The sequence below is a fragment of the Vipera berus genome (assembly GCF_964194415.1).
Source record: "Vipera berus genome assembly, chromosome: 9".
Lineage (NCBI taxonomy): Eukaryota > Metazoa > Chordata > Lepidosauria > Squamata > Viperidae > Vipera > Vipera berus.
The window spans coordinates 21,720,548-21,982,781 of NC_138212.1; the positions used below are offsets into that span (position 1 = coordinate 21,720,548).

The 262,234-nt window shown below is 44.6% G+C and overlaps 8 protein-coding genes across 22 annotated transcripts; 2 read left to right on the forward strand and 6 right to left on the reverse strand.

The window, feature by feature from the left end:
• Positions 1-17,978: 17,978 nt before the first annotated feature.
• LOC308672171 (serine/threonine-protein kinase PAK 2-like) lies at positions 17,979-18,875 on the forward strand (the record flags this gene model as incomplete). The annotated part of the gene is made up of 1 exon (XM_081334862.1): positions 17,979-18,875. One exon carries the CDS (start codon positions 17,979-17,981, stop codon positions 18,873-18,875), a length of 897 nt encoding a protein of 298 aa, XP_081190988.1.
• A 123-nt stretch (positions 18,876-18,998) lies between these two features.
• LOC308672172 (cadherin-2-like) lies at positions 18,999-48,519 on the reverse strand (the record flags this gene model as incomplete). Its single annotated transcript, XM_081334863.1, is given in 13 exon segments — positions 18,999-19,009; positions 24,743-24,938; positions 27,926-28,065; positions 30,301-30,525; positions 30,866-31,099; positions 33,245-33,387; positions 33,959-34,194; positions 38,530-38,715; positions 40,021-40,158; positions 42,428-42,600; positions 46,149-46,293; positions 48,329-48,484; positions 48,487-48,519. Coding segments are annotated over 13 exon segments (2,016 nt in total).
• A 17,694-nt stretch (positions 48,520-66,213) lies between these two features.
• On the reverse strand, positions 66,214-86,901 carry LOC308672173 (cell surface glycoprotein MUC18-like; the record flags this gene model as incomplete). The annotated part of the gene is made up of 16 exons (XM_081334864.1): positions 66,214-66,283; positions 67,441-67,563; positions 68,700-68,823; positions 69,682-69,714; positions 70,832-70,964; positions 73,069-73,193; positions 73,290-73,431; positions 73,655-73,770; positions 74,918-75,056; positions 76,175-76,302; positions 77,932-78,111; positions 78,723-78,810; positions 79,969-80,039; positions 80,167-80,386; positions 81,664-81,794; positions 86,835-86,901. The coding sequence occupies 16 exons, from the start codon at positions 86,899-86,901 to the stop codon at positions 66,214-66,216; spliced, it is 1,890 nt and encodes a 629-aa protein (XP_081190990.1).
• A 7,183-nt stretch (positions 86,902-94,084) lies between these two features.
• LOC308672174 (mothers against decapentaplegic homolog 9-like) lies at positions 94,085-105,425 on the forward strand (the record flags this gene model as incomplete). The annotated part of the gene is made up of 5 exons (XM_081334865.1): positions 94,085-94,496; positions 96,342-96,602; positions 99,511-99,729; positions 102,570-102,826; positions 105,267-105,425. The coding sequence occupies 5 exons, from the start codon at positions 94,085-94,087 to the stop codon at positions 105,408-105,410; spliced, it is 1,293 nt and encodes a 430-aa protein (XP_081190991.1). The 3' UTR covers positions 105,411-105,425.
• AIRIM (AFG2 interacting ribosome maturation factor) lies at positions 104,313-174,804 on the reverse strand. Of its 13 annotated transcripts, none has more exons than XM_081334803.1 (9): positions 174,184-174,804; positions 173,952-174,083; positions 173,200-173,871; positions 171,987-172,135; positions 168,602-168,750; positions 162,627-162,854; positions 162,060-162,421; positions 115,160-115,218; positions 104,313-105,426 (listed from the first exon to the last, which is right to left on the reverse strand). In XM_081334803.1, exons 1-3 carry the CDS (start codon positions 174,456-174,458, stop codon positions 173,553-173,555), a joined length of 726 nt encoding a protein of 241 aa, XP_081190929.1. In that variant the 5' UTR covers positions 174,459-174,804; the 3' UTR covers positions 104,313-105,426; positions 115,160-115,218; positions 162,060-162,421; positions 162,627-162,854; positions 168,602-168,750; positions 171,987-172,135; positions 173,200-173,552. The 13 variants fall into 13 exon arrangements, with proteins under 13 accessions (XP_081190929.1, XP_081190926.1, XP_081190922.1 ...); XM_081334799.1 differs by lacking the exons at positions 104,313-105,426; positions 115,160-115,218 and adding an exon at positions 157,048-157,383 and having other exon boundaries at positions 173,288-173,382; positions 173,750-173,871; positions 174,184-174,798; XM_081334798.1 differs by lacking the exons at positions 104,313-105,426; positions 115,160-115,218 and adding an exon at positions 157,048-157,383 and having other exon boundaries at positions 173,200-173,382; positions 173,750-173,871; positions 174,184-174,796.
• Positions 174,805-178,548: 3,744 nt separating this feature from the next.
• On the reverse strand, positions 178,549-181,884 carry YRDC (yrdC N6-threonylcarbamoyltransferase domain containing; the record flags this gene model as incomplete). 2 transcript variants are annotated; one of them, XM_081334220.1, is made up of 6 exons in its annotated part: positions 178,549-179,227; positions 179,499-179,641; positions 179,966-180,046; positions 181,144-181,263; positions 181,385-181,499; positions 181,571-181,883. In XM_081334220.1, 6 exons carry the CDS (start codon positions 181,846-181,848, stop codon positions 179,158-179,160), a joined length of 807 nt encoding a protein of 268 aa, XP_081190346.1. In that variant the 3' UTR covers positions 178,549-179,157. The 2 variants fall into 2 exon arrangements, with proteins under 2 accessions (XP_081190346.1, XP_081190347.1); XM_081334221.1 differs by lacking the exon at positions 179,966-180,046 and having other exon boundaries at positions 178,555-179,227; positions 181,571-181,884.
• Positions 181,885-184,292: 2,408 nt separating this feature from the next.
• Positions 184,293-210,522, reverse strand: MTF1 (metal regulatory transcription factor 1). Of its 2 annotated transcripts, XM_081335050.1 has the most exons (11): positions 210,334-210,522; positions 209,579-210,057; positions 204,942-205,180; positions 204,458-204,589; positions 202,426-202,499; positions 202,012-202,145; positions 190,674-190,751; positions 190,321-190,423; positions 189,315-189,844; positions 189,092-189,155; positions 184,293-188,532 (listed from the first exon to the last, which is right to left on the reverse strand). In XM_081335050.1, exons 2-11 carry the CDS (start codon positions 210,005-210,007, stop codon positions 188,117-188,119), a joined length of 2,199 nt encoding a protein of 732 aa, XP_081191176.1. In that variant the 5' UTR covers positions 210,008-210,057; positions 210,334-210,522; the 3' UTR covers positions 184,293-188,116. The 2 variants fall into 2 exon arrangements, with proteins under 2 accessions (XP_081191176.1, XP_081191177.1); XM_081335051.1 differs by lacking the exon at positions 190,674-190,751.
• A 9,376-nt stretch (positions 210,523-219,898) lies between these two features.
• INPP5B (inositol polyphosphate-5-phosphatase B) lies at positions 219,899-259,892 on the reverse strand (the record flags this gene model as incomplete). Its single annotated transcript, XM_081335322.1, has 22 exons — positions 219,899-220,480; positions 222,150-222,261; positions 222,345-222,472; positions 222,858-222,942; positions 223,514-223,627; positions 223,727-223,962; positions 224,473-224,635; positions 225,652-225,762; positions 232,502-232,637; positions 235,189-235,298; positions 239,378-239,489; positions 239,733-239,920; positions 244,740-244,850; positions 248,129-248,243; positions 248,835-248,936; positions 249,664-249,795; positions 250,815-250,947; positions 254,705-254,818; positions 258,144-258,173; positions 258,962-259,059; positions 259,613-259,695; positions 259,836-259,892. 22 exons carry the CDS (start codon positions 259,890-259,892, stop codon positions 220,356-220,358), a joined length of 2,595 nt encoding a protein of 864 aa, XP_081191448.1. The 3' UTR covers positions 219,899-220,355.
• Positions 259,893-262,234: the final 2,342 nt, after the last annotated feature.

The following is a 262,234-nucleotide window of genomic DNA, read 5'->3' on the forward strand; positions in this document are numbered from 1 at the left end:
TAGTTGAGGCCACTTGGGGATTAAATGAGGACCCAGATTGTTGGGGGCAATAAGCTGACTTTGTAATAATGCCGCTTGTGGGTGTTTGTGTGAAAGCCCTAATAAGCAGGAATATACATAGAATGAAGGCTACTGCTAAGCTTGTAAGCCGCCCTGGGTCTTCGGAGAAGGGCGGGATATAAATGGAATTAAAATAAAAAAAAATATGTACCATCAGAGTACGTACCTGAATCAGAGTGCAAATGGGTATGGAACCTTAGGACTGCTGAAAGGACTGTGTTGTAAACATATCTATGTTAAAATTGAACAGCCATCTCTCAACAAAAGGGGAGGGATATGATACCACCTGTCTCCTGTCTACAACACAATCCTCACAAGGTTGTTGTGTAGAACACTGCCTTGAGCTCCTGAAGAAAAGGTGAGCTATAAATTAATAAACCATATATACCGTATATGGTTTATTAATATCCGGAACTCCGTTCTAAGCGTTCTATGACAAAAAAAAGCCCTATATACACTTTCCTTTCTTTAAACTGGGGTTAGGTTCTCCCAATGCTTTGCATAAGAAACTGTGCATAAATTACATGGTTTAATTCATTGGATCGAACAGAAGCTAATCCTGTGCAAGGGAATGCAGTGGGCAGATTTTGGAGGAGGCCAAGAAACTCGTAGGGCTGGATAGCAGCACTTTGAATTGTGCCCAGAGAGTAACTGGCAACCGATGCAGCTCAGGGGCTGACCTGGGCCTAGGAAGGCATTTCCTTCACTGCTCCTGCTGCTGCATCCTGGGCCAGTTGCAATTTCTTTTTTTATATAATATTTTATTAGTTTTCTAATTTTACAATTAAACATTTAAAAAGCAACGTGGTGACTGGGTAATCCATAATTCCATAATATAGATAAATCTTTGGTACAAATCTCAAGTTACATCATCAGATATTTCCTCTCTTTTTCCCTTAATATCTACTATTTCATATTGAACTAATATAGTTCTTATTATTAACTAAGTACGTAAAAACATTTTTGTTACATTTATCAATATTTTTAACTTATAAATATCTTAATTGTGTTTGCATTCAATCCTTCTATACAATCCATGTCCTGTTACTGCTTTTTTCCCCAGGCTTTAATTTCCCCTCACTATTCAAGTTAACATTTGGTATGTTGTAATTTCCAAACTTTAGGTGACCAGAGTTTCCCTTATCTCAACTTCTATGTTTTCCCCTTTTTATAACAAAATCTAATATTTTAAATACACATCTATGTCCTATTTAAGGGACGCGGTGGCTCAGTGGGTTAAGACGCTGAGCTTGTCGATCAGAAGGTTGGCAGTTTGGCGGGTCGAATCCCGAGTGCCGCGTAACAGAGTGAGCGCCTGTGACTCGTCCCAGCTTCTGCCAACCTAGCAGTTCGAAAGCACGTAAAAATGCAAGTAGAAAAATAGGGACCACTCCAGTGGGAAGGTAACAGCGTTCTGTGCGCCTTTGGCGTCTAGTTATGCCGGCCACATGACCACGGAGACGTCCTCGGACAAGCGCTGGCTCTTCGGCTTTGAAACGGAGATGAGCACCGGCCCCTAGAGTTGGAAACAACTAGCACGCATGTGTGGGGGAACCTTTACCTTTTTATGTCCTATTTGCATATAATCTTATTCTATTTTCTAAAAAAATCTATTTTTCACTATATTAAACCAAAAATCTATTAATCTTATTACACATCTTACCTTTTCATTATTGAAAATCAATAATGGTTTATCTTCAAAGTTCAAACAAGCCAGATATATCACCTTGCAGTTCTTTCTTTACAGCTGGGCTTCTCACAGGTTAGGTATCTGTTAAAGTCGAAAGAGTTTTTTCTAAGTTCTGGACTTCAAGCCAAGTCTCTTTTAGTCAATAACAAATTGTAGTACCATACTTCACCACAAGGTGTCACTGATGCCATTTAAAACTTTTTAACTCCCGAACTTTAATAATAGTTTGTCAAGGTTTATCTCTTTTCTTTTTAGATAGAAACCAACATCTCCAATAAGAATAGGAAAACTTTTAGTCCCCAAATTTCAAAGGTATAAGCATCCAATTAAATTAAAGTTATTCTTATAATTGCTCTTGTTTCCCCTGGGTAGTCAGTCGCCACTGTTCTTAGAGGGTGGGGTAAAAATTCCCTTCCCTCTCTCCTAACAGGAGAAATACTTTGGGCAGCTTTTGCAGGAAAAAATATTTAAAGTCTTAAAGAGAAGATCAGATCTTTTCAGGGTCCCCCAGCGGGATAAAACCGGACGCTGAAGACGGAGCTCGCCTCCATGCGTCCACAAGCACCGCAATGGCAAACCAGAAGTCCTCAGTTGCAATTTCTTGATGATCTTGGAGGAGAGCCCCAAATAGGGGATTCCTTCATTTTGACCTGGATTAAGCTCCCCTAAAATCTCATCTAAAGCACATTTACATCAATGTGCATTTTTGTTTTAAAGGATTTTATTGGATTTTATAAGGTTAGGGATAAAATAGGATTGGGTTACAGATTAAAGTTTAGGGTGGGGTTAGGATCAGAATGGGGATTAGGACAGGGTTGAGATCAACACTGGGGTTATCTGCCAATAACATTTTCATTTTTTAGCAAACAGGCTATTGTCCGGGTACATCAGGTAACAACAGTTGATATAGTAATAGATAACTGTAGAGAATGTAATAAATGATAATCAAAAACAGTATCAGTTAGTCAATACGTCATTCTTACTAATATATATTCAAAATAACATATCACATTCATTTCTCACTAGTTTGTTTTCCTAACCATTGGTAAAAATTATCCCATGTTCTACAGTAAACTGAATCTTTTTTCTCTTTAATCTCTAATGTCAATCTATCCATTTCTGCACATTCTAAGATTTTCTTAATTAGAACCTCTTCAGTTGGTAAGTTTTCATTTTTTCAGTATTGGGCAAATGCTATTCTCGCTGCTGTCAGTACACATAATATTAAATATTCATTCTCCTTCTCATAATTAGGTCCTAATATTCCTAACAAAAATAATTCTGGTTTAAATTCTGTCTTTTAGTCATCTTTTCCAACCATGTATGTATCTTAACCCAAAACCTTTTTGCTTTAGGGCATGTCCACCAGCTATGATAGTAAGTACCTGGCCTTTGTTTACATTTCCAGCAATTATTCAAAGTATTTTTAAACATTTTTGCTAGTCTTACTGGTGTCATATGCCATCTATAAAACATTTTATACAAATTTTCTTTATATGAGACTGCTTTAGTCAATTTAATATTTCTATCCCATAGTTTTTGCCAGTCTTCCAAATCTATCGAATATCCAAAGATTTTGCCCGTGTTATTGTTGTTTCTTTTACTTGTTCTTCTTCCATCTTTAAATTTAGCAGAAATCAATAAGAGTATCTTAAGTTTTCATCTGTTTTTAACAATGTTTGATCAAATTCTCTCCTTTATAGAATCCCGTTGTCTTTAGATATTTTTCATAACTTGTTTGAATTTGCAAATATGGCCACCATGCTAAATCAATACCTTGTCATTGTAAATCTTGCCTATCTTTCAATTTCCCTTTGTTATCCAAAATATCTTTATAAGTCACGACTTTGTCATAGTTAATTAAATTTGGGTAAGCAAAAGCTTCCATTGTTGAAAGCCATTCTGGTAGCTTAATATAAATTTTCTCCTTTATTCTTTCCTATTCTAAAAGAAGTACATTCCTTATAAAATGGTTTTGAAAGTATCTGTGTGTTTTATTCTTCCCATACCATAGGAAGGCATGCCAACCAATTTGTTGGTCATGCTCCTCGAGGTACAATAGTCTTTTATTTCTCAGTGTTATCCATTCTTTAAGCCATGGTAAAATAGCTGCTTGATAATATAGTCTCCAATCCGGGAGTCCAAATCCACCACTGTCTTTAGCTTCTTGTAGCATTTTCACTTTAATTCGTGTTTTTTCCCCTTGCCTCAGTACTATTGTGTTTAGCTCAAAAAAGACCTTTCCCAATTTTGCAGGAATTGTTTGAAATAAGAAGAGTATTTTCGGTAGCATATTCATTTTCACTGTAGCTATTCTTCCTAACAATGACAGTTGAAGATTTTTCCACTTTTCCAAGTCCAATTTTATTTGTTTTAGCAGTCTTTCATAATTGTCTTCTTTTAATGTTACACATCCTGCTGTTAAGTAGATTCCTAGGTACTTGACTTTTTTAGCTATTTGCAAATTTGTCTTTTTGGTAAGTTGACTTTTCTGTTTGTCTGTTAAATTCTTTGTTAATACTTTAGCCTTTTCTCTTTATTTTCAAGCCTGCCACTTCTGCTAAGTTTTCTATGTTCTCCAACAATTTGGTAGCTGTTTCAAGTGGCTCCTCCAAGATAAAAACCAAGTCATCCGCAAAGGCTTGTAATTTATATTTTCGATCTTTTATCTTCAATCCTTTAATTTCTATATCTTGTCTAATATTTCTAGTCAATACTTCCAATAACAATGGGGATAATGGACATCCCTGTCTTGTATCCTTTTCAATATCAAAGTTTTCTGTATAATCTCCATTTAAAATTATTCTAGCCGTTTGTTTATGGTAGATTGTTTGAATTGCATTTATAAAGTTTTTTTCCAAAGTCCATTTCCACCAATTGCTGGAACATAAATTGCCAGTTTAGATTTATCAAAAGCTTTTTGTGCATCAAGAAATATTAATGCCATCTGTTTCCCTGGGTGGCTTTCATAGTACTCTAAAACATCCAAAATCATTCTTAAGTTATTTTTTACCTGTCTTTTAGGTAGAAAGCCATTTTGATTTGTATGTATAAATTCAGTCAAAAATTTCTTAATTCTTTCTGCCATTATTGAAGCAAAATTTTTATAATCCACATTTAATAGCAATATTGGTCTATAGTTTTTTATTTGTGTAAGATCAGTATCTTCTTTAGGTATTAAGATAATATTAGCTTCTGTCCACGACTTTGGTATTTTACTCTCCAAAAGTATTTCATTACACAGTTCTTTCAAAGTTGGGCTTAATACATCTTGTAATGCTATATAAAATTCTGCAGGAACCTTTTCGGCTTCCGGTGGCGACGCGACGCCGAAGACAGCCGTTTTCGGGCTGCCCGCTCCGCAGCTGTGTTTTTCCATCATAAACAGCGCCGATCAGCTGTTTAGATGGATTTGAAGCCCCCTCCTCGGGAGAAGAGGACGGGGTGAGGCCCCAGGTAGGGGTTGAGCTCTCCGGGGCCGCCTGAGCTGAGAGTTTGGGCGGCTGAAGGATTGAGCCCCCCCGAAGCCTGGGTTGCTCCGAGCTGCGCAGCGCCCCTGCTCCGGGATTTATGGAGCAGAGCCAGGCGTTAGCAACCACCCCTGCCAAAAGGAAATACTTTTGATTATCAAGATGCAGGCAGAGCGGTACAGGAGGTCAAGGTGATGTGGACTCTTATCTTTACTCTCTAGCTCAATGGATTTTATAGCTTTAAAGTGAAAGTGCGCAATAAGTGAAAGTGGGGGAAGATGGCGGCTAAAACTTCTAAAGCTCTTCGGAGTGCGGGGTCTTCCCTGGTGCAACAGACCTCATTGCAAGCTTTGCTTCCTCCTGCACCTCCTCCGGCATTGACGCTTAAGGATTTACAAGACGCTCTTGGAAAGCATTCACAATTGATGTCTGACATGATGGATGAAAAGCTGAAAAAGTTGGAGGAGAAACTGGAGAAGAAGATGGAAGAGAAGTTTAGAGCAATGAGGGTGGACATGTTGTCTATGATTGAATCTGTAGCTGAATGTGTGCAACAGCTGGATGAAAAAGTGAAGGATCTCAGTCAAAAGAACTCTATATTAGAAGCAAAGGTATTAGAAAATGAAAATATAAGGGATAAAATGGACGGAGAATTGAGCCTTGCTCAGTATCATCAGATGCAGTATGCTATTAGAATCAGGGGTTTAAAGGAGAACTGTAAAGAAGATTTAAAGCAGCTGATTTTTGAGGCTCTGGAAGGGGTATTGGGCCAGCCAGCATCTGAAATTGAGGGAAATATGGACAAAATTTTTCGTGTAAATTCATGGATTGCAAGACAAAGGAAGTTACCCAGAGATGTGGTGGTCTATTTTACAAAGAGAGTAATTAGAGATGAAGTTATTCAAGCTGCTTATGATACTAAACTGGTAGTGGCTGAGCAAGAAGTCTTGGTTTTAAAAGAGATTCCTCCGAAGATTTTAAGGAGAAGGAAAGATTTTGCATTTTTAGTATAGGAACTTAAGAAATGTGATATTAAGTTTAGATGGGAGATTCCAGTTGGACTGGTGGTGACGCATGAAGGTAAAAGACATCGTCTGGTTACTGTGGCCCAGGCACGTGATTTTTATAGCAATGTGTTAAAAGCAACCCCCCTATCATTTTTGGAAGCTGTTAAGGGATACGGCGAGGGAAAGCTTCAAGATGTTGCAGACAGACAGATAGAGGACAATGGTGTTGGAGGGGATCAAGATACAGTTTCAGTGGATGTTGCAGGAGGCCAGAGGAAGACGCGTGCCGCCCTAAGAAGAGCGAGACGAGAGCAAGAGCAAGACCAGCAGATAGTTATGGAATCTCCAAAGTGTATTTACAGTGAAGATGTGGGAGGGGCGCGGTCCAAAGAAGTTTTGGGGGTCATGACAGACGTGCTCCAAAAGTTTTGGGGCGTTAAGATTGCTGATTAAATTTTTAAATTAGTATCTTAATGGATTAAATTTATCATAGAGGAGAAAGAAAGTTTTTTTTTTAATATTTAACACAATTTAAGATGGATGTTATTTGCTTGTTAGAAAAGTATATTAGGGTTATGGACTAAAAGTATGTGTTGAACTAAGAATGGGTATGCAAGCTCCTAATTAACAACAAGTTGTCTTACAGACTGCTTAAACCTTTTTTTTTACTCTTTTTATTTGAACTCAAGGATGACTTGGAACTGCGAGACATTTGGTGCGATACATGCAAGAATTATTTTTGATTATGCTTTAGTTTGGTTGGAGATTATTAAGGCTAATAGATAGGCGCTTTTGGCGCGTAACTGAGAATTTGTTTTTTTTTTTCTTTGAAATTAATATGAATAAGGACTGGGATTAAGAAAATCTATTCTGAGTAAAGCTCTTTTCTGTTTTTCTCTTTTTCTTTTTTACTTTATTTGTAATATTAATATTGTTTGTATTCATTTTACATGAGCTAGAGGGAGATAGAACTAATAGTTTATTGCTGATAACATAGGGGTGCTTATGTTTGTTTTTTGATTTTATACCCTGTATTTAGCTCTGGGAAGTCGGGGGGGAGGAGGGAATGGGGGGAAGGGATAGGGAGGGTTGGGTGGGGGTGGGGGAGGGGGGGATTAAAGTCAAAATGTATTGTAAAACTTTTTAAATAAAAAAAAATTCTGCAGGAAGTACATCTGGGCCCGCATCCTTATCTTTTTTTTGCAATTTTATCTACAACTACACAAGAAAATACTGGACTTAAATCACTAAAATCTTTGTATAATGGGAGACTAATGCAATAGCAGATGCGACTTTGGATTACAAAAGCCATAAGCAAGGGAAAAATGGAGGAAATATACTACCTAAAGTGTTCTCAAAAATCATAGAAGAATTGTGTATCCAAGACATTTGGAGAGAGAGAAACCCAGAAAAACTACAATATACATTTTATTCAAATAGACATAAATCATGCTCTAGAACTGATATGATAGGGACATCGTTCGACTTGAAAATGATAATACAAGATGTGGAGATAGAAACTATTGTTTGGGCAGACCACAACCCAATAAAAATGACCTGGAAAGGAACTAAGAAAAAGCTAAGATGATCTCTGAATAAATCTATATTGAAAGAAAAAGAATTCTTGCAACTAGTGATAAAGGAAACGGAATTCTTCTTTAAAATAAACACGACAGAAGAAACATCTCTTCGAAATGTATGGGACACAGCCAAAGCATACTTCAGAGGGTTGGCTATAACTTATGCTTCTAAGAAGAATAAAGAAAAGAAGTGACTACAGTTAAAGCTGAGAGAAGAACTTAAAAAATTGGAACTAGAGCTACAAACAGACCCACAGAAGAAAGTCCTTAAGAAACAAATGGACATAATAAAGCATAAACTAAATTTGGTCAAGATGGAAATAATGGCCCAACAGATTAAACGGACTAAACAGAACTTTTCTGAAAACGCTAATAAGCCGGGGAGATGGTTAGCATATACGGTAGATTGAAAAAAGAAAAAGAAAAAAAGAATGATAAATAAGCTACAAGATTTAAAAGGAGAATTACACTTCCAAAATGATGCAATGAAAAAAATTATCAAAGACTACTATGAGACACTTTACAAGGCAGAGGAAGTTCCTAAAGAAAAAATACAGTTGTATTTAAAAAAAGCAGATTTGCCAAAAATCCCGGAGAATATCCGAAATATATTAAATGGAAAAATATCAGTGATGGAGATAATGGAAGCTATAAAAAGGCACCAGTGTGCATTTTTAAAAATGCATTTACAAGTAAGTTTTTAAGAATTGCACATAGCCAGAGACTTTATGGAGAAGTGTTATGGAGAACAGGTCAATTTCAGTAGCTCAAAGCATTGAGAAATTGTCAAAACCCATTCCTATTTTATTTTATTTCATTTCTATTTCATCCCACCTTTCCTGGGTTTTGCCATGCTTCCTTTCACTCCAATGTAATCCTTTATTTTGTTTATTGGGTTTGTATCCTGTTTCCTGCATTATCTCTCTCTCTGAACTTTATCTTTTAAACTGTCAGATAAAGAACAAAGGAGGAAATAAGGAATGTAACCTCAGTGCCTGGGTTATGTCTATGCTCCCAGAGAAAGGTGTGAAGAAGCCGCTGACCCTCGCTGTGTGAGCTGGAGACTGCTCGATGTTATCTCCCCGGTTCCCACAACGGACTTAACACCTGGGGATTGGCTATCCCACATTGGGCGGTCGATCTATGGGGTGAGGTCCTGCTTGGGGACACTATAACCTACTGCGTTGCACGGGAAAATCTCAGATCCTGTCTATTATGCCTGCTATCACCTACTCTTAATAAAAGTTCCTGCTCAGAAGAAATTGTTTCCAAGAGTTCTGCTTTCTTAAGATGTGGGCTTGAAGTGGGTCCTGAAGAAATGGTGGCCTAGAATTTTAAACCTTTCTCCATAAGGGTGATGTTCATTGGCCATGGGTTCTTGTTCTGATCTCATGTTCCATGCACATGGAAAACATGTCCTCTGTTGTGCTTGGGTCTAATGTGCTTGGATTCCAAGGCAGATCAAAAGGTGGGACACCTGATGGAGCTGCAAATTTTATTAGCATTCTTTATTATCTTCTGCAGAGTGGATTTATCCAGCATAAAGGCCTGTCCTAGAACTGAGGATCCTTCGCCCACTTCAGCGCACATAACATGCCCAAGTTATTCCTAGTGTGGAGGGTTTTGTCTTTTTTTCACCCGTAATAACAAGAGTAGCTATTGAATCTTTGAACTATGGTGCTGGAGAAGACTCCCTTGGACTGCAAGGCGATCAAACCGGTCAGTCCTAGAGGAGATCAACCCGGACTGCTCTTTAGAAGGCCAGATCCTGAAGTTGAAACTCAAATACTTTGGCCACCTAATGAGAAGGAAGGACTCACTGGAGAAGAGCCTAATGCTGGGAAAGGTTGAGAGCAAGAGAAGAAGGGAACAACAGAATGAGGTGGCTGGATGGAGTCACTGAAGCAGTAGGCGTGAGCTTAGATGGACTCCAGAAGATGGTAGAGGACAGGAAGGCCTGGAGGAACGTTGTCCATAGGGTCGTGATGGGTCGGACACGACTTCGCAGCTAACAACAACAACAAGCTATTGAATGTACAAGTAGTCTTGACTTACAACAGGCTGCTTACAACGGATCTACCTGGGGCTACCTGAACCCCAAAGTCACAAATTGTGATGATCAAGCCCTCCCCCAGTCACCTGAGCACACTTCGGGTGCTCAACACCTGAGCCCCGCCTTAGCCGTGGAAGTCGACTGGGTGACTTTTGGGCCAGTCTCTCCCTGCCAGCCCAACTGACCTTACGGGATTGTCATGGAGATTCATGTGTTGAACATGTTTGCCACCTTGACTTATTTGTAAAAGTAAAGGTGGGATATAAACAAATGGCTGTCTGCGGCACCTGTCACATGGCCACATTTTATGCCAGCTAAAAGCTCTTTATGGTTTTTGTCAAAACCCCACCCAAAGCAAACCACGGACTGTCTGTCTGTGAAAGTAACTGGAGAGACAAGATGCACAAACAGAATAGCACAACCCAACGATAAGTAGGTGGGGGTAGAAAAAGAGGTTTTTCAGGAAAACGTTGAAGTGGCTTTGAGGAAAACAGCTTCCAGACCTTTGCCACAAACAGCATTTGGTATTGCAAATCTGCAGAAGAGCATTTCCCCCCCCCCCATTCAGCGAATCTTTGCACAGAAGTCTCAATCAGCTGAGTGGGGAATTTACAAAAAACTAGGAAACGGGTACAAAGGAGCCTTCAATGGTTACATTACATCAAAATGTGTGTTGATAGGGTGGGCATATCCACCTTCGATAGAAGAGAATATTTGTAGCTCAGGGTTGAACTGTGGGGTCCCTGATGTTTTGTAACCTTGCTGGTTTTCCTGCTGACGTTTCATTACCAAATTGGGTAACCTTATCAGTGCTAGGCTATCTAGTGACTAAATAGAACGTCGACACTTCACTTGTTTTCCCCAGCACGCGCCGATAGCCACTAGAGGGCGCGATTGCTCCATTTTTCTCGGGCCTCGCTGCAGAAATCCATCGCTGCAGCGCTTCTTCCTGTTGCCGGGGGCGAATATTCTCCGTGATCTTCTTTCCCCCAAAGGCAGGGGTAGGCAACCTCGGCTCTTTTATGACTCATGGACTTCAACTCCCAGAATTCCTGAGTCAGCTCTGCTGACTCAGGAATTCTGGGAGTTGAAGTCCATGAGTCATAAAAGAGCCGAGGTTGCCTACCCCTGCCCAAAGGGGACGCTCCGGGAAGCGACTACGAGAAGCTCTATACCAGGGGCGGGGAAGCTCGGCTCTTTTATGACTTGCGGTCAGCGTGGCTGGCTCAGGAATTCTGGGAGTTGAAGTCCACAAGTCCTAAAAGAGCCAAGGTTCCCCACCCCTGCTCTATACTTTCCCAGCCAGGGATCTCACTAGCGGAGGAACGCGTCCACGCGTGGAAAAGTACCTGCATGGGATTTGGAACGGCCGGGCGAGGGCTGCTAATCCGTCTCCTCAAGCCCCCTTGCCGAGCTCGATAGCCGCGGGATTGTGGCCCTTTTCACAAAGAAGCAGTGGTTGCTAGCAGGACTGTTAGCGGGGGCACGGGGGGGGGGGTGGGAGCTGTGGTACAGCTTAATTTAGGCGCCGACCCGGCCAATGCAAGCCGAGCGTTGCTTCCGTCCTGCGGCCAATCGATCACACGCACATTCGTACCTCTCCTCGTTTCGGAGCAGGTCGGCTCGGAGGAGTGCGCGGCCGAAACAGCTGGTGGTTTTAGCACAGTTGGAATCAGTTGTTTGGAAACGCACAGGTCCCACTAACACAGGTGGCTGTTGCGGCGGGACAGCCAGTCTGCCGCATTCTCAACATGCGAGTAGAGAGTAATAACTTTTTTTTTAATCCCATTTATATCCCGCCCTTCTCCGAAGACTCAGGGCGGCTTACAATCTAAGAAGCACAAACCAATGTGCTTAGCAATAGCCTTCATTCTATGTATATGCCTGCTTATTAGGGCTTTCCCCCCCCCCCAGCGGCATTACTACAAAGTCAGCTTATTGCCCCCAACAATCTGGGTCCTCATTTTACCTACCTCGGAAGGATTGGAAGGCTGAGTCAACCTTGAGCCTGGTGGGACTCGAACCTGCACTAATTGCAGGCAGCTGGTGTTACTTAAGGAGGCATTAGCCCACTGCTCCACCACTTTAAACGTACATTAATCAGCATAACCTCGTTGCATGCAGCTCTCAAAGGGTAACCACCTCCAATACACACTGCATAAACATGACCAGGGGTAGGCAACCTTGGCTCTTTTACGACTCGTGGACTTCAACTCCCAGAATTCCTGAGCCAGCCATGCTGGCTCAGGAATTCTGGGAGTTGGAGTCCACGAGTCGTAAAGGAGCCAAGGTTGCCTACCCCTGAACATGACCGAAATAATAACGACAATAACCTATGGCGAGATAAACAACTGAAGTGAAACGCAATGCGGCTGTTTCACGCTTGGGTGCGACCCTTTTCCTTGGCCAACCGCCATTCCAGCTTGCGTAATTTGGAAGGAACCCCTTCGATTCAGTGGGATCTGCCCTTCCTTGGAGAAACCTGGAGGGGCAATGTAGTATGAAAGGAGACTCACACGAATCTTGAGCAGCTGTGTTCTTTATCGGTTAACTTTCACTCGTATATCTATGTCTTAAACAATAGCTTTAGTAGTTAAAAATTGACAGTTTACATGCCATCCCGAAATTGGTTGTTTTTCCTTATCTATTGCTTATCCCTTTCAATTAACACAAGGATTAATATATGATCCAGTTTCCTGCATTCCATAAGTTTATCTTTCTAATTTAAGATCTTGTTTTTCCGCATGTTATCTCAAGCGCACTCTTGTACACTTCTTCTGTAGTCCCTGTCTAAGGTTTGCCATCCAAGACAGGGACATGCAGAACGTATTTTTATTTTATTTATTTATTTTAATTCCATTTATATCCCGCCCTTCTCCGAAGACTCAGGGCGGCTTACAAGCTTAGCAGTAGCCTTCATTCTATGTATATGCCTGCTTATTAGTATACTTCAAGATGGACTCAGAAAACATGCTACAGGGCAACTGAGGTGGAGTTTCCTCAGAATTGCAAAATTGAGGGCCAATGCGGTTCCTACCCTCCCCAATCGCCCCCCCCCCCGACGAAAGAACGGGGCCTGCGTTTTGCTAGAGGTTTTGCAATCTGAAAGGGCGGGGTGGGTGGCTGGGTGAGTGAGGAATAAGGCCGAATTTGGCCAGACTGGCCCAGAGAAGGCCGGACCTTCTGCCCACGCAGCCTTATCTAGCATTTTGCTCCGTTTAGTTGTAGTTGGTGTAGTTGGTTCACATAGTGTGGTGGGATGGAGGGTTTGTTGTCACTGTGTGTTGGGGGGAGAGAGCACGGGGGGGGGGGAGGCTCAGATAATCTCAATGTACACATGTTGTACTTTGACAATAAAGGTTTATTATTATTATTACGTCTGCCGGCCCACCGTGGACCCGCACATCAGAGCCCCAGGCCTCGGTGTGCCCCTTCCGCTGCACCAGAGACCCTGGGAAAAGGTTCCCTTCCCTTGGCAAGGTCGCCCTTGCCCCGGGAGAGGGCAGAGGGGAGCCGTCCGGCTAGCCCAGGGGTAGGCAACCTCGGCACTTTTATGACTCGTGGACTTCAACTCCCAGAATTCCTGAGCCAGCCATGCTGAGGGGAAAGATAGGTTTCCAAGCTGAGCCAGGCTGGCTCAGGAATTCTGGGAGTTGAAGTCCACGAGTCATAAAAGAGCCGAGGTTGCCTACCCCTGGGCTAGCCCGTGCCTCCTGCCCCGCGCGAGCGTGGCCGGGGATTGGGGGGGGGGACTCTGCCCGTCCCACCGGCTGCTCCAGCGTTTCTGCTCCGGGGAGGGACTCTTAACTTTAGGCGCATCTCTCCTCTCCTCGCTCGCTCAGATCTCCGCCTGCGCGGGAAGCGGAACGGCCGCCGCGTTGCCAGTCTACGCGGGCAGAGTTCCGAGCGGCGGGAAGCGAAGGCGAAATCCTTCGGAGGGGAAGAGAGGACTCCTGCGAGGGCGGGCAGCCCGGGCGGGTGCGGATGAAAAGCTGCCCACCGGGCTTTGGAAGGCTGGCTGGCTGGGGGCGCTCCGTGGCAGGCGGCGGCGGCATAGTTGAAGCTTCCCGTAAAATCAGGGGTCTTCAAACTCGGCCCTTTTATGACTCAACTCCCAGAATTCCTCAGCTAGCATGTCTGGCTGAGGAATTCTGGGAGTTGAAGTCCATGAGTCATAAAAGGGCCGAGTTTGAAGACCGCTGCGTAAAATGAACCGGGCTCGGGCGGCTGTTCCTCGTCCTGCTGTGCTCTTGCGACGGAGCGGACGGAGGCCGGATGCCTCTTGAGTTGCTCTTGGCTGGGCTAGCCCGAACTCTGGCGAGGGTATCTAAAGGCTGGGACCTCTCTTGACTCCATCCCCAGGCTCCCTTTCTTCTTTGGATAATAATAATAATAATAATAATAATAATAATAATAATAATAATAATAATAATGATGATGATGATGATGATGATGATGATGATGATGATGATGATGATGATGATGATGATGGAAGAAGAAGAAGAATTTGTCTTTGGTTAATAGAAAAAGGAACGAAGAACACCGCAGAAGAGGTCAATTAAGATAAAATCTCTTTTCCACCAAGAATTTATTTATTTATTAGTTGAATTTATATACCGCCCTATTCCCCGAAGGACTCAGGGCGATTCACAGGGCAATTAAAACAGTACAAAAAAGAATAACATGGAATTAAGTTAGTACAGGCCCACAATTCCTAATAACAATAAAATTAAAATTTTAAAATTAATTTAATATAATTTAATTAAATACTTTAAATACTTGGTCTCCTCCACCAAGAATAAAGGGGGCTGTATCTGATGGGAAGACCCTTTTGCACAGGCAGAATCGGATGGAAACTGCTTGGGAAGATGGAAGTCAGTAATTGATACATGTTTAATCTCTGAGGAAAATAGGGTGGTTGCTCCATTTGGTTAAAGGTGAGATAAGTTTATAGCAGACCCAATTATGAACACAATTGGTCAAGCCATAATCGTACACTGTCTGAATGACTTTTCTTTCATGCAAAAGTCTACCAACTTTAAACCATAGTTTTATCCTGAATTTTCACCTCCACAAATGGGTAATGCAGATGCCTTAAGATGAAGAATTATCTCTGGTTGGGGAAAAAGTGAAGTCTTCTCCTACCTGGAAGACGAGCAAAAGGATTGGCTCCTAAGCCAAAGCCATAACTATGTAAATATCACTAATAAGAATACAAAATTATAATTAAAAGAGGGGAGGGAGCAGGATGCACAAGGAGAAGTGGGGTTACTTTTAGTCCATCAACCACCTCCACCTATAAACACCTATACAGGTGCTTTTTCTAACAGAGAAGGCAATTTTGAACGTTGGTGTGTTTTGAAGGAACATTGCTGTCACTGAAGGGAAGAGAAAGGAAAAATGAGTGTCCTTCAGCTCAAGAACTGATGGTGAAAGAGGTTTGGACTTCAGCAAACCAACAGCAGAGCATCTGAAAAGGAGGAAAAAAACCCAGCAGCCTCAACAGCCCAGGAGAGGAATGGAGAGCCTACACTACAGCCAACCCAGCCCCTTCCTCGTCCCAGAGACTGCAAGGGACAGGGGGTGTCCCCACAGAGCCTCGCTCCCACCTGCCCTCCCCCAAGTAGTCAGCCTGGCCTTGGTGCCTTCTGCCTCTGTGGCAGGGAAGTCTGGGAGCTGTAGTCCCAGGATACCTATGGGCACCAGGTTGGGGAGCCACACCTTCCTTCCCACTGCCTTGGCACTTGCCCTGAGCAGAATTCTCACGGAGGGCAGCCATTCTGCTCTGGCACATCCCACCCGCAAAGAGTCACGCCAGCCAGCTCCTCCGACCTGCTGCCAGTGTCCACAATAGCTGGTGCCTTTGGGAAGGTTTTGTGTGATCTCAGCCCAGCTCCCGGACTGTCCAGTGCGAAGGGCTCCAGGAACACCAGAATGGACAGCTGGGGAGTGGGGATTGAAAGGAGCCCCTCTTGTTTAGGCTAAGAAAGAAGACGTGTAGATGCCTCTTTGCCATCCTCAGATGCTCTGTAACTCTTAACCAAGTAGACATTTTCCACTTTGCTCTGACAAACACAGAGGATGGAAATTTTTGAAAGGGGAGTATAATTTATTTCCAAATTTAAACAGTTTCTTGCCAGGGTTTTTTAAATATGTGGTACATGAGCGTGGACAGTTATTCATTGCTTCATTTCCATATCATTTCTGAGGGCAGGTTTGAATAGCTTTCTCAAAGATAATTCACCCCCCCTTTTCTTCCTCAATTATTGTGAAAAAATCTCTTCTTTTCTTTTCTTCCTCCTCCTCCATAAATACATAGTCCATATGCTATTGGTAAAAGGGTGAACAAAGAAATTAAAAGCATGAGATTAGAAAAAGAAAAACATAGCTAATATTAATCGATATCAACATCGTTCACTACAGCTGTCCTACTCTTGCAAAGCATCTTCCACCGTGTCCACATCCTGCTTTGTAATTGCCTTTTTTCTTCATTATCACATTATTTCCACCCAAACACAATTTTTGTGGTCTGCCTCTTTCTCTCCATCAACACTTTCTTTGTGATTTTTTTGTTATTTCATTCATTCTCTGTCTATGATCAAATCACTGCAATGAACTTCTTTCATACAGATCATTTACTTTTGTACCAATTCCTTTCTTAATTCATGTTCTTTAGTCTTTACCCTTCTCACATTCCAATTTCCAATCTCTCCCATGCTATGATTGTCACTGGTGGACCTAACCAATCTTAACTCCTGCCGTGATCATAATTTTAGTAAAACCAGGTTTTTACTGGGTGTTTTTAGTAACGTGGAAAACGTACGGAATAGGTTTACTGCCTTTAGTCAGATCAAATGTGGCATGCCCTGCTAATGGTAATGATGATACTGGTTTGTTTTGGTACTTTTTGTTTACTAAATGCCATAAATGCAAATAAAGCTCATTAGTTTATTATAAACCATGCTTGTGCAAACGCTGGTCTCTAATCTAAAATCTACCTCACGAGCTATGACTCGAGGCTCCAAGTAACAATGCAATAAATTTAAGTGCAAGTTTCCACTGTTTAAAAAACTGATGCCGAGTCTTACGAGGGAACCTAATCCCAACCAGATACTCCTTAAATTAAAAGCCGCGTGCAGGAAGCTGCTTGGGGAAACGCATCTTGCAAAGCTTGTTAAGGGGGAAGATACTGGTCTAGAAACTTTGAAACGCCAATCTCGTGCTCAGGGAGGGCAGGTCAGATAATCGGTGCAACCACCTCGGCTGCAAAAGCGAAAACATTTTTTTTTGGAAGACTAGTAAACGGCAAAAAAAAAAAATCTCTCCCTTTTCGCCGATGCGACCGCGCGCCGCTATCCGCCTCGCCTGCCTTGCCGCCCGGGGGGGCCGCCTAGGCGCTAATACGCCCGGTCCGGGAGCCGGGAGTCTGGCCCCGCCCGCTGAGCCTTGGAGCGCGGAGGCTGGAGCTGTGGCCTACCTGGCACGTCGGAACGGCTGGTGGGTGCAGTCTGGCCATTAACCATGTCTGCCAAGGGAAGGCTGCAAGACGAGCCGCCGGTTCCCCAAGTTGGCACGAGCAGCGCTCTGCCCAGATCAGGAGGCGAAGGTCCTCCTGCCTTGGATCCTCCGCCTTCTGCGCCCGAAGAGAGAGAGTCCAGACGCAAAACCATCTCTATTTTCTCTGGCACTGGAAAACAGGGTAGGAAAAAGGGGAAAGAGAGGCCCGAACTGTCTCTTCCGTCAGATTTCCAACTTTCTACTCCTGTCGCTGGGGAATTCGGGGCAAAGTCAAAGCAGGTGTCTAGGCTGTTGTGGGCCTTAAACCTCATCAAGTTAGAACAGGAAAATCATCCCAGGGCTGCGTTAGGTGGTTTGAAATTCCGTGACTCCAACAACACGGCAAAAGAGAAAAAAACGACTTTTTCTGCTAGAGCTACGGATGGATTTTTCCCAGGAACGTTAGGACCTAATGCAAAAAGGCCAGATCCTGCAATAAAAAAGGAAATGGCTCCACCCACAAAATGGGTTTATACGCAATCGCTAATAGATCCCATCCCAACACTATTTGGCGATTCAAGTGGCTGTGCTAAATCGGCTAATAATGAGAGAAAGAAAACGATGTCGGAGAAAGAGGTAGCAGAAAAATTGCAAACTATTGTGAGTGTCGGAGATCCCAAGAAAAAATATACCAGATATGGGAAAATAGGACAGGGGGCTTCTGCTACGGTTTTCATTGCAAAAGATGTTGAAACAGGACAGGAGGTTGCTATAAAACAAATAAATCTACGGAAACAATCCAGAAAGGAGCTGGTTATTAATGAGATCTTGGTAATGAAAGAGCTGAAGAACCCAAACATAGTCAACTTTCTGGACAGTTACCTGGTTGGAGATGAACTGTTAGTTGTAATGGAGTATCTGGCCGGTGGATCCCTTGCCGATGTAGTTACAGAGATTTGTATGGATGAGGCGCAGATTGCTGCTGTCTGCAGAGAGTGTTTGCAAGCCCTGGAATTCCTACATGCCAACCATGTGATTCACAGAGACATTAAAAGTGACAATGTGCTTTTGGGAATGGAGGGTTCCGTTAAGCTGTCTGACTTTGGTTTTTGTGCTCTGATTACTCCAGAGCAAAGCAAACGTAACACAATGGTTGGAACACCGTGTTGGATGGCTCCTGAAGTTTTGACACAGAAAGCTTATGGCCCTAAAGTGGATATCTGGTCTCTAGGTATTGTGGCCATTGAAATGGTTGATGGCGAACCTCCCTATATCAATGGAAACCCTTGGAGGGTATTATGTTTAATAGCAGCTAATGGCACCCCGGCCCTGCAAAGCCCAGAGAAACAGTCTCCAGTATTCCGTGACTTTTTACACAGCTGTCTGGAAATGGATGTAGAGAAAAGAGGGTCAGCCAAAGAACTGTTACAGCATCCTTTCTTGAAACTTGCAAAACCTTTGTCAAGTTTGACACCATTGATTCTAGCAGCCAAAGAAGTGATGAAGAGTAATCGCTAGCATTGCTGTTGTGGTCTTTTATCATTCCTGCTTTTGTTTGTTTGTTGGCTTTGTTCCTTCCTAATATACAAGTTGGTGATCTTTTTAGGGATGTTGAAAGTCTGCAGTAGGGCAGGGGGATAATCACCTCAGCTCTAAGGTACAAGAGAAGAAAAATGGTGATAATAGTGAACTTTTCTGCAAGTCTTGAAGTTGCAAACTGAATCACTGGCCTTTTCAACACTTGTACAAATAAATATATTTTGCTGTGCCTATGAGTTGTTTGCCTTTGGGTGCACATTCCCATCTATGTTCTGGTTTGAGCACTTGCAACTGGTTCAAACTTTTAGAGGGAGGTAGTATTTTAATCTGCTGACCTTTTTCACCTTAGGTTTTATTTTTTTTTAGACTGATTGAAACTATGGGAACTTTTGAGTTATTTAAAACAGATAAAAATATGCAAGTTCTTAAGGACTCTTTAAATGCATCTTTTATCCTTAAGAAGTACTTGGCGAGAATGGAAAAGACCAAGAATAGAGAAATGATGTAGCTGTGGAACAGCAAATTAGAAACCAGAACAGGAATCACAATGAAAAGAAAGAATTTATTTTTTAAGAAAAGCATCAGGGAGATCATTGGGAAGAGAAAAATCATTTTAAATTTGGATCTTTAAATTTCTGCTGTTTTGCTTGTTAGCAGATTACTTTGGGGATGAGGCTATGGGAATATGTGGTGTCATGGTATGGTACTGTAACTACTATGGTTTGGAATAATTACAATTGTTTGGAGGGGGGGGAGAAGCTGTGTAAGCTACCACAGAGACTCTTCACAAGTTGTGTCCTGAAAACAGCTAAAGGGATCATAATGTCTATTGTGTGGCTGATATGTTGAACCTCCCACAAGCCTTCAGTTATAATAGGACATTAAATCCAAACCCATTAGATGAGCTGGTTATTGCTGCTATCACCAATCTTGCAACTATGGCTCGGCTAGTAAATTACCAATTCAGTGAGTCTATTTACAGATAACTATGGAGACATTGTAGGGTTTCATGTATTTGGAATGTTAATTATAACTTCTACCTCTAGCTATAATAATCAAGGGAGATACAGCATTTTTTGTTGAGTTTACTATAAAGATCCAGCTTGGAAACATTCTGAGCATTTATGTTCTAGGCAAAGAAGACGACTTTCAGCCATTATTGAAGGAACTTTTTTTTTCAGCTAGTTGCTCACAGTGCTTGATCATATGGACTTTCATATGTACTATAAGAATTGTTGGAATTTGAATTCCATAATCTTGTGTGTAAAATTTTTTTATGGTTTTAAAGCATGGTGGATTAAGTATATATTTTATATAGTAAATATATGTAATCTTAGTAGAACTGTTTGATGTTATTCTCTTTGCTGTTTTGCATATAGAAAAACACGCACACAGTTTAGGGAAAAAAATTATTCCCCTTCCATTTTTATAAAATGTTGATAAGAGGATTTTCATGGCAACCGTACAAATTTCACCTGTACTTTGTTGCTGAGGTTACAGTGTTATTACTGTTATGCAATTAAAAGCAAAAAATGAGTAACTTGTGTGAATATGTATTCAATACAGTCAGCTATGTTTGCACTAAGAACGAATGCAGGCAATTTAGCCCACCAGAATGGGGGATTTACCAACTTGGAAACACTACTTTTATAGAGTCTCCTGTTCGTGTTACATTTTTTATATATTGCAATTATTAGTCCTAGTAATATTACAGAACTAAGAGAAAATGGAAAATAATTTTGATGAGCTCAAGTACATAATTCTGGGTGAGCATTTTTATATTTAGACTAAACTATGTGAATGAATGAAAACAGTTCACCTAAATTGCACAAGTATTAAGGAAATTGTACAATTCTGGTTTTTTTAAAGTTAGTGTCAACTGTCTAGTTGACGAATCCAGAAAAAGGAACTCTTGGGATATTATTTTACCAAGATTATAAAACTTTACCAAATAAAACACATTGGCACAGAAGGGAAACGAGCTCTGGCTTTTCCATGCAAAAGCAAGCGTAGTTCCCCCTTTTTCTTCCAGGCCATCCACAGTCCAAAATGTCCACCAATCTCTTCTGTTCATTTTGTTATGGGAAACAGCCAGACACGCCAGGAGATCTGCTCGGTGCATCTTTGAGTTGACAGCAATGTCTCAAGGAAGCCAATGGATGCTTGAAAGCCATTCTCCCACCTTTGCATTCCACCCACCCCCCTCCCTGTTACTGTCAAGCTGCGAGTGAAGGAAAAATGTAGGTGAAAGTGAGAATCAGTCTTGACAGGCAACATCTCTTCTTAATTTAAATTTAATTCTCATCATATAGCAGCCTGTACAATTTCCTTTTCTGTTAGTCTTTAATGGGTTTATACCACTGTATGTTAAAATGAATGACCTTCTGAAAAGGGAAAAAATGTTCATTGTCTTATCAATTTTACGAACCCATAAAATTCTATTTCATAGAACGCATAGTTCTATTTCATCCTTAAGAGTAGGTGGTAATATTGCAGTCTTGCTACAGTCATTCACACAATGTTCAGCAGATTTATTGGCACAAATGCCTACAATTGCAGGACTACTTTTTTGGAATCCAAGGGATGGTGTAGATTTCCCATTTTAAGAATTTATGGAAAACAGAAAAAAATGTGTCAGGTTTAGGACAAAACACGAATGACTGGAAACTTTTGCATTGATGTTATTCTGATAGAATTAGCTACTGTCATCTTAAAATAATTTCAGTTGTCTCTGTAACTGATTCAATAGTCATACTATACTTACCATTATAAAGTTTTTCCTAACAGTCCAGTGTTAAAACATCTGCTTTTCCTCCTCCCTAATAAGAGTCATTTTGTTTAGGTTTGAATGATTGGGGTGGACAGCATCATGTTTAGGAGCAATAGTGCTTCTTTTAAACCCGATTTGGGGATACTCTGTCCTAGAGCAGGTCTCTGTGAAGTATTGTAAATATAACATCTCTGAAGTCTTGGAAACTATGTCTTTTTCTCCTCAAATATTAAAAATGTTTACTGTCATATTAAATTCAGTCAACTTGATGCAGCAAACCATATGAGAACCACATACAAGCTTAGGAGAAAAGCAGGGATTTATAATAAAATAAGTTCAGATCCAATTCTGAACTGAGCTTTGGAAAGAACTTGAATTTCCACCAAATCCTTTTAAGAATGTTAGGTTTGCCCTGAAGAGTGAACACTGGAAAAAATAGGTACACAAATCAGGGTAGGTGAAGAGCCCTTTGGCCATTCCAAAGACAGAAGATTTTCCTCTCTTTAATGGGCAGCATATAGTAAGTTCTTAGGACCAGCCAGTGTATTCTAACTCAGACATGTCAAACACAATGCCCGGGGGCCAGATCCAGCCCACGAAGTGGTTTCATGTGGCCCGCGAAGCCATCCTGGAAACAGTGAGGAAACGGCCCCCACTGCCTTGGCCCTGGCCCAGAGACCCTCCTCCTGCCAGAGACCCTCAGATCTGTCCCACTCCTGCCCAGGCCCCCATAGGCACCCTTGATGCCAACGATGTAGAGCTGGCCATGCCCACCCAGTAGGCCATACACACTCTAGCCACGCCCACCCAGTAGGCCATGCCCACCCAGGCCACGCCCACCCAGCCCCCTGAGGGCAACCGCAATGCTGATGCAGCCCTCAATGAAATTGAGTTTGACACCCCTGTTCTAACTGAATTTCCCTGGAGCAGTTTCAGCTTTGTTTTGCAACACTGGGCAGGTATCTGCAGAAGTTGTTGCATGCCACATTTAAAGTTTGCTGCATAGTTCCTGGGTCCAGCGATGGGGCAAAGTTGAATGCTTCTCTTCTCTCCTTTGCAAAATAAAGAATACTAATATAAAGTAGACCATTTTTGTTATTACTGCCTGGAAAGATTAAAAGACACTTTGCAATTTGCCATTAGCTCCCACGGGACTTTTTCCAGATGAATAGAGCAATGAAACTAACATGCAAGTCCAGTTCTGTGGTTCCAGGCAAAGGATTAAGCTGGCAATTGCCCCCTCTCTTTCACAAGCTTCCATAATGCAAACACATTTGCTGCCAGAAGCTGATCAAGAAGAGCCAGGGAGTTACCCATCCTGCCTACTTCCTTCCTTTTCACACTATGTGAATCCAACCTGTTGAATTTTTGTCCTGATTTTGCATAGTTTAACTCCTATTACAGTGTTGCATATATTTGGGCTGGTCAAGTGAGCATGGGAAGGATTTCACATACTCATTTTGATGCACTAATAATATTAATCCACTGAAGTAGTAATACAATCTCAGTCATCTTGTTCTGGTCCAAGAATTTCACCTCTAGTGGCACAATACGAATGCCCCTGGCCGCCACCCCCCCCCCCCCCCGTTCCAAAAACCAACAAAATAGAACTGGAGTCCTATTCCATTATCCCTAGCTGGAGTATTCCAGCAACTGGCCTGCTTTGAACACTCTAATTTTTTCAAAGTAAATGCTTTGGACCCCCGGGACACTCAGTTAAGAGCATCGGGGGAGTGCCGAGAGGCAGGGGCTGGGACAGGTGGCAGCTCAATCCCAAGATCCAACCACGAGCTTTTTAACTAAAGCAACGTGAGAGACAATATCAAATCCGCGCTTGGAGCTGTCCATGGTTCTCCTGCGTCTTTTTCTCATGAATTCAATCTGTTTTTATGGTGCAGACTTATCTGCTCTGCAGTGTCTTGATCTGGCACTATTAACTTCTCCTGCTCAGTTGAAATCACTATTAAATGGATGCCTCCAGCTGCTAAAGGTTGCTGCTGATGACAGACTTTGATTTAGGTATCATTTCAGCAATTAAGAGGTATGTAGTGAAATGGTTGTGGTAAATGGTTAAAAAAAGCAAGCTATACAGATTGCCATTCACACAGCAACTTAGAATTTGTTAGATTTTAGAGACAGAAATACAAATGAAGTATTAACTATTTCAAATAGTAGTTTCTATTAGTGGTTCTTGCCATTACTGTTACAATTTCAATGTGTACACCATTCAAGTAGAAAAAAACCCAATCCATTCACAAGATCCAAAATTACTCTTTTATTCAGAACATTGGGGGTCAGGGCTGTTGGTACAAAATTATCTAATGCATTTGTGTTTTTTGCCCACCCTAAACAAATAAAACAGAAAAGAAAAATCAGCATCACTTGTTTGCAACCTGTCCGTAACACTTTACCCATAACAAAAGATATAAATAAGCAAAAACATGCATCCATAATCCAAAATATGTATGCATATGTCTGGAAGTTTCAGCACTTCCGAAAGACTATGCTAATAAAACAGTTACACATACCATTTTTACAGTGAAGTGGGAAAAAAGTACAGGGAAACGCTTTAAAAATGTGTATATGGATTAAGACCAAAATGTGTCACACATCCTATCATAAGAAAACAAAATCAGTTCCTTGTACAAACTGGTGATATAAAAACGCCCTTTATTTTCAACCAGCTGCATAAGATTTAGAATTTTAGTGAAAAATCCTAGCATCTAAAACTATAAGTATTCTACTTTTTTATGGCCTTCCTTCTCCCACGATAACAAAATTTTCTCAAGGGCTTCTTTCCAATTTTGTTTTAGTAAACGCAATGCAATGTAACAAAAGCATTTTGATGCATATTGGTCACTGCACTTTCTCCCCACCCCAAGGTGGCTTTTCTTCACTTTTTCTTTAATCAGCACCATTTAAAATCTTATCCATAACATTAATTCCACTCTGGAAACGGTACGAAAATGTAAAATTCAGGTGTAACTGCTAGTAGATTACAAAGCTTCTCTATGCTTGTGCAAAGGTTCGAACTTGTCCAAATGCAACGCTGGGTACCAGGACATTCAGTCCTCACCTCCCACGTACATAACGGCCAGGTTCTTGAAAGGTGGACCCCAGTCATATAAATAACCAAAGTCTTGGTCACCACCACTACTTGAAGAGTTGAGGGTGCTCAAAGATCCGGCAGTGGAACTACTTCCCTCATAGTTATAGATCAGAAGGGTATCATATGGAGGAACGGTGGGGTCGTTGTCTACAGCTTTAAGTGCCTGTAAACAGTTAGGAGGGGAAAACTATGAGAAAGAAAATAAAGACGACTACCCCAATCATTTCTCACAGGCATTATGTTGATCCAGACTTGTGTGATTATGAGAAAATGTCTGGATCATCAGCATGTTCAAGAATAGTAGGAAGAGCTATAATCGCTTGCTTATCCTTCCTGCCTCTTGCTCTAGATAATTTGTAATCATTAAAGAGATTGAAAAACTATGTTTAGCAATGAGAATAAATACATGCTATGTCATGTGTTAAAACATTCACTCTACTTCAACAGTTTTAGCTGCTGAACACATGAAAACATTCATGGTGAGTTAATGGTAACTTTATTGTGTGTCTCTTGAATCTTTCAAATTGGAAACTAAACAAGAATAAACAAGGAAGAACTAGGTTTACAAATTAGATGCAGATCAGAAGGTGGCCTCATCTGTCCATACATCAAAATACCCATCAATTCCTTTCAAATATTTTTAAAAAGTTAAATTACAATTTTTCGAGCAGAACTGAGAAGCTTTTTTCAAACAAAGATTTTCACTCCTAAGATATTGACTATAAAAATTCAGCAAAAATCCCAGGAATATTCTAACTTTATATTGCAATGAAAGCCCTAAGTGCAATCTGTCATTTAAATTCTGTGCTTTATGAGGCTTGCTTGCTTGTGCACTGAGATCTACAATAACAGTGTAAAGCCTCTGGAAACAAACTGCAATTTTTTAAAAAACAGCAAAAAGTGCTATTGTATTTCAACACTCTTAGTTCAACATCCACTGCTGGCCTTGGATGATGTACAATTTCTTGTCCTATTTAGTTTATAGGATTAAACAATAATAAAAAGTTTCAGCATTCCAGAAAATGCATTACATGTGTGAACTGTCTGTTGGAAAAAGAGTCCTAAAAGCAGTTTTACAATGGCATAGCTAAAGGCTCAAAATTGGCATTACAAGGTTAAAATTTGTGCATTTCATGTTTCAAAAAGATTAATCTGCTTTGAAAATTTAAACACCAGAACACTGAAAAAAGAATTAATATTTAATATTTCAAAGATCTTGCCTAAAAAGATAAGTCAATTTTGAGGAGCTATAATCTTTTAACTTATAAAATAATAAGTTTCCAAAATAACTGATTTGACCTGCCAATAGCTATTGCTGCAAAAATTGCTGTTCCTCAGATTGTTACAAAAAAAATTGCTAAGATGACATAACTTCCTGATACAATTTCCCATTTATTGATTGAGAAACAAGAGATCACAGATCCCAAAACCTAGCAAATAAAAAATCAGCAGGTATTGAACCATATACTAAAAGGCATGGCATTCATAAAAACCTATGATATGAAAATGATGGCATTCATGATGAAATAATCATGAGAATGACTCAAATAAGGCCTTATAGTGCAGGAATGTAATTAAATCTATAAGCTGCAGCATTTGTCTGACATGAAATATTTGCCACTTGTCCCATTTACTCCTCCTGCACCACAGATGCTTATTCGCTATCTTGTTGCCCATAAACAATATAGCAAGATGTATTTTAGCGAAACCCATACTGGATTGGTTGTCACTTGGGGCACTGGATGCCATACCAAAAAAACTTTGATTGACAATTAGAAAATCTGTGCATTGACAAAATTTCCATATGTCAGTTGCACAAACCCACACAGCTTAGATATACTATATACTATGCTGATATACATCCTCTGTTCTTGGGAACAAATCAATACCAGCTAAGAACTGGCAGCTGTAACCTCACATTGTTGTGAACAGATAATATATATTTTCTTTCAGAAAAGGACTAAGAGAAAGTAGCTGGCCCAAGGTCACCCAGCTAACTTTGTGCCTAGGCAAAACTAGAACTTGTGATATCCACGTTTCTAGACTAATGCCTTAACCACTACACCAAACTGGCTGTCAGTATTGTGTAGTGTAGTGTAGCACAGCATAGTATAGCATAGTGTAGCACAGCACAGCATACAGCATACAGCATAATATAGTGTATAGTAATTATATGGTATAGTACACCATACTATGGTAGTATACTGTATTGTAGTGTGTAGTATAGTGTATAGTATATAGTGCTTAGCATGTAGTATAGTAGTGTATGGTGTAGTGTAATACACAGTATAATTTATAATATAGCATAGTATAATATAGGGATGCGGTGGCTCAGTGGGTTAGGACGCTGAGCTTGTCGATCAGAAGGTCAGCAGTTTGGCGGGTCGAATCCCGAGTGCCGCATAACAGAGTGAGTGCCTGTTACGCGTCCCAGCTTCTGCCAACCTAGCAGTTCGAAAGCACGTAAAAATGCAAGTAGAAAAATAGGGACCACTCCGGTGGGAAGGTAACAGCGTTCCGTGCGCCTTTGGCGTCTAGTCATGCCGGCCACATGACCACGGAGACGTCCTCGGACAAACGCTGGCTCTTTGGCTTTGAAACGGAGATGAGCACCGGCCCCTAGAGTCGGAAACGACTAGCACGCATGTGCGGGGGAACCTTTACCTTTACCTTTTATAGTATAATATACAGTACAATATATAGTATTGTATATAGAACAGACGTGTCAAACTCATGAAATCATGTGATGTCACTCAACGTATCGGGACAGTTTTGCCATTGCCGGCAATGGGGTGGGTGTGGCTTCCACATGATGCATTCAGCCCACGGGCTGGCAGTTTGACACCCCCTGATAGAGTATAAAGTATGTAACAGAGTATATAGTATAGCGTAGTATAGAATAAAGCATGGACTATATAGTGCATATTATGTAGCATAGTATAGTATACAATTTAGTGTAGTATATAGTAAAGTACATATTCTATGGTCTATATTAACTTTATAGTATAGCAATATTGGTTAATATTGGTATAGTATTAGTACAGTAGAGTATATATGTAGCATAGAATGCATAGTATATCGTATAGTATATATAGTATCAGTATTAGTGTAGTACAAGTACAAATATTTTATTATGAAAGCATTTCTTACTTGATCATCTTCTCCACCACCTTCTTCATTGCATTTGACAATAGTGCCAGTCACAACTCCTTTTGAAGCATTGGGTAACTTCTTGGCCTGGCGTTCTTTATCATGGCGCTTCATCCAAACCACAAACAATGGAAGTAGAACTAGATGAAGTGCGGGAAAAAGGGAGAGCTTTATTGCTTTCTTCTTATATTGTAATTTTTAAAAATACAAGAAATGAACACATTCAGTACTTCTCTGTTCTGGAATTTATCCGCTGCCTCTTAACAATCTGAAGGAAAAGAAAGCAGTAAATTCCTTGCTGGTACATTCCATTACGCTATATACATAGGATGTACAGGAGCTGGAGAATTCAGAACATGAACCATCAGAAAGATAACATAAAAGACAAAATTGTAAGAAACTGCCCGGGGAGGGGGATAATCCACTGATTAGAATTCCTTCAGAAGAAAAGCCACAGCATGCAAGGAATCAATTCAGGAGCAAGAGCAGATATACAGGGCAACCATCTACTTGCCATCTCTGCTTACCGGCTAGCCTGGAAATAGTCTAAGGCAGGGGTGTCAAACTCAATTTCATTGAGGGCCGCATCAGCATTGCGGTTACCCTCAGGGGGCCGGGTGGGCATGGCCAGGGTGGGCGTGGCCTACTGGGTGGGCGTGGCCAGAGTGCGTATGGCCTACTGGGTGGGCGTGGCCAGCTCTACATGGTTCGCATCAAGGGTGCCTATGGGGGCCTGGGCAGGAGTGGGACAGATCTGAGGGTCTCTGGCAGAAGGAGGGTCTCTGGGCCAAGGCAGTGGGGGCCGTTCCCTCACTTTTCCCAGGATGGCTTCGCGGGCCACATGAAACCACTTCGCGGGCTGGATCTGGCCCCCGGGCCTTGTGTTTGACATGTCTGGTCTAAGGAATGAGAATCTAAGAGCTCTGACTACTAGTACAGGTAGTCCTCAACTTACAGCAGTTTATTTAGTGACCATTTGAAGTTACAACGGCACTGGAAAAAGATAACTGTTTTTCACACTTACAACTGTTGCAGCATCCCCATGATCACATGATCAATATGCAGACGCTCGGCAACGTTTTTATATTTATGAGGGTTGCAGTGCCCCGAGGTCATGTGATTGCCTTTTGCAACCTATTGACAAGAAAAGTCAGTGGGGAAGCCAGATTCATTTAACAGCCGCGTTACTAACTTAACAACTGCAATGATTCACTTAACAGCTGTGGTGAGAAAGGTGGTAAAATGGGGCAAAATTCATTAAATATCTCACTTAGCAACAGAAATTTTGGGGTCAATTGTGGTTGTAAGTTGAGGACTACCTGTACTCATTAGAAGAAAGGTTAGGATTATAGCACGAGAATTGTAGCCAACTTGTACTTTCAAATGGGACGGTTCTATTTAGGCCTTCCAGGTCAGGCAGCCAAGCTCTTTGGCTTTTGCAGCCTCAAAGGAGCAAGCTTGCCTCTCTGGGGAAAGCAGAGATTTTGGATAACTACTATTCTCAGAGCTGTGAACTATACTAAATTATAATTAGATAAATTAGTGCACTTGCAAATGGCTATAGTACACACAAGCATAGAGGCAACAGAGTAACTTCTGAAGCTCTCATGCAAACCTTGAACAGGCAGGCCAATTCTAGTGCTTCTCGGGAAATGTTCTGTCATGAATGCTTAATACAACTCACCTCAAACATAAATTTGATATATATATAATCTCCCCTTCACAAAGGTGTTCAAAAGCCATCTACTATGCTTGCTCTAAAATCTCAAAGACCTGAACTAACTATTCAAAAGAACGGAAAGCCGGAGGGAAAAAAAAGTGGACAGGAAAAAGAAAAAAGGAGGAATTTTTCAGAATGTGTCCTTACGAAAGAAGTCATATGCTTTAGCACAGGGGTAGGCAACCTTGGCTCTTTTATGACTGGTGGACTTCAACTCCCAGAATTCCTGAGCCAGCATGGCTCAGCATGGAAACCTCTCCCTTTCCCCTCAGCATGGCTGGCTCAGGAATTCTGGGAGTTGAAGTCCACCAGTCATAAAGCGGCCTAGGCCTAGGCCAGGGGTAGGCAACCTTGGCTCTTTTATGACTGGTGGACTTCAACTCCCAGAATTCCTGAGCCAGCATGGCTCAGCTTGGAAACCTCTCCCTTTCCCCTCAGCATGGCTGGCTCAGGAATTCTGGGAGTTGAAGTCCACCAGTCATAAAAGAACCAAGGTTGCCTACCCCTGCTTTAGCAAGAACACTGCCCATTACATATTCTTAAACTGATTTAATTGTTGGTGGCCCATCTACCTATAAAGACTCTGCTCTGTGGTAACATTATCAGCACATGTAAGGGCATATGCCATCACTGCTAAAATAGTTGGAGGACATACCAAGTAGTACGAGGATGCAAAGGAGAATTGCTATGATGGCACCCGAGCCCAGTCTTGTTCCACCTGCATCTATACAGTCTCCATTTACATCACAGGGGCAAACCTCCACCTTCAGAATGGAAGTGCTAGACCTAGGAGGATTTCCAGAATCTGTTATTATTATTGGAACATCATACATTCCAGCCTCAAGGAACCTGATCTGTAAAACCAGTTGGGCACGGTCACCTGAGGAAAGAAAAGAAAGTATAGACTGTATCACCTGAAGTAACCAGAAAGTGCCTGCTTTAGAATCCCTTCCTAAAATGGGTAGGTTAGTTACTGGTGAGTTTTCATCCATTTTCTCCTAAAGCATATGAAAAGCTGGTTACAGCTCTTAGAATCAGATCTTCTGATGCCATGAACACATTTCTGAGGTGGAAAAAAACAAACTCAAGTCCTAGTACTGCATTTAATTCAACTGAATGTTCTATTATCACAATCACTTTAAAATATTAGAAATAAAATTAATAGGGACTACTATTAGGTACAAAACACATAATATGTTATAAAAAGGAATGCATATTACCACTAATGGGAATAATGTTCCAATTTTTCTTAATCCTGGGAGGGGAATTTGGCAATTCGAACACAAATGGTCTGGTATTTGGATCAATATCATCATCTATTGCTGTGATATTTGTTGCACTATGCTGTAGTGTTTCACATGTTGTGGCTTCTTGAGACTCCAATTGGGGAGCATTATCATTGATGTCTAACAGGTAGATCTGAAGAGTACCAGTTCCACTCATTTGTGGCATTCCTTTAAGGACAGAAACATGATACAAGAAAATAAATTAAGCATACTTCCTATTAAAAATGGATTGTGATACTTACTAAACATATAAGAACATACTAATGGAGAAAAGTACAAATTAAATAATATCTTTTTCTGATTACTTTCTCTTTTACCACTTTGGGTGTTGAGGGAGATACGAAGTTCTGTCTCTTGCTCTTCTGACAACAGCCACTAAGTAGGACAAACAGTCAGAAGATGCATCCATGAACACCAACTAACAGTCAGAAGATGAAAAGTCTTTAATTTCACAACATAAAGACAGATTTAACTGTAACTTCAATTGGGAAAATGTGACCATCCTAGACCAAGCCAAGTCCAAAAACTCCAGGGAATTTCTAGTGACAAGTCAGCCATCAACAGACACATAGACATTAACAACATCTATAGACTATGCAAAAGATGCTATCACTTGGCCCAAAAAGGAACAAAAATCAGCCATTAGCACTCAGATCAGCATAGATTAAGTCCAACATTAGACCAACAATCAAATAAACAATACCCCAATCAAGAAACTGCCCAAGAAGCCAATAGCAAACAGCCCAACCAAAGAATCTCTAGTCTAGGACCATCCCTACTAACCTTGACAGGCAAGCCATTAGAATATAAACTGACAAAAAACTGCACTCGTTATTAGCACTGATGATGTTATCTAGTTTGGGTCATGAAATGTCTGCAAAAAAACAAGAAAGCTCAGAGAGTACCAAGGACCCCTCATATCAATCCATAAAGCTCCCTTCGTAACTACCATGACCTGGATGATTAAGAATCTTCATAAACAGCTATTAAATTGTAAACTGAGGTTTTGTTTCATCTGAAACTAGCAAGATTTATGTGGGTAAAGAACAAAATGGAGAAACTGGAAATTTTTTGAAGAAATGTCTAAAATGTGTGACTGATATGAAAGCACAGGGCTATCACTGCATTGGGCTCTAAGGCCCAGAGTAGCTTTTTGGAATGGGCATACAGCATTTTATGTCCATCCAAAGGACGAAGCTTTGATTTCAGAGGCATAGCAGACATCTTACTTGTTTCACCTCCCTCAGAGAGAGCTCCGCCCAGCTCTTTTTAAGGATCCCATCATCCCTGGATAGCATACAGCATTTAAGAATCCTTCGTTCTTAGTGTTTCATCTTAGTGTCAAGAATTTTTTCTCTTTCAGACCTAAACTTTTCTCAAATACAAAAAAAAAGCCTCATGGCAATTTGATAGTTGTTCCAATATCCCTAAAGTCTCTTGAGGTAAAACTAAACTGAATAAGGTTTCCTGAACTGCAGCTCCTTGTTGTTAAGCATAAAGTTATGATGGATATTAACAAAAGAAATGATACACTCCTAGATAAGCAATATAAAAACTGGAGATATAGACAATGGCAAAGGTGGTCAGAAACAAACTCAAATTTCTATAGGAAGATGTTACACAGGGAAATGATGCTTTGGGAGTGGGGCAGGAGAGAATTAGGCTGTTTACACCATTTGTAAACAAGTTACAAAACTTTCTAAGTGCTTCTGTTTGAAGTTCATATTCTGAGAACTGAAATGGAAAGAAGAGGAACTGAATCCTGGAGCAGCAATTCCTTCCTTGGCAAATACAGGGGAGGTTTCTCACAGGGGTGTCAAACTCAATTTCACCGAGGGCCGCATCAGCATTGCGGTTGCCCTCAGGGGGCCGGGTGGGCGTGGCCAGGGTGGGCGTGGCCTACTGGGTGGGCGTGGGTAGTGCGCGTATGGCCTACTGGGTGGGCATGGCCAGCTCTACAACGTTCGTTCACATCAAGGGTGCCTATGGGGGCCAGGGCAGGAGTGGGACAGATCTGAGGGTCTCTGGCTGAAGGAGGGTCTCTGGGCCAGGGCCAAGGCAGTGGGGGCCCTTCCCTCACTGTTTCCAGGATGGTTTCGCGGGCCACATGAGACCACTTTGCGGGCCGGATCCGGCCCCCGGGCCTTGTGTTTGACATGTCTGCTCTATAACAATACCTACAACCCAGAGAATTTCTCTTACACTTTATTATAACACCAGTCATTTAGATCAGTGTTTCATATCCCTGCTTTGCTAATGATATCTGTGGCACTCAAAGGTTCAGTTGACAGGCCTTTAAAATTAAACACATACCATTGTCAACGGCAAGGAAAGTAGCATTATACATATTATTTTTCACATGTGTTGATTCTCTGTCCAGAATACTAGTTGTTGTTATCTGACCATTAATTGGATCAATCTTCAACCAATTGGCGGGATCTGAGAGTTTTGAATATCTGCAAAAATTTAATATGAAATGCAATATTAACGTCAGATGCATTTGGTCAAATAAATCATCAGCAGGAAGATGCACACAAATTGTACATGACACTAGCTGGATAAGCTATTTAAATCATAAATAGATTTGTATTATTGATTATATTTATATATTTGCTATATATTAACACATAACACACATAACTACAGTCTACATAACACTTCCCAATATCCCTAGACATATACAATGACTTAAATCTCTACAGTATGTTTGAAAGCATTGCCAAGTAAATCTTATATAACCATTTGAAATACAAATTAAATCACCGTTGAAAAGTAAGCCCCAATGATTAAAAAGTGCATAACTTGCTATAGTCTTATTAAATTACTTGCAGAGTAGAAAGTGCTTCATCATCCTTAATTCAATCCTAAGCAAGTAGCATTTAAGAAGTAGTGCTTAATCATTTATCATTTTTTATATTTTAACATTTTATTGTATATCTCCCAGAGACCCTCTCTGAGGGAGATGGGTGGTTCAAAAATGTGAAACATAAACAAACAAGCCAGATGGAGAAGGCAGGTATGTGTTACCTTAGAGTAACCTGTTGCATGTAAAGATCTGGATCCTGTGCTGTGAATGATGTTAAAGCAGCCCCAGGCAGAGTCCCTTCCACCTCCCTTATAAGCTTTGTGGTTGGGACAAAAGTTGGGCTTTCATTCACATCAATAACCGTAATGGACACAGTGGCTGTTCCCTTGGCCAAGGGCACTTGGTTTTCTGCAGCTATGGTCAGTACAAACTTTCTGTTGCTCTCAAAATCAATAGGCTGGCAAAAGCAAAGTGAGATGTACGTTATTTTAGTCATAGGTTACATTTAAAAAAAATAAAGACTATCTATCAACATATCAGAGATGCTGAAATAGAAATATTTCTTGTAATATCATAAGAAACACTTATTAAAGATTCTTGAAGATTCTAGAGATCTGCAATTGAAAGGACCAAGCTAGATGTAACAGCCTTATGCTTACCATTGAATAATAACAGCCTCCTCATTTTCCAGTTGCTTCTTATCCTTTAGAACAGCAACCCCCAACCTTTGGGGCACCAGAGACCGGTTCCATGGAAAACAATTTTTTCACAGATCGAGGGAGGAATGGTTTCACATGCTACCTAGTTCCTGTGCATGCACAGATAAAGCTTCATTTGCTTGTACGGCCCGGTTCCTAACAGGCCACGTATAGGCCACGGACCAGGGGTTGGGGACTCCTGCTTTGGAGTTATTATGACTGGCTCTTCCAAAACCTCTTGCATCAAACAGATCTCTGGTAGCATCTGTTGTGTACTGGGTTCGTTGCGCAAGAATGAAGACAAGGCGAGTGAGTTCAGCAAAGATCATGGTTTATTGCCTGCAGGATCTGAACTAGAGCAGTGTTTTTCAACCACTGTTCCGCGGCACACTAGTGTGCCGCGAGATGTTGCCTGGTGTGCCGTGGGAAAAATTGAAAAGTAATTATAAAATACTTTCTTTGTGTTTATTTGATTCCTATTCAAGAGAATTACTTTATATATAGTCAATATAGGCACAGAGTTAAATTTTTTAACATTTTCTAATGGTGGAGTGCCTCGTGATTTTTTTCATGAAACAAGTGTGCCTTTGCCCAAAAAAGGTTGAAAAACACTGAACTAGAGAACAGGGCTGCAGATGCAGCAATTTATACCCTGGCCCCTAGGTGGCGGCCAATAGGTTTGAAGCAACCTATTGCCGCCCTAGGGGCAACCAATAGCAGCGCTGGAGATGGGTTGTCTGAGGAGCTGGGAGCCGTTAGCTAGCTTCCCTGCTCAGACAGCCTGCCAGCAATTACCATGTGGTATTCCCTTTACAAAGCAAGACCAATACATTACAGCATCCATTTTTAATGTAAAGAAATTCCATGCATAGTGCAGACCCAAGTTTAATCAGACTATTTCATTTTTATTTTGAAGAGTAGTTTTTGATCTACAGCACAAAAACCTAACTGTGCCTCCATTGCCGCCGATCAAAGAATGCCGATTGGTGACACCCAGGGGGAGAGCGTTCTCTGTGGGTGTGCCAGACCTCTGGAACCGCTTACCGGTTGAGCTCCGGATGGCCCCCGACCTTCGCTCCTTCCGACCTTCGCTCCTTCCGGCGCGATCTCAAAACTTTCTTTTTCGAACAAGCTGGCCTGGTCTGACGGGATGGGGTTGGGTTTTTATAAATAGTTTTAATTTTAATATGTATTAATTTTATGGGCATAATGTTTAATGGCTTTTTAATTTTTGTATTCTATTTTTATTGTGTATTGCCCTGTTCACCGCCCTGAGTCCTCCGGGAGAAGGGCGGTATACAAATTAAATTATTAAATTAAATTATTAAATATTCCATTGGGTCTCATTTAATACAATTGGGCTATAAATATTTCAGTTGTTTTTTAAGCCTCTGTGTAGGCTGTTTGAAAACTGACTTTACAAGTAATAACATTATAAATGCATTATAAACGAAGACAACACCCTAATGATTATTTGTCTAGTCAGTTTAAAATAAGGATACTTTGTATATTTCATTCTGAAAAATCAGTATGGCTCAGTAAATCAGTAGACATTCTATGCAGCTGTAAAACATATACATAAGAAGAGGTAAACTGCCATGGTTGGTCAAGGAAATTCAGCTGGTGGGATCCAGAACAGCCTTTTCTACCATGGCCCCCGCCATCTGAAACATCCTGACCTCTCCCCCCAGGTGAGATCTGAGTCGCTTCAAATAGATTACATTCGTGATCCTCTCATTTTGTCTTCTTCATAGAGATTTAGTTTAATTTTAGCTTTTTTGTTTTGTTTTCCATTTCAGATCATTTTAGTTTGTAATCTTGTTGGGTCATTTATGCATGAATATAAAGTACATCACCATGTACTTCTTATGGAAAACTGTGATTCTTTTTAAAAAGACAATAAAATAATCTAGAAATAAGGAAAGTGACTCTTATACTCTCTCAGAAAATATAAGGAACCTACTACAGTACTGAAAATTTGGTTTCTCTTTGAGTGCTTGGGGCTATTTCATGCAGGGAAGTGAAGCATATGTACTGAAAGCCGTTGAAATACCTATAATATCTGTTATTTTTAATTTACCAAACTAGAAAGTTGGATTGAACAACAGTTACATGTCACGAAGAACAACAACATAAAGGATTGTAAAAGTTCATTTCATTTGCTATCATTTACAGATAAAGATAAATTATATCAACAGGACAAATATAGTTGTAGCCTTGTGTATGCATGCTGTTTTCAGCTTCAGGGTGGGATCTATAAAACTGCAAACTAAATTAATGAATGTAAAAACTTCCAGCTAAGGTACTGAATATTTGTAATGTGGCAATAATCATAAATGTATTATTTGTTTAAATGTAGGTATGGCACACCAGATTTAAATTGATAAAACTGATTTTAAAAAGATAATGAGGCATCATGAGACCACTTTGAACCCCATGTCTTAAGCTCTATTTTCATTTCAATTGCAATCTTGATAGGGGGAAAAGCCAGGAAGAAAGAGAATACGGGTATTTTATATTGAGGAGATAATAGATCCAATTCTCCATGTCATCACTACTTTTCTCTTAAACTATGTTTCTATATGCAGGTTTATATTCATTAGGGGGCAAAAAAATTGATCTGCTGCTTGCTCATATAGTTTGATCTTCAGTAGCATTATTGGCTACACATAATGCATTTAACTTTAGCAACTGCAAAATATAGTCAAGTTGGAATCGTAAAGCAATAAATAGATTAAAAACCTACATCAAACCTACCTACTGTTCTGGGTATGGATATTCTGCCCATTTTAACTTCTTATAAATTAAATGTCACGATCTAATCGAAGGTTTTTAAAACGATGTTATTTGGAACTCTAGCCTACCATGAGAGACTAACATCTGTAGCTGGTGAATGAGGACATCCAACAACATGGGGTGATTTATGTCACATTATCTGCTTCCACCAGCCAATCAAGTGATGCAGCAGATGTGTTTCTCAAGGTTTGAATCGGGAAGAACAGGCGTCAACTCAATCCTAGCAAGACCAAGTGGCTCTGGTTCTTGGGACTCTCTATCTCTTAATCCAGATTAGGCTGCACTACTTCAAACAGAACCAATGCACAATTTGAGGGTTCCTCTGTTCAAGAAATAGGTTGCATCCTTTCCTGGAGCAAGGATTCTGCATACAATCATGCCCACCTTACTCAATTCCCAAATGGGTTCCTGCAATGTGCTTTACATGCAGCTGCTTCTGAAGAGCATCTGGAAGCTGTAGGGGGTTCAAAGGGACGGAGAGGGTGGGGATGGCAGTAGCTGGTTCCACCAGCGGCTGCTGGCGAAGGGCCGTGGCAGGCCAGCGGTGTGGGGGGGGCACTCCAGCAGTCACACGGAAGATCTGGGCCAACTCGCCCAGCACCAGGCTCAGCGCCCTTTCTTCTGCCCACCAAGGCCACACCATTACCGTACCTGCTCCGCCATCACGCTCTTGCCGCCACATTGCTTCTCCACCCCATGCACAGGCCCCACCCCACCCCCGCACGCTCGCGGCCTACTGGTGCTGATACTGGCAAAAATTAAGCCCTCCCCAAAAGTAAAATCTTCTACTTATTTCAGAGCCCCAAAGAAAGTAAGACAGGGTCTTACTTTCAGGGAAACATGTGTACTAAAATAGCTTTCTGAATTACACTGCCGAAGTAAACAAAATTGCAAATATTTAAATGTTCCATAGTACAAACATGTTAAATATGTTTTTAGTTTGAAAATGTCACTTAATCTATTTGGGAAAGAACAAAGAAGATCCAAGAACAAATTATTTAAACTACTTAGTATTTCCATTTTTAAAATCACTTCTACAGAACCTTCTACACTGATTTTGATATACTGTGGAGTAAGTTCCTTTAAACAATTTTACAAGATTCTTTTAAAAAAAACAAACCATCTAGACTAGCACCACAAATATACACAGGGAAGCTTTCAAAAGATAAATGGGGCCAATTAAAAAAATACCTATATTTTTAGAAATCTATTTTGCCTTTCTGATTTAACAACAGGAGCTAGTTGAATAGTCAACGCCGTTTCTGTTCATGCTTAACTTGACAAACTCTATCACATACCTTCACAACAGTCACCAACCCTTCATTGCTCTTTGGATCAGTAAGAATAGTAAACTGGCTGGTGGGATTGCCATTCGTGATTCTGTAGACTGCATTCCCAGCAGGAGTAAGAGGCTGATCTTTGTCTCTCACAGTTAAATTAGCTACTATAACATCCACTCTGTTTTCAGGAACTTCACCATAGAACTGAAAATATAAAGCACACATACTTATGTACAAGATGTCAGCTTAGTAGCCCTGAAGAATCATCATCCAGTTGTTTCTCTGTGGAAACAATGAAAATCATTTATGTTCCTAAATTATTATCGTTTTCATTCAGGATTGCTTTTCTCCAGAGCAAAAAATAAAGAAATGATAGCCAAATATGAGTGCTTACCTGGCACATATTTAGTTATTATTTTTTTTACTTCTGTGTCTTAAGTTACAATGTATGATATTCAAAAAAATTATAGCATAATAGTGGTTAATATTGTCTTATTAAAATCACAGGAAAATGGTGTGCAGGTTCTGAGGTTTTGCTTGATAAAAAAAATACAGGAAACCAGAAGTTGCCTTTAAGCTTTCTGTTTTTATTCAGCTGAACAAAGACGGGCTCCTCTAAAAGAGAGAAGCCCTGAATGACAAAAAAAAAAATCCTTGTATTTATTCTTTCTGATTACATAAGCAATCCACCCAGCAAAGCTGACACACATAAGATAAAGATTTCACCCAGTAAGTCTGGCACACTCTAGATAAGAAGGGAGAAAGCAGAAGTAGCTAAAAATGTTCCCTTTGGGGTATTTCCTAAAGACATCATACATTCCCGGGTGGGTTAGGACCGTGGTGGTGAACCTATGGCATGCGTGCCACAGGTGGCATGCAGAGCCCTCTCTGTGGGCACATGCACCGTCACCCCAGTCCTAGGCCTTCAGCTGGGTTTTATAAAACCTTTTTGCTTTAGGCCTCTGCCTCCGTGTGCAAAAAAAAAGGTTCAATCAATTTCAACTTCTGGTGGGGAAAAAAAAGATCTCGCAAAATTGGAACTGATTGATTGAACTTTTTAGTCCCACCCAGTCTGCTGTTACCACCCCAGTCATGCCCACCAATGGGCCACACCCATGCAATTAGCCACACCCATGCAATGGGCCATGCCCACCCGGCACCTGACAATACGTAAGTGGGTTTGGAGTTGCAGTTTGGCCATCACTGGGTTAGGATATTGGGTATTTTCCTTGCTGTCCTTTTATGACACTGCATCCATGACTCTGCAAGTGCCCAAAGACAGCAGGGCCATCTGCACACATTCACAATTGATACTTCCTAGACCTATGCTGTCTCCTAATTCCAGGTCAACAAATCCACTGACTGGCTCACACAGCTTGGCTTTGTCCACGTAGAGAGAGTTCTCATATGTCCAAAAACATATTCAATGCATTTAGTCTACTAAGCAAGCAAGCAAGGACTATTCACATTCTACCACCACCACCACCCCTTTTTTTCCTGCATACTTACAATCTTGGTAGTGAACTCTGGGGCATTGTCATTAATATCTGTCACTGTGATGACAGCAGTTGCTGTATTTGAAAGACCATTTTCTCTATTTCCTTCCATGTCGGTAGCTTGAATTATTAATGTATACTTTTGTATTTTCTGGAGGGGGAAAAAACCATACGGCACAAAACGACACCAAGAGTCACATTACTCATTCCTATTAATGTCACATAAACTAAGTTCTGGATTTGCAATAATCCAGACATGTCAAACACAAGGCCCGGGGGCCGGATCCGGCCCACAAAGTGGTTTCATGTGGCCCGCGAAGCCATCCTGGAAACAGTGAGGGAACGGCCCCCACTGCCTTGGCCCTGGCCCAGAGACCCTCCTTCTGCCAGAGACCCTCAGATCTGTCCCACTCCTGCCCAGGCCCCCATAGGCACCCTTGATGCGAACGATGTAGAGCTGGCCACGCCCATCCAGTAGGCTGTACGCACTCTAGCCATGCCCACCCAGTAGGCCACGCCCACCCGGCCTCATGAGGGTAACCGCAATGCTGATGCGGCCCTCAATGAAATTGAGTTTGACACCCCTGCAATAATCGAATACATGTTGAACAATACTAAATTCCAGGATATATTTTTTGTTTTGTTTTATTTAATAGCTTCTAAGGCAGGGGTGTCAAACGGCCGGCCCGCAGGCCAGATGCATCACCAGGAAACCATGCCCACCCCATTGCCGGCAATGGGGAAAAAGCTCCGAGTTTGACATGTCTGTTCTAAGGGGACAGAACTACATCCAAGACTAGCCTTTTTTAACAGCAAGCAAGAATCCATTGAGGAGCACTTTTTGAAAATATAGAGTATCATTGTAAAACACAAATGCTACGCAGTAGTCAAAACTAAAGGCTTTGTTAACATTTTTTTTTAAAAAAGGTACATGAGATCTAAGCACAGGAGAGCACATTCTTGGCAAATGACTCAAAATATCAAGGATTTGTGGAGGATGAGGGTGGCCACAACTTTTCCACATCACTATTCCAACCAGAAACAGGCAAGGATAACGGAAACTACTCCGTCAAAGAGAAACCCAAACCATGTGACTCTTTTTTTGTCAACAGCACAGCAAACTTCTCTTTGGCTTTGGGTACTTTGGGAGGTGAGAAAGCCTCTTCTGAAAGCAGAGTTAGAATTACCGGTAAGCTAAAGGCAGGAAGAGGGACTGCTTCTTCCTAAGAAAAGGCATGGTCTTCCTTTGAAAATAACTAATGAATGTTTTGTTGTTGTTAGTTGCGAAGTCGTGTCCGACCCATCGCGACCCTATGGACAATGTTCCTCCAGGCCTTCCTGTCCTCTACCATCTTCAATGAATGTTATGATGTGCTTATTTGAAACTTCTTGGTAATGTAACTGACACTGTATAGTGCAGGGGTAGGCAACCTCGGCTCTTTTATGACTCATGGACTTCAACTCCCAGAATTCCTGTCAGCTATGCTGACTGAGGAATTCTGGGAGTTGAAGTCCATGAGTCATAAAAGAGCCGAGGTTGCCTACCCCTGGTATAGTGTCAGAAAAGAAATATTATTTTCCCCAATTTTTAATTTAAGAATGAAGATGGCCCTGAACCTGTTGTCCTTTCAGACCAGGCTCCGTGCCCAGCTATTGGGTTGTAAACAAGTGAAGGAAGGGCTCGGTTTCCTAGTTATGTTGACATCAGCAGACTATAATATTTCTGGCTGTTATTTGTATTTAATTTCTTTTTTGTATTGTGTTTTAACTGTTTTAATTGCTTCGATAAGTATTCGCTGCCTAGAGTCACTGGATTGAGACAGGCAGCTACGGTATATAAATTGAATGAATGAATGAATGACAGTAATGAGACACACATTTTTCTTTCCTGATGATTATTTTTCATATCTCAGAGAGAAAGGGATGATCGTATTTATGATCCCTTATGATTTATGGATGGAAGTATTTTTTATCAATTTAGTGATAGTCCTGCTCCCTTTAGGGGGTGGGTGGGTTTTTTTTTGATTAAGCTGTACAATGGTGGTTTCTTCAATAAAAATACATAATACAATATTTTCCTCACATACACACAAAAGGGAGACCTGTATTTTAGGCACTTTACTACGTAAAGTTAGTGCATGATTCTGAGAAATTCTGGAAGATCATAGGGTCGAAAAGGGACTGAAGCCCACTATGTTACCTGATTATTTTTAATGCCCTTTTTTTGGAATATCTAAAATAAGAGCAGGAGCCAGAAAGAAACTAAATGAACATTTAAAATATCTATATTGAGAGAGAGAGAGAGGCAGGCAGACAGAAGAATCTGAGTAGTTTCTTTTTAACCTCCTACTAAAGATTCAGAATCAGCCACTCATCTAAGGCAAACAAATTTAAAATATGTGATGCCAGTCCAATCTCACCTCTCTGTCAAGTCCAGCAGCAATTGTGATAATGTCACCTGTTTCGCTGTTGATTGTAAACATATTTGGAGAAGGTATGGTTGGGGCTTGAAATATGATACTGTATCTCAGTATTCCGTTCCAAACATTGGGGTCATCAGCATCAATAGCAGTGACAGTCATCACAAAGGTCCCTAGAGAGATCCAACAATCCTCTGAGTTAAATACAGTTCTCACCTGGATGTTACTAAGGCACTTTACTTCCTATGACAAAACATATTACATTCCTTCAAATCATGCATTTTTCCCAAGGCCTGTAAATAATAAGAAACGGCAGAGACAAAAATCCACGTGTTTAGAAAAATATCAAAATTCACCAACTGCTAAAAGCAAATGTAAAATTTTGCATTTAAACAGCTGCTTTCTTGACCTAGCTAAAATGTATAGCATGCTTTAGAAAATGAACCCTGATATTGCAGCAAGACAATACCTGTTGATGCAATGGACAGGCTCCTACAAATGCTCAAAATTTGGCATTTCTAGTGGAAATTTAAACTGCAGACACTTGAAATAATGATAGTTGTTAGCATGTGATAAGATATAATCTGTTTTATATAGAACATGAAAGAGCATAACAACTAAAGAGAGCATAATCCATATACTATACGTTGAGGAGAAATCTGGCCATGGTCCAGACTGAGAATTAAAGGATAGGAGAGTTAACATTTATACGGTGTATCTATGGAGATTCTCAATCATCTAGGTCAGAGGTCCCCAACCCTTTGGGCACCAGGGACCGGTTCCGGGGAGAAAGGTTTTTCTGCAGATCAGAGTGCGCGAGGTTTTGTGTGCTGCTGCATCCCACAGATGCAACTTTGCTTGTTTGTGCGAACCAGTTGCTGGCATGCCACAGCCCGGTGCTGCTCCACGGACTGGGGGTTGGGACCCCTGATCTAGGTCATGGTTGTCCCAAAGGTGCTTTTCCAAAAGGCAACTGGACTTCCTTTCGTTTCTCATCCAAGAAGATTTTATACAGCATAAAGTTTCAAATGAAATCTGGCATACTGAAGGAGAAAGAAAACTACCAAACTCACACAAATATCTCCCAGCACATTTAAATAAACAACTAAACAATCGATTCTTTAGTTTAATACATCTGAATACATTGCATTCATTTTTTCTGTCACAAATAATTTCCTCCCAGTTAAGTGCTAATCAGAAATGAACTTATCCAAGTCTAAACAGACTTGTATAATTGTACACTTCTTTCTGGATCTATTTGTTTACTATAAACCACACTTTTAAATTTCCTTGTTAATATAATTTCACCATCCACCCAGACATTTAAAGAAACATTTTGTTTCTATTATGAAGCATTATATACTTCTTTAATTCAGTTATTTCCTTTGAGAATAACAATTTAGGATCCGAAACCCAAATTTAGGCACTCAAACTGTTGAATATGCTAATATTCTGCTGGATGACATACAACAGTTTACAAAAAAAAATGAACTTTAAATGGATGTCCAGATTTAGATGTATACTGTCAGTTCCTCTATGCTACAGCAACATATTTATATATTTGTTAGATTTCTATTTCCCTAACTCATTTTAGAAATCTATTCTAAAAGCTCAAGTTGCATAAATATTATTCTCTCTTTCCAGGTTTTAGTCACAATAATGGTAATATGGATTGGGCTGACACAGAATAATTGGCCCAAAACCCCCCTGTGTACTTCCATGGTGGAAGATGGTTTCCACAATCCTAATGTTACACCTTACTCTCTATGGCCATGGCTATACATTTTCACATTGTATGAAGATGTGCAACATAAAAATGGCTATGAGTGTAAGAGGGAGGGAAGGAAAATGCAGCCAGACTTTCAAGATTCTGAAACAATAGCCTGTATCAATAAATCCTAGTTCCAATCAAACTTGTAGAATCATTTGCCTTATCTCATAGTTCTCATCCTAACTCTAACTCTAACCCTTTGCATAAAATGGCAAGACAATTCTCATGTCTATGCTTTCTTCCTGCATCACCTCCAATTGTGGAAGATCTTGTAACCTAATTGATTAGCTAGTTATGCTATTGCAAACAGATATGGAATCTGTTCCACTAATGCAGACATGTCAAACACAAGGCCCGGGGGCCGGATCCGGCCCGCAAAGTGGTTTCATGCAGCCCGCGAAGCCACCCTGGAAACAGTGAGGGAACGGCCCCCACTGCCTTGGCCCTGGCCCAGAGACCCTCCTTTTGCCAGAGACCCTCAGATCTGTCCCACTCCTGCCCAGGCCCCCATAGGCACCCTTGATGCGAACCATGTAGAGCTGGCCACGCCCACCCAGTAGGCTGTATGCACTCTAGCCACGCCCACCCAGTAGGCCACACCCACCCGGCCCCCTGAGGGCAACTGCAATGCTGATGCGGCCCTCAATGAAATTGAGTTTGACACCCCTGCACTAATGGATACGTTTCTCTTTAAATATATACTAGCTAGAGTGAAGAGTTTCTGGAATGTTGCTTGATAGTTAAGAGTCAGAGCTAGGATTAGAAGTAGTTGTAATTATCTCACTAGATGATTTTATGCCAACTATTCTTCCCCCAGTAACTACCCATCATATTAGCAATATGAAATAATGAGTAATATGGGGTAATGAGACCTTTTAAATATTAAGTTAAGATAATAAAGCTTCAAATGTTCCAATGTTACTGCTGTATTATTAAATTCTTTTTAACATCACATGGTGTTCACTTCTAAATCTGCTTCTTTCTAGCATAATTCACTAGTATATTAAAATTGTAGTATGACCACAATTTTTTGAGTTGCATCAATTTTGTCTAATGCTAGTAATAACAACAACAGTAATGTCATCAAAGAACAGCTGCCTATCCCAGGTCCTTGTGAAGAACTTGAATAGATGTATAAAAATCCCAAATCCAAGCTAAACACTTGGCAGACAGTATGACCAAACATAACAACAAAAAATCTAGAAAAGCATTTGGACACAATAGGAATGGACAGGTCATTAATTACAAAATATTGCATTACTTGGAATAGTCTATGTATTACAATATGTCCTTAACTAGCCTAAATCTTTGGGAAGGACCTGATAGTTCAAAGTACCTAATCTAGCCAGAACTATCTGGCAGAAGGTGGCTAAATAGATAACATCAACATCTTTAAAACTAAGCATGGAACAGAAACAAAGAAATATCAAAAATTTGCAAAATTATAAAATGCACACATTGCATATCTAGGCAATGCTAATTCTGTAGGATAATGGCATTACCAAACAGATACAATAAAAAGGATAGATAAAATAGATCATTTAACTTGTGTCAAATTCATGCAAGAGCAATAATTATCTCAGAAATATTTTTGTTCACTTCTTATTGTCAGTATCAGGAAACAGAATTTTCAGATCTTCAAATCAAAATCCAGACCTGATTTCTCCTGTGGACAAATTTCTTCTCGGTTAAGCTATTTCTGAATCAATATTCAGAAATATTAAGGAGGAGTCTCTGTGTCACACTACAAACTCTGCCCCATCCCAGTGCAGGTGCCATTGAGTAGCTGAAACTTGTGATCAATAGATTTCCTTTATGGGAAGGAATGCTAGAGTTTAACTTTTATATACTTTTTCAGACAGTGAAATTTGAATTAAATGTTTAAAAGGTTCTACAGTATTAAAATACATATCTTCATATTGAACATAAAATAGGTAACTAACATTTTACCTGGTTTTGATCCTTCTGGGACTGTTCCATTCCAAATCTGATGTAGGAATTCAGGTCTGTTGTCATTGATATCAATAACATTAATAACCAAACCAATGGGAACTTCCACCTGACGTCCATTAACGTCTACAGCACGTGCTGTTAACTGCAAAAGATATTTTTAAAAAATCAAAAAACTTGCAAAACATGTAAACAGAAATGGTAATCACTATTGCTGGCAGCACAGTTTAAGCAGAATTCCATTAACCTGGTTTATTTTATCCACTTTTGTCGTCCTCTCTTGGTCTTTTCAGACATTTGAAAACACATTTTAAAAACTAATATGTTGAATTACCAAATCCTCATAATAGTTAAATTAGCAAAACAAGGTAAGACATTGCTGAGCAGTAAACAAGTGTAGGTAGGTAGGTAGGTAGGTAGGTAGGAAGGAAGGAAGGAAGGAAGGAAGGAAGGAAGGAAGGAAGGAAGGAAGGAAGGGGAGAGAGGGTGCTAGATTTATTAAATTAGCTAAAGATTGTTGTTGTTAGCTGCGAAGTCGTGTCTGACCCATCGCGACCCTATGGACAACGTTCCTCCAGGCCTTCCTGTCCTCTACCATCTTCTGGAGTCCATTTAAGCTCACGCCTGCTGCTTCAGTGACTCCATCCAGCCACCTCATTCTCTGTCGTCCCCTTCTTCTATTGCCCTCAATCTTTCCCAGCATTAGGCTCTTCTCCAGTGAGTCCTTCCTCCTCATTAGGTGGCCAAAGTATTTGAGTTTTAGCTTCAGGATCTGGCCTTCTAAAGAGCAGTCAGGGTTGATCTCCTCTAGGACTGACCGGTTTAATCGCCTTGCAGTCCAAGGGACTCGCAGGAGTCTTCTCCAGCACCATAGTTCAAAGGCCTCAATTCTTTGGCGCTCAGCCTTTTTTATGGTTCAGCTTTCACAGCCATACATTGCAACTGGGAAGACCATAGCCTTGACTATACGCACTTTTGTTGGCAGGGTGATGTCTCTGCTTTTTAGTGTGCTGTCTAGATTTGCCATGGCTTTCCTCCCAAGAAGCAAGCGTCTTTTAATTTCTTGCTACAGTCTAAAGATAGAATGCAGGAAATCTTTCTTCCCATTTTTATACTACTAGAATGAAGACAATTAAATGAGACTAATTATTAAGGTAACCCAAGAAAATAACTACTTTTTCCTCTCCAACTGTTGTGATTCAGGGTCAGCCTGTGGGTTCGGCAGTTGGGTCGGACGATTCAGAGGAGGAGGAGGGGGTGTTGGAGAGCTTGCTGAGGATAGTATTGAGGCTCCACACAGCCCTCAGCCAGGCCCCTCCCATCTGGTTACGATGCAGACCCAGCTGTGTGAGCCTGACAGCGTGGATGAAGATGACCCACAGCTGGCCCTGTTCAAGGACGCCCGACACAGGAGGCAGTCAAGCAGGAGTAAACAGAGGAAGGCAATGGGGCACCTCGGAAGGAGGCAGAGAGAAGCCACACCCTGAACTGTTTAAAAGGGGAATGTGTGGGAGGGCTGGTTTGCTGAAGGCAACCGTTTGAATAGTTCCTGTTTCATGGTTCGTGTCTTGTTTTGCTCTGTTTGCTTTTGTGTCCATAAATTTGGCAGGCTTAGTTCCATCCTCTTGCCTTCTTGTAAAGGGGTTGTCCCTGCCTTATCTGCAGGGCCGGTAGTAGGCTGGTACAGAACACCAACCAAAAATATCAGTGGAGTCTGTTGCCACAAAGAGTTGGCATGCTGGACTCCTGCAGATGCAGTTTTTAATGTTTATCAAACATGAAATGTTTGGCTAGTAAAACATTTTTCAATGCATCCTCTCATCTACTTTCTCTACTGCAATTAATTTCATCCCCAAAGGTGTTTAAATTGAACTTTACCACACAATTAAAAAAGTATCTCATGACAGATTTATTTTTTATTTTTGAAATGACTGTTCCCATTTAATACTCAAAGTTTTCACATTAAAAAAAAACTTCTTCTAAATTATGGGATTGAATTTATAACAGAAAGTGAAAGGAAATATATGTTTCTTATTTTGCTACTTTTGCCTAATCCATTAAATTAAGTTTGAGTTGTTAAACTACACAATACCAGTTACATATTTTTAAATCAAAAACCAAGAAAGCAATTCTAGATAAGATATTTAATTTTAAACTTTATTCTGCTGTCAAGAACTTACATGAAAAGATGCTATTTGCTCTCGATCTAATGCTTTTGTCACTGACAGTTGACCGGAAGTGGGATTGATGATAAAGAGGCCAGCTGGAGGTTGATCAGCACCTGGACCAGTAATAAGGTATTGCAGGGAAAGGCTGTCATCACGATCAGATCTGATCTACGTACCAAGAAGTTGGTGAGTTTGTTAAACATAAAAACATCTAGAAGTGCTTAAAATATAAATCAATGTGCGCTGGTATGCATATCCCCAAACACCCATAGAAATCACTTCTTATTTCAAGGTTGGTCCTTGAAATATAACAGGTCACTTCAGGTCACTTCAGAGATTCAACGTTACAACATACCTCCCACAAAAGCTATGTACAGATCTGTTTGAACTTCACGCACACCCCTACAATCATTTGCACTTATGACAAACCGAGGGACACTGCAGTGCCCCATTGCATCTCTCCTGTATCCTGCTCTGGCAGGACCCTGCAGCACATCATCATCATCATCATCATCATCAGAAGAAGAAGAAGAAGAAGAAGAAGAAGTAGTAGTTGGAAGGGACCTTGGAGGTCATCTAGTCCAACCCCATGCTAAGGCAGGAAACCCTATACCATTTCGGACAAATGGCTGTCCAGTCTCTTCTTAAAAACTTCCAGTGTTGGAGCATTCACCACTTCTGGAGGCAGATCGTTCCACCGGTTAATTGTTCTCACTGTCAGGAAATTTCTCCTTAGTTCTAGGTTGCTTCTCTCCTTGACTAGTTTCCATCCGTTGCTTCTTGTTCTGCCTTTGGGTGCTTTGGAGAATAGCTTGGCTCCCTCTTCTTTGGGGCAGCCCCTGCTCCCCATACTTTCTGGAAACAGCAACCATTTCCAGTGCTTGCAGAAGTGGCAGCTGCTTTCAGAGCTTTCTGCCTGAACAGCTGGCTGTGTGAAGACTGCAAATAAAGAAAGCTGCATGCAAGGGCAGCAGCTTCAGGACCAGCTTCTCCAAACTTTGTCCTTGCTTAACCCCTTCCTTTCCCCAGAAATCCCCATATGTCTTCAATAAAGAAAAAAAAACACCTGGGAGGGAATAACTTGTGGAACTTTCTCCCTCTACCCAATTATGTACTGAAACTAAACTCCCCGCCTCTGCCTCCATTCTCAATCCCTTTTAACTATTGAATTTGCTAAATTAACTGCATGCCTGGAAAGAGGATGACAAAATCTTGATGAGTGATTGCCAGGCTGAAGACAGAAGAAAGGAAGCAAGCAAGCAAGCAAAAAAACAACAACAACCCTCTTTTGCAAAAGTGGCTATGGCACAAATGTGCACCAAACAGCTGCAGCTGAAGCTGGGTCCTAAAGGGAACAGACAGGCAGCAAGCTTTCTAAAGTTCACCAAATCATACTTTGGGATAATGTACGGACCTGGCTTAGTTAAAACTCCCAAGAAAGCAGAACTCTTGAAACTTGCATCGTTTCAACAGGAACTTTTATTGAAAGCTATTGACAGCAAGATAGTAAGGCAGGGTCTGAAGATTTCCCACGCAAAACATTATATTAAAAGAACCCTTTCAAACCCCACCGCAACTGTCCATCTGGCTGGTTCAAATTGAGCCAATCCATAGATGTCAAATTGTTGTGAGAAAGAACCGATAAGGTGATGTTCTCAAGGCTATCAGGTTTTTCCATGGCTTCTTCCCTCCACTTGGAAATAAGTCAGATGGCCAGAGGCACATTCTATACTTCAAAGAGAGTAGAACAAAGCAAAGAAAGTACACTGCAAAATACCCATTGGCTCCCCTCCCCCCTTAATATGGCAGAATCTGTAAAGTATAGGATCTCAAGGCAAAATGCATAAGGGTTCTGACATGCCGCCCCCCTTAAAGAAATGAGAGATCCACCTGGAGAAAGGCAAAATAATAACAAGGGGAGAAAATGAAATGCAGTTGTTAGTTGGGTTTATTGAGGCAGCAGGCATGAAACTGTTTTAGGGGCTTCCATGTGCTTTTTATGTACCCACTCATTCCAGGAGGCCGGGAGGTCCTTCCATGCTACCAGGTACTGGGTAGACTCATGGTGTTTTCTGGAGTCTAAAATTTCTTTAATTTGAAAGTGTTGATCCCCTTCTGCCATAATAGGTTGTGGTGGGGGAAACATGGCTGGCCTTATGGGGCGAGCTCATTTCCTGTTTTAGTAGACTACAGTGAAATACCGGATGAACCTGTCTTAATGTTTTGGGGAGTTCAAGTTCTACTGTGACTGGGTTAATGATGCGTTTGATAGGGAATGGTTCCACAAACTTTGGTCCCAACTTTTTTGAAGGTTGTAGAGACTGCAGGAACCTGGTAGAGAGATAACCCTGTGCACCCACTTCTTATCTGCCTGCACTTTATAATCTTCTCTAGTTTCTTCTAGGGCTTTTCTGACCACTGGCCAGGTATTTTGCAACTGTGTAATCCATTCCTTCAGGGAAGGGATGGTGGGATTGTTGACCAGCAATTCAGTCATCGGGTTGGAGCTCTGTCTTGTACCCACCTGGAATGTGTGTAGACAGTATACACTGCAGTGTTATAGGCCACTTAAGCGAAAGGTAGCAGGTCAGTCCAATTGTCTTGTTTGTAGTTTATGAAGTATATTAGATACTGTTCTAGTACTGAATTCATTTATTCTGTTCCCCCATTTGTTTACAGATGGTGACTAGATGACAGGCCCTGATCTGTACCCAGTAGATCCAAAAAGGCTCTCCAGAACTTTGAAGTGAACTGGACCCCCCTATCTGATATTATGCATTATGGGACTCCATGTAGCCGATAGCTGTGCTGCACAAACATCTTAGCCAAGGCTTTAGCAGTTGGGATTTTTTGGGCAAGGCATAAAATAAGACTTGTTTGGAGAATAAATCCGTCACTATACAAATGACAGTGTTCCCAGCGCTCTCCAGTAGTTCCATGATAAAATCTATAGAAATCTCTCTCCAGGGTGCTGAAGGCCTCACCACCACCTATAAAAGGCCAGACATTTTTCTTTGCCTCCATTTCGCTGCTGCACAAGTGGGGCAACTGGCTACGCAACTTGCAATGTCCTTCTTTAGGGATGGCCACCAGAATTGTCTCTTTACTAGGTGGAGAGTTTTCATGATCCCAAAGTTTGCTGCTAGTTTTGAGTCGTGGCAGAGTTGCATGAACTTTAATCTTTGGGTTGTAGGGATGTACAATTTTTCCCCCACCCACAGCAGTCCATTTTGCATTGAGCAGAGATTTTGTGGCCAAGGAACCACTCACCCTATTCCAGAGCTTGTCTGAATTTGGTGCCTGCTATGCTGTCCAGGGGGGGCAGGTTCTTTGCTTGCACCCTTGTGGTGACTGGGGCAGCTAGTTTTTTCATAGACAGCAATGGTTTGACTACTTCGTGCTGTTGTATTGCGGCATTCATGACAGGGCACCTGCAGGAAGTTTTTCCCCCAGGCAAGTACCTGAGGGTAAAGTTGAACTGATGGAAGTGCTGGGCCCATCAAGCTTGTTTAGGGTACAACTTCCTAGGGGTCTTTAATGCTTTGAGGTTTTTGTGATCAGTCCATACTTGGAAAGGGATCTTGTTCACTTCTAGGAAGTGTCTCCAAGATAGGAGGGCCCAGTGCACAGCATAAGCTTCCTTCTCCCATACCGCCCACCTTTGCTCGGACTCTGTGAGTTTCTTTGAGGTGTAGGTGCAGGCCTTCCTGGTTTTCCTGGAGTAGTATCACTCCCACTGCCACATTACTAGCATCAGCCTGGATGACAAACCGTTTTCCTGGATATGGGTGATTAAGCACTGACTCTGCAGAGAAAAGCCTCTTTAACTTCTCAAATGCCGCCTGGCATTCCATACTCCATTTCAGTGGCTGGGTGGGTTTCAGCTTGTCCTCCCCCTTTGTATTTAGTAAGTTAGTAATGGGGAGTGCGATTTGAGTGAAGGAGGAGATGAATCGCCGAAGTTAGAAGTTAGTGAAGCGCAGGAAACTTTGCAGCTGCCTCCGGGTGCACAGCGGTGCCACTCCAGTACAGCTCACACTTTTTCTGGGTCCATTTCCACTCCTTTGTGGGAGATCTGTTAGCCCAAATAATCAATCTTTTCTTTATAGAACTCGCATTTTGAAAGTCTGGCATACAGTTTGGCTGCGCGGAGCTTATTTAGAACTGCTCTGATTAGTGTAACATGCTCAGCTTTTATTTCGGTGTAGATTAAGATATCATCCAAATACATCAAAAACCCCTTGTATAGGTGCTCATGGAGGAACTTATTAATCAGCTGCATAAAGGTGGCTGGTGCCCCTTGTAGGCCAAACAGGAGCACTTTGAACTTGAAAGATCCCAGGGGACATTTAAACATGGTCTTCCCCCCTCCCCTCCTTAATATGGCAGGACTCAGAAATGAAAGCATAGGAAAGCAAGGCAAAATGTACATGGGTTCTGACAGATACAAAGGACTTTGCCCTTTATTTTGAAATAAGGCCCAGAAGAAATGTTGGTTGTATGCAAATTCCATTAAACTGAAATTGTTAATCTGAGGGTTTACTGTATACTGTAGAACAGTTTTTCTTTTACATTCTATCACAATTTGGTATCTTTTTGACAAATTTTAAAATATGAATAACTTTAGCTATCCGTAACAGACTATAGTTTCCACCCTTTCAGTTGGAAGAGGTGATGGGAAAAAAGTAATTTTGAACATTAACACTACTTAATATATAAAATTATGAGCTCTCTATTAAGATATTTTACCTTTATTGTATCCTTTGGGTCAAGACCTAGTTTTATGATCATTTGCCACTGTTCTTTGGTTTCTTTGTCAAGGGCATACAGGAAAAATATAGTGGGTTCTGATGAAAGCTGAAAGCTTTTAGCTGCATATACCATGCCATCATCACCAATTCTGAAATATGCTGGTGTGCTGCTTTCAAAATAAATTTTTCGCCTTGCTTCACAACTTGTAAACCTTACTGCAAATACATAAAACACAATAGCAACAATGAAAAAGGAGGTTTTTTTTTTAAAAAAAAAGAGCTCCTGATATTCTGGATCATTTGTTTTAGGTAAGACAACTCTAATGTTGGTTAATTTTTAAAAACTGTTTGCAAGGACAAAAAAAAAGACATATGTCGCTGAATAAACGGGTACTTGAAAACAAAGCACCACCTAATTAAGATTTCCCAATGATTACTTTAATGCAAGTCCTGGTACATTGAGGTTAGAGTTTAGGAGTTCCCCATATTTTTGTTTGATAACCAAACAAATCATTATGTCATAATTGTTTCAACACTACTTTCCAAATTTTCCTTAAGTATTGCTGAAACAATTGCCTCCTAGCTTTTCTGATGTTTAATATGGAAGGCTGAGCTTTGGTGCCTTTTGAATCATTAACATACAAACCCCAGATTTCAACAGGAACAAAGATGGAATATGGGAAGGGGGACTCAAGGTGCCTAACGTGAAATTGTATTATGATGTGGTGGTCATGACATGGGTTAGCGATTGGCTTAATTTAACTAATAAAAGAATACTCCACCTTGAGGGTTGGGATTTGGTATATGGATGGCATGCATATTTGCTTTATGATAAAAAGGTAGACAGGGCTTTTAAATCTCATATTCTTAGAAGTGCTTTGCTGCGTGTCTGGAAAAAGTATTATTATAAGTTAAATTATAAAATACCGATTTGGGGAATTCCCGGACACGCGATAGAAGGTGTATCTATGGGAGTGAGTTTGGATATGTTTTCCTATAAGGAATTACTTAGATTGGAAGGGAATAATTGGCAACTTAAATCATTAGATGAGTTAAAACAAGAAAACATAGGTTACTCTTGGTTCCAATACACCCAACTGAAAGCTAGGTGGAAGTTGGATCAGAAGGTTGGCATCACAATTACAGATGAAAACTTAGTAAAACAAATTAGAGATTTAAATTGTGCACATATAAAGAGGATATATAACGTTTTGATTGAATTGGACTCGGAAACGGAATTAAAGATTGTATGATAAAGTGGGCACAAAATATCCAGGAACCAATTCCGTTGGATACTTGGGAGGTAATCTGGGTTAGAAATGTTAAATTTACTCAGGCTCAAAATTTAAGAGAAAATTTTTATAAAATGTTTTATAGATGGCATTTGGATCCCAAAAGGTTGTCTAACATGTATCCTAACCTACAGTCTAAATGCTGGAGATGTGGTAGTTTAGATGCTACTTATTTTCATATGTGGTGGACTTGTAGAAATATAAAAGCTTTTTGGATTAAAATTTGGTGGAACATTCAAAAGATTTTTAAGAGAAAGGTAAAGTTTTCTCCACAATTGTTTTTATTGGGTATTGTTGTAGATTGTGATACTAAAGAAATCAATTTGATGTTGAATTTGATAACAGCAGCACAGTTACTGGTGGGACAATATTGGAAGAAGGATAGTTTGCCTACTATAGAAGAATGGGTACTTAAAGTATCGAATCTTGCAGAAATGTCTAAGATTTCTGCTTATTTGAAGGATCACTTGCAAGAAAGATACGGTATATTTCAGTTTGGAGGAGATGGATAGATTATATTCAGAATAAATATGGGACTAAAAAGTTCCGTTTAGTTTATGAGTAGATTTTAGATTTGTATTAACTTTAGTATTAGTATTGATTATATTTTTGTTAAGTTATTATTATTGTTTTTAATAATTTGAATGTATCAATGTTAAAGGGGAGTTAAAGCACATTATGAATTTGGTTAATTTTATAATGGATAATTTTAGTTAGAATATGATTATTATATTTATGACCCTGTATTCAGCTCTGGGAAGTGGGGGGCATGGGGGGGGGTTTGGGGATGTTTTGTAAAAAATTTTTTTGTAAAACTCTTTAATAAAAAAAAGATGGAATATGGGAAAGAAATACTTGTAAATATGTATGAATCAAATATTTTGGGGTACTAATAGATTAAACAGAAGTATCCTGAATTTTAAAATCTTGACATCGTGAGAACTTATTATGGAAACGTAAAATAGTAATTTTTTTGTACATTCCATATCATTACTAACAGTTTTATTATTGATCACATGAAGTAGAAGATAGCTTAAAGAGTATAGAAAATTATTCTCTATACAGGTAGTCCTTGATTTACCACTGTAACTGAGGGCAGATTTACAGTCATTAAGTCACTACAGTCATAAATAAAAGCACCCATGTGATTGAAAGTGATTTTCAGACTTTTTCACCACAATCATCAAGAAATCATGGCAGTCATTAAGTGAACCCAATCAGCTGAATGGATTATTTTTTTGCTGGGAAAGGGCAAAGAACATCAGGAATTGCAGTCACGTGATCACAAAATTCCATGACCAGTTGTAAAGCTGACCTACTTTACATGTGGTCATGTGACCATGGGGGGGGCAGCATGACCATTTAATTATGCCCAGGGGCACCATAAAACACCTGTCCCATGGCTGTTGTAACTTCAAACAGTCGTAAAACAGCTGGTAGTTAAGCAAGGATTAATTGTAACTTGGTCCGTATGGGCTTTTTCACGAAGTTTGATTATTAACTGTGCAGTTCTTGAATTGGGATTTCCTCAAGTTGCTTTCATAGGCTAGGTCAGAATATGCATCTGTCTGTGTAATCCCTAACCTTATAAATCTCAAAACCTTTTGTAATTAGAGCCTTGGTGGAGCAGTAGGCTAATGCCTCCTTAAGGAACACCAGCTGCCTGCAATTAGTGCAGGTTCGCATCCCACCAGGCTCAAGGTTGACTCAGCCTTCCATCCTTCCCAGGTAGGTAAAATGAGGACCCAGATTGTTGGGGGCAATAAGCTGACTTTGTAATAGTGCTGCTTGGGGTGTGTGTGAAAGCCCTAATAAGCAGGCATATACATAGAATGAAGGCTACTGCTAAGCTTGTAAGCCGCCCTGACTTTTAATAGGTCAATATTGGAAGAAGGAGGAACTGCCGACTATAGAAGAATGGACTTTAAAGGTTTCTGACCTGGCAGAAATGGCAAAGATCTCGGCTTATTTGAAAGATCACTCGCAAGAACGTTATATTATGGAGTGGAAAAAATGGATTGAATATATCCAGAACAAATATGGGACTAAAAAGTTTCATTTAGCATTTGAATAGGTCTTCCTTTCTATTTTCTTTTTTTCTATATGAAATATTAGTATTGCTTGTAGTTATCTTATATGAGCTAGAGAGTGATAGATTTAAGAATTTATTATTGGTAGCAAATGGATGCTTATGATTGTTTTTTTTGTTTTTATACCCTGTACTTAGCTCTGGGAAGTCGGGGGGGGGGGGGGAGGGGGGAAAGGGGGGGGAGGGGTAGGGAGGGATAGGTAGGGGAGGGGGAGGGGGGATTGTTAAAGACAAAATGTATTTTAAAACTTTTCAATAAAAAAAAGGTTGACTCAGCCTTCCATCCTTCCCAGGTAGGTAAAATGAGGACCCAGATTGTTGGGGGCAATAAGCTGACTTTGTAATAATGCCGCTTGGGGGGGTAAAGCCCTAATAAGCAGGCATATACATAGAATGAAGGCTACTGCTAAGCTTGTAAGCCGCCCTGAGTCTTCGGAGAAGGGCGGGATATAAATGGAATTAAAATAAATAAATAAAATAATTGTGGGCCACAAAATAAACCCTTGGAAAATGAAGGGACTGTCCAATTGAACCAACCTTCCCCGATTTATACCTGCACGTTTAAAATGTGAGATACAATTTTTCAGATTATTATGGTAGTATTTGTATATATGCCTTCCAATCCCTCCAGCAGGGAAGATTAAAAATGGTAATCATATGACCCTGGGACAATGCAACTCTCATAAATACATGCTAGTTGCCAAATGCCTGAATTTTGCTTACACGGGGATGCTGCAACAGTCATTAAGTGTGAAAAATGGTCATAAGTACAGTATTTTTTTCCAGTGCCACAGTAACTTCAGTCACTAAATGGATGATGGTAAGTTGAGGGCTACCTGTACTAAAACAGCTAAACTCCTTCATCATCATTTCAACAAACTGATGATACCCTCTGCACAGGATTTGGAATCCAAGTGTTGCATATCTATTTACTAAAAATTAAAAAAATATTCATTTAAATGGAAAATGGGAAAGAAAGGAACTCTATTGCAAGGAAAAGGAAATTCAATTCATTCACAGCTGCATTGTTGAATGGAATTTACTGAATTTACTGAAGTTAGAAAAATGAGAATGCTTAGGGCTCAACAACCTCAACTTGATGGTATGAGAATGCTCTTAAAGTGAAGCACACAAATTGCATAGAATATGTTATTAGTAATATTAATATATTTGGGGTTGATTTTCCTGCCTTTTCTATTTAAGGTTAGCCAGGAACAATGTCACATATTTTAATGGAAAATCTAAGCAGCTTAATTTTTATCCTAAACAAAACATATGAAATATAATTGTCTGTTTTAAATGAAACATGGAAACATACAGTATGTTTTTAATGATCTAAAATTGATTTAGGAATCAATTATTGTCATAAAATATTAAAAATATAGCTGCAAGAATATTCTGCTAAGCAGACTATTTTAAACAAAGAAATTTTTATTTCAAGGATCAATTTGATTTGCAGCCTCATCTAAATATCTTTTCAATTTATTTAAATCTTGATCTATGGTGCCATATTTATATTGGAAATAATGGAATAAATCAGCTTTTAAGATAAATCTCGAACTCAGTGAAACCAATTTTCTTGATCAACACTGTAATTTTTAAATTAGCTACAAGGTAATTTCAGTGTCTTTCAGTTCTAAAACATAAAATATGCTTTCATACTCCAAGACCCCTTACTGATATTAACACTGCAGTGAAACATATACATGTATCTATAAATAAATATGGATATTATCTAACACAAATGAACACTTTTTAATAAAAGCAGAAATAATTACATTAGCCATAAGAATACCAACACTGATATTGCAGCAATTCCTTTACTATATTAAAGCGCTCTAAACTATCATATAAACTTTTAATTTCTCCAGAACTATTCATCAGGCAGTGCAGAAAGTAAAATAGAGAAATATGACTGAGCTTGAATACAGCTTCCCAAATGACAGAAATAAATAAGACACCAATCTGAATTTTGAGGATTATTGACCGAGCGGAGAAAGTTACGATCATCTGCCTTTCTACAGATTTAGATTTGTATGCTGTCTGAATCTCAAACTCATCCCCAACAGCCTGTGCCGATCTTCAACAGTGGAGGGACACAGCAGGGCAGAAAACATCCTGCAAGGCTCCACTCACATTTGCACTACTCCGGTGACCCTGAGGACACAGACAACCGCTCTCTGAAAGAATGCAAATGACCAGCTGTCTGCAAGCAATATAAATCCTTCCACTCCCCACCATCTAGTCAGAGCTGAAGAAGCTTCTTGGATGAGAAGCGAAACATCTTTAAAAGAAACACGAGAAAGTCCAGTTGCCTCCTGAAAAAAGCACTTTTGGGACAACCATACCTGGATGACTGAGAATCTCCATAAACCTTTGATTCTATGTACAAGACAGAATAAGAAAATACATATGGTGTTCAATAATTGCTGCCTGCAATTAGTGCAGGTTCGAGTCCCACCAGGCTCAAGGTTGACTCAGCCTTCCATCCTTCTGAGGTAGGTAAAATGAGGACCCAGATTGTTGGGGGCAATAAGCTGACTTTGTAATAATGCCGCTGCCACCCCCAAGCCCTAATAAGCAGGCATATACATAGAATGAAGGCTATTGCTAAGCACATTGGTTTGTGCTTTAGATTGTAAGCCGCCCTGAGTCTTTGGAGAAGGGCGGGATATAAATGGGATTAAAATAATAATAATAATAATACCATTCAGAATAGGCTGTCCTTCCTTTACTCCCTGGGATAGGATTGCACTGTAAATATCTTCAGGAAATCCAGTCTTGCATAATGTGCCTTCCTCACAAGCTGCCTTCATAGGTGCCTGAAACACCAGACGAAAAGTACACAATGCTTGCAAATCCGTTTAATGGCGTGAGCCCTAATTTTGCTACTATATGTACAAGCAGCTTCTTTGTTTCCAAAAGGCTGCAATTAAGAGTTCCCGGGCCAAAGAAATCTTCTGATACCTGGAAGGTAGAAATCCCATTTGTCTAGAAAGATCTAAATAATATACAACCTTAATTTATTAATTCACTTTGAACCAAAACAGTCATGTGCTCTGAAATAAAACTATGGGAGAGAACAATCTTATTCAAATAGAACTAAATCTTACGGAAAATGAAATTTGTCCCATACACCTTATGACCCATTTGTGTTGATTTAACAGCAATTACAAAAGATTTTTAATCCTTTTATTTGCAACTTTCCCCCCTCCCCAGGAACAAAAGAGCCAGTCCTCAAGATTCCTTAGCCTGAGACCCAAAAGAAAAGAGAGATTTTCATTCAATCACTAATTTAGGATTGGTTTAGGACTAGCTGCCAATCCTAAAACGGTTTCGGGCCCTACCGCGCCAGGACTTTTTAAGTTTGCTTCCTTAAAGCATCCCCCCCATTTCATTCATTACGTCCGATGCATCTCAAACCACTTTTGCTTCAGGTTTGGTTTAAATTTCCAGAAAAATCAAATTTTCTGGCGCTGGACAGGCCGTTCAGGCTTCAATTTGTCCTCACTAAACCCCAAACAGAAAGTGCTGACACGTTAAAAGGGGTGACACCGGGAGGGGAGAGAGAGAGAGATTATTAGTGAACCAGTTTACGGGCAAAACGCCTTCGCTGACCAAGAGAAGAAGCGAAGCGAGCCAGAGCTGGGGGAAGCCTGCCGGGGCTGCCATCATCCGAAGGCGCTTGCAACGAGCCCCCTGCGGAGAGAGAGAGGGGGGGAAAAATCCCGGTTGCACGCGACGGCGTCGTCGTCAGGATTCGCTTTTGCGTCGCCTGTTCCTCTATTCTGGTGTCGAGGAGCGCGGAATCGGAGCGGGCAGCCAACGAGGCGCTGATGGCTCTAGCGAGCCTTTGGTCTCGTCCGCGGCCCTTCCCGACACCCACACCCCCGCCTCAGCTGCCCCTCTTTGGCCAGCCTTCCTGCTCCTTTGCCCTCCTGAGTTTAAAACTCTTTTTTTGGAGTTTTCCTTGAAGGGTGGGAAACGCTGCCTTGACGGTATTCACCTAAATTGTGACCCTAGGATTTTTCAGACGGGCAGGTTTTGCTCCCTTGCATTCCTAACCTGCCAGGTAAACTAGTTGGGGTTCCCTCTTTTTAACCACAGCGAAACACACACACAAACACACCCAGTTTAAAGCAGGGGTAAAAAGACACCGAACTTCCCACTGGCTGGCTTCCTTTCCTTGTCGCCCAGTTCTTCACTTACAGGTGAAACTCGAAAAATTAGAATATCGTGCAAAAGTTCATTTATTTCAGTAATGCAGCATAAAAGGGGAAACTAATATATGAGATAGACTCATTACATGCAAAGCAAGGTAGTTCAAGCCGTGATTTGTCATAATTGTGATGATTATGGTGTACAGCTCATGAAAACCCCAAATCCACAATCTCAGAAAATTAGAATATTGTGAAAAGGTACAATATTCTAGGCTCAAAGTGTCCCACTCTAATCAGCTAATTAAGCCATAACACCTGCAAAGGCTTCCTGAGCCTTTAAATGGTCTCTCAGTCTGGTTCAGTAGGAATCACAATCATGGGGAAGACTGCTGACCTGACAGTTGTGCAGATAACCATCATTGACACCCTCCATAAGGAGGGAAAGCCTCAAAAGGTAATTGCAAACGAAGTTGGCTGTTCCCAAAGTGCTGTATCAAAGCACATTAATAGAAAGTTATGTGGAAGGGGAAAGTGTGGAAGAAAAAGGTTCACAAGCAGCAGGGATGACCACAGCCTGGAGAGGATTGTCAGGAAAAGGCCATTCAAAAGTGTTGGGGACTTTCACAAGGAATGGACTGAGGCTGGAGTCAGTGCATCAAGAGCCGCCACACACAGACGGATCCTGGACATGGGCTTCAAATGTCGTATTCCTCTTGTCAAGCCGCTCCTGAACAACAAACATCAGAAGCTTCTTACCTGGGCTAAAGAAAAACAGACCTGGTCTGTTGCTCAGTGGTCCAAAGTCCTCTTTTCTGATGAGAGCAACTTTTGCATCTCATTTGGAAACCAAGGACCCAGAGTCTGGAGGAAGAATGGAGAGGCACACACTACAAGATGCTTGAAGTCCAGTGTGAAGTTTCCACAGTCTGTGTTGATTTGGGGAGCCATGTCATCTGCTGGTGTTGGTCCACTGTGCTTCATTAAGTCCAGGGTCAACGCAGCCGTCTACCAGGAGATTTTGGAGCACTTCATGCTTCCTTCTGCAGACGAGCTTTATGGGGATGCTGACTTCATTTTCCAGCAGGACTTGGCACCTGCCCACACTGCCAAAAGCACCAAAACCTGGTTCAATGACCGTGGGATTACTGTGCTTGATTGGCCAGCAAATTCGCCTGACCTGAACCCCAGAGAGAATCTATGGGGCATTGCCAAGAGAAAGATGAGAGACATGAGACCGAACAATGCAGAAGAGCTGAAGGCCGCTATTGAAGCATCCTGGTCTTTCACAACACCTCAGCAGTGCCACAGGTTGATAGCTTCCATGCCACGCCGCATTGAGGCAGTAATTCTTTAAAAGGGGTCCAAACCAAGTACTGAGTACATATGCATGCTTATACTTTTCAGAGGTCCGATATTGTTCTATGTACATTCCTTGTTTTATTGATTGCATGTAATATTCTAATTTACTGAGATTGTGGATTTGGGATTTTCATGAGCTGTACGCCATAATCATCACAATTATGACAAATCACGGCTTGAACTATCTTGCTTTGCATGTAATGAGTCTATCTCATATATTAGTTTCCCCCTTTAAGTTGCATTACTGAAATAAATGAACTTTTGCACAATATTCTAATTTTTTGAGTTTCACCTGTAAGGGTAGCCTTCCTTTCACTGGGCAGTTACTGAGGGGCCGGGGGGGGGGGCTCCCAGGCCTGCAGGCCAGCCTCCCGACTCACCCAACCGGGGTCCCCCCTCTCTAGTCCTCGGCCCCAGCCAAAGTTGGGGCGAGCGGCCACCGGGGGGGGGAGAGCCCGAGACAGGCGACCCGCGAGCCCCCGTGGCTCGAAGGAGGCGTCGGCTGGACGAAAAGAGTCAGGAGGGGCCGAGCCTCCCCGATCCCTCCTGGAGGCGGACGAAAGGGACAAGAAGCGCAGTGCTGCCCAGCCGCTTGGCGGGCGACCCAGAGCAGTCCCTTAGGCCAGCGTTTCCCAACCTTAGGAACTTGAAGATGCGTGGACTTCAACTCCCAGAATTCCCCAGCCAGCTATGCTATGCTGGCTGGGGAATTCTGGGAGTTGAAGTCCACGCATCTTCAAGTTCCTAAGGTTGGGAAACGCTGCCTTAGGCAAGAAGCCGGCAACCCTCCAGGTCGCCGGCCCCGGGTAGCCTGGAGGGCCGCCTGCGTCCGTCGGGCGTTCCGGCTCCGCCGCCGGAAAAGTCCCGATGGTTCCGTTGCCGAATGACTGCTCCGGTGCCTGTCGAGGAGGAAGGAGTTTCGCCGGCGCGCCCAGCGGCGGCCATCTCACTCCACAACCCGACGAAGTAAGAGGCAGGCTGCCGTAGCCCCTTTGGGCGACTTCCCTCAGGCGCCCGATCCGTAGGCCCCAGGCTCGACTTGGAGGTCATCCAGGCGGTGGGTTTGCCGCAGCAAGCGAACCGCTGCTGGGCATCGCCTCCCCGGGAGGCAACGGGCTGACGAGCCCGCCCGCCCACCCAGCCCCGTGCCCGGAGAGCCGCGCCGGAAAGACGGGCTCCAACCAACTGGCCTATCTGCCGCGGGACCCTCTCTATGCAGTATTTATTTTGTTTAAAGGCAGTTGTTTTTCACTTCTACCTTGAATCATACTCCACAAATCGTTCACTAATTAGCTTATATTTTACTATATCAAAGGGCCTAATAAGTGAATCTAATCTAGATCTTCTGCTCAACATTATGCTTTCATAGGAACTGAATTCTTGACTGCTTTTGCAACAAACTAATGTGAGTTAATTTCCCTGGAAGGATATACGAATCATGTAGATTTAAACAATCTCTTAAAATCCCAAACGCAACAGATTTTGTAATCCTATCAGTCATCCAACTTTACAAATACTTCACAAGTTGGCAGATAATGTAGGTGCAGCAGTTAAACCAATTCTCAACTCTTGTTCTGGCTGCAATGAGAAAGTAATTGGGGAGCATTGGGGAATACCTTTTTTGAAATCATACTATAATTCAGTAGACACCTATCATATTCAAAGCAATATGTTAAAAAAATATTCACAAGACATTAACAAAATTTGGCAATAAATGAGCACTTTCAGTGTTGTAGTTTTTTTAATTTAGGAGACATCTTTCAATAGTATAATTGTTTCATTAATAGAATGATTTATGTTCATATATAGTCTCAATCATAGCCTGCTCTGCAGAAATAGAGATAGGTTTTATTAGACAGTTTACATAAACAAGCAGGTCTCTCTTTAGCACCATGCCAAAAATTTTACCTCTGCCCTTATTTGGTCCAGACTGATGTGCACTGAAGACTGAGTGATCTAAGATTGCAAATTAAAACTCCTGCCCCTACTAACTGAAGCCATTCTCCTTAATACAAATAAAAATATCAAAGAAATTCAGCTTGTTTCATCCTCAAGCATTTAGATAAGGGAAAAAGCAATAGAGATGTGCAGGATAAAAATAGTGGGGGGGGGGAATCCAGAAGGTCACCCACAAATGAGAATGTGTGTGCCACAATATGGTACCCTGCTAATTCACTGGCATTATTTATTCCTTAATGATAAATGACATCCATGCACAAGTTTAACTCTTTAAAAATATTATTTAAAGAAACTTGAGAATCAAAAATGAAAGCAGGATGGTGGAAAACGCCAAAAAGGCTCTTTTCTTCCCAACAGAGCAAGGGAAAAGATTTCAAAAAATCCTGCTGGTGTTTCCACTGGTTAACTATGGTTACATCTTACAAACTTGTTAATTTGGATGCATGCAGTGGGGAAAAAAGAATAGTCACAAAATGCAAACTTAATCCTATTAAACCCTTTGCAACTTTTCTCCAAGATAAAGCCCTTTAAAGTACTGTAGTTTCAGACAGGTGTTTACATTGATTCCAAATAACTTCATACCTCTTTGCAGATTTAAGCTCCACTACAGGGAGTAGCTTTACCTGAGCCAAGGGGCTAATGGCAGCTTAACACTTTCAAAATGAGGACAGTAGAAAGAAAACAAACAGCCCTTTGGAGAATACAATGTGTTGGTGAGAGTTAAAGGCATTTTGCAGAGATCCGCCTGGGAGTCTTTGGGAATACTTAATTTAACAAAGCCCGCCCAAAAGAAAGAATCTTGATGGCTTCAACAATGGCAACAGCAGCAGCAGCAGCTGGCAGCTTCAAGGCCAGGAATCCCTCATTTACCCAGCCCTCAAGAAGCAGCAGCCATTCTTTTGAATTATCGCCGTTAACACATTTGTGATAATTTCTGCCCAAGGGTCAATATTATTTTCCTGATTTATGCTCTTCGAAGCACCAAAAGAAATAAAGAGTCAAAGTTTATCCCACCCACCCGTTTGTTACATCATCAATGAAAACGTGTGTTGCAACTTCTGACAGTCTTCAAATCATTTGCTTTGTCGATCTCCATCTTCCACAGCGTTCCTGAATAAGAAGGGACAGAGGGAGTTTAAGCAAAGAAGTGCAGAATGTTGGAGAGGAAAATCATGGGTTTGCCTGGCCATTTCCCTGCCCCAGGGAAACAAAGCAGCAGCAGTCAGAAACCAGGTCGCTGCTGCTGCTGCTACTGAATGCTACACCTCGTCCAAATGCCAACTAGTGCCGCTTTTCCAGAACGGAAGGGAAACAGCACATTTTGGGGTTGACTACAATATGTAACTCAGCCTCACTGATACGGCACGAGTAAGGCAAGATACAACTCTCAGTTCAGGTCATTAAATGATGCCTAAGGTGCAAAGTCATTTCATTTCAAAGCTTCAGGAAGTGAGAATTCACGTGAGGACAGTTTCAATATAATATGGTGATTATTCAGAAGCCTTTAAGCCTACCAGTAAACAGGTGTTGATGAAATCAGTTACTGAGATATTCAGTGAATCAACCAAATCACAAACTCTTCTCATCTAGGAATCCAACATGAAGGAAAGGCTTGGCCATTATGCTTTGAAGTGAGGAATGCGACCCAATACAGGCAGAGGATGTCCTTGCCTCATACAACATTTTGGAAACTCATCATCAGCAACAATCCCATTTATCAAGAAAACTGAAAACAATGGCTAGAGAAACTTTTTTTTTTGCAACAGGCTATTTTTCATCATGTGCTAGGCAGAGCAGGATAGAAGCCACTGATAAAGCTAATTTATAATATATATTTTTATACCTGCCTGCCTGCCTGGTTGTTCCTTCCCCCATAACACAAAGCAGAGTTTCCTTTCTGCTACAGGCCAACATTTTCACAAGGATCCCTTGCAGCAGAAACAGGAGGTGGGAATGAGAGGGAGAAGGCAGGCCGGCCTGTCACAGCCCTGGACAGATCACCTTCCAGCTCTCAGGATGGGCTCCCATGCGAGACTTGCATTCTACCCAAATTAGGCCAAAAACTCCTTCCCCAACTCATCCCTCCACCGTGGGGGCAAATGGGAGATGAGCCTCTGGCTCTAGGAAGAAAAGACATTCTCCACAAACTCTAGTTTCCTTCCTGCCCCCTCTCAGTCTGCTGCCTTTGCAGGAGAGTGGCAATTATGCTAATTCTCTGAATGTATTGCAGGTTCTTAACATTTGCACCCATCCCTTCCACTCCTTCCCTGTGACAGGGGAGGCCTTCTCAGACTACAGCCCCGTCAGGAACAAGGTGGAAGCCACAGCCCCGGATGATGGCAGTTGCAGTGAGCGGCCTGTGGGAGAGCATGGGGGGGGCGCTCATCTCAGGTGGTCACCTGGTGCTTATGCAGGACACTGTTGAAGACACAGCACAGCACAGAGCTGCGGCTCTGATCTCCGCCTGGCTGGGGAGGCCCAGAAGGCTCTGCAGGAGTCCACCCCGCTCAGGGGGCTCCTTTGCCACTCCCTGCCACAGGTATGAGGCCACCAGCTCCAGGGTCAGCCAGAGTAGGGGGTCCAGTGACTGAGCTGGTGTCAAGACGGCGGGGTCGCCCTTGCTGTCTGATCCCAATTCGCAGCCATCCAGTTCCTGATTGGTCTCCAGGCCAATCAGGATTACAGATTTGGAGGGGACCTTGGAGGTCTTCTAGTCCAATAACCTGCTCAGGCAGGAAACTCTATATCATTTCAGACAAATGGTCATCCAATCTCTCCAGTGATGGAACACCCACAACTTCTGGAGGCAAGCCATTGTTCTAACTACCAGGAAATTTCTTATTTCTAGGTTGGTTTTCTCCATGGTTAGTTTCCATCCATTGCTTCTTGTCCTGCCTTCAGGTGCTTTGGAGAATAGGCTGACCCCTCTCTTCTTTGGGGCAGCCACTTAGATATTGGAAGGCTGCTATCTTGTCACCTTAGTCCTCCTTTTCACTAAATTAGACATGCCCAATTCTTTCAACTGTTCTTTGTATGTTTTACCCTCCAGCTGCCTAATCATCTTTGTTGCTCTTCTCTGCACTCTTTCAAGAATCTCAACAGCTTTTTTTATATCATGGTGACCAAAACTGGATGCAATATTCCAAGTGTGGTCTTATCAAGGCATTATAAAGTGGTATTATATCCACAGCATTTTGCTAGTCCGCTAATTTAGTCACGTTATCAGAATGCAATAAGATTCGTCTGGCATGAACTGCAATACCCAAATTTCAGTACAGCTAAAGCCAGTTGCCAAGGGGGATTGGGTGTTTGCATTTCTGATAATCAGGGCAAGTCAAGGCTGGAGAGCCCCTGACTCTGTAATAAAGGGTCCAGTCCACTAAGAGGGGAAATGCACCCCAAATGAACGGAACCAATCCAGAGAGATGGCGGATGAAAGGTGATGCCCGGAGTACACTGCAGGAAAGTAACCCACCCCCCACCACACACACTTTCAGCTGCATTGTCTCCCTACCAGGACACTTTGCAGTCTCTTCTCAGAGTTTGCTGGTACTCTGCAGAAGGCTCCTCTTCTTTAGGAAGTTTGTCTGATTTTACTTCAAGTACAATCTTGTCTTTGTGATCTTCAGGCCTCGTCCTGAGGGGGAAGAGGAGAAGGGAGGAAGGCAAGAGCGTTGAGACAGATCCAAATGGGTCTCTGGGGAAGGGGTCGGGGATGTACTACAGATCAGAGTGGGAGGGGCGCCCTTTTCTTTGATCCCCATTTCTTGCTCAAAAGATTGAGCACCGTAAGGCAGAACTGCTCAACTCTAGTGAAAGTACCTTCAACGGACACTTTTGCTGAACTGGACACTCAGATTAGGTACAGATAATCCTTGACTTACAACTATTTGTTTCGTAACCAAAGTTACAACAGCACTGAAAAAAATGATTGATGACTGCTTTTCACACTTATAACCAATGTAGCATCCCCATGGTCAGGTGATCAAAATTTTGGCAACTGGCCTGTGTTTAGGATGGTTAAAGGGACCCGGGATCATATGATCACCTTTTGTGACCTTGTAACAAGGAAACGCAATGGGGAAGCCAGATTCGCTTAACAACCATGTTACTAACTTAACAACTGCAGTGATTCACTTAACAACAAAGGTTGCAAAATAGGGCAAAGCTAACTTAACAACTGTCTTCCTTAGCAATGGAAATTTTGGGCTTATTTGTGGTCCTAAGTCAAAGGCTATCTGTAATGGCCTTGGCATCCAGTAGGAGGGAAAGCCGCAGGATAGACAAGTGTCATGCGAAAGATATCTCAGTCCATAGAAGGAGGAACGGTGGTAAGCATTTTAGTAGGAAACCTTCCTAGTTTCGGGGAAAGTAGAAGTATAGGAGGGGGTTTCAAATTCACAAGAGTTGCTCTAACCTTACAATAAAGGTAGTACTCTTGGTTGGTGCTTCTTGTCTGGATTATCTCAAAGGGCTAACATCAACCTTGTAAGTCTGAAAGGATTCCCCCCTCCTTGCCTTTTCCCATCTGGAAAACTCTTCCCACACTTTCCATTGAGATCCTTTTTGCCTAAGGATTGTCTAGGCTGGACTCTCCCCCTCCTGTCTCCCAAGACCCCTTTAGAGATAAGGGGAGAGTGAAGATTCCCGATTGTTGCTCTGGGGGGAATGGGTCTGCCAACAAAAGCCAGCTGCTAGGTGTGTGAGGTTGGGAAGTGTGTGGCCTCAGATGGACCTGCAAAGGGGAAGTGACTGGAGTTGCTCCAAACTTACATTTCTTTCTTGCCGCAGGCCAGTTTGCCTTTCTTGTGCAGAAAGTAAAAGACAGCTCCCAGGGTGGCGATGGCCAGGAGGCAGACAGTGATAATCACCCCTTTGCTCTCCCAAGTTAGGGTCTCTGCGAGGAAAGCAGGCAGAAAGGAAACCAAAAGAGCACTCTTGGCAGGGCTCGGCATGATGCACAAGCAAGGGCTGGGTTTGGAAAAGGAGCCTTGCTGGGGTCTTCAGAGCCAGCTCCAGGGTGGGGGAACTTGGCAGAGGGGGAACAGGGCTGGCTGTACAACCAAAAGGCCATCTCTAAGTAGGAACACACACACCTCACAAATAGGCACCCTCCACTTCTGGTGGGGTTGCAATGGTGCATGTGTAGAATTCTCCTCAGCTTCCAAGCTGGTTGCTTAGTGATAATTTGCACTTACAATGGACCTCTCTGGGGATACTTATGAGGGTTCCTAAGTTCCAACGGGTGTCCCTTCCATGGTCACGTGACCACCCCGTCAAGTACTCTGCAACAGCCTGCATTTGTAGCAGATTCCAATGTCCCGTGATCATGTGACATTTGCTTCTGGTTTTCATTTTAACTGGCATTTACTCCCGTTTTCAGGAAAACCAGCCCCATAGCAAGCCATCAGTTCACTTAAACATTCACTTAACAACTGCCATAGCCACTTTATGACTGTGGCGTTTTCTTAATGACTGCCACAAAAAAGATCACAAAATTGGATCAGTCACATTTTATGACTATCATAAAATGACTACCACTGAACAGGCTACATTATGATTGCAAGTCGAGGGCTGCCTGCAGTGTTTTTCAGCCTCAGCAACTGTTGCTCCCAGACCTCCCCAGCCAGCATGAAAAACGCTGCTCGGCAGCCTCTTTGGCGAGTTGCAAAAGGGGCATCTGCAGGGAAGGCAGCCACAATGATGTTCCTGCCTACAATGCTTGTTTGATGGTGGCTAAAACAGCAGTACTTACCCGCCTTGTCAGGATGGAGTTTTGTTTCCGGCCCTTGAAAGGAAAAAGAGACATGTTGGGTACCAGGCAAGTAATGCCTGCTTGGCAAGTAATGCCTTGACCTTGTTACATTCTGGAAAAAGCATCCAAGAGGCAAGATGGGGTTGGGGGGATTCCATGCAAGGTTTTCAAAACTGAATTGGCCGTGATCAAGGCCTCCTTGGGTCCCCGTTTGAAAACCATGTGAACCTAGTTTACTTTTATCTTTGACTGGCCTATTGTTCTGGTTTGGCATACTGTATCAAGCTGGTATATTTTTTTTTCCTGACAATGCAACATCAGGTATAAACTTAAGAGAAATGAGTTGTAGGTAGTCCTCGATCTACAACTATTTGTTTAGCGACCGTTCAAAGTTACAACACACTGAAAAGTGACTTATGACTGCTTTTCACATACAATCATTGTAGCATCCCCATGGTCACATGATCAAAATTCAAATGCTTGGCAACTGGCAAGGTTGCAAAAATGACCTTAGGACACTGTAACTGTCATAAACACAGTTACAGTGTCCTAAGGTCATTTTTGCAACCTTCTGACAAGCAAAGTCAATGGGGAAGACAGATTGATTTAACAATTGTGTTATTAATTACAGTGATTCCCTTAACAACTGCAGCAAGAAAAGTCTTAAAATGGGGTAAAACTCACAAGTGTCTTGCTTAGCAATGGAAATTTTGGGGTCAATTGTGGTTGTTAAGTCAGCAACTACCTGTAATTCAGTAAACTGAACAAACCATCCTGTCACCCAGGCTACTGAAAGGAGTTCCACAAGCAATATAAATTACGAATACATCATTGGAGTCACTAACTTTTCCCATAACTTATTCAGGAAGGAGTAGTTGCAACTTTTTGGAGGAAAGGAAACATCCAAAAGGTGAAATAGAAAACATCAGTAATAAATGTCAGGCTGAAGAGCCTTTTCTGGGTTTTGCCCTCACCAAGGCTTTGAAACTGTGCAACACGGGCCAATTTTTCTAAACAGAATTTTATTTTGGAAAGCTGGAGATGGTTCTAGCAGTTTGCAAATGCTCTAAAACCCAAGTTCGTTCCAAGCTGGATCAGCAAAGAGTATGAATGGTTTTCTTGACCAGCAAGAGACAGGAGGGCCACTTACGAAGAGGGAAGCGCTGCTCCTCTGACCCCAGCTCATTTTCAGCAATGCAACGCAAGCCCGACTCCAGGACTTCCTTGGTGACCAAAATGGAGAGAGTACTGTTGTACCGGTATTTCCGTCTGGATGTGCGAATCTTTAGAAAAGATGGGACAGTTCATATTTGGTTCAGGGAGATTCAATAATGTGTTGGGTTGTTATGATTTTTAAATGGGAGAAATGCAGGAAAATATGACCAGCAATCCCAGGAGAGTTCGCAGATGGTCCTGGACTTAGCGACCACTCAAACGTACGACATACTCTCTTGAAAGGGACTTATGCCCGGTTCAAAGTTCTAATGTAGCCCCCCACCATTTAACTATGTGACTGCATTTGGACACACTGCATCTATTTATTTATTTATATTTATAATGAGACTTGTATGCCGCCCTATCTCCCGAAGGACTCAGGGCGGCTAACAACAATAAAATACAAATGAATACAAATATTAAAAAAGAATTAAATTGTATCAAAGTCCCACCAAAACCAATAAAAACATTTAAAATCATACTTAAAAACCCCATTATCATCAGTCCAGGTCGGCCTGTTGGAAAAGATATGTCTTAAGATCACGGCGAAAGGACCGAAGGTCTGGGGCCATCCGGAGCTCCCGGGGGGAGTTGATTCCACCAAGCAGGTGCCCCCACAGAGAAGGCCCTCCCCCTGGGGGTCGCCAGCTGACATTGTCTGGCCGACGGCACCCTGAGGAGGCCCTCTCTGTGTGAGCGCACAAGGCAATGGGAAGTCGTTCCTGGCAGTAGACAGTCCTGCAGGTATCCCAGGCCTAAGCCATAAAGGGCTTTATAGGTAAGAACCAGCACCTTAAATCTCACCCGGAGAGCAACTGGTAACCAATGCAGCTCACGCAGGAGGGGTGTAATATGGGAGTATCAGGATGCTCCCATCACAACCCGCGTGGCCGCATTCTGCACCAGCTGAAGTCTTTGGGTGGTCTTCAAGGGCAGCCCCATGTAGAGAGCATTGCAGTAGTTGAAGGCCCTCTCTGTGTGAGCGCACAGGGCGATGGGAAAACGTTCCTGGCCATTTGCACTGCCTCGCAGTCACAGGATCACAATTTACAAACTTTTTGCCAGAAATCAGGGCTTCCTTTTTATTTCTGGCAAAACCCAGCCCACAGCAAACAATGGCTTTGCTTAACAACAGCAGCATTGGCTTTATGACTGTGGTATTCACTTAGCAATTGCCACAAAAGAAGTTATAAAAATGAATCTAGTCCACTGGTGAGGCACTTTTTGACTGTTACGACTTATGATCATAATTCCCAGGCTTAATTAGTATTGTAAGTTGAGGACTATCCATACAGGAGAAGCCTCTACACATTAGCTCTGTTTATTCCATTGGCCTTTTCAACTATTGGCTTTGAAGGATAAGAGAAGCATTGATGGTTTTGAACTTTATGGTTGGAGAAGATTCCTGAGAATATCAGGGACAGCCAAGAAAAATAGTCACAGAATCATCGAACAAATTAATCCAGAATTCTCACTCAAGGCAACAATAATAGGGGGTGTTATTTGTCAAGAGCCCAGGCTAGTTTACCCCCAGATATCATGGGCGCTCCATCACTGGATATTTTTAAGAAGAGACTGGACATTCACCTGTCTGAGATGATATAGGTTCTCCTGCTTGAGCAGGGGGCTGGACTAGAAGACCTCCAAGGTCCCTTCCAGCTCTGCTCTGCTCTGCTCTGCTCTGCTCTGCTCTATTCTATTCTATTCTATTCTATTCTATTCTATCAGCTTTGCTTTCATTGGCTTCTCTTCAAACCCCTAATTTGGTCCAGTTTGGATCTGTTTAGGAAGATTTACCCTGTTAATGGACTAGATAGTCCCAAGCCTTGTTTATATCTTTTCTTTCAACAGCATTTTCCCCAGTCTGGGCAGCTTTAAGATATGTAGACTTCAACTCACAGAATACCCCAGCCCAGCATTGCTTTACCCTACTCTAGTGACTGGAAAAGGAGAAATAAACAAATTTTATAAAGAGGAATAAAGACTAGCCTGCGGCTAGCATAATCTTAGCCAGCTCTTGGTGGGCAAGAGTGGACAGAAGTTTAGTTCTAACCTTTAACTGGAAAGTAAATGAGGAATGGGGGAGAGGGAGAGAGAGAGAAAGAGAGAGAGGGAAGGGGAAGACTGAAATAGGAATCTAGTCATTTTGGGAGGCCAGAGTGGCCCAATTACCGTGCCCTTTGTTGTACTCCACGAGATGTTCAGCTGAGGCACCGAGTGGAAGCTGCAGGACAGATCCACCACCTCCCCTTCCTGCACGTTCATGTTCTGCTTCCAAGGTAGCTTCCGGGGCTTCGCTGCAGGGGAAGAAAGATGCTGGGCACTCCCTTGTGAGCCCAGATGGGCTGGAGGGAGACGCAGGCAAAGACTACTGGCTGCCACACTGCGCTTACCTCGAACGGCAACAAAAATCTTCCGGGTGCGCACCCAATCTGGGAAGTCAGGCATCATCACCCTGCAATTGTATTTGCCTGTTTCCTTATAGGAGATCGACATCAACTTCAGGATGGCACCGTCTGCAATGAGCTTCCCTTTCTAGAATGAAAAAAAAAACCCCGCCCCTCCCGATAACCTTGCTTGCTCTTCCCATCTTTTCCAAGCCACCACGTCCTCCTGACTTCCACAAGATGCAAAGAAAACTCTTCCCATCTTGCATTCCTGCCTTGCTCGCCAACTTTACCGCCGTGTAACTGTCAAGGTAGTCAATTTGTGTGACAAGATTGCCCACACTACTGGACACTACAGCCCACAAAAGTACCTTCTGCCACTGGAATTTCAAAGGTCCGGATCCTTTGGTGGAGCAGGTCAGGACCAGGTTTTCTCCTTCACTTGGTTCCTGGTGTCCAGTCGGGAAGATTGTGGGCACATCAAGGTCTGGAGGAGAAAAACAAGCTTGGCCCTATCTCTAACCCTAATATTTTAGAAAGAACATTAAATCATAGGGCTGAAAGGGACCCTGGAGATCTTCTAGTCTAACCCTCTTCCCAAGGCAGGAAAGTTTATTCTACTCTGGACAAATGGTTATCCAATCTCTTCTTGAAAACCTCCAGCGACGGAGCACCAATAACTCTGGGAGGCAAACTGTTCCACTAATTAATCCTTCTGACTATCAAGAAATTCCTCCTTATTTCCAAGTTGGATTTCCCTCTGACAAACTCCTACCCATTGCTTCTTGTCCTGCCCTCATATGCTTTGGAAAATAAGTTCATTCCCTTTTCTCTCTGACAGCCCCTCATGTATTGGAAGAAAGCTATCATATCACCCCTAGTCCTTCTCTTCGTTAGACTAGACTAGACCCGGGCATTTTACAGGCCACAGGCCTCATCCAGCCCTTTGACTATCCCTGTCCAGCCCATTGCAGTGATGACAGGAGGGAGGGAGCAGCAGCAGCAACCCTCAATTACAGTCCCAGTTTCTCATATGTCCCCTTGGGAGAATTAATTGCCCACCCCTGGACTAGACACACCCAGTTCCCTCAATCATTCATTGTATGGTTTAGCCTCCAGACCCCTTATCATTTTTATTACTCTTCTCTGCACTCTTTCTAGGGTCTCATAGCAATCAGAATTCCATGCATATTCCAAGTGTGGCCTTACTATTGCAGCATATCGCTTCTTGTGATGCTGACATTATCCCTCTGATGATGTAATCTAAGACTACATTGACTTTTTTGGCTGCTGCAACACACTGCTGGCTCATACATTCAAGTTCGTTAGTATCAAGAGACAGAATTTCACAGTGTTCTTATGAGAACCTACAACAAACCAGAAACCTTCCTGGAATCTCAGCAGTGTCTGTCTTTTGACTTGACCCACCTTGAAGGGTTGACAAACACCAAAGGTTTATTAATAATGCAGTAGCAGCCACAACTGAGAAAAAGCTATTTCCTTTTGATGAGAAACGCTTTGCCACCAAATTATATCCACCAAGGGGATATAATTTGGAACTGTAACTGGAAGTTCCCAACAAGAAGCAAAGTTTGTCGATTTCCTTTGAAATCAGAGAACAGGAAGCTACTCACATTTTACCAACAGATTCACGGAGCCGATTAATTCCTCAAGGGTCTGAAAATCTAGGGCTATGCACCAGTAGAGACCACTGTCATTTCTCCTGACACTGGAAAATGACAGCTTTCCATCTGGAGGCGAGTAAATACTGTCCTGTTCAGGGCAAAATTGAGAAAGGGGAGTGATACAGCTAGATCTCCATGAGAAGGTTTCATAGATCCAGTTTCTCACAGGAATCAGGAAGCCATTCAACAGGGTAGGTCTGACCTATATATGCAATTCAGTCAAGTCGGGAAGGTTGCATTCACACAATCATACATGGTTGTCTTAAACCATAGCTAGCAATCCTGTAGGGTTCACGGACTTGGGCAGAAAAGCTGTCTTCTCAGGAGTCAAGTGTCTGCACAAACCTACCCCTTACAGCCTCTTTCAAAGGGCTCTTAGCAGATTGGAGAAAGGATGTAATCGGTTTCTAGGCCTCATGATTTTGGAAGGAAGCCTGAAAGCCACACACACAGGTCCTGGGGATGCCATTACATAACATGAGGAATTGTTCAAAATAGAACTGAAGGGACTATCGGCTCCTCCCCAGATTACAGCTTCTACCATTTTGTTCTGTCAACTCTGATCATTTAAATCAATGAGCACTTACAGGTAGTTCTTGACCTACAACCACAATTGGGACCACAACTTCCCTCGCTAAGTGATTTGACTGTTAGATGAGTCAAGCCTGATTTTACAACCTTTTGCTGTTGCCATTAAGTGAATCTTGCTCCACTGACTTCACTTGTCAGAAGCTCCCTAGGAAGATGGTGATCACGTGAGCCTCAGGTCGCCACCACTGTCCTAAATGCAGGCCGATTGCCAACCCTCCAAATTTTTGGTCACATGCTAATAGGGATGCTGCAAGGGTCACAAATGCAACGACTGGTCATAAGTCACTTTTTCGGTGCCTTCATAATTTTGAATAATTAAACAAATGGTCGTAAGTCAAGGACTGCCAGTTCTTTCCAACAGGTTACACTGCGATAGACAATTTTTGAACTCCTAGGAGCCATTTCAAGATTTGGGGGTTAGTGTCCGAGTGACGTTGTGAGCTTTTCTCCTTTTAAAAAACACAAATTAAGACTCTGCTGGGGATGCAAGCCCATGTCATTGGGTATGTTATTTCCCATCTGATGACGGCAGGAAGCGGCTACTCAGGCGCAGTTATGGAAGCTGTCAGTAACTCCACTTCCAAATCAGAATGAGGCCTGGGAAAAGAGGCTCACCTCCGACTTGAATATGGTGTATTTGGGTGGTGGGTTCCCGTCACCTTTGCAGACTAAGGTCACATTGTCACCTTCCTTCAATTCTGGGTTTGGGTGGTCCAACACAAAACTGAGGCTCTGCGTGGCATCTGAGAGAGAAGCAAAGCAAAACCATTCACCTTCTGGAATAAGCTGTCACGAATTATGGGGTTTGAAGTCTATCATGGCTTCAGAACATCAGTAAGGCTGGGAAAGCAGGGTTAAAATAGTTAAAATATCCAGATTTCCCTGACCAGTTCTCAATCTGGATCCCATTCTGTTCCAATACTTTATTTAATGTGCTGCCATCAAATGCCTTGTGGGAAAAAGTTGTTTCTTCTTCTTCTTGTGCCATATCCGTTATCGGACGTTGGTGATCATGTTGGCGATCCTATTTTTATCAGCAGCTGCACGAAAAAGTGCTGCTGAGTTTTATCCAAACCAGTCCCTTAGATTTTGAAGCCACGATGTTCTTCTTCTGCCTGGACCTCATTTGCCTTCAATCTTTCTTTGGAGGATTAAATGGAGTATGCCGTATTTTTCTGGGTGTTGCATCACACGTCTGAAATATTCTAACTTTCATTTTTTATTTGATTTGGTGATTTCCCTTGGCTTTCCCAGCCGGCTTATCACCTCCTCATTTCTGACCTTGTCAACCCAGCTTACACTAACAGCTGCCTGTAAATCCACATTTAAAATGCTAAAAAAAGTTTAGGTTATTTTAAAAATAATCTTTGTTGTTTTTACAATGCAATAGAAAGGGCCTTGGGAAAACCACCAAGCTGAAAATGGGATAGAAATGAAGAAATATCCAAGTATTTGTTTTCATTGTCTATACATACACACACACACACACATATATAAATATGCATTTGGATGTGTGTGTATAAAATCAAACAACCAATTAGTAAATTAATAATCTATATAGTACAGCAAGTGGCACCACTTAGCTGGCTTTGTCTGGCCTTTTAAGCTAAGCTGGGTCAGGCCTGGTTCATGCTTGGATGGGAAAATTCTAGGGATATCTAGAAAAAACATCCAAAAAAAATCCAATGGTGAATCACATCCATTACCAAGGAAACTGTATAGATGAGCCATCTGGTTCATCACAGAAATTTCATCTTACTCTTGAGTCCAGGGATCCAAGCATTATACATAAAACACAGGTTATGGCTGTCCTTTGCTAACCATATCCCCATGTTGTACATATTCTATTTGTAACTCACTTTAAGCATTTTTCCCCAAGAAAATCCATCTAGAGGTAGTCTGTGACTTATGATTGCTTGTTTAACGGCAGTCTGAAGTTATGACAGCTTCACTAAGAGTACTTTACAGCCTCAAAAGAACTTATGACCATGGCAAAACACCACATATCCCCAATCACATGATCCCAATCTGAGTACTTAGCTCACATTTATGACTAGTTGCAGTGTTATGTGGTCATGTGACCATGATTTGTGATTTGTCTTTTTTGCCAGTTTCCAACGAAAAATGCCATTAGGAAAGCTGGTTTTGTACTTACGACCGTTTCACTTGACTTAGGGACAGGACTTGGTTTACAACTTAGGACAACGGTAAAAGTGGTGGTAAAATTGGATCTGGTCACATGGTGACTCAAGTTATGACCGCAAAAGGTTATAACGATCATAAGTCGAGGACTATCTCTAATCATTTCCCAGGGTAATCAAGTGCTGTCTCCTAGGGATACGAGCCAACCCAAGCGCTGAGCCCAGCCTTACAATAAAGGCTGATTCTGAAGCTCTCCGACATGGCAGTCTTGTTCGTTCCCATCAGCATATAACTGACTTGGCAGTGAAACTGGGCTTTGCGATCCTCTTGCGTAACTCGTGACGAAAGCACACTGCGGACAGTGATCAGCCCACTGGGTTCCGTGGCGACGGTGGTGTGAATCCCTATTTCTGGTGGAGAAGGAAAGGAAAGAAGGACAGAATGTGTACAAAATGTTGAGAAAACGACTGTCATGACCCAACAGTTTGTTTGGTCACACTGAATTAATCCTTTTTGAGATAGGGGATCAAGGATTAAATCATACATGTGTAGCTAATGCTAACCGTTTTAGCCAATGCTGCCCTATTCAGAAGTGTTGCCCACTCCTAAACCACCAGCCTGCAAGGGAGAGTCTGAAGGGTCAAACCCCACTTTTCCCTACTCCAAAGCAGGAGGGTTTCCATCTCATTTTCTCCTTGACTTACCAAGTGTGGCATTTTTCTTTCCTGTTGTCTCTTCATTTGCTTCTCTGCCAAGATGCAACCCCCCCCCCCCCGCATGCCGTCATCCACACACATTGCCCAAATGAACTAAACATTTATTGCTGGGGACATCAGTCTCCCCTGCCCCCAGAAGCAGCTGGCATCATTCCCACTCCCAGGACAGGAAAGAGGAGAAGAAAGTCTAATTGCTCTGGGTAGCAAAATGCCAACCTACAGAAAAGGACCCCTCCTTTTACCAATGACACTGGGAGCCTTCGGCTGGCTCCACATCTGGGATGACCATCAACAGGAGGACCTACCTTCATCTTTAGGGAGCAGGAGGTCCCCGTTCTTGTACCAGGTGATGCTCGGAGCTGGGAAGCCGTTGCGGGCGGTACAGGTGGCCATCTGAAAAACAGAAACATTGACAAGACCCTACAGCTCTTTCAGGGTTCAAATACCAGGTTGGGGGCAGAAATGCATTTTACAATGCCAATGGCAAAACCCCTGGATGAATTCCCCCTGGGCGAGAGTCACCTAATCGGCTTGATTCTAGACAGTTTCTGCAGCCTCAATCAAGCCCTTATTATGTGCAAATTAGCTGTGTTTCTAGGATTTCTAGAGATAAAATTCATGCCTTTTTCTATTTGCCCACCAATAGGTATTTTCAATGCAGTGAGATTTTCTGTTAATGGCAACAGCAATGGGCCAATTTGATAGCTAAGAGAAATAGCACTTCTGAAAAGCAAGTACCTAGCTCTCATGGTGATATCTAACGGGGAAAATGAACCTTGGACTGGCAAATTGCTTTGTCCCACCCTTTTCTTTACCATCTCCCACGTCTAGACTAGCATTAGAAACTGTAGGTACTCTTTTAAGTCACAACAGGGACACAAATACTTTTATATCGGTCTATTAGTCTTACACAATGTAGCCACCCATATGCTGAACATACGACCTAAATTTACCCCAATGTGTGAATTAAAATTAAAAAGTGAGAGTAGCCAGAATTGCATGATTGAAACCCCTTATTGACTTTTTGCGGGAAATAGGAAAAAATGTCCCTTTTTTTTCAAGTTGGTCGTAACTGAACCATCGCTAAGCGACCAATCATGTAACTTGAGGACTACTTATATCATGAATCAAAAAAGAAAATGGTATATTTATACTGATTTATACTACCCATCAAGAGTGAGCCGCAAGAAAGACAGAGTGTCAGAAAATACCAACCCTGAAAGGCCTCACAGTTTTGCCCAAAGCCCCCACTGTTTTGGAAATGTTCCTCTATTTACAAGAACAGAGTAACCTTCTGGGTAGGGTTGGAATCTGTCAGCAGTCAAGAGGGCAATGCAGTGACCACGTTTAAAAAGCATGAGAGACCATTGTGCAATTGCCCCCTGGCTTCCTTGGAGTTCTCCCTGCTCCTGGCCACACTGGCATGTTTTCAAGAGAAGCTGGGGGCCCTCAGAGCAGAGAAAGCTGTGAGCAACCCGAGACCCAAAGCTCAGGGGAAGCACCGTGCAGACCTTCTCAATGCAGCACCCGGCAGCACAGAGTGATCCCTACCTCTTGGAATGGGAGGTTGAAGGGTTGCGATCCACCTTTTGCCAGTTGAACTTCAGGAGCTTCTGGGGCTTCTGGAAGAGGAAAGGGCCAAGGCCGAGGTCAGGCTGTGCGGCAGAAGAAAGACGCCTTCCATCGCTTGGACCTGGCCTGCAAACTCCCTTAACTGAGAGGTGGGCTAGATGAGGCTCTACTACTCACTCGAGACTTGCAGCTTGGTCTGACTGTCAGTCATGTTAAGCCAGTCGAGCCCCACCTGGCAGATGTAAGTGTTTGCATCTTGCGGAGTGACCTTCTGGATGACGAGAGAGAAATTCTTGGTGATGCTCAGACGGTCCCTGTCCTGGTTGCTTGCCCAGGCTTCCTTGTTTTGGAACACAGAGACGATTTTCTTCCATGGGACTTCCCCTCTCTGGAATGTCTAGAAAAGGGGGAGGGGCAGGGTAGGGAAAAGACTTGTAAAGGATCCACAGAAGATGGGCAAAAAAGTCACCAGGGCAATTACCATGGTGCCACTGAAGCTCGGACTGGTTTTTATGAGCGCCAAGTGTGGTGGCTGCTGTCTGGATCACGCTCTGTAGATATCCGTGGAGGTGGAGCATTTGAGGCTGCAGCTTCCAAGCTCTGAATGAATGACTGAGAAGGTGTAGGACCAACCATACTATTCATGGTTGGCGGTACATAGACACTCCATGATAGCTCTGGTGCATTTTTCCAAGTAAAGCCAGCCAGATGACACTGATGGAAAATTCACACAGGATTTTCACACATACCTACAGGTAGTTCTTGACTTCGTTGAGCAACCATTCAATTCACTTAACAACCATGATTCACTTCTCAACTGGAGTGATTCACTTAACAACTATGGCAAAAAGGTCAGAAAGTTGGGCGTGACTCACTTAACACCCACCTTGCTTAGCAACACAAGTGTGGTGGTAAGTTGAGGACTATCTATAGTTGCAATTGGTTTGAACAAATCTTTAATCTTAAAACTGAATTACAATCCAAAGAAAACAGCACATTCCAACTAATCAAATTGACATTACTGAAAATTTCTTAAAAGAAGGACCCAGCCTTTTCCTCCAGACTAATTTTAAAATAAATTACCATATGGTGGCAGTTTTGAACTTCCTGATCCGAGGAAGAAACATGTTTAATTCTGTTTTAAGTAAGTCAATCTATTTTTAAAACCTATCAATTCTTGCAATTTTTTTTAATTACAAAAATTTAGAGCAGGTAAAAAGTCATCTCTTCTCATTTCACTGCTTTGCCACTCCCATAATAATTTGTAGCAGTAGTAGTATTTATTAAACTTGCATGCTGCCTGATTCCGAATAGCTCTGGGCAACTCACATCAATAAAAAAATTCCAATGAAATCAATACATGATAAAAGATAATACATGGCAAATGTTGAAATTATATAGAACTCTGATTTCTGGAACCATCAGTTGTGAGGCTGTCACTATATCACACTTCAGAAAAATTTGTAAAATGTGAAATTTCATAAGAGACCAAAGGAAAATTGGGCTTCATGATAACAAAAAGATAAACCTACAAGAACAGAACATGGAGATGACACAGCATAACTGCCCCAAAACTCTGTGTAACTCAGAATATCCATAATTTTCATACTTGGCAAAACTCTACAAAAACCAAAATTTCATCCCCACACCGAAGCAGCTTATTTTTTGACTTACAGAGAACCAGTTGATGTAAATGTAGCTTCTGTTCCCTGGGATAGAGAACTGACAGTTCATTACAGCTGTTTCCCCTATTTCTGCTTCTACCACATATGGCATTGAAACTGTCACATCTGCTTCTGCTTCTCCTAAGGGAGAAAAAGGGAAAAAAGAAACCAAAGTTAAAAGGTTACATTCCCACCTAGCTTGCTTTCTGGGATCCTCAGTAATGCTACCAGAATACCAGGTTTCAATCATTTCTCTGGCTATTTTTGTCCTTACTCAGCCAACAATTGGAGTAGCTGCAAAACTGAATGCATGTCCTTGTTCACTGCAATATGAGGCTACCAATGAGTTTGGGTCTCCTCGTCTAACCACTCACTCATATTCTCACTCATTGGTCTTGGATCTTGCAACATTATACTGGGCCATATGTACTTTACTGGTAGACCTCCACTTAGGACTGGTCACTTAATTAGTGTTAGAAATTATGACAAAATAACAGAATAACAGAGTTGGAAGGGAGGTCTTCTAATCCAACCCTCTGCTCAGGCAGGAAACCGTATACTATTTCAGACAAATGGCTGTCCAGTCTCTTTTTAAAAACTTCCAGTGTTGGAGCATTCACAGCTTCTGAACGCAGGTTGTTCCACTGATTAATTGTTCTAACTGTCAGGAAATTTCTCCTTAGTTCTAGGTTGCTTCTCTCTTTGGTTAGTTTCCATCCAATGCTTTTTGTCCTGCCTTCAGGTGCTTTGGAGAATTAAGCTGACTACTCCTTCCTTGTGGCAGCCCCTTAGATATTGGAACAGTGTCATCATGTCACCTCTAGTCCTTCTTTACATTAATCTAGACATACCCAATTTCAGCAACCATTCCCTGTATATTTTAGCCTCCAGTCCCCTAATCATCTTTGTTGTTGACAGACCATCCAAGAGCTACTTATGGTCCAATTCCAAAGTTTTGACAGTTCATGCGACTGCATTGTGGGTGCTTGGCAACTAGCCTGCGTTTACGGATATTTGCAGTATCTTGTGATTACTCATAACATCCACCATGACTTTCAACCATAATTCCAGACTCAACTGTGGTTGTAAGTCAAGAACTGCCTATATTGGAATTGGCTATTAGAACAAATATGGTGGTGCTCTACCTCTCCTGATACTTAATAGTCCAGTAAATCTGGAAGAGCTCAGCCTGAGCCTCTTCAAAATAAAACCTTTTTCCCAGGACTTAAAAGAATTGTCTCACCCTCTTTACATAAGTCAGGGTTTCTCAACCTCAGCAACTTAAAATATGTCTGACTTCAAATTCCAGAATTTCTCAGCCAGCTGGTCCACATATCTTAAAAGTTGTTGAGGCTGACAAACACTGGCCTAGATAATGGACCTTGCTTCCTTCCATCAAGGTCATCTTCCTTGCTCTCTACATCAGAAGTCCTCTGCATGAATACATCCCCAGATGAAACGAAACAAAATGAAATCCATCTAACCAGAAACTGGAGGCAAAGATCTCATTTGCATCTCTCATAAAGTTGTAAAAAACAAGGAAAAACTGCACACCAACCCACGCGTGTGGTCAATCATCACAATCAACGGATGTATTTTGAAAGCAATTCTCCCTAACTTGGTGGGGTTCTCACAATATTTGAGATTTCATTATAATTAAGCCCAACTCATCTGAAGGGTACTATAAATGGAAGGAAAATGTGCAAGGTTGCAAGAAGTAGCAAAGCTGATGGTGGTTGGCCACCTTGGAACATATACTGTGTAGACCTATCAGCTGTCAACTTAAAGGGCACTACTCAGATCTCCAAGGAGATGCTAATTAACAGTCACCCTTCTGCCAGGGATTTCTGCAACCATTAGGCTGATAGTACTTGCAAAGTTCTACTACATTCTAAAGCCATACTAAAGACTTTGTTGTGGGTACAACTAGCGGCTTGAAGACAGGGCCAAACCTATAGCATATGGAAGGATGCTGAGAAGGATGGCAAACAAAAATGGGACACAAAGGTTCCTTCTATAAGGTGGGTCCAGCCATTTTCCAACTGTAAAGTATTTGTAGCAGGCACTTTGCCCTGTGCCCTGAATGATGAGACCATGCTCACTTACAATGCTATAGAGCATAGACCCCTAAAAGATTTCCTGAAAGCAGAACAGAAGGTTGGTCAGGATGAGAAGTGTCATCAGCCAAACACAGGAGGAGAAAAGAAAGTCAGGAAAAGATGCAGAAAGATGCGATTTCTTTACAGATAAACATGGTTTGGTTCTGGGGTGAGAGGGCAACCTAAGGACACATTTCCCCATTCTTTACATTTTGGCATGTGATTCTTCCGTGCCTACAGAGGGTGGGGTGAAAAAAGAATATACATTCTTTAACCGAAACTCATTCCAAAAGTCATAGTCAGTCAGCACTCCAAGAGCCAGTGTGAGGTACCCAAGAAATGTACATGTTGTAATTTTCCATTTCTGTTAAAGGAATGGGCATATAGAGGCACTCAGCTAAGATACATTTAGGAAAAGAGATATAATAAGCTGAAGGAATAGAGAGGAATTATACACTGACTTAAAGGATACTTTTAGAATAGCGCACACTATTGTAGAATAACATATAGCTTATGAATTCATTTAATATAAAGCTTGTTCTTTATAAAAACTGCTTAGAGTTAGTATTTTAAAGTATAAGAACCAAAGTGCAGCTATGTTAAACTGAAGCATGAACTCTGTTACGCACATAGCTTCTAGATGCAAACCAGGCATTCTTATAGAAAAACAAGGGAAGACATAAATTTTTTATAATTGCAATTATCCAGTTTGGGTAACAGTTCACCTTGTAGATAAGGCTATACCCCAAGTTACAAATCATGGCACAGAAAAGGGAGTGAAGATAAAGACAGGAACAAAAGGGGCATTTGATCTAATAATTGGAGGGTCTGCTAATTGTAATGGTTGCTAGGCGGTCAGAAAGCATGTGACCGGGTGGGCCTATCAACTGGGCGTGATGTATGGGACAGGGTATACAAACCTATGCAAAAATTGATTCAAGTGTGGACTCTGGGATTTGCCATTGCCAAGAGTTCCACCGGTTTTTTCAAAAGCTTTAATAAAACTTGTTTTGTTTTCCGACACCCTTGGAGTTGAATTTTTATCCCTCACACCAGAGGACTTGGTAAAGACAGGAAACTGATTTTCAAGGCTAATTAGCTCAACTGAAAATCATCTTTTCAGAAAACCAGAAAAGGAAAGCAAGCAAGCTTCCATAGGAGGCTGTGGAAAGCAAGTTTCCAAAACTCTATGGTTGCAAAAAAGACCCGTTTGCAATGCCCCTTTCTACACCTACATCCAATAAAAGGCCAGTTGACTGATCTTACTTTTATAACACGCCATGTTGCATGAAGCTTTTCATCAATCCTAGTAACAGCAACCTGGGGGGGGGGGCGCGAAGGGTTTGCACTTAGGTCCCGGCCGTCAGGAGTTTGCAAAAGTCACCCGACCGAGGTTGCAGCAAAGCGGCCTCCTCGGGAAGCGAGGCGGAGGCGGGGCGTCCCAGGGTATCCCTTTCCTATTACCTGAGGTGGAGGGCCAAGATTTAAATCCTTTTCGCCCTCCACCGCCGCCTTGTGCCAACGAGGACGGGCGGTGCCCTATGGATGGGTGGCCAAGTGTCATACATCAAAGGGGGGGGATTTAAGGTGCTGCATTTCTGCATCCCCTATATCTGTGGCTCCCCAGCTCCTGTGCAGTGTCCCCTTTTTTTTGCACCCAAACGCACTCATCTTTAATTTTATTATTATTTTAAAAAAATGCTGCCCATCTTTTCCTCCCAGTAGTTGCAAAGTAGCTGCTGCACCCTAGAAGAGAGCAGAGCGGAGCTAGAACAGAGCAGAGCGGAGACAGGTGGCGCGTTCTCCAGCCATAGTTAAAGGAAACCATCGCTCCGTGCAACGTGAACGTAGAGCTGCTTTACGGTGTGTGTGTGGTGCGGCTTATTATCTCTTTTACCGCGAGCTGCCCATTTGTGCTCCTTTTGCAGGAATTTGTGCTGATTTTCTTTTTAACATGCCCGGTCAAAAGTACATGCAAAAGGTCTGCACGTGCGACACAAAACACACGCGTGTAGGGAAGAAGACTTTAAGGGCGCTAGCCCCGTTTGTGCACCTGGCGGAAGAGGAGTTCCGTGCAAAGAGGCGAACGCAGAAGCGAGCGGGAGCTTCGTCTCTTCCTGAGCTAATGGTGGAGCGGGCAAACCCGCATGCTTAAGCTGACATTTCCGAAGCAGAGGTTTAGAATTAGGGCTCTGCTCACTTGCGTGTCAGACCGCCCCCCTCTTTCCGAAGACCTGGAGCGCAGAGTCCAAAGCAGGAAAGCAGGCAAGGAATTTGAGAAGAGCTGAACTCGGGTATGTTCCCGGCGGGTGGAGTGGGGGGAGCGGAAGGAGGGCCTAATTCAAGTCGAGTTTGGCGACAAGGCTCTGAATAAGATTTCGCCACCTCCCCCCCCCCCGAAATTCCAGGAACTCAACCCTTTGGGAGGAAGACCATCCTGGATCAGGTTGGAAAAAATGGAGCATTTCTTTGAGCAGCGTTTCCCAACCTTAGGAACTTGAAGATGCGTGGACTTCAACTCCCAGAATTCCCCAGCCAGCTATAGCTGGCTGGGGAAGTCTGGGAGTTGAAGTCCACGCATCTTCAAGTTCCTAAGGTTGGGAAACGCTGCTCCAACGGTGCAGACGGAACTACGCCTCGCTTCTCTAGCCCCAGAAGGGTGACCCCCGGGCCAGCCCAAGCCGTCCCCCGGAGGTGGGCAGGCCAGGCAACCGCACTCCCGGGCTGGGTGGCGTTCCACGCAGGCAACGGCCCGCTTAGAAGCCCTGCGCCAAGGGAAAGAAGCCGCGCGCCGGACTAGAGAGCGCAAAACGCGCGCGGGACTAGAGCAGCGTTTCCCAACCTTAGGAACTTGAAGATGCGTGGACTTCAACTCCCAGAATTCCCCAGCCAGCTATGCTGGCTGGGGAATTCTGGGAGTTGAAGTCCACGCATCTTCAAGTTCCTAAGGTTGGGAAACGCTGGACTAGAGAGCGCAAAACGCGCGCGCTCTTTCCAGGCACCGCGCACCAAGCGGGGGCAACTGCAGAGGCTCCATCCTGCCGGGAGCTGGGTCTGCGAGGCCGCCCCCCCCTCACCTCACCTCTGCCGCAGGAACTGGCCAGTACGAGGCAGCCCAGCGCGAGGGAAACTAGCCGAGCACAAGCCATGGTCTCCCGCACTGCGCGCCGACTCCAAGGACGCCCAAGTGCCCGGAGCCTTCACCGGCGAGAGGAGGGGCCGCGAGGGGAGGGGCCACTTCGAGGGGAGGGCGCCCGGGACGGCCCGCACCCCCGTGAGACTGGGGTGCAGCAGTGCCCGAAGTAGAGGGGGTCAGTTGACGTCGAGTCTGGGAAGTTTCCAGGTGTTGGGATGGACGTGCAAGCAGCTTGCTTTCGCGTATCTTTTTTTAAAAATTCCATTTATATCCCGCCCTTCTCCGAAGACTCAGGGCGGCTTTCAAGCTCCGAGGGCAACGCGCGCAATTGTCGTTTTTGCAGCCCGGGCCAAGCGGCCGAGCTGGCATCGGCCACTCAGAGCGTCCATTCTAGTTTTTCAAGACAGCATCTTTGTTGTAAGCCTAACCCCTCTCTCCCTATTACGGTCGATAAATGAGGACTACCTTATACGTGAATCTAGTCCGTTGTCATTTATTCAACAAAACATAATTAAACAGATTGCAGCCAGTGCCTTTCTGGGCCTTATTTAAATAGAGTAAATGAAGAGCAGAAGGGATTCTGCAATTGCTCATCTTTCTGTTTTCCTATGAAAGTTGGGGAAAAACCGATGCCCGGGAGCTGAGTTTTATGCCACTCTCTGCAACGGCTAGACTTTTTGAAGTTTTGCTCCAGTTCCCTCAATCCATTGAGGATTTTTCAAGAGCCTCCAGTGTTAGTACAAACACTTTCAGGTACGCACTGCTCCCCTCCCCAATCTGATTCTCCCCAAAAGAGAGGCAATTCATAGCAGAAGAGAGATTCAGAGGGGGGGGGGAATGGCTTACCTGATTCACACTTCAGCCACCATGAAAAGTTGCAGCACTGCCAGGCTTGCTAGCGCCTGCATGCTTAGTATGACACCAACCTGTTCTCCAGCAGCATAAAAAGCTCTTCTCACTCTCCCTTGCAAGGAAATGGGACTTTGAAACATTAATTCTGTATAATTACAGACAATCTGCAGTGGGTTTCTAGGGTCTACAGAAGAGCTGGCTTGGCATGGAATATTTTGTGAACAATGTCTATCTTATCTCTACCTACTCACCCACCTGTCTGTCTGTCTATATATTTATTTATCATCGGTCACCAGGATCAAAGATTTAGTCTTCCAAGATTTTGGACTCATGCTGTAGCCCATCCTGGAGGGCTAAACCTCTGGTCCCAGTGACTGACCAGATTGGTTTCTGCAGCATCATCCTGGGACACATATATTTGTTTTCATTTTAAAGAATGTAAGTCGAGGATTCCTTATATTGTTATTATTGGGCTAATTGTTGTGTTCTTTTGGCAGGCTGATCAGCACTGGAGGATTGTTGGAGCTCAGCTATAATTTGTTATCCTACTGCCCCCCTCTTCAAAATGTTCCCAGAGCTTTGTGAGCATTGACATTCCCAGGGTCCCCTTTTACCACTGAATTGGGGCAAAAAAATTGCTCAGCAGTGTGTGAAAAACAGCTGAAATACCACTCGTGAAGCAGCACATGTAATAAATGCTGTGCTCTTTGCGAAGGACCCTGTTTGGCTTTCTGCTGCTTCAAAGCAGACTCGGAATGATGAAATAGTCCTTGAGGGTTTTTTTACAAGATTGTTAAAAGAGGCAATGCATATATTTTGGTAATAGCCTAAAAGAAGAAGTCTTGCCTGTTTTATTTTATAATCCCTGCATTGATTGCTTCACCTTCATTTGAATAAAAAATGGCATTTTTTTGACATGCTACCATAGATGGATTTATTTAATAAAATTTGAGAGAAGTAACATTTTTCTTTTTTTAAAATCCAATTCTTCATCCACAAATGAACATTAGCTGATATTTGTGAACAGAGAATAAGCTGTGCTTCAACACACTGGAATTAAGATACAAACTGTAAAATAGAAAAGACCAATTAATTTTTTTATTATTTTGAAGGGTTCTGGAACAAAGGGAAATTGTTTAGTCTTAACTGGAGCTTTTCCACCAGAGAAATTTCATGCAAACTTGGGAAACATGTACATAGATGCGATATACTGAAGGAGGGAATATGGGAGTGTACAGGAATGATTGATGTCTTTCTTATGATATAATGGCTCTGTTGTCTGATTTTCATTGGCTAACAAAGTTTATAAAGCAATGCTACCAATTTTCTAAGTGCCTGGCACTTCTGGAAGTAACTCAGCTAGCATTCCAGATTGCTGTCCACCCAGCTGCTTAATTTGATCAAATAAAGTGATGCTTGATCAAGAAGTCTGTTTGGTTTATCTGATTAGATTAATATGGTATCTCAAGTTTAAGTAAGGGACTGGGACATTACATTTCATGATTAAATTTATTTCCCACCCATCTGGCAGTTGGAGTGAGTGACTGAGTGACAATAAAATGAGCAAATGAAGTCTGTATTCATTTGTAGATATAAAATGTTTTAAAAGTCATTCCTTCAGCCGACTCCATAAGCATAACAATTCATATCTACCTTGATGGTTGACCGTGTTGTCACGGGACGCCTTCAAAACTGCATTCTCAAAGGAATCAAAGAAATGCTCCATTTTTCCCAACCTGATCCAGGATGGTCTTCCTCCCAAAGGAAAGAGTTGAGTTCCTGGAATTTCAGGGGGCGGGGGGGGGGAAGGTGGCGAAATCTTATTCAGAGCCTTGTCGCCAAACTCGACTTGAATTAGGCCCTCCTTCCGCTCCCCCCACTCCACCCGCCGGGAACATACCCGGGTTCAGCTCTTCTCAAATTCCTTGCCTGCTTTCCTGCTTTGGACTCTGCGCTCCAGGTCTTCGGAAAGAGGGGGGCGGTCTGACACGCAAGTGAGCATAGCCCTAATTCTAAACCTCTGCTTAGGAAATGTCAGCTTAAGCATGCGGGTTTGCCCGCTCCACCATTAGCACAGGAAGAGACGAAGCTCCCGCTCGCTTCTGCGTTCACCTCTTTGCGTGGAACTCCTCTTCCGCCAGGTGCACAAACAGGGCTAGCGCCCTTAAAGTCTTCTTCCCTACACGCGTGTGTTTTGTGTCGCACGTGCAGACCTTTTGCATGTACTTTTGGCCGGGCACGTTAAAAGAAAATCAGCACAAATTCCTGCAAAATGAGCACAAATGGGCAGCTCGCGGTAAAAGAGATAATAAGCCGCACCACACACACACACACCATAAAGCAGCTCTATGTTCACGTTGCACGGAGCGATGATTTCCTTAAACTATGGCTTATGGAACGAAGTGTACGTTTGCAAGTAACCCTTGTCCAGGGCTGCAGGGCACGTTGTTCTCCAGGGGCAGCCTCTGTGTGGATGCGTGAATGTGTGAATGTAGCGCTGATTGCTTCTAGGGTCGAACGACCCGCTGGAAGGAGAAACTGGCTTTGCTCCGGGTCTGGTGACGGAGCCGTCGGAGTCTCGGAGGAGGCCGAGGAACACCTGCACCCTTTTGGGGGACTCCGGCCGGCTGAGCTGCAGAGAGGGGGAGGGGGCGCGGACCGGGGAGCGCATGCGGCGGAGGCGCTCGATGGAGGGGCAGGGAGGGGCGAGGCCCCAGATCAGATCATCCCGAGCTTCCCGTCGTTCGGGGATGTGATCTGGCCCTTCGCTGCAACGGCCCGTTTAACAAGCCAGTAAGTCTCCTGCTAAACATCCGTGCAACCTCTTTGAGAGGAAGCCCTTGCGCGTAACGGAGTCTCCTTTAGGATAACCCTGGAGAGACTCCCCACTGTTGGCCGGAGCTGGTGGAGCCCCCAAAGGAAAGCAAACGTGCTCCTCCATAAGTTGCTGTAAGTTTCACACGCTGCTTTAAAGCTCTGGTTCAAAAAAAGCAAACAAGATTCTGCACAACTTAAATTGGGGGATGAAGCTTGACGATCTGCATAATTCTTTTGGTTTTGGAAGTCTCTTGGGCGCGCTTGAAGCGCGAATCGCTTCAGCTTTGCAAAATGTCATTTTATTCGTGTCCCCCAGGGGTCTTCAAACTTGGCCCTTTTATGGCTTGTGGACTTCAACTCCCAGAATTCCTCAGCCAGTTTGAAGACCCCTGGTGTCCCCGATAGGGAATGAGGCGAAGCACTTGTGCATTTCAGCATTTTATGTGCCGATTTCCCCTTTCCGTGATAAGCTGAAACTTTTATTTTGCGTTGAATATTTGCCTTGCACTTTAAAGTGCTTCTAGGACCAAAGAGCTTTTGCAAGGAGAGCAGCAACAATAAGGGCAGTCAGTTCAGCACTTGCATTCAAGGTTAAGAGAGCCCTGTAATTCTCCCTATGGTGGCCAGAACTAGCCCTTGTACTAAAAATGGAACTTGACCAAGGCAGAATGAAGTGGAAAGAGCAACATACACTTGATGCAGCCCCAAACCGCTTGGCTGGGTTGATTAAAGCTGAACACGTTTTCCATGCTGTGCATATTGTCCAGGGAAATGTGATTCACCCCACTTTATCTTTTTTTTCAACTGCTTTTCTCTTGCCTCAAGTCAGCCACTCCTGAAGCCATCTGTGTTTTTCCCCAGATCCACATGGTTGTTCCTCTGCAGTCACATCTGGTTTAAGGAAGGGTACCCCACATGGCCCAATGCAAATATTCTTCCCACTGGTGAAAGAAGGATGAGACTGTAGTCACTCCTTTTTCTACCACAGCATGTTTTTACATATATCTTGTCCACCTATCTATGGAGGTTCTCAGTCATCCAGGTCATAGTTGTCCCAAAGGTGCTTTTTTCCCCCTCTAAAAGCAACTGGACTTCCTTGATGAATGAAGGCAAATATGCATGTCCCAGGATAATGTTGCAGGATCTAATCTGGATCAGTCACCGGGACTAGATTTTTTCTCTTCTGAGCTTTTGGACTCGTGTTGTTGTTGTTAGCTATGAAGTCGTGTCCGACCCATCGCGACCCTATGGACAACGTTCCTTCCTGTCCTCTACCATCTTCTGGAGTCTATTTAAGCTCAGGCCTCCTGCTTCAGTGACTCCATCCAGCCACCTCATTCTCTGTCGTCCCCTTCTTCTCTTGCCCTCAACCTTTCCCAGCATGAGGCTCTTCTCCAGTGAGTCCTTCCTTCTCATTAGGTGGCCAAAGTATCTGAGTTTCAACTTAAGGATCTGGCCTTCTAAAGAGCAGTCAGGGTTGATCTCCTCTAGGACTGACCGGTTTGATCGCCTTGCAGTCCAAGGAACTCGCAGGAGTCTTCTCCAGCACCATAGTTCAAAGGCCTCAATTCTTTGGCGCTCAGCCTTTCTTATGGTCCAGCTTTCACTGCCATACATTGCAACTGGGAAGACCATAGTCTTGACTATACGCACTTTTGTTGACAGGGTGATGTCTCTGCTTTTTAGTGTGCTGCCTAGATTTGCCATGGCTTTCCTCCCGAGGAGCAAGCGTCTTTTAATTTCTTGGCTGCAGTCCCCATCTGCAGTGATCTTGGAGCCCAGGAAAATAAAATCTGTCACTACCTCCATTTCTTCCCCATCTATTTGCCAGGAATTGAGAGGGCCGGATGCCATGATCTTGGTTTTTTTAAGGTTAAGTTTGGACTCATGCTGGAGCCCATCTCCAGGGAACTGCTCTCTAGCAGTGTGTGTGCTGTTCTGTGTCTGGTATTTATAGAGCCTGTTCTAAGTGGGGTTTTGGATGTTGATTGGATTGTGTTGATGGCTGGCTTTTAAGTCATTAGCTGTTTGCTTGTGCTGCCCAGCCCTTGTTCATTGCAGTGTGAGATGGTTAGACAAGTGATCAGATGAGGATACCTGAACTCATTGCAATGAACAAGAACACACTTTCAACTTTGTAGCAACTAAGTTTGTTGGATGAGCAGACACAAAAACAGCCAAGGAAGCCTGGGAAACTCCTGTCAGTCAACAGGAGTACTGATTTACCACCAGCCTATCAAGTGCTTAAAAGGTGAGAGCTGGGCAGCACAGGCACTATAAATACCACACACAGAACAGCACACACTCTGCTAGAGAAAAATCCTAGATTTCCTTGAAGATATTTCACTTCTCATCCAAAAAGGTTCTTCAGTTCTAACTGGCAGAGAATTGAAAGGATTTCTCCTTTGTCTGGCTGACAGCAAAGACTAAAAGTCTCTTCCATTCCCCACCAATTAATAGAATTGAAGTTTCTTGGATGAGAAGTAAAACATCTTCAAGAAAAATCAAGAAAGTCCAGTTGCCTTTAGAGGAAAAAAGCACATTGTTCACACTCTAAAAGAAGTATTTTTAAAATTGGTTCTCCCATAAATTCATACATGGCCTTTGAAATTCTTCCTGGTTCTTTCACAATTACAGCACAGTGCATCGATACCTGTGCTTGTTTGTATTGGTTGAATGTGATGATACATGAGCACATACACAGCCTGCAGAATTGTGTTTGTCTGCAGGGTGAATTCCTGCACTGTGTTATCATAGAAAATAGTGGAATCCCACTTGCACTTCCATTGGGGAGGCTGCCAGAGGGTCTGCCAACCTGGACATCCTCCCAATATACAGTAGAGGAGGAGAAAGAGCATACGTTATCATTTAGTTGGTTGACCGTATTAAAGAAGGAGCATCAGCCACCATCGTTTTAATTTTTTCAGATCTCATTATTATTAGACTTAATATAGCCATCCACCCCAGTGGACTGAACCTGTTTTGCTGTTAGTCACAGCAGTCGAATTGTGCTGGCATTCTGGTACATTTATGCATCCCCACAAAGCCTCATATCTAACGTGAACAGAATGGTAATTGCTGCCAAAATATTATTTTATAGAAAAATTCTGCTAGGTATTCTTAATTTATCATTTCCCGGTTAAGAAATAGGAGAAAAAAGAATTCTTCCAACTTTATGAATAAGTATTTCCTAGGTTTTTTGAAAATGCATTTTGTGAAAAGGTGCAGAGTTATAACTTACTGTAATTTATATACTTGACACATATAAATATAGTTTTGCAGCAACTGCAATCTTACTGTTGGTAATTGAAAATCTGTGACACTGATTAAAAATTGAGGTGACAAAGTCAAAAGATAAGCATGACAATAATTACCCTCTGTTGTAGAACTCTTCTCTGTTTGAAGACACTAAGATTAGACATATCCAGCATAATCCAGCTTGATTTTGAAGGAACATCTCTTCTAGTACTGAAGTTTTTCATTGAAGAAGAAGAAATTGGACCACTGAAGAAGATTTACTGGTCCTCATGCATCCCAACAGCTGTTTTACCTCTCTGTTCTCCATTACTGGCCCTGCTGTAAAGAGGTTGTTGGATTGGAAGCAAGGAGATGAGGAGGAGAAGTGGGCTGAAATGGCCGTGGATTCCTTGGTCAAGAAGCTGATGAAGAAAAGTGGTGCCTTGAGGGAACTGGAGAGAGCCCTGAGCTGTCCTGGGCAACCCAGCAAGTGTGTGACCATCCCCCACTCCTTGGATGGAAGGATGCAGGTCTTCCACCGCAAAGGGTACCCACATGTCATCTACTGCCGAGTGTGGCGCTGGCCTGACCTGCAGTCTCAGCATGAGTTGAAACCCCTGGCCTGCTGTGAATTCCCCTTTGGTTCCAAGCAGAAGGACGTCTGCATCAACCCTTACCATTACCAAAGGGTGAAAGCTCCAGGTGATTTGGTCAGGTGCATGTTTAGGAAAGGGCAACCTTGTCTGAAAAAAAAGGGAGTTGCACAGAAGCTATGATTGCAAGAAGGAGATCAAAGATTCAAGAGGCAGACTTAGTTACGGTTAGATCACCCAAGTCCCAGAGAAGAAAAGAGGGATTCAGACCCTACTCTTATTACTAGGAATGAGCATATCTTGACAACAGGCATGCAAAGAGTTGAAATTCACTCCTGGGACCAGTTCATTGTTACTACAAGTGCAACGGTTGTATTTACAGAATGATTTTGTGTGTGTGTGTGTGTGTGTGTGTGTGTGTAACGGGAAGGTGGGTACCTAGTTGTTGGAACTCCAGGACACTTTATGATGGTCTCATCACTGATATGGGTAGGCAGGAGGAGAGGATGCCTTGCTGGTCTGGGTGGTAATTATTTTCATAAAGGCTGCAACAGCAATTCCTGTTATTCTGTTTCTGGAAAGAACTTCACTCCATACTTTATATAGGAAGTGGAGGCAATGGAAATACTGGCATAATGGGCAGAAGAACAGGAAATGAACATCTGTGCTGGCAGTAGTAATGACCCCCCCCAATAGGCCCAGGTTAGATTGTCTTCTCTCTTAGTTGCTGTGATGTGACCTCTTGTAGGCTATTTATTTTATATAACTGTTTACATTTTATGAAAGTTTTCAGTATCATGGATGAAATGGCAGAAAATACTGTAGCAGTAATAAGTGATATATTGATATTAAAATTAGTGTCCCAGACAATTTTGCAAAGCATCTTTTTATAACTGCAGGTGAATTTTAATGATGGAAACAAGAATTTGCTCAACAAATTGTTCAACTGCAATTAGCCTCAGTGAATTCTACCAACATATTTAGCCTGTTTGTTTTGTCATGTAAACTGGTCTGCTGTCTGCCAGATATGAAAATAAAAAACAAAAAGTTGTATGCTTTTTTAAACCCATTAGGATGCCACACTGTGACCATAGTGAACTAGCAAAAGCAGATGCTGAAAAGCTGGTAATTGTCTGCCCCTGGCCAGTGCCTCTCCCTGTGTTTTGTGCTTGTCCAAGGTGCTGGAATAGTAAGGTCCCTTTGCTCCCTACTTAGGACGCACTGAATGTTATGCAGGAAAGATATGATTGAAATCACCAACAGAGAACTCTAGATGATAGAGCTATATAATTCAGCACCATTTGGTTCTTAACTTTATTGTTTTCAGCCATCAAGTCATTCTTGACTCAGGGTGAGTGCCTGGAGAAATCCCTGCAGATTCTTTAACTCTTCACCTTGTCATCATTTTCCCACATTATATATTTATGTATATGTATGTATGCCTGCCTGCCTGCCTATCTGTCTGTCCGCCTGCCTATCCATCCATCCATCCATCCATCCATGTCATAGTCATCTATCTCCTGTTATCTATCAACCAATCAATCTATTTAACAATCTTTACCTTTCTCTTATCTACCATCTCTGTCATCAATCTTCTATCACCTATTTAACAATCAGTCCATCCATTCATCCATCCACCTGTCTGTCTTTCTCCCTCTCCCCCCCTCTCTCTCTCTGTGTATGTGTGTGTGTATACACACACACACACACATATACTGTATGTATCATGCCTGTCTATATTATCTATCTAATCAATATTTATAATCTGTCTATATCTTCTATCTTCTGTCATTTCTACCTATTGGTCTCTCTACCATTTCTATTTATCTAGCATTGTAATCTCTCTTTCTCTCTCATCTATTTCTTCTCTCTAATGTATATATCATCTTTATTTAATCTATATCTATGCCTGACTCCAAAGAGCTTCTTACTACTTTCAAAACTTCTGTTGTAGTGTTGCCTCCAGTGTTGGTTCCTAGACAGAGTGAATTCAACCCACAGTTCAGCCTCCTTAACATATTCCAAAGTGCGTCTCTTGAGAGTGAACAACAGATGCCAAACAGTGCAACTCAGCCTGATCCTCAGCATGCAAAGCAGCCTTCCTACACCCCTTTCCCAGCATCTCACAATATGCCCACTCCATCAACAAGCAACGTGGGCTACCCAGTCAGCCCAGGAAGTGCAGCTGCTCCAGGAAGGCCTTTTCAGCTCACAGGTATGCAAAACAGGACTGAACACTTAGTGGGGTTGAGTTTATTGCTACCTCTCTTTAGCAAATGCAGAGTTTGGCATCATTAGACTGCAAAAAACAACATTCAGTGCTACCTACGAATTCATGCAATTCTGGTAGTAGCATCTGTGTTAAGTCTTGAGAATTTGTGTTGGAGAATGGCATGTTTATTATTTGTTTGTTTTATGTTTTTTTTAATTGCTCAGTCAGCTCTGAAGCTTCTGGACAGGTTGCAACACATTAGCATTATCAAAGCAACAATAGCAAAAAGGAATAATGGATGAAAGTGTTAAACCAGAGCAAGCAGTCAGGTCCAGTTCTCTTAGTCACAGAAGTGCTGATTGACTTTGGGCCACTTGCTCAGTCTAGTAGTCTAACTCATAGGATTATTATTTTTTTGTACGAAAAAATAGTATGTGTGTTTTCTGAGCTCCTGTTGCAAAATTGGGGTATACATTCAATTGATTTATTCAGACAGTCAAGGGTAACCTTAATACAACAGTGTTCTAGGAAATGTTAAAAAAACAATAGATAATCTGACATATTTGGGCTGTTGTGGTTCTGACAGATGAAACTCTTCAAAGAACTTCGAGGCATTGTTTACCTTAAAGAATCTTTATTTCAGCAGCATAGCATCGGCACTAACATAATTGAAGCCAAAAACTGAGTTCCTCTCCCCTGAGCACATAGTATCAAAGCACAATTCCCTCCCTCAATTAACAGTCATAAATCACATTCCCCAATTAATTTGAAATGTGGGCTTCTCCTCCAGCTCTCCAGCCCGCCAATTCTTTAACATCACTTATTTCAATAACCTTGGTTCTCGCACTAGGTTTAGAACTGTTATGTCTAGCTAAACTCTCATGCACATTCCTCCCCCTCCCCAGCATCATCTAACTCTTAAGAGCAAAAGCAAAAGAAGAAAATGGTTGCATCTCCATCTGTTGTCAATGCACAAACATCCGATGTTAGCAGCGTTGACATGGGCTTTGTTTGCATGGCAAATGAAGTCATTGGTAAGCATCTGATTGAATGCAATACAATTTGCTTATCCCAAAGGTATTTTTTCAGGAGGCAGCTGGACTTTCTTGTTTTCTTTGAAATGTTGCGCTTCTCATCCGAGAAGCTTCTTCAGCTCTGACTGGATGATGGGGAATGGAAGGATTTATATTGCTTGCAGACAGCTGGTCATTTGCATGCTTTTAGAGAGTCATTGGGGCCATTTGGGGTTTACCTGTGTCCTCAGGGTCACCTGAGTATTGCAAATGTGTGTGGAGCCCTCTTGGCTGCAGGATGTTTTCTGCCCTGGGTCCCTTCACTGTAGAAGACAGGCACAGGCTGTTGGGGGTGAGTCTGCGCATCTCAAACTGAAGCGCAAATGGTTCCTGTAGTTTGCAATGTTTTCTGAAAATCCATTCATACTCCCGCATCATTCAAAGGACAATACAGACTCCAGTTGTCTCCTGAAAAAACATCTATGGGACAACCATGACCTGGATGACAGAATCTCCATCGACATTGACAATTTCCTTAGTAAATATCTATGGTCTCTGCGTTCATTTTCTTTTATTTATATAGGCTGGTCATAAAACAGCTTTCTTTTTTCAGCTGCCGCATCTCTTCCACCTTCTAATGCCGAAGAGATGCCAATAAAGCCCAGTGAATGCCCTGCACAGGAAGTCTCAGACAATTCATCAACACCCCCATTGCCCATTGGAGGTAAAGCTGGACAACCTGGAGGTATGTCAAGACCTGTGTTTTTCCTCTAGGGAAAGATCTGCTAGTGACCCATGGATGGTTGAATTTCCTCCAAAGGGCTCTTAGGCAAAATAGTTCTGCTTAATAGAATGAAACCAGAATAGGCTTAACTTGGTTTGATTGTTGGTAGTATTGTTGAAGATTGCGGCTTCATTTGATCACAAGAAAGGCCATTGTTTAATTATGCCTTGTAGAAAGAAAAACATCTGCCATTCATTCCTGAGTATGACCCAGAGTTTCTAGTCTTGTGGAAGGAAAAACATTTTTACAGTTTTATATAAATCATGTTTTCCTGTTGCTTGCCTTATTTTACACTGTAAGGCTCATAGTTCATTCTGTTCCAAGTTCAGTAAAGGCCTCTGAGATCATAACAGAACAGTGCACATATTCTATATTTAGTCACACCATAGATGAAAATAGAAACATTATAGGATGAGAAAGGAGTATTAGGTAGGTTCACTGCCTTGAATTACTTACAAAGTTAGGATAAAAGTAAATAAAATAATATTTTGATTACTATGATGATGTTCACTTTTTAAAAGTAACTCAGTTAATTACGCTAATTAGCACAACACAGTAATTTACCTTGCATTTTTATCATCGTCCTTTCTAGTAGTTCCCAACTTACAACTATTCATTTAACAACTAAAAAAAAAGATTTATGACTGGTCCACGCACTTATGACCATTGCAGCATCCCTATGGTCACTTGATCAGAATTTGGGCACTTGGCTACCAGCATGTATCTATGACGGTTGCAGCATCCCAGGGTCACATGAGCACCATTTGCAACCTTCCTAAGGGGCTTCTGACAAAATCAATAAGGGAAGCCAGATTTGCTTATCAACTGAGTGTCATTCAAAAAATTCAGTGATTCGCTTAACAACTGGGGGGGGGGAGGGGGGAAAGGTTATGAATCTTGAGTCAGGTGTGACTCATTCACGACCATATTGCTTAGCAATGAAACTTTCAGTCCCGACTGTGCTCATAAATCAAGGATTACCTGTATATCTCTTTTCTGTTCTGGCAGTGCCAGCTGTTTAAATGTGTATGTAAAGAGTGTATTTCGACATGAAACAAATCACATTGCTATTATTGCGTTTCTGTCGACATACACCTGTGAAACCTTCTTCCAGATGTCCAACCTGTGAGATATGAGGAACCAGAGCAGTGGTGCTCAATTGCCTATTATGAACTCAATACAAGAGTAGGAGAGACTTTTCAGGCCTTTTCTCGAAGTATACTAATAGATGGCTTTACAGATCCTTCAAACAAGGACCGCTTCTGCCTTGGATTGCTCTCTAACGTTCACAGGAACTCTTCCATAGAAAGCACCCGGAACCACATCGGAAAAGGTAATTGCAGAGAAACACTGATGAGAAATGCCTCAGTTCAAAACTTGACATCAGTACCTAGGAAAATCCTGGAAAAGATACTCAAGCAGTGGATTTATGAACATCTAGGAAGGAATAAGGCGATCACTAGAAGCCAGCATAGGTTTATTAAAAACAGATCATGCCAAACAAGTCTTATGGCCTTCTTTGATAAAGTGATTGAATCAGTGCATCAAGGAAATGCTGTGGATATAGTATACTTGGACTTTAATAAGGCATTAGACCAGAGCCTATTTCAAGGTAGGACAGAAGAATGTGGGATAGACACATCAGATGGATTCACAATTGGCTGACCAAATGCATCAATCACTGGAACTATATCTACATGGAGGGAAACATGCAGTGGGGTACCTCAACATTCTGTCTTGGGCCCGGTGCACTTTTAACATCTTCATAAATGATCTAGACACAGGGATAAAAGGGGAACTCATCAGATTTACAGATGACACCAAGCTGGGGGAGGGATTGCCACCACTTTTTAAAAATAGACTCAAGATTCAGAAGGATCTTGACTTGGGTATATCTGGACCTATCCAACATGATCAGTTCAGTGGTGACAAAAGTAAGGTCCTGCACTTAGGAAGGAAAAAACAAATGCGCAAGGATAGAATAGCGATACCTGACTCAACAGTAGAATTGTGAAAAAGATCTAGGTGCCCTAGTGGACCACTACTTAAGTATGTGCCAACAGTGTCTGCAATTACCAAAAAAGCTCAGGCAATCCTAGGCTGCATCAAGAGGGGTAGAATCACATCAAGTGATCATAATGTTTTATACTGTACTGGTGAGATCACACTTGGAATACTGTGTCCGATTCTGGTCACCAAGATATCAAAAAGGTGCTTGAGACCCTAGAAAGAGTGCAAAGCAACCAAGATGATAAGGAGTCTGGAGGCTAAGGGAACTAGGCATTTCTAGCTTAACAAAGAGAAGGCTTAGGGGAGAGACGATGGCAGTCCTCCGATACTTGAAGGGCTGTCACAGTGAAGAGGGCATCAATTAATTCCCCAAAGGACCTGTGGATAGGAGAAGAAGCAATGGATGGAAGCTTGTCAGCTGAAGACTTGATCTGGAGTTAAGAAGAAATTTTCTGACAGTGAGAACAATTAGTCAATGGACAGCTTGCCTCTTGGAGTTGTGAATGCTCCATCACTGGAGGTTTTCAAGAAAAGACTGGACAGCCACTTTAGTATATAGCTTGGAAATATCCTGGTGGTTTAGTACCAAACACAAGCGAGGTTTGATCCTGCTTCATGGGAGGATGAATCAAGGGGGACCAGGTGCTGCCAGCTATAATAGATCCACCTGTGGAAAATTTAAGGGAGACAGAAATCCTTAGCAAAATCCATGAGTGGACTCTGAAAGCTTTAATGTCAATAGACAGAGCCCTTTCAGAAATTGTAAATTTTAATAGAACCACACAGGAAGATTAGGCCAGAGGAAGAACCAATTGCACATCTGATAGCCCTCTTTCATTCCACACCATCTCACATGCCAGTCCAAGTCTCAGTGTGGTATCTGTTCAGGGAGGGCATCCTCAATGGCTCACAACAAGCTTTTCTTTGGACTGCAAGAAAATCAATGAAATTGTGACTGGCTTGGCTTAGCTTTTTTGAAGGACCTCACAAGATAGTAATATTTCTAATAGATTGATGTACATGAAAGGAAAGGTGGGATGTCTGAGCAGGAGAGAAACTATGATTGCCACCCTTGGAAAAGGGACAGAGAGTGAAGATGGTCTGGCCAGCAAAGTCTTAACCCCTCAGGATGATGAGCAAGCCCAAAATTGACACAAGGTTACCCAGGTAGAAACATGGAAGCCAACTGGAGCATTTTGCTCTCCATAGAAGTGACCAAGCTGGTTAATTAGAACAGAAAGACTCTCAGATCCATGGTTAGTCAAAAGTACACTTTACTAAAGTCAAGTGGTTAGAGAAGCGAAGTTGGATCTGAGGTTTTTGCACCCAAAGCCTACGGTTAACATTCCCTTGTTCCCACCTTCCCCCATGGTTACCCACAAGTGTCCAGTTAGGTCAGACATGTCAAACACAAGGCCCGGGGGCCAGATCCGGCCTGCAAAGTGGTTTCATGCGGCCCGCGAAGCCATCCTGGAAACAGTGAGGGAACAGCCCCCACTGCCTTGGCCCTGGCCCAGAGACCCTCAGATTTGTCCCACTCCTGCCCAGGCCCCCATAGGCACCCTTGATGCCAACGATGTAGAGCTGGCCACGCCCACCCAGTAGGCCATACGCACTCTAGCCACGCCCATCCAGTAGGCCACACCCACTCAGCCCCCTGAGGGCAACCACAATGCTGATGCGGCCCTCAATGAAATTGAGTTTGACACCCCTGGCTTAGGTGCTAACAAATAGCTTGGGTAACACTCCCTGTCTTTGTGGGCTGGAGGGTTCTGCATTCCTTAGCGTGACCTTGGAATGATCAGCAGCTCTCACAGGATGCTCCAATGTTTATATTCCTCTAGTGCTACACCCCCCCCTTGTCCCATCCTGCAGCTCTCCCTCCCCGTTGAGCATGGCAGGCAGAAAGCAGGCAATGCATAGCGTGGCAGGATGGCAGCCCTGACAAGAATCCTGAAAAGATCATCACAGAGCAAAAATTGCTTCTTTAGCGTTGGGACTGCCGATGCTGCATTGAGTCTGCTTGAGTCTTGCCAACTGGTTCTGTCCGTCATGCGACAATACCCTGATCTTAGTATATCGTAAAGTGGTTTAGAACAAGAGTCTTTTTGCTTTGATTGTGTTGAAGATGACATCAGTCTTGGTCCCTCTTCTCTCCTGAAGGTGTCCACCTGTATTATGTGGGGGGAGAGGTCTTTATTGAGTGTTTGAGCGACTGCAGCATTTTTGTCCAGAGCTTGAACGCCAACCATGAGCATAGCTTCCACCCGAGCACCATCTGCAAAATCCCCAGTGGATACAGCCTGAAGGTCTTCGACAACCTGCTTTTTGCACAGCTGCTTTCCCAGTCAGTTAACTGTGGTTTTGAGACGGTCTCTGAGCTCACCAAGATGTGCATTATCCGGATGAGCTTTGTTAAAGTAAGGACTTCCTTTGTCTTGTATTATAAAGCTGAAAAATTGGGACTGGCCTCTTTGTTACGGGGACATTTTAAAAGGATGAGATGCACTAAATTTTTTATCTTCATGAAATTGCACCATAAACAAGAAGTGAAAAATTATTGCAACTCTGAAATTTGTGGCACTGTCTTGCCACTAGTGACTTCAATTACGACTGATCTCTGACAAGAGAGAATAAAAAGGGATTTCTTTAAATTTAAGTCCAAGATTATTCCAAATGAACCATACATGCCCTGGGGGACCTGACTGCTCCTTTGGCTGGCCTTTTCAGTTCTAATAATGGCAATTTTCAGTTGGGCTTTCTTATTGGCCACAGAATATGAGTTTACCTTTTCTAGGTCCTTCTCAAGAAAGCTCTTCCAACTCCCTTAGTTATGATTGTGTTTTATTTCTATATTGTCCATTATTTCTTCAAGATGGTGTGCAAAATTAGAACAGCTCTAAGTCTAAAATCCATATGCATGCTCTTTGGACTTTGGGGGACTCTCAGAACTAGAGAGTCTTCTTTCTTGGGAGTGAGACCAACTAAGCTCAGATAACTTTTCTCCAAATAATCAAGGTTAAGAACGTTGCTGATGTAAATGCTGTTATAAATGAAAAACAAGCATCCTTGGTATTTTTTCAGCTGATAGGATTTTGTGTATATGTATGTGGGTTAGGACGCTGAGCTTGTCGATCGGAAGGTCGGCAGTTTGGCAGGTCGAATCCCGAGTGCCGCGTAACAGAGTGAGCGCCTGTTACTCGTCCCAGCTTCTGCCAACCTAGCAGTTCGAAAGCACGTAAAAATGCAAGTAGAAAAATAGGGACCACTACGGTGGGAAGGTAACAGCGTTCCGTGCGCCTTTGGCGTCTAGTCATGCCGGCCACATGACCACGGAGACGTCCTCGGACAAGCGCTGGCTCTTCGGCTTTGAAACGGAGATGAGCATCGGCCCCTAGAGTTGGAAACGACTAGCACGCATGTGCGGGGGAACCTTTACCTTTACCTTATGTGTTCGTTTATATAATTTCAGCATTTAATTCCAAAAGAGCTGTACTTAATCTCTCTTTTGAGTGAGGTTTCCATTCTGGCACACATTTTGAAGATGAGATGAGCAGACAAGGTGGATTTTTATTTTTATTTGTATAGAAGCCCTTTGGGGATGTAGCCCATCACATTCACACGGTTCCAGAGGCCTTTCACACAGGCAGTGGAATCACTCTAGATATTTTCAATATAGGAAGTCTGGATCAAGTCATGGGAAGCTTGCCATCATGTTTGGGAAGACTATTTTTTACACTCCTGTGCTGCTAATGACAATAGGAAAGCTTCAGTTAGGGGATAGTGAATCCATGGGGCATTTTCTTTGCCTTTTCTATGACATACACTGGAATTGCAGAAAAGGGATTTATTGAGAAAAAGGTAGCCATGATATATAGTATTAATCTCTCATATAAGATATGTAGCTTTCATAACTTTCTGGAGACAAATTTGCTGGTGCTGGAGTGCACTTCTTTGGACACACAGATCAGGAAGACATGGGCTTTCTGCTATAGTGTGACTTCTGCAAATGAATAACTAATTAGTCAACGTTATGGTGATTAAGGACAAGGGAAAACAGCCGAACTGTCAGGCACTAAAGACCAAGTCCTCATGTAATGGTTCAATTAAACTGATTTATTGCTAAAAGCCTATACATAAGAATCTTTTCAACTAATGGCAAGCTTAATAGCAATCAAGGGTTGGGTTGGACTTACTTCACTTATAGCTACATAGGAATTCTAGGCTGATCCTTCCTTTCATTCTGCCCCCAGCTTCTGCCACCTCTTCTCCTACATCCTTCTAAGAGGAAGTTTATTCTAAACTTGATTTTTGGAAGGAGATGGTAGATCTGCTTAAAATTCCAGTTTCTGTGCTGTGATTACAGCACTCACTCTCTTCAGATTCAGGTTTAACTTTGGAAATAGAACCAAAGATTCAATATGAGAGACGATATAATAGAGACTTCACTTACATAATCATTACATCTTCAAAAAGTGGCATAATTTAAATAGCAGCATTGTGTGGATTTGCGCAGGAAAAGAATTAATGATAATCAGGCCTATCCCAGATGAAAAAACCAATTAATGAACTGAAAGTCTGGCAGATGTAACTCCATATTAGAATTCCTTAATTGTTCTTTGCTGAAGAATGCTTTGAGTTGTTGAACTAATACTAATGAGGCGATTTGCTCCAAGTCCACATATTTTTATTAGATGCATCCTAACTCTATCTACAATTCTACGTCTTGTCAGTACTTCAGAGCGCAATGGAAAGTTAATGGATGTCTTTAACTAAAATCAAGGAAGTGTTTTCCTGAATAGAATGAAGAATGTAGCCACAATTGTCTCATCCTTTCCCATTTGTTGGTCTCTTCTGTAGGGCTGGGGAGCTGGGTACCATCGCCAGGCAATCACCAGTACCCCGTGTTGGGTGGAGATCCATCTTCATGGAGCTTTGAAATGGCTGGACAGGGTGCTGAGGGAAATGGGCTCTTCAGAGGCTCCCATCTCTTCCGTTTCATAAGAATCATCTGCAATATCTGGTGGACAAACATGGCTTCAGATATATATGTTTCTGTATACATACAGTATATGTATATATACTTTGTATATCTGATATTATTTGTGTTTTTCACACTGTTTTACTACTTAAGATGGTAGTCTGTTGTGTTCTATTGATAACTTTATTTTCCCCATTTATCCTAATTATTGATAATCAAAATGAATGAGGGTAATTGTTAGTGAAAGGTAATTAACATATTGTTAATATGTGCTAACCTTTGCTTCAGTTTATAACCATAAATAAATAACCAGTTAGGTTAATGTTAAATGGTTACACCTTTTCTCTGTTGTTAAAAATGTGTGTCGACTTTATGGTGTTTTTTTTTTAAAAAGGTAAAGAGTCCATCTCCAAATTTTCATATATTTATTTAAAACATTTATATAGCTGCCCATCTTTTAGCAAACTGGATTACTCCAAATCAAAGATTAAAAGATATATAAAATTATAAAAACTAGAAAACACAAGCAATTAAAACGTTAAAAACAAATTACCTGGTGGCAATCCATGCTAACATGCAATGGATCAGGAGCGTGGCCACTTTATCTGACCTGGTAGGATTAGTAGTTGTTCTTTGGAAAAGGCAGTCCTGCAAATACAGTGAGGGGCAAAAATATATGTTCCCCTGCTGATTTTGTATGTTTGATCACTGACAAAGAATGATCCATCCATCTACTCTATAATTTTATTGGTAGGTTTATTTTAACAGTGAGAGACAGAATAACAAAAAAAAATATTCCAGAAGAAACGCATTTCAAAAAAGTTATGAAGTTCATTTATTTCAGTAATGCAACTTAAAAGGGGAAACTAATATATGAGATAGACTCATTACATGCAAAGCAAGATAGTTCAAGCTGTAATTTGTCATAATTGTGATGATTATGGTGTACAGCTCATGAAACCCCCAAATCCACAATCTCAGAAAATTAGAATATTACATGCAATCAATAAAACAAGGAGTGTACATAGAACAATATCGGACCTCTGAAAAGTATAAGCATGCATATGTACTCAGTACTTGGTTTGGACCCCTTTTAAAGCAATTACTGCCTCAATGCGGCGTGGCATGGAAGCTATCAGCCTGTGGCACTGCTGAGGTGTTATGGAAGACCAGGATGCTTCAATAGCGGCCTTCAGCTCTTCTGCATTGTTCGGTCTCATGTCTCTCGTCTTTCTCTTGGCAATGCCCCATAGATTCTCTGGGGTTCAGGTCAGGCGAGTTTGCTGGCCAATCAAGCACAGTAATCCCACGGACATTGAACCAGGTTTTGGTGCTTTTGGCAGTGTGGGCAGGTGCCAAGTCCTGCTGGAAAATGAAGTCGTCATCCCCATAAAGCTCGTCTGCGGAAGGAAGCATGAAGTGCTCCAAAATCTGGTAGACGGCTGCGTTGACCCTGGACTTAATGAAGCACAGTGGACCAACACCAGCAGATGACATGGCTCCCCAAATCAACACAGACTGTGGAAACTTCACACTGGACTTCAAGCATCTTGCAGTGTGTGCCTCTCCATTCTTCCTCCAGACTCTGGGTCCTTGGTTTCCAAATGAGATGCAAAAGTTGCTCTCATCAGAAAAGAGGACTTTGGACCACTGAGCAACAGACCAGGTCTGTTTTTCTTTAGCCCAGGTAAGACGCTTCTGACGTTTGTTGTTCAGGAGCGGCTTGACAAGAGGAATACGACACTTGAAGCCCATGGCCAGGATCAGTCTGTGTGTGGTGGCTCTTGATGCACTGATTCCAGCCTCAGTCCATTCCTTGTGAAAGTCCCCAACACTTTTGAATGGCCTTTTCCTCACAATCCTCTCCAGGCTGCGGTCATCCCTGCTGCTTGTGCACCTTTTTCTTCCACACTTTTCCCTTCCACATAACTTTCTATTAATGTGCTTTGATACAGCACTTTGGGAACATCCAACTTCTTTTGCAATTACCTTTTGAGGCTTCCCCTCCTTATGGAGGGTGTCAATGATGGTTTTCTGCACAACTGTCAGGTCAGCAGCCTTCCCCATGATTGTGATTCCTACTGAACCAGACTGAGAGACCATTTAAAGCAGGGGTGTCAAACTCAATTTCATTGAGGGCCGCATCAGTATTGCCGTTGCCCTCAGGGGGCCGGGTGGGTATGGCCAGGGTGGTCGTGGCTAGAGTGTGTATGGCCTACTGGGTGGGCATGGCTAGAGTGGCCTACTGGGTGGGTGTGGCTAGAGTGTGTATGGCCTACTGGGTGGGCATGGGTAGAGTGTGTATGGCCTACTGGGTGGGCGTGGCTAATGTATGGCCTACTGGGTGGGCGTGGCTAGAGTGCGTATGGCCTACTGGGTGGGCGTGGCTAGAGTGTGTATGGCCTACTGGGTGGGCATGGCTAGAGTGGCCTACTGGGTGGGTGTGGCTAGAGTGTGTATGGCCTACTGGGTGGGCATGGCTAGAGTGTGTATGGCCTACTGGGTGGGCGTGGCTAGTGTATGGCCTACTGGGTGGGCGTGGCTAGAGTGTATGGCCTACTGGGTGGGCGTGGTTAGTGCGCGTATGGCCTACTGGGTGGGCGTGGCCAGCTCTACATCGTTCGCATCAAGGGTGCCTATGGGGGCCTGGGCAGGAGTGGGACAGATCTGAGGGTCTCTGGCAGGAGGAGGGTCTCTGGGCCAGGGCCAAGGCAGAGGGGGCCGTTCCCTCACTGTTTCCAGGATGGCTTCACGGGCCACATGAAACCTCTTCACAGGCCGGATCCGGCCCCCGGGCCTTCTGTTTGACATGTCTGTGCTACATCTTTGAAACTGACTGGGCAATGGGGGTCATTAATGGGAATTACAGAATAACAGCTGGAAGGGAGCTTGTAGGTCTTTTAGTCCAACCCCCTGCTCAAGCAGGAGACCCTATACCATTTTTGACAAGTGGCTGTCTAGTCTCTGCTTGAAAGCTTCCAGTGATGAGGCACCCACAACTTCTGAAGGTAAGCTGTTCCATTGTTTAATGTCAGAAAATTTCTCCTTATATCTATGAGGTGGGGGAAAGTTACACTTGGGGATTTTGGTGCACGAATTTCAGTTCTGGCTTTCCTTTACTGCAATTCGCTTGACTTCTAATAAAACTATACCTTTTGCAACTAATGGAGCCAAGGATCATTTTCACCTAAGCATTCAAGCTGAGGCATGTCTGACATTAAGCCAGAACTGCATTATCAATCCACCTGGAGAGCTAACCTACCTTGGGGATTGTGCAAGTGTGCCCATCTCCAATGGAAACAGAGATGAGATAGAAACCAAGGAAGGCACTGCAGGTGTGAGGGTCCCGACCTGGGAGAGGAAACAGATCCCCGACCAGTCTAGACTAGGGGCCGGTGGGCCCAAGCTGACTCCAGAGAGTGCCCAAAGTCAACACCATGGAAACTGACACCCCCCACCCAGGTCTCCCGAAAAGTGGAGAGAGCCCTCGCCAATGGTCCCTGGGCAACAGGAAACTGGAGGAGGTCCCAGTGGAGGTACAGAGCCAAGACGACTGACCAGAGGTATGACCCAAACTGGTGCAGACTGAGAGGGACTGGAATTTGCAGACATTTTGTGCTCTGCGACCCCCCAGGAGCATTTGACTGGAGGCCAGGGCCAATAGCTGCCCTTCCCAACCCAGTGCTGCCAGCCATTGGAGCTAAAGGTGAAATTCAAGAGGAAGGTGAAACAATTGGGGGTTTTCTTCATCCAAGTCTGATGAAACACAGACCAGACCTCCCTGTCAGAACCCTTATTTCTTTTCTTCCCTATTCTTTCTCCTCATTTTCACGTACTGCCATTCTGAGGGGGGGAGGGGACCTATGGGTATTCTACAGTGTATTTCCTGTGCTTTGTTCTTTGAATTATTTCTCCGGGTGAGAATGGAATGAGCCTCTAGCAGTCTGCCTTATACCCAGGTGGAGGGAAGAAGCTGCGGAGAGACCTGACCGCCGAGAGCGGCACCTTATTGGTTCTTTCCCACAACAATTTGACACCTAAGGATTGGCTCTATTTGAACTGGCCAGATGGGCAGTTGAGGTGGGGTTTGAATGGGTTCTTTTAACCTAAAAGTTTCACACAGGAAATCCTCAGATCCTGCCTTAGTTTTCTGCTGTCAATATCTTCCAATAAAAGTTCCTGTTGAAACAATGCAAGCTTCAAGAGTTCTGCTTTCTTGGGAGGTTTAACTGAGGCAGGTCTTTACATTAGGCAGGATCTGCAAAGTGGTCAACCTGGAGGGAAGAAAACCCCTACCGTGGGGACCATGCAAGCAATGTCTAATCACAGTGGCGAGAAAGGAGAGAGAGAGAGAGCACTGGGTGGAGGCCCCCGCTAAAGGCTAACCTGAGTGACAATGGCTCCTATTCCTCCAGCTCAGCAAATGAAGGGGTGACGGGAGAACCTCATAAAACTGAGATGGTCGACTGGCGTGGGGAAGAAAGACAACTGGGAAGGAAGAGCCAGGAAAGTGACCTTCCACCATGGCAGCCATAAGCCGGAGTGGAAGCGTGAGATGGAGTGGTCACTCAACATCAGTGAGAAAAAAGATGAGAGACTGAACTGATCCGACTGCTTCCTTAAACAAGCCATATGTCATGGTTCCGACAGATGAAACTCAGATGTTTTTGCTTTTACACCATAAACGTGATGGTGGAAGCTTTCACAAACTTCAAAAAGGAAGAAACAGATCCCTGCCGGGGCTCGGTTGAATGAAGGCTGGAAGAGGAAGAGGAAAGAGGGGAGAGTGAACCTGCCAACCCTAGCACTTCTACCAGTGCCACAGAAGCCGTAGGGGCCGTGACTGCAGCAGCAACCCCAGCCTGAGCCACCCCAGCCACGGGTGACGAGTGCAGGGCCAGAAGGAGGGAAAATTGCTGCTCCAATAGAAAAACTCCCCCACTTGGCGTGAAGTATGAAGGAGACCCCCAACAACTGGGATTCTTTTTGGCTCAAGTCCTGAGCTACCTGCACGAGTATGGCCGAGAGATCCCCAGTGAGAGCGGACGGGTCAGAATTGTAACCCTGACCCTGGAAAGTGCAGCAGCCCACTGGATGATGACCGTATACAATGCTGATGCTCCCAAGCTCTGAAACTTGAACCAATTCATGTCCCTCCTGAGATGGAGATTCGAGGACCCCTTAGATGACCGGAAGGACTGCATCAAAACGGTGAGGCAGGGCCGACGCCAGGTGTCCGAATACACTGAGAGATTCCGAGACCTGGCTTGCCGTCTCAACTGGCCAGAGGAAATCTTGGTGAGCTGTTTCAAAGATGGGCTGAACAGTGATCTCTACCATGCTTGTATCACCCAAGGAGCCCTGGCTCGCCTCCACGATTGGTGCATCCTAGCTGAGCAGGCAGAGATCTACCAAGTTGAAATCAGCATCGTTTTGGTTGGGCATGGAGATGCTCTCCGACCCCGGAGGAAAAAAAAGAGAGGGAGTGAAAATCTCTGCAGCAGCGCCATGCTTAACCACTTGCTTCAAGTGTGACAAAGAAGGCTATCAAGCTGTGGAATGCTATTTGAAGACTCTGGTGAGAAAGGCAGGCCAGCCTAGGAAGGGGAGGGGAACCACTACATTGCCCCAGGGAGTCTGCAATGAAAAGCACCGAGGTTGCTGAGTCCTAGCCCCCGAAAAATTGGGAGGGGGAACTCCGACCCCACCAGAGAAGTGACTGGAGATGTCCAACATCGACTCTGATTGTGAGCCAGGCCCATGGACTCTGTAAGTGGACCAGCCCCATAGAACTGCAAAGCCCAGGGATGGAGGAGAAGATAGTCCTGAAGGGTTTACTGGACTCGGGCTGCACCAGATGCTTAACAAGCCCAACCCTAGTGGGGAATTTGGGAATTCCTGTGAGGAGATTGAAAAAGCCTATTTTGTTTGGCCAGTTAGATGGGTTCATTGCAGGGGGTGTCCTGGCTACTCTTGCCACATGGCCAGTAGAACTTACTAAGGGGGACCAAACTGAGACTGACTTTTTTAGTGGCCCCTGGCATGGAATGGCCTCTGATCTTAGGAATGGCGTGGTTAAAAAAGTGGAACCCGCGGGTGAATTGGGAAGACAGGAGAACTGAGGTTCGCAAAAGGGAAGCCCCACGGGCAAGGTGGGAACCAAGGTGGGAGAGGGGAACGGAAATCCGAAGGAGCTGCAGCTGTCAATAATCAGGGATCGGAAGGCGTGCCACAAAAATACTAGGACCTAGCCAAAGTATTCAGCGAACAGAGATCCAATGAGTTTGCTCCCACAATGTCCCACAGACTGCGCCACTGAGATTGTCCTGGGAGCTAAGCTGTCTAAGCCCAAACACTACTCAATGACGCCCTGAGAGGAACTGTGTAATTTTATAGATAAAAATTTGGTGAGAGGTTTCAGTCGGCAAGACGAAATATGGCCACCCCAGTGCTGTTCCACAAAAAGAAACGGGTCTCTTCGCTTCCGCGTGGATTATAGATCTTTGAACGCAGTATTCGTTGACAATATCTACTCCTTGCCACTCATGAAAGACATGCTGGCCCCCTCGCAAAGGGAAAGATTTTTTTTTTCTTAACTGGACTTGCGAGAAGCGTACTACCAGGTTAAAATTAAGGAGGGGGATGACTGGAAGACTGCGTTAACTTCCTTCTAAGATGTTTCCAATTTAAAGACTTCCATTCGGGCTACCAGGGGTACCAGACGTTTTTATGCAGCTGATTAATGAGGTCCACCATGAGCACCTGTACAAAGAGGTTTTGGTGTATTTAATAGATTAATATCAAAACAAAAGCTGAACAAGTCAAATTAGTCAGAGCAGTTCTAAATAAGCTCCGCGCAGCTCGGCTCTACGCCAAACTTTTAAAATGCAAGTTCCATAAAGAAAAAATTGACTACTTGGGCTACCTTATTTCCCATAAAGGGATGCAAATGGACCCAGAAAAGGTGCGAGCCATACTAGAGTGGGCACCGTTATGCACCCCGAGGCAGTTGCAAAGTTTCCTGGGTTTTGCTAATTTCTACGGGCCATTCATCCCTTCTTTCATGCAAATCACACTCCCCGTTACTAACTTGCTAAAAACGAAGGGGGAGGACAAGCCAAACCCTAGCCAGCCATTGAAGTGGACGATGGAATGCCAGGTGGCATTTGAAAAACTAAAGAGACTTTTCTCTGCTGAGCCTGTGCTTAAATACCCAGATCCAGAGAAGCTGTTTGTCATTCAGGTGGATGCCAGCAACATAGCGGTGGGAGCACTGCTACTCCAGGAAAACCAGGAAGGTCAGTTGCAAATTTGCGCCTACCCTGAAAGAAACTCACGGAGACTAAAGAACGATGGGCAGTGTGGGAAAAGGAAGCATATGCCATGTGCTGGCTGGGCCCTCCTCACTTGGAGACAATTCCAGGAGGAGAACAAGATCCCCTTTCAGGTATGGACTGATCACAAAAATCTTGAAGCATTGAAAACTCCAAGGAAGCTGTCCCCCAAACAAGCTTGGTGGGCCCCAAACTTCCATCAATTCAATTTTACTATCCAGTATTTGCCTGGGAGAAAAAACTTCCTAGCAGATGTCCTGTCAAGAATGCCCCAACACAACAGCGCAAAAGCCAGCGTGGTCAAACCACTGCTGCCCACAAAACTAGTTACCATAAGGGTGCAAGCAAAGGGTCTGCCCCACCCAGACAGCATAGCAGGCGTGGAATTTAATTTAATTTTAATTTTAATTTAATTTTAATTCCATTTATATCCCGCCCTTCTCCGAAGACTCAGGGCGGCTTACAAGCTTAGCAGTAGCCTTCATTCTATGTATATGCCTGCTTATTAGGGCTTTCACTCACACACCCCAAGCGGCATTATTACAAAGTCAGCTTATTGCCCCCAACAATCTGGGTCCTCATTTTACCTACCTGGGAAGGATGGAAGGCTGAGTCAACCTTGAGCCTGGTGGGATGCGAACCTGCACTAATTGCAGGCAGCTGGTGTTACTTAAGGAGGCATTAGCCCACTGCTCCACCAAGGCTCTTAGGCAAGCGCTGGAAAAGAATTAGTGGTTCCTTAGTCACAAAAATCTGTTCAGTGAACAATGGACTGCCGTGATTGGGGGGGAAATTATATGTCCCCACAACTCAGATTAAAATTCATGCAATTTTGCCATTACTCAAAGTTGGCTGTGCACTTTGAATTCATGAAAACCCCTCCACCTAATAAAGAGACAATTCTGGTGGCCGTCCCTAAAGAAGGACATTGAAAACTATGTAGCTAGTTGTCCCATTTGTGCAGTAGCAAAGCGGAGGCAAGGGAAAAGGCGTGGCCATTTACAGATGCTGGTGAGCCCTTCAACACTCTGGAGAGAGATTTCTATGGACTTTATTATGGAGCTACCGGAGAGTGCTGGAAAAATTGTCATTTGGGTAGTGACAGATTTATTTTCCAAGCAGGCCCACTTTATACTTTACCAAAAAATCCCAACTGCTAAAGCCTTGGCTAAGCTGCTTGTGCAGCACATCTATTGGCTACACTCCGTTCCAGGTCACTACAGGAAAGAGCTTCAACCCGATGCCTGACTTGCCAGCCAATGAACCTACCATCCCTTCCCTGAAGGAGTGGATCACACAGTTGCAAAATATGTGGCCAGTGGTCAGAAAGGCGTTAGATAAGGCTAGAGAAGCTTATAAAGCACAGGCAGACAAGAAACGAGTGGAGCCAAATCCTTTCAGGGTGGAGGACAGGATCTCTCTCTCCACCAGGTTTTTGAAGACTTTACAACCTTCATTTGTGGGACCCTTCCCAATCAAACGCATCATTAACCCAGTCACAGTAGAGCTGGAACTTTGTAAGACATTAAGACAAGCTCATCCGGTGTTTCACTGGAGCTTACTAAAGCCAGAGTTGAGCTCACCCTTAAGGCCACCTGCACCACCTGCACCTCCCCCACCAGAGCCTATTATGGTGGAAGGAGAGCAACACTTTGAGATTAAAGAGATTCTGCCTTATTTTCCTGCTGTCGATATCTTCCAATAAAAGTTCCTGTTGAAACAACGCAAGTTTCAAGAGTTCTGCTTTCTTGGGAGGTTTAACTGAGGCAGGTCCTTACATTTCCAGACAATGAAGCCGGTGTGTGCTATGTCACAAGAGCCCTAGAAGGTGAAGTGGCTAACTGGATTGTGGGGCTACAAGATGAGGATACCGAAGAACTACACAATTTGGTGACTTCATGAGCGCCCTGAGACAATGGTTTGAGGATCTGTGGGCAGATACCGGTGGAAGGGTGAAAAGAGGAACTAGAACCATCGAGCAAGGCAAGTGATCTGTCGCAGCCTACATCCAGCAATTCCGGGGGGCTAACAGCAAACTTCTGGGTTGGCCCCAAGAAATACTACTGGAGCTGTGCAAACTCGCTCTGCTTGCACAAAAGGAAAGCCGAGTTAGCACTCCTCCTTTCCATGGAGGAAAAAAGGGAGACCCCCGCATCCCAAGGGAATACTAGACTCTAAAGGTGTTTGGTGAGTGGGAATCAGGTATACTCCTCTCTCATTGCCCCATGGATTGGACCATCAAAATATTGCCTGGGGCTACGTTACCCAAACTTAAGCTTTATTCAATCACACCAAGAGAAGTGGATGTACTCAGAGAATTCATTGGCAAAAACCTAGCCACGGGGACAAGGCAGCACCTGTCTTATTTTGGGAGAAGAAAGATGGTTCCTAAGTTTGAGGACATAATGGCATTTGTATGGAGAACATATAACCTTTACCTTTAATGAGAGACATTCTAGCCCTTCTGTCCAAAGGTAAATTCTTCACTAAGCTGGACCTAAGAAAAGCATATTATCAGGTGCGAATCAAAGAGGGAAATGAGTGGAAGACAGCATTCAACTGCCCACTAGTTTTTTTCCAATCCTGGGTCCTCCCGTTTGGCTTATAAGGGGCACCTGCTGTATTTAAGTCTAGTGCACCCAGACTAGACCAAATCCCTGCTAGGATCCTATTACAATCTACTGCTAGCAGCTGGTTGTCCACCAAAACACCTGGACTGATCACAAGTGGTGTTTCTGCTCAAGATGGAGAACCCAGTAACTCCAGGAGACTTCAGCCACAAGAAAAAATATTCTCCTAAAAGCAACAGCTCAAAATTTCAGAGAAATCAGGAAGGGGTCTGAAGTACTGAACCAGATTGCCTGTGACTTACTATCAGGTGAGATTACCCACATGCGCTATAGGGCCCTATTAAGAGATCATGCTCAGCGTTGTTTCCCGCACACATGGAAGCCATCTGCATCTCGGCCCACAAATGCAACTCATCAATGGAGCAAGAGAACTATACATACAGCGAATGATGCCATCATTCAACAACTCGACAAATTCCAGAGACAAGATGAGGCGTCCACTTTTTTATCTGGGCAATGGGAGCATGCGTATCATGGCCCTGTGCCAGTACCACCAGAGATGGATAAATATTGGTCGATAATGTTTGAAACCCCAAAAGAGTGGAGCCAGGTGCCAAAGAGAATGGCTGTACCGGGACGGCGCTCTGGATAAGAATGTCACTTTTACAGCCCATTCCCATCGCCCGGCAGATTTTTCGAAGTCCCAGGTCCCTCGGAGGGGGATCAGAAGAAAGAGGCGTTCTGCGGAGCGGTCCTAGATGGCGGTCGGGTCCGACAGAAGCAGGAAAACCTCAAAGAAGCCGGACGGGGGAAGGAGACGGCCCAGAATGGCGGCCGCGAAGAATTGATAGCAGCTAGCTGGACAGAAAGCAACGGAGAATTAGCAGAACAATGGTGTGTTGGATCTGGTGGTGTGTATAGCTAACGACCCCGTGTGAGTGATCCGGGAAGGGAGATCTGCCCCAGAGGATTTCTAAAAAGGGAGAGGAGAAAAAGAGCCCCAGAAAGAAAAGGGTGGAACTTCCTCCCCCTTCATCAGCGGAGAAAGCAGACATTTTGAACAAGTGCTGAAGGCTGAATAGTATTGAAAGGGAGAAGGGCGACATCTACTGGCTGAGAAGAAAATAGACACAGAGATAAAACAGAAAAATAAGACTGTTCCAGAAAGAAGGAAAATCTGTGACTAAAATTAAGGGCTTATACAAATTAATAAACAGTTAAAACAAGTTCTTTCTGTGTGATAAAACTGAAAAAAACTTATATGAGAACAAGAGACTGAAAGTTTTGAGAGGGTGAGAGACTTTTTACATCTGTTGAATGCAATTATATTTATAATTGTTAAATTGTAAAGTGTACTGCCAATGAATTTATAATATTGATCACTATAATGTCAAAAGATTTAAGATCATAGCATAATATAAGTATTTAGAATCCATAAGATAACTAATCGTTGTGAATTGGGGGGCAAAGTTACTCGCGTCCGTGGCAATCCTTAAGCCACACGTGCCTCCTGGGTGGTGCTAAATGAGTAACAAACGGACTGGTTGCCAGACATCCGTGAGGATCTCCTGGCTTCACACACAACCCTACAGTCCCACAGTCCTTTTAAGGACTAAAAAAATAGCAGAAATAACAGCTATAACAAATACCAATACCAAAATGAATCGGAATATTGGAAGTTCAATATGTATATGCCAATTTAACATCAAAGGCAGTAGTAGATCAAAATGTGAACATCTTTCCAAACTACTACTTGAAAATTATGTCGATTTGGCTGTGATCCAGGAAACACGCATTGAGAACAAACAGCAGCTTAAAAGCAGAGGAAGAATACCTGGATATGACGTCTTAGGCGGTATTTTTCATCAAACTTATGGCCTGATAACATATGTGCATAATAACATTGAAAACGCATATTTATTGGAAACAAGCAGTGAGGATAACATCCACACTATCACAATTAAGATTGGAGATACCCAAGTCATGAACATCTATAAGCCCCCTACTATCTCTTGGCCTGATACAGTTCTCCCTAGGATTTCACACCTGGGCATCTACCGACAGGTCCAGAAATATTGGGACATCGACACAATTCTAACATCTTTGGCTCTATACACCACCACAATGGATTTGGAATGAAACAAACACAATGTGCTTTAACTGCAGACTGTCAGCTTTAATTTGAGGGTATTTACATCCAACTCAGGTGAACGGTGTAGGAATTATAACAGTTTGCATATGTGCCTCCCACTTGGTAAGGGACCAATAGTAATGGGACAATTGGCTTCTCAGCTGTTCCATGGACAGGTGTGTGATATTCCCTCATTACCCCAATTACAATGTGCAGATAAAAGGCCCAGAGTTCATTTCACTGAATCTGTTGCTGTCAACTCTCAAGATGAGATCCAAAGAGCTGTCACTATCAGTGAAGCAAGCCATCATTAGGCTGAAGAAACAAAACAAACCCATCAGAGAGATAGCAAGAACATTAGGCGTGGCCAAAACAACTGTTTGGAACATTCTCAAAAAGAAGGAACGCACCGGTGAGCTCAGCAACACCAAAAGACCCGGGAGACCACGGAAAACAACTGTGGTGGATGACCGAAGAATTCTTTCCCTGGTGAAGAAAACACGCTTCACAACAGTTGGCCAGATCAAGAACACTCTCCAGGAGGTAGGTGTATGTGTGTCAAAGTCAACAATCAAGAGAAGACTTCACCAGAGTGAATACAGAGGGTTCACCACAAGATGTAAACCATTGGTGAGCCTCAAAAACAGGAAGGCCAGATTAGAGTTTGCCAAACGACATCTAAAAAAGCCTTCACAGTTCTGGAACAACATCCTATGGACAGATGAGACCAAGATCAACTTGTACCAGAGTGATGGGAAGAGAAGAGTATGGAGAAGGAAAGGAACTGCTCATGATCCTAAGCATACCACCTCATCAGTGAAGCATGGTGGTGGTAGTGTCATGGCGTGGGCATGCATGGCTGCCAATGGAACTGGTTCTCTTGTATTTATTGATGATGTGACTGCTGACAAAAGCAGCAGGATGAAGTCTGACGTGTTTCGGGCAATATTATCTGCTCACATTCAGCCAAATGCTGCAGAACTCATTGGACGGCGCTTCACAGTGCAGATGGACAATGACCCAAAGCATACTGCAAAAGCAACATGTCGGGCCCCGTGGGGCCGACATTCGAGGGGGGGCCCCTCCACCCCTACAGCTCCTCCTGCCCTGCGCTCGCCGGACCCACCCTGCTCCTCGGCGGCCCGGGAGGCTCCGGAGGCTCGTTGGGCGGCTGTTTCTCCACCCTGGCTGACGGCAAGACCGGCATAAGCACCGGAACGGCTGGCGCGGCGGCTGCTGCCTCGGAAGTCCACCTCTTGTTGCCGGCCCTCCCACGGCTACAGCTGACGAGTCCACTTTCGGCGGAGCGGCCCGGGGCGCGGGATGGTTCTGCCCAGGAACTGAGGGGCCCCGCAGTCTGCCTGTTGGGGGACGGGCTCGTTCCCGCCACGGTGCCTGGGTGGCTGGGGCCCCCGAACGCCGGCGGCCACGGAGGGGACCAGGGCTGGGCGCGGCAGGGAGGGGGAGTGGGGGTGGAGCACGGTGGTGGAGGAGCACGGGCGAGGGCTTACCTGGCTAGGTGCTGGGCGAAAGGGTTTGCCGGGGAGGGGTGGGGTAGATATAGGGAATGGGAGGGCTTGGGCGTGTTTGGGTGGAGTATGGGTGGGTGCTCTGAGCATGTATATAGCAGCGTTGGCTGCGGGTAGCGGCCAACGCTGGCTTTGTTTCTTGCTGCGGCTGTTGCCTTGAGGAATAAAGTGCTTTCAGTTCGCAGTGGAGGTCTCTCGTTCCTGTTTCGGTTCTTCGCTCTGCCTGCTGCAGGATGAGTTTTGACAGAAAGCCAGCGTTACGGCCTTTCGGCTTTTCTGCTGTGTTCTATTCCTGCTTTGTGTGCCATGGCAGAAGGCTTGCAAGGGGCCGCCTTGGAAACCGGGATGGAGGAGGCCGGCGCAGCTGGGGCGGAAGCGACGCCACCCGAGGCGAAGGGAGCGGAAGACGCACAGCCGGCTGTGCGGCCTAAGGTGCGGGAAGCGCCACCAGCGGATCCTGTGACGGAGTCCCAGGGTGCCAGCAGCCAGACCCTGGGCGGGGAGTGGTGGCTGAGCTCAGTTCTGGGCCGCACGGGACTCGAGCAAGGGCGGATGGGCCAGCCCAGTGGGGCTCCGCTGGGCTGGAGGGAGCGTCGGCTAACTGAGGACAATGGCGAAGAATGGAGCTATTCAACCGCCCCTTGGAGCCAGACTATGGACGTGTTGCGTGATAGGTTTGGGGAGGTCGGGGCACGTGACAGCAGCTCTTGGGCGGCCACGGGCCCTGAAGCAGATGCAGGCCATTGGTCTCTTGGGGGGGCGCCCAGTCAGCCAGCAATGTCCTGCTTCCGGCTGGCCAGCCCGAAATTCAAGGTGCCCGGGGAGGGTAGCGCCCGGCCCTCAACCACCTCAGCACAAGGAGGGCCAGATGCTTGGCCAACACCGGAAAGGGCCCCTGGACGTCTGGCACCCAGGCCGGTGGGGGCATCTTAGGGCCAAGCCCCTTCCCCTGTTGGGCATTGGGGTCCGGGCGTGGTATGGGGACCACCACTGCTCACCGTAACCTACGATGGCCACCCCGATCGCCTGGCTATGTTCTTGGGTCAGGTAATCAACCACCTGGACGGGTATGCCCAGGCCTACGCATTGCAGTGGGCAATGGTGGTGGCGGTCACCGCATGCCTTCAGGAAGAGGCCGCGACCTGGGCTGCGGATCTCTACAGCGACCACGCCCGTGAACTCGGCGACGTCGGGCTATTCCTGGATGCCTTGCGCGTCCGTTTTGAGGATGTTTCCTGAATACACCGTGCGGAAGCTGAGGTCTTAGCCATCAGGCAGCGGGGTCGGCCAGCGGAAGAGTATGTGCACGAGTTCCGCAAGGTTGCGGGTAGGTTGCGCTCGTGGCCGGAGTGCTTGCTGGTGCACCACTTTCGGGCCGCCCTTGACGGAGCCCTTCGACGAGCATGTGTGGTCCGGGGGGTCCCTGCACGGCTTAAGGACTGGTTCAAGGTGGCGGTGGAGCTGGATATCGGATTGCAGGACACTCGGGGCAGGCCTGAAGCAAGCCCTGGGGCCTGCAGGGCCGGGGGAGGGGCGAGGGGCGGAAGCCCGGGCCGGCGGTGCCACAGCCTGCCCCCCTACCAGCGCCTCGTCCAATGTTTCGCTGCTTCCGATGTGACCAACCGGGCCACCGGGCGGCGGACTGCCCGTTACCACCATCCCGGGCAGGGTCCAACCCCCCAGTGGCACGGGTCCCGACCCCCAGGAGAACCGCGGAGCGCTCCAGAGCAGCGTACCAGGTGGCCATCGAGACACCCCGAGCATCAACCCCGGTGCGTCCAGAGGGGCCAGCGGATGGACGGACCGACACGTCCGACGGGTCTGAGGACCATGAATACGAGGAGGACCCGATGGTAAGTGCTCCAGTGTGCCCTTTCGTGTTGCCTGTGACATTGGTAAGCCCACAAACAGGCGAAAGTTGGAAGTGCAAGGCCCTGATCGATACAGGCAGCATGCGCTGCCTTATCAGCCTGGTGATGGCAACGGAGGCCGGCATCCCCCTTCAGCGGCTCCCCAAACCTCTTCGGTTCCAGCAGGTAGACGGGTCCCTTCTGGGTGGGGCACCGATCACGCATGTGATGGCACCGGTGAGGCTGGAACTGGGCACACACTGGGAGACCCTACGGTTTGTCGTGGTGCCGTCCATGACGGAGGCGGTCATTCTGGGGCTCACGTGGTTGGACAGGCCTTTAATTGCCCATTAGGGAGCTTTCAGTTTAGAGTGATGCCGTTTGGTCTGCAAGGGGCCCCTGCGGTCTTCATGCAATTAATTAACCAAGTCCTGCATGATCATTTGTACCGGGGGGTCCTGGTCTATCTCGATGACATTCTCATATACACGTCGACGCTGGAGGAACATGTCACCCTGGTTTGGTGCGTATTGACCAAACTGAGGGAAGCCCAATTGTACGTGAAACTCTCTAAATGTGAGTTTCACAAGCCCCGGCTGGACTATTTGGGATATCGGGTGTCCTCGAACGGGGTGGAGATGGACCCGAAAAAGGTGGAGGCCATCCAACAGTGGCAGGCCCCGCGGACCCGGAAACAGTTGCAGAGCTTCCTGGGTTTCGCGAATTTCTATCGCCAGTTCATTCCAAGCTTCGCCTCCATCGCCTTGCCGCTCACGGATCTGCTGCGGACAAAGCAAACAGCAACACTGCCGCGGCCAGGGCGAAAGCTGGCATGGACCACTGCGTGCCAGCAGGCCTTCGAGATGCTCAAGGCCCAATGTGCTAAGGAGCCCGTCCTACGACACCCGAACCCTGACTTGCCCTACGTAGTGCAGGCCGATGCAAGCGACGTGGCCGTTGGGGCTGTCCTACTGCAGTGGCATGCGACGGGGGAGCTGCAGCCCGGGGCGCGGGACGGTTCTGCCCAGGAGCTGAGGGGCCCCGCGGTGTGCCTGTTGGGGGATGGGCTCGTTCCCGCCGCAGTGCCTGGGTGGCTGGGGGGCCCGAACGCTGGCGGCCACAGAGGGGACCAGGGCTGGGCGCGGCAGGGAGGGGGAGTGGAGCACGGTGGTGGAGGAGCATGGACGAGGGGTTACCTGGCTAGGTGCTGGGCGAAAGGGTTTGCCGGGGAGGGATGGGGAATGGGAGGGCTTGGGCGTGTTTGGGTGGAGTATGGGTGGGTGCTCTGAGCATGTATATAGCAGCGTTGGCTGCGGGTAGCGGCCAACGCTGGCTTTGTTTCTTGCTGCGGCTGTTGCCTTGAGGAATAAAGTGCTTTCAGTTCGCAGTGGATGTCTCTCGTTCCTGTTTCGGTTCTTCGCTCTGCCTGCTGCAGGACGAGTTTTGACACAACCAAAGAGTTTATGAAGGGACAGAAGTGGAATGTTATGCAATGGCCAAGTCAATCACCTGACCTGAATCCCATTGAGCATGCATTTCACTTGCTGAAGACAAAACTGAAGGAAAAATGCCCCAAGAACAAGCAGGAACTGAAGATAGTTGCAGTACAGGCCTGGCAGAGGGATGATACCCAGCGTCTGGTGATGTCTATGCGTTCCAGACTCCAGGCTGTGATTGACTGCAAAGGATTTGCAACCAAGTATTAAAAAGGGAAAGTTTGATTTATGATTATTATTCTGTCCCATTACTATTGGTCCCTTACCAAGTGGGAGGCACATATGCAAACTGTTGTAATTCCTACACCGTTCACCTGAGTTGGATGTAAACACCCTCAAATTAAAGCTGACAGTCTGCAGTTAAAGCACATTGTGTTTGTTTCATTCCAAATCCATTGTGGTGGTGTATAGAGCCAAAGATGTTAGAATTGTGTCGATGTCCCAATATTTCTGGACCTGACTGTATATAGGAGATTTCAATAGCCATCATACTCAATGGAGATATATGTTTAATGATACTAACGGGTTTAATGATACTAACGGCGAGACCCTCTGCGAATGGGCAGAGCAGAACAACCTATACTTAGTTTTTGATGCTAAAGATCGAGGCACTTTTAAATCAGCTGCATGGAAGAAAGAGTATAACCCAGATTTATGTTTTGTTACACAAGATAAAACTAAACCTATACCTGCCTCTCGGCAAGTGCTACCAACCTTCCCCCATAGCCAACATTGACGTATTACCATTAAGACAGGAATAAAGATACCTATTATCAGATCTATACCCCGACCCAGGTGGAACCTAAAGATGGCTAACTGGGAAAAGTTTACGATGGACTTTGAGAACACAATAGGACGTATCCCAACAGTCAGTAAAAGCTACTATCGCTTTGTCGGAGCAATTATGTCATAGGCTAAAAAATCCATCCCACATGGCTTCCGTAAGGAATACATCCCAAGATGGAAGGAAACCTGCGAAAACCTGTATCAAAAACATCTAGAGAATGGTGATACTGAGATAGCCGATGAACTTCTTCATAACCTTGACCTGGCGCGCAGGCAGAAATGGGAGCAAACTAAGTCTGGATTAGACTTTAAACACTCAAGCAGGAAGGCATGGAGCCTACTGGCTTTGCATATCTTCATCCCGGGTTTATTCGGACATTCCACCTCTTGCTATGGGGGGTGAACTATTACCCCCCGTAGATAGGGCTCGCAACTTGGGAGTCCTCCTAGATTCACGGCTCACCTTGGAAGACCATATAGGAGCTGTGACTAGGGGGGCTTTCGCCCAGGTTCGCCTGGTGCGCCAGTTGCGGCCCTATCTTAGCCGGGATGATTTATGCACGGTCACTCATGCGCTCGTGGCCTCTCGTCTGGACTACTGCAACGCTCTCTACATGGGGCTGCCCTTGAGGACCACCCGGAAGCTCCAACTGGTACAGAATGCAGCCGCGAGAGTTGTGTTGGGAGTCTCCCGATACTCCCACGTTACACCTTTGCTCCGTGAGCTGCATTGGTTGCCAGTTGCCTTCCGGGTGAGATTCAAGGTACTGGTAATGGTGTTCAAAGCCCTCCATGGCATGGGGCCGGAGTACCTTAGGGAACATCTGCTGCCGGCATCAAGCTCCCTGCGCCCTGTGCGTTCCCACAGAGAGGGCCTCCTCAGGGTGCCACCGATCAGAGAATGTCGATTGGTGGCCCCCAGGGGGAGATCCTTCTCTGTGGGCGCTCCGGAGCTGTGGAATCAGTTACCGGTAGAGCTCCGGATGGCGCCCGATCTTCGCTCCTTTCGTCGCGATCTCAAGACGTTTTTGTTTGTACAAGCCGGCCTAGCCTGATGGGGATTGGTGGGGTTTTTTATTTTTTGTATTCTTAATTTTATCTTTGGGGTTTTATAATTGTATATTGTTTTAACTTGGGCAATCATTTAATCTCTTTTTAATGTTTGTATTTTGTATTTCACTTTTGCCCTGTGAACCGCCCTGAGTCCTCAGGGAGAAGGGCGGTATAGAAATATTATTAAATTAAATTAAATTAAATTAAATTACTGAAAAAACTGGGAGGAGGCCAACCAGCTCAACGTAAACAACAAGAGGTCACTCCAGATCAAGTAGCAACTCGAATTGTCAACTTAACTAGAGTAGCCCATGATAAGAAACATACTAAATTAGTGAAAAGAGAACTAAAGCACTTAAAAACTTTGTGCTCGCCTAGCCAGGAATATGCTCGACCCTTCCAAGTGGCTGAAATAGATACTGCCCTGAAGTATGTCAAACCTGGAAAATCTCCTGGTTTTGATGGAATAATGCCTGAACTTGGGCCTCGCACAAGAGAATGGCTGGCAAAATTCTACACAGATATCCTAACTTCCAGTAAGCTCCCTCCAGAATTTAAGAGAACCAAGGTAATCGGCATATTAAAACCTGGGAAAGAAAGCAACAAGCCAGAAAACTATCGCCCCATTGCTCTGTTAAGTGTTTGTTATAAACTACTTGAAAGGCTGATTCTTAACAGAATTGGACAGAAAATTAACGAACAAATACCGATTGAACAGGCTGGGTTTAGATCTTATTGGAGCTGTGCCAATCAAGTCCTTAGTCTTACTAGCCACACTGAAAGCAGCTACCAGAATAAATTGAAAACATCTGTTGTATTTGTGGATCTCACAGCAGCATACGATAGTGTGGAGGGATGGACTACTAAGTAAATTCCTCCACACCGTCCCTTGTAGGACCATGGGCCGCCTAATAAATAACATGCTCTCAGCAAGGACCTTTCAAGTCATTATGGGTGATAAAATTAGTAAGCAAAGACACCTGAATAATGGACTTTCAGTATTTATGCTTGAGTCTTGCTCAAATATGGCATTAGCCCTACTACTTAATTTAAATTTTGTACTGTATTACTGGTTAATGCCTATTTTCCTCCATTTCGTGGGCTTAGGGAAATAAATAAATTGTGGGATCAGTTTGATACCTATGTAAATTTGCTATCATGTCATTACCCAGACTCAATTATAATAATAGCTGGTGATTTTAATGCACGCATTGGCAAATCTGATGCTTCCCTACAAACCTATTTTAAGTGGCCAGTACCCTCTAAAATTGATGTAGGCTATATAGCAACCAAACAATCTAAAGTTCAAAAAAGTAATATTGCAGGATTTTGTTTGGCCCAATTTGTGGACAGTTTAGATTTAGTCCTACTTAGTGGCTCTGTCAGGGGTGATTTAAAAGGAGAGTTCACATTCTGGCGTCCTAAGGGAGCCAGTGTAGTGGATTATATTATCATCTCTTGGAACTTTGTACAGCATATAGTTTACTTTTATATTGGAATGCGCCTTGATAGTGACCACTTCCCATTAATTTGTCTTTTTGATGCTAAATCTTGAATTATTAGAAGTGGCACATTGCCCCATCGACATTACAATAAAGGGGCAAGTACAAATTAAATGGTCTCAAGAACTGGCTTAAACTATGGCTGAAATGTTGACCTCAGAGTCCCTGCTTCATATGCACACTCAAATTTGCTCATCTGATTCATATGAACAAGCAATTCCGCTGTATCAATCAATCACCATTAATCTCCAAATCCCCTTGACAAGATTTACAACAGCTTTTTGTGCATATGCGCATAAAAGATCTAAATCTTGGTATGATAGTGACTGCATTAAAGCAAAAAAGCTCTCTTAAATGCAGTAATTTCCTTTCACCAGGAAAACTCTGTGAACGCCTCCAAATTACTCAAGACTACAAAATTTTTTATAAAGATCACTTAAAGATAAAGAAACAACAGGCTATAAGAGAAAATTGGAGTAATCTAATTTCAGCAGCAAAGCTCAAAAATTCTACTTTGTTCTGGCATTTAATAAATCAGTCTTTTACAAATAGACGTTTTGGCCCTATTTCACAAATATCTGCCAATAAATGGGAGGATCATTTTAAAAACATCTTTAAAAGGGATCCTGCTGTAATTTCAGAAGTGATTCCCTCTTGTAATGACCTCCCGGATTGGCCTCCAGTATCCATAGCTGAGGTCAAAGATCTTATTGCCCAATTGAAACCAGGTAAAGCATCTGGAGGGGTTTTATCCCCCCAGAATTAATAAGGGAAAATAAAGACTGGTGGGCCCCAGTTTTAGCCACCCTATTCACTCATATTAATAATATAGGACATTTTCCATCTGACTGGAATCAGGCCATTGTAGTACCGATATACAAAAATAAAGGAAATAGACTTGACCCTATAAACTATAGGCCTATTAGTTTATTAAATACAATAAATAAACTTTATGCCAGATTTTTATATACAAAGTTAGTGTATTGGGTACAAAATGAAAACAATATTGTTGAAGAACAGGCTGGATTTAGGGAGGAACGCTCAACACTGGATCATTGTCTAATTCTGCACCACTTGGCTGAAAAATATTCTATCCCTCTCGTGGTTCTCTTTATGCAACCTTTGTTGATTTTAAGTCAGCTTTTGATCTAATACCAAGGGAGAGATTGTGGTATAGTCTAAGACATTTCACGATTGATAAAAGGCTGTTGGTTCTTATTCTGTCGCTCTAGTTAAATACCTCCCTAAAAATTAGATGTACCCCCTGGGGACATTTACCTAAAGCAGTTCCAACTTACAGTGGTGTAAGGCAAGGTTGCATATTAGCTCCACTACTTTTTAATCTGTATCTAAATCCAATAATGCAAGTGCTTGCTGACTCAGCCCATCATCCACCTATCTTGGCTGATCGTGCAATTCCAGAACTATTGTATGCCGATGATATAGTCATTTTGTCCACTTTTCAGGTGGCAATGATAAAAGCACTTAGGGCACTAGCTTTATTTTGCACAGAACACAAACTTTTAATAAATTATGGAAAAAAACTAAAGTTTTAGTATTTGCCTCTTACCATCGTAAGATCCACAAATGGCAAACTGATGGGACTTCAACTGAACAGGTACGCACCTATAAATATCTTGGAGTGCAGTTTCATGCCTCCCTATCCCGGAATACTCATTTTCTTTATCGGGCAAGTGTAGCACAGCGCACCTCATCAGCTATCATAAAATTTCATCACTCAAAAGGAGCTTACTATATCCCGGCAGCTTGCAAGGTTTTTCAAGCTAAGGCAGTCCCTCGGCTCCTTTATGGCTTGCAAATATGTTCACTTGCAAAGCTTAATGTTATTGAAACTATTCAAAATAAAGTTTATTAGAGCCATATTGATGGTACCTAAAAGTATCAAAAATGCCATTTTACAGGTAGAAATAGGTATAGTTTCATTGGAAGCCAGAGCATGGTTCCTTCTTCTTAAAGGTAAAGGTTCCCTCGCACATGCGTGCTAGTCGTTTCCGACTCTAGGGGCCGGTGCTCATCTCTGTTTCAAAACCGAAGAGCCAGCGCTTGTCCGAGGCCGGCATGACTAGACGCCAAAGGCGCATGGAACACTGTTACCTTCCCACCGTAGTGGTCCCTATTTTTCTACTTGCATTTTTTACATGCTTTTGAACTGCTAGGTTAGCAGAAGCTGGGACGAGTAACAGGCGCTCACTCTGCTACGCGGCACTCGGGATTCAACCCACCAAACTGCCGACCTTCTAATCGACAAGCTCAGTGTCCTAACCCACTGAGCCACCGCGTCCCTTATTTAAATCTTTACTTTCCCCAAATGTAGGTTTAGCCCCATTAGTATTTATAGACCATTTTAAATCGTCGTGGGGGAAAAAGCCCTAGATAAAATTAAATCACTGGGCTTCTCTATGGAAAGTCTGTATTCATTAGGATTTGATAATGCTAGAACTGCCTTGAAACAACGAATCTGGGATATTGGTCTCCAAACAAATCTAAGTAAGGTGGCACACTCCAACATTTGTCACTTGCTTCCAGAAGGATTCTTCCCAGCTTCTTATCTATTTTCCATCACAATTTTGAAATTTCATAAAGCTTTCACCTTAGCCAGGCTGGATGCATTGCCTCGGCAGTCCTTTTTGGACGGTTTAAGGGCACTCCTATGCACCTTCGGTTGTGTCCATGTGACGATGGCTCTGTAAAAACTCTAAGCCATATACTGCATTGTTCTCTATATAAAGACTCTAGACAGATTCTTATATATCCGATATTGAAGAAATTTCCAGGCAGGGGATATGAATTTTATTTAATGCTACTACTTTCGGATAAGGATCCGAAAATATCAATTCAGGTTGCCCAATTTTGTGCCACCATCTGCACAATACGTCGCACCATTATTAAGGTCTGAAAAAAATGTAATATGATGTTTTATTTTGAGAATTTTGGATTATATTATATTGTTTGGTGGTTTTATATCCTGTAAATATGGATGTAAGATTGTTACTGCTGTTATACATTTTGATTGTGTCTGGGCTTAAGGCTGTAATAAACAGATTGATGATGAAATACAACCACAAAAAACCCCGCAAAGTTGGGATCTGAAACAACAATTAGATCTAATTAAACACAAACTGAATATTATGGAGGAGGAGGAACTGGCGCAGAAAATAAAAGGTGCTAGACAAAAAATGTTCAAACATGCGAACAAACCTGGGCGATGAGGACAGGAAGGCCTCAAGGAACATTGTCCATAGGGTCGCGATGGGTTGGACACGACTTCGCAGCTAACAACAACAATCTTTAGCTAATTTAATAAATCTAGCACCCTCCCTCCCCTTCCTTCCTTCCCTTGTTTACTGCTCAGCAATGTCTTACCTTGTTTTGCTAATTTTAGGTACTATGAGGATTTGGTAATTCAAAATATTACTTTTTAAAATCTGTTTTCAAATGTCTGAAAAAACCAAGAGGAGGACAAAAGTGGATAAAATAAACCAGGTTAATGGAATTCTGCTTAAACTGTGCTGCCAGCAATAGTGATTACCATTTCTGTTTACATGTTTTGCAAGTTTTTTGATTTTTAAAAAATATCTTTTGCAGTTAACAGTACGTGCTGTAGATGTTAATGGACCTCAGGTGGAAGTTCCCATTGGTTTGGTTATTAATGTTATTAATATCAATGACAATAAACCTGAATTCCTACATCAGATTTGGAATGGAACAGTCCCAGAAGGATCAAAACCAGGTAAAATGTTAGTTATCTATTTTATGTTCAATATGAAGATATGTATTTTAATACTGTAGAACCTTTTAAACATTTAATTCAAATTTCACTGTCTGAAAAAGTATATAAAAGTTAAACTCTAGCATTCCTTTCCATAAAGGAAATCTAATCTGTATTGATCACAAGTTTCAGCTACTCAATGGCACCTGCACTGGGATGGGGCAGAGTTTGTAGTGTGACACAGAGACTCCTCCTTAATATTTCTGAATATTGATTCAGAAATAGCTTAACTGAGAAGAAATTTGTCCACAGGAGAAATCAGGTCTGGATCTTGATTTGAAGATCTGAAAATTCTGTTTCCTGGTACTGACAATAAGAAGTAAACAAAAATATTTCTGAGATAATTATTGCTCTTGCATGAATCTTTTTTTTAAAATCCCATTTATATCCCGCCCTTCTCCGAAGACTCAGGGCAGCTTACAATCTAAAGCACAAATCAATGTGCTTATTTGACACAAGTTAAATGATCTATTTTATCTATCCTTATTGTATCTGTTTGGTAATGCCATTATCCTACAGAATTAGCATAATGTCAGGATTATACTAGACATGTTGGAATACTACGAGGCCCACAATGAAAAACATATGGTGCTTGTTTTTGTCAACGCACAGAAAGCATTCGACAATATTAAATGGGATTTCATGTTGAATCAGTTAAAACATATGGAACTTGGTGAAAAGTTTATAAATACGTTCAAAGCAATTTATTTGAAACAGGAAGCAAAAGTAGTAATAAACGGAGAAACTACCAAAAGTTTTCAAATATAAAAAGGCACTAGACAAGGGTGTCCATTATCACCATTACTATTTGTCCTCTCTCTAGAAGTCTTGACTAGAATAATTCGGAAAGAAGAACAAATTAAAGGTTTAGAAACCAAAAAGGAAATATTTAAGTTACAGGCCTATGCAGACAATTTGGTTTTTATCATGGAAGAGCCCTTGAAGTCTGGTGTAAGGTTGTTGGAAGTATTGGGAGAATATGGAGAAGTAGCACGTTTAAAGATTAATAAAGAAAAAACTAAAAAGTTAGTTAAGAATATGACGAAATTACAAGAAAATGAGCTAGTTGGGAAATTAAACATTCAGATAACAAAGAAGGTGAGATATCTAGGGATCCAACTGACGGCAAGATGTGTCACACTTAAAGGAGATAATTATGATAAATTAGTTGATCAAATTAAAGCAGATTGAGACAGATGGAAAAATTTGTAGCTCTCCTTTATGGGAAGAGTTGCAACAATAAAGATGAATGTACTACCTACATTACTCTTTTTATTTCAATGTATAACAATCAGATTAGGAAAGGAGTTCTTTGGAAATAAACAAGAAAAAGGCTGCTCAGCTGAAGGTTTACAGGGTGGCTGCTGATTTAAAGGAGAGCTGTCTGCCTCAATTGGGACCTTATTTGGGCTGCAAAAATGGAATGCTTCCTGAAGGCTAAGGAGGTCTGGGATATTGTGATTAATCCACCCCAGGAGCAATTAGCAGCTGCAGATCTACGGAGGCATGATAAGGCACTGGCTTACATCATTTTAAATGTGGAAGATGAACAATTCTTAAATGTAGCTGACTTAAAAGCTGCAAAAGAAGTTTGGTTGAAGTTGAGAAGCGAGCATGTGAGTGAGTCAACATGCAATATAGTGCAATTATCAAGGCAATTGTACAGAGCCTGGCTAATGCCACTTGAGAACGTAGAATATTTGTTTCACATGCAAAAAACTGTTTGTTGAATTAGAACGGTGAGGAATGCAGATTCCTGAATCTCAGAAGGTGCCGTTGGTACTAAATAGTCTTGATGAAACGTAGGACGTTTCAGCTGTTTTTGAATATAGACCAGAACAGGAATTACATACGGAAGCGCTTAAAGAAGACATGTCAAACACAAGGCCTGCAGGCCACAAACGGCCCGCCATATGATTGGATGTGGCCCGCACAACTGTCCTGGAAATGACGAAGGTCCAGCCCCCGCCACCTTGGCATTGGCCCGACTGAGTACTCGTCCTGGGTTGCGTGCACAGTAAGAGGTAAGTGCACGTGGGGTGGTGGAGCCCAGCAAGTTGCAGCTCATTGGCCCCTTGACCACTCACTGGCTAGGGACGTCCAATAAGCTGCGCTTGGCCCCTGCAGCGCATTCTCGCACCTCGGGACCCAGCAGTCAGGCTGCTCCACCACTTAGCAGCAGCAGCAACTCTGCCGCCCCTCTGCCCTCCTCTAGCCTGGGAAGGTTTTCATGAGCCCAGAGGTGAAGTTGCCATTGCAACCCGCCACACATCCTGTTAGCCGCACTCGGCCCATCCCACCTGGAGCATACTTGCGCATGTGGGGCCTGAAGCCATCCCTGCCAGTACTGCCTCTGTCAACCCTCTGCTCCCTGTAGCCCAGGAAGGCCGCCAGCCAAACTGGAGGAAGCTGGCATCGCAGCCCACCGGGCGTCCTGTTAGCTGCCCTTGGCTCGTCCCGCCTGGAGCGCATTTACGCATGTGGGGCCTGTAGCTCCGTGACGGCACTGGCAGCAGCCTCGAGGAAGAGGTAAGCATGGCCGCGCACCTGTTTGGGGGAAGTGGAGCTGGGTTGGGGTGGAGGGGGCAGGGCTGCAGGCAGCAGCACTGCCGTCTGAGGGTCCTTCGGATGGCATGAGAGGGATAGTGAGGGTCCCTCTGGTAGTTGAGCCTTTGGCGTTCACTGCTGGGCAAGGGAAAGTCTCAGCTGCTCCCTGCTCTGGAGACAGTGTCACCAAATGGCCAGTCTGGCACAGCCCAGGAGCCGGCAACATCAGCCTTCTGGCCTCTTAACCCCTTGCTTGGTGTCAACTAGGAAGGGAAGGGAGGATATGCAGGCAGGAGAGACTGAGGGACTCCTGTTCCTTTGGGTGCTCCAAAGACCACCTCATTTTGTGGAAGCATCCCCACAAACTAAAAACCCAGCAAGCATACAACAATTGAGCCCCATTGATCCGCCCTCATCTTTTGGGAGGTATCGAAGGGCTGACCGACGACCTCTCCTGTGGTGCGCTTGCGTTGCGTTTCAAGACGAGAGGAGCGGGAAGGGTTATGGATTCGCTGAAGCATTTTTTGACTTGGATAAAGGCTGAGGTCACAGCAGACAAGCGGGTCCTGGAATATCTCTTCGGATCGCAGCTTGTTTTCCCGATACTGTGCGGCTCTACATAGCCGTCGCCAGCTGGGGATCAGCAGGCGAAGAAGAGAGGACGCTCGGCAATTGCAGGGAACTTGCAAATGGCCGGTCTGGCACAGCCCAGGAGCCGGCAACATCAGCCTTCTGGCCTCTTAACCCCTTGCTTGGTGTCAACTAGGAAGGGAAGGGAGGATATGCAGGAAGGAGAGACTGAGGGACTCCTGTTCCTTTGGGTGCTCCAAAGACCACCTCATTCTGTGGAAGCATCCCCACAAACTAAAAACCCAGCAAGCATACAACAATTGAGCCCCATTGATCCGCCCTCATCTTTTGGGAGGTATCGAAGGGCTGACCGACGACCTCTCCTGTGGTGTGCTTGCGTTGTGTTTCAAGACGAGAGGAGCGGGAAGGGTTATGGATTCGCTGAAGCATTTTTTGACTTGGATAAAGGCTGAGGTCACAGCAGACAAGCGGGTCCTGGAATATCTCTTTGGATCGCAGCTTGTTTTCCCGATACTGTGCGGCTCTACATAGCCGTCGCCAGCTGGGGATCAGCAGGCGAAGAAGAGAGGACGCTCGGCAATTGCAGGGAACTTGCAAATGGCCAGTCTGGCACAGCCCAGGAGCCGGCAACATCAGCCTTCTGGCCTCTTAACCCCTTGCTTGGTGTCAACTAGGAAGGGAAGGGAGGATATGCAGGCAGGAGAGACTGAGGGACTCCTGTTCCTTTGGGTGCTCCAAAGACCACCTCATTCTGTGGAAGCATCCCCACAAACTAAAAACCCAGCAAGCATACAACAATTGAGCCCCATTGATCCGCCCTCATCTTTTGGGAGGTATCGAAGGGCTGACCGACGACCTCTCCTGTGGTGCGCTTGCGTTGCGTTTCAAGACGAGAGGAGCGGGAAGGGTTATGGATTCGCTGAAGCATTTTTTGACTTGGATAAAGGCTGAGGTCACAGCAGACAAGCGGGTCCTGGAATATCTCTTCGGATCGCAGCTTGTTTTCCCGATACTGTGCGGCTCTACATAGCCGTCGCCAGCTGGGGATCAGCAGGCGAAGAAGAGAGGACGCTCGGCAATTGCAGGGAACTTGCAAATGGCCGGTCTGGCACAGCCCAGGAGCCGGCAACATCAGCCTTCTGGCCTCTTAACCCCTTGCTTGGTGTCAACTAGGAAGGGAAGGGAGGATATGCAGGCAGGAGAGACTGAGGGACTCCTGTTCCTTTGGGTGCTCCAAAGACCACCTCATTCTGTGGAAGCATCCCCACAAACTAAAAACCCAGCAAGCATACAACAATTGAGCCCCATTGATCCGCCCTCATCTTTTGGGAGGTATCGAAGGGCTGACCGACGACCTCTCCTGTGGTGCGCTTGCGTTGCGTTTCAAGACGAGAGGAGCGGGAAGGGTTATGGATTCACTGAAGCATTTTTTGACTTGGATAAAGGCTGAGGTCACAGCAGACAAGCGGGTCCTGGAATATCTCTTCGGATCGCAGCTTGTTTTCCCGATACTGTGCGGCTCTACATAGCCGTCGCCAGCTGGGGATCAGCAGGCGAAGAAGAGAGGACGCTCGGCAATTGCAGGGAACTTGCAAATGGCTAGTCTGGCACAGCCCAGGAGCCGGCAACATCAGCCTTCTGGCCTCTTAACCCCTTGCTTGGTGTCAACTAGGAAGGGAAGGGAGGATATGCAGGCAGGAGAGACTGAGGGACTCCTGTTCCTTTGGGTGCTCCAAAGACCACCTCATTCTGTGGAAGCATCCCCACAAACTAAAAACCCAGCAAGCATACAACAATTGAGCCCCATTGATCCGCCCTCATCTTTTGGGAGGTATCGAAGGGCTGACCGACGACCTCTCCTGTGGTGCGCTTGCGTTGCGTTTCAAGACGAGAGGAGCGGGAAGGGTTATGGATTCACTGAAGCATTTTTTGACTTGGATAAAGGCTGAGGTCACAGCAGACAAGCGGGTCCTGGAATATCTCTTCGGATCGCAGCTTGTTTTCCCAATACTGTGCGGCTCTACATAGCCGTCGCCAGCTGGGGATCAGCAGGCGAAGAAGAGAGGACGCTCGGCAATTGCAGGGAACTTGCAAATGGCCAGTCTGGCACAGCCCAGGAGCCGGCAACATCAGCCTTCTGGCCTCTTAACCCCTTGCTTGGTGTCAACTAGGAAGGGAAGGGAGGATATGCAGGCAGGAGAGACTGAGGGACTCCTGTTCCTTTGGGTGCTCCAAAGACCACCTCATTCTGTGGAAGCATCCCCACAAACTAAAAACCCAGCAAGCATACAACAATTGAGCCCCATTGATCCGCCCTCATCTTTTGGGAGGTATCGAAGGGCTGACCGACGACCTCTCCTGTGGTGCGCTTGCGTTGCGTTTCAAGACGAGAGGAGCGGGAAGGGTTATGGATTCACTGAAGCATTTTTTGACTTGGATAAAGGCTGAGGTCACAGCAGACAAGCGGGTCCTGGAATATCTCTTCGGATCGCAGCTTGTTTTCCCGATACTGTGCGGCTCTACATAGCCGTCGCCAGCTGGGGATCAGCAGGCGAAGAAGAGAGGACGCTCGGCAATTGCAGGGAACTTGCAAATGGCTAGTCTGGCACAGCCCAGGAGCCGGCAACATCAGCCTTCTGGCCTCTTAACCCCTTGCTTGGTGTCAACTAGGAAGGGAAGGGAGGATATGCAGGCAGGAGAGACTGAGGGACTCCTGTTCCTTTGGGTGCTCCAAAGACCACCTCATTCTGTGGAAGCATCCCCACAAACTAAAAACCCAGCAAGCATACAACAATTGAGCCCCATTGATCCGCCCTCATCTTTTGGGAGGTATCGAAGGGCTGACCGACGACCTCTCCTGTGGTGCGCTTGCGTTGCGTTTCAAGACGAGAGGAGCGGGAAGGGTTATGGATTCACTGAAGCATTTTTTGACTTGGATAAAGGCTGAGGTCACAGCAGACAAGCGGGTCCTGGAATATCTCTTCGGATCGCAGCTTGTTTTCCCAATACTGTGCGGCTCTACATAGCCGTCGCCAGCTGGGGATCAGCAGGCGAAGAAGAGAGGACGCTCGGCAATTGCAGGGAACTTGCAAATGGCCGGTCTGGCACAGCCCAGGAGCCGGCAACATCAGCCTTCTGGCCTCTTAACCCCTTGCTTGGTGTCAACTAGGAAGGGAAGGGAGGATATGCAGGAAGGAGAGACTGAGGGACTCCTGTTCCTTTGGGTGCTCCAAAGACCACCTCATTCTGTGGAAGCATCCCCACAAACTAAAAACCCAGCAAGCATACAACAATTGAGCCCCATTGATCCGCCCTCATCTTTTGGGAGGTATCGAAGGGCTGACCGACGACCTCTCCTGTGGTGCGCTTGCGTTGCGTTTCAAGACGAGAGGAGCGGGAAGGGTTATGGATTCACTGAAGCATTTTTTGACTTGGATAAAGGCTGAGGTCACAGCAGACAAGCGGGTCCTGGAATATCTCTTCGGATCGCAGCTTGTTTTCCCAATACTGTGCGGCTCTACATAGCCGTCGCCAGCTGGGGATCAGCAGGCGAAGAAGAGAGGACGCTCGGCAATTGCAGGGAACTTGCAAATGGCCAGTCTGGCACAGCCCAGGAGCCGGCAACATCAGCCTTCTGGCCTCTTAACCCCTTGCTTGGTGTCAACTAGGAAGGGAAGGGAGGATATGCAGGCAGGAGAGACTGAGGGACTCCTGTTCCTTTGGGTGCTCCAAAGACCACCTCATTCTGTGGAAGCATCCCCACAAACTAAAAACCCAGCAAGCATACAACAATTGAGCCCCATTGATCCGCCCTCATCTTTTGGGAGGTATCGAAGGGCTGACCGACGACCTCTCCTGTGGTGCGCTTGCGTTGCGTTTCAAGACGAGAGGAGCGGGAAGGGTTATGGATTCACTGAAGCATTTTTTGACTTGGATAAAGGCTGAGGTCACAGCAGACAAGCGGGTCCTGGAATATCTCTTCGGATCGCAGCTTGTTTTCCCAATACTGTGCGGCTCTACATAGCCGTCGCCAGCTGGGGATCAGCAGGCGAAGAAGAGAGGACGCTCGGCAATTGCAGGGAACTTGCAAATGGCCGGTCTGGCACAGCCCAGGAGCCGGCAACATCAGCCTTCTGGCCTCTTAACCCCTTGCTTGGTGTCAACTAGGAAGGGAAGGGAGGATATGCAGGAAGGAGAGACTGAGGGACTCCTGTTCCTTTGGGTGCTCCAAAGACCACCTCATTCTGTGGAAGCATCCCCACAAACTAAAAACCCAGCAAGCATACAACAATTGAGCCCCATTGATCCGCCCTCATCTTTTGGGAGGTATCGAAGGGCTGACCGACGACCTCTCCTGTGGTGCGCTTGCGTTGCGTTTCAAGACGAGAGGAGCGGGAAGGGTTATGGATTCACTGAAGCATTTTTTGACTTGGATAAAGGCTGAGGTCACAGCAGACAAGCGGGTCCTGGAATATCTCTTCGGATCGCAGCTTGTTTTCCCAATACTGTGCGGCTCTACATAGCCGTCGCCAGCTGGGGATCAGCAGGCGAAGAAGAGAGGACGCTCGGCAATTGCAGGGAACTTGCAAATGGCCGGTCTGGCACAGCCCAGGAGCCAGCAACATCAGCCTTCTGGCCTCTTAACCCCTTGCTTGGTGTCAACTAGGAAGGGAAGGGAGGATATGCAAGAAGGAGAGACTGAGGGACTCCTGTTCCTTTGGGTGCTCCAAAGACCACCTCATTCTGTGGAAGCATCCCCACAAACTAAAAACCCAGCAAGCATACAACAATTGAGCCCCATTGATCCGCCCTCATCTTTTGGGAGGTATCGAAGGGCTGACCGACGACCTCTCCTGTGGTGCGCTTGCGTTGCGTTTCAAGACGAGAAGAGCGGGAAGGGTTATGGATTCGCTGAAGCATTTTTTGACTTGGATAAAGGCTGAGGTCACAGCAGACAAGCGGGTCCTGGAATATCTCTTCGGATCGCAGCTTGTTTTCCCGATACTGTGCGGCTCTACATAGCCGTCGCCAGCTGGGGATCAGCAGGCGAAGAAGAGAGGACGCTCGGCAATTGCAGGGAACTTGCAAATGGCCAGTCTGGCACAGCCCAGGAGCCGGCAACATCAGCCTTCTGGCCTCTTAACCCCTTGCTTGGTGTCAACTAGGAAGGGAAGGGAGGATATGCAGGAAGGAGAGACTGAGGGACTCCTGTTCCTTTGGGTGCTCCAAAGACCACCTCATTCTGTGGAAGCATCCCCACAAACTAAAAACCCAGCAAGCATACAACAATTGAGCCCCATTGATCCGCCCTCATCTTTTGGGAGGTATCGAAGGGCTGACCGACGACCTCTCCTGTGGTGCGCTTGCGTTGCGTTTCAAGACGAGAGGAGCGGGAAGGGTTATGGATTCGCTGAAGCATTTTTTGACTTGGATAAAGGCTGAGGTCACAGCAGACAAGCGGGTCCTGGAATATCTCTTCGGATCGCAGCTTGTTTTCCCGATACTGTGCGGCTCTACATAGCCGTCGCCAGCTGGGGATCAGCAGGCGAAGAAGAGAGGACGCTCGGCAATTGCAGGGAACTTGCAAATGGCCAGTCTGGCACAGCCCAGGAGCCGGCAACATCAGCCTTCTGGCCTCTTAACCCCTTGCTTGGTGTCAACTAGGAAGGGAAGGGAGGATATGCAGGCAGGAGAGACTGAGGGACTCCTGTTCCTTTGGGTGCTCCAAAGACCACCTCATTTTGTGGAAGCATCCCCACAAACTAAAAACCCAGCAAGCATACAACAATTGAGCCCCATTGATCCGCCCTCATCTTTTGGGAGGTATCGAAGGGCTGACCGACGACCTCTCCTGTGGTGCGCTTGCGTTGCGTTTCAAGACGAGAGGAGCGGGAAGGGTTATGGATTCGCTGAAGCATTTTTTGACTTGGATAAAGGCTGAGGTCACAGCAGACAAGCGGGTCCTGGAATATCTCTTCGGATCGCAGCTTGTTTTCCCGATACTGTGCGGCTCTACATAGCCGTCGCCAGCTGGGGATCAGCAGGCGAAGAAGAGAGGACGCTCAGCAATTGCAGGGAACTTGCAAATGGCCAGTCTGGCACAGCCCAGGAGCCGGCAACATCAGCCTTCTGGCCTCTTAACCCCTTGCTTGGTGTCAACTAGGAAGGGAAGGGAGGATATGCAGGCAGGAGAGACTGAGGGACTCCTGTTCCTTTGGGTGCTCCAAAGACCACCTCATTTTGTGGAAGCATCCCCACAAACTAAAAACCCAGCAAGCATACAACAATTGAGCCCCATTGATCCGCCCTCATCTTTTGGGAGGTATCGAAGGGCTGACCGACGACCTCTCCTGTGGTGCGCTTGCGTTGCGTTTCAAGACGAGAGGAGCGGGAAGGGTTATGGATTCGCTGAAGCATTTTTTGACTTGGATAAAGGCTGAGGTCACAGCAGACAAGCGGGTCCTGGAATATCTCTTCGGATCGCAGCTTGTTTTCCCGATACTGTGCGGCTCTACATAGCCGTCGCCAGCTGGGGATCAGCAGGCGAAGAAGAGAGGACGCTCGGCAATTGCAGGGAACTTGCAAAATCCCTGCTTAGCAGTGAGAAATCCTCCCATGGTGCCGGTATTGAGAGAAGGCACCTGAAGAATGGCTGCTCTGGAGCTGTGACTCAGCAATTTAGAAGGAAGCTACTGACGTTCCAGGCAGAGTTAAGAGTGAATATCAAAAGAGAATGAGAATCCCCCCCTTCGTTTGTTGATCGTTTGAGAGGTGAGCAGCGTGAAGTATTATCCAGCCTTAATTGATTAAAGCGGCAGACAACAATACAGGCTTTTAACAATAGCCGCCTTAGAGAGACTCACAGGCTGATTTGAGGATTCCAGTTACTTCTTTGGTGTTCTTCTTCGATGGACAGACTTTTTCTTTAAATTTTGATAAGTGTTTTTTTTTCTCCTTTTGAAATATCTGGGATCTGGATGGTGACTTGTTAATTCGTTAATGCATAACAGCCTAGAGACCCCCTTTTCTATTTGATCTGGCATCGGGTTTTTTCTTTCTGCTTCTTTCTTGGAGGTTTAACATCGTAACATTTGTCAGCATAGAAGAGAAGAGGAACTGAACTGAACTGAATTGGACTGCCACGCTCCGTTGAAGAATAAGGAATTTAAATATACTGAACTGGGTTACATCCCCCCCTTTTTTGAATATTGGCTTATTCATATTATTACTTATTTCCTTCCTTTTTTGCCATTGATAGGGCCTATTTACTATATTCTCTCTATATTTTTCTTTTTATGCCTTATATAATAACAACATATTTAACCCCTACTTTAATAAACTTAGAGAAGAAATTGGGTGATTAGGATAATATTGAGAGTACGAGGTGCTTGGGGAGGAGTCTTGGAGATTGAGTAAGTGTAGGCTATTTCGGAAGAGCACCAAAGAATAATAGAAATGGCGACCATAACAACTTTTGCCAAGAAGAAGACCATAGTGCCTGTGCCCATACAATCCCCGTCAACTACACCCCTGACAGCTCGCAAATTTCCGGATGAGACAGTGACAGGGAATAAAGACGCTTTATCTATACAGGGAGTTCAGGATATGTTTAAGTCACTTCAAGACTTAATGTTGAAAAATCAGGAGACTACAGCTATAGGATTTGAGGAGTTAAAGAGGGAAATGAAGGCTGAGATGGGTAACCAGATGGAAGGTTTAAAGGGAAAAATAAGGAGTATACATACGAAGCTCCAGGAAATGCAGACAATGGTAGTGAGTCAAGAGGAACGGATCCAGGTGGTAGAAACGAGAATGGATAAGACAGATGTAAAAGTGGAAAGTATGGAACACCGGCTGGTGATAGCTAATAAACGCCTGCAGGATGAAATAATTGCCCTTGAATTAGATAAATCTGCCTTCTTCCTACATTTACAAAACATTGAAGAGGACCGAGAGGAGCAGTTGGAAACTATTGTGACAGAGATTTTGGCTGGAGTGCTTGAGGTGAACCCACAAGAGATGTTGAGGGATATAGATGACGTATTTCGGGTTTACACTAGTTATGCACGTCGAAACAAACTCCCGAGACAGATACATGTCCGACTGAATAAAACATCAGTGCGGGAGCAGGTCCTAAGGAAAGCAAGAGAGAAGACTATATCCTTTAAAGGAAGATCAGTAATTATTCTTAAGCAGCTACCAAGAAGAGTGAGAGATCAGAGGAAAAAAATATGATTTCCTAACAAGTCAGTTTAGGAAATTTGACATTCGCTACCGATGGCTGATTCCAGAAGGATTGGCTTTTATGTGGCAGGACAAGAGATATCGTATTGATAACTTACAGGATGCCCATGTATATTTTGAATCTCAGTTCAATCAGGAGAGTGAGGAGGAGTTAGAAGGCAAAAGCCAGGAAGAAGGATTCCAAGGGGAGAAGTGGAGGATTAAAAGAAAAGAAGAGTATAGATAAGGAAGATGCTGGGGAATTGGGAGGCTCGGGCCCTCAAATGGAGACATGGTTAGCAAAAAAAAATAAAGAATACAGCGAAGCATTGACATTCAGGAAGAGGTTCGCCTTTTTTCTGTCAATATTAACGGTCTTAATAATCCTACTAAGAGGGAAAAAACTTGGTCCAAACTTTGTAAATTAAAATATGATATAATTTGTATCCAGGAAGCCCATATCATTAAAAGTCAACAGAATGTACTAGCGTGTCCAAAATTGGGGGAAGTTTTTGTGTCCCTGGCAGAACAAAAGAAAAGGGGAGTAGTGATTTACGTCTGGCGAAATATTGAGGCCCGCTGGGTGTATTCAGATACAGAAGGTAGAGTAGTGATGGTAGAACTTCGATTGGCTCAGAAGAAGATCTTATTGGTAAATGTGTATGCACCAAATTGTAATCAGTGTGCCTTTTTTCAAGGTTTATATAAAGTAATAGCAGGGTTAGAATACGAGCATATATGCATCGTAGGAGACTTCAATGCAATAGTAGACGATAAAGACTATACTCCGGGGCAACGTTTACTTAAAGAGGGAAAAAGAACATTGCCTAAGGTGTGGGATCAAGTGAGGGAGGAATTAGGTATATGTGATATATGGCGAGATTTTCACAGGGAAGAGAGGCAATATACTTATTTCTCTCCCAGGCATCATACATGGACCCGAATTGATATGATATGGGCATCCCATGAATTGAAAGAGATGGTTAGGGAAATAGAGATTACGACTAATGACTGGGCAGATCACAGCCCGTTAGTTTTGGTTTGGAAAGGAGAAAAGAAGAGGTATAGATGGACAATGAGAGCAGCTCTTTTAAAAGAAGAACAATTCAAAAACTTGTTGAACCAGGAAATGGGATACTTTTTTGAGGAGAACAGAAGGGAAGATACACCAATTCAAATTATATGGGACACTGCGAAAGCAGTGATTCGAGGGATAGCAATTAAGTATTTGGCATATACGGTAAGTGGAAGAAAGAGAGGGTTAAGAGAGTGGAGTTGATGGGAATGTTGACAGAGGCCGAGGAGGCTCTTCAGAAAGACCCATCCTCAGTAATAGCGAGGGAGAGAAAAGATATTACGCGACACGAGATTTCCCTCCTGGATCAACATGAATTAGCAGAGAAAATTCAAAGGAATAAACAATTTTTTTTTGAACATGCCAACAAGGCTGGAAAATGGTTGTCCTATAGGCTTAGGAAGCGAGCAATCACGAGAAAAATAGAATGGTTACAGGATGGGATGGGAAATATGGTGGGATCAAATGATCAAAAGAAAAAGGTGATTCAGGGATTTTTTACTGCATTGTATAAGAAAGACCCAATTCTAGAAGAAAGGATTGGAAGTTACTTAGAAAGGGTGGATTTACAGGAGGTTCCTGAGAATGTAAAACAAATTTTGAATTCAGAGATCTCAGAAGGGGAAATAAAGGAGGCAATTAGGAAACAATCGAATGGGAAAACCCCGGGAACGGATGGACTCCCGGCGGAATTATATAAAGAGATGTTGGAAATGTTTAGTGGCCATTTAAAAGATTTATTTAATGAGGTTTTGAGTGAAGGGAAAATACCCCAGTCATGGACAGAGGCTTATATATCTTTGATCCCAAAGGAAGATTCAGATCGTACCTTGGTTAAAAATTATAGACCCATTTTGCTATTGAATGCAGATTATAAAATTTTTTCCTCAATTCTGGCGGGCAGGCTTAAAGTTTTCTTAAGAGAATTTATACATCCAGATCAGAATGGTTTTCTTCCAAGTCGGCAAATAAGAGATAATTTGAGAATAGTGATGAATACGTTGGAATATTATGAGATGCACCCTAGCAAACAGTTGGCAATGAAGTTTCTTGACGCTCAGAAAGCATTTGACATGGTTAGTTGGGAATTTTTAATATGTCAGATGATTAAAATGGGATTTGGACCAAATTTTGTAAGAGCTATACAAACAATTTACACTACGTAATCTGCCCGAGTATTATTCAATGGTGAAATGACTGGGAAAATTGATATACAAAAAGGTACGAGACAGGGATGCCCCCTTTCACCTCTACTGTTTATTTTGACTTTAGAACCACTATTGATTATAATTAGGCAAAATAATAATATTAAAGGATTAAAAATAAATGATCAGCAATATAAGCTTCAAGCTTTTGCTGATGACTTAGTTTTTATTTTGGAAGACCCATTGGAATCAGGCCCTAAATTATTGGAGGAAATTAGTGCTTTTGGAGAAGTAGCAGGTTTAAAGATTAATCGAGATAAAACTAAATTTTTGGTAAAGAATATTGGAACTGAATCCAAGGTACAATTACAAGAGGTGATGGGGATCCAAATAGTTAAAAAAGTTAAATATTTAGGTATTTGGCTATCTTCAAGGTGTCCATCTATAAAGGAACTAAATTATCAAAAATTGATGACTGAGATGGAGAAGAAATTAGACAGCTGGAAAAACATTCAACTCTCAATCCTAGGACGAATCGCAGTGATTAAGATGCATATTTTGCCAAAGTGGTTATACCTATTCCAAACTGCTCCTGCAAAACTAGATAAGAAATTTTTTAAAAAACTAGAACAGATAGTTGGTAGATTCATATGGAATAATCGAAAGCCGGATATTAAAAGAAGAACGCTGCAGGAGCACAAAACAAGGGGAGGACTGGGGCTCCCACATTGGGAGCTGTATTACCATGCCTCTGCCTTGGCTTGGATTAGGGACTGGGTTGTGTTATCTAGAAGGAGGGTTTTAACTATTGAAGGATATAACTTAACACAGGGATGGCATGCCTATCTCTGGCCAAGGAAGGATAGTCAATATAAAGTTTTCTCTAATCATTATATTAGGGATGTATTGATAAACTCTTGGTGTATGGTGAGAGGGTGGATCTATACAAAGATACCTGGCTGGTTTACTCCTTTGGAAGCTGTAACTTATTCAACGTTACACAATCCAGACAGAAACTATAGGTATAAAGATCTCATAGATCTGAGAGGCAATCTTAAATCCAGGGAGGAGTTACATTCTGGGGGTATAGAGTTGGATTGGTGGTCGTATTCTCAAATGAGCTCAAGGTTTAATAGGGATAAGCAGGAATTTGGAATCAATATAATCCCACAAGAATTAGACAAGATTTTATGGGGAAGTGATGCTAAATTTTTATCTAAGACCTATAATCTACTTTTGTTCCATGGGATGGAAGGGGGAACAATAAATGACGTAATGATTGCCTGGGGGAGAAATATTGGTCGCACTATAGAATTAGAAGAGTGGGAACAAATTTGGAAGAAAAATATAAAATTAACGTTAGCAACGGCATTTAAAGAAAATATGTACAAAATGTTGTATAGATGGTACTTAGCTCCCGCACGAATTTCAAAAATGTTTCCCAATGCAAATGACAAATGTTGGAAATGTGATTCTGCCAGGGGCACTTTTTACCATCAATGGTGGACTTGTCCAAAGGTTAGGCGTTACTGGACCAATATAAAAAATTGGTTATTTCAAATAACAGGATATGATCTTCAATTGGACCCAGCTATTTTCCTCTTGGGGATGAAGCCACAAGAAGTACCAAAAAATGTTTGGTATCTAGTAATACATATTACAACAGCGGCGCGTATGATTTATGCGCAATATTGGAAGACGATGGAAATCCCAACGGACTATCAAGTAATAGAGAAAGTTTTACTATGCGCAGAGTCAGATCGAATGACATATATTCTCAAAGGGAAAAGTGAATCACTTTTCAATAAAAGTTGGGACTCCTGGTATTCATGGTTACAAAATAGAATATTTAATCTCAACGGGGGGAAATACCAGATGATTGTGTATTATTATTTGAGGTATAGAATCTGGAGATATATACAATTATAGATTCCTAATATTTGGTCATTAAAGGTTACTTAGCCTGGGATGTACGAGAAAAAGAAATTAGGGGTAGTATTACACTCCCCGGTCCTGTCTAATGTTGTTGTTTTTGTTTTTTGGTGTCTAGGATGTTTTGGTGTTTTTCTATTTGATGCACTTTTCAGTACTTTGTAATAATGTTCTTGTTTTTTTATTTAAAATTTGTTTAATAAAATTTATTAATAAAAAATTTAAAAAAAAACCACAATTGAGCCCCATCTCTCTCAATCTTTGTAACTTTAAGACGGCTGGACTTCAACTCCCAGAATTCCCCACTAGCAAAGATCTGGACTAAAAGTACAAAGGGGAGGTCCTTGCTCCACGGTCCAGTGCCATGAAGCCCCAAACCCTTCATTGGCACGCCACACGTTAAACAACTGTCACTCAACACCTGATGGGCATCCTCCCCCGTGAGCCTCATCCCCTTGCCCGCTGGATCCCCAAACCTCATTATGCTCTAAGGCTTTGTGGAAAATGCGTTGAAGTCAATGGAGGGGTGCTTTGGGCCTCCCCCAAAGGACAGACTGACGGACCCTGAGAGATCTAACCAGCACTGCTTGCAAAAGCTAAATTTTGGATGGATATTTCAGGGATTTTGAGCTCTATTTCTGGGCTTCATGGACATAGACGTTGGGAAAAAATGGTTCCTTTTTCCTATTTGGGAAAGCTGGATGTGTCTTGATTCCCACCCCCCTGCAATCAGACACTGGAAGGCAGCCCTGAAAATATCAGAATCTGATCAGAAATGGAGATAGCTTAACTAGAGAGGCTGAGTGGTCCTTGTGGCTGCTAGACCAGCTTTGGAGTGATGGTGGATTGCTGATCTTTTCCTCCATCCATACAGGATCTCTCTTGTATAAAACATATAATTTCAATTGTATCCAAGAGGGCTGCAGTCACTTGCTTTCTCTCCATAGATGCTGTGATGTTGCTAACCTGCTCAAAACATCTGGACTCGGAGCATCCTACTAAGCCACCAAGTGGAAACCTAGCATGCTCACAACTGCTTGCCTCACAGAGCATCTGGGACTTTGAGCTTTCTGTCCAGTCTCTTCTATATGTGTCCCGTTGCCTGGAGGCGGTCCGGGTCTGGATGGGGAGGAACAGGCTTCGACTCAACCCTGACAAGACTGAGTGGCTGTTCGTGCCAGCATCCCGGGAAATTCCGATTATTCCATCATTGGCCATGGGGGGGTGAGCTATTACCCCCCGTAGATAGGGCTCGCAACTTGGGGGTCCTTCTAGATTCACAGCTCTCTTTGGAAGAGCATATTGGAGCTGTGACTAGGGGGGCCTTTGCCCAGGTTCGCCTGGTGCGCCAGTTGCGGCCCTATCTAGACCGGGATGCCTTGCGTACAGTCACTCATGCGCTCGTGACCTCTCGTCTGGACTACTGTAATGCTCTCTACATGGGGCTGCCCTTGAGGTCCACCCGGAGACTTCAACTGGTGCAGAATGCAGCCGCGCGAATTGTCTTGGGGGTTTCCCGATACTCCCATGTTACACCTTTGCTCTGCGAGCTGCATTGGCTACCGGTTGCTCTCCGGGTGAGGTTCAAGGTCTTAGTGATGACTTACAAAGCCCTTCATGGCATGGGTCCGGATTACCTACGGCAACACCTGCGGCCGGCGTCAACTTCCCTCCGTCCAGTGCGCTCCCACAGAGAGGGCCTCCTCAGGGTGCCGCCGATCAAAGAATGCCGATTGGTGGCCCCCAGGGGGAGAGCGTTCTCTGTGGGCGCGCCAGACCTTTGGAACCGCTTACCGGTTGAGCTCCGGATGGCCCCCGACCTTCGCTCCTTCCGGCGCGATCTTAAAACCTTCTTTTTCGAACAAGCTGGCCTGGTCTGATGGGATGGGGTTGGGTTTTTATAAATAGTTCTAATTTTAATGTATTAATTATTATGGGCATAATGGTTTAATCGCTTTTAATTTTTGTATTTGGTTTTTTACTATGTATTGCCCTGAGTCCTTCGGGAGAAGGGCGGTATACAAATTAAATTATTAAATTAAATTAAATTATTATATGTACATCTGGAGGGAAGAAGACCTGTGTGGCAATATTTAAATCCCCCAAAATGGCCAAACGGAAAGTGGACTTTGAAAAAAGATGCTTTCCAAAGAGGTGGGAGTCAGAGTACCCGTTTGCTGACATTGAAGATAAGGCTTTGTGCCTTGTTTGTGGAGCTACTGAGGCTGCATTTAAAGAATATAACTTGCGATGGCACTATGAGACGAAGCATCAGAACAAGTACAAAAACTTGAACACGGAGCAGAAAGCACAGGAGGTGGAAGACTTGAAAAAGAGCCTGATGTCACGGCAGCATATGTTCACAAAAGCAAAATCACAAAGTGAAGCTGCTGCGAAAGCTAGTTTTATAGTGGCAGAAGAGAAAGCCAAATCAGCCCGGCCATTTACAGAGGGGGAATTTTTGAAGCGCTGTATGATTAAAGTGTGTGAAGTCTTGTCTCCAGACCAAAAGCAAGCTTTTTCGAACGTAAGCCTAAGCAGAAATACTGTTGTTGATCGGATATGTGAACTTGCCACTGATTTACAAGGACAATTGGTTGAAAAGGGAAAAGAATTTATTGCTTATTCCCTTGCTGTGGATGAGAGCACTGACGTCTTTCACACAGCACAGCTGACAATCTTCATCCATGGAGTGGACTCAGGTTTATGCATTACGGAGGAGCTTCTGGATATAAAATCACTGCATGGCACTACCACGGGGAAGGACATATTTGAAGCAGTATCCAAAAGTATACATGACATGAAACTACCCTGGGACAAACTTATAGGACTCACAACAGATGGAGCACCTTCAATGTGCGGGGAAAAGAGTGGATTAGTAGGAAGGATGCGAGACAAAATGAAGAGCGAGAATTGCACAGGTGAGCTGACAGCATATCACTGCATTATACATCAAGAAACACTATGTAGCAAAGCCCTGAAAATGGACCATGTAATGCACACTGTAACACAGACAGCTAACTTTATAAGAGCCAAAGGTTTAAATCACCGTTAATTTAAGTCTTTTCTTGAAAAAATAAATTCTGAACTTGGTGATCTCCCTTATCACACAGAGCTGCGATGGCTAAGCTGAGGGAAAGTGTTCAATAAATTTTTTGAATTGCGTATTGAAGGTAAAAGAAAACCCTGCGCAGCATTGCAGGTTGAAAAGTGGCTGTGTGAATTAGCATTTCTATGTGACATTTAGACAGATGGAAAGATTTGCAGCTCTCCTTTATGGGAAAAGTTGCAACTGTAGGGAAATTATTGCAGGCTGCAGCCATTAGAATAAGCGCAGCTGAAACAATTGTTTTTCAGTCTCCTGAAGATGAGCCATAATGAAACCACCTGTTCAGCACAAGGTCAATCAGTTAATTGTTAGCTATTAAAATGCAGCTGACATAACCAAGCCAGGGGAATATCATGCAGGTTCAGAGCCAATGGGAAAGTAGGATTTTTTGTTGTACACGAGCTCAATCAAATGAGTGAATTTCCTTGTAAATAAAAGGGAGCTTTGGACATTGCTCTGGGCTCTCATCCCGAGGAAGGAAAGACTCGTATTTTCATGAGAGACCACCACATGTGGTGACCCCAACATGATTTTTTGAGACCCTCAGACGTACGCCTGGCATAGGCACAGTGCACTTCATCGGATCTTGCAGGACGGGACGGGGAATGATTTTTCAGCGTCACAAAAACTCCATGCGAAGGAGTTACGCCAGATCTTAAAGAATACGTTTTCTGCTTCTTGTCAAGTAGGTTTAGGAGACATAGAAAACTTACTCAGAGTTATTACAGCTCAGAGTTATTACAGCTCAATGTCCCTGGTATCCTGAACAAGGTACTTTAGAAGTTCAGGATTGGAAAAGGATAGGGAAAATTTTACATGAGGAACCAAGAGCCTCAATTAATCATTTACTTCTTTGGGAAAAAAAATTGGAAGCTTTAATGGCACATTCTAATCCTTTGTTTCTTTCACCGGAACTTTCCGCTCCGCCACCTTATGTGTTAACTCCGATGCCTCGTTTAGTAACCCCAAAGGCTCCGGAGGAGATTAAGTTAATATCCAAGTCGTATACATCATTACCTGAAATTAACAATTTGGAGGGTTCCAAAAAAGTTGATGAAGCAAGTACAAAAATTTTAAAGTGTCAAGGGGCAGTTGGGGTAGTTAGAGCAGGGTCAACCAGACTATTCCATTTCTAACGATGGGGGGTGAGGTGTTACCCCCCCGTTGATAGGGCTCGCAACTTGGGCATCCTCCTGGATTCACGACTCAATTTTGAAGACCATATAGGAGCCGTGACGAGGGGGGCTTTTGCCCAGGTTCGCCTGGTGCGCCAGTTGCGACCCTATCTGGACCGAGATGCCCTACGCACAGTCACTCATGCGCTCGTGACCTCCCGTTTAGACTACTGCAACGCTCTCTACATGGGGCTGCCCTTGAGGACCACTCGGAGGCTTCAGCTGGTGCAGAATGCAGCCGCGCGAGTTGTGATGGGGGTTTCCCGATACTCCCATGTAACACCTCTATTCCACGAGCTGCATTGGCTCCCGGTTGCCCTCCGGGTGAGATTCAAGGTGCTGGTGATGACCTATAAAGCCCTAAATGGCTTGGGTCCGGGATATCTGAGGGAACACCTGCTGCCGGCATCAAGCTCCCTTCGTCCAGTGCGCTCCCACAGGGAGGGTCTTCTCAGGGTGCCACCGGTAAGAGATTGCCGGCGGACGACACCCAGGGATAGGGCCTTCTCAGTGGGTGCGCCTGCCCTTTGGAACCAGCTGCCAGTGGAGCTGAGGACTGCCCCCGACCTCCGTTCATTCCGCCGGGACCTGAAGACCTGACTCTTCGAGCTCTCTGGCCCAGGCTGAGAATTCTAATTTTAGTTTTAATCTTAATTTTAACTGGGGTTTTACTTATGCTGGGACGAATATAATTTTTTTAATCTGTTTTTAACTTTTGTATCTTTGTTTTTTTAATCACCCTGTAACCCGCCCTGAGTCCTTCGGGAAAGGGCAGTATATAAATGTAATAAAATAAAATAAATAAATAAATTTGACGAAGCTCAAGGGAAAGGGTTATTGTCACCGGAGGAATTGGTAGAAGGTTTGGAGGCTTTTCCCGTAACAGTGGATATAGATGGTCAAGGAAATAGGCAATATTGTTGGCAGCCGTTGCCCTTTTCTATTTTGAGAGAAATTAGGAAAAGTATAACTGAGACAGGATTGCATTCCTCCTTTGTGCAAGGAACCATAGAAGGGATATCTACAGGATATAATATGGTACCACAAGATTGGAAGGATTTGTGGAGAATACTTTTAACACCGGCACAGTATGTAGTTTGGGATTCTGAATATCAGCGTAATGCTATTGTAGCTGGAAACAACTCTGGAGGAGCTTACACTCCAGATCAAGTTTATGGTTCTGGTTGATTTGCCACTGTCTTACAACAAGTAGAAGGAATTCCTGATGCCGCTTATCCTGTAATTGGCCGTTGTGTGATAACCGCGTATAAAATGGTACCTCAGTCAGGCAAACCCACTAAGTCTTTTACTAATGTCCGACAGGGGCCAACTGAGCCTTATGCAGAATTCATTGATAAATTGAAAGAGGCTAATTGAGAAACAAATTGATAATGCAGAAGCAGTTCAAGAACTTTTGTTGAAATTGGCTTATGAAGCTGCAAACGCAGACTGTAAAAAAGCTCTAACTAATATAGTGAGTCAACCAACTTTTGGAATAGCAGATATGTTAAAAGCATGTTCCTCTGTGGGAACAGGGGTGTGGAATATGAGTGCTTTAGCTAACACTTTGCAAAAAGGAAAATTTGGTCAACAAACGGGTAATTGTTTCAACTGTGGGAAACCTGGTCATTTTAAGGCACAATGTCGAGCTCCAGGAGGAGGGAATAGTGTTGGAAGTAGACAGGGAAATAATAAATCTCGAGTTCGCCCGAAACAGCCTTGTCCAAAATGCAAGAAGAGATTTCATTGGGCAAACCAATGTAGAAATGTTCAGACTTTGGGAAACTGGAATGCGGGCTAGCAGCTAGCCCAGGAAGTAAAGCTGCTTGTTGCCAAAATGAACAAAGTTATAAGGGCAACATTGCACCTATTTGTGAATAAATTAAGTCAATGTTTATTGAAATATGGGTTAGAAGTAGCCCCAGAAAAAATTCAAACTTCTCCACCATTTACATATTTAGGTCACAAATTGATGCAAGCATATTCTCATCCCATGTTACCGGAATGGAAGAAAGAAAATCCCATTTCTTAGGTAAGATTACAACAATTACTGGGATGTATTAATTGGATTAGGCCTTATTTGGGTCTTCCCACATCTGCATTACAACCGTTATTTAGTGCCTTGAAACTGGGTAGACAACCAACAGATCAAATAGTTCTGGACAAAACTCAACTACAGGTGTTTCAAACAGTTTCTAATTCTTTGAGTCAAATTTGGGTTGACCGATGTGAAGATAATATTCCTTTGTCTTTAATTATTTTAAATATCTATAAATTGCCTACTGGGATTTTATGCCAAGTTCCAGACTTCAATGACAAATTGTTTACTATAGAATGGATTCATTTGAGCAATTCTCAGCCAAAAACGATCAGTTCAATTAACACTTTATATGCTCAACTTATTGTTAGAGGAAGACATCGCAGTATGCAAATGTTAGGATGGTTATCTTTAACTTTATTTACTTTAAATCATTTAAATATTTCGAAATTAGATTCAGTTTTGGACTCCACAGCTGTGGAACGGCATTTTGGTCAACAGTTAGAGGTGCAAAAGGCTAAAGTTTGGTATAGAACTCCACCTGATCCCATTTGGCATGGTCCTGTGCCTTTGTTAACATGGGGGCGAGGATATGCTGTTGTGCTTGCTCCAACAGGTCCAGTCTGGATTCCAGCCAGGTGTGTGAGACCATATCATGAACCCATGGCATCAAGGGTTATACAATCTTATTCCGGATTTCCGAAAGAATCAAAGGATAACAATCAAAATGCCAAAGGAAATTCCACCTCAGGATGAACAATCTGTATCGCATAAGGAGAAAACTCTTGGAAACGATGTGGAGAAGGAAATTATACATTCAGCTAAAATTGAAATGTTTGTTAATTTTATATGTATAATATTTGGGATTTGTTTAGGTATGTTGTGTAATGAAGTCAATGTCTATTCAGTTCAATTGGGGAAAAGGGAAACCGGAGCAAGGAGCCTGGGGAAATAATGTATATGTGTTGCACCTTCAATCTACATAACAAATGAGTTGCCATTTGGTCATTTAAGAAACAGAAGAAACGTGAACTTTGATCAAAGTCCAATAAGCTTATACCACCATTGGGAGTTGCCATGAATTATAGATTTGCATATATTTGAATCATTGGATTGTAGCTAGGTTTAATCAAACTATCAAGACTTTAAATTGTTAGAACAAGAAGTTTCAGACATTAGAGAAGTTGTATTGCGGAATCGCATGGCTTTAGATATTATGTTAGCCGCAAAAGAAGGGGTGTGTGCTTTAATTCGTAGTCACTGTTGTGTTTATATTTCTGATTTTCATGCTAATATTACTCATACAATTGATATTATGGAAAAGATGGTTAAAGAAAAATTCCTTAGTTATACTGGCTCTGCAATGACAAATCCATGGGATTGGTTATGGTCTTGGTTACCTGATTTTGGATGGGTGCAACAAATTGTCCCCATCATAATTGGAGTTATATGTTTGCTGATTGGTTTATGCTGTTGTATACAATGCTTACCAAACTTATGGTTTATGTGTAAGCAGTTTCAACCACCCTGGAAAGAGGTGTTATACGCCTACAAACTGTTGAAACAACATAAAGATATGTATGGCAGTTAAACAAAAAAGGAGGAGATGTAGGGAAATTATTGCAGGCTGCAGCCATTAGAATAAGCGCAGCTGAAACAATTGTTTTTCAGTCTCCTGAAGATGAGCCATAATGAAACCACCTGTTCAGCACAAGGTCAATCAGTTAATTGTTAGCTATTAAAATGCAGCTGACATAACCAAGCCAGCGGAGTATCATGCAGGTTCAGAGCCAATGGGAAAGTAGGATTTTTTTGTTGTACACGAGCTCAATCAAATGAGTGAATTTCCTTGTAAATAAAAGGGAGGTTTGGACATTGCTCTGGGCTCTCATCCCGAGGAAGGAAAGACTCTGTCTTATTTTCATGAGAGACCACCACAGCAACAATAAAGATGAATGAACTACCTAAACTACTCTTTAAATTTCAGTGCATACCAATCAGATTAGGAAAGGAGTTCTTTGGAAATTTAAATAAAATTATATCTAAATTTATTTGGCAAGGGAGAAAACCGAGAATCAAATTTAAACTCTTACAAGACTTTAAGGAAAGAGGTGGATTTGGCCTTCCAGATTGGGAACATTATTATCAAGCAGCCACGCTCACCTGGGCGAAAGAGTGGATACATTTGAGAAAGGAGATTATTAGCCTTAGAAGGCTATGATATGCAGATAGGGTGGCACGTAATTCTTTGGGAAGGAAAGCACAAGGCTCATCAATATTTCCAGAAACATTACATCAGACGGGCACTATTAGATGTATGGGTTAGAATTAAAAAACACAATTATATGGAAATCCCTAATTGGTTATCCACATTGGAGATGTTCATACACCCAAATTTCATGAAATTAGGAAAGGTGATGTCAGAATCCAGTTATATTTTATTTCTATCTTCTCTGATTTAGTTTAGTTTAATCTTTTATCTTTAATCTTTAATCTGACTTAGTTTAATCTTTTTTAAATTGGTCTTAATTTTTGTATTAATGTTTTAAAATTATACCCTGTAAACCGCCCTGAGTCTTTCGGGAAAGGGCGGTATATAAATTCAATAAATTAAATTAAATTAAAAAACCAATCCTTACTGTCTCCTGCATTCTGTCACACTAAAAAAGGGGAGGGGGTATGCATGGGGAGTTTACTACTTTCACTTCCTGTCTTCACTACAAAGTAACCTTTTGTTGATTCACTTCGGATCTGTTAACAAAACAATGTAGCTATCTGCCTTTCATCCTATGTCTCTCTGAAGCTCTTCTCTTTACCAATGGGGGGTGGGGGAAGGCATTTAAATGAAATGAAACGCTATGGCAGGAGACCCAGGAGGACCCCACTGCTGACACAGAGACATAAAAAAGCAAGATTACAGTTTGCCAAAATGTACTTGAGTAAGCCAAAATCCTTCTGGGAAAACGTCTTGTGGACAGATGAGACCAAGATAGAGCTTTTTGGTAAAGCACATCATTCTACTGTTTACCGAAAACGAAATGAGGCCTACAAAGAAAAGAACACAGTACCTACAGTGAAATATGGTGGAGGTTCAATGATGTTTTGGGGTTGTTTTGCTGCCTCTGGCACTGGGTGCCTTGAATGTGTGCAAGGCATCATGAAATCTGAGGATTACCAAAGGATTTTGGGTCGCACTGTAGAGCCCAGTGTCAGAAAGCTGGGTTTGCATCCGAGATCTTGGGTCTTCCAGCAGGACAATGACCCCAAACATACGTCAAAAAGCACCCAGAAATGGATGGCAAGAAAGCGCTGGAGAGTTCTGAAGTGGCCAGCAATGAGTCCAGATCTGAATCCCATTGAACACCTGTGGAGAGATCTTAAAATTGCTGTTGGGAAAAGGCGCCCTTCCAATAAGAGAGACCCGGAGCAGTTTGCAAAGGAAGAGTGGTCCAAAATTCCGGGTGAGAGGTGTAAGAAGCTTATTGATGGTTATAGGAAGCGACTGATTTCAGTTATTTTTTCCAAAGGGTGTGCAACCAAATATTAAGTTAAGGGTGCCAATAATTTTGTCCAGCCCATTTTTGGAGTTTGTTTGACATTATGTCCAATTTGCTTTTTCTCCTCCCTTTTTTGTTGTGTTCCAATACACACAAAGGGAATAAACCTGCAAAACATGTGTTCCTGCAATACTTTTCTGTGAGAAATACTTGATTTTCTGGAAAAATTTCTGGGGTGCCAACAATAATACAAGATTTCGGACATGTTGCAGGTTTTAAATTGAATAAGAGTAAAACCAAAGCCTTAGGGAAAAATTTGACATTAGAGGAAAAAAATAAGTTACAGGAAGCCACTGGTTTGATGTTTGTAAAAAAGGTGAAGTATCTGGGTGTAAATATGACGGCAAAAAATTTGAATTTGTATAAAGATAATTACGACAAAACGTGGAATGGAATTAAGAGAGATCTGGATATTTGGACAAACCTGAAATTGTCTTTGATGGGCCGAATTTTAGTTGTTAAGATGAATGTATTGCCAAAAATGCTATTTTTGTTTCAAGTACTTCCAATTATTGAAAAGTTGAATTGTTTTAAAGAATGGCAAAAGGTATTATCGAAATTTATCTGGCAGGGGAAAAAACCTAGAGTTAAGTTCAAGCTATTAACAGATTCAAAAGATAGAGGGGGCTTTTCCCTGCCAGATTTGAAACTTTATTTTGAAGCTGCCGCTTTTAGCTGGTTGAGAGATTGGTTTGTGTTAGAGAATACCGATGTATTAGATTTGGAAGGTTTTGACAATGTATTTGGATGGCATGCATATTTATGGGATGATAAGATAAAAGTCCACAAAGGTTTTAAAAATCATATAATTAGAAAGGCATTGATTACATTAATGTATGGATGAGATATAAAGATCTGTTAGAAAGTAAAACACTTAGGTGGATTTCACCGTTAAGAGGACAAGGCCCAGAAAAGGTCAAATATGGAAACCAAGTGGCTGAAATATAAGGATATATTGGTACAAGAAGGAGACCAATTTAAGATAAAAACATATGAGCAAATGAAAGATAATGTTGATGATTGGTTTCAATATTACCAAATGAATGAAGTCTATAAAATGGATAAAAAAAGAGGTTTTCAAATAGAGAAATCCAAATTGGAAATGTTACTGTTAGATACAAAATCAAAGAATCTTTCCAAGATGTATAATTTATTGCTGGAGTGGCACACGGAAGATGAACAAGTGAAATCAGTGATGATCGATTGGGTTAATGATGTAGGGCATAACATTATGATGGAGGACTGGGAGAGGATGTGGAAAAAGGGTATTAAGTTTACAGCATGCAATGTTCTGAAAGAAAATATGATGAAGATGATGTATAGGTGGTATGTAACACCGGTTAAACTTGCAAAAGTTTATCATACACAAGATAATAAATGCTGGAAATGTAAAGCTGTAGAAGGAACCTTTTACCACATGTGGTGGACTTGCCCCATAGTAAAAGACTTTTGGGAAAAGATCTATAATGAATTAAAGAAAGTGTTGAAAAACACATTTATTAAAAAACCAGAAGCCTTCTTATTGGGTATAGTCGGAAAAGAAATTCCCCAAAAAGATGTTACTCTCTTTATGTATGCCACAACAGCGGCGAGAATTTTGATAGCCAAGAATTGGAAGACACAAGAAATACCAACGGTGGAAGAATGGCAGATGAAAATGATGGACTATATGGAACTCGCTGAGCTGACCGGGAGAATCCGTGACCAGGGTGAAGAGTCGGTGGAAGAAGATTGGAAGAAACTCAAGGACTATTTGAAGAAATATTGTCATATTAATTACCGTAGTTTGAAATGGACTTGGAAGTGCTTATAGGTTGCAGTTTTAGAGTTTAATGTTTAGTATTAAGGATAATATGAAAGAATGATTGTTAAATGATAAGAAATTAAATATAGATAGATATTAAATATGATTTAGAATTATGAAACAGAAATTGCTAATTATGATCTGTTGGAATAACCATGATCTCTGTTCCTATACATGAAGCTGGCTAGTACTTTTCTGGCTAGTACTTTTCTACCATGGAAAGTCTTCAGTGAACCATGTGTAAGGAAGTAAGCCATAAACCTAGAAAACAAAGAAACCTAGGAGAGATGTCATTGGCTACAGCCAGATAAGGGCATAATCACAGTATTCCTCCACACCATTGGCTATTCCATTTAAGGCAAATTCTGACGCCTCCTGCAGATGATTGGTCATTACTGTATTTGAATCTACCATTAACACCAATGTCCTTTCAGGATAGTTTAGTAGAACACATGTGTAACCATGATTGGTCTATTTAAACAATAATAAAATATGATTGGTTGCTTTTACTATAAATAAACAAGGTCCACTGCTCCTCGTGGTGGAGAGTGCATCCCAGGTTCAGTGTGCATGCCAGGAGCAGCGGGGCCCTTCCCCCGAGAGATCTCTGTGTCCTTCTTTCATGGGCGCCAACCCTGGGCAGGAGCAGCCTCTGCCCAGCTTCACCAGCAGCTAATTTCTCAACCCGGCTGCACAAGCAGCAGGTTCCCAGCAATGATCTACGATGAAACGCAGATAGGGGGGACTTGAGGAAGTCACCTGAAAATGATTAGAAAGATTAAGAATAATGGAAGTTAAGTATTCTTTTTGTATTTTTGTTGACTGTATTGTTTATGTTATGTTTTGTTTTTATATGTATTTTTTGTTTTATTATATGTTTTTATAAAACCAATAAAAAAAATAGCCAGGGGACGTTACAGCCCTGTGCCTATACATCGCAGAAACTGACGAGACTGAAAGGGCATGGACCATTTGGAAACAGGCGGTGTTTGCCGTACGGTGGGCATTGTTCAAATGGCGACACCTAGTAGAGGAGGCGAAGGAACCGTTTGAGGTCTGGACTGACCATAAGAATCTCAAGGTGTTGCAGTCGCCGAGGTGCTTGTCCCCCAAACATGTCCGTTGGGCGCAGTACTTCCAATGCTTCCATTTCTGGTTGAACTATGTACCAGGGGGAAGAACTTTCTCACCGATGCTCTGTTGCGAATGCCTCAATACGATAGTAAGCGGGAGGAGGTGCATCAGGCAATCATGCCCCCCTACCGGCAAGCCGCAGTGCGGGCGGTACCACACAACCTGGGAATCTAACTGGTCAACGAACTGCAAAAGGCAGGGGGCAAACCAGATCCCCACAATGTCATCTTCAAATACATAATCAACTTCGAGGGATGCGTTTAAGTCTCCGGACTCGGAAAGCTTAAGAGGGGCTAACACCATCACCTGCCCCAGCAGCAGCCCTCACTACACCTCTACTGGCACCAGCGCCATGGTAAGCAACAGTCTAGCCAGCTCAGCCACCACTGGCATGAAAGAGCAAACACAGGCCAGCTTCCCTGTGTTTGACATTTAATGGCAACGCGAAGCAACTGGCACTTTCTAACCCATGTGTGGACCTATATAAAGTAGTATGGAACTGACATACCGAATGAAACGGCCAAGGTGCAAAATGTGACTGAGTTGGAAGAAGTGGCAGTGGATGTTGACCCCCACAACCATGATGCAGCAGAGCTATGCAATTTCAACCAGTTCATGGGGACCCTGAGGAAGAGGTTCAAGGACCCCTTAGCCGACAGAAAAGCCAGAATGAAAAGCAAGTGGGACATTTTGGGTTCCTTAAGACCGTACATCTGGTGAGGCATCACTCATCAATATTGGGGGCCGAAATTCACGCATGAGCTTCTCCTAGGTCATGCACACAGGAACACCAGCACTGGTTCCCACATAAGCAGAAGCCATCTGCTGCTCATCCTAAGACCGTCACCTGTCAATGGAGCAACAAAGCCTTCCCTAGAGGAATATGGAATAGGAATAGGCTCTTGAAGGCAAATAGTTTTGGGAGGGATAGTAAGGGCTATAGGCCACATGATCAGGAAATTTTAATGTGTTTGAGCAACATGGTGGAACTAAGGTAACATACGACATACGACCTACAATCTTTGCTGGCATGGCGAGTTTCTAGTTGTTTTGGAACTGTTGGTGAGACTGTTAAAAGTCGTTGGCACTGTTTGAATTTGTCCTACCAGCAGCAAGATCTGACTGCTGGCCTAGTGATGGATTGTATTGCAAATCAGGGCTGTTTCCAGAGGAGGCAGAGGAGGAGAGGACCTGGAGCTTATGGAGCAAAGGAACCGGATGAGGCTGTCGGCAGGCCCAGAGGAAGAGAGAGAGGCTTTTGGAGGAGTTGGTGGCGGCGGCAGCAGCATGCTCCAGGGGTGAAAAGAAGCAAGGCCTCTTTAAGGAAAAGGTGGAAGAGTCAGGATCAGAAAAAGGAAAGAAGGCGAGGTTGTCAGAATACAAGCGAATTTGAGGGCTAATCCACATGGAGCCCCATTTCCATCTGTCCTGTTTGCCATCGTTCACTCCCTAGAGACTAAAATGGACAATGTGAAATTTGAGCAGGCCACGAACAAGAAGTATATATTGGAAGTGGTGACCCTTTGAGAGCTGTATGCAACGAAATTTCATTTTGATGTATGCCGATTGGTGTACATTCAAAGTGACAATAAAGTTATCATCATTATCATTACCATTATACCACCATTCAGTGGCTCTAAAAGCTCCAGAGACTCAATGCTGCCTCCACCGAGTTTTTCGGGCAATGGAAAGACGCCTATCATGGCCCCACTCCCGTATCAACAGGGATGAATGAGTACTGGTCAACAGTCTTTGACACTATGAACTCAATAAATAACACTCAACCCTGTGAAACTACCCGCAATCCTATCGTCCCTCCTGGAAGTTAACATCCCATCTGAAGTCACTGAAGAACTGCATGATATGCAATTTAGTTTAGTTGCCTATTGGGCACTGACCAGCAGATCCAATGATAAGGGTGTGAAAACAGAATAGAAAACTCCACCATAGGTGCCAAATCTTAAAACTGATACTATAGGATATTTGTGGACTAGTCAAGTGGGAAGGGCATGGATAAGGAGAAAGGCAGGCTTTGTGTGGGAATATTGAGCACCAGCTACGCTTATGCTGTAACCACTTGGTTTTAGTAAATTTAACCTTAACTAAAAATAGAGTTGAGGGTCTTTCTTTCCTAAATGTCAAAGCTGGAAGAAGGTCTGACATTAGGCTGGGTCTAAAGTAGTGGTCCACCTGGAGACACATATCTACTGTGGGGACTGGGCAAGAAAGTCCATACACGAGAATAGATAAGAGGCTTGGGAGAAAGCCACTTCAAGGCCTAAAAGCGGTGGGGACTACCTTGAGCTGGAAGAAGCCGAGGCTCTTGAGGACCAGCCAAAAACCCGATGGTTGCTGGGAATTCTAAGGAAGGAGAAGTGGGAAGAGAAACCCTTCGGGGCAACATTTACTGCAGCTGAGGCAGCTGACCACGAACTCTGCATGTCAACAATTAATGCGACAGGGGGCAAACCAAATTCCCACAATGTCATCTTCAAATACATGATCAACTTCCTGAGGGATGCGTTTTAAGTCTCCGGACTTGGAAAGCTTAAACAGGGGCTGACACCATCACCTGCCCAATTGGCACCTGCACAGCTGGATGATGGTGCAACTGGAGCTGCACCAGCAGCAGCCCTCACTACAGCTCTACTGGCACCAGCGCCACGGTAAGCAACAGTCTAGCCAGCTCAGCCACCACTGGCATGAGTCACTCCTCCATGGAAGAGCGAACACAGGCTAGTTTCCCTATGAGTGACATTTAATGGCAACCCGAAGCAATTGGCATTCTTTCTAACCCACGTGTGGACCTATATAAAGGAGTATGGAGCTGACGTACCGAATGAAGCGGCCAAGGTGCAAAATGTGACTGAGTTGGAGGAAGAAGTGGCAGTGGATGTTGACCCCCACAACCATGATGCAGCAGAGCTATGCAATTTCAACCAGTTCATGGGGACCCTGAGGAAGAGGTTCAAGGACCCCTTAGCCGACAGAAAAGCCAGAATGAAAAGCCTCCCTCTAAGGCAAAGCAGAGAACCCGGAGCCCCCTACATCCCAGAATTCTGAAGTCTAGTCTACGGAGTAGTCGACTGGCCGCAAGACTTGCTAACTGATTTGCTTCTAGGACAGCTTCAGTGATGAAATCTTCTACACCTGTCCCTCCTGGGCCCGCTTCCAACTAGGCCTGCTGACAGTAGCATGTTATGTTGGGATAAGGGAAAAGGCCCTTCCCTGGTTGGGAACAGTTAGATGCGAATTACAGGGCAGGTGCTAAGACGTATCTCTGATTGTCCATCGTGGGCAGCTGAGCAACATTTCCTGCATCCCTCTGTGGGTCTATGTCATAAAGACTTTGTCTGAGTTTGTCTGCTTGTTCCTAGATTATAGACAAATGAGGGAGAGGAGGGGGCTGAGTTTTCAGTTACTTTGAAACCTGTCTTCTAATATCAGTGGCTCTCAGCCCATTAGGGAGAAATGTCCACTTCACCCAGAAGAGGAGAGTACAGCTTGCCTAGTTCTGGTCTCCGCTCTCGCCTTTCCAGCCTCTATGCATAATGAACCGCTAAAGATGCTGTGCGAAACTTGAAAAAATGTTTTGAATTTAGACCCAAGTTCTAATGGTGTGAGAATGGAAGGTGGTCTAAGTTATGCCCCCTTATAATAACTTGGGCCAAGACTCAAAATGGCCAGCATCTGAAGTGGCGGCCGTAACAGGTAGGTTTTCTGGCACGATTTTGCAAATGCCGTTATTTTAGTTTCAGAGTCTCCTTGCAACAATGTACAGGGGTGTTCAGAGCAATCATGAGCCCCAAAGATATCCCTGTCAGAATTTCTGCATATAGCAGCCTAGTAACGTGCTGGTTTGGTTGAGGGAGAAGACCGCAACTTTGTCCCTCTGAGGGAGTCACTCGTTTGATTTGTACATCCAAGAAAAGTGGGTGGGATGTATGCGTGAGTAAGGGAGTAAGTGTAGACGTTCCTAGCTAAGGGTGGTCTTGCGTTACCCTTGGCGAGTCAGTGAGCCGGGGTGACTTCAAGCCTCGTTACACCCAGGAGACTGGTCCCCCTCTGGCTGTGGAAGCAGTTCCAGCAGTCCCAACTGAGGACAGGTCCCCACAAGACTGGTCCCCCTTTTCCTCCTGGACATACCCCATCTTGCATGCACAACCTGGGGTGCCCTGGAGGTTCCAGCTTGACACTTGCAGCCTCACCAACAGGATCCCCGTGTGCACTACTTGAGGACAGCACCCAGTATCACCAGCCCAGCCAGAGTAGGAAAGTTCCACCAGTCCATCCCGTTCTACCTGAAAGGCCACAAGGGGTCCAGGTGCCAATGGTGCTGCAGTCAGGAACAGTGGTGGAGGACGGTTTGACACTGGACAGTTGGATGATGAAGGGACCCATTTGATGAATTGGAGGCACTTCTTGATTGCTTCTGATGAGTGACCTTGGAAGTGGGGGACCAGTAGTATAAAGAGCTCCTTCTTAGCATCCTCCGCTTCCAGAGATGTCAGCGTATTGTCGGAGAAATTCACTGTCCTCTAGGAACATCAGGTGCTTGGTAGGTAGGGAGCTACTCTTTCAACATTGAGTTCTCCCAGATGGCGAAGGAACTTGTGCATACTGAGACTCCACTGCAATGAATACTGGAGCCCACACAAACTGGCTGGAAAAAGAAAAACTGTGAAAGGGAACATCTATGCTACTGGCAATCCCATCTGTACTTCTGGAGCCTTGGGATCCAAAAGGACTAAACTCTTTTTCTCTTTTGTTAATGCAACCAGCAGATTACCTCCCACAAACTGGTTGCCTGGCTGGGGATGGCCTGGATCTTAGCTCAAGTACAAGGAGTACAAAGATTCCTCATGTACCTGCTCCAGCGGTTACTACAAGGAGGTGCCCAGGCCATGTAAGCTGAGTTTTTCAAATTGAAGGGTGAAGGTAATTTAACTCAAGGTGTCAGCTCCCATTTTTGGGTTCCGAAGAATGTCTTGAAAAGTGGGGAGTTGTAGTGTGTAAAGCTCCTTCTTCAGCATTCTGGTCAGCGTGGTATCACAGACCCTCATCATCTTTGATAAGTTTTTCACTTAAAAAAGTCTCTACAAAGAAACAAAAGGATTTTTTTATTGAAAAGTTTTACAGTACATTTTAAGTATACTCCATCCCTCCTCCCCCACATCCCCACCCTCTCCCCCCCCCCCGACTTCCCAGAGCTGAAAGCAGGGTATTGCCTCTAACAAGCTTAAACTAAAATAGGCTAACCAACTATGAATACACTTTAAATCCTATCGCACTTTAACTCCCATTATACATAGATAAATAGTACATCTTATAATTCTAATATTCATTCATATGCTAGATGAAATTTTTAGTCCCATATTTATTCTGAATATAACCAATCCATCTTCTCCATTCTGAAATATATCTCTGTTGCGATTGTTCTTTCAGATATGCTGAAATTTTTGCCATTTCTGCCAAGTTTGAAACTTTTAAAGTCTACTCTTCTATAGTAGGCAGTTCCTCCTTCTTCCAATATTGCGAAACCAAAAGTCTTGCTGCCGTTATTAAATTCAACATCAACTTAGTTTCTATAACAGTACAATCAGTAATAATACCCAGTAGGAATAACTGTGGGGTAAACCTTATCTTTTTCTTAAATATCTTCTGCATGTTCCACCAAATTTTAATCCAAAAAGCTTTAACTTTTTTACAAGTATACCACATGTGGTAATAGGTTGCATCCTCACAACCACACCTCCAACATTTAGGCTGATAATTTGGATACATACATGCTAATTTTTTAGGATCTAAGTGCCATCTATAAAACATTTTATAAAAATTATCTCTTAAATTTTGAGCCTCAGTAAATTTTACATTTCTGACCCAAATTTTCTCCCAAACATCCATCGTTATTGGCTCTTGAATATTCTGAGCCCATTTTATCATACAATCTTTGACAAGTTCCGTTTCTGAATCTATTTCTATCAATGCATTATATATCCTCCTTATATGTGCTTGACTTTGATCTCTAATTTGTTTTACCAAATTTTCATCTGTTGTCGTAATGCCAATTTTCTGATCTTCTTTCCATCTAGCTTGTATCTGACCATACTGAAACCAAGTTTGTACTATTTTCCCTTCTTTTAAGATATTAAATGGCTTTAATTGCCATACATTCCTCTCCAATCTAAGAATAACTTTATATGTAGTCACATCATGTTTAAACCCCAGACTTATATTTTCTATTGCATGCTTAGGTATTGCCCAAATTGGTATTTTATAATTTAACTTGTATCAATATTTTCTCCAAACTCGCAACAGGGCATACCTTAATATATGTATCTTAAAGATATTATCCACCTTTTTAATCATACAATAAATATGCATGCCAACCATATAATAAATCATGTCCCTCGATATTCAATAATCTTCCTTCTGTTAAATTAAACCAATTACTAATTGATGATAGAGCCACAGCATCATAATATAATTTAAAGTTGGGCAGTTTAAGACCACCTCTTTCACGTATATCTTGCATTATCTTGAGTTTTACTCTGTCTTTTCCCTGCCCAAATAAATTTATTAATGCCTTTCTGCCATTCTTCCAAATTTGAATCTTTTTTAAGTATAGGTATCATTTGAAACAAAAATAAAAATTTTGGTAAAACATTCATTTTAACTGCTGCAATTCTTCCCAATAAAGACAATTGTAGTTTCCTCCAACTATCTAATTCTTTTTGTATTTTTAACCATAACAATTCATATTTTTATATAATTTCACATTTGAGTCTGAAAGATATACCCCCAAATATTTAATCTTTTTAGCTGTTTCAAATCCTGTTAATTTTTCTAAGACTACCTTTTGTTCCATAGTCATATTTTTAGACAAAATTTTAGTTTTTTGCCTATTAGCCTTAAATCCAGAAACTTGCCCATATTGCGAGATTACTTCCATTAAATCTATAACCGACTGGGTCGGTTGACCCAATGTAATAACCAGGTCATCTGCAAACGCTCTCAATCTATAATCTTGATCTTTAATTCCCTTTATGTTATTTGAGTCACGTATCTTAATCAATAATATTTCCAACGTTAAAACAAACAGCAATGGTGACAACGGACATCCCTGTCTTGTACCCTTTTCAATTTTGCAAGCTTCTGTTAAACTACCATTAATTATTATTTGAGCTGTTTGTTTCTGATATATTGCCCTGATAGGTTGTAAAAACTTATCACCAAACTCCATCTTCTCTAAAACTTTAAATAAAAATTGCCAATTCAATTGATCAAACGCCTTTTCAGCATCTAAAAAAATAAGCGCTGCAGGGACTTGATTATTTCTTTCCAAATATTCTAATAGGCTTACAATATGTCTCACATTACTCTTCATTTGTCTACCACTTATAAATCCTATTTGATCACTATAAATCATTTGCTGCATAACCTTCATTAATCTATTTGCTAAGATCTTTGCAAATATCTTATAATCCGTATTTAAGAGCGATATAGGTCTATAATTTTTTGGTTGGGTAAGATCTTGATCTTCTTTGGAATCAATGATATAAATGCTGTTCTCCATGATGGAGGCACTTCCCCTCCAGATTGAATTGTCCTAAATAATTCTTTTAAAGGTTCCACCAACTCTCATTGTAAATTTTTATAATAAGTGGCTGTCAAGCCGTCTGTTCCAGGTGTTTTACCCACTTTTGTTTAATTGCTAAAATAATTTCTTCAGCAGTTATCAGTTGGTTCATCCCTTCCCTCTGCTCTTGTGTAAGTATAGGGATATTCACTTCTTGTAAATACCTGTCTATATCTAAACCTTGAGTTATATCCCTTGCATATAAAACAAAAGGATTATATGTGAAGACTTACTGGGTGGTTTGAATTCTCTAACACCAAATTTTATCATATAGTTGACCCACTAGGACAGTGGTAGGCAACCTTGACTCTTTTATGACTTGTAGACTTCAACTCCCAGAATTCCTGAATCAGAATGGCTGGTTTAGGAATTCTGGGTATTGGAGTCCACAAGTCATAAAAGAGCCAAGGTTGCCTATCCCTAGACTAGGATATAATAAGAATTATCAGAACATGAACCTTCGTACAGAAAGAATAAATCCTTGGGAATATTTATTAGCATATTTAAACTCACACCAAGGTATTTGGTTTTGTAACATGCATACAAAAAAACATAGGACTGTATAGATGCCGATTCAAATATGCCTGGAAAATAAAACAGCTTGTACAGAGCACCTGCTAGGAACATCTTAAAGCAAGTGCAACTTCTAATACGTCCTGCAGCTACCCCCCACACCTGATACACAATCCTGGGGAAAGGTGATTTATTTTTCAGTACAGGTAGTACTCGAGTTGCAACCATTTATTTAGCAATCATTCGGGGTTACAATGGCACTGAAAAAAGTGACTTCTGACTGGTCTTTGCACTTACTACCATCGCAGCAACGCCACAGACTCCTAATCAAAATTTAGGCATTCACAGCATGCCTTATATATGACAGTTGCAATATCCTGTGGTCACATGATCACCATTTGCAACTTTCTTAGCTACCTTCCGACAAATAAAGTCAATGGGGAAAGCGGGATTGACTTAATAACTGTGAAGTTCACTTAACAACCACATGAGTCACTTAATAACCACAGCAAAAAAGATCAGAAAATTGGTTTACTTAACAACTGTCTTGTTTACCAAGGGAAATTCTGATCCCAACTATGCTTTTAAGTTGAGGGTTACCTGTATTCCTAGTGTTACAAGTGAAGGTACACACTCAGATTTCCCCCCCCCCCCTCATAGCTGGAAAGGTGATACTAGCCAGAGTATTAGAAAAACTCAAAGAAGCAGTGCAAGATCAGAAGATGGGGAGAGACTGGCTTATAGAATCGCCAAGATTTAGACACAACTGCATTTCGCAGTCAGAAGCCTTTCTGGAAGGCTGCTGCAGCAGAGAATCGAGCTACGGATTGAATTAAGGGTAACTAATACCCTAAAAAACAAAAGTAAAATCCTAACTGATTCTAATAGGTTAGATATATAGGCTGAAAATAACAGAATGAAATTTAGCACAGCAGATGCAAATTTTTTCATCAAATTCATTAAATCAAATCTGGCTTCATAACTAACTACACTTGTGACAAAGAGTTCAGAACAGCTAGTTACTCAGTAGTTTATTGAGCATCAACCAGTGGTACAAAATGGCCACCAAGACCAAAACAGCATTAGGCTACATCAACTGAAGAAGAATTTCCAAAGCATTCCACCCTCTTTGACACTAGTCCAGTTCAGCCACTCTGAGGGATACAGAGAAATTGGAAGAGACTCAGAGAATGGCAACCAAGATGATCAAGCACTAGAAACTAAAACTTTTAAGATGTTTAGCCTAGAGCAGGGCTTTTCAACCTTTTCAGAGGTTCACTCTTAGGACCTAACAATATTCGAGCACCACCAGTTGCTTAGCAAGGTGCCAAAAACTTCATGACAAAAAAAAGGAAAAAAGTGATAACGTACATCCACTTACACTTTTTAATGGGAAACTTGTAACTGTTTCTCTGACATTAATCTTTGCACTCGTGGCTGGAGAGTACTTTCAGATTCCAGTTGAAGACAACTCCTTTCCTTAGTTTTTATTTTATTTTTATTTTTTAAATTCCATTTATATCCCGCCCTTCTCCGAAGACTCAGGGCGGCTTACAAGCTTAGCAGTAGCCTTCATTCTATGTATATGCCTGCTTATTAGGGCTTTCACACACCCACAAGCGGCATTATTACAAAGTCAGCTTAATTGCCCCCAACAATCTGGGTCCTCATTTTACCTACCTTGGAAGGATGGAAGGCTGAGTCAACCTTGAGCCTGGTGGGATGCGAACCTGCACTAATTGCAGGCAGCTGGTGTTACTTAAGGAGGCATTAGCCCACTGCTCCACCAAGGCTATAGACATCAATGAAGAAAACGCCTTCTCGCATTAAGTATGTGGAACGAAATGGCAGTAATGCTACGATAGCTTTCCCCCCCACTTCCGGGCAGCTTTGCACCTTGGCTCTAACCCTAAACCTGATGAATGTATGATGAATTTATCCATATTTATTAATATGAAACACAACCAATCTATTCCCTCTTTCTCCATCCCCTTCTCTTTCCCTTTCATTTCCCCCCCCTCTCCCGCCAACAACCTGTTTTTTATATCCTCTCCTCCCCTTCCTCCTCTTTTCTTTTCCAGGTGGGCCACTCTCTGGGACTGAGAGAGCGCTCCAGCGTTGGGCCTACCCCAATTTCATTCCCCCATGCAGTCACCCTCTCTCTGGCTGGCCACTGTACACAGTGCTGACCAGCTGGAGCTGCGCGCTCTGATCCTGAGACCTCTGGCAAGCTCCGGCAGACCTGCAAGCTCCAGCTGACTCTCTCACCTCAAGGCCTGTCTGCTGCTCCAGGTGATAAGAGAGGCTGCCGGAATTACCAATCGACTGGAGCCGCGTGTGCCGATTCTGGTCCCACAGCAGAGTTCCGGCAACACTGCAGCTCCAGCTGACTCTCCCCCAGGTCTGTGTGGCGCTGTTGCCGTTTCAGCTCATTCCCCCCCCCACACACATACAATTGTCTTAAGTCGCGTACCAACTGCCAGGTGCCGAAGTACCACCAGCGTACTACCAGTTGAAAAGCCCTGGCCTAGAGAAACCTGAGGAGAAATGCAATAGCATTCTTCACATACCTAGAAGGAAGTTACTCTGAAGCAAGTCTAGATAATTTCTCTATCATGCCTTAAGGAACAACCATGAAAGTGAGGGGGGGAAATCCTCCTCAGGGTAAAAACACTTAATATTGCAACCAACCTCCGACTGCACTGGATGCACTGCTGGGGAAGCAAATGGTCTGGGATGCTCTAACTGGATTCGTTAGCAGAGGGGTAGAGCTGATGGTCCTTCCGAGTCCACAATTCTATGAAAAGGCAGCCGGAGCCAAGGAGAGCACAGACAGGAACCTGCCCACAGAAGAAACGAGACTCAAGCTTCTTAATTCAGCCACTGATACACCAGGCACACTGAACTTTTCTATGTGCTTCAAGCAGCAGTCTGTAGGTCAGTTTTGGGTAGCCGCCACATACCACCTCAAGCTAATACCACTTTTAGTTTCAGGCAGCTACTTAAACCAATTTTCATAAATAAAGGAAGTGCATAAAGAAAATTATGATCAAATTATGTTAGAAGCCAGTTTCTCTGCTAATGTTGCCAGGCGTGGAGTCTTTTTTTTTTAAATAGGTAAATAAGGAAAGAGACACCTCCCCTTCAGAGTTTCCCCAAGTTTGTGTCTCTTCCTCATGACAAAGTCTAAGAGTGCCCTTAAAGTGGATCAATTGCTTCAAGGCACAAAAACAGCACATCTCCAATTTGAGAAGTAAGGAAAGCTGCAAGTCCTATAGCAGGGGTGCCCAACCTCCAGTCCGCGGCCCTGTGGAAACCCGACAACATGAACCTTCGTACAGAAAGAATAAATCCTTGGGAATATTTATTAGCATATTTAAACTCACACCAAGGTATTTGGTTTTGTAACATGCATACAAAAAAACATAGGACTGTATAGATGCCGATTCAAATATGCCTGGAAAATAAAACAGCTTGTACAGAGCACCTGCTAGGAACATCTTAAAGCAAGTGCAACTTCTAATACGTCCTGCAGCTACCCCCCACACCTGATACACAATCCTGGGGAAAGGTGATTTATTTTTCAGTACAGGTAGTACTCGAGTTGCAACCATTTATTTAGCAATCATTCGGGGTTACAATGGCACTGAAAAAAGTGACTTCTGACTGGTCTTTGCACTTACTACCATCGCAGCAACGCCACAGACTCCTAATCAAAATTTAGGCATTCACAGCATGCCTTATATATGACAGTTGCAATATCCTGTGGTCACATGATCACCATTTGCAACTTTCTTAGCTACCTTCCGACAAATAAAGTCAATGGGGAAAGCGGGATTGACTTAATAACTGTGAAGTTCACTTAACAACCACATGAGTCACTTAATAACCACAGCAAAAAAGATCAGAAAATTGGTTTACTTAACAACTGTCTTGTTTACCAAGGGAAATTCTGATCCCAACTATGCTTTTAAGTTGAGGGTTACCTGTATTCCTAGTGTTACAAGTGAAGGTACACACTCAGATTTCCCCCCCCCCCTCATAGCTGGAAAGGTGATACTAGCCAGAGTATTAGAAAAACTCAAAGAAGCAGTGCAAGATCAGAAGATGGGGAGAGACTGGCTTATAGAATCGCCAAGATTTAGACACAACTGCATTTCGCAGTCAGAAGCCTTTCTGGAAGGCTGCTGCAGCAGAGAATCGAGCTACGGATTGAATTAAGGGTAACTAATACCCTAAAAAACAAAAGTAAAATCCTAACTGATTCTAATAGGTTAGATATATAGGCTGAAAATAACAGAATGAAATTTAGCACAGCAGATGCAAATTTTTTCATCAAATTCATTAAATCAAATCTGGCTTCATAACTAACTACACTTGTGACAAAGAGTTCAGAACAGCTAGTTACTCAGTAGTTTATTGAGCATCAACCAGTGGTACAAAATGGCCACCAAGACCAAAACAGCATTAGGCTACATCAACTGAAGAAGAATTTCCAAAGCATTCCACCCTCTTTGACACTAGTCCAGTTCAGCCACTCTGAGGGATACAGAGAAATTGGAAGAGACTCAGAGAATGGCAACCAAGATGATCAAGCACTAGAAACTAAAACTTTTAAGATGTTTAGCCTAGAGCAGGGCTTTTCAACCTTTTCAGAGGTTCACTCTTAGGACCTAACAATATTCGAGCACCACCAGTTGCTTAGCAAGGTGCCAAAAACTTCATGACAAAAAAAAGGAAAAAAGTGATAACGTACATCCACTTACACTTTTTAATGGGAAACTTGTAACTGTTTCTCTGACATTAATCTTTGCACTCGTGGCTGGAGAGTACTTTCAGATTCCAGTTGAAGACAACTCCTTTCCTTAGTTTTTATTTTATTTTTATTTTTTAAATTCCATTTATATCCCGCCCTTCTCCGAAGACTCAGGGCGGCTTACAAGCTTAGCAGTAGCCTTCATTCTATGTATATGCCTGCTTATTAGGGCTTTCACACACCCACAAGCGGCATTATTACAAAGTCAGCTTAATTGCCCCCAACAATCTGGGTCCTCATTTTACCTACCTTGGAAGGATGGAAGGCTGAGTCAACCTTGAGCCTGGTGGGATGCGAACCTGCACTAATTGCAGGCAGCTGGTGTTACTTAAGGAGGCATTAGCCCACTGCTCCACCAAGGCTATAGACATCAATGAAGAAAACGCCTTCTCGCATTAAGTATGTGGAACGAAATGGCAGTAATGCTACGATAGCTTTCCCCCCCACTTCCGGGCAGCTTTGCACCTTGGCTCTAACCCTAAACCTGATGAATGTATGATGAATTTATCCATATTTATTAATATGAAACACAACCAATCTATTCCCTCTTTCTCCATCCCCTTCTCTTTCCCTTTCATTTCCCCCCCCTCTCCCGCCAACAACCTGTTTTTTATATCCTCTCCTCCCCTTCCTCCTCTTTTCTTTTCCAGGTGGGCCACTCTCTGGGACTGAGAGAGCGCTCCAGCGTTGGGCCTACCCCAATTTCATTCCCCCATGCAGTCACCCTCTCTCTGGCTGGCCACTGTACACAGTGCTGACCAGCTGGAGCTGCGCGCTCTGATCCTGAGACCTCTGGCAAGCTCCGGCAGACCTGCAAGCTCCAGCTGACTCTCTCACCTCAAGGCCTGTCTGCTGCTCCAGGTGATAAGAGAGGCTGCCGGAATTACCAATCGACTGGAGCCGCGTGTGCCGATTCTGGTCCCACAGCAGAGTTCCGGCAACACTGCAGCTCCAGCTGACTCTCCCCCAGGTCTGTGTGGCGCTGTTGCCGTTTCAGCTCATTCCCCCCCACACACACATACAATTGTCTTAAGTCGCGTACCAACTGCCAGGTGCCGAAGTACCACCAGCGTACTACCAGTTGAAAAGCCCTGGCCTAGAGAAACCTGAGGAGAAATGCAATAGCATTCTTCACATACCTAGAAGGAAGTTACTCTGAAGCAAGTCTAGATAATTTCTCTATCATGCCTTAAGGAACAACCATGAAAGTGAGGGGGGGAAATCCTCCTCAGGGTAAAAACACTTAATATTGCAACCAACCTCCGACTGCACTGGATGCACTGCTGGGGAAGCAAATGGTCTGGGATGCTCTAACTGGATTCGTTAGCAGAGGGGTAGAGCTGATGGTCCTTCCGAGTCCACAATTCTATGAAAAGGCAGCCGGAGCCAAGGAGAGCACAGACAGGAACCTGCCCACAGAAGAAACGAGACTCAAGCTTCTTAATTCAGCCACTGATACACCAGGCACACTGAACTTTTCTAAGTGCTTCAAGCAGCAGTCTGTAGGTCAGTTTTGGGTAGCCGCCACATACCACCTCAAGCTAATACCACTTTTAGTTTCAGGCAGCTACTTAAACCAATTTTCATAAATAAAGGAAGTGCATAAAGAAAATTATGATCAAATTATGTTAGAAGCCAGTTTCTCTGCTAATGTTGCCAGGCGTGGAGTCTTTTTTTTTTAAATAGGTAAATAAGGAAAGAGACACCTCCCCTTCAGAGTTTCCCCAAGTTTGTGTCTCTTCCTCATGACAAAGTCTAAGAGTGCCCTTAAAGTGGATCAATTGCTTCAAGGCACAAAAACAGCACATCTCCAATTTGAGAAGTAAGGAAAGCTGCAAGTCCTATAGCAGGGGTGCCCAACCTCCAGTCCGCGGCCCTGTGGAAACCCGACAACACAAATGGCAGGCAAGCATGCAAAGCTGTATTTGCACAAGCATCGCAGGTGAAAGCATGGCCTCTCACACACACCACTTGCCGCCAGTCCGCAGAGCCGGAAAGATTAGGGACCACTTGTCCTACAGGGCACTGCGTTGCCTGTATAGTAACACTGAAGAAAGCGTTTGAAGAAAGGGCCCAACCAACTGCAGTGAAGTGAAAATGCTACTCTATTTTTATGGTTAGCCTTAAAATGCTGTTCAAATGAGAATGAGAAATTTTGCCTGAAGCGTCCCTGTAAACGTTACTAAGCCCACGTGTCCAGCTGCATCTTTGCAAGCCATAGGAAAGGGTAACTATTTCTTCTCACCTACAAAAGCAGCCCTGAACAGCAAACGGAGGAATGAGCCACCAACAACCAACTCCTCCCAGCCACAAAATTCCTGGAAGAAAACCCAACCCGTCTCTGGGCACCCATCTCTAGTTCTAATCTTCTTCTGCAGAAACAGGCCATATAAGCAAGGCCCTGCCTTGCCCCACTTGCTGCTGTAAAGGAGAAAGTGGACAACCTTAAGGGGAGCAAATCACTTTTATTTACACTGAGGTGCCATTAAGAACTGTGCTCCAGGCTGGAAGTTAGTCCGAACTGCAACAGTCACGCACATTCCTGCAAGTGGGGCTCTCACCCCACTTCCTGGAGAAGCCTCGCTGGGGGTGAGCAAACAAGCCACTTTGTGCTCTCACGTGTCCTCCAGGAAGAAGGTGGCTTTCAGCAACGTCTCTGGGCAAGAGAAGAAAAATGGTTTGGGTAAAGCATCTGCACAGTTCCTTTGTTTCCCATCTTGCGTTCCCTTCAGGAGCTCCAGGCAGCAGATTCCTTCCTCCTCTTTCTCCCCAGAGCCTGGCTGGGCAGGTCGGGCTACGTCCGAGGTGAGCCAGGACCTCCGTGGGTCACCAAGCCCTTCTCCCTCCAAAGGAACCGTGCCGGGCAGCCCGCACTTTACCAAACAAGGCCAGGGCGGGACCAGCCAGCCCGGGTCGGGACACCGGGCAACCCTCGCCGGGGCCACAAGCAGCACCCGAGGAGGAGAGTCCGGTGTGAGGGCGCGCAGGGGGCCGAAGGGAGAAGGGCTCCTCCCGGCGGTTACCTGCCACGCGCTCTCCCCGCTGCGCGTGCTGCATTATCCGCTCCCAGGCGCGGGGGGCCGCTTGCACCGCCGCCAGGTCCCGGTAGCTCAGCGAGAGCAGCAGCAGCCGCGCCTCCAGGTAGCTGGGCCGGGCCAGTTAAGGAGGGCTCTCCGGGCAGGCCCGCAGCCTCCCCGCTCCCAGGCGCGCCCAGGCGAAGGATACACGGCGTGGAAGAGCGCATCGGCGTCCAGCAGCCCGGCCAGCAGGTCGGCCCAGGCCAGGCCGGGCCCCTCGAGCGCCAGCAGCGGCGCCACGCGCGCACCGACGGCGTCCCGAGCCTCCCGCAGCGCCGGCCTGCGAAGAGAAGGGCAGAGAGGAGGGAGAGGAGGCGGCGGCTCGTCTCGGCCCGGCCCGGCGGCCCAGCAGAGGGAGGGAGGGGCGGGGCGGCCCTTACAGCTTCTCCCGGCGCAGCTCCGCCAGCAGGGCCTCCATGGCCGCCCGCTGCTTCAGCCGCAGCCGCTCCGGCAGGCGCGCGAAGGCCCGCAGCGGCGTCTCCCCGAGGGACGCCCTCTGCGCCGCCTCCGCCTGCCGGGCCAGGTTGCCCAGGGCCCGCAGCAGTGGCAGGCAGGCGGCCAGCGTCTCCAGCCAGACCCGGTGCTGCTCGCGGAGGACGCGCGTGCCCGAGCGGAGGCCCTCCCGCAGCTGCTCCGCCGCCGCCGCCGCCGCCATCTTCTTCGGCAGCGCCCCGCCCCGCCCCGCCGCGCCGCGATTGGCGGGTGCCCTGCCGCTCACAGATGGGCGGGCCGCGTGTTGCCAGGCTGCAGGCGCAAGCGCTTCTTTCCCCCGCGCCGCTTCCGGTCGAGCGCCCGTGGTCCCGTCCGGCGCGTGCCCCTCTCGCTCGTCCTCCCTGCGGGGGAGCCCCCCCCCCAGGGGCGCGAGCCGAGACCCTCCTCGAGCGGGACGCTGGCGATGATGCCTCCGTCGTGCTCGTGAACCCCCGCGCCCGTGCAAAGTGTTTGATGCTGCTCCTTTCCAATAAAAGAAAGTGGGGAACCCCTGAAAGCAGAGCGCTCGTAAGATTTATCAGCGGTAAAAGCTTTTAGGAAATAGATGTGGCCTTTGAATTCGTAAGGGACGCGGTGGCTCAGTGGGTTAGGATGCTGAGCTTGTCAATCAGAAGGTCAGCAGTTTGGCGGGTCAAATCCCAAGTGCCGTAACAGAGTGAGCGCCTGTTACTCGTCCCAGCTTCTGCCAACCTAGCAGTTCGAAAGCACATAAAAAATGCAAGTAGAAAAATAGGGACCGCTACAGTGGGAAGGTAACAGCGTTCCGTGCGCCTTTGATATCTAGTCATGCCGGCCACATGACCACGGAGACGTCCTCGGACAAGCGCTGGCTCTTTGGCTTTGAAACGGAGATGAGCACCGGCCCCTAGAGTCGGAAACGACTAGCACGCAAGTGCGGGGGAACCTTTACCTTACCTTGAATTCGTGGAGTCGACTTGTTCTGTGGCTGAAATCGCATCCTCATTGCCACGGAAATTAACTCTTTACTTTAGCCTACAAGCTCTTCTGGGGTTTTTTATTTCTTCAGGGATTTAATTTAATCTTTTTAATTGTTTTTAATTTTTGTATTGTTGTTTTAAGTACCCTGTAAACCGCCTTGAGTCCTAGGGGAAAGGGCGGTATATAAATTCAATAAAATTCAAATTCTGTCCCTGGACGCTTCTGAAATTTGCTTCCCTTTTTTTACAGTTTAGAAAATGAAGCTGGGGCTGCTCATGGCTGACTTCCCATCAGGCAGCTCTCTCCGCCGAGGGTCTCCTCGGGCACACCAGTCCCCCCCCTCGCAGAGGCTGGATTGACCAACAGCTCTTTCCTATCCTTTACGAACATAGAAACAGGTTTTCTGTATCAGAACTACAATCCTCAAGTTTCAAAAGCTTCAGTGAGGAGCGAGCAAATAGAATACAGCTATAAATAGAATTAACAGAAGCCTGCTTTTCCAGTCAAAAAGTCGACAGTGGAAAACATTTAGCATTACTAGACTAGAAGACCTCCAAGCTCCTTACATCATAGAACGTAGAATTGTACAGGTGCTTGGAGGTCCTCTAGTCTAACCTCCTCAAGCAGGAATGGTGGACAACCATTTCCCACAAATGGTTGTCCACTCTCTTTTCCAAAGCCTCCAGTGATGGAGCACCCACAACTTCTGAAGGCAAGCTGTCCCATTGGTTGATTGCTCTGTCCTTTGGGAATTTTCTCCTTAGTTGTAGGTCGCTTCTCTCCTTGGTTCGTTTCAGTCTATTGTTTGTCTTGCCTTTTGGTGCTTTGGAAAATAGTTTGACCCCATCGTCTTTGAAGGACTGGCATTCCAGAAACCGGGCTGTGCAAACAAGCGAAGCCCCATCCACAGGATGCAGGCAGCACGCAAAACCATGCCTTCTCTGGTCCACAGAAAAAGCTCTGTCTGTCAAACCGGTCCCCAATACCCAAAAGTTGGGGACTGCTGTTCTAAAGCATTGACTTTTTGAACTCATCTAGAGTGAATAGATATTGTCTATCTTTTTAAAAAATCTATTTTTGACTTGAATTCCTAATCTATCTTTTACGGTACTGCTTTTAGTAGGTTGGACTATTTTTTCCTTTTGGGTAAAAACACATGCAAACAATTAATTAAGCAGTTCTGCTATCTCCCTGTTCCCTGTCACTTCCTTGCCATCTTCTCTCATTAGTGGATTGATCATTTTTTTTTTGTTTCTACACGTTGAAATAAACTTTTTAAATTATTTTTTACATTTGTTGTCTTAGTTTTCCTGACTTTATCTTTGCAGATTCTGGCTATATGCTAGTATTCTGCTCTAGTTATGTTTCCCTCTTTCCACTTTTATCCTTGTGTTTCAGTTTGTCAGAAAGTTCTTTATGCAACTATGTTGGTAATCTCATTTCTCAGGTTTCTTGAGTTGTTTTCCCCTTAACAATTTCCATCCATTGAAACCCTCCCAAGCTCCAAGTTTGTTGAAATCAGCCTATGAACCTCTAAGTCATTAGCTTGATTTTATTCTATTGCTTGTGCCTGCATTATGTTGAATTCAATATCACGATTACTCTCCCCCAAAGTTCTTGTAACTCCCCCCCCCCATAATTTCATTTCCGTTAGTGAGAATTAAGTCCAGTACAGCTGGCCTTCTAGGTTCCCTTCTCTACCTGTGGGAGACAAAGTTGTCTGCTAGGTTCATCAGGAACCTACCTGATCTTCCATTGGTGCAGTTTGTTTCCCAATTGATGTCAAGGTAGCTAATAGTCCCCCGTTACTCCTGTAGTGTACTCTTCAAATTTTGACCTGACCATTGAACAACAAAGTTACAATGGCCTTGGAAAAAGCGACTTATCACCCGTCTTTGAAGTTTGTTGCACTCCCACTGTGCATATGATCACTTTTATAACAATTTGGAGCATCTTGCAGTCATGTGATTGCAATGTAGAACCTTCCCAGTCAACTTCTGACAAGCAAAGTCAAGTGGAGAATCTGGGTTCGCTTAAAAGGGTCTGGTCACATGATGATTCACTTGACTGCATCACTTAGCAACCAAAATCCATGCCTCATTAGACATACTTAGCTGCCAAGACCTTGAACTAGCTGAGCATTGAGTAAGGAGCACTTGGCTCCGATAAACCTCATCAAAGGGAAAAACTGGGAGCATTAGGCAGTCCCAAAATAAAACTAATAATGTTGATGGAGAAACCACGTGGTTGTGAATGGCAAAGCTTTGCCCCAGCTGAGCCCTTTCCTTATCCCTGCACTCAAATATGTCCTCAACTTTCAGCTTTAGAAACAATATAAATTTTATGGTAGTTTTGTGTAATGATTAAGGCACCAAGGTGGCAAACAAGAGACCATGAGTTCTACCCCTACTTTAGGCACAAAGTCTGCTGAGTGTCTTTGAGTCAGTCACTGTTCTTGGCCCTAGGAAGAAGGATGCAATAGCAAACCCACTTCAAAAAATGTTACCAAAAAACCTGCAGGGGCTTCTTCAGAGTTGGCATGACTCAAGACTGACTCAAAGACATGGTAAAACAATGCCTGGTAGAAGGCAGTGACTCTGCATCACTGCTTCTTCTGGAAGATGCATCCTCTATTTTCCTCTGCACCCCAAAAGACAGTTTGGACTCTGCAGGAAATGCTAAGTTGGAAAGTTTCCCCAGCCTACTCCTCTTCTTCAGCCAGATCTGTCTATCAAATTTATTTGCTGCCCATTTTACCACAGGGTAACTCTAGGCAGCTTATAATATTGAATTCTATTTTACACTAAGTCTTTTACTAATATGACCTTGCTAATTGGAGTGCCCAAACTGCAAACATATACTTAGTCTGGGCTACTTTCCTTCCAAGAGAATGGTGTCTGTTGGTTTGTTATATTCTGTATTAGGAAAGCCATGGTCAAGTGAGCTTATTATGTCAATAAAATAAAATCAACACCTGCTCCATTTCAGGCAGCAGCTTGGCGGAAAAAAGGCCAGAAGAGGGACAAAGAATGGCCATTAATGAAACTGTACTTAAGGCTGCCTTCACTTTCATTTTAGATGTTATTTTCAGAGCATATGGAATACTGTGCACTTGCATCCATCTATAGTCAACAATTCTGGAGGATAAAGACACAGTAAAAACCCATCATCCAGTTAAGATGAATTAAACTACGTAACCCACCCAACATTCAGGGCAGCTTAACTTCTCCTGTAACAAGCCATTCAACGTTAATAACCTCATCTTTAAAATCTTTTTTAATTGTCCGCATTCTTATCTTGGCAGAAAATCTGCCACTGATTTTTTCCCCAAGTGTTTTTCTGACTTTTCAAACAACTTTATTACCTTGGGATTTTTGGTGGTCTCCTATCTACACACTGATTGGGTTCACCCTACCTAGATCTCCTTTTTATGGAAAAAAATATGTCATGAAAATTGCATACAATTTTAATTTAATGACATTGGTCCTACTGTTAGGGTATGAGAAGAGTCAACAGAGATAGCCCTACCCATTTATTTAGTCCTATATTCAACCCACTCCCACATTACTGAATTTCAACTGAATTATTCATATTCAGATGTTCACATGATCCCTTGAGGATCTGTTTTCAGATCACGCAAGCTTTCTTCTTTAGACAGAGTAGGAAAAGTGATTTAGTCTCTGTGTGAAACCAGATGGCAGAGATGATTCAGGCAATCAGAAATAGCTGCACTTTTAAGCCTTAAAGGAAATTCAGCCATTTGGCCAGAGTCCTCAAAGTCACAAATTGGACCATCTTTGAAGCTGCAATAGCATTAAGGATGTACCCTAAGGGAGAGTCCCTTTGCAATCATAGTGGTCACATTTTGCTTTCTTGACTGGGAAAAGCCTGACAGCACTTCAGTGTCCCCAAGGTCCAGTATATCAGTCTCCAGACACCTCAGCTCTCAACCCATACTTGGATACCAGGATTTCAACAGTTTGAGTAAGTGCGCTGGAAAAAGAATGAAGAAGAGATAATTACAAAATAGGGCTGGGGAACGAGGGGGATTCCTGCTGTAATATTCTAGAATGTAATGAGAGCAATCACAGTCAGTACAATAGGTTGTGTTTCCCCACTCCACAAGGCATGTGTGGAAATGAGAAGCCTGCTTAAGTGCATCTATTTTGAACCAACTCTTTTGGGCCACAAAAATGTTTCTCATTTATAAGAAGCAAGTGTAACTCACACAAGCTATTTAACCCTATAATAATGGGTGGCTTACCATCCTGGTCGAATAACCTTGTATTTTCCAGGGATGGATAGGTCAACCACAGTTGAACCTAGACGACACTCAGGACTAAGGGCATCTCCAGTTGGCCCCCCATCGATGACCAGTGAAAGCTGAGGCCATAGCTCTTGGAATTCCTATAGAAAAGATACGTAAGAAATTAACTCCTAGAACCTGCTTCAAGTCCACATCTTAAGAAAACAGAACTCTTGGAAACAATTTCTTCCAAGCAGGAACTTTTATTAAGAATAGGAGATAGCAGGCATAATAGACAGGATCTGAGATTTCCCGCACAACACAGTAGGTTATAGTGTCCCCAAGCAGGACCTCACCCCATAGATTGCTCCCCCCCTGTGGGATAGCCAATCCCCAAGTATTAAGTCCGTTGTAGGAACCGAGGAGATAAGGAGATAATATCAGCCTGTCTCCAGCTCATGTGAGAGTCAAAGGCTTGTTCACACCTTTCTCTGGGAGTGTAGACAAAATCCAGGCACTGAGGTTAGATCCCTCTCTTCCTTTGTTCTCAATTGACAGTTTAAAAGCTAAGAGTTCAGAGAGAGAGAGATAATGCAGGAAACAGGATACAGCCCCAATAAACAAAATAAGGGATTACATCAGGGGTGTCAAACTCAATTTCACTGAGGGCCACATCAGCATTGCGGTTGCCCTCAGGGGGCCGGGTGGATATGGCCAGGGTGGGCGTGGCTAGAGTGCATATGGCCTACTGGGCAAGCATGGCCAGCTCTACATCGTTCGCATCAAGGGTGCCTGTGGGGGCCTGGGCAGGAGTGGGACAGATCTGAGGGTCTTTGGTGGAAAGAGGGTCTCTGGGCCAGGGCCAAGGCAGTGGGGGCCATTCCCTCACTGTTTCCAGGATGGCTTCGCGGGCCACATGAAATCACTTCGCGGGCCAGATCCAGCCCGCGGGCCTTGTGTTTGACATGTCTGGATTACATTGTACCGAAGGGGAAGGGGAAGTGAAAGTGAAAGCAATGCCCTGCAGGCACATCCTCCCTCCCCACAGGAGAGGTGGGATGAAATAGAGAAATGAAATGAAATAGGAATGGGTTTTGACATTAATACACATCACAAGAAATATTGTGAGGAAAGGTGTGTATGGGGGGCGGGGGCAACAGCTAGAGAGGCATGGAAAAAGGAGGCAGGATTCTGGCCTAGGCAAAAGATTGAAACTGTGCCCACCCAATCTAAAAACAGAGAATGTCTGCTAAACATCCCTATTTATTGAGATGTGCAATGGGTGGGCACCTTTCCTCTGGAATAGCTGCTCCTGGCCCCAAGCAAGCGAAGAAAACCAAGGCTCTTCTGGAAGTCCTTTGGGACTTGAATGCTGTAGCACTCCCAGTACCAAGAATATAGTATTAATCATTGCTATATACCATGATTGGCAGCGGTTGTTGTTTTCATAGTTGTTTACACATGCATTAAATCAATCAATGAGGAAGAAGGTATATAGAGCACAGTTGGGTTCAGTCCAGAACCACAAGATAGAAGACTTGCGAGTTCCAGATAACATCAAGCCAACTTCTTACAGGCAAACACTCTTCTAGAAGAGGACTGCTTCCTTGAAGCAGGCTCAGAAAGAGCAGCTCCCACACGCTCCGGTCAGGGCCGTTCTTACCGTGACGGTGAGGCTGCTCGCCTTGTCGCTGACGTTGGCGCTGGTTAAAGCCAGGGGAGCATCACAGGCCCTGGCCAGCTCCCTGACGAAGCGGTGGTCGGGGACGCGGACGCCCACCAGCTGCAGGAGGGGAAGAGAGAGGCGCGCTGCTGAAGGGAGAAGCTCCGCTCTGGGAGGCGCCCGCTCCACCCCGGCCGGGGGCAACCGACCAGCCCAGCAGCGCAGCCCGCCCGTCGCTCACCGGCGTGAAGGGGTTCAGGTCGGGGTTGAGGGCGTCCGAGCGCGGCAGCACCAGCGTCACGGGACCGGGCAGGAGATCGCGCAGCAGCTCCTCGGGCACCGGGAGGCGGCAGTACCTGCGGGCGCAGAAGGCTCAGCGGCCTGGCCTGGCCTGGCCTCCCCTCCCCGCCGCTCCCGGCCCGCGCACCTCTGCACCTGCTCGACGTCGCCCAGGCAGATGGCCAGCGGTTTGCCAGCGGGCCGCCCCTTCAGCCGGTACAGGGCCTCGACGGCCGCGGAGTCCTGCGCCAAGCAGGCCACGCCGTAGACCGTGTCGGTGGGCACCGCCACCAGCCCGCCTTCGCGGAGAGCCGCCGCCGCCCGCGCCCGCGCCGCCTGGCCCGCGTCCCCGGCCAGGCAGACGCGCCGCTCGGCGCCCGCGCAGGGAGGGAGCGGCCGGCCCCGCGCCACCGGCCCCGCCAGCATGGCCCACAGCCTCCGCCGCCCCAAGCCGACCGGCATCCGCGGCTCTTCCGGCGCCGCTTACGCACTTCCGGCGCGCCGCCCCGTCGCCGAGAGGCACGGCTAGAGCGGCGCCTCGCCGTCCTCCCCCAGCCTGGGCGAGAGGCGCCGTCGAGTTCGGCTTTTCAGCCTGGCTCACTGGGACCGGCCGGGAGATCAGCTGCCTTGCTTCTTTGATAACACTTGCCGTCTTTGATGCCTCTTTTGAGAATGACAGCACGTCAGTTTTACTCCATCTTTACAATGCTGGATAATTGAGGAAGCCAAAGAATGCCCCAAAGACGGTCACGATGGCTTTCATCGATTGTGTGGAATCTGTCAAGCTATGGAAACTGCTCAAAAGAATGGGAATCCTACCTAGAGCATGTCTTTGTTCTGATGAGGAGCTTATATTTAGGTACCAATCAGATTGGTACCCAATCCACATCTTAGGAAAGAAAGAACTCTTGAACCAGAAATTGTCCAAAAGGAGCTTTTACTAAAACATGTTTGGAGATGGAAATACTAGACAGGATCTGAAACTGTGTTACAGTTTGGTACTTTTTAAAGAGTCCCGGGTCAAAACCCCTCCCTTCAAGCCATCTGGTTTGTCCCGAATCAATTAAAATTCAGGTGTCAAATCCTTTCATGGGAAAGAGGGAACTCTCGTTACTCTCTTCCTTTAGAGATTTAAATCGGAGATACAAACTAGATCTCTTCCCCCCCCCTTTTCCTTTGTTGTTTTAGTTCAAAGGTTCTCCCTCTGGTCTTTGAAGACAGCCTCCTGGCAGTCTGAATAAACATCCTTGTGGCTATTAACATCTTCTCTTCTCCTTCTTGGAAAAATGTCAGAATCCAGTGGGGTTGTAAGATTTTTAGAACTTACATATAGGATTTTATGAATGGGATATAAATGGATTCTGACAGTAGGTTGTGGTCTACTTTATTAGTAGTAGCATTGGTGTACTGTATTCAGTTCCCAATTATTGCTGTTTCATCTTCCACAACAAATATTTATAGCTTGGGTGTGAAAAGAACTCTCAATTCTACTTCCATTCTATTCTGTATGATCAACAATGTGCTCCTTTGTGGGGCTCTTTTGAACCTCTCCTTACATTCATGCCACTTTTAAGATTATTTCATTGTGTTTTGTAATATTTTAAAAAGCAGATGGGGAGAGCAATTCTCCTATAACACCCGAATTTCTAGTTATACTGGTAGTCTTTGACTTGTGACCACAATTATGGTCATAAATCATTGTCACACACAACCCTGGTTCTCCCCATTGCAATTGTTAAGTGTAGCCCAGAGTGCCTCAGTGTGTGGGGAATCCCTGGGAGGCCTGGTGCAATTCATTGTCCATATCGTGGTCCTCCCCAGCTCACACATAGTCTGTGCCAGGCCTCCCGCTTCGCACAAAGCACCCCCTGCCCAGCTTCCCGTCAGGGTCCCATACACTTGGGTGTCCTGCCCCCATCATGCCTTGCTCCACTTTCCTCTTCGAAGATCATTACCAACCTTGGAAGGATGGAGTCAAACTTGAGCCGGTGAGAATCAAACTTCTGGCGGTGAGTGGTGAGTGAGCCTACAACATTGCACTCTAACCACCACAGTTCTAGGGCCTCGAAAGTGTGCAGTGAAGAGCAACAAAGATGATAAGGGGCCTGGAGGCTTGCCTTCCAGGGTTGTGGGTACTCCACTGCTGGAAGTTTTCAATAAAAGATTGACAGGGATGATGTAAGGCAGGGGTCCCCAACTCCCAGTCGATGGACTGGCACCAGGCCGTGGCACGCCAGCAACCAGACCACACAAGCAAAGCCCCATTCATGGGATGCAGACAGCACACAAAACCATGGAAAAACCTTTCTCTGCGGAACCGGTCCCTGGTGCCCAAAAGGTCTTGAGCAAGGGGTTGGACTAGAAGACTTCCAAGATCCCTTGCAGCCCTATGATTCTATAAGCTGCTGCTTTTCATGTTCTGCAGGACTAAAAGAAATTAAGAGATGAAAATACTGTGAAAGAAAACAGTGGAGGTCTCCATGTGAGAAATCAGTGCACTGATCCCCATTTGGCTCCAGCCTTTTGCTGCACCTGGCCTTGAGATTCTGGTCCAGAGCAGGGACAGATGGCCTAGGAGTTTAAACTAGCAGTTTAAAATAACTCCCACAAAGACACACTGGAGGGAGCAGGTGGAAAAGAATCAGGATATCCTGCTGCTCCCTGTTCAAGCAGAGGCAAAAGGGGCTTCAGCTTTAGTTGTTTCTTAGTCCATGTCCCTTAGTGCATGTCTATGCTCCCCCTCTTGCAGACTGGAGGCTGACAGAATGGCTCAGCACACTTTCTGCCATCTAAGTGAATGGTATGGGAATTGACACCGTATCTTTCCCCCAATAATTCACTTATTGAAGAAAGAAATCTTCCATAGGCACCACATTTAAATAAGCATTTAATATTTAATTTCTACTAATATTGCCTTCCATTAAAAAATTATTTTCCAATTCCTTGCAGATATTTCAAAGTACAATATTAATTTTATACAAACTGGAGCAGGTAGCAAATGCTATTTCACATTTTACATTCTTCAAAAATACAACTTTTTTTTTATTCTTCTGGTGTTTTGGAAAGCTCTTCCTTTGGAAGTACTGTACCTATAGTGAGCATCTTCACATCACTCAATGCACAGACATTTGATCCCAGGTTTCAAAGTTAAACTAAATGTGCTTAAACACAATACAGGTACTCCTGAGAGAAACAGGTAACTTCAAATCCTCCCACCATGTCCTGTGAGGTTGTGGAGTTTAGCCATAACAACACTGAGGCAGGGTTCCCACAAACATGCGTAAGCTGATCTTCCAATTCACAGGCCACCTCAAATCATAAATTAATACAATGGGCTGATCAATTACCAAACTAAGACTAACCAAACTTCGGCAGTTGTGCATTGCAGTGGTTAAGTCTTTCATCACCTGGCTAAACCTTTCACACAAACCCAGCCAGAGTCTGATCATGGAGATTTAGATCACAGTCCAAAAGTGAAGGGGACCCAGGAAGGCACTTTCAAAAATTATCTGAGAACCTTTGGAGTCTCCAGGTTCCTTACTCTAGGAAAGGAAGCAATCAATCAACCAATCATTCTTTGTGGGAAAGTGCCTGCTGACTTCTCTTAAACTAAAGGGTTTTCTCTCCCTCCATCTTGAACAAGTTGATGGTGTTTTTCTGCCCAACAGGAAAAGGTGCATCGGAAACTTTCATGTTTGGAACAATGGGAAATACCTATTTCCTGGTATGTCTTAATCCTAAATTGGACTAATCCAAAATTGAAAGAGAGGCTTAGACTGTTTTTCGATATTCAGCAGAGTCCCACATCTAGCTACACTCCAAATCCTGACTGTGGCTAGATAGAATGGTACGTTGCTTTCCCCCCCATATAATCTAAGCCAGTATCTTAGCATTTGGAAAGAAATAACACTGCAAAATGAAACAAAACAAAACAAAACAAAAAACTTCAAATAACATATTTTGAAATAATAACAACAACAATCGTTCTTCCCTAGACTATACTGGTGTAGACTGCGTGTGGGAAGAAAAGCTAAAACACCCAAGTGATAAGGAAAATATAATGCATTTACTTGAAAGTGTCCACTGCATAGAAACTGGGCTGGGCCAGCGTGCACACTATAGAAAACACAGTGTGGATAACATACCATTTCCACCCATTTTCACAAACACACACACAGACACACCCTACATAAATATATCCAGTTTCCTTGGCATTTTTTCAGTGCAGAACAGACTCCAAAGCTTAGAAACAATAAACAATGCAGAAGTTGAAAAAACAGCCCTCACCAGCAGGAAATATTGGCTAAAAACAGGAGATGCTATTTTTAGACTGTTGAAGTGAATCCAAAAGATATGAAAGGAGAGTAACATTTACTTCCTGGGCCAACAAATGCCCCAAACAAGATTTCCTGTCCTTTCATAGATGAGAACTCGCCAATGTTACTGCCATCTTCTCCAGGATTAGCTTGTCTCTTGTTGGTACCTTGAACTGTTGGAACACCTGACATCTTGGAAATAAAGACAGGCAGGCAGGGGCACTCAGAGAGCAGGAGCAGAGTCTTCTGAACGGTGAAGGGTAGCCGGTTTCTCGTGAGGAGCAGGACAGAGCTGGGAAGGCCTCCAAGCAGTGACCAAAACTGGAGAAGATTCTGATCTGACCAAGTCTATTCATCTCAGGCTGCTAAATGGAGGTTTTGCATAGACTGGACATTGGCTTAAAGATGCGTAACTCAGAAAAGGGCATAATGATGGCTTTGCACCCCTTCCGTCAATCCCACATAAACACACTTGTGCGCATGCACGCACATATACATACATATAACCACACTCACAGAGTGCATGTGGACACTTCTAGCTAAATGTATTGCACTGAAGTTAAGTACTTTTTTTTTTGCACACCACATACTTTTTTTTACTCAGAACAAAAAGGAGGAAAATACCCAAGGACTGTGAACACTTATTTACAAATGACATTGCAGCCATCAGCTGAAAGAGAACTAAAGTGCATTTTAGAGGCCAGCGAGTAAGTGTAACTAGATCCGCCCCAGTGAACTATATTTCTTCCCTAAACTTAAATAGCAGAAGCAACTGCCAGCATGTACTAGATTCCAGAGCAAGTTTTTTTCTAAAAGAGTCATTTCCACGTTCATGTAGTACAATTTCAGAATTCCCCAGCCTGTATAACCACTGCTGAGAAGTCTGAGAGGTGGTCCATATCTCAGAATTTGTCCACTTTCCCTGCTCTAACGACTTGCTCCCACCCCTCAATACACAGCTGAGATAAAATCCCCGGGACATTTTACTCCCTGGAGTCTTGGTACAATTAGGTTATTCAGCCCGTAAGCAAAGTCAGAGAACTAGCTGGCCCCCAAAGTCACAGGGGGGGGCAACCTTTCCAACAGGCAGCATCAAGCCAAGGGAACACTTCTAAATCCATGCAGGGGCATGCTAGTCGACCCCACCCCAATGGAGAGCAGAGTAGCTCTCCAAAGTCAACAAGAAGCACCTAACTGCACAAGCCTCACAGGCACATGGGGAGATTCAGGAGGTTCTTGTCTGTGAGGAGGAAGTGGAGCATCAGAAAAGCCCACGGACTGCAGATACTCACAGTAACCAGCTGGCCAGTCCCTCTCCTGCAGCAGTGCTGGGAACCTACAAGGGGCCTTGCAAGGCCTCTGCTCCACAGCCAATGACCCCGCTTCCTCCACCTTTGCTTTTTGGCCACCCTCCCTGCCTCTCCGCTTGAGAAAAGTTCTTGGACAGGCATTCTAAGCAATGATTGCTTGTCCTAGGAACAAGAGGATTACTAGAAAATCCAAACACAGTGGATGTGACAAAATAAAAACACGTACAAAACTTTAGAAAGGAATCTTCCCAAAACCTTCCAGGCATTCTATGCTGGGATTTTACCCTGAGTAAGTTAAGAGAGAAAAGACCCTCTTCCCCTGTGGGGCAGACAGGCTGTCTCACTGCACCCCAATTGTCCGCTGAAGGAAGGACGGCCTGCTTTGCCAGACCAAGCTGGATTGCTCCTCAGTCTCCACTGGACCCCTGAGCACCTCTCCGAAGCCCCTAAAGTCAGCCAATCTAAGAGAAACATTTTCTAGGCAAGAGCTGCTCTATGTTGAGATAGTCATTCTGATAAAGCTGAACAGTGCAAATCCTTTTAGCCCCTGAATTCATGTAAACACCCAGGCAGTGCACTTGGTTGCCAAGAAGGGCAGAAAAGTAAGATGAAAGAGCCAGCAGCCCTTGTACTCATGTGCAAAGTCTGATCGTGATGCCCACCCCTTGCTTTCTACAGCTAGTAAACAAGGCGAGGCCGTGAGGAGGGCATCTCCACTCCTCTTGCCTTCTGCTCCTAGGAAGAGGTCCCCCTGACTTTCTCCCTATTATCGCACCAACATTGACTTCTTTCCCTTCCCTACTTACAGGGTAGCTACCCCGAACCACCCCCAGGCCTAGAATTACTCCACTCCACCCTCCTGAAAGCAAGGTGCAGCCCACCCGCCCGCCCGCCTGCCCACCCATCCTTCCAAAGTGATCGATTCCTAGGCTCCCATTGCTATGAGCCAAAGTGACAAGTGAGGCAGAGCCGGCATGGCTGTGTCTCCTCTTGGGAAAAAGGGATCCCGGGACACTCTCCGGGGCAGCTGGCCCTCGTCCATCTCGGCGGTTGTTTTCCAGGGCTTCACTAAGGAAAGCTGCTGCCCAAGGCAAGTCCCTCCTCCCCTTGCAAGAGGGGTTCGAGGGGAATGAGAGGAGAGGCCATCTCCAGGCTCTGGAGAGACAGAAAGCGGGAGGCCTCCATGGCACTTAGGGACTGGTTTGGGGAGCCAGGCAGTAGGGCACTCTGCTGGCCAGCAGGAGGCAACACAGACGAATGCCCAGCAGCAGCAGCAGCAGCGGACGTACTGGCCACCGTCCTGGGGAAGCCCTGTGGCTCTGGTGCCGGGGGGCTCCCCGAGGTCTTCGAGATGAAGGAGGGAGAGTCTTTGCTGCCGGCTTTATCCTTGCTTGTGTCTCGGCAGCTGCACTGGCACTGGCACACCTCTTCCTGCTTGATGATGATCACGGGCACGCTCAGGCCTATCTGCTGCACAGGACTCCCTGGAGAGAAAGCAAGCGATCACGCCATGGAGAGGCCCCAGCTGCTTCTCTGAGAATGGCCGTGAAGCGAGGCTCAGAGAAAAGCCTCTTCTGGGAGGGCCATTTCCATGCCCATCACTGCCGCTAGCCAGCAACATCGCCTCCCTCGAGGTAGCTTTGCAAGCTTGGAGACGCTGCTGAGGTCAGACATCTCAGGCTGCAGCATGGGCACGGCAGAAACTGCCTTATCTAGCATCAATTTCATGCTCGTGGAAATAAATATCCTCTCTCTCAGCACACAACTTTGCTGCCCTCCTTAGGGAAGCCCCTTATGTCCCCCTCCCTCTCTCAGAGTGTATGGTGGAGCCCCCTGTTTTGCATTAGTAAGAAGGATGCCCATCAGTCAATGGAGTTCCCTCAGGAAGGAATGCAGATAGCCCCAAATCACATGGCTGAAGACCAGAGCCCTGTGATCAGGCTCACCACCCCCCCACCCCCCCATCCTCCCTGCTACTCTCAGCAGCAGTTTTTTTTGGGGAGGGGGGATCAAAGAATGTGGAGTTCTGTCAATGTGGCTTACCTGCACCACCAGCTACAGGGAGCGCAGTTGTGAAGAAGACCTTCTCTACAACAGGAGCCTGTGGCTTGAAAAGAAAAGTGGGGGGGGGGGGGGGTGTCAAGCCTGTGAAGATAAGAGGTTGCAGCTCCCTGCAGTATTACAGAGACCCCTGCAGACCAGTCGGGAGATTTTGTAATTTTGCACAGCTCTGATAACACAACCTTCTCAAGCCTCTTGGACTTACCATTTGCTCTTGGTTCTGCAACGTCCCAGTGGCGCCATTTAAAATCCACTGGAGGTTTTGTTCTCCCATGATGATGCTGGACTGAAAAATGGCTGGGTTTTGTGAAGGGGCGATGGTAACCCTGGGACTGCTGGGCAGCGCAGGGCTTCCTCCCACGGGCACCGTCTGAACTCTGCTGGGCAGGACCCCAGGGGCACCTGCTAGTGGTCCAGGGGTGACCTCCGAGACCCCAGGAAGCCCAGCCCCCATGGGCTGTGCAGAGCTCTGAAGGTGGTGCAGGAAGCCCTGGGGATTGGCTGCCAAAAGTGTGCTGTTAGAAGGAGGCACTTCTGGAGGCGGCAGGAGACCGGCAGGGGTGCTGTATGCTGCTGGCTGAGCACCCGCAGATGCAGGAGGCAGTGCTTGGGGGGGAGGCTCAGAGATGCCAAGCTGGAGAACGAGTGGCAGAGATAAGGGCGCAGTCTCTCCTGATGCTGGCTGGGCTGCTGGAGCTGGCTTGGTATCGCCAGCAAAATCTCCCATCAAGGCATCTGTCAAAGAAGCACAGGGACCATCAAATCCATCTGCAGCCCAAGGCCTGCCCTAGCGGGTGCTTCCTAATGGAGCCCAGGAAAGCCGCAGCTGGACACTCACACAGCTGCAGGGGAAGGCTGCCCCTCTCTTAAGTTTTGTCCTGCTTCCTTCCGAGATAACACACTACTGTGCTACACTGCTCTGGTAAGGGAGGCATGGATACAACCCACATGAGTTGGCCTGGGGCAACATTTTCCTTCCAGGTAGTCCAGCCCAAAGATTCCTCACCGTTCCCAGAGAACGCTTTCCTTCATCAGAGCATTAGATGCCCAGAAGACCCAGCACGTGGGGTCTTTTCTTTTATTCCCAGTTACAGTTTCTCTTAACTGCGCTGGGCTTTGAGGGGCTGCCAAGTCAGCTGTTCTTGAGCCTTGGACGGTCTGCTCAGACCTGAGGATCACTGCTAATATGGTATTGCCAAACGAACATGTACCTGTGTGCTGAGAGTCTTCCTGATTTGGGGGAGGCTCCGGGCTCTGGAACATGGACTCGAAGATGCTTGCTGGTGAGATTGTACTCAGGTCTTGTCCATGTCCCTACAGAAAGGAAACAGTTGCAAGGCATCCCAGTTCAGTGATCTGGTGCCCAAGCTCAGTGCAAGCCCTAACTCTAGACCCAGGTGAGACAACTGAGAAATCCAATAAGCCAGCTTGCTTTCTGCAGCATGATAGACATGTATCATTGACTGGCGAGCACAGGTCCTCCTCCAAAGAGATGGCAAGAGGCTACTTATATGCAAAACACCCTCTACTTGGGCTATTATAACCAAAGGCAAGAGATGCTTACTGGATCTGAATTATCCCGCAGTTCTGAATCTGTGGACATAAGGCTTAAGTCGCTCAGGCAGAGGGAGTGGTTTGTATCCTGCAGAAGAGGAGAGGGAGCCTGAATTAAGCGAAGGAGCATTCAGAACAGAGCAAGGGAACTGAGTGCCACCTGCCCCATTCTGGTCAATCACATCCAACACAGCCAATGGTCCAGAAGGCCAAAATCCCCTAAAACCCAAATTACAGCCATAAGCATGGTTCCATCTCAAATGTCACACTATTCAACAGCATCAGACCTTCGCTTCGGAATATGCAGTGATCAACACTGACCCAAGATTCTTCTGGCTTTTGTAAAACACGAGGGATTGCTCAATGAGAGAGTTTGGAGCAGAAGAGAGCCACAAAAAACAGCATGAGTGATGAACTGCCCATGGGTGCTGCGGTGAATCACCCAACGCCAAGGAAGGAGCCAGCAACTTTAGAGACGGCCAAATCAAAAGAGAAGCCATGGAAGACAGAGAAGATTGGCAAGTCAAAGCAGGAGGGATTTGACTTCCTGAATTTTTGCCAGCAGCATGAATTCCAGATTATACACAGATAAAACAATTATTTATTAAACTTGTACATCACCCAACTCTCAACGACTGAGCAGCTCAAAACAATGGAAGAAGTTAAAATATTTACTTGAGCTGTTAGGACGCTGAGCTTGTCGATCAGAAGGTCGGCAGTTTGGCGGGTCGAATCCCGAGTGCCGCGTAACAGAGTGAGTGCCTGTTACTCATCCCAGCTTCTGCCAACCTAGCAGTTCGAAAGCACGTCAAAATGCAAGTAGAAAAATAGGGACCACTCCAGTGGGAAGGTAACAGCGTTCCGTGCCCCTTTGGCGTCTAGTCATGCCGGCCACATGACCACGGAGACATCCTCGGACAAGCGCTGGCTCTTCGGCTTTGAAACGGAGATGGGCACTGGCCCCTAGAGTCGGAAATGACTAGCACACATGTGCGGGGGAACCTTTACCTTTTTTAATGGTATGAGGGAAAGACCTTGGGGGATGGTATGAAGAGAGGCTGCCTAAAGAAGAGCCTTCCAATTAGAGTGTGCATAGCCCACATCTGCAGAGCGGGCAGAACAAGAGGCTCAGAATGAACCCTCCCTCAAGTTATACAGATGACAGCAGGAGAATTATACTTTTAGACCTGCAAGATTCAGATAATGTAGCTGTACAATAAAGCAGAATTAGCTCATCTGGTGTGTTTCTTGTCTGATCCACCTGGTAAAGCTGATACTATCCAACACCACTGAAATTACAGTAAAATCAATAAAAAAATAAAGATAAAAGATGCCAAGCAGAATAAAGTGAGCTGTTTCCCCTACCAAAGGCTAGGTAACCCAAAGGGAGGTATGAAGGATGGCTCACCGCTCCTTTCTATCCCCGCCCCTGAAAATTCAGATTAAATTGAAATATTAATCAGACTTGTGCAAGCACTTGTCATTCTAATAATTTTATAAGAGATGTACGGTCAATTTACTTCAACAAAAACACTTGTTGTTGCAGATGAAAGTCTAAAATAGATTACGTTTAAGTTGTCGTGGGATTCTTGTTATTTTACTATTACAAAGCAAATTGGTAGCCTAAACCAGGGGTCAGCAACCTGAAACAGTGAAAGAGCCACTCGGAACCGGTTCCCTCACAAAATGAAAAACTGGGAGCCGCGAAAAATATGTGCACATGCGCATACATGCCAGCATGCGCAGAACAGGGTTTGACTGAAGAGTGGAGCCAAGGCGAGATATGCACCTACCCTGCATATTTGAATTGATTGGTTGAACTTTTTTAGTCCAACTTTTTTTTTTGACTGCACATGGCAGAGGACTGGGAGCCGCAGGAGACGGCTGAAAGAGCCGCATGCGGCTCCGGAGCCGCAGGTTGCAGACCTGTGGCCTAAACAGAGAGGGTCAAATATTTCTTTCCAAAATGGCAAATAAATGACAACAGTGACATTCTTGAATTCTGTTAGTTTTAAATAAGTCCCAAAAAGCAAGTTGCTTCCAAAGTAACTATTTTCTTCATTAAAAACAACTGAAAAAAATGACAATTGGTAGAAAATAGGTTTAAACTCTTCCTATATTTCAGTCAGATAGAGTTGCTTTTTTTGAAATATTTTGTTTTGTTCTATCTAAAAGTTACAGGACTGGCCTCAAGACAGCTAGTTGGCTTCCATGGCCAAGTCTGGACTAGAATTCAAGTCAGAATAACAGAATGACAGAGTTGAAAGGGACCTTGGAGGTCTTCTAGTCCAAACCTCTGTTTAAACAGGAAACCCAATAAAGTTTTGGACAAATATTAGCCAATCTCTTCTTAAAAACCTCCAGTGAGGGAGCACACTCTACTGGAGACAATCCCTTTCACTGATTGATGATTTTCACTGTCAGGAAATTTCTCCTCAGTTCTAGGTTGGTTCTCTTGATTTTTTTTTATCACTTCTTGTCCTGCCTTCAGGTGCTTTGGAGAACAGGTTAATCCCCTCCTTCGTGGCAACCCCTCAAATATTGGAACACTGCTATCATGTCACCCTAGTTCTTTTCATTAGACTAGACATACCGTGTTTCCCTGAAAGTAAGACCTACCCCGAAAGCAAGCCCTAGCTTGATTTTTTGGGGGGTGAGCCTAATATAACCCCTACCCCCAAAATAAGTCCTAGTTTTGGGGTGAGGCGCATGCCTAAAAATCAAGCTAGAGCGGAGGTGGGAGGTGAAGCTGCCCCACACACCACGCACCTGCTTACCTTACCGGTAGGATCACCACAACCAGACTCCCCATGCCCCGACACTTGTCAAGCTGTGTGGTTTGTCACTGCAGTGCCACTGCTTGCGGCAGAAGGTCATATAGCGCTTCGGGCCAGTGCTCGCAAGAGGCCGCATGGAGCTTTGCGCTGTTGCTGCCGCTGCCGCTCACAGCAAGAAGCCACGCGGCACTTCGAGCCATTTCCACCGATTGCAGGAGGCTGCATGGTGCTTTGGGCCGTTGCCGTCGCTCACGGCAGGACACCGCGCGGCCTCCTGCCATGAGAGATGGCAATGGCCCGAAGAGCCGGGCAGTGTCCTGCCGCAAGCAGCAGAAATGGCCCAAAGCACCACACGGCTTCCTGCCACGTGCGACAGCAACAGTGCAAAGCATCATGTGGCATCCTGCCATGAGTAGCAGCAATGGCACAATGCGCCACATGGTGTCCGGCTGCAAGTGCCAGCAAGCGGCCACCGAAAAAGTCAAGCAGTGGTGCCAGGTGCCAGGGTACGACATCCCCCCAAAATAAGACCTAGTGTCTCTTTTTTAGAGCCAAAAATATATAAGACCTGGTCTTATTTTCGGAGAAACATGGTACACAATTCCTGTAACCGCTCTTATCTTTTAGCCTCCAGTCCCCTAATCATCTTTGTTGCTCTTCTCTGAACTCTTTCTACAGTCTCAACATCTTTTTTATATCATGGCAATGAAAATTAGATTAAATATTGCCAGTGTGGTCTTACCAAGGCATTATAAAGCGGTACTAAAACTTCATGAGATCTTGAATCTATCCTCTGTTAATGCACCCTAGGACTTCATTGAGTTTTTTAAGAGCTGCAGCATACTGCAGTTGCCCAAAAGTGGCTGTCCGCTAGAACTCCTAGATTCCTCTCAGTTACTGCTATGAGCCAGGTATCACCTATTTTATACCATTGCATTTCAGAGTTGTTGGGTTTTTTTTTGCCTAAGTGTATTTTATTTTGTTAGTTAGGGTCCAGTATTCCAGTCTGTCAAAATCCTTCTGTATCTTGGGGTGTTGGCTATTCCTGCCAGCTTGGTGTCATCTGCAAATTTAATGAATTCCTTTTCTGTCCCTTCATCTAAATCATTTATGAAGATATTGGAGAGTGCTGGGCCTAAGAGAGAAACCTGAGGTACCCCTCTGCATGCTTCCTGCCATTTAGATGCAGTTTCATTAAGAACTACGTGTTGAGATGGTTACTTATCCATCTGGTGGTGATACTATCTAACAAACATTTTTCTATCTTATTGAGTAATAGGTTGTGGTCTACTTTATCAAATGCCTTAAAGGTAAAGGTTCCCCCGCACGTGCGTGCTAGTCGTTTCCGACTCTAGGGGCCGGTGCTCATCTCCGTTTCAAAGCTGAAGAGCCAGCGCTTGTCCGAGGACGTCTCCGTGGTCATGTGGCCGGCATGACTAGACGCCAAAGGCGCACGGAGCGCTGTTACCTTCCCACCGTAGTGGTCCCTATTTTTCTACTTGCATTTTTACGTGCTTTCGAACTGCTAGGTTGGCAGAAGCTGGGACGAGTAACAGGCGCTCGCAGCACTCGGGATTCGACCTGCCAAACTGCCGACCTTCAGATCGACAAGCTCAGCGTCCTAACCCACTGAGCCACCGCATCCCTCAATCAAATGCCTTACTGAAGCCCAAATAAATTATGTCCACAGCAGTTTGCTGATCCACTACTTTAGTCACTTTGTCAAAGAATGCAGTAAGATTTATTTGGCATGATCTGTTTTTGACAAACCTACGTTGGCTTTTGATTATAACTTTGCTTGCCCCTAGGTGTTCACAGATTCACCGATTATCTGTTCCAGAATAAGTCTCCTAGTCCTTTAATTGCTACCTTTAATTGCTACCCCATACTCGCTGACACTGATACAGCAGCATATAATAAATCATATCTTATCTATCCCAAATCCCCATTTTAACTTCAGTTGCATATATTTTACTTTCTTTTGCAGTATTTTAGGAACATACTTATGAAAATGGTGCTTCATTATACAAAATCTAGTATTTAATACTATCTGCTGCAATTATGAGTAGCTAGCATTGATGATGTTATCCAGTTTGGGTAATGGAATGTTTGCAAGAAAGCAACCAGGTTCAGAGAGCACCAAGGACCTCTCATTTCAACCCTGAGCTACCAGTATTCTCCTTTATTGGTAATTATGAGATCTTATACATAAAAAGTCATGGATGTAAGGAGCAGATGTGGAAGCTGCTTAAAACAGAATTCTATTCAGGGAAGCCACCAAAGTGTGTGAATTCACACAAACAGGAAGCACAAATGGAAATAATGGATGGAAACTGACCAAAGAGAGAAGCAACCTAGAACTAAGGAGAAACTTCCTGACAGTTAGAACAATTAACCAGTGGAACAACCTGCCACCAGAACTTGTGGATGCTCCAACACTGGAGGTTTTTAAGAAGAGACTGGACAGCCATTTGCCTGAAATGGTATAGGGTTTCCTTCCTGAGCAGGGGGTTGGACTAATGACCTCCAAGGTCCCTTTCAACATCATCATCATCATCAGTATTATTATTAAAGATGCTAAGGGGAATGACGATGAGAAAGTGGATGAAGGGAAAGCAGCATCTAAGAATAACTGACCTTAGAAAAACTGACCATGAGAAAAAGATACTGTTTAATAAGTAAGAGAGAAAGATAGAATGTAGTCAAAAAGTAATGATTAAAACTCAGCAGAAAAATGCAAAATGATTTTGATGTAAATTTAAAAAAAACTGTTTTGGACTTCCTGTTCCTGTTTTCCAGCGAGCAGTCTGAAGATTCGGAATGCCGAACTCTTCGGCTGGAATTTCTTTTTGTTGGGGACCCTAAGGGGCCAGAACCCACCCTGAAGAGGTGGAATGAAGGAAGGAAATCCCAGGGACTTAGGAGAGATGGCGGTCTCTCCGAATGGACCAAGAGAAGCCTCCCAGAAACCAACAGAAGAAAAGGCTGACTAACTGCATGTTCAGCCATAGCTGGAGACAACAGAAGTCATAAGCTTTTAAATTAAGCGGATTTACTGTAAAACAGCATGCTTGAATCTGGGTAAGAATATTGATTTTCTCTATCCTACTTATTTTCCTGAAGAAGAAAGTCCCCAAAATAAGAGATCTCCGAAGAAGGAAAGGGGGAGGGGGATTCTGCTCCCTCCTTTTGGTTATCTGAAGTGGCGAAACTTACCCTTTAGAGAGAGAGAAAAAAGACTAGAAAGACCTGAAAAATGAGCAAACGCTGACATCTGCTGGTGGGTGAGGATTTTTTTCTCTGACCCTCAAAGTTTTTAGAAAATGCAGCTGTGTAAACAAAGTGAGAGTAACAAAGTTGAAGCAATGAATACTTCACAAAAGGAAACATATGATAAGCAGCAACAATTTCAAAGGACAGTGACTTTAAACTACAAAGAAATGCAGAATAACCTTGAGAGCATGAATCAACTTATTTCCAACTTAATTTCACTCCAAGAAATTTCCCAGGAAAATACAGCAGAGATGACTGAACATAATTCTGAGGATAGAGACTTAAAGATGGAACCGTATAAAATAAAAAAATCATGATTTAATCCAAATGGGAAATATTTCAACACGTCCAAGCAACTGGAAAAGAATGAGAAAAAATTCTTTACAGGGAAACAAATGATGCAGCAAAAGATGATTAAGAAAGGCAATGGCCAGAGAAAAAAGACTAAAATGGAAATCAAGAAAATAGATGATGGAACTTATCAGAGAGAATATTTAAAAAAGAAACATTTGTTTGAATATGGCTAAAGAAATGAAAAACTTTGAAAAATTATAAAGGATGTAGATGATATTATACCTGAAGAAATGTTAAAATATGGCTGCAGTTTGTTTAAGAAATAGCTATGCAATTTTTTAATTGGATTCAGGATTCATGTCTGGTTATGGGACAAAAACAGCATTGGTCACACTTGTTGAGGGATGATGTTAGTGCAGGGGTGTCAAACTCACCGCATCACGTGACGTGTCGCGAGTTATCTCAAATTTTTTCCCCTTGCCAAAGCTGGGCTGCGTGTGGCTTCTGTGCGATACATCCAGCCTGTGGGCCAGCAGTTTGCAATCATCCTTGCTCTCTCTGACCTCACAGCAGCCTTCGATACATCAACCCTGGTATCCTTTCAGGCACCAATTGGGTTCGGGCCCCAGCGGTGCAGTTTTGCACTGCTTTAGCTCCTTTCTCCAATGCCAGTCCCAGTGTTGATAGGGAGAAGTCCAGCCCACAGCTGTTCCTTTCTGGCATGCCACAGGATTCAGCACACTCTTCATTCCTTTTTAACATCTAATAAAATTGCTGGGTGAGATTAACTGCCACCATGGGTTGATGAGGGTACTCAACTCAACCAGTGATCCAAATTATGCTGTCAATTCTATTTTGTGGTACTTGAAGGCTGTGAGGGTCTGGATGGGAGACAACAAGCTTCAGCTGAACCCTGGCAAAACCAAATGGCTTTGGTTGCATGGCGCTTTGGGATCTGGGACTTTTAACATCTTTAGTTCTGAATGGGCTTGGACTGCCCCAGACAGACCCGGTGCACAACTAGGGTTTTCTCCTGGACTCAAAACTCCTGCTCAAAGTGCAGGTGGCAATTGTGGCTAGGAAAGCCTTTGCACAACTTTTGTGTTGTGAGCTAGTTGCACCATTTCCTGGAAAGGGAGTCCCTGTGCTCGGTTACTCAAGCCCTGGTCATGCCACACTTGGACTATTGCAATGCTCACTACATGGAGCTACTCTTGAAGAACATTTGGAAGCTACCACAGGTGCAGAGTACAATGGTGTGGACAGTTCTTTGGGGCCTCTAGAGTGGTTCATGTTATGGTTCATGTTGTGTAACCCAGTTACACAAGCTGCACTGGCTACCTATTTGCTTCTAGGTGCAATTCAAAATATTGGTTATCACTTTTAAAACCCTGCATGGCATGGGTCCAGACTACCCGAACTACCACCCATGTCAGCAGAAGGGCATGCTGTGGAAACCACTGGCCAAGGAATTTTGGCTGGCAGGGTACAGCAGAAATTTTCTCTTGTGGCTCCTGCCATTTGCAACATCTTGCCCCTCAAGGTGAGTCTCTCCCACTCTTTTGACCTTCCATAAGGGCCTGAAGACCTGGTTCTGCCAGTTGGCTTGGGGCCCCAAGAGGGGCACATCGCACTGGAGGTGGCTGATGGGTTAATACCTCATCTCCCCCCATGTGCCTCCTGCCCCCTTCCTCCCCATCTTTTTAATTGTAAATTATTACTGTTACCATTCGGTTATTGTTGCAATGTTTCATTAACTGTAAATCTTTGTAAGTCGCCCAAAGTCATCTTAAGGCGAGATAGGCAGTAAATAAGTCAAATAAATGAAGATGTGCACGATGATTGGAACGACATCATTATTGTTCATACATAAACAGAAAGGTAGTAAGAGTGAATACAGAAACCTCAGGGGGACTAGATTGTTAGGTATAAACTGGAGATAAGCAAAGGAGGTAACGGCGATAATGAGAGATAAATTTTTGTTTTTTCTTCTAGTTTAGTTTGTGTTAACTTTTACTGTCTTAATTAACAACTTCGATAAAAGTATTAAAAAAGGAAAATGCTGTTGATGGAAACTAGTCTGGATAAGTTTCCGTTTCCTTTTAGCTCATGCTGTACCATTACTTTCTCAGACTTACAATTTCCTACTGGCTTACCTATAGTTATGTATTGGTGACCCATTTCTATCTAAATTAAAGTGCTGCTCATTGTGCCTTTAAAGCCCCCCGTGCCTCAGCTCAGCTCCTGGACCCATTCAGTACTACCCCTCGCAACACAGCTTGACCCACCAGAATTATTCAGTCAGAGGAACGGAGAGGCTTTGGCCACTGTTTCAGGTACAGGTCAGCGATACACCTTTCCTTTTGAGGCCCTCGTATCTTGCAAGATCTTGCCTCCTGAGGGTCGAGATGCTCTAATCTCCTGGACTTTAGGCGGATACTCAAGACCTGGCTGTTCCAGAGTATTTGGGTCCAATAGGGTGAGGGCTGTCATAAGTAATAAATTGCTTACTGGAATATTGCCCCTTTTAATTTTTTTTATGGCTTTTAATGTCTCTGTATTAGCCGTCTTGAATTTATGGAAATGGGCTGTGTATTAAATATTGTATAATTTTTTTTAAAAAACAACCAACCTCCAAGACCTTTCTCATCTTGGTTATTGATACGCTTCAGTTTGTCAATGCAATGCTGAGAACTGGAAGCTCTACTCTGACCATAATCTTACTCTTCCCTCTACCCAGTGGATTCCCTTGCCAGTATTCCTGTTCTCCTTGTTCACTCGCTCAGTTCTAACTAGATTTTCTGTGGATCCTGCTGGAATTAAAGGAATAAAGTTGAGACTACACAGTTAAGCCTCAGTTTTACAGACCCCCATTCAGGTAACTTCACAAGCAATGGGCAAAATCTGAAGTTGGATTTTGCTCCATGATAACAAGCAATTTGTTTGATAAAGCAGATTGGAGAACCATTGCTTCTGCACATTTGCAACTGCGGCATCCCCTGTCCACTTGCTTTGTCTCGTGTGTTGGTAGAAATCGATGAGTCTTCCATGATTGGTATTTGAAATTGGCACTATTAGCAAATATTTTATAAATACTGTTTAATCTGCAGTGGCTCCAAAGGCAGTCAAAAAAAGAAGGAAGAATTTTGAGCATCACACATTCTAACCAAAAACTAGTATTGGTTGAAAAGTCAGAATCGGGATGAGCACTGAAGAATTGTATAAAGACACAGTACTTGATATTTGTAAAACAAAAGGTATGCTGAAGAAAAATTTACAATATGAAGCTACCAATAATACAGCTGAACTGGAGCAAGGAAATATGAGAATGGTGCAGGGCACTTAAGGCAAGAAAACACAAGAATGGTGCAGACAAGAGCTCTCAACAGAGCAGTGATGAAATTATAAACAGGCAAAAATACCAACAAAGACTTGGGTATTTATACTAATAGATCACACAGAGTGACACAAGTCATATTTAGCAAATTGTGTTAGCAAAGAGTGCTGAAAGACCTAATTCACCCTTTGCCACCTAAATACTGTAATTTAGAGGAAGGATGGCTTATGTAGTGGTTCTTCCGGTCTGAATCGTCAATAACTTTGCCAGAAGTCAGAAAGTGATATCAAGAGTAGGTGCTGAAGATGTCCCTTGGAAACATGGAGCCTGCTGACGATGTCCCCACTCATTCTTTGGAGAAAATGCATTCAAAAGTTCTACAATTTAAGTGCATAGTTTTGCCCGCTAAAGTCAGTCACCGATCCTATGAACCAGAGGATGATTTTGTCAAATAAAACATTTTGGGCAAAGTAACGGTTGGGCTGATAAGACAATCTGAACAAGAAAAAGACAATAAAGTCTTAGATACTTCCGCTCAGTCAGAAATCTTCAACTCTGCTACAGTTGGAAAGCAATCAAAATTCCAATGTGGGCAAATGGCTGGGGGGAAGAAAAAACGCTTTGTGATGGGAGGAAGAATTGCAGTTTGAAGGCATGGAAAAAAGAAAACTCTTTGGAAGATGAAGGGATACCAAGCTGGATACTTCTAGAGGTTATGCCAGCAAGGAAGAGGCAGGACATAACCTGAGCACCACATTTCCAAGATACGGGTGAAATTGGATACTTTCTTCAAACTAATCCACTAACATTGGTTTTTTCATGGATAAAAAAAAATAAAGTTGACTTGGTTTCTCAGATAAAAGTGTGTTTGTTGTGGTAAAAAAATCAGATTTGCCATTTAATGAATAAGTGGCTTTATAGAAATCCCATCCTGCTAAATTGGTCCGTTCAATCAAAGTTTTACTGTACAAGTAGTTCTTGACTTATGACCAGTCGCTTAATGACTGTTCAAAATTACAACTGGCCCAGAATGGGTGCTTTACAGCCCTTAAAGCACCTGGTTGTTGCAAAATGTCAAAAAAACAACCCCAGATCACATGACCACATTTTGGATGCTTGGTAACTGGCTCATCTTTGCCACCAGTTGCAGTGTCCCATGGTCACATAACTCTGATCTGTGCTGTTTTTTGCCAGTTTCTGGCAAAAAAAGTCCATTCAGAAGAATGACTTCACACTTATGACTGCAGCATTTGGTTAACAATGGTGAACTTGTTTAATAACTGCAGTGATTTACTTAATGATCACTGCAAAAAATGTTGTAAAACCAGGTCCATTCACCTGTGTGCCTTGAATTACGACCGTAACCAGAATTTCCAGAAATCCAGTCCCCAATGCAGTTTAAAGTCAAGGACTACCTGTATTGATCTTTAAGTTTTTAGATGATCCAAAATCTTAGTATCAGAAATAAATATTATGGTACTGCAGTACTGCTCAGATCTAATTATCAACCTGTTTTGGAGGCAGAGTACTGCTTGACACCCATCGTTCCTTGTGAAATTTTAGCTGCAAAGATTGCAGGAGCTGGACTTCTAGAAAAGGTTTGGGGTATTGCTGAGGCTGTTACTCAGGAAGCACCCCAACGTTTAACTGAAGAGCTCAACACCCACCTCAGAGAGGTTGTTGTTGGAGAATAAAGCGTATGAGGATCCTTTTTCATGTCCTTTCATGTGACTTTTGAGGCTATACTGCGTGCTAAAGGCCTTTTCACACCCATTGCTGGGACAAAAGAAAGGTCTCTCACCTAGAGTGGAAGAAATCAACAGACGTATCAATCAAATCAAAGGTACATCCATCAATCTCTGGATTCCAGCAGATCTACAATTTTTGAATACTTACAACAGAGTTATTTCTAAATTCACTGCAGAGGATGAGAACTAGGCTCTTAGTAAGCAGAACCCTAATGTAGCAAATTAATGAAAGTTATCAAAACAAGGTAGGCTCCATCAGTGTTAACACAAACATGTTTACTTTCTTAAGTTGCCGTAAAAGGATTCAGAGGTCAGAGGTGTCCCAGGTCTTACCAGTGTGTGTCCTGACATGTGTCTTCAGATGATGACTAACAGCAAAGGCTTTCCCACAGCCATCATGGTCACATCTATGGGAGAAAGCAGGGAGGCTTACAGCATCATCTTTACAACCTTGCAGCGTGCCAGCTTCCTTTCAGGCAAGCTGGCTTTGTAAGAGCACTTGTGACGGTGGTTGCCAAGCTAAGTCAGAATAATATAGGTGATATGGCTGCAAAAAGGCAAATCAAAAGGAATGAAAAGGTAAAGGGGGTCCCCATGGCTTTTACCCCACAAGTCATGACTGACTTTAGGGTGTAGTGCTCATCTTTGTTTACTAAGCCAAACAGCCAGCAGTGTCTGGAGATATTTCTGTGGTGTGGCCAGCATGACATCACACAGCAGCAGCAGCAGCACAGGGTGCACAGGGAAAAGGAGAACTGTTTCAAAATTAACCAAGATCCACTCTCCTTTCCGCAGGTCCTAGACAGAATGCTGAAAGAAGCTTAGAAAAGGGCGGTGTAGATGAAACTCACAGAGACATCACAGAAGCTTTAGCTTTGAAAATAGAAGATTGTGGGATATAACAGAATTCAAATACTTATATTCTCTTACTGTTTTAGAGAATAGGACACGGACTAACAAATAGAAGCTGCAGGAAGGCAGATTCCAGTCAAGTGTTTTAATAAGAAGAACAGTTTTACAATGCTGGTGGAGAGGTAATGAAGGAATTCTGCCTTTCCTTCAGGAACTCAAGTGGCTTAGAGGGCAATTTTTCTTGAGATTCCCCATGAGGTGGGCTGAGCTGAGAGAGACCGTACATGGCCCAAGTTGCCCACTAACTTTCTATAATAAGGGGGAATTGAGGTTGGATTCTCCCGGTCTTAATTTAACATTTTAACAACTACACCACTGGATGCAAGGAATAGATGTTAGATACAAGACATTTTAACCTGGATTTCTTCACTGAGCAAGGGATTCAATTCAGTAGCCTAAATCTAAATGGCCCCTCCCTACTCTGGAATTCTCGTGCAAATGAACAGAAATATGTAATAAATATCTAGCATCTGCAACTGAAGGCATTGAATTGGCTGGGCTTGCCATCTGCGAATGGCAAGGCCCGCATGGTAGAGAAATTGCATTATCTTCAGCTTCTAGGCGCCCTCTTCCACATGTATCAGCTCCTCAGCTGAGATCACCTAAGAGCCTCTTGAAAGTACTGCACCCATTATGGATTATTTAGAGGGCATCTGGGTATGTGGCTCCAGCTACTGACATTTCTGTTATTGTTAGCCTAAAGTATATGAAGCTTTCGGGAGCTGCTTCAGGCGTGTGTGTTCATCCACGAATTTGGTCACCCTAGCACTGCAGTCTTTCCAGTCTGCCTGATTCTTCTATGACAGGGGTAGGCCATGAGTCCTACAAGAGCCGAGGTTGCCTACCCCTGTTCTATGATATAAAGTTAGGGAACCTGCTTCACTTGGGCTTTCATATCATTTATGGAGGTTTTCTTGTAAATTGTTTGCCGTAACCTGTATGCAGGGCCACCTCTATCTTTCATGCCCACCAAACTAATGGTTGAGATGGGGCGGGGTGGGAGAGGTGGGGGTAAAGCAGGACTCCAATATTAATCTCAGAGTGTGTGTGGATATGTTGGGACCAGTGAAAGTCAGACCATCAAGTCAACTGAAAACAAAACCTCAAGAGCAATTTTGGTGCCTCTGAGCGTCTACAGGAAGGGGCGTTTTTGCATCAGGCTGATCTTCTCCAGCTGAACAATTAAGAGAGCTAAAACTAGTCATTTTTCTACTACAAACTAGTCTAATGTTGAGTGACCCGGAACAAATGAAGCTGTGCACTCTGCCAGATAATTGAACATTTGCCAGAGATGTACACACTGGAAATGTGTTTGGGAATTTATACCTTATAGGCCTCAGTGAATAAACTGCTTCCAAGGGGTTGCAGCGGATATTATAGTACACCGCCTGTTTAAAAGCCTGGCAAACGGCCCAGGATACAGTGCAACTCGTGCAGCAACCAGACAACTTACCTGAATGGCTTCTCTCCAGTGTGAGTCCGAATGTGTTTCCGCAGATCACTGAGGGTTGTAAAGTACTTGCTGCAACCTTCCGATTCACAGTTAAATGTTTTCCCCGTGTGAAGCCTCTGATGGGCTTTTAACCTAAAGAAGAAGGGGGTTGGAGAATGTCTCTTTGGATCCAAGACACGCCCTGCAGTGGAAGAGCAAGGCCCATCTGATACGATTACAGATTTGGGCCAAGGTTCTGCACACTGAAAACACCCACCATTTTAGCGGAAGACATTGTGTGGGTGATATACATCAGGCAATAAATTCTGCAAGAGCCACAAGTGTTGATGTGAGAGATCTAGGGAGTGGGCATCGGACAGGGTCAAATATATTTCCATCGGGGACATTATCCAATTCAACCAGGAGTAGCCATTTCTCTCTCTCTCCAAGCATAAGCAGTAATTTCTCCTGAAGAATACGAGGTTTTCAAAATACATCCTCTTACCTGTACAGTGTATTGAAGGCTTTTTCACAACCTTGAACATCACACTCAAAGGGCTTCTCCTTGGTGTGCACCCGGACATGGATTTTCAGGCTGTAGGATGTCAGAAAGGCCTTCCCACAACCCTCCTGATTGCACACAAAGGTGTACTCCCCGCGGTGGGTCTTTTGGTGGGTGCGCAGGTTGCCTGCAGTGCTGTAGGTACGAGGGCAGCCCTCAAATGTGCACTGGTAGCGCTTCACCTGTCAGACAAACAAGCATCGTTCAAATCAATATTGGCCTAATCCATTTCACAGAGCTACTGTTGGGAGTTCAGGAGGCAGCAAAAGCAGCGGAGACAATGGCTGCAGTCTCTGTGATATTTCAAAGACACCTTTTTTTCACCCTGTGTAGCTACCATGCAAGCTCGGTGCCATTGAGCAAATCCACACTGGATTTAAACATCGGGTTGACCCACAATACTCTGTTTGCGTGTTATGCAAATCTAGCCGCTTGGTCTGAACAGAATTAGAAGAGCTCCTCCTTTGTTCATGTCCATAGGCAGTCCCACAACCCTATTTTTGCTTAGGGGGGGCACAGTAAGGAGTTTCAGATTCAGAAGAGCAGGCAAGCAAAATGCAACTAAATACAAGCTCTATGCTAAAGTAGGCTCCTCAGCTTTCTATATCAATATTTTTCTTGTACATTATTTTACGCAATTTTAAGAAATGTACAGAAGATCACTTCCCCTTGAGAGCCTATCCTAAATGTCTCTAGTGAATGCAACTTACATTTTAAAGGCATCCACCATAAGCTATGAAATAAAAATAGTGCATGTCATGGCACCATCATCAAAAGATTCACGTCCCACTCAAGTACATGCTGTATCACAATACTGCCTATGAATCATCATTTGCCCCTTATAAATATGTCTCGACCGGTTGCATAGTGAAAAGGGAGACTCACTCCAGACTTCTTAGAAATTAAAAAGAAAAAAAGTCTACTTATGAAGATGAACTTGACACCACTCTGATGACGAGGAAGGTCTACAGGAAACTGTAACTAGGCTTTACTGTACTCAATAAAAGTAATTTGTTCATAGTTGAGTTTGTAGCCCAAAGAATATATATACAAATACATTCATTAAATATAGTTAAGGTTTCCTTGGGGGAAATCTCTATCAACGATGGACAAAGTCTATGTCATCTACACACAGATTTCTCTGAAGAGGTTTTCCTTCAGTTAGCAATCCACTCCAGTACAAAGGTGGAGACTCACAAAGGTTTGCTGCATATATATGAAGGATAGGGGCGGCTCAGATATTGAGAGCATTTCCAGGAAGCTGCAAAATACAATGAAAAAGAACACTGGGTTCCTATCCTCACATCACACCTTTCCAAAATGGGAGTCCTGGGGTGGGATGGAACCACCAGGGTTTGTTCCTCCACGGTCCTATCTTACATAAACCTAATGCCCTTTATGTAAATCCCATTATCTTGTTTCTCAGTCCAGATGAGAGTAGGACAAGCTCTTACTACAAATCCCATAGCCAAATTAAAGCAAACCCTTTTAACAGGATTTGCAGTGAGCAATTTATTTTGGAGAACTTGAAGGAACTGTGGTGGGTACTGAGAATGCAGAAGCAAAACTTGCATAAAGTAGCATTTTTTGCTTCCTTTTCTATGCACTATAAAATCTTCTGCCTCACTCCAGAGGCTGTGTGTGCATAAAATGTCAATGCAGAGTAAGAGTATATTCCCACTCCCCAAACAACGGGACACCTCCTCCTCTAGATACTTATTTAAGCCTTGCAGAAAAGCCAGATGTATTTCCTGGACGGTCATAAGAGGGGGAGCAAACTGTTTCAAAAGAGAGAAGCAGCCAGCAAGACTGCTTCCCCCATTCCCCTTCCTAACATAATGGGATGCTCAAGTAGGCACTGTCTACTCACCTGGCTAAGGCAGGCAGAATTTCCTCTAAGGATGACATGTACGGTCATGTGACTGTGGGTTGTTGCAAAATGCCATAAATGCGGCCCAGTTGCAGTCACATGACTTGGGGAAGCAGCCATCAGAACTTTGAATCTGGATCGTAAGTAGGTCAATCAAAACTTAGTCACCAAGTGACTTAAGTTAAGGACTACCTGTACTTCTAACTTTTTCTAAACACCTTAGTAATAGTATTACTTTTATCTTAGACACCATATCACAATAAGATGATTTTGCTTGAAAGTGATTTTGAATGGTTTGACAAGTACCCTATTGTAAAACTGCAAAAGAAATTACCGAACCAAAAACTGGAAGCTAAGAGATCTGCTCTCTGAATTTACAATTTTAAAACAACTGAAAGTTCTAAGATTTATGAAAAAAATGTTAAACATAATTCCTTATCTCGATCACTGGATCCTTTCTCTTAGTTACTCTAGTAGTGAAAATTCCCATGCCAAAAGGTCAATAATCACAAACAGCTTAACTTGCAGGCAAGAACCAAGGTTATCTGACTGATCAGGGAAAAATTCCTATCACCTTGTACACTCTTTTTAAGCCTCCTCTCTGGCTTAATTTTTATGAACTGCAATTGAGCATTTCGCAGCAATTTAAAAATGTACAAAAATGTAATACTGGATTTGTACTATATGCAGTGGATATAAAAAGTCTACACACCCGTTAAAATGCCAGGATTTTGAGGTGTAAAAAAATCAGACCAAGATAAATCACTTCAGATTTTTTTTCTATCTTTAATATAACATATAAGCTGTACAATTCAATTGAAAAACAAATTGAAATCTTTTAGGGGGGAAAATAGCATTGAAACATACAATAACGTGGTTGCTTAAGTGTGCACACCCTCTTATAAGTAGGGATGTGGCTATGTTCATAATTAACCAATCACATTCAAGCTGATGGTAAATAGTCAGTACACAACCTGCCATCAAGTAAGGTGATTCTGATCAAACCATATAAATTTCAGCTTTTCTAGTAGGATTTTTCTGACATTTACTCAGTTGCTTATTACAGCAAAAGCCATAATCTGCAAAGAGCTTACAAAGCATCAAAGGGATCTCAGTGCTGGAAAGTTTCAGTTAGAGGAGAGATATACCATGCAACACAGTGAAGGCAATTGTCAACAAGTGGAGAAAATATGACACACTAATGACATTGCCAAGATCTGGATCTCCCTCCAAAATTGATGGGGGGGGGGAAACCTGGTCCAAGAAGCTGCCAAGAGACTTATGGCAACACTAAGGAGCTGCAGCAATTTCTGGCAAGTACTAATTGTTTACTACATGTGACAACAATCCCCTGTATTCTTCACATGCCTGGGCTGAGGTAGGATGGCAAGACAGAAGCTTTTCTCTTTCAAACAAACACAAATCCAAGCCCAGCTACATTTTGCATTTCTGACAAAAGCATGTGAGCAAATGAATCTTTGATGAGACCAAGTTGGACCTTTTGCATAGTTTCAAAAAACATGTTTGGCACAAAATAACACTGTGCATCACTAAAAGTACATTATACCCACAGCGAAGCACGTTGGTGGTAACATTATGGTTTTGGCCTGCTTTTCTTCAGTTGGAACTGGGGCTTTAGTCAAAGTGGAGGGAATTATGAATAGTTCTAAATACCAGTCAACTTGGGCACAAAATTTTCAGGCCTCTAATTAAAATGCTGAAGATGAATTTCACCTTTCAACACAACAATGACCCAAAGAATACCTCCAAACCAACAAAAGAATGATTTCACCAGAAGATCAAAGTTTTGGAATGACCCAGCCCTGAGTCCAATTGTGAGGGGACCTGAAGGAGGCTTCCCAAGGCAAGACTGATACTGACAGACACCTGCCCCAGAAGACTGAATGCTGTCATAAATCAAAAAGCGCTTCACCGAAATATTACTTTAAGGATGTGCAATTATGTAATTGTACTTTGTTATTTCCCTCCCTAAGATATTTCAGTTTTTCAGTTGAATTATACAGCTCACATATTATTTTAAAGATGGAAAAAAAATCTGAAATGATTAATCTTGGTCTGATTTGTTTACATCTCAAAAACATGGCATTTTAACAGGGGCGTGTAGACTTTTTACATCCACCATAACACATTACCCAAAAACTGTTTCTACTCAGTTAGTCTGGCAGGTTGGGCAATTTTACGGGTCCTGTCAGCCAAGGAATATTGGCTGGTGGGAACCAGGAGATGTCCCTTCTCTGGTTTTCCCTCTCCTCTGGAACATCTTTCCTTCAGAGAGTGGGATGACCGGGACCCTGCTGGTTGTGGAGACTTGTGCTGTGTGCCCGGGCCCCAAGTGTGTTAAGGGCCCCGTGTCTTGGCTATATTAACGTCTATGGCAATAGTTTTACTCATGAATAAATATAGTGTATATTTTTATGTTTTTATGATGCTGTCCAGAGTCAGTAGCTGAAATAGGCAGTAAAAGAAATTAAGACAAAAACAAAAACAAAATTGGCTTGGAAATTTAGGCACCTTAACTTACGTAGCTGCAGGCTTGGCAAATGTCAAGCTCCCAAAATGCAAAAGAAAATAATATTCTCAGACAAACCAGAAAACACTCAACTTTTTAACAGGAAGTGAAATTGTTTCAATGAAGAACTTATTCAAGAAGACTCTCGGAAAGAGGGTCCCACTTAAGCTGGTGACTTACTTCTTTAAGCTTGGTTTCCGGGCACTCTGACTGCAGAGTGAGGGTGGCCCCCTCAATGTTCCGCGGCATGGGAGTTGAGCCAGGATTGATCGTCAAATGGATCTGATCTGGCGAAATAATGTGCTGCACGTAGCCCTGGGAGATGCCTTCAGGATCGGCCATCAAATGAAATCTGTCCTCCTGTAAGAAAGGCAGAAGATGCCCGCCCTGCCCTTCCTCTTCCTCCTCCTCCTCTTCTTCCTCTTCCTCCTCCTCCTCCAACGGCTCCTGGTCTTGCTCAATGAGGACGGTCGTCCTGTCATAAACTGTCCGGGTGGAAGGTGAGGCCAGGCCATTCTGGTCATCAAACCTAATCAGTTTGTCATCTCGAGCCAAGTCATCTGCCTCCACCTCGTAGTAGATGACATTCCGCGGGCTGTTCTCCCCCATGGCTTAGCGGAGTTCAGCGACGGCCACGGGAGGAAGACGGTGCGGGTTGTCTGCAAAGGAAAGGGAAAAGCGGGAAGGAGTCACCCAGAAGCCGGCGGCCCAGCCCGGTCCCGTCCGGCCCGCCTCCCGAGACCCAGACGACCGACCCTCCGCCCCGCGGCCGCCCTAGGCCCCAGGCGCTCGGAGAGCCGGCTCGTCGGCCGCACCGCAGCACTTCGCCCGCCCGCCGACGACGACGAAGAAGAAGGCCTGGCCAGAGCAGCAGCAGCGCTGATCCAGCCCAGTCCAGCCCGGCCCGGCGCCCCCCGCAGAAGCCGTCGCCTCACCCGGTGCCTTCAGCGCCGGGTCAGGGCCGGGCCGGGCCGCCGCCATGATGCTGGGTCGTCCTCCGCCAGCGCCGTTCTCTCCGCTCTCCGCTCTCCGCCGCCAGCAGGGTCGCCGCAGACCTCCGCGCTTCCGCTTCCGGCCTCGGGACAGCCCATCGTGACGCCAAGCTTCCGGCCCGGGCCCCGCCCCGCCTCCCTGGGCCAGCCAATGGCTTCCTGTTTGTGCCCCTGGCCATCAGGAGGCGCTGTTCCTGCCTGGCGTCTCCCCTCTGCCAGCCTGTGCTGGTGCGCCGTTCCAAGACGAATCCCCCCTCCCTCCCTCCCTCGAGATGCTGCTGTCGGTCCCGGGTCCCATCCCCGGATGGGGGGCTGGAAAGTGGTTTATCTTTCCGTCTTATTGCGTCCCCCCCACCATATCTTAGTGTAGCTGAGCTTGTTTTTCCCTAGTTCCTTTGTATTTCAGTTTTTTAAATAGTAGCATATATTATAGAACCGCTCCGCGATGAAAACTGGGCAGCATAATGTGAAATAAAAGACGGACAGACGGAAGTTGCTCTTTGCAAAACGCACTGAGTGAAAAACTATTCAGCCACGTTTTAGCCCAGGTTCAGTGTCCGACCCTAATTTACAATCCAATATATTGTGCAAACTGAAAATATAGTACTATGTTCTAGAGCAGGAGTAGGCAACCTCAGCTCTTTTATGATTCGTGGACTTCAACTCCCAGAATTCCTGAGCCAGCCATACTGAGGAGAAAGGGAGAGGTTTCCATGCTGAGCCATGCTGGCTCAGGAATTCTGGGAGTTGAAGTCCACGAGTCATAAAAGAGCCGAGGTTGCCTACCCCTGGTCTAGATGGACCCTTACTCAACGAAGTGTAAGCAAAGCGATTAAAAACATAAGATCAATCAATCAATCAATCAGAATAGAGCTGTAAGGGACCTTGCAGGTCTTCTAGGATATTGCAACATCCGAGTACCACCAGTCGCCTAGGAAGGTGTCAAAAACGTGATGACCAGGAAAAAAGAGAGGAAAAAAGTGATGAAGTACAGGTAGTCCTCGACTTACGACAGTTCGCTTAGTGACTGTTTGAAGTTACAATGGCACTGAAAAAAGTGCCCCCCAAGCTACAGCCGAGCAAGACACCTGCCTGCCCGCCCAGTGGCGCTCTTCCTCCTGTCCGAGGTTTTCATTGTTGTGAGCATTTCTGTTGAGTATTGGCAGCGGGGGTGTTTGGTTTTTATTCCCCCCCCCCTCTGCTGGGTGGTTGCAGCAGGTTTTGGTCACTTCACATGACCCTGGGACACTGTGACCGTCATAAATATGAATCAGTTGCCAAGCATCTGAATGTAAATCACAAGACCCTGGGGATGCTGTAACATTCCAGCTGATCGGCGCTTCTTCTGGGCTCAGCGGAAGTGCCGGGATCAGCGCCGAGTTCCAGCTGGAGCCTGGCGCTGATCCTGGTGCTTCCGCTGAGCCCTGACAGCCCTGCAGCTCGAGCCATCTCTTGCTCAGGCTTGTGCGGTGCTGCCACCGGTCCAGCTCATTCCCCTCCCCCGCTACCACTTTTCTAGGATGGTCACTGTTGTGTAGCCAGTTCTTCACAGGCAATAAGCGAGATGGAAGGTTGCAAACAGGAACATGCTTTATTGAGGCAAACAGGAACAGACGCGCCATTGAGCAACCTTAAGCAGCACTCAAACAGACACGTGAATCGGTTCAAGTAAAAATCCCAATACATTACAATCGCATACCACCTGCCAGGTGCCAATGTACCACAGGTGGTACCCATACCACTGGTTGAAAAGCCCTGTTCTAGTACAGGGCTTTTCAACCTTTTCACCCATTGTACCACTGTTAGGATATGGCAATATTTGAGTACCACCAGACGCCTAGCAAGGTATTAAAAACTTGACCCAAAAAAAGAGGAAAAAAATGATAGTCCTTGTTAAATAGCGGGTTCTTTGGTGCAGGAATGAAGACGAGGTAGCTGAGTACAAGGAAACTCATATTTTATTTCGTGCAGAATCTGTACTGAGCAAATGGCTGCAACTAGCCTCAATATATAGTCTAGCCCCTAGGCGGCAGCCAATAGGTTTGAAACAACCATTGCCGCCTAGGAATAGCCAATTATAGCCCTGGAGACTTGTAGTCTGGGTTGCTGGAGAGCCGTTAGCTGCTCCAGCAACCCACATGGTATTACTATGAGCCCAGTACATAAGAGTCGTCAACTTACTACAGTTCGCTTAGTGACTGTTTGAAGTTACAATGGTATCCCCAGGGTCAAGTGATTTACATTCGGATGCTTGGCAACTGATTCCTATTTCTGACGGTCACAGTGTCCCAGGGTGATGTGATTCCCTTTTGCAACCTTTTGACAAGCGAAGTCAGTGGCTGGGGGGGCATGGCCAGCTCAATGACACTCAGGTCGCAGGGCGCCTGTGAGGGGTGTGGGGGGGGCTGTGGGGGGGATCCATGGGTCTCTGGTGGAGGGGGGTGGGACTGAGGTAGGCGCCAGAGCATGGTCCACTGGAGGAGCCTCGCTGTCCCTCTTGGGCCGCGCGTGGGACTCCCGGACAGTGGCATGGGCTGCCCAGAGCCCTGGGCAGTGGAGGGCAAGCACCCAGCGTGGCCCTCAAGCTCCCGGGGCACCAGGACCCTGCAGCCCAACCTACTCCAGCTCCACTTCCCCGGGAGGTGCCTGCCTGGGTTTACCTCATCAAGGATGCTGATGCTGATATGCCCACTCTCCTTGTCCAGGTTGCTCATGGGGGTGCAGGAGGGCAAACTATGTGGGTCAGAGTGAGGCCCACTCCCTCTCCGTGTGAGGAGACCCGGCTTTGTAACCAAAGCATCCTTTACAATAGGATGGGAGACCATCAGGATAGGCCAGGAGGAGGGGGCAAGGGGATGGTGAAAGGGCAGCAGGGCTGCTGGTGGCCAAGTGCTAAGGCAGGACTTTCCTCAGACCCTCCCTCCCTCTCATTCCAATCTCCCTCCATCCCTACCCTCCCTCTTTCCCTGCCTCCCTGCTTCTCATTCTGATCTCCTTCCTTCCCTCCCTTCCCCTCATTGTCCCATCCTTCCTTCCTTCCTTCCTTCCTTTCCTCCCTCCCATTGTCCCTTCTTCCCTCCCTCTCATTGTCCATCCTTCCATTCTTCCTTCCCTCCCATTGTCTCTTCCTTCCTTCCTTCCTTCCTTCCTTCCCTCCTTCCCTCCCTCCCATTGTCCCTTCCTTCCTTCCCTCCTTCCCTCACTCCCATTGTGCCTGCCTTCCTTCCTTCCTTCCTTCCTTCCTTCCTTCCTTCCTTCCTTCCTTCCTTCCTTCCTTCCTTCCTTCCTTCCTTCTTCCATTCTTCCTTCCTTCCTTCCTCCCTCCCTGCCCAGGAAGGGAAAAGGGGAGGGGGAGAGGCTGCCAGCACGGCTGGTGGCCGTGCTGCCGGTGGCCATGGCTTGAAAGGCCACTGTAAATTCCTGGACAAGAGCTGCACAACCTTAAGAGCAGAGTGATGGGAAGATATTTGCAGTAAGGGAGGGAGAAAAACAGGCAAGAAATGCAGCTGGGGGAAGGTCGCCCTCTGGGAGGAATGAAGAAAGGCAGCATCCCCTGAAGGAGACCAGCAAATGGCCCACTTCACACATCCGTGGACTCCGGGGCAGGGGACGCCGCAAGCGGCGTGAGAGTCCATGTTACCTGCGCTATGCCACCCAGCCCCCCCCCCCCGAGCCTGCCCGGTTTTCGGCAGTTGCGCTACGCTCTCTTCACTGCACGGAGAGGCTGGGCTGGGCGAGGCAAACCGATGAGAGGCCGAACCTGCCTGGGTGCGCGCAGAGGAGGCGGTGAGCGCGTGGCGCCTGGCTTCCTGGGTGAAAGGGAAGCGCTCAGAACAGGGTCAGCTTGTGGGCAAAACAGTCACCTGGAGGGCAGCCCTCCCACAGCTGCGTTTCTTGCCTGTTTGTTGCTGCCATCTGTGTGCATGCCCGGCACGGATGGCTGCCACAAAGTTGTAGATCAACTCCTGGCCTGCCTGTTTTTTATCCTCTCCTCTCTCGCCCCTCCTCCTCCTTTTCCCTTCGGTGCAGCTCCATCTGACTCTTCCTCCTCCCTCAAAGGCTGCATCTTTTTTTTCTCTCCCTCTCCCGCCAAAACTGCCTCCTTTTGTATCCCTTCCTGTCTCCATCCCCCTCCTCCTGCTTTCTCTTCCGGGTGAGCCGGAAGTGCCGATCCTGGGGCCTTTGTCTAGCTCCAGCAGCCCTGCGGCTTCCAAGGACTCTCTCATGGCAAGTCCTGCGCTGTACCGCTTTGGCTCGTTCCCTCCCCGCACTACCCTGGGCTGGGCTGGCCATAACCATGTACCACCAGCTACGTGTCAATGTACCACTGCGTACCATCAGTTGAAAAGCCCTGCCCTAGAACATAGTCTCAAGAGTCAGATGGATCTTGACAAACCTGAACACTATCTTTTTTCCCCCCTGTAATCCCTTGCATCGGAGTGGAGTTGGGGCGACTGAGCACAGCTCAAGCATTTACTGACTGGATGCCCTACCTGACGCCTATGCAGAGTTCACAGCAGACAATCACTTATTGCACCCAGAGAGAGAAATATCTGCCGCTATCTAAGATCAAACTCACATAGCCTCCTGATTCTGAGGCAAGAGCTCCACCTGTAGGTCACCATGCCGTTTGAACACTGGGCTCTGTCTAACAAAATTAAATGCAATGGTGAGAAAAGCAAGGTTTTACATTAGGCAAGAAAAACCAAATGTTACAGATATAGAATCGGTGGGACCTGGCAGCAACAGCAAGACGGATCTAGGAGTTCTAGTGGACAATCACTTAAATATGAGCCAGCAGTATGCTGTAGCTGCCCAAAAAAGCCGATGCATTTCTAGGTTGCATTAACAGAGGGATAGCATCAAGATCACATGAACTGCTAGTACCACTTTATAATGCCTTAATAAAACCACACTTGAAATATTGCACCCAGGTTTGGTTGCCACAATAAAAAAAAAGATGTTGAGATTCTGGAAAAAGTGCAGCAAAGAGCAACAAAGATGATTAGGGGCCTGCAGCCTAAAACATGAACGGTTGCAGGAATTGGGTATGTCTACTCTAGTGAAAAGAAGGACTAGGCGTGACATGTGGAACGGCTTGCCTTCAGAATTTGTGGGTGCTCCATCATTGCAGGTTTTTAAGAAGAAATTGGGCAACCATTTGTCCAAAATGGTATAGGGTCTCCTGCTTGAGCAGAGGGTTGAATTAGAAGACGTCCAATGTCCCTCCCAACTCTGTTATTCTTTTATTCTGTTAAATGTAGTTTACACCAGCACATTCATTACATTTACAGGTTGCAATTCTAGGAAGTTGAACTGGGGATGACTGACACATAACAGTAATCTCAAAGCTTCTTCTAGTTCAACCCCCTTCTAGTTCAACCCCCAGCAGGAGACCCTATACCATTTTGGACAAATGGCTGTCCAATACTTCTTAAAACCCTCCAGTGATGGAGCACCCACAAATTCCTGAGACAAGCGTTCCATTGATTAATTGTTCCCACTGTCAGGAAATTCCTCCTTTAGGTTCAATCCCTCTTTGATAAACTTCCATCCATTATTTCTTGCCCTGACCTCAGGTGCTTTGAAGAATAGGTTGACTCCTATGTCACCTCTAGTCCTTCTCTTTGTTAGACATACCTAGTTCTCACAACCATTCATCACATAATTTAACCTCCAGTCCCCTAATCATCTTTATTGTTCTTCTCTGCACTCTTTCTAGTCTCAACCTCTTTTTTTGTACCATGGTGACCAAAACTGAACTCAGTATTCCAAGTGTGGTCTTATCAGTGAAGTATAAAGCAGCATTAACACTTCACGTGATAATAGCAATAGCACTGATATACCGCTTCACCTGGCTTTACAGCCCTCTCTAAGCGGTTTATAGAATCAGCATATTGCCCCCAACATACTGGCTCCTCATTTTACCAAACTCAGAAGGATGAATGGCTGACTCAACCTTGAGCTGGTAAGAACTGAACTGCTGGCAGCCGGCAGTCAGCAGAAGTAGCCTGCAGTACTGCATTCTAACCACTGCGCCACCAGGGCTCTATAATCTTGATACTCTCCTTCTGTTGATGCTGCCTAGCACTGCATTGATTTGAGGAGCAGCTGCAGCACACTGCTGGCTCATACTTAAGTTGTTGTCCACCTACTGTAGGACTCGTAGATCCCTATCACAGTTGCTGCTATTGAGCAAGTGTCACCTATTCTATACATGTGAATGGTTTTTCTTGCCTAAGTGTGAAATCTTATTTTTCTGTCAGCTTTTATTTTTCTTAACATTTCTCTGCTTACTTTCCCATCTTTGGTAGACACTCTGCTAAGACATACAGAGTGCTCATGCTCCTCATTTTGTCATGCAATTGATCTTAGATTTGCTCCAAATTATTCAGGTTCTCATCACGCAGCATCCTTTGGATAGGAAAGTACATGGACATTCCCATCCACAGTCCAAACAACTTTTAGTGTCACTACAGGACAAGAGTGGATATTACACCTCTTTTGCTCGAGTCTTCAACGTTGAGCTGTTACCAGAGTGCATTATACTTCACACGTTTTATTTCTATCATAGACTGCTTTTCTTGCATTGAGTAATCAACTTTCAATTCTATGTTTCAAGCTATGGTTTTAAAATAAGTATTTTTTTTCAATGAAATTGACTCCTGTGCTTTCCCTCCAACTTTAACAGATTTTCACCCCTTTAGGCCACTATGCTTAATTCCCTCCTCAGTGGAAGAATCCAAATAGAAGTTTTCTTGATAGATCAAGCTTGAGCATTTGGAGCAAAGGCAAGTCCTTGGCTGGCCAAACTGCTAAACAGCTCAAGAAAAATTTGAGGGCTTTTGTTTCTTCTTGGCCTCTTTGGCCAATTTCAACTCATTCTGAATCTCTTTCCCAATATTCCCTTTTGATTTTCAGACTCCCCATTTGAGCTTTTTGGAGTTCTTCTTTCCATTTCCCATTTTTTGCTTTTTGTTTACCAATGTTGGATTTTTTTCACTGTTTTCTACATTTTCCTCGTTGAATGTGAGGAAATGCGATTGTGCGTTAATGTGTACTGTACAATTGGTACTCCTTCTCTGGCAAAGTCCTGTTGGAAAGTCAGTGCAGAAGGAGGTGAGTGCAGCAGCTCCAGGGTTTCTGTCTTGCAGGCTTCAAGGTCCACAGCCAGGCAGAGCAAGTGGACATGGCTATTAAGTGCTGGTTCTTACCTATAAAGATTTAAGGTGCTGGTTCTTACCTATAAAGCCCTACATGGCTTAGGCCCCGGGATATTTGCAGGACCGTCTGCTGCCAGGAATGACTTCCCATCGCCCTGTGCGCTCACACAGAGAGGGCCTTCAACTACTGCAATGCTCTACATGGGGCTGCCCTTGAAGACCACCCAAAGACTTCAGCTGGTGCAGAATGCAGCCACGCGGGTTGTGATGGGAGCATCCCGATACTCCCATATTACACCCCTCCTGCGTGAGCTGCATTGGTTACCGGTTGCTCTCCAGGTGATATTTAAGGTGCTGGTTCTTACCTATAAAGCCCTACATGGCTTAGGCCCGGGATATTTGCAGGACCGTCTGCTGCCGGGAACGACTTCCCATCGCCTGGTGTGTTCACACAGGGAGGGCCTCCTCAGGGTACCGTCGGCTAGACAATGTCGGCTGGCGACCCCCAGGGGTAGGGCCTTCTCTGTGGGGGCACCTGCCTTGTGGAATCAGCTTCCCCTTGAGCTCCGGATGGCCCCGGATCTCCGGTCCTTTCGTCGAGACCTCAAAACGTTTCTTTTCCATCAGGCTGACCTGGACTGATGATAGGGGTTTTTAAAAAGAAAATGTTTTTAATATTTTATCACTGGGGCTTGTTAGTTTAATCTTTTTTTAACATTTGTATTATTGTGTTTTATTGTTGTTAGCCGCCCTGAGTCCTTCGGGAGATAGGGCGGCATATAAGTTCCAATAATAAATAAATAAATAAATAAGTGAATCTGTCTTTCCCATTGAATTTGCTTGTCAGAAGATTGGAAAAGGTGATTACATGAGCCCGGAACGTTGCAACCTTCATAAAATATCAATCAGTTGCCAAATGTCTGAATTTTGATCACATGACCAGGGGGATGCTGCAACAGTTGTAAACGTGAAAAACAGTCGTAAGTCACTTTTTCTCAAATCCCCTAGACCCAAGAGGGGAATGTTCAGTGGGCTCCTTATAGAAGTATGGTGAGACGATAGGATGTAATTTGTGCATTGCACTGTTCCTCCGAGTCTCTTCACTGCACATGAGTATTTTGCAAACTTGCTCTGACCACCCCAGCCTTTCCTTGTGGCCCCACAATTCATGACCTTGCTGGCCTTCCAGAAGACCCTCAAGGGTTGCCGAGTCTCCGACACTGGGGCCAGGGGATTATTGGAGACCTGATGAGGATATGGATGTGTGCTTTACAGTTATTGAGATTTTTAGGGGCCTCGACTTTAATGGATTGTGAAGTTGATTCTGTCTTTTATCTTGTTTGCTGCCAAATATGGTAGATGGGCAGCCATGCAACGTCATCAATAAAGAGATGTGAGTTTTCCCTCAAAATTCCAGAAGTTAACTAAACCATACCGTTTTTATAGCAGCAGTTCCCCATTGCACTGACACTACTCCAACACCGCTTTAATGCTCTTCTCTCGTGTTTGGAGAGGGTGACCAGTGTGTTGCAGCAGTGGTTGTCCTCTCTGGTGGCAAACAGCCCCAGGCCAGCTCCTCTTTCCTGGAGTTCAGCCTTTCCATTAACTTGGCTTTGTTTCCTTGTTCAAACCTGCCCCTCCCCACCCTTCCCCCTTGCTAGCGTTTTTGACACCAATTTCTTTGCAGGTACATCACAGCTCCGCTCTTTGATTTAGGGGACAAAAAGGGATCTTCGCATTAGTCCTCTTTATATATGTTTCAGAATCTTTAAACAGCTTAAGATGCAGTCACTCACCTTTCTTCATCGCAGTACCCAGACATTGACTCAGAAGAGTGCTGAACTGCTCAGGTTACATTGCTTCATGGCTGTGCCTCATGAAAGATGGTATCTAGGTGCCCATGTTCCATTCTTCAGGCCCACCAGACCCAGCGAGGATTGGCTAGCCTTCCCTCTGGAGATGACTCTGCCTTGGTCTCTTTATTTCACTTCATTTTAAATTTGGGAGATGCCCAAACAGGATAGCAGAGGAGGGCAGCCAAGCCAAGCTAGAGATGCCCAGGCAAAGTCCCAAAGTCAGACCTTCCAATTCCTCATCTTGTGGATGCTTTCATGCAGCCAATGACCCACTGAAATCCAAAGTGTAACCCAGAATGGAGGCTATGTGAGCAAGGGGAACTGTGTGGCTGGGTGGCAGAGAACAGGGAAGGGAAGGCTGGTATCTTCACCATTTTACACTGCAGCTCCTTAAAACAGCTACCTGTATGCCCCTACAAGAAGCTCTGTCTGAATTGCAAAGAGTGGGAAACATCTTAAAAGAATTCATTTATTTAAATTGAAGCACCTTAGGGTTGAAAATTAAATTGAAAAGCAATGGAGGAGAATGAATTTTCCTTACAGAATCTGGGATGATGATGATGATGATGATGATGATGATGATGATAATAATAATAATAATAATAATAATAATAATAATAATAATAATAATAATAATAATAATAATAATAATAATAATAGAAGGGATCTTGGAGGTCATCTAGTCCAACCCCTGCTCAGGCAGGAAACCCACGTCTGTCCAGTCTCTTCTTAAAAATGAAGAGTTAGAATCCACCCTAGTCGCTCCTTTAATACCAAAACCCGGTACTAGTTTTTGGAAACTGCTTCTTCATAACTGCCTTATATATTTTTTAAAAAAATATTTTTATTTTTAAAACAGCTTTAAAGTAATAAACCATGTAACGTTCTGAATATACCGAAGCATCTTCCCAGGAATCCCACTGACGATCTTACAGGCCCAAAGCCTTCAAGATGGGCTTCCTTCTTGGAACAGGAAGTGCTGGAGGAAATGCTGGGCCTTCTGCTTCTCAGCAGTCTCGGGCGCTGGGCGACCAGGTGGAGGACGCAGCAGGACAGGCCCAAAGACACTCGCTGCCCAGAGAAAGAAGGAAGCGGTGAGGGCTGGCATTGGGGAAGGGGGACTTCAGGGTCCACACTTAGTTCTTTAGTTATTGGGTATGTAAGGCTGTGCCATTATCAAGGAAGTATTTGGGCTAAAAGAGCAATATAGGAATCTACGCAGAGCCAAATAGCAAACGACACGCAGGGAATACAAAACATGAGTCACAGAATGCCCAGCGGGTCAGAGCAGCTTTCCACTAGGAGGGTTTGAGGGAAGAGCCAGGTCTCGCAACCTTCCAGAACATGGAATCGAATGGCGGGAAGCAACCTTGGAAGTCTTCTAGTCCAACCCTCTGCTCAAGCAGGAGACTCTGTACCAGTGATGGCGAACCTTTTAGAGACCGAGTGCCCAAACTGCAACCCAAAACCCACTTATGTATCGTCGGGTGCCGGGTGGGTGTGGCCCATTGGGTGGGCATGGCCCATTGGGTGGGCATGGCTGTGGTGGTAACGGCAGACTGGGTGGGACTAAAATGTTCAATCAATTCCAACTTTGCGAGATCTTTTTTTTTCCCTGTGAGAAGTTGAAATTGATTAATTGATTGAACCTTTTTTATTTTTTGCCCACGGCAGCGGAGGCCTAAAGCAAAAAGGTTTTATAAAACCCAGCTGAAAGCCTAGGACTGGGGCGATGGCATGCAGGCCCACAGAGAGGGCTCTGTGTGCCACCTGTGGCACACATCCCATAGGTTCGCAACCACGGCTCTATACAATTCCAGACAAATGTCTGTCCAATCTTTTCTTTGAAAACCTCCAGTGATGGAGCACCCACAACTTCTGGAGGCAAGCTGTTCCACTGATTCATTGTTCTCACTGTCTGACTTCTCCCTAGTTCCAGGCTGTTTTGGAGAATTGACTGCCTCTTCTCTGTGACAGCTCTCCCCACCCCACCCCAAGTACTGGGAGTCAATTATTATGTTACCTCTGATCTTTCTCTTTGTTAGGCTAGACATATCTCGTTTCTTTAATAGTTCATCATATGATTTAGCTTCCAGACCCTTTACATCTGCGCTCTTTCTAAGACCTCAGAATTTTTTTTAATCATAGTGATCAGAACTGGATGCAGTATTCCAAGTGTGGTCTTACCAGTGCAGTATTAAGTGCTACTAGCATTTAATGTGCTCTTGAAACTATCTGTTGATATCACCTAGGACTGCTTTTTTTTGGGGGGGAGGGTTGGCAGCTGCAGCACACTGTTGGTTCATATTCAAGTGGTGGCCCACTAAGATACCTAGGCACTGTTACTGCTATTGAGCCAGGTACCACCTATTCTATACCTGTGCATTTTGTTTTTCTTGCCTAAGTGTAAAACCTTGCTTTTCTCACCACTGAATTGCATTTTGTTGGATAAGGCTCAGCGTTCAAGTCTGTCAAGATCCTTCTGGATCTTGAGCCTACCTGCCAGCTTGGTGTTGTCTGAAAATTTGATGAGTTCTATCCCCTCATCTAGATCACTTATGAAGGTATTGAAGAGCACGGGGGCTTGGGTTGGGGGTGGGGAATAATGCTGCCCCAGAGAGAGGAAGCAGCAGTGGACAGCCAGGGGCTTGAATTCTGCAGTGCTGCAAGTCATCCCAGAGCACAAGAAACCTCACCCAGATGATGCTGGATTCCCAGAGTGGGTTCCAATCTTGCTTACCGAGGCTGTGCCCATCCAAGTGGTTTTTCCCAGAATGTTGCAGCAGTTCCCGTAGAAATGCCATCAAATAATTGAAGGCATTTTTGTGGCACGTGGGGAGCATGGAAACTACCTGGAAAAGAGGCAGAGAGCCACTGCTGAGCCAGAGATGCCCGGGGCGGTTACACATTCCTGCTCCTCCCTGGGGTCCCTTACCTGACTACTCAGACTGTAGCTGCCAGCACTCTCCACACTGCGGTCGTACAGCTGGAAGCAGATAACTGGCTCTGGAAGACTCTCCAAGAAGAGAAGCAGAGCTTCAGCCACAGAGCAGCTGCTGCCAACTGACAATGATTGACGAAAAGAAAAAGGTTGCTTACTCAGCCTGGGGTTACTAAGCCCCCGTCTCCCTTGGGGGCGGGATGCATGCACATTCAGCACCTACAGCTGAGGCCCGCAGCAAAAGGCAATGATAACCTCAGGTCTGAAAGGCCAAGCAGAGCGACTGGTGCAATCTGCGGGCCCACAAACATGGTGAACAAATATCCATGAGCAAAAGGCGGTCTGGGGGTAAGACTGGGGCACCGATAGGTGGAAGCTGCAGTGTGACTCCTCTGCAGCATTGGCACATCCTCCAGTTTCTGTTGCACACTGGCACAGAAGCAGCCTTAAGGGGCAACAGTGGACTGAATGCAAGGGTGAAAGGAAAAGCCCTTCCCCAAAGAATACCGAGTGTGTCCAACATCCCTGTGTCCAGGCAGTCACGGATCTCCGGAAACTCAGTTCGCAGACCAGGCTGCTGGAACAGGTCCTTCTGCAGGTGAGGAGCAGCAGTGGTAGCGGAACCATAGGAAGATGGAAGTTACTTGAAAACAATTGCATTTTGTCTGGTCTTCTGAAAGTGTATTCCTCTTATTTGCATCCACATCCACAACACACACACACACACACACACAGTGCATACCTGCCCCCATCATCCCATAGCCAGGCTTTTTTTTTTGCACATCAAACTGTCATACAGCTAGTCCTCATTTATAACTGCCTCATTTAGCAACCTTTCACAGATATGACAGTGATGAAAAAATAACTGTGTGACCAATATTTGCATTTACAACCTTTGCACGTCTGTAAAGCAAAGGAAAGATGAAGTAAGTTCATAAGCACAGTTCATTTAGTGAATGCTTTTCTTAACGACTGAGTTGCCAGACACAACTGTGGTCATTAAACGAGTAGTACCCATAAGGAACAGGATTGAGTCAAATAATCTATAGAAACATTCCCAACACTCAAGTTTTTCTATCCTCAACTTCAGAATTATACACCTGCCTACTGAGACAGGATACTCCTGTCACAGTTAGGATGTATAGACTCAGGCGCCTACCTACCTTTTGGCAAGCATTACGGTACAGATGGTCCACCATCATCCACAATTCCTTGGGTAAGTCCAAGGGCTTCTCATCCCAGAAGGAATCTTCTCCTGACCACAATGGCATCAGTGTCTGAATAAAAACAGCAATGTGGGCTATCAGAGCCTTTGTTCTTGCACAGATCGGGGTATCACAGGGTAGCAGGGCAGTATCGTGACAGGAAGATCTTACCAACTTCCTGATGGTTTCTGGCAACATATCTTGGATAGGTTGTCTCATGTGAATGAGAGCGTGTATGGGGGTCCCAAAACAGCTGGGGAGGTAATTTCCTGTCACGGATAAAAAATAATCCTTGCCCTGGTCAAGGTGTAAAACTAAGACATCTTCCAATTGGTCTTCTCCAGAGTTCAAATGGGTTGCTGTAGATTTATTCACAAACACTTCCAGTGCAACGGTTACCTCAGCATCTCAAGAGAGAAGAAAGATGTAAATTAAGACTACCAAGACTGAAAACCTCACACACATCTCATGCACAAGTGGAAAAGAGTTGTTGGAGATTCACGAAGAAAGAGCAGATGATCAAAGATCATTTTTTTTGCAAACTCTGGCTGTAGCCTAATGGAAATAGCAAACTGAAATATTCCAGGCACAAAATATAATAAACAGATCCTATTGATTATCTGGTTGGGATTAAAAATATCAGAAGTCTCACAAAAGCGATGGAGTGCACAAAAACACTATCTAAGGTCAGAAATATAGACCCGAAATCAAAATGCTTCAAGTTCAAACAACCAAAGTTATTCAGGTCTGGTGCTCAGCCACCTTTTCAGGAAAAAAAAAAGATAGGTTGCAGAGAATGAATTGCATGTTCTCAAACCTAAGACCAAACAGCAAGACCTATACTTCTTCTTTGTAGCAGAAACATAAACTGGAACAGAACGCACAGGTAGACACACATACCACAACCCCTAAGTCACCTGATAACAAGAAGCCCTTGCTGGGTTTTACTGTTAACCATGGCTTGCAATAGCTGCTTTCTTGTGGCTTGCAGATGAACTCAAACTGGCAAGGGGTTGGCCCATTGCAGATGGTGAAAAAGTCCACCTGTAGCTGCATAAACTTCACATCCTTGAAAAAGAACTGGAGATGGAGAATAGAACAAAGACCCACAGTTTAGTTCAGCTGCTATTCATCCATCCTTGAAGTGCCGAAATGATTCTCCAGGCAACCCCTATAGATTGCTGTTTACGTTCTGAATGTTTCATCACCAGGCTAGGTGGCATCCTCAGTGGCACTTTGGTTGAAGCTTCAAGTGAAGTCCCACTGAGGATGTCACCTAGCCTGGTGACAAAAACTGAACAGCAAGCCCAGAGAACAAACTACCACCAACATCTGTCACCCGAGCTACAAATATTTTCGATCATTTCTAACCCCTACAGCTTCTATTCTGATTTGTCATCTGATGGTGGTATTCTTGTTTAGGTCAGGTTAAGTATCAATATTGATTAAACCCCCTGGTTTTACTGCCCCGCTCCTCATTTCTGAGGATCTCCAGCCAGTGGGAAATTGATTCTAAATTAAGGTAAAGGTAAAGGTTCCCCCGCACATGCGTGCTAGTCGTTTCCGACTCTAGGGGGCGGTGCTCATCTCCGTTTCATAGCCGAAGAGCCAGCGCTTGTCCGAGGACGTCTCCGTGGTCATGTGGCCGGCATGACTAGACGCCAAAGGCGCACGGAACGCTGTTACCTTCCCACCGGAGTGGTCCCTATTTTTCTACTTGCATTTTTACGTGCTTTCGAACTGCTAGGTTGGCAGAAGCTGGGACGAGTAACAGGCGCTCACTCTGCTACGCGGCACTTGGGATTCGACCCGCCAAACTGCCGACCTTCCGATCGACAAGTTCAGCGTCCTAACCCACTGAGCCACCGCGTCCCCATTGATTCAAAATTACTTATCTATTATTCTTAAAGAATTTTTTTTCTTGGCCGATGACTAGACCTTACTGTTCTCTGAACTAGCATCGCAGATCAGGCTCCCAGTTCTACAACTAGTTAAGACTGTCTTGATCCAAAGAAAGGGACCTTTTGAGGGACCTCTCCTGCCTGAACTCAGCTCCTATGCTAAGCTCCCTCTCTGTGTGGGTAGCACTCTTTTACCTCCCTCTTGGAGAGAGTGACGGACGGGATGCTGGCATTCTCCCTCTTGTCCAGGGAGCTCACAGTTTCCTCAAAGACTTTGCGGTAGAGCTCTTCATCCACCACTTTCACCTAGAAGGGACATAGAGTCACAATCAATGCCAGTAAAATTGCTTTTTAGCACAAGGAACCAGGATGACAAGGGTAGCTGATCAGAATGGTGTGTTTATATGGCTACTTGCCCATTAACTGGATTCTTGGCAGTCCAGTTGCCTTCACCAGAGAAACTGCTAATGGTGGTGCAGTGGTTAGAATGCAGTATTGCAGGCTAACTGTCAGAATCCATTTATATTTCATTTCTAACTATCTCCTCTGAGCTAACCGCAAATCTCATCTTCCCCTGGATTCTGCCATTCCCAAGGGGGAGAGGGAACAGGCATGGAGCTTTATGGCTTTCACTTCCTCCCTTAAATGTAACCTTTGTTTATTCCACTTGCCTGCTGTCCATCACAATATAACTGTTGTGTATGTAAATAGTTATTAATAAGGGAATTAGCTGATTGCAGAATAGCAGGGTTTTGAGCGGGAGATCCTGGTGCAATCATTGGTTGCAATAACTTAGGAGCGGGAAAATAAGCTCCATTGATTGGTTACAGTCCAAACACTATCCCTATAAAAAGGTTGCAACGTTTGACAGTTGACAGTTGACTTGTGTATTCAATAAACTCGTTCGTTGTTTAACCACTCTGAGTCCTCGTCTGTCAGAACCAAACAATTGGCGACGAGGGTGGGATAGACAGAAGACCAGAGATTTGGCGGAATCGTCGCGCAAAGGCGGCAAATTCAGAACGAGCCCCAGTCAACCGAGCGGCCGCGGCAGAATAAAAAAAATAAATAAATTCTCCGAATGGCGCAAATCGGGTCATTGAAGGAATTCGACCCAAACTTCCCCGAGGATTGGGAAGAATACATTGGACAAGTCGAAGGGTTCCTGTTAGTGAACGGAATCACAGACGACCGTAAAAAAGCGGCAGCATTACTGACGATTTGCGGCACGCCGGTCTACCGAATCACTGTCGGACTGTGTCAACCGCAACCGGTCTCAAGCGTGCCTTACGCCGACCTCCTAGCCAAACTTAAGGTCCACTTTACACCAAGAAGATCCGAACTCTTCTGGCGGCGCATCTTTGAAAAGAGGAACCAGAGGCCGGGAGAATCAATACAGAAGTTCGTCGCTGCTGTCAGGGAAGCCGCAGTACGATGCAAATACGATAATTTAGAAATTAGAATTAGGGACCGAGTAGTACTGGGCTTGCGGGACGAGCAGTTACAAAACAGAATAATTGCCAAACCCACCGGCGACCTGCAAGAAGTGATTGACGAACTTTTGACTTACGAGTCCACTGGGTATCGCGACCCCCCCCCGCAGCAGCATGGCAGCGGCTTCCGAGATAAACCAAGAGGGCTATGTGGACTGCGGGGAGGTGGACCAGCAGTGGGAAGAAGATATCGCTGAAGTCTCCCGGCGATTTGGAAAATTAGCGCCAAGACAACCCAGAAGTGAGGGGCCTGAACCTGCTCGCCGGCAACAACCCGCAACTTCGCAAAGACAGGCGGCGGGGACACAACGACCATGGCGGGACACCGCAACCAGACCACGCGACGCGGACAACCAGAACCGGTGCGGCAGCTGCGGAGGCAACCATCCCCGCGCCTCTTGCCGATTCCGTACCGCAAAGTGCAGGGCATGCGGCAAGACCGGCCACATCCAGGCCATCTGCAGGAGCCGGGTTCGCGACAACCGCATTCAAGAAATCGATGCGTGGTCCGAGGGTAAGGTAACCCCTTGTTCCAGTGGCAAGGAGACCCCTAAACCCTGGGTTAAAATTTCAAATCTAGGGGAGGTGGCGCGAGTCAGCCGGAGGAGACAAGGAAAGGGTTACAATTTTCCTGGAGGAAAATTAAAAATCACAGTCCATCTGCAAGGGGTCCCTTGCAGAATGGAAATAGACTCAGGGGCTTCACTGTCAATAATTTCCACTGAAACCCTTGAGAGGATCGAACAAATAAGTGGAAGGAAAATTCCACTTAATTCAACAAATATTCAATTAACTGACTTCCAAAAAAGCCCCATAAAAATAAAAGGAAAGATCAGCCTTAGCGTTAAATTTAAGGGATTTAAGGGGGTCTTAGAATTAATAGTTACGGAGGGACATAGGACTAGCTTAATAGGGGTTAACTGGTTCCCTGCCCTGGGCATTTGGATTGGGGGGATAAATTCAGTAATTAAAAATAAGACCCTCGAATCAGTCTGCAATGAATTTGCAGACGTATTCGATGGATCTCTGGGTAGGTACAAAGGACCCCCAATTAAATTTAACCTAGACCCCTCTGTAAAACCAATCAGGCTTAAGGCCCGAAGGGTACCTTTCGCCCTAAAGGAAAAAATCGAGGCCGAGCTCGACAGGCTTGTAGGCCAAGGGGTATTAGAACCTGTTGAGGGTGGTTTGTGGGAAACGCCGATTGTCACACCCCTCAAACCCAATGGGGATGTGAGAATCTGCGCTGACTACAAGGCCACCCTGAACATTGGAATGAAAAAGCATGCTTACCCGGTCCCGACGGTGAAGCAGGTCCTCGCCACGATCCAGGACAGTGCCATGTTTGCCAAGCTAGACTTGGCGCATGCGTACTTACAGTTGACTGTTTCTAAAGAGGCTGCAGAGGCACAAACAATTGTTACCCACAAGGGGGCGTTCCGGGTCCACAGACTGCAATTTGGTATTGCAGCAGCTCCAGGCATCTTCCAAGAAGTGATGGAGAGGACCTTAAAGGGCATACCTGGAGTATGCCCTTACTTTGATGATGTCCTGATAGCTGGAAAAGATGAGGAAATGTTAGTAGAGCGGCTGGAACAGGTACTGGGTAGATTTAGGAGGGCTGGATTGAAACTAAAAAGGGAAAAATGTAGCATAGGGGTTAAATCCACTGACTTTTTGGGGTTTAGGATTGACAAAAATGGAGTCCACCCTACCCCTGACAAAATTAAAGCAATTAAAGGGGCCCCAGAACCAAGGAATAAGGCGGAATTACAGGCCTTCCTTGGCCTGGTAAACTTTTACCACACGTTTGTGCCCCACAAGGCTGCCATTGCAGAACCCCTCCACAGACTCTTAGATAAGAAGACCCCTTGGCAATGGCTGAACAAACACAGAGTAAGTTTCCAAACTCTAAAGGACATTCTGTCCAGTAAATCAACTGTAACCCACTTTATAGAAAATAAAGCAATCTACCTGGCGTGCGATGCTTCGCCCTATGGTGTAGGGGCTGTAATTAGCCACTTAGACAAACAAGGGACACAAAGACCAATTGCATATTACTCACGTACACTAACCAAAGCAGAGCGGAATTACGCTCAGATAGACAGGGAGGCATTAGCAATAGTGGCAGGAGTAAAAAAGTTCCACGACTACCTTTATGGTAGGAACTTTACTATACTGACTGACCACAAGCCACGGATAAACAGACTCCCCAAATAATGTCGCCTAGAATGCTGAGGTGGTCCATTTTCCTCTCAGCATACTCATTCTCCCTCCAATACAGACCGGGCAAGGACATGGGACATGCTGATGCCCTTAGCAGATTGCCCCTAAACATAACAGAGGAAGACCCTGCACCAGTGGGACAAATAATGTCCCTACAGGATATTCCGGATTGGCCCTTAACTGCTAAAGACTTAGCGGAGGCAACAAATAAGGACCACATTTTAAAGAGAGTAATGGCCTGGGTCCTGAGTGGGTGGCCAAACGCCAACCCGGATGAAAAATACACTCCCTATTTTAGAAGGAAAGATGAACTGTCAGTTCATTTGGGATGTTTACTCTGGGGAAATCGTGTGGTTATTCCAGGAATCTACAAATCAGCCATTTTACCAGAATTACATGAAGGACACCCTGGAATTGTACGGATGAAGGCGTTGGCTAGGAGTCACTTGTGGTGGCCAGGTTTGGACAAGGACATTGAGGAATGTGTTGCCAATTGCCATCTGTGCCAACGTTCTAGGCCTGAACAACAACACATCCGTACGCATAAGTGGGAGTTAGCTAGAAATCCTTGGTCCAGGATTCATATTGACTTTGCTGGACCTTTCCAAGGGTTAACATTTCTGGTAGTGGTTGACAGCTTCTCTAGATGGTTAGAGGTAATACCAGTCAGTTCAGTAACCTCAGGTAGAACCATACAGGCATTAAGGGGCCTCTTTGCCACTCATGGGTTGCCGGATTTAATTGTGTCTGATAATGGGCCACAATTCACATCTATTGAATTTCAGGATTTCCTCAGGGCCAACTCGATTAAGCACAGAACATCAGCACCCTTCCACCCATCTACCAACGGCTTGGCTGAACGGAATGTGAGGACCACAAAGGACGCCTTAAAAAGAATCATACGCGGCGACTGGCATCAGAGACTGGCCGAGTTCTTGTTGGCCCAACATACGACCCCATGTTCTGCTACAGGGAAAAGTCCAGCTGAAATGAGGTGGGGAAGGAGACTAACCACCAAATTGGACAGATTACACCCGGACAGACTTCTTCCAAGCGCTGAACTGGACATTCCTAACAGAACATTCAAAGTGGGGGATTTGATTTGGGCCAGGAACTACGCCCAAGGGGACAAATGGATTCCAGGGGTGGTGACTGAAATTTTAGGCCCCCTGTCGTACACTATTGAGGGGGAAGGGAATAGGATCTGTAAAAGACACACAGATCAGCTGAGGAAGAGATCCAGTGGGTGCTTGCCAGTAGAGGGGGGCCAAAGCATATTTGGGGAAAATAGCACATCCAGGTTCAGTAATGACAACACGCCAGAGAGTGTGGTAGAGGAATGGCAAAACATCTCATCCCCTGGTACCCCACAACAACAACATCAATTTAGCCAACTAGACTGGGAGGTACCCCTGCGAGGTAGGCCAGTGATCACTGAGTATCAAACACAACCCAATGCACAAAATAGCAACAGGGAAAATTCAGAGTCTAGTAACCCAGAGCCTAGGTCCAACACAGACAAGCAGCCAAGCCGTCAATCAGGAAAGGGGGTCCCTAGCAGCCAGAGTAATAGATACCCTTCTAGAATACATAGGCCACCAAAATATTTAAAGGACTTTGTAAAGAAATAACAACGACTGGGGGGTAAGGGGTGTTGTGTATGTAAATAGTTATTAATAAGGGAATTAGCTGATTGCAGAATAGCAGGGTTTTGAGCGGGAGATCCTGGTGCAATCATTGGTTGCAATAACTTAGGAGCGGGAAAATAAGCTCCATTGATTGGTTACAGTCCAAACACTATCCCTATAAAAAGGTTGCAACATTTGACAGTTGACAGTTGACTTGTGTATTCAATAAACTCGTTCGTTGTTTAACCACTCTGAGTCCTCGTCTGTCAGAACCAAACAATAACCAATTGCTTTCTCACTAGGCATTCCCTCTCATCTTACAGGAAACTAGGAAAGTGGGTGGAAAAGGGAGGAATGCAACCCTCCGGAATCTGGTTTGTTTCTCCGAATGAAGTGTGAAGAGGGTGGAAATGATCCTGCTGCAAACGGACTGTTATATCTCCTTTCCCATGATGGTCTTACCACCTGGAGCTTGGCTGATCTGGACCTGACCGAATGAACCGTGGGATGGGGTTTGCTTGGGGACACTTTAAAAATATCGATCTCTGAGGGGATTCCTCAGATCCTGTCTATTATGCCTGCTATCTCCTATTTCTTAGTAAAAGTTCCTGCTTGGAAAATCTCGTCTCCAAGAGTCTTTCTTTCTTCAGATGTGGGCTGAAGTGGGTTCTGACAACTCTGCCCACTGCCAGGAATTGGCTCAAGGTTGACTCAGCTTTCCATCCTTACGAGGTCAATAAAAAATCAGGACCCAGATTGTTGGGGGCAATATGCTGACTCTGTAAACCGCTTCAAGAGGGCTCTATGAAGAGATATATAAATCTAAGCACTATTGCTAAGTGCTACTAGATAAGCACCACAAAGTTTAGTGAGGATCTGCTTTTAAACTCTAAGTAAAGGTAAAGGTTCCCCCGCACATGCGTGCTAGTCGTTTCCGACTCTAGGGGCCAGTGCTCATCTCTGTTTCAAAGCCGAAGAGCCAGCGCTTGTCCGAGGACGTCTCCGTGGTCATGTGGCCGGCATGACTAGACGCCAAAGGCGCACGGAACGCTGTTACCTTCCCACCATAGTGGTCCCTATTTTTCTACTTGCATTTTTACGTGCTTTCAAACTGCTAGGTTGGCAGAAGCTGGGACGAGTAACAGGCGCTCACTCTGCTACGCGGCACTCGGGATTGGACCCGCCAAACTGCCGACCTTCTGATCGACAAGCTCAGCGTCCTAACCCACTGAGCCACCGTGCAATATTACTTAGATTTATATATCTCTTCATAGTTTTACAACCTAAACTATTCCATATTAGCAAGTCTCTTAACTTCTCCACTCACTTCAGTTCCAGTTTCCACCACAATCACCAGAGAAGCTAAGCCACAAGAATTACCCTTGTTTAGCCAAACTCCACTGCGGTAAAAGTCCTTTTTGAGGAGGACGTCGCTCTCATTTTGTTAAACGCAACAAGGGGCTGGGTTCCTTGGGTTTACCAACGTTACCAACATGCCATGCAGAAAAGCAAAATAGCAACTTGAATGCGTGCAAGTGGGCAGAATGTAACAGCAGAAGACTCCGAAGCCTTGGTGACCAGACTGAATGGCTATGCCAGCCTGCAAAGCTGAGGACTGTGAGGAACTGAAGATGTCAACAAGGGCCCAGGAAGATGGGAGAGGCAGGGAGGACCTGAGCCGAGCCTACGTCAACATACCCCGATGCCAAACACAGCACTGACTGGCTTGTGGTCACTGTTCTTCAAGGACAGGTGGCTACGGTAGTCCAGCTGAGAGACGGTCTCTCCTTTGAAGAGAATTCGGTCACACCAGGCGAAGGCATTACATTGCTCGCTGCAAGAAAAGCAGAAGCCGCCTCTGTCTACCAACTCAGTGTAACTCCACCAACATTTCTCTCTGGCACTTCTTCTAGCAGCCCCTTCTGGAATGGGGGCCTCTTCCTCTCCCCCAACCCTTGTATGAGGCAGCCCTAAGTTATCCTTGGCTGTTCTGCTGTTAAAGATGAACTTTCTCCTCTCCCCCACCCCCCCCCCCGAGGACTTTTGTTGTGCGTGGTCTGAGGCATTTCACTGGACATTTTGGAAGTCCTGAGACTTGCAGTTTCTGGGCCACGGATAGTCATTTTCGAAACAAATCACAACTCCCCGAATGAAGCTTCAACGTTCTGTTAATTAATTAATTGAAAGGGTTTGTATGGCCACCTATCTTACAATCACAACTCTGGGCAGCTCACAACCACCGTATAAAACCAGTTGTCTTAAAAACAAACATTTTTTAAAAAAAATAAAATAAAATTATATATTAACAAGATTTATAAGGCCACCCAGCTCAAACAGTGTAATTTTCTGCCAACAGAAGCAACCGACAGAGAGTGTCTCAACCTCACTGAAGGGGAGGGTTTGTGGGGATGGTGCTCAAGCTGCAGACCACTCTGTCCCCTGAATCCAAGCCACAGAAACTGCTCATGGGGCCTCAGCTGCAAAGCCCCTCTCAGGTAAAGCACTGCTTAGGACTTTCCCGGCACTGAATCACAGAATCATTGGGCTGGAAGAGACTTTGGGAGATCTTCTAGTCCAACCCCCTGCCCAAGACAGGAGAAATAATAATAATAATAATAATAATAATAATAATAATAATAATAATAATAATAATAATAATAATAATAACAACAACAACAACAACAACAACAACAATAATAATAACAACAATAATTCAAGGTTGACTCAGCCTTCCATCCTTCCGAGGTAGGTAAAATGAGGACCCAGATTGTTGGGGGCAATTAAGCTGACTTTGTAATAATGCCGCTTGGGGTGTGTGTGAAAGCCCTAACAAGCAGGCATATACATAGAATGAAGGCTACTGCTAAGCTTGTAAGCCGCCCTGAGTCTTCGGAGAAGGGCGGGATATAAATGGAATTAAAATAAAATAAATAAAAATGTTGGAAGGGGCCTTGGAGGTCATCTAGTCCAACCCCCTGCTCAGGCAGAAACCCTATACCATTTCAGACAAATAGTTGTCCAGTCTCTTCTTAAAAACTTCCAGCGTTGGAGCATTCACAGCTTCTGGAGGCAGGTAGATTCACTGGTTAATTGTTCTAACTGTTGGGAAATTTCTCAGTTCTAGGTTGCTTTTCTCCTTGATTAGTTTCCATCTGTTGCTTCTTGTCCTGCCTTCAGGTGCTTTGGAGAATAGCTTGACTGCCTCTTCTATGTGGCAACCCCCGAGATATTGGAACACTGCTATCATGTCCCCCCTCATCCTTCTCTTCATTAAATTAGACTTCCCCAATTCCAGCAACCGTTCCTTATATGTTTCAGCCTCCAGTCCCCCAATCATCTTTGTTGCTCTTCTGTGCACTCTTTCCAGAGTCTCAACATCTTTTTTACATCATGGTGACCAAAACTGGATGCAGTATTCCAAGTGTGGCCTTATCAAGACATTATAAAGTGGTATTAATACTTCACGTGATCTTGATTCTATCCCTCTGTTCATGCAGCCTAGCACTGTGTTGGCTTTTTTGGCAGCTGCAGCACACGGCTGGCTCATATTTAGGTGATTGTCCAGTAGGACTCTGAGATCCCTCTCACAGTTACTACTTTATTACTCTATAAAGTTACTACTTTACTACCTTATACCACCCCAGACAAATGGGAGGGTTAGGGGGGATTGTTAAAGATAAAATGTATGATAAAACTTTTCAATAAAAAAAAAAGTTTGTCCAATCTCTTTTTAAAATCGTCTAGTGTTGGAACAACCACAGCTACACAGGACAAGCTATTCCACTAATTAATTGTTCTCACTGTCAGGTAATGAATGTGCTGCCACCACAACCATAGAAGTCTTACAAGAGATTAATTAAAGCACAACAGCTTCGATCCAGAATAGGTAATTTCTCTTTAGTTCCAGGCTGGATCTCCTTCAAATGAGCTTCCCCCTATTGCTTCCTGAAGGTCCCTCAGAATCAGCTGAAATATTGAGATGGCTCCATTATAATTAACATTTTCTCTTCACCCAATATTTATCCCTGTGTTAGCTTTGGGTCTTTTCTATTTCAGCACTGTATTTTTTATTGTTTCAAACTTTTAAAAATAATAATAAATTTTGTATATATATATATTTTTAGCTCTGTTGTACACTGCTCAGAGTCACTTGTTAAATGCGGGGACATATAAATTTGACAAATTAAACAAACAAACAAACAAATAAATAAATGTATGTTTGTTTGTTTATAAATAAATGGCTGTATGGGTGTGTTCTCTTCCATTGCAAAGAACCGAAGTAATTCAAAATATTTATAGTCTCCTTGGAAGAATGCAAAGTTCTATGATAGCTACCTACCACCCACCCACCCAGCCTCCCTGCTCGCCCTTCCTCTGCCCCACACCTGGTATCCCATTCGTCCGAGCCGATTTTGTATTTGTAAGTAGGTTGGAAGATGACCTGTCCCTCCATGAAGTCTTCAAACACCCTCCTTGCCTCCATTTGGCTCTTCAGCTGGCAGGAGAAGAAAGTGAAGAAATGAGGTTAGGGTGATGAGAACAGCACCTAGGTTGGTCTCTTGGTCTCTGAGGAGCCCAAGTTGCTTTGGTGCACTTGTTAAGGTCCGCAGGCAAAAGATTCTCCAGCAACAGAGGTTTCTACTCTCCTCGCTTCAACGACAAATTTCAAGTACCTTCTCTCAGCTCTAGCATGTTGAAATCCTAGGAATTTATTTGCTCCCAATTTTACTTTCAATAGACAAAATAAGGAACATGCCAAACATTTCACGCTAGAACTTCAAGCCAGTCATTATTTTTACTTCAAAAAACTCCTAACCCTAAGCAAAGGCTTCATTTCAAGCAGAAATACTTAGGTTTAGGTTTACCGGAAATAGACTTTCTTAGGAATCCATTAAAATTAGGGAATAAAATGGCTTTGCGGTTCCCAAATAGTATTGAACTGTAAAGTTCCTCTAGGCAACATGTAATACGGTACATAAACACGGCAGCTTTTTACAAACCTGATTGTATGGCTTCACCCAAACTAATACCCAAGTTAGAAGTCTTGCAGCAGAGGTTCCAGGGTGAACTGTACCCAGATACTTAAAAAAAGCACCCAACAAAGGTGGTGGTGGTGGTGGGGAAACCTGGCCAGTTCTTGTTCTTTTAATTTAAGTTTAGTGAAAATCTGGAACTGCTCTCTGCCCTGCTCTTCTGAAATGGAGAATATGGCTGGCTTGAGGACCGCTTGGTATTACTTCTACCACCAGAAGGCCCTGCCTGACATGGGTGTTTTCTGAATAAAATGGGACACCACTGTTTTTAAGCTCCTAGGAGGAAGGCCAGGATGTGTGATAAAATCAATCCGTCGATTCAGCAATCAAAATTTGCAGACGACACCAAGCCGGCAGGAATAGCCAACTCCCCAGAAGATAGGGTCACAAGATAGGCAAGAGGGATTTTGGAGTCCTAGGGCAAGGCCCACTATTGGGCCTTGAGCCATTCAGAACAGGGCCACAGAAGTGGCAAGTGAGCAAGCATGCACATGTGCATCCCCACTTATGTGAGCAATGGGCAAGCGTGTGCACGTGCAGCTCCATTTGCGCGAGCAACAGGCAAGCGCTTGCCCACCCCTCGCACAAATGGAACTGCATGTGCACGTGTTTGCCTGCGGCTCACCCAGAACCATCCTCTCTCCCCCCCCAGTCGGTCCTCAAAGCTGGAAAGCTTGGAGAACTCTGTCCTAGTGGTTTGTTGTTGTTGTTAGCTGCAAAGTCATGTCCGACCCTTCGCGACCCTATGGACAACGTTCCTCCAGGCCTTCCTGTCCTCTACCATCTTCTGGAGTCCATTTAAGCTCACGCCTCCTGCTTCAGTGACTCCATCCAGCCACCTCATTCTCTGTCGTCCCCTTCTTCTCTTGCCCTCAACCTTTCCCAGCATGAGGCTCTTCTCCAGGGAGTCCTTCCTTCTCATTAGGTGTCCAAGGTATTTGAGTTTCAACTTTAGGATCTGGCCTTCTAAAGAGCAGTCAGGGTTGATCTCCTCTAGGACTGACCGATTTGATCACTTTGCAGTCCAAGGACTCGCAGGAGTCTTCTCCAGCACTATAGCTCAAAAGCCTCAATTCTTTGGCGCTCAGCCTTTCTTATGGTCCAACTTTCACAGCCATACATTGCAACTGGGAAGACCATAGCCTTGACTATACACACTTTTGTTGGCAGGGTGATATCTCTGCTTTTTAGTATGCTGTCTAGATTTGCCATGGCTTTCCTCCCGAGGAGCAAGCATCTTTTAATTTCTTGGCTACAGTCCCCATCTGCAGTGATCTTGGAGCCCAGGAAAATAAAATCTGTGGACAATCACTTAAATATGAGCCAGCAGGACAAAATAGCTCGACACACTAGCAATCTGTCACTCAGGCAACAAGCAGGTCCCTGGCACCAAAGGAGGCATTTCTCTTTCCCCACCCCCCACCCCCACATACACACACACTCCACAAGACAGAGTCCCTCTTTTGCACAATAGTGGCTGGACTTGCAGTCAGCATTTCTTTATGTCAGCCTCCTTCAATGGGCAGGGCATTTTAGGGAAGCTGAACAGAAAAGCCCTTAGTTACTTAAGGCTGTGATTTGACCTTGAAAATAATGCTATGGTTTTAAGCCGTGTAACTTGCTCTCCATACCAAAAACAGCTGATTGGCCATATAGCATTTGTTGTGCTCTCAGTTTGGATTAGATGGCCCCAGGGTGTTGTACATGTTATAGAAAATTTTTTGCTGCCTACCCTATACCAACAATTCAGTTTTGCCAACATTTGATACTGTAGCTACTATTTTACTGTAGATCTGTGGTGGCGAACCTATGGCACGCATGCCACAGGTGGCACGCGGGGCCCTCTCTGTGGGCACGCGCGCCGTCACCCCAGCCCTAGGCCTTCAGCTGGGTTTTATAAAACCTTTTCGCTTTAGGCTTCTGCCGTGTGCCAAAAAAAAAGTTTCAATCAATCAATTTCAACTTCTCACAGGAAAAAAAAGATCTCGCAAAGTTGGAATTGACTGAACTTTTTAGTCCCACCCAGTCTGCCATTACCACCACAGCCACGCCCACCCAATTGGCCACACCCACCCCATGGGCAATGCCCACCTGGCACCTGACAATACATAAGTGGGTTTTGGGTTGCAGTTTGGGCACTTGGTCTCTAAAAGGTTTGCCATCACTGCTGTAGATCCTGTAAAAATTACCATGTGCCAGTAATAAAAAAATGGTGGGAACATAAAGTTGAATAAGTAGTTGACAAAGAGGTTAAAATATTATAGGATTTCCCAATACAGACTGATAAAAGTCTTGGCTCATAACACACCGGATTTAATTGGGTGTGAAAAAAAGAAAGTGTGGATAATTGACGTGGCAATGCCAGGGGACAGTAGAAGACAAAGAACTGGAGAAAAGTGTGAAGTGTCAAGATCTGAAAAATGAAAAGTTGAACAATCACAGGTGGCCTTTGACTTACAACTGTAAAAGGAGCCTTCCTATTTTGGTTGTAAGTGGGTTATCACATGACCAAGCCTGAATTTTATGACACTTTTTGCAGTGGTTGTTAGATTTTCCACTGGCTAGTTTCTTAACCAATTTCTAATCCTGAAGAACATGTTCTTGGGAAGGGGAAGCCTTCAGAATTAACCCCCTGGATCCTCTGGACAGCTGGGACTTGCAGGAAAGTTTTGGAGTTGAGCTGAGAAGGCAACCAGGAGAGTCTCCAGCTGGGGTGGGGTGGGGCAACCAAGAAGCAAATTCACCAAGGAACTAGCAACAATACAAGAAAAACGAAGAAACAAAGATAGCTGAGAAAACAAACCTTTGATAGAAATGAAGAAAAAGAAGAAAAGTGCATCACTCAACTCTCACCAATTTTTTGGGTCCTTTGAAACACTGGTAGGAGGGAGGCTGTTCAAATGTCAGGGGGAACCTCATTTCAGAGGGCAAGTAATGCAAGAGACAAGGTGTGCTTCTGGGATCACAACAGATGTTTAACTGAAGGAACTTGGAGTATGCCAACCTAGCCAGATTGAACCAGCCAGGCAGATACTATGGAAGACGGGCGCTCCTTCAAGTAGCCAGATCCTGTGCCATGTAGAACCAGCCTTTGAATCACACCAGAAAGCAATCATACTGGCAATCAGTGCAACTCACAAAGCAGAGGTGTTCCATGGGCATACCAAGGCATGTCCATTACTGCCTGTGCTGCTGTATTCTGGATCAGCTGAAATTTCCAGATGATCTTCAAGGGCAGCCCTATGTAGAACACATTGTGTAGCCAAGCCATGAGGCAACTAGACCATGACTGAATATTTGAAGCCCCACCACCACCCCCAATCTAGGAAAAGGTACAACTGATGCACCAGATGAACTGGGCAAAGACCTTCCTGCCACCTACTCAGAAGTTGTGAATACAAGATAACTCCCAAACTGAAGACTACCCTTGAGTAGGGTAGTGCCACCCATTTACAGTTTTGCATGTTGTATGAACTCGGCTATCAAGGGTCTGCTCCTCCCAAACTTTTCAAGGGAACATAACAAAGAGAGTTGACCTCACCTGATCATGTTGATAAAGAGCATGGAAGTCTTGGTCCTCCACCAGCTTCTTTACTTCTTCCATGTCCTGCTCTTTCAGCCGGGAGTTCAAGTCCCCCAGCCATAGGACAATGCTATCAGGAAGGAATTCTGGTAAGAAAATGACCCGACACCAGCTGCAGCTCCATCTTCTCTGCACCAGCAAACGACAAGTCCTACTTCAAGGAGCCCTTGAATCCACCCAATGCAAAACAAATGGCCAGCAAACTTCAACCCAGATCAGCGCCTTGAGTCTACTACTTGGCTAATGGAAGTCCAAGCCAGGCCAAGCCATGCATTCTGTTGCCCTGTTTGTCCTCAGAGGCTTCCCCACTTACTTGTGCTGGCTGAGGGGGATGGTTGGGAGGCTGGGATCTTGCTGGAAAAACTGGAGATGGGCACAGATGTCGTGGAAGTCTTGGTTGTACTGCTCAGATTCCGGTGAGTGGGCTGTCAAGTGGGCATTCACCACACAAATAGTGGTGCTGTGGAACCTGAAGCGGATGGCCACGGCCCCCTTGGTGTCCTGCAAGACACAAGGGGAGTAAGCCCTACATAACAGCATGGAAGAAGATGGCAAAAGGGGTCCTTGCTTGGAAGCAAACAGGAAAGGGCAAAATCAGGAATTAATGCAGGAAATATTTTATGATATTTTGTATGATGTCATAAAATCCTTTATGATATTTTTATGTCACTAAATCTTTTATAATTTTGTCCCAATTCCCATTCCACAAGAGTCACGGGTCCTGAATTTTGGACATGTTCTGTAAGGTAGCCCATCTGAGGTACTTTGGTTAAAAAAAGTTTCCCTATGATGCAATGTTTCACCCAGTTAAAGGTTATGGGGAAAAATCAATCAGTATCATTATTGAATAATTATTATAAAATATTTGCTATTAAAAGGATGAAAAGCATCTTACAAAATTTAAACATGATGTGGCTTTTTGCTTAAAAGACAATTTCTTCCTTAAAGTCAGTTAAAAGATAATATTAGAAATAGTCTTAATATTTTGGAGTATTTGGAATATCATAGTGAAAAACTAGCTGTCTTAATATTTATTGAGGCAAAGAAAGAATTTGACAATTTGAACTGGATTTTCTTGTTTAAAATTTTGTAAAATATGGAATTTGGGGAAAATTTTATTAAATGGGTTGATATATACTTCACAAATAGCATAAATTTATTATTTATTTATTTATTAAATTTGTTTGCAACCCATTTCACTAGAAGGTGACTCTGGGCAGCTTACAACATTAAAATTATGTTATGGTTAAAACTGAACTGACAAACCCTGTGAAATACAAAAAGGGGTGAGAAAAAAGTTCTCTTTCACCACTGCTCTGTTCATTTTGGCTCTTGAAATTTTAAACAGAGACATAAGACATGAGGAGAGAATTCTTGGGGTGAGAGGTAAAAAAAAGTATATAAATTAAGGGCATTTGCAGACAGTTTGGTTTTAATTGTGGAAAATTGTATGAAAGGAATATATAAATGGAAAAGTTAAATGAATTTGGTGCATTAGTTGGATTTAAAATTAAGGAGAAAACAAAGATGTTAACAAAAATATGATGGAAGATCAAAATGACAATAAAAACTGATTTTCAGATTGAGAAAAAAGTAGAATACTTGGGTATTATTATGACCAGTATGAATTGTTTGTTATTTCAAAATAATTTTGTCAAGGTATAGAATAAAATTAAGAAAGATTTGTTAAGAAAGGAAAAGTTACAATTATCATGATTTGGGACAATTTCTGTGGTACAAATGAATGTGTTGCCTAGAACGATGTTTTTGTTTCAATGTCTGTTTTGAAAAATGATGCACTTTTTAAACAAACGCAAAAAAATAAATTCAGATTTACATGGCTTGGTAAGAAAACAATGGTTAAATATAAAATTATTCAAGATAGAAAAGAAACAAGAGGATTATGATTGCCTATTTTTAAATTGTATTTTGCATCCTGCTGCTTGAGTAGGATGAAAGAGTGAGTCTTGCTAAAAATAAAACAAAGCTAGAATTAGAGGAACATAACCTGAGGTTTGGTTGGCATGGGTTTCTATGCTACAATTAAAGTCAATGTAGATTTTATAAATCATTATGTGAGAAGTGCCATATTAAGAATATTGAATAAATATGCCTGAAGATTTTGGTCTTGGCACACAAAGCATTTTATAGAAAAGAAACAGCAGGCAAAGAAAAAATGGTAAATATATCAAGATCCTTTAATACGGGAAGATGGAGAATTTAAGATGAATTGAAGAGAACAATTTTCCGCAGAGGGATTTAGTTTTCAATGGTTTCCATATTCACAATTAAGAGAAAGATTTAGTATAAATAAACAATATAATGGGAATTTAACAGTGTAAGGATTTGAAAACAAATTAAATGATACACGTGCAATTACAAAAATGTATACCCCTTTCTTGAGATTTGAAACAAAATAGGAACAAGTTAAGGTTTCTGTGATACAATGACCTGAAAACTTTGGATATAGCATAAAGTTGGATTAATGGGAGAACTCTGGCTGGCATTAGATCTTTTCAATAATTGTTTCCAGAAGAGTGTAAGGCTAAATCCTTTCCTTTCAGACACACATTTTGCCCCCTGAGAAGACAAAAGAGGGATGTACTATGGGGAAAAGCCATTTTCAGATGAATGGGACAGTTTAATAAGCAGATTGAGACATAAGGAATGTGGCCTTGCACCTCACAGAGGCCGTGGTAAGATGAAGGGAACAATCATAGTGCTTCACACAGCAACCTATGGATGTCCCCATGCAAATGTTTCTTCCAATTTCTCACTGTGGATAACAGAAAGGCAGGAGGTAGCCTGAGATTTATTATATTATTACTTATGAATATGCTTGCATGCATAATTCCCCCCCTTTCTGAAGTGAATAAATACAGTATGCGTGCATCCCTTTGTCTGCAGGGGGGTGTCTCCCACTCTTCTTTTGCAGGAGACCCCCTCGGATACATACTTTCTAATAACCATTGCAGTGAATCTTGATTATTTCCTTTGGGTCCTGCATTTTGATTCCACAAGAGGTACTTTTAAAATAGACTGGAAACTAATCAATTAATCAATCAGACGACCTTGAGGTCTTCTAGTCCAGCCCCCATGCTCAAGCAGGAGACCTTGTATCATTTCAGAGAAGTGACTGTCCAGTCCCTTCTTAAAAACCTCCAGTGATGAAGCACAACTTCTGGAGGCAAGATGTTCCACTGATTAATTGTACTCACTGTTAGAAAGTTTCTCCTTAGTTCCAGGTTGCTTCTCTCCTTGATCAGTTTCCATCCATTGTTTCTTGTCCTGCCCTTTCATACTCTGGTAAATAAGTTGACCCCTTCCTCTTTGTGGTAGCCCCTCAAATACTGGAATGCTGCTATCATGTCCCCCCCCCTACCCCTTCTTTTCTTTAGACTAGCCAAATCCTGCAACTGTTCTTTGTATGTTTTCATCTCCAGGCCTTTACTCATTTTAGTTGCTCTTCTTTGCACTTTTTACAAAGTCTCAACAACTTTTTTGTAAAGTGGTGACCAAAACTGATGCAGTATTCCAAGTGTGGTCTTACTAAGATTTTATATAGTGATTTTGATTCTATGTCTCTGTTTATATAACCAAGGAGTATATTAGCTTTTTTGGCTGCTGCCACACACTGCTAGCTCATATTTAAGTGATTGTCTACTAGGACTCCAAGGTCCCTCTCACAGTTACTGTTTTTATTTATTTATTAATGGGATTTATATCCCGCCCTATCTCCCGAAGGACTCAGGGCGGCTAACAACAATAACATATAATAAGTACAGAAATTAAGATAAAAAAAAAATTAAAATCATCTGTGCAATAAATTAAAATTAAAAATTAAAAATAAATTAAAAATTGTAAATATAATTAAAATGCCTGTCAGTCCAGGTCAGCCAGGTGGAAAAGGAGTGTTTTGAGGCCACGGCGAAAGGACTGGAGATCTGGGGCCATCCGAAGCTCATGGGGGAGCTGGTTCCACAGGGCTGGCGCTCCCACAGAGAAGGCCCTCCCCCTGGGGGGTTGCCAGCCGACATTGTCTAGCCGACGGTACCCTGAGGAGGCCTTCTCTGTGTGAGCGTACTGGGCGATGGGAATTCGTTCCCGGTAGCAGATGGTCCTGCAAGTATCCCGGGCCTAAGCCAGGTTTCACCTAATCTATACTTGTACCTTTGGCTTTTCCTGCCTAAATGTAAAACCTGGCATTAAATTTTATGTTGTTGGATAGGGCCCACGGTTCAAGTTTGTCAAGATCTTTTTGCATCCTGAGCTTGTCTCCTGGGGTGTTGGCTATTCCTGCCGGTTTAGTGTCATCTGCAAATCTCATGAGTTCTTCTATTCCCTTATCCAAATCACTTATGAAGATATTGAAGAGTACTGGCCCTAAGACAGAATCCTGTGGCACCCCACTACATACTTCCCTCCATGTAGACATAGTACCATTAAGGATGACTTGTTGAGTACGGTTTGTCAGCCAATCACAAATCCATCTGGTGGTGATACTGTCTATCCCACATTTTTCTAGCTTACGAAGAAGTAGGTTGTGGCCTAATTTGTCAAACGCCTTACTGAAGTCTAAATATACTGTGTTCCACTGGTCTACTAATTTAGACACTTTGTCAAAGAATGAAATAAGATTGGTTTGGCGTGACCCTTTATGAACTTTTTATTGAAAATGATTTTTGGATTTAACAATTGAAAAACGACTGAATAAAGAGAGGAAAGGATTTTTCTAATGCTTAAGAGGGAGGAAGGATAATAAGTTTGTTCAAAAGGCCAGGAATCCCTTCCTTTCTCTGTTTCTTGAAGTAGATTATTTCCTTCTCTTACTTTTTCTCTCTTTCACTTTCTTTACCTATTTTAAATTTGTTTTTTAAAATCTATGTAGAAACCCTTAATGAAAGTTATTTTAAAAAACTGAACTTTATCTTGGCAACAATCAGTGATCTTTGCACTTTGCTCTCTCAGTCACATGTTCACTTAAGCGACTATTTGGCTTAACAACTGAATTGGTGGAATCAACTGCAGTTACTAAATGAGGACTAGCTGTATTTATTTTCTTTTTTTTTTCCTTTAGTGCATCAAGACACGTAGTGCCCCAAAGACTCATACCAGGCTGGGCCAGGCTAAGGTTCTGCATCGCTTCTGGAGGGGTGAGCCAGGCAGGGAAAATCTGACTCTTTGCTTGATTCTCCTCTGCAGAGCTGGTGAATCCTGCCCCCCCACCCCAATCCCTTCTATATAGGGCCATTCTAGAGTTTTGCCCATGTCTTGGGAAGGACAGGCTCCTGGCCCAAATTGCCCTTGAGAAGAGACTCACCATGGCACCCAGGGGACCGACTGTCACCCCGCACACATCTGAAACATTGGCAGCAAGCTCCTTCTTCATGCAGAGCATCAGCAAGATTCCAACATGCCAAACAACTTTGATCTGTAAGCCATCAACAGCAAAACAGAATGATTGAGGGGGGTGTTGCCTAACCCTAACCCTAACCCTAATCCCAAACAGAAACAAAATGCTTTGAATTAAGCAGTTTTCTCAGCAACAGTCCAACCAGGGCTGTTCCTTCCAGTCTAGCTGAGAGCTGCCTGCCTCCCACCCTTCAGCTGCAGAGCAGAAGAGACTGGACACATTATAAATCCCGTGGTTGGAAATAATCTACTCTTTGTAATTTAAAAACATTGCAGTATTTTTTTTCCTCTTCTGGAACAATTCCTGCCCATCTTTGGCACAAAAACCTTTCAGGTACATGAAGAGCCTTATGTAGTGAATATTGGAGGTGGTGACCCTTTGAGAGCTGAATGCAACGAAATTTCATTTTAACGTACATTCAAAGTGACGATAAAGTTATTATTCTATTCTATCGCTCGCGGGTCTTCTATCAGCCTTCTCATCTCTAGACCAAATATAGTAAGCTCCTCCATGCTTTTTCTTCCAAGCACATCATCTTGCTTGCTCTCCTCTGGAGAGGCTCCAGTTTGTCGATACCCTTCTTAAATTTTGAGGGCATCTGGATGTGGTCCAACCAAATACCAAATACCGGTAAGCGATAAATGATCTTCATTTTGACACGGCAGCCTAGGACCACATTTGCTCTGTTTGCAGCTACAGCCCACCATTGGCTCATATCCAGTTAATGATCCACTAAGCCACACAGAACTGTTTACCGATAATGCCGCCAGTATGGTTTCCTGACTCCACTCCCCCACCACCACATGCAGATGCTTTTTGTTTTTCTAACCCAAATGATGGACATTGTATTTGGGTCCCTGCTGGAATTCATATTTTGGGTTCTGCCCAGTTTTCCAGCTTGTCTAGATTCTCTTGAACCTTTAGAATATGGGGTTTGCTATCATCTCGTTTTTGTGTCCTCTGAAAGTCATGTTTTCTAACCATTCATCGAACTCAATTTGACTAATGCAAGGCTGAGAACAGAGCTTTGCAGTAACTCACTCAGTGCTTCCCTCCAGCAAGAGATGCAGCCATTAACATATTCTCACCCATAGTGTTAGGTCCCCAAAACCTCTGTGCTTCCCTTGCATATATATTCTACTTTTGGGGCCTGCCATTCTGCTGGGGGAGGGGGTGCTTGGGATAACTTTCGCTTTCTACTCTCCCTCTCCTGCCTCTATCCTTGAGAAAGGAAAGTGTCTCCCTTATCAGAGAAACGAAAGCTGGAGAAGACCTTGAGATGTGCGGCCAACTGTGCCAGTTACCCAAACATCGTGCCACCTGTGGATTGGCTGAATTTCAAATGGACATTATGACTTTGCTGGGAGGAGGAATATTGCTGGTTTAATTATACCATTCAAGCGAGATTTTCCTCAGATCTCGCCTTGGCTTCCCTACTGTCACTGACCCCCAATAAAAGTTTCCTTTTGAGACGATGCCTGTTTCAAGAGTTCTGCTTTCTTGGGTGGTTAGTTGAAGTGGGTCCTTACACATACAGTCATACATTCAACCAATACCACATCGAATTAAGGTGGGAAACTCACACTCTGCCATCTACTCTGCTAATAATCACGTCAGGTTTTGTTGAATATTCTGCTGAGTCAATATTTTGCCCACCACATTTGCCTACTCAACTAAACTGCTCAGAAAAGTACCTCAGGGCATACTTGTTCTTGGTAACTACAAATTCCTTTAAACACTAAATCATATCATAAAATATGCTGCTCAAAAAAATAAAGGGAACACTTAAAAACAACACAATGTACTGTATTTAATAGTAGGATTGTAATGTATGTGACTGACATACAGGTTAACAACTACAGGAGGCGCTGTGCTGGACAGCTCCGGTAAGGAGCTGCGTTCGGTGGGAAAACCTCGCAAGCCCATTGGTTGACAGCCTGGCGGGAAAACCAGGTTTGAATCCATTGGCTAGCGCCCACCTGGACAGGTACAAAAGGACCCAAGTAACCTCTTTTCCCCAGTTTGCTTTGTTCCAGTCTGCCATTCCAATAAGGACCAATTGTAGCCTTCATGCATGTTTGTGTTACTGCTCCAAACTTAACAAGAATGTATATAACCAAGCAGTATATAACCAAAAGTAGTAGACATACTGATGATGGATCTTAAATGAATTCTCCTTCTGGAGAGCTCAGGGGTTAAGGCTTTTTCTAAAAGTCAGCAGCAGCAATGGAGCCATCTGGCAGCCTGGTGAGAAGCTGTTCCCGGTGGGGCTGGCTCTCTCACTCGCCCCAGACTCTCGGGGCAGAGGAGCCCAGAGCATCCCAGCCAGGGACGCCCACGGTGGGGCTGGCTCTCTCACTTGCCCCAGACTCTCAGGGCAGAGGAGCCGAGAGCATCCCAGCCAGGGACGCCCACGGTGGACGTGAAGGCTTGACCTCGGCTGGCCGGTCCCAGTTCTAAGCAGAGCCTCTGACCACGTGGTGTTAACCATGAAGAGCTGTTCCTGCCCTCCCACAAGCAGTCAAGGGGGACCAACTGCAGCTTCCAAGCATGTCGCCGAAGCAGTGCCATGCATGGTGCCTGGCAGTAACCAAATGGGCAAGTGACCAGGGTGCCCATAGCCAGGACCTCGTGCCCTAGAAAAAGATCTGCTTCCTGATTTTGAAGAGCTGATCCCTATATGCTTTCTTGGAATTTGCAGGATAGAACAGATCCCAGATAACCCTGCAGAACCTCAGCTTTCTTATCAGTAAAGATTCTGCCTTGCAAAGTCAAGATTTGCAGCTGGGGGAAAATCTTGGCCCTTCTAGAAGAGGGTGGCTACCTGAACAAGGTTGCTGCAGCCCCCACTTTGGCTGCAATGTGTGAAAGGGAAGAAGCATTTTGCCAACCCGATACCAGGTTTGGTGAAGTTCACCTCTAGCCCTTCTTCAGCAGTGTTTTGTGCATCCCTTCTGCTACTTCCTTTCCCAGAGTGCTCAGGAAGACAAGGCATCAACAAATCACGGGCAAATTCATCCTGGTTGTTCAGAGTTCTGCTTCAATCAACCAAATTGCCAGCAGCAAACAGAGCACAGCCCTGGCATTCCAGTGGTCCAGCCAGAAGCACCTGGTGCCCTGAACTCATGTCCCCTGGCTGTCTGAGATGGGGGAAGCAAGCAATACACAACATTCCTGTGACTTCTTTGTGAGCTTAGCAAGGGAAGGGAGAAAGTGGAGCCCCCTGGCTGAGTGCGACAGGATGGGCAATGCAAACAGCAGAATAGTCCCTAGGCAGCTAAAGCCCCCAGCCCTACCTTTGCATACTTGGCTCCTGGGTGGAGGCTCTTGGTCACAGCTTTAAACCATTCCTCTTCTCTTGGCGTGTCATTAAACACAGCAGCCTCTTTGTTCAGATCCAGTGCCTGAAAGCTGGGTTCCAGAGAGGGACGGTTAGGTCCTTGCAGTGATGGCGAACCTTTTAGAGACTTTTAGTACCCAAACAGCAACCCAAAACCCACTTATGTATCATTGGGTGCCTGGTGGGCGTGGCCCATTGGGTGGACGTGGCCCATTGGGTGTGCGTGGCTGCAGTGGTAACGGCCAACTGGGTGGGACTAAAAAGTTCAATCAATCAATTCCAACTTTGCGAGATTTTTTTTTCCCCGCAAGAAGTTGAAATTGATTGATTGATTGAACCTTTTTTTTTGCACATGGCGGTGAAGGCCTAAAGCGAAAAGGTTTTATAAAACCCAGCTGAAGGCCTAGGACTGGGATGACGGTGCGGGTGCACACAGAGAGGGCTCTGCGTGCCACCTGTGGCACACGTGCCCTAGGTTTGCCACCACGGGCCCTATGGGAAGGAAACTATCTTCTCCCAGCTCCGCAAAGAAAACCAAGGTAATCATTGTTGCCTCATGATGAGCACTGCCAAGCAGCATCTGTGCCCATGAAGCAAAAATAAGATTGGGGCAAAGCGTTCGGAACAAGGTCCAAGGAGCATGGAAAAAGAGGCTGGCTTACCCCACACAGTAGACATCTGGAGGCTCCACGTCATGACTCAGCCAGGGCAGGAGGCTCTCCTGGGGTGCCCGACCATTCACATTGTAGGAGCCAACGAAGAATCTGTGGGAAACACTTGTTGCTCCATCTTGCCAGATCACTCCCTCTGCCTTCTGGAGAATGCTGACCCCAGCCCTTTGTTGGGAACCTTTCAAGCCTCTTTCAAGCAAGCGGAGGGGGTATCCTGCCCATCCCGTGTTCCTCCCAAGACCAGCTGTGACCCATGATTCAGAGTCTGACTTTGAGCTTGAATCTTACAGTGTTGCTCCAGCTAAGCTCCTGCTTCAAGATTGTCAGCCTCTGGACCCAGCAAAGCCGGGATTCAATTGGGATTGATCAGACACAGGCATCTCCTGTTCATCTGGAGCAGTCAAATGATGAGGCACACCCCAAGCCTAGGCCTAGACAGATGCATACAGAGGCGCGCAGAGAGAGGCTCCTCCATGAGGCTACTTGCTAAGTAAAGGAGGCAACTGCAGCCAGCTGCCTGGAGACAGAATTAGGTAGCTCTTTTGCTTACAGTTTTTGTTGGGAACAACCATTTGTAATGCTAGTTTGTGACTCATTCCTACTTCTTTGTAACTCTTTGACTGGTTGATTCCCTGATTTGGCTTTCAATGACTTTTGGAACATATTTGGACTATGCTTTTACTTCTCGGGCTGTAATTGGCATTTTCTGGCAAGCTCTCTCTGCTAGGCATTTGAACGTCATTCCTGCCTGCTGCTGTTTTAACTGCAGTAAGTAGCTTCTGCATGTGCCAGCAGCCACAAGACCACCCCACCCCCTTACTTGAAGTGGCAGAGGGATGTATACAGGTCCTCCTTCTGCAGGAGCTGGGACCTGAGGGTGGGTCCCCTCTGGTCCAGGGTCTCGCTTGACACCAGCACATGCGAAGTTCCCTCTCTGTGGGGCTTGCTTGGCCTAGAAATGAGGAGGGAGGGGGAGAGAGGGACAGTCTTCCAGGCAGTAGGGGGTAGGAGGAGCCTAAAGCACAGATGAACTTAAAAAGGGTGCTTAGTCAGTAAATTAAAAAGAGTACGATTGTTCCCCTCATCTTTGGTCAGCGCTCTCTCTCCTCTCTCTCTCTCTCTCTCTCTCTCTCTCTCTCTCTCTCTCACACACACACACACACACACACACCCTGCCTGCTTCTGTTCCCATGATCCTGGAAGAGGAGAAGGGCTCTGGGAGGGCAGCTGCTTTTCCTGGTGACGGTAAGAGGCCGGAAGAGCTACACGTGGGCCTCCTTCGCTGCTGTTCTGCAGCAAGTTAAGCAGGTCTGGCCCTGCTAGGATGGGAGACCACCAGGAAAGCCACTGGCTAGGTTGAACGTGGAATTATTCTGGAGGAAGGCAACGGCCAACACCCTCTAGAGCTGCTTGGGTCCTGAAGGCAACAGGACTCAAGGGAGAGTTTGCCTACCAATTAAAAGGCAGAAAAAAAGGAGAACGCTAGGATGCCTCTGCTTGGACTAATTCAGAAGGTACCCAGACTTTGCCTTTCCACCACTCAGATGGAAGGGTGGTTCTGCCAGTGAGGTTTGCTTTCCAAAAGATTTGGGCCTCCACAAGAAAACTATGGACACTGTGATCAGAGAGAGGCAGTGCTTTTTTTGTAAAAGAAAAAGGTGCCGGAACTCACACATGTCATACCTTGCCTACCCTACAAAGTTCCATCCAAAAAAGGTGCCGGAACTCCGTTCTGAGCGTTCTATGAGAAAAAAAGCCCTGGAGAGAGGCATCTAATACTGTCAAGTAATGGCAGTTTAAAGTTGCCCAACAACAGCCCCTCTCTGGACACACCCAAAAAGTGACAGTGAAAACAGGGTGAAGCCCACCCACCCACCCACCCACACACACACACACACACACACACACACACAAACGCAAGCCATCTGAGAATGCTTTGCAAGGTTGGATGGGTGATTGTGAGCCACCTACCTGGGGGCCCCACCTGGCACGCTCTGCCCCTCTGGTGGGAGGTCTTCTTTCTCAGCAATGCCTGGAAACACCAAACACCCCTGAGATGGAGCCCGGCCAGATCTTCTTGCAGGCCCCCCAGGCTTCAGAAGGACTCCACTTGGGGGGGGGAGGGAGTGTTGCAGTAATGAGGAAGAGGAAATGAGTCAATTTTGACTCGATCTGAAGGAAGCCGGACAGCAGGACTCCAGTAGTGGTTGCAAATAAGTAGCAGGGGTCCCAAGAGCAAAGCTCCTCGGGGTTAATTCCCAGTCTTGGGGGCAGCTGGCTCCATCGTGGCCTTTGCTTCAAGCTCGAAAAAGGCCTACATGCTTCGGTCTGCAAAACTGGATCTTGGAACAAAAGTTCTTTTCAGTTGGGAGCCTTGGAGAATTCTCAGTGAGTGAGTAAATACAGTAAAAGCACTCTGCCTGCTCCTTTTCCAAGGAAAACATTGCAGCTGCTGCTGATGCCTGGAGCACCTCAGCTGAGGAAGGAGGATTTCAGTGGGGTGAGGGGGAGAAGAAGGAAGGACCACCAAAGAAGCTGGGGGCTTGTGAAGCAGGCTGCCACGGATCTAGGACAACTTGCCATGGCCAATTCGCCGGGGCCATCTCACCACGTCCAACTCAGTGCGACCAATTTGCCACAGGACAATTCAACGTTGTATTCATCGTTTCAGTGACTTGTAATATTGTTGACCACGTTTTCATTGACATTATTATAACTCTTGTGTTTCTGGATTGACTTTGTTTTATTATTATTATCGGTCACGGCTCCATCGAAATTAATTAATTATCCCACAGCAAGTTGTCCCATTTCCGGCTCCCAACATAGCTCCCTTTGGATGGGGGTTTGTGGGAGCTGCTCCCCTGGGGCCAGAGTGGGTTTGCCTGCATGGAGGAGAGGCCAGCCAGCCTCCCCCACATATAGACCCAGCGCAACAGGGCAGCAAAGCTGGCAAGCCAAAAGGCTGCGGAGGCTGGAGGGAGGGAGTAAATGCTCTTGGGTGGATCCCCTTCCTAAAATTCCTAGATCGCGAGCAGATCCTACCCTCCTGTCTGTTGCTTTGGACCCCAATTTCTTTCGAAGAACTTGTGTTTGCCAATTCTTGCCCCCCAACAGATATCAAAGCCTCTAAATTGTTCCCAAGGGCACCACAAGCGCAGCCAGATCAGGTTTAGGCAATACAGTAGTCCTTGACTTATGACCCGTTCATTAATAATTGTTCAAAGTTATGACGGCACTTGAAAAAGTGACGTACGACCGGTCCTCACACTTACAATTGTTGCTGTATCCTGGTGGGCTTGTGATCGAGCTGACATGTCTTTACAAGGGCTGCAGCATTTTTTTTGGGGGGGGGGTGTCACATGACCACCACTGGCATCCTTCTCAATGGGCAAAGTCAATGGGGGAAGTTGGATAATGATCATGGGAAAAGTGGTCATCAAATCAGGCATGCCTCACCTAACAGCCACATCACTTAGCAATGAGTTCTAGTCCCAATTTTTTTTTTTGGGGGGGGGGTGTTGTCATATGTCAAGGACTACCTTAAGAGCCCTGCTCTGGTGGCTGATCTTTACCCTCAATCTCAGTCCCACTCCTGTGGCCCGAGGACATTTGCCATAATACAGCTGACCAAATACTCTCTAAATCTGATTCACCCATTTCTTATTAACCTTCCAGGATTCTCCTGTTGAGTCCAGGGATCAGTTAATCCAGTGGATTCCTGGGGCTGTGTTTAACGAGGTGTTTGACCCAAGTCCTCATAATCACCGTGCTCAGTTATAAAAATACACTTCTAAGTCAATTACTTGGGACTAAGCTGGTGGCCTCAAATTCAAGTGTTTTGCATTGGTTCCTCAGCCTCTGAAAGGATGAAGACCAGTGTTTCCTTTGCGGTTCCCTTTACTGGGAGAGGAGGAATAGGTTTTTCGTGTTTCTGACACTATCAATGGAGACGCAAGTCATGAAAACATGCTTTTCAATAGCGTTTGTTAGTGGAAAAGAGGCAATCAGATTCCAACTGGGGTTTTGGCTACAATAGGCTCCCCTCCTACAGTGTTTGTCAATCATTGGGTCTTTCTAGACCAGCCTGATGGGTTTGGAAGTGGAAAGTACTAACTGAAGTCGTTCTTTTACCTACGGGTCACACCCAGAGGACAACATTGCACGATTGTATCTCAACTGCTGGCAATTAAGGTGTGGATACCAGAACCACTTCTAGCTGTGCAGGGCAGACATGGGTGCCTGTGTGTAACAGTGCAGGGTTTTCTGGAGGGGAAGAAGTTGAAGTGGAGCCATAGAGAGCGGCTCCCTGAGAAGGGGGTTGAGTAACTTAGCACTTCTGGACTGGATCACATTCCTTTGGCAGAACCAGAAGGTGGGCTGGTGGCTGAATTGCCAATGTTCTTGTCAGCCCAGCAGCCAGGCAGCATCCCGCAGGAATGGCCTGTGGCACATATCCTCAGGAGATTCCCTCAATCTCTCCTCTCTGAGTAAAGTGTTGTTCTTTGAAGAGCAGCAGCTGAATTCTGGCACACAAGAGAGGAGATTTCTGTGCCAGAACCAGGAGTAACGATTGACCGAAATCACTCAAAGGAGCCAGAGGAGGACAAGGAAGCGGAAAACTTTCCTTTGGGATTTTACTTATTTCTGGGAAGCAGTTCTGGTTAGATATTACATTAAGATGAATGTGGGAGAAACAAATGTGAACAAGAATTGTAAACAGGATATATGATGAGACAAGCAGAATGATTTGATAGAAAAGGAATGCTATATTGCTGTGATTATTATTTCTAGAAATATTAGAAAACTTGCATACTTAATTACCATTTATTAAAACAATAAGAATTGTATTAACTTAAGGTTGGTAAAAGAGAACACTATGGGGAAAAGAGGAAATCATGTAAAGTTATCGTGTGGATTATAGAGTATAGAATTTAATTGTTAGTGAATGTTTGTTAAATGTAAACCCAGACAACACACGGTCTACCAAATATCAAGGTGATTATGTTAAAAAATTAATAAAACACTTTTTTAAAAAAAGCATAGAATCAAAAGGGCAGAAGGGAACTTGGAGGTCTTCTAGTAGTTCAAGCTCCTGATCGTGACAGGAGACCTTACATCATTTTGGTCAAATGGTTGTCCAGTCTATTCTTGAAAACTCCCAGCAATGAAGCACCTACAATTTCAGGAGGCAAGCTTTTCCACTGATTAATTATTCTCACTGTCAGGAAATTTCTCCTTAGTTGTAGGTTGGATCCCTGTTTAATGATCTTTCACCTGTTATTCCTTGTCCTGCCTTCAGGAGCTTTGGAAAAATAAGTTGACTCCCATCTCTCTTGGGTAGCTCCTCATGTACCAGAAAACAGCTATCATGTCGCCCCAATTCTTCTCTTTGTTTCGCGAGACGGAGCTAGTTCCCTTAACCATTCATCGTACGATTTAGCCTCCAGACTCCTTATAATCTTAGCTGCTTTTCTTTGCACACTTTCTAGGGCCTCAGCATTATTTTTGTATCACGGTGACCAGAAATGGGTCCAGTATTCCAAGTGTGGCCTCACTAGCGCAGTATAAAGTGGCACTATCACTTCTCGTGATCTTGATGCTATACCGCACTGGGGTTGTTATTTTATTTTATTTTTTTGGCAGCCCCAGCTCCCTCTCCGTGCATATCCCCATGTTCTCATGCGCCTTGCAATTCTAATGGCTGGGTGGCTTGGCATTTGTGGCTCTCCAATCAGCCCCCCTGTTGTGCTGGGACCTGGGGGGAGGGGGAGGCCTTTTTGCACTGCCGAACTAGATGCTAGCCAAATCCCCTTAGCAACAGCAGCAGCAACAGCAGCAGCAGCAGAAGCAGCAATTCCTACCTCCACCACAGCGTTTCCTAACCTCCCTCAAGAACGTCTGCGTCTGGGAGCCAAAAGGCAGCTGGACCAGCAAGTTGGCCTCAGGTGAGACAATCCGGATGGTGACATCTGATCCTGCATGTGAATAAGGCAAGAGAAGAGTGGCCTTGCTGTGTGCAAGAGGCCTCCTCCATTGCAGCCACATCAGTGTACGATGGAGCTCTGCCTCAGGGCCCCAGGTCCTTCCTTGCAGACCAGCTCCATCCGACCGGCGGCCCCTTTGCTCCCTCAGGGCCAAGCAGGAGAGGCCCCTGGGCTCCGATCCGGCGTGCAGAGCTGAGTGCTCTTTCAGGATTCAGCTGGGGCTTCTCTGAGCAAGTAAGAGGGCCAAGAAGAAAAGGCAGCTGGCAGGAAGAGGTGAGCAATTGTCTAGCAGATGAGCAAAGGGAGGGGGTGGCCTGCCGTGGTTGACTGAGCAACCAATTCTGCTGAGGAGCTGCAGGAGGAAGAGATGTAAACCGTTTGCAGACTGCCCAGAGAGAAGGAGGGAAGCTATACAGCAAAGATCAAGGGCACTCCTCTGGAACAACTTCACTTCTCAATGAACTGGGGAAGAAAGACAGACCAGAGACTGAACAGGCACAGGAGCAACTTTGCGTGTGAGGTGTCTGAGCTCGTGCTGATAATACTCTGGGGCATATTTCTGCAATTCAGAACTGTTCTTAAGGCTATGGCAGAAGAAACGGATGCAGTTGGGCCTTCAGGGGAGAAAGAGAGATGGGCACCAGCTTCCTGCAGGAAGTCCAACGGGAGAATCTGAACCCTGCACAAGGAGAAACAGAAACACCGGCCCTGTAGTCTCCCAGATGGCTTGACCCCTGCAGATAAGTTGCATCTCCTTAGGGCAGAAACTTGACCCAGCTTCATTTGTTATGTACTGGGCTTGTGGTGATACACCACATGCGTTGCTGGAGCAGCTAACGGCTCTCCAGCAACCCAGACTAGCTGTCTCCTGTCCTGTAATTGGCTAGCCCCAGGCGGCAAGAGTGGGTTCAAACCTATTGGCTGCCGCCTAGGGGCTATACTATACAGTATATTGTGGCTGGTTGCAGCCCAAGTTTCAGCACAGTTCTAGCAAGAATAAAGTATGTGTTATCCTGTACTCAGCCTCGTGTCTTCCTTCCTGCACCAAAGAGCCCACGACTTAACATCATTCATGACAGAACTTTCCCAATCTAACTTCCAGGAAATATCGGAGGTAGGAAAGCAGGAGTCTTTCGAGTGCAAAAAGTGCCACCAGCGTCCATGGATAGGAGGGGGAACATAAGCAGAGAAAGGCAGAGGCCTCTGTTTGTGCGGCTGGCACTTGGCCATAGATTCTGTACTCTCTCTCCTCTCCAGGGTCTGTCATGGGGGGCACTTCAGTGTATCAGTAACTCTCTTGTTCCTATCTAGGTTCATGGAAGTTTCTGGAGAACTATTCTGTGATGGGTACCATATTTAAGGAAGGACCTTGATCAGGTGGAGCATTCCAAAGCAAACAACATAGAAGGAACTTCACTTGAAGGCGCTGGGTATGCATACCTGGTAAGAGAAAAGGAAGAGGAAGAGGTGGAGACTACAGGAGATATAATCATGGTCTTAAACAGGGGTAGGCAACCTCGGCTCTTTTATGACTCATGGACTTCAACTCCCAGAATTCCTGAGTCAGCTATGCTGACTCAGGAATTCTGGGAGTTGAAGTCCATGAGTCATAAAAGAGCCGAGGTTGCCTACCCCTGGTCTTAACGTATCTGAAGGGCTAAAAAGATCCAGTAGAACGGTTCAGAGCTGCTCCAGCAGAAAGGTCAAGATTTTAATTACAATAAGGAGACTTAGGCTGGATCTCAGAAACCATTTTGTAATAGTAGGGATGAAACACATTGGAACTGATTGCCTCAGGTGGCCACAGACTTTCCTTTGCGGGAGATGTCACAGCAGAGGCTGATGATGACCACCTGCCCCAAGGAATGCTGCAGAGGTGGATCCTGCACTAAGAAGAGGACACAATCACAGGATATAATTGGTTCTGTTTTATTTCTACTCGTTCAGACCCCAACCTTGAAAATGATGCCCAGGTCTGACTACCATATCTAAGAAGATTTGGGAGAAACTGGAAACAGTTCACAGAAAAACTATGAAGATGGTCAGAAAGGGAGAAATTAAGTTCTCTGAAGAGATATTGAAGAAACTGGAAATGTTTTGCCTTCAGAGACAAGACTTGGGAGTCAAATGATGACAACTCTTCATTTATCTGAAAGGATATCACGCAGGTCACGATTTATTCTATTCCACATTGGGACAGGATGTGCATCAGTTTAAGCTGCAGGAAAGCTGCTTTCAACGGAACATTCGAAAAAGTGTAATAACAGAAAGAACAAATCTGGCAGCCACCCAAAGAAATGGTGCGCTCTTTTTTATTCCCCACAGTGTTCATGTTCAGCCCGGACAACCATCATTTGTGAAGCAAAGGATCTGGCTTCATGATTAAATGATGCCTCCAAATTCTGAGATTTTACGATCTGCAGAGCTAAAGCTAAAAAAAGAAACTCACCATTATATCAGCCTTTGGGTGCTGTGAATATTCTCTGACTCTGTGTACTCTGTAGTCCTCAACTTACAACTGTTCATTTAGGAACCGTGTGAAGTTACAACACCGCTGAAAAAAGTGACTTACGACCATTTTTCATGTTTATGACTACTGCAGCATCCTCGTGGTCACGTGATCAAAATTCAGATGCTTGGAAACTGGCGTGTATTTTCGACAGTTGCACTGTCCCGGGGTCAGGGAATCCCTTTTTGCAACCTTTGGACAAGCCAAGTCAATGGAAAAGCCAGATTCACTTAACAACCGTGTTGCTAACTTAACAACTGCAGTGGTTTAGTAAACAACCCCGTGGCAAGGAAGGTCATGAAATGGGGCAAAATTCATTTAACAACTGTCTTGCTTAGCAACGGAAATTTTGGGCTGAATTTTGGTTGTAAGTCGAGGACTACCTGTACAGAAGAGTGGTGCTATATAAGTCAAATTATCAAGACAAAAGTGACTCTCTAAACAAATGGGATAAATATAAATCGATTCTAGCCCTCATGAGGCAAGAAAAAAAGGGGTTGGTGAAGTTTAGAGTGGTCTCTCCCCTCTAGGAGGGGGTTCCCTTCTATGACTTCAGAGTTTCTTGCCTCTTTTCTCCTGATTTGCACAATTGGATTTTTCCGCTCAGGAACAGCCTTGTGCATATTGGTTGACAGGCTACAAAGGCTGGTTTTCCTGGATGCAGAATTTGTGGGGGTGGGCAATTTTTATTCTGGTGCATAATTGTGACAGGAATGCCCTTCTTGCAAGAGAGGGAGGTTGCAATTTCCAAAAAAAGAAAAAGGATTTTCATTTGCAAAAGTTACAGCAGGCAGGCTGTCTGCTTACCTAGAGTGGGCAGCTCTGTCTCCGTAACCACTGCCAGAAGAGAGAGAACAGTTAGTCTGCCTTAGTGGAACTGCCACAAGCGTGCACGGGCGCACACACACACACACAGCCCAGCAGATCACTGGTGAATAAGAGTCACACCTGTGCGCAAAAGCTGATGTTGCCCTTGGTCTCTGCAGGGCCATCTACCTGGCTATGTAGGGTGTGCCTAACTAAGCCAGTGAAACACTGTAGCAGCAGCTTTTTCCTTGGTCCCTTTGACCCTTGCTTTGGTTTTAGCAGGCTTGGCATGCTGCTCTGGTTACTTTATGCTTTCACCTATTCTGCAAGCCCAGAATCTGGATCGATTTGGGAACCGGCTAAGGCTGTTCTGTGGGCCCAGTTCCGGGGACGGATGGCTTCGCGTTCGTCTCCCTAGACCAGACATGTCAAACACAAGGCCCGGGGGCCAGATCCGGCCAGTGAAGTGGTTTCATGCGGCCCGCGAAGCCATCCTGGAAACAGTGAGGGAACGGCCCCCACTGCCTTGGCCCTGACCCAGAGACCCTCCTTCTGCCAGAGACCCTCAGATCTGTCCCACTCCTGCCCAGGCCCCCATAGGCACCCTGGATGCAAACGATGTAGAGCTGGCCACGCCCACCCAGTAGGCCACACCCACTCTAGCCACGCCCACCCAGGCCACACCCACCCGGCCCCTTGAATGCTGATGTGGCCCTCAATGAAATTGAGTTTGACACCCCTGCCCTAGACGCAGGCCCGTTGGCCAAAGGGGCCAAATCCCGGCGAGAGAGAAGGCGCAGGCATCCAAGAGCCCTAACCTTCTTCCAGCGCAAAGCCTTCCTCCAGGCGCAGCACCCGCTCCAGAGCCAGGTCCTCGGCCGCGATGGCCATGCGGCGGTGGGCGTAGAGGCAGATCCTGCGGGCACAGCAAGGAGAGCCCCTCTCCGGTCAGCCCCATCCCCCCCCCGCGGACCCCGTCGCCCCGGCCCCAGCCCGGCAGCGGCCGCCTCTGCTCTCCCCGGCAGGGACGGAGGGCCCGCCACCCGCTCAGCCCGAGGCTGAAACGACGGAGGGGCCGCCTGCGGGAACCGCTTCCCTCCCTTCGCTGGGCGCGAAGCCGATGGCGATCCGAAGCGGCGGCCGGGCAAGCGGGCGAAGGCGCCTCTGGGGAGCCGGGGCTGCCTCGCTTAAGGCAGCGTTTCCCAACCTTAGGAACTTGAAGATGCGTGGACTTCAACTCCCAGAATTCCCCAAGGGAATTCTGGGAGTTGAAGTCCACGCATCTTCAAGTTCCTAAGGTTGGGAAACGCTGGCTTAAGGAGCCGCATCACGCCAGACCAAGCGGGGCTGCTCAATCCACCGCCCCCTCCCGAGCGTCTCCGGCTGGCTGGTGCCTGGAAGACCCCCGGCCCGGCCCGGCCCGGCTCGGCTTCCCTAGGCGAGGAGGGCAGGCGGCACCGGGCACTCACAGGCATCTCTCGCCGCTCTCCACCAGGCCCAGCAGCCGGCTCTCCAGGCGCGCCTTGCCCACCAGCAGGGTGCCCTGCACGGCCTGGGCCGGACGGTCAAGGGAGAAATTCGGAAGAGCCGCAGGAGCCGCCCGCCACATCAGCCGCCCAGCCCCCCCGCCCGCTCCCTCCGGGCTCCCAGCCTCGGCCCCTGCCCGCCGGCGCCTCCCTCGCTCAAGGATACGGCCAGGCACGTCTGCCCGGCGGGCAGCGCCTCCTGCACCACCCCCGACTGGTCCATGCCGGCCGACGGGCGCACGAAGACCGCGAAGACCCCGGCCAAGCGGCGGCGGCGGCGGCGTCTCCGGCCAGCAACGATGGAGGGAGGCGTCGGGCGGAGGGGGGATGGAGAGGGGCGGGCAGGCTGACGAAAGCGTTGGGGGCTGGCGGGTCTCGCTGGGGGGGGGTGAGCAGGGCGGGCGGGGACCGCGAGGGCTGCGCGGCCGGTGCTCGGCGGGAACGGAGGGAGGGATGACGGAGAGCGCTGCCAACCGGCCCCCCGATGGCGCGGCACTCCGGGTGCGAGCAGCTTGCTCTCGGGACCTCTCGACGCCTCCGTCCAGGGAATGGTCCCGGCGCTCCAGCCTCTTCGGCTCCCTTCCTTGCCTTTCTCCGGCCGTCCTGTACCTGCTGCGGAGTCTGTGAGCACCCCCCTCCCACCCAGTGATGCCCTCTCCGTGATGTGATGTCCCGTTGCCTGGAGGCGATCCAGGTCTGGATGGGAAGAAACAGGCTTCGTCTCAATCCTGCCAAGACTGAGTGGCTTTGCGTACCGGCATCTCGGGCTAACCAAACTATTCTACCTTTAATGATGGGGGGGTGGTAGCGCTCTCCGTCATTCCTCCCTCCGTTCCCGCCGAGCACCGGCCGCGCAGCCTTCGCGGTCCCCGCCCGCCCTGCTCACCTCCCCCCCCCAGAGCGAGACCCGCCAGCCCCCCCCCCCCGTTGATAGGGCTTGCAACTTAGGCGTCGTCCTGGACTCATGACTCAATTTGTGACCACAGGAGCTTTTGCCCAGGTTCGCCTGGTGCGCCAGTTGCGTCCTTACCTGGACCGAGATGCCCTACGCACAGTCACTCATGCGCTCGTGACCTCCCGTTTAGACTATTGCAATGCTCTCTACATGGGGCTGCCCTTGAGGACCATTCGGAGACTACAACTGGTGCAGAATGCGGCCGCGTGAGTTGTGATGGGGGTCTCCCAATATTCCCATGTAACACCTCTACTCCGTGAGCTGCATTGGCTTCCGGTTGCTATCCGGGTGAGATTCAAAGTGCTGGTGATGACCTATAAAGCCCTAAATGGCTTGGGTCCGGATTATCTGAGGGAACACCTGCTGCCAGCATCAAGTTCCCTTCGTCCAGTGCGCTCGCAGAGGGAGGGTCTTCTCAGGGTGCCACCTGACCTACCCTCTTTCTGCCGGGACCTGAAGACTTGGCTCTTTGAGCTCTCTGACCCAGGCTGAGAATTTTAACTGGGGTTTTATTTTCAGGGATAATTTAAACTTTTAATTCTCTTTTAACTTTGTATTTTATATTGATGTGATTTTAAAATGCCCTGTAAACCGCCCTGAGTCCTTCGGGAAAGGGCGGTATATAAATCTAATAAAATCTAAATCTAATTGTGCGGCGGCCCCCTCCCCAGCCCGGATTCCCAGGCGAATCACACGCCCGAATCGCTGCAGGGTGTCGGATATTTTATTTGCGCAGGTGAATAAAGGAAGCGGCGCGCGTTGAACGGCGAGCAACGAGAAGAGCCTTTCCAGGGAGGAGGGATAGCAGCTCCTGCATCCCCACCACCACCACCACGTTCCCCTTATGCTACCTCGCTTTAGCGGAGCGGCCGTGTTGTAACCTGGCTGGAGTATTGCACTTGGAGGGCGGGGGCGGCGGGGGCCTCTCCTGCCTGGAAAGCGCCGCTTCCTTTGGGGTCCTGCCAAAGCGCTACGAAACAGGTCGAAAGGGGGAGCTGAGAAAAGGGGAGGACGAGTGCGAAGTCTGATCTTGCAGAATGTCACAGCAGCTGCTGGCAAAGACAAAAAGAAAGCTCGGCGGAAGGTCAGGATGAAATTGGCTCCCGAGGAGGAAAAATGCAAATAACAGAATTAACAGTTGCGGGGGGAGGGGGGAATGAGATGGAGGGAAGGCTGTATAAAGCATAAAAAAAAATAGAAGGCACCAAGGGATTACTCCGAGCAGAGAAAATGCAGTGCAATATTTGCGGAAAGTAAACACTTTGGGACATGAGTGAAGACAGCCAAAGAAGGACCCTCCGACAGAGTGAATGGAATTAAATATGGGAAGGGACCAAACGAGCGGGGATGAAAGTGGCGTGAGCAAATTGCCTTTAGGACTATTCCAACAATAGTGCCATGTCAAAATATGGAATTGAGATAAACGTGAGTGGTGAAAACAGAAGGTAGAAAGCAAGCCATACATGCTGTGAGAATGTTGACAAATGGCACAGCTACAGAGAGATTTGATGTAACTAGTAGATTGTATTCCTGGGAAAGCGGTCGTGGGAACGGTGCAATGTGTGTGAAGATTGTGTAAGGTCCCACCTCAAGATTTTAGAACATACAGA

What these genes read in the sequence shown, in the direction of transcription:
- AIRIM (XM_081334796.1), bottom strand. Translation starts at nt 174,458, where the DNA reads ATGGCGGCGGCGGCGGCGGCGGAGCAGCTGCGGGAGGGCCTCCGCTCG. An exon ending in GAGCTGCGCCGGGAGAAGCT is followed by an intron (nt 174,084 to 174,183) that starts GTAAGGGCCGCC and finishes TTCTCTTCGCAG; the next exon opens with GCCGGCGCTGCGGGAGGCTC. An exon ending in GATGCGCTCTTCCACGCCGT is followed by an intron (nt 173,872 to 173,951) that starts GTATCCTTCGCC and finishes GGCCCGGCCCAG; the next exon opens with CTACCTGGAGGCGCGGCTGC.
- MTF1 (XM_081335050.1), bottom strand. Translation starts at nt 210,007, where the DNA reads ATGGGGGAGAACAGCCCGCGGAATGTCATCTACTACGAGGTGGAGGCA. An exon ending in CGGAAACCAAGCTTAAAGAA is followed by an intron (nt 205,181 to 209,578) that starts GTAAGTCACCAG and finishes TTTGTCTGACAG; the next exon opens with GTGAAGCGCTACCAGTGCAC. An exon ending in CCAACAACAACCTCTCTGAG is followed by an intron (nt 190,752 to 202,011) that starts GTGGGTGTTGAG and finishes CCTCTTCTGCAG; the next exon opens with GATACAAACCACTCCCTCTG.